Here is a 288,358-nt window from a genome sequence, read left to right as displayed (position 1 = left end):
GAGCAAAATTTTTAAGCCCTGGACATGACTTCTTTTTTTTTTTTTTTCTACCATCTAAAGATGGTCTTCACAATGAAAATGGCCCAGAACTATACAGGTATAGAAAACTCTGATGCTTCTTTTCAGGAATCCCAGACCAGAGTTGGGCCATAGCTTTAGGCTCCTCCAGCTCCAAGGGCCACCTTAGCAGGATTAACACCACCACAAATGCTTTTATTTAAAAAAGCATCTTAACACAATTGTTCAGAAATTTAATTCTGAATATATGAGGCAGAGACAGATTTTGCAAGTCCACGGTCAGAAGGGTTTCAATATATGTGAAGTCTTAATAGACTAATTCCAACAATATTTACCCTATGTTTTTCTTTCTGGATAATCAGACCACTTTATATGGCCACAGTCACCTTGTCAGAAGGTATTAGTCATTTTGTTTGTTGACATATTATAGAAAAAATATAGCCTGTCACTAAAGGACTTCGTTTTCTAGCTACCACTATATCCAGACACATGAGGGCACAGAACTGCATCTGAACAAGCTATTAGAAAAATATAAAGCTCGATGCAGGAGTGAACTGCTAACGCCAGCCTTGGCCTTGCAAGCTGTTCCAAGCAGGAGTTCATCATCTTTATAAGCCTCACTGAAATCAGGTTACTGACAAGCATTTATGCAAACACTTATGAAGCCAGAAACTATTGCTATGCCATTGGTTTCAGTGGTATCTGATTTCATTAGTGTCGTGGTTTAGCCTCAGACGGCAACAAAGGACCACGTGTCAGCCGCTCGCTCAGATTGGGCCCCCCCCCCGCCAGCGCGGCTGGGAGGGGAGAATCGGAGGAAAAAGGCAAAAACTCGTGGGTTGAGACAAAGGCAATTTAACAGAACAGCAAGGAGAGCAAGAAACAACAACAATAATAACACCGACAGAGGAATACACAGCCACGAGTACGATACCACCGCTTGCCGATCGCACCCGGGACGACCCCCGACTGCTCCGCTCCCCTGGAGGATGACTTCCTCCCCCCCCCCCCCCCGACTTCCTGCCCCTCCCCTTCCCCGGCTAGCTCCTGTTACCCCCTGGGCATGGCTCACATGGGATGGAATACCTGTGTCCCTGCTAGGTCCTGGGGAGAATTAACCCTATCCCCGCCAGACCCAGGACATCATCCACCCCTTATTCCATACCATTTCATGCCATGCCCAGATCTTAGAGTTTCCAATTAAATACTATCAGTTTCCCCTGACATACATATATATATACACATATGTGTATCTCCATACAGGCGTAATGTCCTTAGTCTGTGGGCCATCACTCTAAAATGTCCGTTGAGTTCATTTAGTCCATGACTTCGAGCTCCATCTGTTAGAACAGTCCCTCAGGGCATGCAAGATGGCGTGTGTGGAGCTGGACTGTCGCATGCTGTATTCTTGGGGCTTGTGGCTGATGTATCCGGTGCGGCTCATGTCCATGGTCCATGGGTTGAAGATGTTGATCTCAATTAAGTTGCTGGACGCCAGCTGCTGAGGTCAGTTCTGGTCCCTTCGCTGCTGCACTTTACTTGGTTTTTCATCAGAGTCCATTTGTCATTAGTTTGGGTGATTCTTACTATAGTACAACCAATAGCAGTTACAGAAATGAGATGTACAGTGGCAGGGTCATTTAGCAATTAACATCATACAGTTTCATTCACTGGCTATTCTCACCCAAAATCAGGTCCCCGTGTGGTACACATCGAACTTTCCCATCCTTCCGCATCACCCACCAAGTGCACCCAGGTCCTTGAGCAAAGGCAATCCCACGGACGGGTTTGCCTTTGCCTGAGGCAGGACTAACCCAGACTGTCTTCCCTAACATATTCTTCATGTGCACTACGGGGACTTTATCTCCCTCCACAGTACATGGAGGTTTTGATTGGGCAGGGCCAGCTCGGTTGGTAGACCCCCTGGTGTTAACTAGCCAGGTAGCCTTTGCTAAATGTGTATCCCAATGTTTTAAAGTCCCACCACCCATTGCTCTCAGTGCAGTTTTTAACAGTCCATTGTACCGTTCTGTCTTCCCAGAGGCTGGTGCGTGATAAGGGATGTGATAGACCCATTCAATGCCATGCTCTTTGGCCCAGGTGTCAATGAGGCTGTTTCGGAAATGAGCCCTGTTGTCTGACTCAATTCTCTCTGGGGTGCCATGTCGCCACAGGACTTGTTTTTCAAGGCGCAGGATGGTGTTCCGGGCGGTGGCATGGGGCACAGGATATGTTTCCAACCATCCAGTGGTTGCTTCCACCATTGTGAGCACATGGCGCTTGCCTTGACAGGTTTGTGGGAGTGTAATATAATCGATCTGCCAGGCCTCCCCATATTTGTATTTCAGCCATCGTCCTCCATACCAAAGAGGCTTTAATCGCTTGGCTTGCTTGATTGCAGCACGTCTCACATTCGTGGATGACCTGTGCAATAGTGTCCATGGTCAAATCCACCCCTCGGTCACGAGCCCATCTATATGTAGCGTCTCTTCCTTGATGGCCTGAGGAGTCATGGACCCATCGAGCTATGAACAATTCACCCTTATGTTGCCAGTCCAGATCCACCTCGGCCCCTTCAATCTTAGCAGCCCGATCCACCTGCTGGTTGTTCTGATGTTCCTCAGTGGCCCGGCTCTTGGGTACATGGGCATCTGCGTGACGTACTTTCACAACCAGATTCTCTACCCGAGCAGCAATATCCTGCCACAATTCAGCAGCCCAGATAGGTTTGCCTCTGCGCTGCCAATTGCTCTGCTTCCACTGCCGTAACCACCCCCACAAGGCATTTGCCACCATCCATGAATCGGTGTAGAGATAAAGTACTGGCCATTTTTCCCGCTCGGCAATGTCCAAAGCCAGCTGAATTGCTTTCACCTCTGCAAACTGGCTCGATTCACCTTGTCCTTCAGTGGCTTCTGCAACTTCTCTTGTAGGACTCCACACGGCAGCCTTCCACTTTCTATGCTTTCCCACAATCCGGCAGGACCCATCAGTGAACAGGGCATATCTCTTCTCATTTTCTGGTAGTTCATTATACGGTGGAGCCTCTTCCGCACGCATCACCTCCTCCTCCGGTGACATTCCAAAATCCTTGCCTTCTGGCCAGTCCATAATCACCTCTAGAATTCCTGGGCGACTGGGGTTTCCCATTCGAGTTCACTGCGTGATCAATGCACTCCACTTACTCCATGTAGCATCCCTTGCATGATGTGTGGCAGGGATCCTTTCTCTGAACATCCAACCCAGCACCGGCAGCCGAGGTGCCAAGAGGAGCTGTGCTTCCGTACCAACCACTTCCGAAGCAGTTCGAACCCCTTCATATGCTGCCAGTATCTCCTTTTCTGTTGGAGTATAGCGGGCTTCAGATCCTCTGTAGGCCCGACTCCAAAACCCTAGGGGTCGACCGCGTGTCTCCCCTGGTGCTTTCTGCCAGAGGCTCCAAGTGGGGCCGTTCTCCCCAGCTGCGGTGTAGAGCACGTTTTTAACATCTTGTCCTGCCCGGACTGGCCCCAGAGCTACTGCATGGACTATTTCCTGTTTAATTTGTTCAAAAGCTTGTCGCTGCTCAGGACCCCATTTAAAATCGTTCTTCTTCCGGGTTACTTGATACAGAAGGCTCACAATCAGACTGTAATCTGGGATATGCATCCTCCAAAAACCCACAATGCCCAGGAAAGCTTGTGCTTCCTTTTTACTAGTTGGTGGAGACATAGCTGCGATTTTATTGATCACATCCATTGGGATCTGATGGTGTCCATCTTGCCATTTTACTCCTAAAAACTGGATCTTCTGTGCAGGTCCCTTGACCTTACTTCATTTTATGGCAAAACCGGCTTTCAGAAGGATTTGAATTATTTTATTCCCCTTCTCAAAAACTTCTTCTGCTGTGTTGCCCCATACAATGATGTCGTCAATGTACTGCAGTGCCGCGATGGAGAGACAGGACGCAGCTTGATGCAAGCAAAATGTCGGTTTATTACAAGTTTCACATATACAGATTCAAGGCTACATACATAGATCACAAAATAGCGTGTTCCTTTCTAATTGGTTACTTCTTACATCAGGCACTGGCTGATTGGTTGCTGTTAGTCTTAATGCAGTTGCAAGGTCTGTTTTATGTTATACAGCATGTATACATGCCCTGTTTAAGGAAGGCTTACTGCCTAAGATAAGATAAGCATCCTTTATTCTCCTTTTGACCCCGGGGGGCAGAGAGTAAACATTCTTTTGCTCCTCATTTTACCTCCTCCTAGGCTAGCTTGTTTTGTTCCCCCAGGGCTTGTGACCAACAAGTTCCAGCGTCCATTTCCTTCTTTTCATTCTTTTCTATCAGTTGTGTGACAGACGATGTTTTTCTAAGGCTTTGGCCTTCACTGCAGATGTTCCGGAGCTTCACCCTGTTCCAGTGCAGTCTGGATCAGTCCATGGCAAATGGTGGAGCTATGTTTCCACCCCTGGGGCAGTCGGTTCCAGGTGTACTGGACACCTCTCCAAGTGAAAGCGAACTGTGATCTGCACTCTGCTGCCAGAGGGATTGAGAAAAATGCATTAGCGATATCAATTGTGGCATACCATTTGGCCACCTTGGACTCCAGTTCGTATTGAAGTTCTAACATGTCCGGCATGGCAGCACTCAGCAGTGGAGTAACTTCATTAAGGCCACGATAGTCCACAGTTAGCCTCCACTCTCCATTAGATTTCTGCACTGGCCATATGGGACTGTTAAAGGGCGAGCGAGTCTTGCTGATCACTCCTTGAATCTCTAGTTCACAAATCAGCTTATGGATGGGGATCAGAGAATCTCGGTTAGTTCGATACTGCCGCCGATGAACTGTTGTGGTAGCGATTGGCACCTGTTGTTCTTCGACCCTCAACAACCCCACAACAGAAGGGTCCTCTGAGAGACCAGGCAAGGTAGACAACTGTTTAACTTCTTCCGCCTCCAAGGCAGCTATGCCAAAAGCCCACCGGTACCCTTTTGGGTCCTTAAAATACCCTCTCCTGAGATAGTCTATACCAAGGATGCATGGAGCGTCTGGGCCAGTCACAATGGGATGCTTTTGCCACTCATTCCCTGTTAGGCTCACTTCAGCTTCCAGTACAGTCAATTCTTGGGATCCCCCTGTCACTCCAGAAATACAAATGGGTTCTGTCCCTCTATAGCTTGATGGTATTAGGGTACACTGTGCGCCTGTGTCCACTAAAGCTCTATACTCCTGTGGGTCTGATGTGCCAGGCCATCGAATCCACACTGTCCAATAAACTCGGTTGTCCCTTTCCCCCACCTGGCTGGAGGCAGGGCCCCCCTAATACTGGTCATAGTATCCGTCACTCACCTCTTGCAGAAATGATCTGGAAGTTCCTTCAAGGGGATCAGAAGTAGGCTCAGGCCTTCTATTCTGTCTGGGGAACTGCACATTGGAAACTGGGGCAGCACTTTTCCTGGGGAGATCCGCTTTTGTGGTTGTTCTTCCTTGCAATTCCTGTACCCGTGCCCGTAGGATTGAAGTAGGTTGTCCATCCCACTTCCTCATGTCCTCTCCGTGGTCACGCAAGCAGAACCACAGGGTGCTTCGTGGGGTGTACCCCCTGTATTCTCTATCTTGAGTGGAAAAACGTCTGTTTCTAACAGCTGAGATACTGGCTTGTACAGGTGGGGAGGACATATTCTCTTCAAGTTGCTGGACCTTCCGGGACAGTTTCTCCACAGCTGAGACGAGGGGAGAAGAGAGATTTTCTTCATATTGCCGAAGTCGGGCAGCCACCTCATCCACTGTTGGTCCCTCTTCGCCTTTCCATTCCATCACTGCTAATGAGTTGGCATATGATGATGGTGCGCTCCGTACAAACTTCCGCCACATGGACCTTGTGCATTGGATCTCATCAGGATCTGAGGGAAACTGGGCATTGTCCAGGTCATAATAAATCATCTCCCGCATGGCTAATTCTCTCAGGTACTGAATACCTCTTTCCATGGTGGTCCACTTGCTCGGATGACATACAACATCTTCACTGAAGGGGTACCTTTCCCTCACGCCTGACAGGAGTCGCCTCCAGAGGCTGAGAGCTTGTGTCCTTTTCCCAATTGCCTTGTCAATGCCCCCCTCTCTAGACAGAGATCCCAGCTGCCTGGCTTCCCTACTCTCCAATTCCAAGCTACCAGCTCCGTTGTCCCAGCACCGGAGCAGCCAGGTGACAATGTGCTCACCTGGAAGTCGGCTGAAATCTTTTCGCATGTCCCGCAGCTCACTCAGGGACAGGGATCGAGTGATTATCTCTGGTTCTGCCTCTTCCTCTTGTTCTCGTGACAACCCTGGATCATCGTCATCCTTCGCTGAGCGAACTGATTTCTTGGTGTATTTCTTCTTCTGGATAGGGGCAACTGATACGGGCACAGGTTGGTTTTCTGGTTCAGTTGCAGTGCCTGCCACTGGGGCTGGAGCAGCCACCATGCCCGCCGCAAGGGCCGGAGCAGCCACCGCACCTGCCGCAGGGGCTGGAGCAGCCACACTGCCTGTCGGCCTGGTTTCCATCTCTTCCTCCTGAGGATGCTGCGCAACATTGAGCAATGCTTGGTAGATACTGGCCAGGGCCCAGCACAATGCAGTGAGTTGTGCCTCTCTGGAATAGCCACAGCATTTTTCTTTCAAATATTCTATCACTTTATCAGGGTTCTGTAATTGTTCGGTGGTGAAATCCCAGACCATTGGAGGTGAAAAACTCTCTAGATACCTGCCCATGTTCTCCCACATGCCATGCCACCCATGACTCTCCAGCCTTGGGGCAAATCTCGGGGTGGTAGTCTTAAATAGTTGCTTAACCCTAAACAAAAACTGAAACACATTCAGGAGACCTAGCAATAGGACCAGGCTGGTTTGCATGTCCCAAGCGTATTCAAAATTCTCAAAAACTGGCATACCCAGCATGAAAGAGAAAAGGGAGGTGAAAGAGCTGGGGAAAGTATCCCCCCCTGCTTCCTCCATAGACTCAGTGTGATTATTAATAAATTCCCCGAGATATGGGCAGGAAAACAGTGCCGAATATACGCGTCAACATAACCATCTGAACAGTGATGCTATCACATCATAAGTTGATATCACACAGGACAGCAAAATTATAATCCTGATCCCTCTCCCAGAGGTGATAAACATCATCACGGGGAGTACATAGAGCATGTAAGAATTTGCATAACACAGCCATGAAAACAAACGAAGCAACATTGTGCCCAGCAAATAATACAATAAATGCAGATAACAAATTCCTTTTAACACGCTCTGGTCAGATCTGTCATTATCTCAACCCTCCAAGTGCCCAACGTTGGGCGCCAAAAAGGACTGTCATGGTTTGGCCTCAGGCAGCAACAAAGAACCAGGTGGCAGCCGCTCGCTCAGATTGGGCCCCCACTGCCAGCGCGGCCATGAGGGGAGAATCGGAAGAAAAAGGCAAAAAACTCGTGGGTTGAGACAAAGGCAATTTAACAGAACAGCAAAGGGAGCAAGAAACAATAACAACGCTGACAGAGGAATATACAACCACGAGTACGATACCACCACTTGCCGACCGGACCCGGGACGCCCCTGACCGCTCTGCTCCCCCGGGGGATGACTTCCTCTTCCCCCCCCGACTTCCTGTCCCTCCCCTTCCCCAGCTCCGGCTACCCCCTGGGCATGGCTCACATGGGATGGAATACCTGTGTCCCTGCTGGATCCTGGGGAGAATTAACCCTATCCCCGCCAGACCCAGGACACTCGGGAAACTTAGAAATCTCTCTAGAGGGTTACCTTTTACATTCATAGCCAGGCTGTATAGTTTGTAACTTTGTCGCGCGCTTTGTACCATTAACAATATTTTTACTTGCGCGTGCTTTGCAGACAGTGTATTTATCACTGGCAAACCATAAGAACCTTTATATCTGTTGCTTAAATGAACTGCACTGCTTAAGTAGCTAGACGTTTCGGTTTCTCATTGAACGCGACCAAACACTAGAGTGTGGCCGTGCTAGTTTGTGAGCATGACTAGACTGAAGGTGCAGTCCACTATTAGTGTATCCAGAATCGTGACAGTTTAATATATTAAACGCGACTGGACTGATAGTGGTGAATTGGGCATCACTCAACTTAAACCTAGCCGCCCCTAGCCTCCCACCTCGGTGAGGAGTGTTAGAACGCAAGGAGTTTATTTTCTGCCAAAACTATTTTGCCTCTTGATGCAACACTCTCCTGTCTTGAATTACCACTGTAACAGATGGAGCCCAAGTCATGGACTAAATGAAATGAACAGATTTTTGTGGACATTTGGGGGATGGCCCATAGAATAATGGAACTATGTTTGTGCACATGTCAAAGGACAGGGAGGAGGGTGGTGGCTGATGAGGATGTATTGGATAGTGTAGGACCTGAGCATGATGCAAATGATTTGGAATTGTGGTGGAGATTGTACTAGACATACTAAGTCTGGCTAGGATGGAGTTAACACTCCCCATAGCAGCTGATATGGTGCTGTGCTTTGCATTTGTGGCTAAACCAGTGTTGATAACACACCAATGTTTTGGCTATTGTTGAACAGTGCTTGCACAGCATCAAGGCTTTCTCTTACCCCAGCAAGTAGGCTAGGGGTGAGCAAGAGATTGGGAGGAGATACAACCATGACAGCTGATCCAAATTGGCCAAAGGGATACTCCATGGAATATAATATCGTGCTCAACAATAAAAATGGGGTAGAGGAAGAAGGGGATGGGGTTTTTCTGGCTTCTGAGGTGGCCATTGCTCTGAGACTGGCTGGGCATCTGTCTGCTTCTGGGAGGTGGTGAGTGATTGCCTTTGCATCACTGTGGGTTTTTTTTCCCCTCTTTCCTTCACCTATTAAACTGTCTTTATCTCAACCCATGAATTTTCTCAGTTTTGCTCTTCCTCTTCTCTCTCCTGTCTTGCTGGGGGAGGGGAGTGAGCAGCTGTGTGGGTGCTTGGTTGTTGGCCAGGGTCAACCCATGACACCACTGAAGTATAGCACCTCAGTTTTTGGATTGTCAGACTGAGACATCAGGGTCATTCTCACAAGGATACATGGCATGGTATCTCTTCTATAAACCCTCTGTCCTAGTCAACCTAATCAAAATATACATCAGCTGTGTCTTCCTTTGTGATGGTAAAGAAGAGGACAAGGCACATTAACTGATTCCCCTCTAGACCTTCCTCTCCGGAAATTCGAGTCACATGCTTGAATGGAACCTCTAAAATCATAAGGCTGGCCTTGAGTTTAGTATTTTACATCATTCCCACTCAGGTTGCTCCCTGTATTCCTAGCTGTTTTCAAGTGATCTTTCTCAGTCCCCAGTCCTTTTATTTCTTTCTGTTCCTGAACTACTCATATTTTTGCCTGTCCTCCCATTCCCACACCCTTTCCCCCAGAATTCTTAGCCTTCCTTTCCTACTCTGAATTAATAACTTATACTAGATTGCAAAATGACACTACACTTCTAATTGGGTTTTCCCTTTCCTACCTCAATTTTTCTCCCTTTCTATCTATGAGAAAGTTAGCATATTTGTCAGAGTCCAATACTCTGATATTGGAGAAGATTATACTGGGTACTATTGTGTAGTGTATGAAGGCACGGACCCCGGTCGGAGGTGCAACCAGAATCGTTTATTACAACAAACACGCAGCTTATATAGTACTAAGTATCTTCTTTCCCAGACAACACGCCCCTGCAACCCCCAACTGCCAGAGGGGCGGAATTCCCCTCAATCAGTAGGGTCCGTTAGGCGCTGTTTGTGGGTCATCCCCTGCCAGTGTTCCTGCTGCTTCTATTCCTTCCTCTGGTCTTGCTTCTTCCACAATCCTGTTCGCCCACATCTCTCCCTTTTTTGTTTAATATACAGAATAATGCTTGTGTTATTATATCAGATAATGATTACACGTGTATTACATCCTAATGATTACATTGACCCTATACTATTAAAACTACTATAAACTATAACACTACTATTAACCATACTGTTAAACTTGGTGATTTCTATAACCCTCTCATATAATGTGTCTAGCTTACTTCCACGCAATTTCTATGCTATGGCTGGTTTCTACATCCACTTCTTTTTCTAACATCATGCTTTGCAAGGCAAGTACAGTGTGCATTTGAGCATACATGACTTGATTTATGCTTTTATAACACAGAAAAACAAACATGGCAAACATAACATAATTATCAACAAAACTACTAGGCCGATAACATCAAAACCAACGATACTTTTGTGAACAGAAAAGATTCATTGCTCCGTCGTTTCTGATGGTTGTTCGTGATGCTCGGCTTCTAGATACGGTCGAACGTATCGTGCTGGGATCCACTTGGGACCATTTCCTGTGGAAACACAAGCGTATCCTTGCCCCCAAATTATCAATGGCACGGGGCCTTCCCATTGTCTGGTGGCCATATCACAAATACGGACCATTGGCCGTGTTTTGAACATTGGGGAAGCTCCGAAGTGTTGACTTACTCGTGTCATAACACTGTTGTCTCTGTTTAGAAAATTTAAAACAAAAGTGGCTTTCCATAGTCGTTCCTGTGGTGGATCTCCCAGACTCCCCCTTTTTTGTTTAATTAGCAATTGCTTTAGCATTTGATGGGCACGCTCAACAATCACCTGCCCTGTATGGACGAGTGTGGAATTCCAGTGATGTGGCGAATGCCCCATTCCTGTAAAAAAAGTTGTGTGGTTTCAGATACATAAGCAGGGCCGTTGTCTGTCTTGATGGTTTCTGGTATACCCATAGCAGCGATGGCTGCTAGCCAGTGTCGTTGGACATCTCGACTCTTTTCTCCTGTATGTGCAGTGGCAAAGATATAATTAGAAAAAGTATCAACAGTGACATGTACATACTTTAGGCGGCCAAATTCTCCAAAATGTGTAACATCTGTTTGCCAAATTTGCAGTGGTGAGCTGCCACGTGGGTTAACTCCCAATTGTGGCAGCGGGGCTATAGATTGGCATTCAGGGCATGTCAAGATGATATTACGTGCTTGGTCAGTGGGTAGCTGAAATTGCTTTTGTAGTGCCTTTCTGTTTTGGTGAAAAAAACTAAGTGAGAGCTGTGCTTGTTGAAATAACGGCAGTGTGGCGAGGGCGACTGTGGCTTTATCAGCAGCACGGTTGCCCTCGGCTAGGGGTCCTGGCAGAGAGGTGTGTGACTATATATGTGTGATACAATAGGGTAATTTATGATAGGAAACATAATGCCATAATTTTTTAAGTTGTGCGAATAACGTTGGGTTGTTGACTTCCTTTAGGAAAGCACCTTCTATATGCTGAACAATTCCTGTAACATACAAAGAATCAGTTATGATATTGAGATTTACATCAGAAAAAAGCTGAAAAGCACGCGCAACAGCTGCAAGCTCAACAACTTGGGGCGATCCATCGACACATTTTCACAGAATCACAGAATCACAGAATCTTAGTGGTTGGAAGGGACCTTTGAGATCATCGAGTCCAACCACATAAAAAAAAAAAAAAACCAAAAAACCACAACACACAAAAACAAACAAACAAGCAAACAAAAAAAAAAACCAACACCACCACCAACAACAAAAAAAAAAAAAGCACCCACCAACTAAACCCCAGACCCACAACCTCACACACAACACCCCACCACAAACCAACAATCCCGGGCACTAGAGCATGCCCTGAAGTGCCATGTCTACACATTTCTTAAATACCTCCAGGGATGGTGACTCCACCACCTCCCTGGGCAGGCTGTTCCAGTGCTTGACCACTCTCTCAGTAAAGTAATTCTTCCTAATATCTAATCTAAACCTCCCCTGCCGCAGCTTCATACCATTTCCTCTGGTCCTGTCGTTATTCCCTTGGGAGAAGAGGCCAACCCCCGCCTCTCTACAGTTTCCTTTCAGTTAGTTGTAGAGGGCAATGAGGTCTCCCCTCAGCCTCCTCTTCTCCAAACTAAACATGCCCAGTTCCCTCAGCCTCTCCTCATAGGACTTGTTCTCCAGACCCCTCACCAGCTTGGTGGCTCTCCTCTGGACACGCTCCAGCAGCTCAATGTCTTTCCTGTAGTGAGGGGCCCAAAACTGAACACAGTACTCGAGGTGAGGCCTCACCAGGGCCGAGTACAGAGGCACGATGACTTCCCTGCTCCTGCTGGCCACACTATTCCTGATACAGGCCAGGATGCCATTGGCCTTCTTGGCCACCTGGGCACACTGCTGGCTCATGTTCAGCCGGCTGTCCACTAACACTCCCAGGTCCTTTTCTGCTGGGCAGCTTTCCAGCCACTCTGCCCCAAGCCTGTAGCGTTGCCTGGGGTTGTTGTGACCGAAATGCAGGACCCGGCACTTGGCCTTATTAAACCTCATCCCATTGGCCTCGGCCCATTGATCCAACCTGTCCAGATCCCTCTGTAAAGCCTTCCGACCCTCAAGCAGATCAACACTCCCACCTAGCTTGGTGTCATCCGCAAACTTACTGAGGGTGCATTCAATCCCCTTGTCTAGATCATCAATGAAGATATTGAACAAGACTGGCCCCAAAACTGAGCCCTGAGGGACACCACTGATGACCGGCCGCCAACCAGATTTTGCTCCATTAATCACAACTCGCTGGGCACGGCCATCCAGCCAGTTCTTTATCCAGCGGAGGGTACACTTGTCTATGCCATGATTCTCCAGTTTCTCCAGGAGAATGCCGTGAGGGAAGGTGTCGAAGGCCTTAGCAAAATCCAGGTAGACAACATCCACAGCCTTCCCCTCATCGAGAAAGCGGGTCACATGGTCATAGAAAGAGATCAAGTTGGTTAAGCAGGACCTCCCTTTCATAAACCCTTGCTGGCTGGCCCTGATCCCTTGGCTGCCCTGCACTTGCCATGAGAGCTCACTCAGGATGATCCTCTCCATGATCTTTCCTGGTACTGAGGTCAGGCTGACAGGCCTGTAGTTTCCGGGATCCTCCTTCCGGCCCTTCTTGTAGATGGGCATCACATTGGCCACCCTCCAGTCATCTGGCACCTCTCCTGTTGACCAGGATTGTTGATAAATAATGGAGAGAGGCTTGGTGAGCTCTCTTGCCAGCTCCCTGAGAACCTTTGGGTGAATGCCATCCGGCCCCATAGACTTATGCGTGTCCAGGTGCATTTTATATCTTGGTTCCAGAGATTGTTGGTGGATCGCCAAAGGACTACCGCCCTGTGTGTTTTCCCGGAACCGTCTGTGAATGCTGTGACTGCATTAGAAAGTGGGGTATGAGAAAGTAAGGTTCAATTAGTCAGGGGTAATTCTTCTAAGGAATTTAACAGACAATGTTTAGGTAAATGGATCAAAATTTGACCAGTGTAGTCTGCAAGTGCAGTCTGCACACTGAGAGATTCTGCTAACATCCAGTCCAAGTCTTTTTTGTTGGTGGGAATATAAATGAATTCTGGATCACTAGCTTTTAGAGTCTGAAGTTGGTGACGACCTTTCTGAATCAAGTTGGCAAACATTTCTAATCGTGAAGAGGCAAAAAGCGCCACTCTAATAGCACAATATGGGTGTTGATTCCCATTGGCTTAGAAGGGCATATGGCTGAAAGGTGTTTTGAATGATGACTAAGTACACTGGAAGTGTTAAACAAAGACGATGACTGATGTGTCTGTAAAGCCTCCATTATTTGCTGTAGACATTGCAGTCCAGTAGGTGTCAGCTGTCTTTTAGAGTTCAAGTCAGGGTCACCCTTTAACAATTGAAACAGGGGGTGTAGATCTTGTGTAGTGATACCTAGAAAAGGTCTGAGCCAGTTGATGGTTCCTAACAATTTTTGCAGATCATTCAGAGTCTTTATTTGTAATGCCAGCTTCAGTGCTTGTGGCTGGATGGTGTGAGTTGTAATTTTCCATCCTAGATATTTCCAGGGTGGTTCACGTTGGACCTTTTCCTCGGCTATCTGCAAGCCTGCTCCTTGAACAGCAAGGCGGACTTGGCAGATGACTGTCTGCAGGTCTTTGTCTTTTTCAGCAGCTAAAAGTATGTCATCCATGTAATGATAAATTATAACATGAGGGTTTGCATTTCGGAGAGGTTGCAAAGCTGTCGTGGTTTCAGCTGAATTTACCAAAACCGGACCGACAGATGGCCCTTCCCCCCCCTTCCCCCCCCAAAAAGAGGAGAGAGGAGGAGAAAGAGATAAGGAGATTCAGAAGTTTAGAATGAACTAAACTACTTTAATGAAGAATTAATATTAAAATAAAAATAAAGAAGAAAATAATGAAATAGATACAATATATACAAAACCGTATCAAGCTCCCAGGATGACAGTCACATCACCGGCAGGCACTGGGGAAGTCCCAGACTGGACTCAGTGACGAATGGGAACTGGATTCCAGCTCTGGAGTCAGGAACACACGGATCGGGATCAAAGGCAGATGAACAGACAGAGTCCTCTCTGGACGTCGGCCATCGCAGGAAGGGGGCTGACCCTTTGATCCCTCAGCCTTTATACTGAGCATGGGGCAGATGGGATGGAATACCCCAGTTGGTCAGGTTTGGGTCACCTGTCCTGTCCACTCCTCCCCACCGATGTGACCCCTCTACGTTTTTTCCGTTTCCGACCCTCTAAGGGGGCAAATAACGAAATGGGCTGCCCTTGGTTGTTATGGCAATAAGTATAAGCAAGGGCCTCCCTGCATACCATTCCTTGGCATGGAGCACAAACATTGGTCTTATCATTCTGAGAACGGGCAGTTTTCTCCACAATATGCCGTTAATTTCAGAGAGTTAGAGGAGGCCTAGCTAGGGTGTAAAGTTACAGAACAGAAAATTGATTCGGTTTTACTTCAAACCGGGACAAAAGCATTTGCTACAGTTAGCTGGCAGATAGTCGGGCTGTTTAGCATACCTTGTGGCAACACAGTCCAATGATATCGTCATGTGGGCTGTTGCTGATTGATAGATGGTACAGAGAATGCAAATCGGGGTGCATCCCTTGGGTGTAGAGGAATAGCAAAAAACCAGTCCTTTAGATCAATTATAGCTATTGGCCAATTTTGAGGCAGCATAGAAGGTGAGGGAAGACCAGGCTGTAGCGCACCCATAGGCTCAATGACTGCATTTATAGCTCGAAGGTCTTGTAACAATCGCCACTTGCCGCTTTTCTTTGGTATTACAAACACAAGAGTGTTCCACGGGCTGGTGGTGGGTACAATGTGGCCATCGGCCAGTTGTTCTTGTACTAAGTCATGCAAATGCAGCAGTTTGTCCTTTTTCAGGGGCCACTGATCTACCCAAACAGGGTTTTCTGATTTCCATGTCAATGAATGGGCCTGCTGCTTGTCAATAGCCCCTATTAAAAATTTGTTTTCAGGAGGATTCCCCACTGACTTAACAAGTCTCGGCCCCATAACGTACAGGGCACAGGGACAATCTTTTTTAAGATGCCCAGGCTTTCCGCAATTATAGCAGTCTGCCTTTTGAGCAGCCCCCACAGTGAGCTGTGTTGATAATGTATCAGCTAAGAGACTCCTTTTATGAGTTTCTGTGCCGATATCTTGGCACTCTTTTATCATATCAGTGACGGAAGGGTTAGCATTCTTAATTGTTCACAATAGTTTACGACAGTCAGCATCAGCATTTTTGAACGCTAATTGTTTCACAAGAATATCACGAGCTGCTCGGTTATCTACTTGTCTCTCTATTGCATTTTGGAGCCGATCAAGGAATTTTATATAGGGTTCTCCAGGCGCTTGTGTGATAGAAGAAAAGGAAGCTTCTGGAGTGGCTGTATCAGATACCCGTCTTATCGCGCGCAGTACAATTTCTTTTACTGCTCAAAACACTGTCTGTCCGTTTGGGCTTGCACATCGGGAGTAGCCCGAGGCCCCTCACCAATGAGCTCATTCACACCAATATGATTTAAATTGCCAGTTAAGTTATTAAGTGCTTTAGCAGTCACGAGATCACAGTACTCAGTCATGAATACAGCATATTGCACAGCCGACAAAATCATATGCAACAACAGTTTCCAATCATGAGGAGTCATAACATATCCATCCCCAAGAGCTGTTAGTAAGTCCATAATCTTTTACCGATTTCCTCAGCTCTTTAACATGATCATAACTCAAAGCCTCCCACGCCCCGGGTCGATTTCTGCGATAAATAACAGGGAACGCCTGCAAAATGTCTGCGTCGCCTTTAACTAAGGCTTCTTTTCGACATTTGTCCCACACACTACGACAATCGCTGCTCGAGGGGGTTAGGTCATTCCCCGCTACCTCTTTCAATTTATCATCACAAAGAAATAGATTAGGTTCTTGGTCTGGGTCAGTCGGCCCAGGATGGAAGGAGTCTCCTTCTGAGAGACCCTCTTCTGCAACATAGGTATTGTCCGCAGGTGGCAGCGACGGGGCGGAAGGACGCATTGGGCTCTCCTCAGTTTTTTTGTGTCCCTTTGCGGAGCTCTACTAGGGCTTCAGATATCTGCCGCCAAACTGGTAAATGCTTAGCTGCAACCTTATCTGTCCCTGCAGCAGCGTCCCAAAGCTTTATGCCAATTTGGTCCCACATATCTTTGTCAAAGGTGCCGGTCTTAGGAAAGTCCGGGACGTTTTCTCATACCCATTCTAAGAGGGTTACCAAAGACAGGATAGGTATGGATTGATTCTGAGTTTTTAAAATATAGTGTAGTACTTCAAGATTCATTTGCTGCTCTTTCGGCAGTGTGTTTCCCGTGGTTCCCGATCGCTCACATCTGTCCTGCAGAAGGTGATGAGCCGGCAGTGAAGTCAGTCCTCGAGGCAATCCCTGGTTCGATCGGGCTACGCTACCGGTACGGACGTCTTTAGTCTCTTGATTCATGCCCCACGTTGGGCGCCATTTGTAGCGTATGAAGGCACGGACCCCGGTCGGAGGTGCAACCAGAATCGTTTATTACAACAAACACGCAGCTTATATAGTACTAAGTATCTTCTTTCCCAGACAACACACCCCTGCAACCCCCAACTGCCAGAGGGGCGGAATTCCCCTCAATCAGTAGGGTCCGTTAGGCGCTGTTTGTGGGTCATCCCCTGCCAGTGTTCCTGCTGCTTCTATTCCTTCCTCTGGTCTTGCTTCTTCCACAATCCTGTTCACCCACACTATTGAAAGACATTTAAAGAGCAATGCAATCCTCAGGCACAGTCAACATGGGTTCACAAAGGGAAAGTCCTGTTTAACTAATTAGATATCTTTCTATGATAAAGTCACCTGCCTAGTGGATGAAGGGGAGGCGGTGGATGTAGTTTTTCTGGATTTTAGTAAGGCTTTTGATACTGTCCCTCACAGCATCCTTCTGGACAAGTTGTCCAACTGGGATGAGTGAGTTCACAGTGCACTGGCTGAAGGGTAGAGCTCAAAGGGTTGTAGTGAATGGGGCTACTGATAAGGGGAAATAACACTCAAGGGTTAATAATAGAGCCATTGCTTGGCTTAAGCTGTGTATCTATAGCCTTAAGCCATTGTGTAAGGTGTTTAGGCAAAGAAAGGATGTGTTAAACCATAAACTGGTCACATCGGCCTCGCTGGGAGATAAGGGAACAGTTGGTATTCAAAGAAGGAACCCAGTTGTCTTGACAGAGCGATCATCTGGTTTCCCAGCCCCGTGGCCTGGAGCAACACATTAACATTAAAAGCGAGAGGTACACAGTGAGGAAGACATGGCCTTCATCCCCGAGACCCCAGCCCACGACCACCAGGAGGCACTGAGCATGCGCGGCTGGGAGGAGTTAAAGGCGGAGACTATGGAAATGATTTCTCGTAACTCATTGTAATAAAGACCGCCTTTTCGGGGAAAGGTCCTGGATATGTATAGGCGTCCCTTGAATATGTAAAGTGTGATTGTATAAATCCTAAGCTAACTGCCGCGGTGGGTGCGCACGATTGTGGTGGGGCGACCCCCCGTGCTGCCTGGCGCTGAATAAACATACCTACTTTACAACCTCACAGGTTGTGGAGTCTGCTTTCCGCACGTCACTACATCTTGCTGGCGACTGGACACCAGTGGTGTTCCTTGGGGTTCAGTTGTGGGCCAGTTCTGTTCAATATATTTATCAATGATCTGGATGCAGGAGTTGAACGCACCATTAGCAAGTTTGCTGATGATACCAAACTGGGAGGTGCTGTTGACTCTCTTGAGGGACAAGAAGCCTTGCAGAGGGATCTAGATAGATTGGAGCATTGGGCAATGACTAATGGGATGAAATTTAACAAGAACAAATATTGGATTCTGCACCTAGGACAGAGTAATGCTGGGCACAAGTATAAATTAGGAGAGAAGTGGCTGGAGAGCAGCCCTGCAGCAAGGGATCTGGGGGAGCAGGTTGACAGCAGGCTCAATATGAGTCAGCAGCATGCCCTGGCAGCCAAAAAGCAAACTGCATCCTGGAGTGCATCAAACACAGTCAATCCAAAAGAGGTGATTATCCCACTGTATTCAGCATTGGTGCAGCCTCACTTTGAGTACTGTATGCAGTTCTGGTCCCCACAATTTAAGAAGGATGTTCAGGTCCTTGAATGTGTCCAGAGGAGGGCAATAAAGCTGGTGAAAGGGCTGGAAGGAACATCCTATGAGGAGCAGCTAAGGACTGGGCTTGTCTGGTTTGGAGAAAAGGAGGCTGAGGGGCGACCTCATTGCTCTCTGCAGCTTCCTGAGGAGGGGAAGTGGAAAGGGAGGCGCTGATCTCTTCTCCCTGGTATCCAGTGATAGGACGTGTGGGAATGGTTCAAAGCTGTGCCAGGGGAGGTTTAGACTGGACATTAGGAAGCATTTTTTTACTGAGAGGGTGGTCAAACACTGGAACAGGCTTCCTAGAGAGGTGGTCGATGCCCCAAGCTTGTCAGTGTTTAAGAGACATTTGGACAATGCTCTTAACAACATGCTTTAACTTTTGTTCAGCCCGGAATTGGTAAGGCAGTTGGACTAGATGATCATTGTAGGTCCCTTCCAACTGAAATATTCTATTCTCTCCGACTAAGCTCTTTTAGATATTCCACACAAGGAGAGTTTAATGTTTAATATAAAATTTACTTATTTGAAGATACTTGGTGCTACATGGATTTTGATTTAGAAGTGGGATACATTATGAAACAAAGAAACTGGACTCAATAGCCAATGTGACTATTAAGCAGGTATTCTTTATTGCAGCGCTGGGGTCACACTGGGATTTTCCTCGAAGTGCTCCCGCCTAGTGAAGGCTTCAAAAGGGTTTATATTTGCAAAAGGTTTGCATATTCATAGTTTTTCCACGAAACGATTAACATAAGCACGCCTATTCTAAGAAATCATTATCCTAAACACACCTTTGATTACATAATTAAGTTATGAGTTATTTCACAGTCTTTGCTGCCATCTATTGTCCTCAGTTAGTAATTGCAGGCACTCTAGTGGTCTTTTACTTCATCAAGTGGTCGTATCCTCTTCTTCATTAGTTGTCCTCTAGATGAACCCGGGTCAGCCTGTATCTCATTCTTGAAGACTTGGCAGCCTTTACCCTCCGAGACTGGTTTCTTCTGCTTTGGTGGTTATACTCCTCTCTTTTGCATTCCTGGTTTCTTATACACAAGGTTACTTCACAGTTTATGTTTCTTACTTAGATAACACTTTGCAGAACAAGGCCATTTCTTAAGATTAGTTAAGTAAGTACAATTTGTAAGACTATTATCACTAAGCCCCCTATCAATCCCCCCCCTTTTTCTATACCCTTGCAAATTCTTTTGCAGAGTTTAGATTCTTCCATTATAGTCTAAAGTTTTCCTAAAGTATTTTATTGTCTCTACTTGATGTTTGATTCTATTCAGTTTCCAACTTTCATAATCACTAGCTGACTTTTTACAATACCATAGAGCACATTGAATTGACACACAAGATAATAAAATTAACAAGCTAATTAAAACAATAGCTGCAAACAATTGCTTTAATCACACGAGATTAGGAAGCCAAGATGTAAGTTTTTTCCACAATTCTTCAAAACCCCATGAGGTGTCATCTTGAGCTACTTGATGTAATATTCTAGTTTTTTCCCAGATTTTCTGTAGGTCTGTCTCTATTTCTCAATTGTTGTTAACATAATGATAACTGTGCAACCCCCCCCTTCTTTTGCAGTAATGATATCCAAAGCCATTATATTTTGAAGTACTACTTTACTTAAAGATGATACTTCAATTTAGAAGTTCTATATTGCATTCCCGGTCAGATTTTCTATCATCTCTTCTATAGTGGCTGAGATATTTACTATGGCCTTTTCTAATTCACTTACTCCTAACCAGGGTAAAAAACCTCAAGCAAAACTACGGAATTTGGTATGTCGAGTAACTAGGGGGTTGTATGTTCTTTTTATTCTTTCCCAAGGAGATCTAAGAATGTCTTCTGGAATTTTAGAGTGGTTCCATATTCTATTTTGGGGCGTTAATGTTCCTAAAGTACATGTCCCTTTCCAATTCCTGGGCACAATTTTCCTTGCTCTTCCATCTCCGCATAACCACCAAATTCCTTGAGGTGTGGGGCATATTGGCACACTACTTTTTCTTTGCCCTGACTGAACTGTAGCATTCTGGTATATGGCTATAAGGGTTGTCTGTATGTCCCCAGAGAACACTCTTCGTATATCCGTATTATTCTGTATATCAACTACAGAAGAGTTTACCTTTCTGAGGTTAAAAGTGAATTCTCCTAGATTAGGAGCACCGGGACATAGTGATAGATTGCGACATCCTTGCAAAATGATTCCTCCTTGTAAGATTTGGAAGTCAAATTTAGGGCCAGGTTGCCAATTCTCTTTGGTGGCATCTTCTTTACACTGTATCTTGGGCTGATTACTGGTTTTCAACATATCTACTCCTGTGTATTTGTTCACCAAGGACCAATTTGTGGACATTACTCCGTACAAAGGCATTCTCATATCACCTCTAGGGAAAGCCGTACAAATACAGCAGTCTCTAGCTCTGGTAGCATTGGATATAATTTTGATCATTTGATCAAAAGCGATACCTATTACCGATCTCTATATGCTCACTGTCACAACACTGGGCATCTCCAGTCGCCAGGAAGGAAAACGTGGGTTGAACCCAGCTCAAGCCCATTGCTCTCTTCAAAGTTTGTTTTATTAGTTGTCCAGTTTTTTTACTTCATGTTGGGCTGACCCATGTATACACTTCCCCTCATGCTAGTCTGTCTAGCTCAGGAAGACATTACTCCCTGATAATTATCTCAAGGAACATGATGACTCACTGGTACAGCTGTATATCTAAAACAAAGGGTATCCTCCAATCCCCCTTGTGTTGAGATAAATTTACCTTTCTTTACAATAATTGGCAGTCATCCTTTACATTCTTCCCTGAGCTCATTATTTTTTCCCTTCTCTGAATCTTCTTCCATTGTGGGGGTGTGTTGGTCAGTCACAATGCTATGAATAGCTAAGCAAAGTTCAGGCTCTCCTAGTTCACTCCCCTAGGTCTCTCTGTTTTTCTGTGTAGCCAATGATTAATTCTACCAGGAAGAAGTTAGATCCTCTTTTCCTCTGCTCTCCATAGTCCATGAGCCAGTCCTTGATTTGCTTTGCCTCTGGAATGCAATGTGAAGGAAGCATGCCAAATCCTATGATCTACATGCTTTCTCCCCACATTGCTCACTAACTGCAGCCTGAGTTCAAAGTGTCTACACTGGACTGGATATTTGCTGGTAGATCAAGTGCCATTTTAGCACTCTTCAGCCTGCTCATGTCCAGTCTGGCCACATTCATGAACAGAGCTATGGACCTACGATTGAATTTGGAAGGAACTCTGGGGCTCTGGTTGAAATGAGTTCTTTGTACAGGTCTTCATATGCCCTTCTTCACTTAAATATCCACACAGGAGATAGCTGTTTGCAGGAGCAGACTGTGACTATGTGTATAAATATATACACATATCTATGTATATACATATCCTGCACACACATTCCTTTCTTGCTTGGCAGCTAATGGCAGGTACCTGCTGATGTGATGACAGAAGTCAGCCCTACTTCACTCCTGTCTATTGCATTCCAGATATAAGATTAAGATAGGGTCTTTAGCATTTTAACTATCAAAAAGGATTTTTTCTCTTTCCAGGAACCCCCCGTGCTCTCACCCTTAGAGATACACAGGCCCTCACACACGTAGGGCTGGCCCTTAGGGACCCACTCACCCCTTTGCTCCCAGGCCACTTCACCTATTCATCAGCTAGTCTGGCTTGATCTTTGTTAGCAATCACACACTCACTCATGCATTCGCACTCACTCCAGTTGCTGGTGCCACAGATACACAGGACCTCCAACCCGTGGTCTGGCTCCAGTTACTGGCACTCACCCCCTTACACACACATGCATAAAGAATATAGAGCCCCTCACCCAGGAAAGAGTTATAAAGGAATTTAATAAGAAGATAGGACAGAATGCACTGAATACTGCAAATCATTTTGCATTCTTGAATCATCGCCAAACATGCTATCTTTGAAAGCAGCCAGGGTCTAGGAGCCCCTGTATCCTGCCCCGGTCAGGCAGAAGGCAGAAACCTAAATGAAAAGAGTGAATGGAGGCCAGTTCATGGTCGAAGCAGCAGACGCGCTCTCCCCTTGCCCACCTCTACCCCTGCTACCACTGAAGAACAGATATGAGGTTCTGGTTGAGTAAGGCCAGTGAAGCAAGGGTGTAGACGATGGGCAATCTACAACAGAGATGCCTCCACAGTCAAAAACGTGTACCCCCCAAATCACCACCACACCCACATGGAGGAAAAGAAGGGTTATAGTTGTAGGTGACTCCCTTTTGAGGGGAACAGAGGGCCCAATATGCCGGGCAGACCCTCTTCTAAGGGAAGTATGCTGCCTCCCTGGGGCCTGGGTCAGATACATCACTAGGAGACTCCCCAGCCTGATTCAGCCCTTGGGCTACTACCCACTATTGCTCTTTCATGTGGATGGCAACGAGGTGGAAACACATAGCCCAAGAGTAATCAAAAGAGACTTCAGGGCATTGAAAGGTTAATAAAGGAATCTGGGGTGCAGGTAATCTTTTCTTCTGTTCTCCCGGTTATAGGCAGGGACTCTGAAAGAAACAGATGTGTACAGTCTGTAAATGCATGGCTCTGTGTCTGGTGTCACCACCACAGTTTTGGGTATTTCGACAATGGAATAGCCTACATGGCACCAGGCTTGCTGGCGTCAGATGGGGTTCATCTTTTTAAAGGGGGAAGAGGGTGTTAGCTTATGAGCTAGCAGGGCTCATTGACTGAACTTAAAACTAAGCTTGCTGGGGAAGGGGGATATTATCCGGCTAGCCCTTGACAAGCCAAGGGATGATGCTCCAAGATCTGTGGAAAGGGTCACTAGCAAAGGCCCTCAATCAGTTGTTCTGAGATGTGCTGGGTAAGCTGCAGCACACTCAAAGTCTTATGGGGACGAGCTAGGGGCTCCTGAGGCAATAGGAATCGGGGAGTCACAGATAAAACACCTCAAAGGAAGGCCACCTGAAGAGGAGCATGAAGGAAATGCAGCCACTCCAGCCAGTAAGTCAGCTCCATTGGGCGCCCAGCTGAAGTGCCTTTACACAAATGCACCTAGCATGGGAACAAGCCAGAGGAGTTAGAGACATGTGCACGCCTCCAGGGCTATGATCTTATTGGCAGCACAGAGACATGGTGGGATGGCTCTTATGATTGGAGTGTTGGAATGGAGGGATACAGACTCTACAGGAAGGACAGGCTGGGGAGATGAGGAGGGAGTGTTGCCCTCTATGTCAATGACCAGCTGAGGTGCATGGAGATCCACCTGGGGATGGATGAAGAGCCAACAGAGAGCTTATGGGTCAAGATTAAAGGGAGCACAGGGGCAGGTGACATTACAGTAGGGGTCTGCTACAGACCACCTGACCAGGGCGACAGGGCAGATGAGGCCCTCTATAGACAGATAGGAGCAGCATCCTGCTCACAGACCCTGGTCCTCATGGGGGACTTCAACCACCCCGATACCTGTTGGAAGGACAACACAGCAGGGCACAAGAATTCCAGGAAGTTCTTGAAATGTGTCGATGACAACTTCCTTCTTCAAATGGTAGAGGAGCCAACGAGGATAGGAGCCATGCTGGACCTTGTCCTTACCAACAAGGAGGGGCTGGTGGGTAATGTCAATCTCAAGGGCAGCCTTGGCTGCAGTGATCATGACATGGTAGAATTCAAGATCCTTAGGGCAGCAAGGAGGATATGCAGCAAACTCACTACCCTGGACTTTGGGAGAGCAGACTTTGGCCTCTTGAGGGACCTGCTTGGCAGGGTAACATGGGAAAAAGTACTGGAGGGGAGAGGGGCCCAAGAAAGCTGCTTAGTATTAGTGAGGCAATGGGGTTAGTGGGCAACATGGGTTTACCAAGGGTAAATCATGCTTGACCAATCTGATAACTTTCTATGATGCCATAACTGGTTGGCTGGATGAGGGGAGGGCAGCAGATATCATCTACCTTGACTTCAGCAAGGCTTTTGACACTGTCTCCCATAACATCCTCATTGGAAAACTAAGGAAGTGTGGGCTGGATGAGGGGACAGTGAGGTGGATTGAGAACTGGCTATGTGACAGGACCCAAAGGGTAATGATTAATGGAACAGGCTCAAGCTGGAGGCCTGTAACCAGTGGTGTCCCCCAGGGGTCAATACTTGGTCCAGTCCTGTTCAACATATTCATCAGTGACCTGGACGAGGGGACAGAGTGTATCCTCAGCAAGTTTGCTGATGATACCAAGTTGGGTGGGGTGGCTGACACCCCGGAGGGCCGTGCTGCCATCCAGAGAGACCTGGACAGGCTGGAGAGCTGGGCAAGGAAGAACCTCATGAGGTTCAACAGGGAAAAGTGTAAGGTGCTACACCTGGGCAAGAAGAATGTCAGGCACCAATACAGGTTAGGTGTGGGAGACTGGCTAGCTGAGAAGGGTCGCGTAGACATGATCCAGCTGGCCGAGCAAGAACTTGAGAAACATCGGATTCGGCCCCCGTAACTGCTGAGCTGGCAAGGACACCCTGTCCTTGACTGTAATTGTTGTATGATAACAGGGAGATTGTCGGAGTGGGAGACGGACCCGGAGTAACGATGAGTCTCAATATGAGTATGGTCGTTCTCCCTTTATTCAAGTTCACACAGAGTATATAAAGACAGACAAGCAGAGCACGCGCTAGCAACAATTATACGATTGGCTTACAGTCTCTGTTCACGCGCCTAGAGCGCTCACACAATTAGTGCAGACCTCTTGTCCACGCGCAGCAGATGTTTCTCTATCTCCCAGAGGCAGTACCGCTTATCACTTACTTATCATGTAGCTACTTCTTCATACTTCTGTTTCTCAAGGAGAGTTCACAGCCTCCTCCGGGCTCTCATCCCTATCAAAGACTGGGTTGCTCATTGTAATCAAGTCATGCCCTTTTTCACTCAGCCATTCCTCCACAATTCCCCCTTTTTGTTTTTGAGCAATCCAGGCTTGGTTTACTACTTTTAACATAGCTCTCTTAATACAACTAAGCACTAAACATAAGCACAGACCTATGATCATAAGGGTTATTATAATGCGCAAGCCTTCAACAAGCAAGCCTACTAACCATTGTGGCATATTCCCAAACAAGTTAGTCAGCCACCCATCTAAAAACCCATGGTTTTGATGAATTTTGTTTGCATGCTCTTTTAACCACTGCAACTGTTTATGAATTGATTCGCTGTGATCGGACAAATTCATACAGCACATGCTTCAAAATCCTCACAACCATGACCTTGAGCTAATAGCGAAAAGTCAATTGCCGCTCTATTCTGCAAAATTGCGTGGCGTAAGCTATTTTGATCTCCTAACAGAGTTTCTATTACCTCAGTGGTGACTTTAGCTTGTTTTTCAGCCCAACAAGCTAACCGTCCTATCTCCTTCAAAGCTCTGCCTGCTGCTGCCCCAGGTACAAACAAGGATAAAAACACTCTCTCAGTGGGATTGAGTAAGGTAACTTCATCACTGCAATTTGGTGGGAGACCCGTGACCGCCCGTTTTGTACGTGCAGCGTTTTCTCCCTTGGTCACATTTTTCCACCAGTTTTGATTTGGGGCTAACAAGGTTAGTTTGCCAAGATAACATGGACCACCTATCGCATTTTTCGGAATTCCCTGCCATGCCCTGTCACCACATATCAAAAACACGTCTGGCGGCAAGGCTTTTGGGGTGCCATTGTTCCAAATTTGCTGTTCCCCTTTTGTTCCAACCCCAAGGGCTCCCAGTCCTTGTTTTGATGTGTCATTTGTGCCACAAAATGTGCCTTTATATCTATAGTCATAGTAGTTTGCTTTCGGTGTGACGTTTGTCCACCCCATCCAATTAAATGATCGATAATAATTTACGCCAGTAAAGGCAGGTCCTCCAAAAAAATATGCAGGTTTGAGTCCAGTTCTGGGACACATTTCCAATTCTCATTGATCCTAACAGTTCTAATTCTTGAGGGTCCCAAGGCAGCGTAACATTCAGGCTATTAAGGAGCGTGGCACTACAATTACTAACACTCTGAGAATTAGTGCAGTTCTGCTTACTATACTTGCTAAAGTCTTCTACCTTAAAACCAGGCACTCCTAGCAAACATGTCCGAAAAGGCTCTGTAGCAGAGGCAAGCGATAGACAAAAGGCTTGTTGTCCTGTCTTATTCGCCCAGGTAACCCACATGTTTTCCCTAGGTTCAATCTTGTGGAGGGTCATTACCGCCGGAATCAATATCCCCAGGGTCAGGATCTTGAACATCTTGGTTGTCAGGCGGATCATGTCGAGTCAGAGCAGGTTTTACAGCTCGACTAGGCACCCACACTGGACCGCAATCTGTGGAGACACACATATAACCTCAACCATTAAATATAACAGGAACAGGCCCCATCCAAATTCCAGAGACTGGATCTTTATACATCACTTTGAGTTGCGGGAGTATTGTTGTACTATTGAACTTAAGGTTTTGATGGTGAATCATCACTGGCGGTTCCTCTCGATCACCCATGAGACAGAGAAAGTTCAACGTAAAGAGCACACGATGTAGCCTTTGCTGGGCATCTGTCTCTACTCCCTTTTGTTTACCTAGATAGTCCTTCAATACTTGATGAGTGTGTTCCACTAATCCTTGTCCCGTAGGCGAATGTGGGATCCCTGTCGTGTGATCGACTCCCCATCTTAGCAAGAACTTTCTAACCTTTTGACTAACATAAGCAGGCCCATTATCAGTTTTAATGCATTCAGGCACTCCTAATACAGCAAAGCAAGCAAGCGTTTACATACATGATGTGCCTTTTCTCCAGGCAATGCGGTTGCCCAGATCATTTTTGAAAATGTATCAATGGTCACATGTACATACTTCAAGCGACCAAACTCTGGGATATGTGTGACATCCATCTGCCACAACTCTAACGCCTTTAATCCTTTTGGGTTCACTCCTAACCCTATTCCTGGGCCATGGCTCCCACATTTCGGGCAGGCTTGGATAATGCCTCGAGCCTCATTTTCTGTTAAATTAAATTGTCTTTTTAGCCCTTTTGCATTTTGGTGAAAATTCTCATGACTCTGCCTAGCTTGTTGAAATTTATCCATAGGAGGCACATGACACACTGGACTAACCAGGCTGTCAGCAAGTTGATTGCCCTGGCCTAATCCAAGGTCTAGCTGATGACTACGAATATGGATAACACAACAGGCAGCTGTTCTTTGGTCAAGTATAGATCGCAACCGAATAAATAAAATCCCCAGCCTAGGATTAGCTGTCTCTCTAAGTAGAGCGTCTTCCAGGCGTGGCACTATTCCAGCCACATATAATGAATCTGTTACTACATTCAAGGGAGCGCTTAGCCAATTGTTCAAGGCCCATACTACTGCAGTTAGTTCCAATGTTTGAAGGGAATCTCGAGGTTGTCCCTCTATGATATGCTGACACCATTGACCCTTTTCCTGCCAAACACAGGCTGCACGCCGCAAGTGTTTGCCTGCATCTGTATACACAGTGATACCATCTGACAATGGGTCTCTCCGTACCTTGGGTCTTTCTAGCCACTGATTTCTTTTTAGAACTTGCCACAATTTCCCTTGTGGCTGTTGTGAATGCACTCTCCCACTGTAGCCTAACAAGGCTTCTTGCATGGCAGCGTCATTACGCAGCCACCATTCTAAATCTACAGCGTTAACAGGTATGCTAATATCCTCTGGTTCTTTACCACTGATTTCTATGATTCGTGATCTTCCTTTTCGTATCAATTCACCTACTGCTTCAGTTCGCGTTTGAATGCTCGTTTTTGGTTGTACACTTAAGAACACCCATTCTAAGACATTGAACACATTCTCTTTTGTTACCTTCCCTTCGCATTTGTCAGTGGCATCACCAAAGAAGGAAAAGAGAGTAGCAAGTTCCCCCTTTTTGTTTTGTCATTGACAAATGACTGCATATGGTGAATCTTTCCCATTACATATTATCAGAGACACTGGCAACATTAAAATGCGTCGAGATGACCACGTCGATTGCAGTTTTTGTGCAATTTGTTGTAGTGCTGCTTGCTGCATCGCCGTCAGAGTAATGCCGTCGGCTGGATGATTGCTTCTCAATAATTCTGTTAAGGGTGCAATGTCAGTATTGGAAATACCAACACAGTTTCGCACCCATTGAATGTCTCCAAGCAGGGTTTGGACGTCAGTCAGTGTGCGCAATTGAGTTGCGAGCTCGGTTTTTTGTGGTCGAATCTTGGAGTCTATGATGGACCGTGGTGCTTTGTTTTTGAGCTTCAGCCCTTTCTACTCTCAATAACATTTCTTCAACACCTGCTCCTTTTGGTAGACTGGCTAGAATTTGCTTGGTGGTCTTATTGGCATTGTCAAAAGCTAGTACTTTGAACATCTGTTGTTTACCGCTGTCATCTAAATCAGGGTGATTCATGATTGCTTCCCACAGTTGGTCAACAAAGTTACTATATTTTTCTGTAGTTCCTTGCATCATGGTACCAAATGACGGAATAGTAGAACCTGGGAGGCCGAGAAATGCCTCTAGGGCAAGTTGCGCCGATCGCTGTAATAGGTTTGCTGGAAACGTCAATTGTACTTCCAAGTCACTAAATTTTCCGTGCCCTGTGAACATCTCTGCCGTGACTCCACGGAGGGGGTCTCCCTCCCCTTGTCTTCGAGATGCTTCATTCATAGCTCGTTGTTGCCAGGAGGATTCCCACAATAAATATTGTGTTGGAGTAAGCAACAGTCTCATTAGGTTACGACAATCATATGGACACATCAGATCAGCAGAAAAAATCCAGCTGACAATTTGTCGGGTAGCCTCAGATTTTACTCCATAAGTTGAGATGGTGGTGCGAGCTTGTTGTAAAATTTTCCAATCATGTGGTTCCCATTTGCCAGTATTGTTTACATGTACAACGGGACACGCGAGAGGTGGAGTTCCGCCCAAACTAGCGGCTGTTCCCCACTGTCCTTCTAGTATAGCGTCTCTAATAATGCCATTCCAGCGTGCAGTTCTCGGAGGTGTTGAGGGATTCACTAGCCATGGAGGCATGTTATCATCCTTCCTCGCCACACGTAAATCTAACTCGTCGAGCCACCTTAAAACTGTCTGTAGCAGTTTGTCTGTGGACAGTTTACGACTCTTGTCCGGGGGTGGAGTTGGCGGACCAGACGAGTCACTGGAGGGGGGTAGCGGTGGATACAAGGCAGGCGGAGTTGCTGGAGGCGGTGCTGTGGGCGGAGGGCGACACGCTGCTCCTCCCAAATCGATGAGATCAATAGACGTTTCAGGCCCCTCCCCTGCTGGAGTTTTCTGAGGAGACGCTTCCGCATTTGCATTACTTTTCTGTTCTGGTTTCGCATCGGTCACTTCCGCTTTTCCCGAGTTTTGCAAGGGGTTCAGCGGCAAGTCTTTACTTTTCTCAGGAGGGTCAGAGTCCTCATTAGCTCGAATTTCAGCAACAGTTTTACACACAGTCCCGGTCATTCCCTTTACCGCGGGCAGCCCAAAGAACCGCGCAATAGGTCCAGGCTTACTTTCAGGTTTTAAGGCGGCCGCTCCTGGACCTAACATTTGAGCAGCTTCACAGGCTACTTCCCGCTCTGCTTTCATCGCTTTTAAAGTCTCTAGCACAGTATGCCACAACCCACGGACGGCTTCTATCTCTTTCTCCTCTTTTTCATCCCCCTCGATTATTTTTTGCCACATCGTCCCTCCAAAATCTCGCCATTCCGAAACAGAAAACAGCATAGGTGTGTCAGAAAAATGACCCCATCGCTGTCCTAATTTAATTAACTTTATCAACAGTTTCGCTGGTACTTCACTCCCTCTCTTAGAGAGGATTCCAGCAAGTAGCGTGGAACTTATCAACAGTTTCGCCGGTATTTCACTCCCTCTCTTAGAGAGGATTCCAGCGAGTAGCGTGGCCGCAGCTTCTACTTGCATCACTGCGCCTGGGAGGCGAGAGGCCACCTCGCACCGTTGTCTGCTCCCGTCTTTGCGCCCGAGCAGCACTTCTCCCAGCCGTGGTTTCCCACTCCCCTCCTCTAGCTGCTTACCGCAGACTCGGAGAACTCAGTCCCGCTGAGCTATGGATCTCTGTGCATCCTCTGCTACCAGATGTTGGAGTGGGAGACGGACCCGGAGTAACGATGAGTCTCAATATGAGTATGGTCGTTCTCCCTTTATTCAAGTTCACACAGAGTATATAAAGACAGACAAGCAGAGCACGCGCTAGCAACAATTATACGATTGGCTTACAGTCTCTGTTCACGCGCCTAGAGCGCTCACACAATTAGTGCAGACCTCTTGTCCACGCGCAGCAGATGTTTCTCTATCTCCCGGAGGCAGTACCGCTTATCACTTACTTATCATGTAGCTACTTCTTCATACTTCTGTTTCTCAAGGAGAGTTCACAGCCTCCTCCGGGCTCTCATCCCTATCAAAGACTGGGTTGCTCATTGTAATCAAGTCATGCCCTTTTTCACTCAGCCATTCCTCCACAGGAGATTGCAGCTGCTCAGGCATGGGAAAAGAGGATGAAAGTAACTGTAAAGAAGGAACTAAGGGCGGGGTTGAAGTTTGGAGGACAGGCCAATCAGAAAGATGTATTGCAGAATATGTATTAGCTAATTATAACGAAGCATAAAAGACGGCTGTACTGTTCAATAAAGGAAGCTTGCTGATCACTCATATTGAGTGACTCTGTCTTCCCTCCGTCGCGACAAATGGCGCCCGAACAGGGACCCTAGAGAGGGCTGAACCTGCGAGCCACGAGTCGACGGAGCCTGGGTACCGGTCCTGAAAGCAGCGCAGGAGGCGAAAGGGATTAAGGGATTGATCCCCGCGCCCGGGAGCACCTATAGAGGGTCCCGCCGGCCACGCGCTGCCGAGGTCTTGCAAAGGCTGCAACAGCGCTGACAAAGGTATGAATAGACAAGCGGCGTATGATTTGCTCAAATGCTTTTTAGAAAAGTGGAGCATTCAGGGTATAGATTGTAAAAGGGAGTTGCCTGGGTTATCAGCGTATGGAGTAGCGAGAGGTTGCTTTGATAATCCAGATACGGTTTTTGAACACGAGGAATGGCGTAAATATGAGGATAAATTGTTTGACGAAGTTATATGCGATAATAAAACAGCCAAAAAGTTGATAAAGCCATGGCGGGCAGTCGCTAACGCCCTGTTGCAACACCGAGCTGAAAGAAAAAAAAAAAAAAAAAAAAGAGCCGTTCACTCAAAAAAAAAAAAGGAAAAAAAAAAAGAGAAAAAAAAAAAAAGAGAAAAAAAAGAGAAAAAAAAAGAGAAAAAAAAAAAAAAGGGAATCCCTTCATATATGGGTATTAAGCAAGGAAGAGAGGAGCCATTTGGTTTGTTTATCGATCGAGTAGCAGACGCCATACAGGCGGCCGGGGTGCCCGATTATCTCAAAGGCACTATACTAAAGCAGTGTGCTATACAAAATAGTAATCCGGCCACGCGTAACATCTTGGCTACATTGCCAGGGACATGGACCATCGAGGAAGGACTAGAAAGAATGGCACAGGTACCGGTGGGGCCACAGGCAATGTTAGTTGAGGCAGTAAAGGAGCTAGGGAATAGTTTAAAGGAACACGCGCAGGCTACGCAGAGTCAGGTTTTAGCAGCCCTTGCTCCTTTGCAAACCTCTGCTGGGCGGTCAAATGCCCGCGGCCCACCTCGTTTGTGGTGCTTCCGTTGTGGCGTCGCCGGACACATGAGGCGGGACTGCAATGCCAACTCCGTGTGGTGCAAGAACTGTCAACCAGACACTCACAACGAAGCTGCCTGTCGTCGAGCTGGATCGGGAAACAGACGACCCAGCGGGAAAAGCCGCCCCGCGCCGACACAAAAAGCGGCTGCCTACCCAGCAGCGCACAACCCCTTCCTCTCCGGCCAGCCACAAGCGGAAGCCTTGGAACGGATCCTGCAACGCCAGTGCAGCTTACTGAGCAACAAAGACAAACGCTGCAACAAATAGCTTCTATGGTAACTATGCGTTCCACGCATCGGCGTGTTGAAGGTCTGCCCATTGACTTGACTGTTTTATGTGGTGAGCAGTATCTTATGGCAGTCTTAACTCAGCAAAAAAATAAAAACGGGGGAGAAGCAGGGGTCCACCACTATCGTATTGGAATGGATAGCCCATCCGCTACAACCACGGCAGATAATACAGGAAAAAATTGCCACACTAGCAGATCCGATCAGGAAGGGTCGCTGCCGTATCCTACAGGTGGATGGCACCCCGCCAAGCACAATATGGGTGCCAATAAAGCAAATTGACCTGGAATGGTACTTGCAGAATTCCAAGGAGCACGATTGTATGAAAGCGAGGAGCAAAAGACCATGGCAAGGGTGCGCTGGAAGATCACCAGGGAGGTTAACAGAATCCTTGGGCAACAACAATCACAAATCTTGACCAGAGTGTGCGGGGATGGCATTAAGGTCCCCCGCCTGTGAATGGTCAGTCCCCTGGATTGGGGGGAGTTGTGTCGTCGTTTTGCTACTATGCCTCCTCGCCAATGGACCCCACGGCAATGCAGGCGGCGTCGCTGCCGTCAGCCTCCACGAAGTTCAACCAACTAAAAACATGTGGGTCACGTGGGCCAACCAAACAGGGCAGACCTCCTTTTGTCTGTCCCTCGCCTCGGCTACTGATCCCTTTTGAACCTGTTTGTTTGGCGTGCCTATAGGAGACCCTGAGCATCTAGCTACTGTAATGAAAGGGTTCTTTACAGGCAACTGTACTAACCAAGACAAGGTGTCTGAAACTGCATCATGCATAATTAATAGCCTTAATGTTACGCTAGGCCCCTGCTATCTGGGCCAACTAACACTGTTTGCTCCAAATATACATACCCTCAGATATCATACTAGAAATAGACGATCTCTTTCTACCCTAGGTTCTGATTGTAATGACAATGTGGAGTTGTGGGGGACAGCAACTAACATAGTCGCCTCTATCATCCCCGCTGTTGGGACCGCACATGCTTTAGCTAACATAAAAAAGCTTGCTTGTTGGGCAGTTAAGCAATCTAATGTAACCATGCAAATAATTATGGAATTAAGGAAGGTCTTCATTGGGTTGGTATCATTATACTGATTTTGATAGCAGCACGTGTAATACTGGGATGTGTAGTTAAGAAAGTTGAACAAGTCACCGAAAAGGTATTACTTGCCCAAAATAAAAACGGGGGAATTGTGGGAGACTGGCTAGCTGAGAAGGGTCGCGTAGACATGATCCAGCTGGCCGAGCAAGAACTTGAGAAACATCGGATTCAGCCCCCGTAACTGCTGAGCTGGCAAGGACACCCTGTCCTTGACTGTAATTGTTGTATGATAACAGGGAGATTGCAGCTGCTCAGGCATGGGAAAAGAGGATGAAAGTAATTATAAAGAAGGAACTAAGGGCGGGGTTGAAGTTTGGAGGACAGGCCAATCAGAAAGATGTATTGCAGAATATGTATTAGCTAATTATAACGAAGCATAAAAGATGGCTGTACTGTTCAATAAACGAAGCTTGCTGATCACTCATATTGAGTGACTCTGTCTTCCCTCCGTCGCGACAGTTAGGCGTGGACCTGCTGGAGCCAAGCTCCGAAGAGAAAGATCTGGGAGTCCTGGTAGACAGCAAAATGACAATGAGCAAGCAGTGTGCCCTCGTGGCCAGGAAGGCCAATGGAATCCTGGGCTGCATAGGGAAGAGTGTGGCTAGTAGGTCGAGGGAAGTCATTCTCCCCCTCTACTCTGCACTGGTGAGGCCACAACTGGAGTATTGCATCCAGTTCTGGGATCCCCAATTCAAGAGGGATAGGGAACTACTGGAAAGAGTCCAGCGAAGGGCAACAAAGATGATTAAGGGATTGGAGCATCTCCCTTATGAGGAAAGGCTAAGAGAGCTGGGACTCTTTAGTCTGGAGAAGAGAAGGCTGAGGGGAGACCTTATTAACGCCTATAAGTATCTCAAGGGTGGGTTGAAGGAGGAGGGAGCCAGACTCTTTTCAGTGGTTCCCAGTGACAGGACAAGGGGCAACAGGCACAAGTTGGAACATAGGAGGTTCCACTCGAATACGAGGAAGAATTTCTTCACGGTGAGGGTGACAGAGCCCTGGAACAGGCTGCCCAGGGAGGTTGTGGAGTCCCCTTCTTTGGAGATTTTCAAGACCCGCCTGGATGCAGTCCTGAGTAGCATTCTCTAAGCAATCCTGCTTCAGCAGGGGAGTTGGACTAGATGATCTATATGGTCCCTTCCAACTCTAAAAAAAATTCAGTGAAATTCAGTATTCAGGGATAACCTCCTTCAAGCTCAGGAGAGGTGCATCCCAAAAAAGAAGAAGTCAGGCAAAAAAGCCAGGAAGCCTGCATGGATGAACAAGATGCTCCCGGATAAGCTCAAAAACAAAAAGGAGGCCTATAGAAGGTGGAAGCAAGGACGGGTAGACTGGGTGGAATATAGAGAAACTGTCTGAGTGGCCAGGAACCAGATTAGGCAAGCTAAAGCCCAGAAAGAATTAAATCTGACCAGGGACATCAAGGATAACAAGAAAAACTTTCATAGATATGTCAGGGATAAAGGCAAGCCTAGGGAAGATGTGGGCCCTCTCCGGAAGGAATCAGGAGACCTGGTCACCCAGGATATGGAAAAGGCTGAGTTACTGAATGACTTTTTCGCCTTGGTCTTCACTAGCAAGGGCTCTAACTACACTGCCCAAGTCGCGGAAGGCAAAAACACAGTCTATGAGAATGAAGAACCGCCCACTGTAGGAGACGATCAGGTTCAAGACCATCTAAGGAACCTGAAGGTGCATAAGTCCATGGACCTGATGAAATCCATCCATGGGTCCTGAGGGAGCTGGTGGATGAAGTTGCTAAGCCACTTCCTTTTATATTTGAGAAGTCGTGGCAATCTGGTGAAGTTCCCGCTGACTGGAAAAGGGGAAACATAACCCCCATTTTCAAAAAGGGAAAAACGGAAGACCTGGGGAACTACAGGCTGTTCAGTCTCACCTCTTTGCCTGGCAAGATCATGGAGCAGATCCTCCTGGAACCTCTGCTAAGGCACATGGAAAATAAGGAGGTGATTGGTGACAACCAACATGGCTTCACCAAGGGCAAATCATGCCTGACAAATTTGGTGGCCTTTTATGATATTGCCACAGCATTGGTAGTCAAGGGCAGAGCAACAGACGTCATCTACCTGAACTTATGCAAAGTGTTTGACACTGTCCCACATGACATCCTGGTCTCAAAATTGGAAATTCATGGATTTCATGGACGGACCACTCGGTGGATAAGGAACTGGCTGGATGGCTGCACTCAAAGGGTTGCGGTCAACGGCCCAATGTCCAAGTGGCGGCCAGTGATGAGTGGCATTCCTCAGGGGTCGGTACTGGGACCAGTGCTATTTAACATCTTTGTTGGAGACATGGACAGTGGGATAGAGTGCACCCTCAGCAAGTTTGCTGACGACACCAAGCTCGGTGGCACGGTCGACACGCTGGAGGGAAGGGATGCCATCCAGAGGGACCTGGACAGGCTTGAGAGGTGGGCCCGAGTGAACTTCATGAAGTTCAACCAGGCCAAGTGCAAGGTCCTGCATGTAGGTCATGGCAATCCCAGGCACAAATACAGTCTGGGCAGAGAATGGCTAGAGAGCAGCCCTGAGGAGAAGGACTTGGGGGTATTGGTGGATGAGAAGCTCAACATGAGCCGGCAGTGCGTGCTGGCAGCCCAGAAGGCCAACCGCATCCTGGGCTGCATCAAAAGAAGCATGACCAGCAGGTCGCAGGAGGTGAATCTACCCCTCTGCTCTGCCCTCGTGAGACCCCACCTGGAGTACTGTGTCCAGCTTTGGAGTCCTCAGCATAAGAAGGACATGGACCTGTTGGAACGGGTCCAGCGGAGTGCCACTAAAATGATCAGAGGGCTGGAGCACCTCTCCTATGAAGACAGGCTGAGAGAGCTGGATGAGGGGTAATGGTTTTAAATTGAAAGAGGGGAGATTTAGATTAGATACCAGAAAGAAATTCTTTACTGTGAGGGTGGTGAGACACTGGAACAGACTGCCCAGAGAAGTTGTGGATGCCCCATCCCTGGAAGTGTTCAAGGCCAGGCTGGATGGGGCTTTGAGCAACCTGGTCTAGTGGGAGGTGTCCCTGCCAATGGCAGGGGGGTTGGAACTCGATGATCTTTAAGGTCCCTTCCAACTCTAACCATTCTATGATTCTGTGATTCTATGATCAGGAGAGAAACAACTGAAGCAACTTCAGAGAAATTACTGTCTTTATATGGCCACAAGATGCTAATACCGCAAGGCTGTTAATTCTGCAAACTGACTTTCTTTCATTTCATGCTTTTATTACCCAAGAGAAAAAAATATTGCAGGAAATGCTGTGTGTAGCTCAAGAGTTTCTTCTCAGCCTAGCAGCAATGAGAAGTGCTGCAGAAAGCTGTGATGATTTATATTGTTACCACATCAAGAGTTGCTATCTCGGCACCATTCCTTAGTTAAAATGAGCTGGCTCTGCTACAGGAACAGGCAGGTTAATAGCAGTGAGAATGTGAGTCCATCTGGTTTGCAGTTACAAATGGGGCTATTATGGTCCCATTCAAAAAAGAGAGAGAGTTCAAAGCTTTAATGAAAAGTGGAGATTAAAAACTCCAAAAAAAAAAAAGAAGATTAATTTAAAGAACAAAAACAAAGGGTCAATGTCAGCTTTCAAAATGCAGACTGGATGTTGGGAAGGATGATCACAAATGGTTCAGAGACCTAATAAGTCACTTATCCAAAGTTCCTCTTGATTTCAGAGGATTTTTTCCAGAATTCCAGCTTCCTAAGAATGCATGAACATAGCCAGCACTATTAACGAGATTAACACTACTAACGATGAAGAATGTCCAGCCTTCTTGGACTCCTTTGCCTTTCAGGACTGTCTCCCAAGGGACTCTGTCAACCAGGCCCCTAAACAGGCCAAAATCTGCCCTCTGGAAGTCGAAGGTAGCAATTCTGCTGACCTCCCTCCTTACTTCTCCAAGAATTGAAAACTCTCTAATTTCATGTTTGCTGTGCCCAAGATGGCTTCCAACCATCACATCACCCACAAGTCCTTCTCTGTTCGCAAACAGGTCCAGCAGGGCACCTTCCCTATTTGGCTCACTCACCAGCTGTGTCAGGAAGTTATCTTCCACACACTCCAGGAACCTCTTAGACTGTTTCCTCTCCACTGCATTGTATTTCCAGCAGACATCTGGTAAGTTGAAATCCCCCATGAGAACAAGGGCTAGCGATTGTGAGACTTCTCCTAGCTGCTTATAGAATATTTCATCTGCCTCTTCATCCTGGTTGGGTGGTCTCTAACAGGCTCCCACCATGATCTCTGCCTTATTGGCCTTTCTCCTGATTCTTACCCATAAACACTCAACCCTTTAATCACCATTGTCAAGCTCTAGACAGTCAAAACACCCCCTAACATACAGGGCTACCCCACCACCTCTCCTTCCTTGCCTATCCCTTATAAGAGATTATAGCTATCCATTGCAGCACTCCAGTTGCGTGAGTCATCCCACCATGTTTCCATGATGGCAACTATATCCTAGTTTTCCATCTGCACAATGGCTTCCAGCTCCTCGTTTGTTGTCCATGCTGCATTGTGAGAACCTGGGACCTAACATGCGTGCATTGGTGTTGATGCACTTCAGTTGGGCTATTGATCTTACCACCTTTTTGGGGGGAGAAGCCCTAATTCCTATGTGACTGTTCTCAGGCACTTCCATGGTTTCTAACACATCAATAACCCTTGTGTCTTTGCTGCTGTGTGGATCTCCATCCCCTACCTCCCCTGAGATGGCAGACTGAAGAACCTTGCTAGCATACTGTCCCTCAAACATTGGCATGCTGCCCCCAAGCTTATCTCTAGCGAGCCTGGTTTTATCCCTTTCCCCCACTTCAAATTTATTTAAAGCTTTTTCAACAAGCCCTGCTAACTCCTGTGTGTTGTGTGATTTGGTATACTACTTATATAGAACTTGCTTAGCATTAATATCAAAATTTGCTGAAGCCTTATGCCACAAGCTGTGAACTTTCACCCAGATATGCTGAACTTTTATCTAGTTAAGTAAACGAAGGCCCCAGAGCTGGTTTGAGCTGGAAGATAAGGAAGGCTGCTACAATCATCAGCTGACGCAGCAACCTTAGAGATAAGAGAAGAAATGGCCTGCCTAGAGACAATGAAAGGATCCATTGAAGAACGGGAAGACCCCAGACCCTAATATTAGTATTGGTCTGAACTGTTGCATGAGGGGTGGGGAACTTAGATTGTAAGGGCATAATTGCCCAGGGATTTCTTTGTTTGGGGTCCCTCTTCAGAGGCACCCAGCTTGAGCTGCTCTGCATGTCGGATAAATAAACCACTTATTTACTCAGTGCATTGGCAACTCATCTTCCTCAAGCAGGAACCTAGGGCTGAGCCCTGTTGACAGTGGCATCATTCCTGCAGGTGGTGTAATTCCCTCAACACAGGCCAAGGGTGTTGACAGTGGCATAATTCCTGGCAGGTGGCATAATTTCCTCAACACTGCACAAAGATCCTTTTCCCCCTTTGAGACAGGTGTACCCCATCTGTTGCCAGCAGGCCTGGTGTCCTGTAGAACAATCCATGATCAAAAAACCCAAAATTCTGCTGGTGACACCAGGCTCAGAGCCAAGTATTGATCTGCTGGCTCTTCCTGTTTCTTCCCTCATCATTCCCTGCAACTGGAAGGACAGAGAACACTACCTGTGCTCCCGATCCCTTAACTAGTCATCCCAAGGCCCTGAAGTCTTTCTCGATTGCCCTTGGACTTATTGCAACTTCATAGCTGCCTACATGAAAAAGCAATAACGGAGAATAATTTGAAGGCCGTACCAGGGTAGGAAGCTTTCCTTCACATCTTTAACCCAGATCCCAGGGAGGCAGCAGACTTCCCTGAGAAGTGGGTCCAGTCTGCATATTGGGCCTTCTGTTCCTCTCAGGAGAGAGTCTCCTGTGACAATGACCTTTCTCTTTCTTTATGGAAGCAGTTTTGACACAAGGTGTAGGCCAACTTAACCTTGGCGACACCTCCAACCTAGATGAACCATTGTCCTCATCATCATTCGGTTCCACTTGCAGAGCTTCATATCTATTATGCAAGGGCACCTGGGAAGGTGGAGTAGTTGCAGAGGAGACATGCCTGCTGTGCCAGGCAGGATCTTGTTGCCATTGCCCCCATCCCTTAAGTCACTGTGTTCAGCCAGGTGGAGAGAGGATAGGGAATCCTCTGTGTCATGTGTCTTGTCTGCCTGTTGGGCCTGTCCCAGGGAAGATTGGATGCAATTTCAGTAATCTCTCTCTCAGACTCCCTGATAGTCCTCAACCTACTCACTTCCTCCCAGAGCTCTGTCACAAAGCTGAGGAATTCCTCTACCTGGGGATACCTCCCACAGGGGTACTCACTACTGCCATCCAGTACTGGCATAAGAGTAGGGCACACCCTGCAGCCTGACACCTGGATGGTAGCATGTTCCCATTGGAGCTCTGTCTGGGAAGCTGCATCAGTCACAGTGAGTGCAGAGTTTAGAGAGGCCATGGCTTTCTGCTGGGTGGATACCATTGTTCCCTGGTTGAGCTGGCAGAGCTTCAGCACTCTTCCTGCGCAAACTGACGGGCCACATCCCGTTCACCTGCCCTGGTTGCTAGCACTCCCTAGGGGCTTCTTTTATATGGGGGATGGGTGTGTGTGTGGGGGGGGTTGGCTTGGCCGCCGTTGTTCCTGGCCCCACTCAGGTCTCTTCAGCTGCTGTTGTGCAAGCTGCAAGCTCCTGGCAGCTCTCTTGGATCCCCCTGAGGTTCCCCTGGTTCAGGAAACCCTCCCTTTCCTGAACCACACTGGGGCACTCCACTGTGGATCGTGTGGGCACTGGAGCTGCTTGCCTCGGCATTGCCATTAATAGCAATGGTAAGAAAAATTAGATGTCAGTCAAAGAGGATTCCAGGCACGGCAAGGGAGGGGGGCTTCCTCCCATTCTATGACCATCCCATCTGGTTTCATAGTAGCATATTGCAGCAAAGCCTGCTTATTATAGTGCTTAATGGAATGGTCCCTGATCTCTGGTAAGACCAATAAACCAACATTTTCATAAACAGGAAAACAAACCTAAACCCTAAAGCTTCTGAAATAATAATAAAAATAATAGTGTAGCATTATTTATTTGTATCACAATACCAAGTAGAGAAGCCAAAGAAATTGGAAGTTGCTCAATACTAAGCAATGTGCCAATGTGTAATAGAAACATGCAACCTAAACAGACCATATAGTCAGAGGGTGAGAGAGGAAACGGAGACACTAGGTTGTAACTAACTGCGACTTTTCAAGGACACATTTCCAAGCCATACAATGAAAATTAAGGGAAGTTATAGAAAATATGTTAGAAATGTAATTATTGTCCCTGGTTCTTGCAAGCCAAAGGAATTTTTGCATGTATATTTGGTGTAAAAAAATGCCACTGTTTGTGGGGTAGAAGAAAAAGATAATGAATGAAGGTATCATACAGAGTTTTCATTGCAGGCTCACACTGAAGCAACTATATCATGTTCCTTTTCACTATAGCTATATATTATTATTATATATTATTATAGATATAACATCTATATTATATATTATATTATATATATTGTTATATATAATATATATATTCCTATTATATGAGAAATTCCCTTTGGATCTGCACTTGGTGAGCTTTTTTCCTTCTCTCACAGAAATACCTGGACTACAACTTAGATCAGGTCAGAACAGAAGCAATTTATTACTATAGCTATAGGAGAGAACACAGAGCAGTGACGGTCTCTGCTGATATGAACTCTGCCCAAATGAGACAGTTACAGAGTTTATATACCTTTAAGTTATACAACACAGTCTTCACCAAACCTTGTCAGATATGCAGGACTATAGTAAATTGCAAAAAAGAGCAAGTAACATGTGGATTACTTCATGTCATGGTTTTGGCCAAATTGGCCAATCAGAATGACAGATGGCTCCTCCCCCCCTCTCTCCAAAGAGAGGAGAGGAAGAGATAAGGAGATTTACAAGTTTAGAATGAACTAAACTACTTTAATGAAGAATTAATATTAAAATCAAAAAGAAGAAAATAATGAAATAGATACAAGATATACAAAACCATATCAAGCTCCCAGGATGATGTCACCGGCAGGCACTGGGGAAGTCCCAGACAGGACTCAGTGACGAATGGGAACTGGGTTCCAGCTCTGGAGTCAGGAACACACGGACTGGGATCAAAGGCAGATGAACAGACAGGGTCCTCTTTGGATGTCAGCCATTGAAGGAAGAGAGTTGACCCTTTGATCCCTCAGCTTTTATACTGAGCATGGGGCAGATGGGATGGAATACCCTGTTGGTCAGGTTTGGGTCACCTCTCCTGTCCGCTCCTCCCCACAGGTGTGACCTCTCTACGCTTTTCCGCTTCCGACCCTCCAACGGGGCAAATAATGAAATTAGCTGACCTTGGTTGTTATAGCAATAAGTATAAGCAAGAGCCTCTCTGCACACCATCCCTTGGCATGGAGCACAAACATTGGTCTTATCATTCTGAGAACGAGCAGTTTTCTCCACAATATGCCGTTAATTTCAGAGAGATAGAAGAGACCTAGCTAGGATGGAAAATTACTGAACAGAAAGTTGGTTCTGTTTTACTTCAAACCGGGACATTCCACCCCTTATTCCATACATTTTGCATCATGCTCAGATCACTAATACTTTTATCTATGAAGTCTATACACACACACACACAGCTAGCTAGATATATGTAGGTCACTCAGTTATGACTTATCTTTATATACAAAAGTTCATTAAGTCCATTTCATAGCAGATCAGATTCTCAGGTGTCCTGGTTTCAGGTAAAACAGAACTAATTTTCTGTTCAGTAATTTCACTTTTTTATCTGGGCCTCTTCTAGCTAACTAAACTCTGAAATTAACAGCATATTGTTCAGAAACTGTTCACTCTCACAGTGATAAGACCTGATAATACCAAGGAATGGTATGCAGAGAGGCCCTTGCTTATACTTATTGCTATAACAACCAAGGTCAGCTAACTTCGTTATTTGCCCCGTTGGAGGGTCGGAAGCGGAAAAGCATAGAGGGGTCACACCTGTGGGGAGGAGTGGACAGGAGAGGTGACCCAAACCTGACCAACAGGGTATTCCATCCCATCTGCCCCATGCTCAGTATAAAAGCTGAGGGATCAAAGGGTCAACTCTCTTCCTTCAATGGCTGACATCCAAAGAGGACCCTGTCTGTTCGTCTGCCTTTGATCCTGATCCGAGCATTCCTGACTCCAGATCTGGAATCCAGCTTCTTTCCATCACTGAGTCCAGTCTGATCGTCATCCTGGGAGCTTGATACGGTTTTGTATATACTGTTGTCCCGGTTTGAAGTAAAACCGAACCAATTTTCTGTTCTGTAACTTTACATCCTAGCTCGGCCTCCTCTAACTCTCTGAAATTAACGGCATATTGTGGAGAAAACTGCTCGTTCTCAGAGTGATAAGACCAATGTTTGTGCTCCATGCCAAGGAACGGTATGCAGGGAGGCCCTTGCTTATACTTATTGCTATAACAACCAAGGTCAGGCAATTTCGTTATTTGCCCCCTTAAAGGGTCGGAAACGGAAAAAACGTAGAGGGGTCACATCGGTGGGGAGGAGTGGACAGGACAGGTGACCCGAACCTGACCAACTGGGGTATTCCATCCCATCTGCCCCATGCTCAGTATAAAGGCTGAGGGATCAAAGGGTCAGCCCCCTTCCTGCGATGGCCGACGTCCAGAGAGGACTCTGTCTGTTCATCTGCCTTTGATCCCGATCCGTGTGTTCCTGACTCCAGAGCTGGAATCCAGTTCCCATTCGTCACTGAGTCCAGTCTGGGACTTCCCCAGTGCCTGCCGGTGATGTAACTGACATCCTGGGAGCTTGATACGGTTTTGTATATATTGTATCTATTTCATTATTTTCTTCTTTATTTTTATTTTAATATTAATTCTTCATTAAAGTAGTTTAGTTCATTCTAAACTTCTGAATCTCCTTATCTCTTTCTCCTCCTCTCTCCTCTTTTTGGGGGGGGAAGGGGGGGGAAGGGCCATCTGCCGGTCCGGTTTTGGTAAATTCAGCCAAAACCATGACAGATTTATTGGCGCCCAACGTGGGGCACGACGACTGTGGTTTGATAAGATTGCCTGAATAGTTTGAATTCCAGTTTGCTCAGGGAGAACCGATAGCTTTCACCATGTTGTACCTACAGAATATTGTATATGGTATTTTTAGAGAGCTTTGTATGAAGTTCATTGACACAGTGGTGTTAAACTGGCCGAATATATTGAAAGGTTTATTTGTTTTTTGTGTTTGGATGCGGTGGGTCAAGCGTGCTGTATTCGTGTGGATGTGCCTCCAGATGTATAATGTGGTCAGTTGGATTGCTATGGTACCTGCATATCTTGGGCATCATGTGATGGATTCTGTTGCTAATCACACTTTCGATTTTCGCTGGGGAAAGTTTACCTTGCCTCTTAGTGATTATCCCAAAGTGATACCAACGGAATTAGGGGATGAAAAACCTGTGGGCTCTTTGGAGAATGATTGTGATTATTGTTACGGTCACTTAATTGTAATAGTGGTGTCGATTTCACTGAATGTAATGCAGGCAGTACTTGCTATGAAATGTCAGTGCAGAAGTGAGCGTTGTGTGACATGCACTATTGCTACTCAGACACAAACAGAACCAGCCCCAGCCCCGGCCCCGGCCCAAGCCAAGCCAGCGGCACCGGCCAAGGCCACGCCGACACCGGTGCCAACGGCATCAGCTGCTCCCCCACAGCCACCGGCACAAGCCAAGGCTCCGGCCCCGGCGAAAGCCACGCCCCTGGCCCCGCCGACACCGGCCCCAGCGGCAGCGGTCGCCCCCCCACCGGCTCCGGCACCGGCTTCGGCACAAGCCGCGCCCCAGCCCGTCCCGGCCCCGGTCACTCCGCAGCCGGCGGTAAAAGTGGCTCCGCCGCCCGCACCCCCCGCATCTCCGTCGCCAGCCCCTCCTACGCCCGCAGCTGCACCGGCCGCTCCGGCCCCGACAGCCACCGCTGCCACTGCTCCAGCTCCCAACCCGAGCACTGCCGCTCCCCCAGCGCCAGCAGAACCGGCACAAGTTGCCCCGGTGACCAGGAAGCAGAAAAAGAGGTCGGCTCGGTCCCCTGCTCCTTACGACAAGGACATGCCCAAGCTAGAGAGCTCGGGAGAGGGTTCCTCTGATGAAGATGCAGGACAGGGTCCGTCTGGTGTAGATAAAGGAAAACCCCCTCTTACAACACAGTCAACCAGTTGGGCAGCCCCTTCTCAGGTAGATAGGGGAGAGGGTCCTTCTCAGCCAGCCTCGATACAGGATGATGCCTCAGATGTAGATGTAATTATTAACTCTTTGTCCTTAAAGGATTTGCGAAATCTGAGGAAGGATTTTACTCGTCATGATGGGGAGCCACTTCTCTCTTGGTTGCTCCGATGCTGGGACAGTGGAGCTAATTCCATAGACTTAGATGGTAGAGAAGCCAGCCAGCTGGGAAATCTGGCCAAAGAGGGAGGTATTGATAAAGCGATTGGGAATAAGGCAGAGGTTCTCAGTCTCTGGAGGCGACTGTTATCAGCCGTAAAGAGCAGATATCACTTTAAGGATGATATCCAAAGCCGTCCAAGGCAATGGACCAGCATGGAGAAAGGTATTAAATACCTGAGAGAACTGGCTATTCGAGAAGTGATTTATGGTGATTGGCAAGTGACTATAAATCCTGATGAAATGCCATGTCAACGACCTTTGTTGAAAAAGTTTGTGCAGAGTGCACCATCAGTGTATTCCCACACTTTGTCAACAATGGTCTGGGGAGCATCTGATACTGATACACCAACTGTAAATGAGGTCGCTGATAGGGTGCGACAGTATGAAGATAGTCTCTCTCATCCCATCGGTGTTGCAGCAATAGAAAACCTGACTAAGAAAGTGGCTGAACAAACTGAGAAAGTGGCTGAACAAACTGAGAAGATGGCTGAACAGAATAAGACACAGAATGAGACAATAGAGAAAATGACCAAGGCAATAGTTGAGCAAAACGAGACAATTTTTCACAAACTGCTTGAAAAACTTGCTGAGATTGGGAGAGAATCTTACTCTTCTCCAGCTCAGGCTCAAGTTGCAGCTCAGGCTCAAGCTCCTGCTCAGATCCAAGTTGCAGCTCAGACTGAGGTGCCTGCTCAGACCCAAGCTGCAGTTAAGACCAGAGTTGCAGCCATTAAGAAAAAACGCCCTCCTATGAGACCAACCAAAGGGAAACAGGACTCGTTCCGAGGTTTCCTGTGGCTTTGCCTCTGCAATAATGGAGAGGACATGAGGAGATGGGATAAAAAACCTACTTCAGCCCTGCAGTCACGAGTGCTTGAGTTGCAAGGTAAAGCAAACAGAAGAAAGGATGGTTACATGAATATGGCTGCTCCAGTTCAGAATATGCACTGCCCCTGTCCAGACAGGAACTCACCTTGCAATTGGAGATGCTGTCCTCAGCATTAGGGTTGCCCTGCCTCCAGCCAGGAGGAGGAGAGGGATAACCGAGTTTATTGGACTGTGTGGATTCGATGGCCTGGCACATTAGAGCCACGAAAGTATAGAGCCCTGGTGGACACTGGTGCACAGTGTACCCTAATGCCATCGAATCATAGAGGGACAGAATCAGTCACTATTGCAGGAGTGACAGGAGGATCTCAAGAACTGACTGTACTGGAGGCCGAAGTGAGCTTGAATAAGAATAAATGGGAAAAGCATCCTATTGTGACTGGCCCAGATGCTCCGTGCATCCTTGGCATAGACTACCTCAAGAGAGGGTATTTCAAAGACCCGAAAGGGTATCGGTGGACTTTTGGTATAGCAGCTGTAGAGACTGAGGGTGTTACACAGCTGTCTACCTTACCTGGCCTTTCAGATGACCCTTCTGTGGTGGGACTGCTGAAGGTTGAAGAACAGCAGGTACCACTTGCTACTTCCACGGTGCATCGACGACAGTATCGCACTAACCGAGATTCTTTGATTCCCATTCAGAACCTGATTCGTCGGCTGGAGACTCAAGGAGTGATCAGCAAGACTCGCTCACCCTTTAACAGCCCGATATGGCCAGTGCGCAAGTCTGATGGTGACTGGCGTCTAACAGTAGACTATCGTGGCCTGAATGAAGTCACACCCCCACTGAGTGCTGCTGTGCCAGACATGCTAGAACTGCAATATGAACTAGAGTCGAAGGCAGCCAAGTGGTATGCTACAATTGACATTGCTAATGCCTTTTTCTCTATTCCTTTAGCAGCAGAGTGCAGGCCACAGTTCGCTTTCACCTGGAGGGGTGTCCAGTATACCTGGAATCGACTGCCCCAGGGGTGGAAACACAGCCCTACTATTTGCCATGGACTGATCCAGACTGTACTGGAGAAGGGTGGAGCTCCAGAACACCTGCAATACATTGATGACATCATTGTGTGGGGTAATACAGCAAAAGAAGTTTTCAAGAAAGGTAAGAAGGTAATTGAGATTCTTCTGAAAGCAGGTTTTGCTGTGAAAAGAGGTAAGGTCAAGGGACCTGCACGAAACATCCAATTCTTGGGAATTAAATGGCAAGATGGTCGTCGCCAGATCCCAATGGAGGTGATTAACAAAATAACAGCTATGTCCCCACCTAGTAACAAAAAGGAAACACAAGCCTTCTTAGGTGTTGTGGGTCTTTGGAGAATGCATATTCCAGGTTATAGTCAGATTGTGAAACCTCTCTATGAAGTGACTCGAAAGAAAAATGAGTTTGTGTGGGGTCCTGAGCAACGACAAGCCTTTGAACAAATTAAACAGGAAATTGTGCGTGCAGTAGCACTTGGACCAGTCTGAAGAGGACAGGACATTAAAAATGTGCTGTATACTGCAGCTGGAGATAATGGCCCTACCTGGAGCCTATGGCAGAAAGGACCAGGGGAAACTCGAGGTCGACCCCTGGGATTTTGGAGTCGAGGCTATAAAGGCTCCGAGGCCAACTATACTCCGACTGAGAAAGAAATCTTGGCAGCGTATGAAGGAGTTAGAGCTGCTTCAGAAGTAATTGGTACTGAAGTACAGCTCCTCCTGGCGCCCCGATTGCCAGTGTTAGGTTGGATGTTCAAAGGTAAAGTTCCTTCTACTCATCATGCCACCGATGCTACCTGGAGTAAGTGGATTGCCTTAATCACACAGCGAGCTTGAATAGGAAATCCAAATCGTCCAGGAATTCTAGAAGTGATCACAAACTGGCCCGAAGGCGGAGATTTCACAATGCCACCAGAGGAGGTGGTAACACGTGCTGAGGAAGCCCCGCCATATAATGAACTCTCAGATAATGAGAAACAGTATGTTTTGTTCACTGATGGATCTTGTCGTATTGTAGGAAAGCATCGAAGATGGAAAGCTGCTGTATGGAGTCCTACAGGACGAGTTGCAGAAGCTACTGAAGGAGAAGGTGAATCAAGTCAATTTGCAGAGGTAAAAGCTATCCAGTTGGCCCTAGACATTGCTGAGCGAGAAAAGTGGCCAATACTCAATCTTTATACTGACTAATGGATGGTGGCAAATGCTCTGTGGGGATGGTTAAAACAATGGAAGCAGAGCAACTGGCAGCGCAAGGGTAAACCCATTTGGGCTGCTGAATTATGGCAAGATATTGCTGACCGGCTAGAGAAACTAGTCGTGAAAGTACGCCATGTAGATGCCCACGTACCTATGAGTCGAGCCACTGAGGAACATCGGAACAATCAGCAAGTGGACCGAGCAGCTAAGATTTTCCAGACAGATTTAGACTGGGAACATAAAGGTGAATTGTTCTTAGCTCGATGGGCCCATGACACTTCAGGTCATCAAGGAAGAGATGCAACATACAAATGGGCTCGTGACCGAGGGGTGGATTTAACCATGGACGCTATTGCGCAGGTTATCCACGACTGTGAAACATGCGCCGAAATCAAGCAAGCTAAAAGGTTAAAACCTTTGTGGCATGGAGGTCGGTGGTTGAAATACAAGTATGGGGAGGCTTGGCAAATTGACTATATCACACTCCCTCAAACCCGCCAGGGTAAGCGTTACGTGCTTACAATGGTGGAAGGAAGCACCGGATGGTTGGAAACCTATGCTGTGCCCCATGCCACGGCCCGGAATACCATCCTGGGCCTTGAAAAGCAAGTCTTGTGGCGACATGGTACTCCAGAAAGAATTGAGTCTGACAATGGAACTCATTTCAAAAACAATCTTATAAGTAGCTGGGCAAAAGAACATGGTATTGAGTGGATATATCATATTCCCTATCATGCACCAGCTTCTGGAAAAATTGAACGATACAATGGATTGTTAAAAACTACCCTAAAAGCGATGGGTGGTGGATCCTTTAAAAATTGGGACAAGCATTTAGCTCACGCTACTTGGTTAGTTAATACCAGGGGATCCATCAATCGAGGTGGTCCTGCTCAATCAGACCTTTTACATATTGTAGAAGGGGATAAAGTCCCTGTGGTGCATGAAAGGAATATGCTGGGGAAAACTGTATGGGTTTTTCCTGCCTCGGGCAAAGGCAAACCCATTCGTGGGACTGTTTTTGCTCAAGGACCTGGATGTACTTGGTGGGTGATGCTGAAGAATGGAGAAGTTCAATGTGTACCTCAAGGGAATTTGACCCTGGGTGAGAATACTTAATTCCAAGTATGATGTTAGTTGTTTACAATACTAACAGTGTTCTATAAGTGTTTTTCAGGATGACACTGCAATGATGAAACTAGCCGGATTGATCAAGTGGCGTCTAGTAAAACTTCTCTGAGATGGACATGTTACCCATGGGCACGAACCACGATGAATTTCACACTGTCTTTCCTACCCTGAGAACCTGATCTACTGTGAAATGGACTTAAGCTTTTGTATATAGAGATAAATTATAACTGAGTGATTTACATATATCTATCTATATATGTATGTATGTATAGATTTTATAGATGATAGTCGTTGTAATCTAAGCATGATGCAAATGGTATGGAATAAGGGGTGGAATGTCCCGGTTTGAAGTAAAACCAAACCAATTTTCTGTTCTGTAACTTTACATCCTAGCTAGGCCTCCTCTAACTCTCTGAAATTAACGGCATATTGTGGAGAAAACTGCTCGTTCTCAGAATGATAAGACCAATGTTTGTGCTCCATGCCAAGGAACGGTATGCAGGGAGGCCCTTGCTTATCCTTATTGCTATAACAACCAAGGTCAGGCAATTTCGTTATTTGCCCCCTTAGAGGGTCGGAAACGGAAAAAACGTAGAGGGGTCACATCGGTGGGGAGGAGTGGACAGGACAGGTGACCCGAACCTGACCAACTGGGGTATTCCATCCCATCTGCCCCATGCTCAGTATAAAGGCTGAGGGATCAAAGGGTCAGCCCCCTTCCTGCGATGGCCGACGTCCAGAGAGGACTCTGTCTGTTCATCTGCCTTTGATCCCGATCCGTGTGTTCCTGACTCCAGAGCTGGAATCCAGTTCCCATTCGTCACTGAGTCCAGTCTGGGACTTCCCCAGTGCCTGCCGGTGATGTAACTGACATCCTGGGAACTTGATACGGTTTTGTATATATTGTATCTATTTCATTATTTTCTTCTTTATTTTTATTTTAATATTAATTCTTCATTAAAGTAGTTTAGTTCATTCTAAACTTCTGAATCTCCTTATCTCTTTCTCCTCCTCTCTCCTCTTTTTGGGGGGGGAAGGGGGGGGAAGGGCCATCTGCCGGTCCGGTTTTGGTAAATTCAGCCAAAACCACGACAACTGTAGACTTTTTTTTTCCTTTTTTTCCTTTTCTTCTTATTATTTATTATTTCATTTTTTTTAATATTTTCATTAGTTTAGTTTTTTCTAAACTCATAAATCTCTTTTATCTCTTCCTCTCCTCTCTTTTTCTTAGAGGGGGGAGGGAGGGGCCATCTGTCATTCTGATTGGTCAATCCAGTCAAAACCACGATATTGGTATTGGTTTACCAATAGCACTATTAAGGATCCGGACCTCCCCTAGAAAAGATACTGGTCTCCCGCCTTACAAAATGCTTTTTGGACTACCTTACACTGGAGGTAGAGAAGATGTGCCCACATTTGAAACCAAGGACATGTTCCTTAAGAAATGTATACTGGGGTTGTCATCTTCTTTCTCTTCCCTCGGGACTAAAGGCCTTTTTGCTCATACTCCGTTGTTGGAATTTGTTGTCCATCCGTATAAACCAGGGGACTGGGGGTACTAGTCAAATCCTGGAAGGAGAGTAAGCTCCAACTGGAGTGGGAAGGACCATTCCAAGTACTCCTCACTACTGAAATGGCAGTAAGGACAGCGGAAAAAGGTTGGACTCATTACACCCAGCTAAAAGGACCAGTGGAACCCCTGCCGACAGATCCAGTAGAACAGTGGACAGTACATCCTGCTGACAGCCCACTATGAGTAACCCTAAAGGACAATAAGCTGTGGGTTGAGGCGGGATCCAGTCGGGAGCTATAAATCTGTGTATGCCATGAATTTCAAGAAGCATTTTGCAATGATACTGGTCGTAGGGGTGGTGTAGTGCTTCCTGACAGGAAGCTGGAGTATACACCCAGATTACCCGATCATGCTTACCATAAATATCACTAAAGGAGATACCCCACAGACCATACGTTTTGATGCCTGTCAAGTGCTGAAGTGTGGGGATTTAGAAGCCCAAAGACAGACGAGTAGTGAAAACAAGTATCTGTGCCCAGAAACTTGTTGTGGCACAGTAGGATATGACAAGGTTGCACCTTGTCCATTTTAGGATGATGTGTGGTGGTCCACCCAAATTGGAGGGTGGACCACTGATGATGGGTAGATCAAATCTTCTTATTATTTCCCTTTCAAAAAGAGAATAAGTTTTTACAAAGCATCACCTTCCCCAGAGTGTGGCCTTTTAGAATGAAATCCTCTGTTTATAACCAAGGCTGATGACATGGCTAACCTAGTATATGGAATAGGAGCAGATGTATCCGGAAGAAATCAAAGGGGAAGATTTAGAATAGCAGTATTGGAAAACAGCAGTCAAGCAGAAGGGACAACTAAGACTACTAACTCCCAGTAATACAACAGTGGGAACTACCAAATGATCCAGCCTTGCTAACGGTTACTGAGATTAAAGATCTTAGACAAACATTTGAAGTTGAAACAGGGTATGGTGAGATGAATGCTTGGGTAGAATGGGTGAAATATACTGTTAGTAGTTTGAAACAAAGCAATTGTTATGCTTGTGCCTCAGGAAAGCCCACAGCACAGATCATCCCTTTTCCCTTGGGGTGAACGAAAGATTCTGTAGGAATGTGGCGTATGATAGCATTACACCAAGAAAAGACTGCCTGGGGAAATAAGACTTGTCATTCACTTTCCTTACTGTTTCCTGCCTTGGGGTCTAGAGATGTTCAAGTGCCAGCAGTATTTTCCACAGCAATTGGTAACCATACAGCATGCCTCTCATGGCAGGGCATGAATGCTACCAAACCTGTGGGGGAATTTATCCTGTGCACTGAGATTCTGAATGTGACCAAGGATGTAATAGGAAACCTCTCAGCGTTATGAGTGCCTCAGGTGGATCTCTGGTGGTATTGTGGAGGGAAGACCTTGTGGTCTGTGTTGCTGGCTAACTGGAAAGGTACATGCGGAATAGTACAATTGGCAATACCATTCACCCTAGCATTTGAAAAAGAAACAAGATCCCTTAGTTTAGGCAAGAGAGTAAGAAGAAGTTTAGGTGTATCCTTTGATGAACGGATATATATAGATTCTGTTGGAGTCTCTAGAGGAATCCCAGCTGAACACAAAGCAAGGAATCAGATAGGAGCAGGACTTGAATCTGTCTTTTTCTGCTGGGTTACTATAAACAAAAATGTAGATTCGCCCTGTATATGGTCTTAGCAGAGAAGGGAGGTGTGTGTGTAATGTTAGGGAATCGGTGCCGTATCTTCATCCCAAACAATACAGCTCCAGATGGTATTATATGAGTTAGCTGAGAACTCTGGAATAGACACCTCACTGACAGGTTGGCTGGATTTCTGGTTTGGAAAATGGAAAGGTATGGTGGTATCAATATTTACTTCTTTCATAATAGTAGCAGGAGTATTAGTGGCTGTAGGATGCTGTATTATTTTCCATGTACGAGGGTTAGTTTAATGATTGATTGAAACTGTTTTAACAAAACAAATGGAAGTAGACCCTCCTCCGTATCCTGGGAAAATGTTTCAACTTGGGGAGAAGAACAAGAAAGAAGACGAGGAGTGTGAATTGATGCTTTCAAATTTAGAAGCTTCTTATGGGACTATACCCTGATAAGGTAGTGCAAAAAGCAATAAACTTAGAAAATGAAAGGGGAGGGACTGTAAGAAAAATTAAGATATTGTTTTTGCAGAGGAACAACTTGGTCAGTCTGCAATGAGGTAACTAGGGAATGATCAACAACACAAAGGCTTACCAGGAGACATGCTAGAATGCTCATGCCTTAGACAAAGGAGAAACCAGTATATGCCGGATCAGCGGTTTAACTGATCCGGTTTATGCCGGTTTATGCCGGATCAGAGGATGAACGTTTAACTGAGACAGGCAAACTTGAGCAATATTACCAAAAAAGGGAAGAAATAAACAGGTGAAGTAAGTGGTGTAGGTGGGGCGATGGGGAGAAGTAAACAGAGGCGGGACAAATGGAAGTAGTTTTAGGTGCCTTGGATAGGCTGTGAACTCTGGAGTACCTAGCCAATGGCGAAACAGGGGAGGGAAACTTCGGCTGGGAACAGGAAATAAAAAGGAATTACTCTGTGAACCAGTGTGCCTGCTTGCCGGGTTACCTGTTCTTGCAAGAACGTGTAAATAAAATGTGCTTCGTATTGATCACTGCCTGAGCCATTGTTATTGGATAAGGAGCGTTTCTCACAACGACTAGTTTCCCTAGCTGGTCAGCAATATCTTGCCATAATTCAGCAGCTCAGATGGGTTTACTCTTGCGCTGCCAGTTGCTCTGCTTCCATTGCTTTAACCATCCCCACAGAGCATTTGCCACCATCCATTAGTCAGTATAGAGATTGAGTATTGGCCACTTTTCTCCTTCAGCAATGTCTAAGGCCAGCTGGATGGCTTTTACCTCTGCAAATTCACTCAATTCACCTTCTCCTTCAATAGCTTCTGCAACTTGTCATGTAGGACTCCATACAGCCTCTTTCCACCTTCGATGCTTTCCTACAATACGACAAGACCCATCAGTGAACAGGACATGCTGTTTCTCATTATCTGAGAGTTCATTTTATGGTGGGGCTTTCTCAGCACGAGTCACCAACTCCTCTGGTGGCATTCCAGAATTTTTGCCTTCGGGCCAGTTTGTGATCACTTCTACAATTCCTGGATGATTTGGGTTTTCTATTCGAGCTCGCTGTGTGATTAAGGCAACCCACTTACTCCAGGTAGCATCGGTGGCATGATGAGTAGAAGGAATTTTGCCCTTGAACATCCAGCCCAATACAGGTACTTGGGGCACCAGGAGGAGCTGTGCTTCAGCCTCTGAAGCAGCTCTAACTCCTTCATATGCTGCCAAGATTTCTTTCTCCGTTGGGGAATAGATGGCTTCAGATCCTTTATAGCTTCAACTCCAGAATCCTAGGAGTCAACCTCGAGTTTCCCCTGGTGCTTTCTGCCGTAGGCTCCAGGTAGGGCCATCGTCTCCAGCTGCAGTATAGAGCACGTTTTTAATGTCCTGTCCTGTTCAGACTGGTCCAAGGGCTACTGCATGTACAATGTCTTGTTTAATTTGCTCAAAGGCCTATTGTTGCTCAGGAGTCCAAGCAAATTCATTTTTCTTTCGAGTCACTTCATAGAGAGGTTTCACAATCTGACTGTAACCTGGAATATGCATTCTCCAGAAACCCACAACACCTAAGCAGGCTTGTGATTCCTTTTTCTTAGTAGGTGGGAACATAGCTGTTATTTTGTTAATCACCTCCATTGGGATCTGGTGACGACCATCTTGCCATTTAATTCCCAAGAACTGGAGGTTCGTGCAGGTCCCTTGACCTTACCTCTTTTCACAGCAAAACCTGCTTTCAGAAGAATCTTGATTACTTTCTTACCTTTCTTGAAAACTTCTTTTGCTGTATTACCCCACACAATGATGTCATCAATGTATTGCAGGTGTTCTGGAGCTCCACCCTTCTCCAGTGCAGTCTGGATCAGTCCATGGCATATAGTAGGGCTGTGTTTCCACCCCTGGGGAAATCAATTCCAGGTGTACTGGACACCCCTCCAGGTGAAAGCAAACTGTGGCCTGCACTCTGCTGCTAAAGGAATAGAGAAAAAAGTCAATTCTAGCATACCACTTGGCTGCCTTTGACTCCAGTTCATATTGCAGTTCTAGCATGTCTGGCACAGAAGCACTCAGTGGTGTTGAGACTTCATTCACAGAATCACAGAATCATATGGGGTTGGAAGGGACCTCCAGAGATCATCCAGTCCAACCCCCCTGCCAAAGCAGGTCCACCTAGAGCAGGTTGCACAGGATGGCGTACAGGTGGTTTTTGAATGTCTCCAGAGAAAGAGACTCCACCACCTCCCTGGGCAGCCTATTCCAGTGCTCTGCCACCCTCAAAGTAAAGAAGTTCCACCTCATGTTTAGATGGAACTTCCTATGTTCAAGTTTGTGCCCATTTCCTCTTGTCCTGTCCCTGGGCACCACTGAAAAAAGACCAGTGCCAATCTCTTGACACCCTCCCTTCAAGTACTTATAGGCATTGATCAGACCCCCCCTCAGCCTTCTCTCCTCTAGACTAAAAACACCCAAGTCCCTCAGCCTCTCCTTGTAAGGGAGATGCTCCAGGCCCCTAATCATCTTTGTAGCCCTCTGCTGTACCCTCTCCAGCAGTTGCCTGTCCTTCTTGAACTGGGGAGCCCAGAACTGGACACAGTACTCCAGATGGGGCCTCACCAGGGCAGAGTGGAGGACCAGGATAACCTCCCTCCACCTGCTGGTCACACTCTTCCTGATGCACCCCAGGATGCCATTGGCCTTCTTGGCCACAAGGGCACATTGTCAGCTCATGGTCATCCTGTTGTCCACCAGGACTCCCAGGTCTTTCTCCTCAGAGGTGCTCTCCAGCAAGTCAGCCCCCAGCCTGTCCTGGTGCATGGGGTTATTCCTCCCCAGGTGCAGCACCCTACACTTGCCCTTGTTGAATTTCATCAGATTCCTCTCTGCCCAACTCTCCAGCCTGTCCAGGTCTCGCTGTATGGTAGCACAGCCTTCCGGTGTGTCAACCACCCCTCCCAGTTTTGTGTCATCAGCAAACTTGCTGAGGGTACATTCCATCCCTTCATCCAGGTCCCACATGAGAACCAAGGCCTGTGATTGTGAGGCTACTTTGAACTGACTGTAAAAGGCCTCATCAACTTCCCCATCCTGATCAGGTGGCCTGTAATAAACACCCCCAACAGTGTCCCTCATATTGGCCTGCCCCTTAATCCTCACCCACAAGCTCTCAACTCTCTCTTCATCTGACCCCAGGGAGGGCTTTGGGGACATCTCGCACTATCCATTCCTTAGCATAGAGGGCAACACCTCCACCCCTCCTTTCTCGCCTGTCCCTTCTGAACAGCTTGTAGCCCTCAATAGCCACACTCCAGTCATAGGATTCATCCCACCAGGTTTCAGTGATGGCTACTATATCAATTGGCCATATATATCACAGGCCACTATATCACAGGCTGTTATAGTTTACTGTTAATCTCCAGTCTCCATCAGACTTTTGCACTGCCCATAGAGTGCTGTTAAAGGGTGATTGAGTCTTGCTGATCACTCCTTGGGTCTCCAGCTGACGAATCAGGTTCTGGATGGGAATCAGGGAGTCTCGGTTCGTGTGATACTGTCGCCGATGCACCATGGAAGTAGCAGTTGGCACCTGCTTTTCTTTAATCCTCAGCAGTCCCACCACAGAAGGGTCATCTGAAAGGCCAGGTAAGGTAGACAGCTGTGTAATGTCCTCAGTCTCTACAGCTGCTATACCAAAAGCCCACCGATACCCTTTCGGGTCTTTGAAATACCCTCTCTTGATATAGTCTATGCCAAGGATGCACAGAGCATCTGGGCCAGTCACAATAGGATGCTTCTCCCATTTATTCCCATTCAGGCTTACTTCAGCCTCCAGTACAGTCAGTTCTTGAGATCCTCCTGTCACTCCAGCAATAGTGCCTGATTCTTCCCCTCTGTGATTTGATGGCAATAGGGTGCACTGTGCACCAGTGTCCACCAGGGCTTTATACTTTCGTTGCTCTAATGTGCCAGGCCATTGAATCCACACAGTCCAATAAACTCGGTTATCCCTCTCCTCCTCCTGGCTGGAGGCAGGGTATCCCTAATGTTGAGGACAGCATCTACAATTACAAGATGAGTTCCTGTCTGGACTGGGGCACAGATTACTCTGGACTGGAGCAACCACCTTCATGCAACAGTCCTTTCTTCTGTTTGCTTTACCTTGCAACTCAAGCACTCATGCCTGTAGGGCTGGTGTAGGCTTTTTATTCCATTTACTCATATTTTTTCCATAGTTGCAGAGACAAACCACAGGAAACCTTGGAGCGAGTCCTGTTTCCCTTTGATTGGTCTCATAGGAGGACGTTAATGGCTGCGACTTGGGTCTGAGCTGGAATTTGGGTCTGAGCTGGGGAAGAGTGGGATTCTTTCCCCATCTCAGTTTTTTAAGCAGTTTCTGAAAAATTGTCTTATTTTTCTCAGCTATTGCCTTGGTCATTTTCTCCATTGTCTCAGTCATTGTCTTAGTTTGTTCAGTCATCTCAGTTTGCTCAGTCACTTTCTTAGTTTGTTCAGCCATTCTCTCAGCCACTTGCTGAGTTTTCTCAGTCAGGTTTTCTATTGCTGCTACACTGATGGGATGAGAGAGACTATCTTCATACTGTCGTACCCTGTCGGCAACCTCATTTACAGTTGGTGTATCAGTATCAGATCCTCCCCAGACCATTGTTGACAAAGTATGGGAACACACCGATGGTGCACTCTGCACAAACTTTCTCAAAAAAGGTCGTTGACGTGGCATTTCATCAGGGTCTATAATCACTTGCCAATCGCTATAAATCACTTCTCGAACAGCCAGTTCTCTCAGGTACTTAATGCCTTTCTCCATGCTGGTCCATTTGCTTGGACAGCATTGGATATCATCCTTAAAGGGATACCTGCTCTTTACGGCTGACAGCAGTCGACTCCAGAAACTGAGTGTCTGCCTTTCACAGAATCACAGAATCACAGAATATTTTTGGTTGGATGGGACCTTTGAGATCATCGAGTCCAACCAATAAAAAAAACCCCAAACAAACAAACAAAAAAACCACACCACCAAAACCAAAAAAAACCCCCAAAAAATCCCAGAACACCAAACACCAAAACAAAACCAAAACAAAACAAACACCCACAACTACACACCACACCCGCCCACAAACAGACACAACCCAACAATCTCGGGCACTAGAGCATGCCCTGAAGTCCCATGTCTACACATTTCTTAAATACCTCCAGGGATGGCGACTCCACCACCTCCCTGGGCAGGCTGTTCCAGTGCCTGACCACTCTCTCAGGAAAGTAATTCTTCCTAATATCTAATCTAATCCTCCCCTGCCCCAACTTCAGACCATTTCCTCTGGTCCTGTCATTATTCCCTTGGGAAAAGAGGCCAACACCCACCTCTCTACAACCTCCTTTCAGGTAGTTGTAGAGGGCAATGAGGTCTCCCCTCAGCCTCCTCTTCTCCAAACTGAACATGCCCAGTTCCCTCAGCCTCTCCTCCTATGACTTGTTCTCTAGACCCCTCACCAGCTTGGTGGCTCTCCTCTGGACACGCTCCAGCAGCTCAATGTCCTTCCTGTAGTGAGGGGCCCAGAACTGAACACAGAACTCAAGGTAAGGCCTCACCAGCGCTGAGTACAGAGGCACGATCACTTCCCTATTCCTGCTGGCCACACTATTCCTGACACAGGCCAGGATGCCGTTGGCCTTCTTGGCCACCTGGGCACACTGCTGCCTCATGTTCAGCCGGCTGTCCACCAATACCCCCAGGTCCTTTTCTGCTGGGCAGCTTTCCAGCCACTCTTCCCCAAGCCTGTAGCGTTGCCTGGGGTTGTTGTGACCGAAATGCAGGACCCGGCACTTGGCCTTATTAAACCTCATCCCATTGGCCTCGGCCCATTGATCCAACCTGTCCAGATCCCTCTGTAGAGCCTTCTGACCCTCAAGCAGATCAACACTCCCACCTAGTTTGGTTTCATCTTCAAACTTACTGAGGGTGCACTCAATCCCCTCATCCAGATCATCGATAAAGATATTAAACAAGACTGGCCCCAAGACTGAGCCCTGAGGGACACCACTGGTGACCGGCCACCAACTGGATTTGACCCCATTAATTACAACTCTCTGGGCACGGCCATCCAGCCAGTTTTTTACCCAGTGAAGAGTACACTTGTCTATGCCATGAGTCGCCAGCTTCTCCAGGAGAACGCTGTGGGGGACGATGTCAAAGGCCTTACCAAAATCCAGGTAGACAACGTCCACAGCCTTCCCCGCATCAAGAAGGCAGGTCACATGGTCATAGAAAAAGATCAAGTTGGTTAAGCAGGAACTCCCTTTCATAAACCCATGCTGGCTGGCCCTGATCCCTTGGCTGCCCTGCACTTGCCGTGAGACCTCGCTCAAGATGATCCTCTCCATGGTCTTTCCCGGTACCAAGGTCAGACTGACAGGCCTATAGTTTCCCGGATCCTCCTTCCAGCCCTTCTTGTAGATGGGCGTCACATTGGCCACCCTCCAGTCATCTGGTACCTCTCCTGTTGACCAGGATTGTTGATAGATAATGGAGGGAGGCTTGGTGAGCTCTCCCGCCAGCTCCCTGAGTACCCTTGGGTGAATCCCATCCAGCCCCATAGACTTATGCATGTCCAGGTGCATAAGCAGATCATTAACTACTTCCTCCTGGACTATGGGGGGTTGTTCTGCTCTCCATCCTTATCTTCCAGCTCAGGAGGCTGAACACCCTGGGGGTAGCTGGTCCGACTATTGAAGACAGAGGCAAAGAAGGCATTAAGTATCTCAGCCTTCTCCTCATCCGTGGTTGCAATGTTTCCCCCCGCATCCAGTAAGGGATGGAGATTCTCCCTGACTCTTTTTGTTGACGTATTTATAAAAACTTTTTTTGTTGTCCTTTATATTAATGGCCAGGTTGAGTTCCAGCTGGGCTTTTGCCTTCCTAATTTTTTCTCTGTATAACCTAACAAGATCTCTGTACTCTTCCTGAGTTGCTTGTCCCTTCTTCCAAAGGTGATAAACCTTCCTTTTTCCCCTAAGTCCCATCAAAAGCTCTTTGTTCATCCAGGCTGGCCATTTTCCCCGCCCTTTAATTTTGCGCCTCATGGGGACAGCCTGCTCCTGGGCCTTTAGGATTTCCTTCTTGAAGAGCGTCCAGCCTTCCTGGACCCCTTTGCCCCGCAGGATTATCTCCCAAGGGACCCTCCCAACCAGGGTTCTGAACAGGCTAAAGTCCGCCCTCCGGAAGGCCAAGGTGGAGGTTTTGCTAACCCCCTTCCTTACCTCACTAAGAATTGAATACTTGACCATTTCATGATCGCTAAGCCCAAGACGGCCTCCGACCTCCACATCTCCCACTAGTCCTTCTCTGTTTGTGAAAAGTAGGTCCAGCAAGGCACCTGCCCTGGTATGCTCTCCTACCAGTTGTGTCAGGAAGTTATCTTCCATACACTCAAGGAACCTCCTAGCCTGCCTGCTCTCTGCTGTGTTAGATTTCCAGCAGATGTCCGGTAGGTTGAAGTCCCCAACCAGAACAAGGGCTGGCGATTGAGAGACTTCAGCCAGCTGCTTATAGAATACCTCGTCTACCTCCTCATCCTGGTTGGGTGGTCTATAGCAGACTCCCAGCACAAAATCCCCCTTGTTAGCCTTCCCCTTCATCCTTACCCACAAACACTCAACTTCATCGTCACTGGAATCTAGCTCTATACAGTCAAAACACTCCCGAATGTACAGAGCCACACCCCCACCTCTCCTTCCTTGCCTATCCCTCCTGAAGAGCTTATAGCCACTCATCGCAGCATTCCAGTCGTGACCGTCATCCCACCACGTTTCCGTGATGGCAACTACGTCATAGCTGTCCTGCTGCACAATGGCTTCCAGCTCATCCTGTTTGTTGCCCATGCTACGCGCATTAGCGTAGATGCACTTGAGCTGGGCTCCCGATTTCACCCCCATCCTTGGCCCTTTACCCCCAGGCTCATTACCAGTGGGCCTGGTTTTATCCCCTCCCCCCTTCACTTCTAGTTTAAAGCCCTGCCCATGAGCCTTGCTAACTCCTGGCCTAGTACCCTTTTCCCCTTTCGGGATAGGGTTTTCCCATTGTTCGCAAGCAGAAATTTCTAAATGTCTATCCCTTTTCTCAAATGAAATGACAGAGCGAGAGTCCTCACTAACCCAGCATCCTTCAAGCCTTGGCGTGCTTCCCTTGGGTTTAATCCTGACAGGCCCAGTTAGTTCCCCATCCCCCCTCATATCTAGTTTAAAGCCCTACCAATGTGCCCTGCTAACTCCTGCCCCAAAATTCTTTTCCCCCTCTGGGACAGGTGCATCCCACCTGCCCCCAGCAGGCTGGGCGTCTCGTATAGCTGCCTATGCTCAAAAACCCCCAAACCCTGTCAATAACACCAGTCCCGGAGCCACGAGTTGACCTGTTGCCTCTTCCTATTAATTTCCTCATTCATGGTTGCCACTGAAGGGATAGAGGAGAACACAACTTGCGTTCCTGATCCCTTAAGCAGCCGTCCCAAGGCTTTAAAATCTCTTTTAATTTTAATTTGTCCCAATTGCTTTATCAATACATCCCTCTTTGTCCAGGTTTCCCAGCTGCTTGGCCTCTCTACCATCTAAGTCTATGGAATTAGCTCCATTGTCACAGCATCGGAGCAACCAGGAGATAAGTGACTCCCCATCATGATGAGTAAAGTCCTTCCTCATATTTCGCAAATCCTTCATAGAGAAAGATTTAATAATTATCTCTACATCTGAGTCTTCCTCCTGCATTGATGCTGCCTGAGAAGGACCCTCTCCTCTATCTACCTGAGAAGGATGCTCTCCTTTATGTACCCAAGAAGAAACCTCTCCTGAACCCGCTTTAAGAGGATGCTTTATCTACTCTAGAAGGACTCCCTCCTAGATCTTCGTCAGAGGAACCCTCTCCCATGCTGTCTGGCTTGGGCAGGTCTTTGTCGTAAGGGGCAGGGGAACGAGCTGATTTTCTTTTCTACTTCCTGGTCACCGGAGCAACTTGTGCCAATTCTGCTGGCGCTGGAGGAGCAGCAGTGCTCGTTCTGGGAGCTGGATCATTGACAGCGCTGGCTGTCGGGGCTGGAGCAGCTGGTGCCGCTACGGGCGGGGGAGGGGCTGGCGATACAGGTGTGGGGGGTGCAGGCGGCGGAGTAACTTTTACCGCCGCCTGCTGAGTGACCGGGGCCGGGATGGAATGGGCCGGAGCGCGGCTTGTGCCGGAGCCAGGGCCGGGGCCGGAGCCGGTGGTGGGGCAGCTGATGCCGCTGGGGCCGGTGCCGGAGCGACTTTCGTCGGTGCCGGAGCCTCTGGCTTGGCTTGGACCGGGGGCGGGGCTTGGGCCGGAGCCGTAGCCGGGGCTGGTGTAGGAGCCGGTGGCTTGGCTTGGGCCGGAGCCGGAGCTGGTTCCGTTTGTGTCTCTGCTGTGGCTTTCGCTGGGGCTAGGGCTGGGACCGTGGGTGTGGCTTGGGCAGTTGTCTGAGTTTCTGCTATCTTTGATTTCACCCGTGTCTGAGTAGCAATATCGCATGTCACATAATACTCACTCCTGCACAGATGTTTAACAGTAAACCACCCCTGCAGCACATTCAGGAAAACCAACAACAAGAACTAGGACTTCTGGATCAAACTGCTGCCTCTTTTGGAAAGAGCATGTTTTTCCCTTACCCTGATTTGTTCATAGGGAGTAACCATTTAGAAAAAACACTGGAAGGTAAATATTCCCAGTAGCTTTCTCTTTCAAAGAAGGAAATTCTTTAGGCAGTGGCATGTGGATGAGAAGACAAGAAGCCAGACATGCTTCCTCCTCTTGTGCTGAGCTCCTCTGAAAACTGACAGCTATGACAGGCTCTTGCAAGTGATCGAATGAGAAGAAATTAATGTTTCCTCTTGTTAGCTGAGTCACATTAACTGACTGTACTCCCTAGTTCCTTGCCTGTGGCAACTGCAAAATAAAACACATTTGTTTAGACTGCCTTCATGAAGATACACAGTTGCCACGGGTAAGGAATGCACAGATGATCAGTTAATGCAGCTCAATGAAAAGGTAACTTAACCACTTGTAACTGCCGGTCCACATCTTCACTGAGTTGTATATGGCTACACCAGAAATAGAGGATCCCATGGTGTTTATGAGCATTATGCCCACACACTGCTATTTAGCCACAGATAATATGCTCATTTTATTTTTCATTTAAAAAAACCAAACCACATTGTATTGTTAAATTTGGAATTATAAGGCATTTTTTTAGTTTAAAAAAGTATTTCACATACACCATCAAAGACAGCAAATGATGGATTTCTATTTGATGTTTTTAGTATGATAACTAAGAAGCACTCTGATGCACAGGGTGGGAAGAATGTCTTTTATCATCAAAGGCTCATAAATATTGAGTTCATTCTGCTTGGCCATTTTTCATGCTTAGGTAAGGCCCTGATGACAGCAATAAAAGAAGAAGGTTTTGAAAGATAAAGTTCATAGAATCACAGAATCATAGAATGGTTAGAGTTGGAAGGGACCTTAAAGATCATCGAGTTCCAACCCCCCCTGCCATGGGCAGGGACACCTCCCACTAGACTAGGTTGCTCAATGCCCCATCCAGCCTGGCCTTGAACACTTCCAGGGATTGGGCATCTGCTTCTCTGGGCAACCTTTTCCAGTGCCTCACCACCCTCACAGTAAAGAATTTCTTCCTAATATCTAATCTAAATCTACCCTCTTTCAGTTTAAAACCATTACCCCTCATCCTATCACTACACTCCCTAATAACGAGTCCCTCCCCATCTTTCCTGTAGGCCTCCTTTTAGTACTGGAAGACTGCTATACCATCTCCCTAGAGCCTTCTCTTCTCCAGGCTGAACAACCCCAGCTCTCTCAGCCTGTCCTCATAGGAGAGGTGCTCCAGCCCTCTGATCATCTTCGTGGCCTCCTCTGGACCCGTTCCAACAGGTCCATGTCCTTCTTATGTTAGGGGCTCCAGAGCTGTATGCTGTACTCCAGGTGGGGTCTCACAAGAGCAGAGTAGAGGGGCAGAATCACCTCCCTCAACCTGCTGGCCACACTTCTTTTGATGCAGCCCAGGATGCGGTTGGCCTTCTGGACTGCGAGCACACATTACTGGCTCATGTTGAGCTTCTCATCCACAAACACCCCCAAGTCCTTCTCCTCAGGGCTGCTCTCCAGCCATTCTCTGCCCAGACTGTATTTGTGCCTGGGATTGCCATGACCTACATGCAGGACCTTGCACTTGGCCTGGTTGAACTTCATGAAGTTCACTCGGGCCCACCTCTCAAGCCTGTCCAGGTCCCTCTGGATGGCATCCCTTCCCTCCAGTGTGTCAACTGCGCCACACAGCTTGGTGTCGTCGGCAAACTTGCTGAGGATGCACTCAATCCCACTGTCCATGTTGCCGACAAAGATTTTAAACAGCGCTGGTCCCAGTACCGACCCCTGAGGAAAGCCACTCATCACTGGTCTCCACTTGGACATCGAGCCATTGACCACAACTCTTTGAGTGCAGCCATCCACCCAGTTCCTTATCCACTGAGTGGTCCATCCATCAAATCCATGTTTCTCCAATTTAAAGACAAGGATGTCATGTGGGACAGTGTCAAATGCTTTGCATAAGTCCAAGTTATTGCCTATTACTAACTTTGGATATGGAAGAATTATTTAGTAAAAGTAGTCAGTAATGTGTGTAAGTGTCAGTGGGGAAAGAAATTAGGAGAATGGTCATTATGTAGTCAGGAGTGATGTACTTTAGAAGGTAGAATCTCTCACTAAGCAAGAGCAAAGAGCTATAAAAAGGTTACAAGGCCCTGTGAAACAGGACGCTTTGTATAAACAATGCACGCCTTGCTAACGAATATACCCTTGAAGAACAGAAGGCTGATAACAAGGGAACATCCCTCCGCAGAAGGCTCCAAAAACTGGCGGAGAACCAGACAACTGCTAAAAGCAACAAAGATCTGCAGTAACTGGGGGAAAGGTAAAGGTGACAGTGGGAAATCGCGACCACCGACTCAGAGACTGAACAGAACTACAGTACTAGAGCATGCGCACATCAGTGAAAGGACATTGTAACTTTAAATGAAAGCGAAAGACTGCACTAACCAATAGAAATTGTTAAGATAAGGTACTAACCAATAATTATAATTAAGGGTTTGTATTTCTCTGTTTTAAACTGTATAAATATTTCGAGTAGTTTGTAGGCCAGTGTGCTAGCTTTGTGGATTACCACCTAGCACCCATCTCTGCACAGAAATTATTTAAATAAATACTTCTGCTCTGTGTGTACATTGGCATCTTGCACACTGGGTAAATGACCCCACTTTTGGGACAACAGGAGGACACTAAATACTTGGAAAGTGGTAAAGGCAACATGCAATAAAGCAGAGGACAAACTTGGTCAGAGCACATTTGTCAAACTCAGTGCAATCTATTGATGGCTTCATTGCTTTTATTACAAGCATGGCTGGCTCTATACACAGATTGCTCTCACACACAACACAATTAGTACTTTGTTAGTAACCATGGCAGCTAAATATGCATCATCCCTGCCAAAAGCAGCCTGGCACATGAATGTCTTTTGACAATTATTTGGCACATTCTTTTGCAACGTAGATGAACCTCCTGACTGTGCTGCTGGACCTGGTTTGGAGAGGTTGGCTTCTTATAAGTTTATGCTACTGGGGCTACTCAGTGTGCCTTTTGGCACTCTAGTACGTTGGGAAATTTTTATTGTACCCCTGATGTGAATTAAACACACATTCATGCTTAAGTATAAAGACATTTAATGAACAATCCATTGTACAGAGCCCTACTGCCATAAGTGGTTCTACACGGAGTCTGCAGAGATGCACATGAGACAATTCCCTACATACACTTGTGCTAGCACCAATCATATCATTAGGAGTCAATACTGTGGCATTTCTTATTTTATATCAGCAAGGGAATTTACATTCCCTTGTATGGAATTGTTCTGCCTCTGCTTCTAGCCAGTTTAACTGATTCTGCAGCTAGGCCTTCTTGCCTGCCAGGCAGGCCAGATCATTCCTGGACCATGAATTACCATTGCTGAGCAGTTAAAATTTGAATTTCCCCTTCAAATGTCTTCTGAGACACAGGGCAAGGGAGATGTCCAAAACTATGATGTTGCACCAGAACCACCTAACACAGATATAGCTGTGTATGCACACACTTGACATGTCCTTGTTCTGTAAGAGGAATTGCTGTGGGGAACAGCTCAAATCATGTATCATAACAGGGTATGACAAAAATGCCACAACTCTCTAAGAAAATACAGTGGTACTTCTAACGTGGTGTGGGAAAGTAACGGAAGATCAGTGAGGAGGACTGTAAACACGCTCAAGTGACTCACACGTGGGGTACTAGAAAACACATATATCACACTAATTGTTTTTTAGTTTTATGTGCTCAACAAGTAGAATATCTGCACTTAGATATTGTAGGCCTGTGATGGACTCAGGGGCATATTATCCAACATGCCTGAGATTCCTGCCCTGCTGTTGAACAAGATCAAAGCACAGCGAAGAACCATGCCTGCCTGAATCCTTGAAATAAAGGCCATATCAACAAGGACGTGCGCTCTTGCTCACAAGGATGCGCGCTCTTGCTCTGCGGTGCCTGCATCCCCTGCTTGCCTGCCTCTGCCCAGGTACTGCTTCAGAGGTTCCCCGATCCATGAGGTATTGAGATTAAATTTGTTCTTTGCCCTTAATCCATGGTTTTGTGGTTGTTCCTGCGTCCTGCCTGCATCAGCTCACACATTTGGCGTAGTTGGCAGCTCCAGGAACACCCATGCCATGGCTGATAAAAAAGTTGGGGACTGGGGAGGCCACTATGGTGACTCCCCCTATTCCGGGATGGCCCAGTACGGAGCACTGGACCCCCGTGGCCACTTTCCTGGCTAAATTGGCTCCACTGGAAGCATGTCCTGAAATAGATGATGGGGCAGTGATTACCCTCCAGAGCATTGAAAAGGCTATGCATGGCTTGCCGTGGAAAGCAGCATCAGATTCTTCTCGCAAATTAGCGGGTAGATTGGGATGGCTGTTAGCTTCTGGACTTAGAGCTCTTGACCGTGAAGTTGTTGCTTTATGTAGTAAAGTAAGAGAACTGTAAAAGGAAAACAGGAGTTTGCAAGATGCAAAGGTGATTGCACAAGAAGTAATTACAGTTCAAGCAGAACGGTGCTATGAGATGCAAGAAAATGTAGACCGGTTGGTAGCATGTATTGTTAATAAACAAAGGGACAAAAATGGGAAAAGTAAGCTTTCGATTTCCCAAGTTCGTGCTCTCAATACAAAACGGTCCTGAGATCCTGAGGAATGGAATGAAAATATTTGGAGTGAATCCTCAGACTCTGAATTTGATCTGGACTTAAAAAGCACTGAGGTGGTGGAAGCACAACCCCTCATACAAATGAGGGGGGAGCAGGAACGAGCAGCCAGAGGAGTGCAGATCACTAGTACTTACACTCTGAAAGAGTTAAGGGAACTTTCAGAGATCTATCAGCAAAAGAGTGGGGGAGGCATACTGGCATGGAGTTTGCAAGCATGGGATAGTGGAGCTGCTTCTATCCATTTATCAGTGAGTGAAAAAGATTTTCTAAGCCCTAGAGCCATTGATGATCAGATAGAACAAGGATATGCTCAGCTGCAAAATGTCAGAGATCCTGACAGGCGAGACATTATTGCCCTGATGTCGTATCAGTGGTTGTGCGCAGCAGTTTTAGCAGCATATACAGAACCTGTTGAATTAATGTCATCCCTCAGAAACTGGTGTATAATGGAGGAAGTTTGGTGTAGCAGATGAGGACGGCTCTTGTGTGGGTTACAGGATCCAATCCGGACAGTGTAACAGTGACAAAAAGTATTAAAATTCAGGTTTTGAGCTGAGTGCCTGCCTCACTAAACCCCATGATTATACCTGCAGTGATGAATGCTGTGGGTAATGTAGGTGCCCTAGCAAATACCTTGAGGGAAATTGGGGCTGTGATTTCAGGACCCTCTGTGCAGGTGGTGGATAAAGGAGAGGCAGCAAAATGGAAGAGAGTTACAGGACGGGTGACAAGGAAACAAATGTGGAATGATTTTGAACAAGCTGGTATCCCAAAACCAGAAATAGATGGGATCACATCATCAGAAATGTTTCCCCGGTGGCAAAAGTTAGCGTTTACACAAAAAAGCTGACTACTCCCAGCCCCACCACCAACTCTGCGCCCCTCTTCTGCCCCACCTGACACCTCAGTGCAAGAGGTTACCCAGCAACAAAACCAATATATTTTACAAGCATTGCTTCAGGGATACAAATACAGTCCCTCCATTTGCCACCTAATGATAGCAGCTGATTTAGCAGTGTGGTCGGGTACAGTTACTGTTTATCATTATACTGATGATCAGTTGATTATGGCAGAGTCACAACAAGAAAGTGAAGCAGCTGCCGAATTGCTAAAAGTGCATTTGCAGGACCGAGGCTGGGCAAATAACCCAAAGAAAATACAGGGCCCTAGTACTACTGCATAATTTTTGTGAACAGTCTGGCATGGACAGATTAGGGAAATACCAAATCAGGTACAGCAAACAGTGCAGCAATTTCCTGTATCAACCACAGTAAAACAGTTACAGACCTTTTGGGGACTTTAAGGGTATTGGAGAACTTTTATCCCACATTTGGTCATATTGTTACAGTCAGGAACTGAGAGTCCAGCTGATATGTAAATGTGTAACTAAAAGGATTAAGGGCGCCTTTCGCAAATAAAAGCGGAAACAAACAGTGAAGAATACCATCAGAAAGAACCTGTTTACAAGCCTGCAAAATAAATGGAGGTGTTGCAAAAGCTTCTGCATTTACCTTCCCCAATCCACTCAAAGAGTTATCAGCGCAAACCAGCCCTACTGATCAAACAGAAGGACACTCCAAGTCAAGGCCTCATATGGAAAGAACCACCAAGAATTCATTGAGACTTCACTCCTGAGTGACCACCGAACACCACTAGGGACCACCCAAGACCTTCCATGAAGCCCCAAAAGGGGTTAATGCTCATGTGCCGGGGTGATGAGAATAATATAATGAGTTCTGGGAAATGTAATGACTATGCATATTCTGTATGGATATAAGTCTCTGTGAATCTTGCATTCGGTGGACATGTTGGGTGGAGAGATCCCCCATGTCCCCAGCGCCAAATAAAAGAATGCCTGCTTCTTAAGACTACATTGGTGTTAAGGAGTTTGTTCCTAGTTTTGGTGACAATATTAATATGCCTTCTGCAGAAGTTAACTAGGAAGAAAGTTGTCTGGCAGGGGACCAAGCAGAACAAGAAGCCTTTGATGCCTGCAAAAATGCTTTGACTGAGCATGCACAATTATACACTCCTAAGCAAGGATATTCATTTGAATTCGTAACAATTCCAGACAATATGGTCTCAGTATTGTGGCAGATGACTAGGATGAAAAATCAGAAAGAAACTGCGATTTTGGTCCAAGGCATTACAAGGTTCCCCTACAGATCGTAACCCAACCTCTCCTCTTATTTTACATCCTATCTTAACATCAGATTCTTCAGTTTTTGTATTTTTTGTGTCTTTGACGAATACATGTGCCTAATTTAGAGCACAGGAACAGGCTAGAACAGGCTCGCACAGGCACACGGGGTTGGAAGGGACCTCTGAAGATGATCTAGTCCAACCTCCCTGCCAGAGCAGGTCCACCTAGAGCAGGTTGCACAGGATGGCATCCAGGTGGGTTATGAATGTCTCCAGAGAAAGAGACTCCACCACCTCCCTGGGCAGCCTATTCCAGTACTCTGCCACCCTCAAAGTAAAGAAGTTCCTCCTCATGTTTAGATGGAACTTCCTATGTTCAAGTTTGTGCCCATTTCCTCTTGTCCTGTCCCTGGGCACCACTGAAAAAAGACCGGCCCCATCCTCTTGACACCCTCCCTTCAAGTACTTATAGGCATTGATCAGACCCCCCCCTCAGCCTTCTCTCCTCTAGACTAAAAAGACCCAAGTCCCTCAGCCTCTCCTTGTAAGAGAGATGCTCCAGGCCCCTAATCATCTTTGTAGCCCTCTGCTGTACCCTCTCCAGCAGTTGCCTGTCCTTCTTGAACTGGGGAGCCCAGAACTGGACACAGTACTCCAGATGGGGCCTCACCAGGGCAGAGTGGAGGACCAGGATAACCTCCCTCCACCTGCTGGTCACACTCTTCCTGATGCACCCCAGGATGCCATTGGCCTTCTTGGCCACAAGGGCACATTGTCAGCTCATGGTCATCCTGTTGTCCACCAGGACTCCCAGGTCTTTCTCCTCAGAGGTGCTCTCCAGCAAGTCAGCCCCCAGCCTGTCCTGGTGCATGGGGTTATTCCTCCCCAGGTGCAGCACCCTACACTTGCCCTTGTTGAATTTCATCAGATTCCTCTCTGCCCAACTCTCCAGCCTGTCCAGGTCTCGCTGTATGGTGGCACAGCCTTCCGGTGTGTCAACCACCCCTCCCAGTTTTGTGTCATCAGCAAACTTGCTGAGGGTACACTCCATCCCCTCATCCAGGTCCTTGATGAATATACTGAAGAGGACTGGACCCAGTACTGACCCCTGGGGAACACCACTTGTTATGGACTTCCAACTAGATTCTGTGCCCCTAATCACAACCCTCTGAGCTCTGTCTTTCAGCCAGTTTTCAATCCACCTCACTGTCCATTCTTCTAATCCACACTTCCTAAGCTTACCTATGAGGATGCTCCGTCACCATGGCACCCGTCTCATTCAACAGCAGGCCCACATTTTCTCTAATTTGCCTTTTGCCTCCAATACACTTGAAAAAACCCTTCTTGTTGACATCCCTTGCCAATTTTAATTCTAAGGAGGCCTTGGCTTTCCTCGTTTCATCCCTGCATACTCTAAACGTCATTCTTGTAATCTTCCCAAGCAGTCAGTCCCTTCTTCCACTTGCGTTTTTTTCAGAAGCTCCCTGCTCAACCACGCAGGTCTCTTGCTTCCCTTGCCTGATTTCTTGCTCTTCGGGATGCACCGATCCTGAATCACAGAATCACAGAATATTTTTATTTTTGGTTGGATGGGACCTTTGAGATCATCGAGTCCAACCAACAAAAAAAACCCCAAACAACAAAACACCAAAACCAAAACAAAACCCCAAAAAATCCCAGAACACCAAACATCAAAACCAAAACAAAACAAACACCCACAACCACACAGCACACCCACTCACAAACAGACACAACCCAACAATCTCAGCCACTAGAGCATGCCCTGAAGTGCCACGTCTACACGTTTCTTAAATACCTCCAGGGATGGCGACTCCACCACCTCCCTGGGCAGGCTGTTCCAGTGCCTGACCACTCTCTCAGGAAAGTAATTCTTCCTAATATCTAATCTAATCCTCCCCTGCCCCAACTTCAGACCATTTCCTCTGGTCCTGTCATTATTCCCTTGGGAAAAGAGGCCAACACCCACCTCTCTACAACCTCCTTTCAGGTAGTTGTAGAGGGCAATGAGGTCCCCCCTCAGCCTCCTCTTCTCCAAACTAAACATGCCCAGTTCCCTCAGCCTCTCCTCGTATGACTTGTTCTCTAGACCCCTCACCAGCTTGGTGGCTCTCCTCTGGACACACTCCAGCAGCTCAATGTCCTTCCTGTAGTGAGGGGCCCAGAACTGAACACAGAACTCAAAGTGAGGCCTCACCAGGGCCGAGTACAGAGGCACCATCACTGCCCTGCTCCTGCTGGCCACGCTATTCCTGACACAGGCCAGGATGCCATTGGCCTTCTTGGCCACCTGGGCACACTGCTGCCTCATGTTCAGCCGGCTGTCCACCAATACCCCCAGGTCCTTTTCTGCTGGGCAGCTTTCCAGCCACTCTTCCCCAAGCCTGTAGCGTTGCCTGGGGTTGTTGTGACCGAAATGCAGGACCCGGCACTTGGCCTTATTAAACCTCATCCCATTGGCCTCGGCCCACTGATCCAACCTGTCCAGGTCCCTCTGTAGAGCCTTCCGACCCTCAAGCAGATCAACACTCCCACCTAGTTTGGTGTCATCTTCAAACTTACTGAGGGTGCACTCAATCCCCTCATCCAGATCATCAGTAAAGATATTAAACAAGACTGGCCCCAAGACTGAGCCCTGAGGGACACCACTGGTGACCGGCCACCAACTGGATTTGACCCCATTAATTACAACTCTCTGGGCACGGCCATCCAGCCAGTTTTTTACCCAGTGAAGAGTACACTTGTCTATGCCATGATTCGCCAGCTTCTCCAGGAGAATGCTGTGGGGGATGGTGTCAAAGGCCTTACTGAACTTGGAGCCTCCTGAACCTCAAAAAAAGCCTCCTGAGCCTCAAAAAGCCTCCTGAACTTGGAGAAAGTGGCGTTTGAAAATTGACCAGCTCTCTTGAGCCTCCCTACCTTCTAGAGACCTATCCCATGGGATTTCTCCTAGCAGTTTCTTGAAGAGGTCGAACTTAGCCCTCCTGAAATCCAAGGTTTCAGTCCTACTTATTGGTTTGCGCGTACTGCCCACAATCCTGAACTCTATCTTTACATGGTCGCTGCAACCAAGGTTGCCCCCATCCTTAATGTCCTCCACCAGTCCTTCTTTCTTTGTCAGCACTAGGTCCAGTAGTGCTTCTCTCCTCGTTGGTTCCTCCACCAGCTGAGTCATCATCAATACACTGGAGGAACCTCCTGGACTGTACATGCCTGGCTGTGTAGCCTTCCCAGCAGATATCAGGGTGGTTCAAGTCCCCCACAAGAGCCAAGGCCTGTGATTGTGAGGCTACTTTGAACTGACTGTAAAAGGCCTCATCAACTTCCCCATCCTGATCAGGTGGCCTGTAATAAACACCCACCACAGTGTCCCTCATATTGGCCTGCCCCTTAATCCTCACCCACAAGCTCTCAACTCTCTCTTCATCTGACCCCAGGGAGGGCTTTGGGGACATCTCCTCACTCTCTACCCATTCCTTAGCATAGAGGGCAACACCTCCACTCCTCCTTTCTCGCCTGTCCCTTCTGAACAGCTTGTAGCCCTCAATAGCCACACTCCAGTCATAGGATTCATCCCACCAGGTTTCAGTGATGGCCACTATATCATAGCTTTCCAGGAGTACAGTAGCTTCCAACTCCTCCTGTTTGTTGCCCATGCTGCGTGCATTCGTGTAGAGACACTTCAGCTGGGCTGTTGGCTGTGCCACCTTCTTAGGGGAACACCCCTTGTGGTGTCTCACAGGTCTTTCTCTGTTGACTTCAACTACCTCAGGAGCTGCTGGTTCATCTCCATAAGACTTTGACTGCAGTGCAGTGTCATCAGCTTGGCTCAGGGCTACAGGCTAAAGGTCCTTACTAGCACCCTGTCCCCCTGTCGTGGTTTTGGCTGAATTTACCAAAACCGGACCGGCAGATGGCCCTTCCCCCCCCTTCCCCCCCCTAAAAGAGGAGAGAGGAGGAGAAAGAGATAAGGAGATTCAGAAGTTTAGAATGAACTAAACTACTTTAATGAAGAATTAATATTAAAATAAAAATAAAGAAGAAAAATAATGAAATAGATACAATATATACAAAACCGTATCAAGCTCCCAGGATGTCAGTTACATCACCGGCAGGCACTGGGGAAGTCCCAGACTGGACTCAGTGACGAATGGGAACTGGATTCCAGCTCTGGAGTCAGGAACACACGGATCGGGATCAAAGGCAGATGAACAGACAGAGTCCTCTCTGGACGTCGGCCATCGCAGGAAGGGGGCTGACCCTTTGATCCCTCAGCCTTTATACTGAGCATGGGGCAGATGGGATGGAATACCCCAGTTGGTCAGGTTTGGGTCACCTGTCCTGTCCACTCCTCCCCACCGATGTGACCCCTCTACGTTTTTTCCGTTTCTGACCCTTTAAGGGGGCAAATAACGAAATTGCCTGACCTTGGTTGTTATAGCAATAAGTATAAGCAAGGGCCTCCCTGCATACCATTCCTTGGCATGGAGCACAAACATTGGTCTTATCATTCTGAGAACGAGCAGTTTTCTCCACAATATGCCGTTAATTTCAGAGAGTTAGAGGAGGCCTAGCTAGGATGTAAAGTTACAGAACAGAAAATTGGTTCGGTTTTACTTCAAACCGGGACACCCCCTAACCTTGGTGTGTTATCGCTCAGCTTGCTACAGTCAAGTCTGATATTATTAACCCGCTCCCCCCCTCACATCTAGTTTAAAGCCCTGTCAATCAACCCCGCAATCTCCTGTGCAAGAACCCCCTTCCCCCTTTGAGAGAGGTGCCTCCCATTTGCTGTTAACAGGCCTGGTGCTGTATTGGCGAATCCATTGTCAAAGAACCCAAAGTTATGGCGGTGACACCAGCCACGGAGCCACGTATTAATTGACTGTATTCGTCTGTTCCTCCCAGCATCATTGCCCGCAACTGGAAGGAGTGATGAAAAGATAACATGTCCCCCAGACTCTTACCAGCCCTCCCAACTCCCTGAAGTCTCTTTTTATGGATCTGGGGCTGCGAGTTGCAGATTCCTCTGCACCTACATGGAAAACCAGTAATGGATAATAGTCTGAAGGACGTACTAAGCCAGGAAGTTTCCTGGTAACATCCTTAACCTAGGCTCCAGGAAGAACACAGACTTCCCTCTGAGGAGGGTCCACATGGCATACTGGTCCCTCTGTCCCCCTTAGGAAGGGGTCACCAACAAGTATAACCCTTCTTTTTCTCCTTGTGGGTGTGGTGGTGATCCGGGGTGTACTCTTTTTTGGCTGAGGAGGCATTTGTAATGAAGACTGCCCATCATCTACATCCTCACTTGACTGGCCTTCCTCAACCAGAACCTTGTATCTGTTCTTCAGAGGTACAGGACAGGGCAAGGGGGAGAGTTCTGCTGCCCCGACCACAAACCTGCCTCCATTCATTCTTATCATTTAGGCTTCTACCTTTAGCCTGACTGGGGCTGGATACAGGGGCTCCTAGTCCCTGGCTGCTTCCCTCCCTAGTACACCTCAACCTTTCAACTTCCCCTCTCAGCTCTGCCACCAGGCTGAGCAGAACATTCACCTGTTCACATCTCACACAACAGGTTTTGTAGCTGCTACTCATTACCAGTAAAAGGTCCTGGCACTCCCTGCAGCCTGTAGACTATACAGCCACATGTTTCTGTGAGAGCTCTGTCTGTGTTCCCACATCCATTTTGGCTGAGGATGAGAGCTTGACCTTCCTCTGGGTGGAGACCACGTCTAAGCTCTTTCCGAGAGGGTGATGCCAGCAGCAGGACTCACCTGTCAAGCTGAGAGAGCTTCAGTTCCTCTCTACATTCCCTTTCCCTGCACCTTGTGGTGATGCTCCCAGGTGGCACTCTGGGTTACACCCACTCACTGCTTGCTCACTCAGTGCACATCGACTAGTCACTGATTCGGAGAATGAATGGTTAAAGGTCGTTAGTGTAGATTTAGTACAGCTTGGCAAAGAACAGAGCTCGGAGCCCAGGAGCCCAGCATTCCAAGATAAGGAGCTGGCCTTGTGTATAAGATAGCAGGAACAGCCTGCACGCTAAGGAGGAACCCAATTGTCTGGGTAAAGTGTCCATTTGGTCGGGACCAGTTTTGCGGTTTGGGGTCCAGCCAGCCCAGCATTCTAAGCCAAAGGTAAAAGTACATGGTGAAGAAGACTATGAGCCTTCCTCCAGAAGACCCCGGCCCACGACCACCAGGCGACAGTACGCATGCGGCAAGGGGAGGAGACTTATGATAATGAGTTCCTAGAAATAATTAGAATAGTAATGCCTTTTCTTAGAATTAATTATAATAACCCAGCCCACATTAATGAATATGTATGCTTTTTATCATAAATAGATGCTTGTTTTACGAGCCAGTGTGCAAGTTAGGAGGAGCGATCCCCCTTGCACCCGGCGCCGCAATAAACATACCTGCTTTATAACTCTGCGAGTTGTAGGGTTTGTTTCCACGCGTCAATTTGGCACCCCAGATGGGACCCCCTCTGTCCGGCTGCGGGACCTGCTGAGGACGAGACTCCTCTGGGCGCCCCCGAGATTTCTCGGGAGGACTCCCCAACTCATCCAGATCACCGAGGGGACAGACAAGGACCATCTATTGCAGACCAGGTATGTTTAGGGTTTTCTTAAGGGGGACCTGTAAGTCGTGAGGAGATGTCCTACGCGTGGTAAAGAGTCGGCGTACTCGCCCCAGGGTATGCTCAAGCTTGGGCTAATGGTTGGGTTATGCTTGTGTGGGATCCCTCGGTTTTGGTTTTTGTGTCAGTGTGTGGAATTGTAATACTGTTGGTTACTTGTTGTATTTGTCGTAAGGTACCACTACCGTGTTATTGTCTAATATAAGGTGGAAATTATTGTATGGGTGAAATGAGTGATTGAGACGCGGCACTGCTGCGGAGCGAGTGTGGAGTTCTGATCCGCGGTTCCGTGTTCTCCGCGAGGAGAGCAGCCGGAGACGAACGAAGCGTATGACAGACTGTAAAGAAACATTGTGTGAACCTAATATTGAGAATATTAAGTGGCAGTGTCTTGGACATTCGGATAACGTTTGTGATCCTATTTTTATCTTAAAGTGCTTTGCTTGTAATATGGAGGTTTGGGTAGATCAGGAGGACGATTTTTGGTGTCCACAGTGTGGTAGCTGGACTGAGTGGGAAAAGATTGAGCGGGCGGGAGAGTTGAAACAAGTAATCTGTGGAGACATAGCCTACCCCTGGAGATAAAGGTAGCGACAGGGATATAGCTGTACCATTTCCCGGGGGGGAAACAGGAATAACACCCAGGTGACACACGGAGATCAGGGTCACCTCTTAACCAAGGGGGTAAGGAGGACATAAAATGGGCAATAATCAAGGGGGCGAGATACTGAAAAAGAGTCCCCTAGGATGTATTTTAGCACACTGGAAGGAGATCGGAGGCTCACCAGGTGGCAGCGTGGACAAGAAAACCTTAATTAAATATTGTAATCAACAGTGGCCCCTTTACAAGTTAAATGATCAGGAGAAATGGCCCTTTAACGGGACCCTTAATTACAATACTATATTACAATTAATGCTATTCTTTAGAAGGGAAGGAAAGTGGGATGAAGTCACATATGCGGACATGTTTTTCACCCTTTGGAACCACCCCAAATATCAGCAGGACTGTGGACTAGTGGCTCTACAAGACCCAATGGTGTAATAAGAAAGAAGGAAAAGGAAAGTTGAAGAGATGTTGCAGCAAGTGATATCCGGAGAGAGTTGAGGCTGGCAGAAAGCAGAGAAGCGTGGAGAGTGTTAAGACGGAAGGAAAGATAAGTGAGAGTTAGTAGCGGCGCTACAAGAGAGTAAAGGATTTGGAGATATGGGACCTAAAAGGCCTCTGAGAAGGGAAAGATACAGGTCCAGGCAAAGGGGGACTGACGGGGACCTGGGGAATCTACCCTAGCGGATCCACTGGTTACTCTAAGGCTAGGGAAAAAGCAACAAGAAATAGAATTTTTGGTAGATACAGGAGCAACGTTCTCGGTCTTGAATCAAGCCCTGACCCCTATTGATACTGATTTTGTAACAGTAAAGGGAGCCACTGGCCAGAGTGAAAAGGCATATTTTCTCAAATCTCTTAGGTTCAAATTGGGAAAACAATTGGGGATACACAAATTCTTATATATGCCAAGCTCCCCAAAACCCCTGCTAGGACGAGATTTATCAGAACAATTGGGAGCAGAAATTAAATTCAAAAAAGGAAAAATTGAACTTCGGATAAGAGAAGATCAACTAATTGAAGTACTAAGTTTGGCCCTGATCGGAACTCCCATTACTCCAGGAGTACCTGAGGAGATTAGAGACCAAATTTATCCGGGGGTATGGGCCTCGGGAGTGCCGGGGAGAGCAAAAAGTGCTTCCCCTATAGTGATAAAACCTCAACAAGGAGCACGACCGGTGAGAGTCAAACAGTATCCCCTCAGGATAGAGGATAGGAAGGGGATCCGACAAACTATAGACCAGTTCATCGAGTATGGGCTGCTGAAAGAATGTGAATCAGAGTATAACACTCCAATATTACCTGTCAAAAAGCTGGATGGTAGCTATCGCATAGTACAGGATCTCAGGGCTATCAACAAAATTGTTGAGGATTTACATCCGGTAGTAGCAAATCCATACACTCTCCTAACTAAATTGGTACCTGAATTGGCATGGTTTACCGTCTTGGACCTAAAGGATGCCTTTTTCTGCTTGCCGCTGAGCCCAGAGAGCCAACTTTTATTTGCATTCGAATGGGAAAACCCAGAATCTGGAAGGAAAACACAGCTTACATGGACTGTGCTACCACAGGGCTTTAAAAATAGCCCAACACTTTTTGGAAATCAGCTAGCCAAAGACTTAGAACAGTGGAAACACCCGCCTGGGACAGGAGTGGTATTGCAGTATGTGGATGATATGTTACTCGCCACTGACACCAGAGAAACATGCCTAGAATGGACTGTGAGCCTGCTAAATTTTCTTGGACTTAATGGCTATAAAGTTTCTCCACAGAAGGCACAGATACCCCAGCAGCAAGTGACTTATCTGGGATATGAAATAACCGCAGGCCAACGGACACTGGGGAAGGAGAGGAAAGAGGCCATCTGCCAGACACCTCGACCACAGACGCCTAAGGAACTTCGGACCTTTCTAGGAATGACAGGATGGTGTCGTCTCAGGATATATAACTACGGACTTTTGGTAAAGCCTCTATACGAGTTATTAAAATCTGACTCAAAGAATATTATGTGGAATAGGGAAGCAGACAAAGCCTTCCATCAATTAAAAAAGAGGTTAATGGAAGCACCTGCCCTGGGATTACCTGACACTACTAAACCTTTCTGGTTGTTTTCCTATGAGAAACAAGGAATAGTCTTAGGAGTCCTAGCTCAGAATCTGGGACCCTATCGAAGGGCGGTGGCATACTTCTCTAAACAGCTCGACAGAGTAAGTAAAGGGTGGCCTAGCTGTCTCTGAGCAGTGGCAGCAGTGGTAATAAACATCCAAGAGGCCCGTAAGTTCACCCTAGGCCAGAAAATCACAGTTATGGTATCACATACCATCTCAGCAGTACTGGAAGTAAAAGGGGGGCATTGGCTTTCGCCTCAGAGGTTTCTTAAGTACCAGGCTATCCTGATAGAGCAAGATGATGTAGAAATAACAGCAACTAACATTGTCAACCCAGCCTCTTTCCTCAGCGGAACCGAAGGAGAATCAGTGACCCATGACTGCTTGGAAACAATCGAGGCTGTGTACTCCAGTCAACCAGACCTGAAAGAAGAACCATTGGAAGATGCAGAGGATTCCTGGTTCACCGACGGGAGCAGTTTCATTCAACAGGGGATACGCAAAGCTGGCTATGCGGTAACCACCACAGAGAAGGTAATAGAATCCAAGGCCCTGGCCCCAAATACATCAGCCCAAAAGGCTGAGATAATAGCACTAACCTGAGCGCTGGAACTAGCCAAAGGAAAACGGATAAATATCTGGACAGACTCTAAATATGTTTTTGGGGTGGTGCATGCTCACAGGGTGGTCTAGAGAGAAAGAGGACTCTTATCTACACAAGGGAAGCACATCAAACATGCTGAAGAAATTCTCAAATTCTTAGATGCAGTATTACTGCCTGCCAAAGTGGCTATCATGCACTGCAAAGCCCACCAAAAAGGGAACACCGCTATGGAATTGGGCAACGCACTGGCGGACCGAGAAGCCAAAAGGGCAGCAGAAATGGGTAATGCGGAGATACAATCCTTGGTCCCAGATGGTAAAATACAAATTGACGACGAACCTAAATATTCTAGGGACGATCACAAATTGATCAAAGACTTAAATGGGAAAATTGAAGGGAAATGGGCCAGAACCCCACAGGGAAAAATAATAGTGCCTTTTTCGTTATTATGGGCAGTGGTCATGGCAGAACATAGAAAATCCCATTGGGGAACAGAGGCACTTTACAGATACCTGAGTAGGCTAATATGTGCTCGGAATCTATATGCCACTGTCAAACAAGTCGCTCAGCAGTGTGAGGTATGTTTACAGAACAACCCTAGGACAGGCCCCAGAGTCCAATTTGGCCAGATAGGGAAGGGAAACTATCCGGGACAACAATGGCAAATTGATTTTTCAGAACTTCCAAGAAAAGGGGGGTTTCGATACCTATTGGTGCTAACTGATACCTTTTCAGGATGGCCAGAGGCATTTCCCTGCCGAACCAATAAAACGAGAGAAGTCGTTAAAGCACTGTTGCAAGAAATTATACCAAGATTTGGGGTTCCTGCAGTGATTTCCTCGAACCGAGGATCTCGTTTCACTGCAAGGGTTGTTTCGAAAGTAAGCAGATTATTGGGGATAGATTGGCAACTCCACACCCCATACAACCCACGATCGAGTGGTCAAGTAGAAAAGATGAATCACTTGATCAAAACGCAAATTGTGAAACTAGGCCAGGAAGCTAACTTGGCCTGGCCTCAGTCATTACCATTAGCCCTTCTCAGGATAAGAACAAAACCCAGAACCAAAGAAGGTTTGAGCCCCTTTGAAATACTCTATGGGAGACCATATAGTGTACAAGACGGAATATCCACAGATCTGGGGAATGAAATACTAACAGATTACCTGATAAATTTACAAAAACAGCTCCGAGAGGTAGAAAAACTGGTTCTGGGAACAAGAGCTCGTGGGCTGGATGGACCAGTACCCGAGATCGAACCTGGGGATTATGTATATGTCAAGTCTTTTACAGATTCACCACTGAAGCCAAAGTGGGAAGGTCCCTTCCAGGTACTGCTGACCACTCACACAGCCATAAAGATTAAGGAACAAGCCGCTTGGATCCATTGGACTCGCGTCAAGAGGGCTCCAGAACCCCAATGGACATCAACACAGACCGAACCCCTGAAACTTCGCCTCCAACGAAAAGATGGACATTAATGACATTAATAGTCGTCAACATGCCAGGACTTTGTATTTCAGGGGGAGGGACACAGGATGTGAATACATATTCATGAAATCTGGAAACATTGGTAAGGGCTACTAATCTGTCAGACTGTTGGGTATGTACTACCCTACCCAAAGGAGAAATGAAATTGCCTCTATGTGGGGTGGCAGCAAGCGATTGGAACAGTGCCAACGGAACCTGGCCCAAATTTTGGGCAAAAGGGGGAAATGAGTTGAATGGATATTGTGAGTACGATGATAATATCTACCCCTTAGGACCCAGATTTGATTTACAACTGTTGAAAGAAGAACTTGTGGTATTAATTAGCAATAACAATTGTACCTGGGAACACGGGGAATATAGACACAGGGGGCCGGTGAATAAGACAATAGCCTGGGGATGGAGCAAGTTCTGGATTAATAAGACAACTGTTGATGTGGGAAATTGGGATCTAACAGGGATAAAGGTAACGTATATTGACTTTTGCGACAAGACCCAACTAGTTGCATATAAAAGTAGTGGTATTTCTGAAGGAGAAGGATATTCTTGGGAGTATGGATGGTATCAGGCAGGAAATTTTTAGGTGCGAATTTGACAGCAACTATTGGACCCTGTAAGTTACCTAAAGGGTATTGGTGGTTGTGTGGAGATGGATATAGTAGAAAACAGCTGCCCGCAGGATGGAAGGGAACTTGCACGATAGGCTATCTAACTAGCCAGGATATGGTGTTTAATCAGTCTGAAATCCCCTCAGGTATGTTGAGAACACCTTGGAGGAGAATTCGAGGAGTAGAAAACCCTCTAGTGACGAGGGGAACAAGATTCCATAGCTTTGGAAGGTGGCTTATACCGTTCCTGGGCGTCAGTGAATTGGAGAAAGCAATTGTAAACATATCGGCCACTATAGAAGTGCTTGAGAAATCTACAATCGATGCTATACAAGCACTTCAACAAGAAGTCCAGTCATTAGCAAATGTGGTGGGACAAAACAGAATGGCATTAGACTTATTAACCTGGAAAGAAGGAGGCTTATGTGCAGTGATTAATCAAAGCTGTTGTTCATATGTAAACCAGAATGGGAGAGTAGAGAAAGACTTACAAAATCTCATAGCTAAAACTCAGATTTTGCATTTGACTGTGCAAGATGACACCACATTCGGGTTTTCTGATCTTTGGGAAAAGTTAACCTCGTGGTTACCTAACTCTGCTTGGCTTAAGCGACTGTTTATCCTTCTAGTAGCAATACTTATGTTAGGAACTTTAGTGTGTGCATTAATTAGATGTCTTATGTGTTGTACCAGGGGGGCCAAAGACGAATACATTCAATGGAAGAAGCATCAGCTCTGTGAACGAGTGGAATCTGGGAAGTATTTTAGAAATCAGATGGGGAGAGAGAATGTGTTATAGGTGATTGTAAAAGAATTTACAAAGTTGAAAGAAAAGGGGGGACTTGATTCAGAAAACGAACGGTTACAGATTGTTAGTGCGGATGTAATACAGCCTGGGAAAGAACAAAAGCTCGGAGCCCCAGCATTCCAAGATAAAGAAATGGCCTTGTGTATAAGATAGCGGGAGCAGCTGCATGCTAAGGAGGTGCTGAGGAGGAACCTAACTGTCTGGGAAAGGTGTCCATCTGGTCAGGACAGGGGAGGAGATTTTTGATAATGAGTTCTTAGAAATAATTAGAATAGTAACGCCTTTAATTATAATAACCTGCCCACCTTAATGAATATGTATGCTTTTCACCATAAATGGACGCTTGCTTCACAAACCAGTGTGCAAGTTTGGAGGAGAAATCCCCCTTGCACCCGGCGCTGCAATAAACATACCTGCTTCATAACTCTCTGCGAGTTGTAAGGTTTGTTTCCGCGCGTCAATTCCTACGATGTTCCTGTGATTCACATGCTCCTGCATGAAATTTGGCCAATAAGAGCTGCAAGTTCTTACTTATGTCACATCTTAAATGCACAATATTGAAATGACATATTGTATGTTTGCCCCCCTTATTGGTCTATACACTTAACAAAACAGGATGATGTTTCTGCAGAAAGTTTTCTGTGTAAATATGGCTACTCACAAGACCTCCATTTAATTACGTAGTTTTCTGCATGAGCTGTTCCTCAACAGAATTTCTGTTGGCATGTTTTCTTCAGTAATGCTTTGCTCCTTCTCCCAAACATTTTTCAGGAGTGAAGTTCTGAGAAACAGCGCTTAATAAAGAAAATGAGCTTGTGGTTAGACTGACTGGATGTACTGGGTCTGGCTGGGATGGAGTTATCTTTCGTCATAGCAGCCCATATAGTGCTGTGCTTTGCATTTGTGGCTAGAACAGTGCCAATAATGCACCAATGTTTTGGCTACCTCAAGTCTTTCTCTCCAACACCCTGTGGAATAATTTCTAAAATAAAAATATATTAAAAATATAGCATTGTTCACACATTAAGGAAAGGTATAAAATCGAAACGTTTCCAGGGTGGTACACAGCGGCGGCTGGTATGCGAGGAATCCGCTACATCTACGATTCCCTGAACAATATTGCTTGCAAAGCAACATGGAGGATGGAGTGGAGTGAAGATTCCACGGCCAAGCTCTGTGATTACACAGCAGATATGGGAACGAGATGGTCCTATGGAAGTGATAAGCTGCATACTTGCTACCCTGAGCCAACAGTCTGTCAAATTTTGATGAAATGCTGTCCTTTGTGTGAACTTTGCTCATTATAATGTCATTATAATACCAAAACACACCTCCAGCCCGAAGGCTACCGGCCTCCAAGGTGCAACCACTCCTCCTTGAGTCTGCGCCCTGAATTTTTTGTAAACTATACCTTTAAATGCGAGGCAAGAGAATTTTACACCAATCATAATAAAGGTATTTATGACTAGAGTCACTCAAAACTCCACCTTGAAGGTAAAAAATAATATAAAAATAGCCTGAGAAAGGGGGGATGCCGGGGAAGACACCATCGTAAACAAGTCAGGGAGGACCCCATCATGGACTGCCTTTGACTTCCAGGACCAGTCGAGGGGCTGAGCCTTTCTTCCCCCCCATAGGGATGCCTTTGGGTAAGACTTAGACTGTGCCGAGTGCTTCCCCGGAAAACTTAGAAATCTCTCTAGAGAGTTACCTTTTTACATTTATAGCCAGGCTGTATTGTTTGTAACTTTATCGCGCGCTTTGTACCATTAACAATATTTTTACTTGCAATTGCTTTGCAGACAGTGTATTTATCACCGGCAAACCATAAGAACCTTTATATCTGTTGCTTAAATAAACTGCACTGCTTAAGTAGCTAGTTGTTTCGGTTTCTCATTGAATGTGACCAAACACTTGAGAGTGGCCGTGCTAGTTCATGAGCATGACTAGACTGAAGGTGCAGTCCACTATTAGTGTATCTGGAATTGTGATAGTTTAAGATATTAAACGTGACCGGACTGATAGTGGTGAATTGGGCATCACTCAGAATTAAAACCTAGCTGCACCCAGCCTCCCACCTCGGTGAGGAGTGATGGGAAGTAGAGAATAAATTTCCTCTTTTTCTTTGCTTCCATACATGGCCTTTGCTTTGCTTATTAAACTGTCATTATCTCAACCCACAATCTTGTCCTCCTTATTTTCTCCCCCTGTTCTGTTGAGGAGGAGTGAGAAAATGACTGGGGGAGGGAGGGCTGGCAGCCAACCGAGGTGAACCCACCACACTAGATCTGCACTCAAACTCTGAATTAAATTTACCACATACTACATGTATGACCTGAGGCAAGGTATACTGCCTCTTTATGCAGCAATTTTTCATCTTGAAAGTGGGGATAATATTTTCTCTATGTGACAGGATTCTTGTGAAATATAGTTTATTAACAGGAACGAGAAGCTTAAATAACATCCTCATTAGAAAATGAGGATAACATCCTCATTAAATAACATCCTCCCATAACATCCTCATTAGAAAATTAAGGAAGTGTGGGATAGATGAGGGGGCAGTGAGGTGGATTGAGAACTGGCTGTGTGACAGAACTCAGAGGGTTGTAATTAATGGAGCAGGGTTAAGTTGGAGGCCTTTAACCAGCAGTGTCCCCCAGGGGTCAATACTCAGCCCAGTCCTGTTCAACATATTCATCAGTGACCTGGACGAGGGGAGAGAGTGTATCCTCAGCAAGTTTGCTGATGATACCAAACTGGGAGGGCTGGCCGACACTCCAGAGGGCTGTGCCGCCATCCAGCATGACCTGGACAGGCTGGAGAGCTGGGCAGAGAAGAACCTAATGAGGTTCAAAAAGGGCAAGCGTAGGGTCCTGCACCTGGGGAGGAAGAACCCCAGGCACCAATATAGGTTAGGGGTGGACCTGCTGGAAAGCACTTCTGAGGAGAAGGATCTGGGGGCCCTGGTGGATAGCAAACTTTCCATGAGCCAGCAATGTGCCCTTGTTGCCAAGAGGGCCAATGGAATCCTGGGCTGCATAGGGAAGAGTGTGGCCAGTAGGTCGAGGGAGGTCATTCTCCCCCTCTACTCTGTACTGGTGAGGCCACAACTGGAATACTGCATCCAGTTCTGGGCTCCCCAGTTCAAGAGAGACAGGGAACTGCTGGAGAGAGTCCAGCATAGGGCAACAAAGATGATTAAGGGATTAGAGCATCTCCCTTATGAGGAAAGGCTCAAAGAGCTGGGGCTCTTTAGCCTGGAGAAGAGAAGGCTGAGGGGAGACCTTATCTATGTTTACAAATACCTAAAGGGTGGGTTGAAGGAAGATGGAGCTGGACTTTTTTCAGTGGTTCCCAGCAATAGGACAAGGGGTAACGGGCACAAGCTGGAACATGGGAAGTTCCATTCAAATATGAGGAAAACCTTCTTTCCGGTGAGGGTGGCAGAGCCCTGGAACAGGCTGCCCAGGGAGGGTGTGGAGTCCCCTTCTCTGGAGATTTTCAAGACCTGCCTGGATGCAGTCCTGAGTAATGTGCTATAGGAAATCCTGCTTTAGCAGGGGAGTTGGACTAGATGATCTCTAGAGGTCCCTTCCAACTCTGACAATTCCGTGATTCCGTGAAATAGAATGATAACGATGTTTGCAACAGTTCTTTGTATTCATCAGATAATGACACTCCATCATCTAATCATGTGCAAGTGAAACACCATCAGTAGGGTGTAAGGCTGGGAATAGTGGTTTTCAGTGGCTGGATCTGTAAATGGGAAGATGAGTGACTAGACCTGTGACCTGATTCAAACACCCCTCACCATAGTCCTTCAGAAGGCAATTCAGAAATAACCACATCTGGTACCTCAGTGGCAGAAATATAGGCCTCTATGGAAAAAAGTCCAAAATCATAAAAAGGAGTCTGTAAAAATAAAAAAGAGGCAAGAGAAAAAGGAAAATCAATTGAAGGCATTGCAGGAGCACCATCTTATGCATTGTATTGTCAGTTGATACAGCTTTTATTAAAGACATGAAACCTATATTGTTAATAAGCCTAAATATCAGGTGTATTCATATAGACTAAGAACAGAGACCAAAAGTTTTTTAATACTTTTTGATATGTTTGATAGCCTTTTCAGACTGTTTTATAACAGTTTGCTGATTTAGGTATAGACAAGGAAACTTTCCACTCTATAATCGGTCTCTGTGTCTCTTTCTCTGTGATACTGTCCAAGTTCAGCTTAGTGGAAACTCTTTAACACTGCAACATTTTCCATTTTTACCCATGCAGCTGAACCACACATGATGTGTAAAATAAGGACAACTAGCACACAGGTGAGATGGAGGAGGATGGCAACTTCTCTTAATTTGGAGAACTGGAACACAACAGAACCAAGGTGTTTCTGGGTATAGCTGCCACCAATTCCTTGCCACTCAGTGGGGAAGATCCGATCTTGCACATTGGTCAAGTTTCATGTTTGAGTCATGCTTGCCACTTTTAGTGGCAAAGTGAAACCTTTATTCTTTTTTAAGGACAATATATGGTCCAATCTAATGGAGCGGAGTGAGGTCTGTTCAAGAGTCACAGTGGTGCAATACCTATTTTGAATCAGTAAGAGCTATGGGTGTGGAGCACTCAACAGGAGCCCTAATCATTCTGCAAAGTCAGGTTTGTATTTCTGCCTAATCCTACAAGGGGAATAAGATGGGAAAGTTCATCAATTTACAGAGAGGGTTTGCTGCTCTAAATAGCCTGAAGTCACAAGCCAGAGCATTTGGTCATGGTTTACATTTTCTTTTCTTGAAGGTCTGACCTGGATCGTATCAGTTCTCATGAACGTATTTCACACATCTCTCAAGGCCTTATGAATGCCAGAACAGAATTAACTGCTTTTTATGCTATCTTGGGATGTGCTATTTCCTGAGAAAGCAAAGGTGAGCATCTGAGCAGGTGAGATGACTCCTTCCTTTCCTTCCTCCAGATTCTTCTCTCTCAGTTGACCTCAGGAGGAATCTGGAATGCTGGCTTCACCCAGCTCCCTAACTTCATGGACCTGAAAGGAGAGGAGAGGAATCCTACTCGGGGAGAAGGATTCTCCTCCTGGCTGGACATGGAAAGCTCTCTGGTGGACAGGGAGAGTTTGTCCCCAGGACCGCACATGGCACCAGCCAAAGTCTGATTTCCCAGGTGGTTCAGATGCCCTGTTAAGATGATTTCAGAAAACACTTTTATAACAGGATGAGGCAGATGTGAGGAAGCTCTAGGAGTGCCTTGCTGACCAGGACCCATGGTAATGAGAGCTATGTAGGAGGAACATACCCCACATAACTGACCACAGATAGGGAGGACCTGCCAGATCTGCTCCCACTGGCTGCCCTACCGCCGCCCACTGACTCACCCCGCCGCCCTGGGCTGGCAGCGAGGGGCCGCAGAAACGATGATATACCCCAGGCCGCGCCGGGTCATGCTGGGCCGTGAGGCCCACAGACCCTGTGGCCGCCCCCAGCGGGGCTCCTGCAGCGCCCCGGATGTGCAGCGCGCGGCGCCAGGGGGCGCTGCAGCTCTGGCTGACTCGCCAGGCCCTGGCGTTGTGGCTATGTCCGGCGGAGGTTTGAAAGTGCGGCGGTGGAGGAGTGGGTTGTATGTAAGGGCTGACAAGATAGAGCAATTGCTCTAGTTGCTGCTTGGTCTCCTTTGTTCCCTGTCTTCCTCGTTGTGCTGAGCCCAGCCGGTAGCGTGGAGCGAGCCGGCCGAGTGGATCCGTTCCCATTGCCACACTAGTGCCGCTGAGGTCGCCATTTTCACCTCCTCACCGCCCCAGACCCTCCTGGCCGGGCTCGCCGCGCCGCGGAGGGAAGGCGCTTCGCCGGCGGCAGCAGGCAGTGTTCGGCGTTCAGCTGCGACAGGGGAGTCGGCGGGGAGGGTGAAGAGAGGCTAGTGCCGCTCCTGCCTATTGCGTGTGACCGCCCGGCCATCACCAGCCTCCTCCATTGATTTCGTCTCCCATCTTCCTCCACCCCTCTCCAGCACCGTGGGGAGGGGGCACGGGATTCCTGAAAGGAGGGGAAGAAAGTGCCGAGGAGAGGTGGGCAAGGAGAGACTGCCACTGCGGACAGCGGTGAGTGACGGGGACAGGGATTTGGGTTTCCCCGCCAGCCCAGTCGGTGGTTTTACCACACCCTCCTCCCCCCGTGAGCCCGACGAGCGGCCTCGCCGGCCTGCCCGCCATCAGGGGTGCCGCTGGGGCTGGATTGGGCAGGGGGCCGTGGAGCAAGTACCGGCGGCGAGTCGGGCTGTGCCTCGGGCACCGGAACCGGTCGCTCCCTTCCTCTGGGCGGGGGGCTTGGGTTTCTGCCGGCTCCCCGCCCGCGGACCGGTGCGGAGCAAGGGGGTAGCCCCGGCAACCTCTCCCTGTGGAGCCCCAGCCTGCCGCTGGCGGCTCCTTACCAAGGAGCCCACCGGTATCTTCCGTGCTACAAGCCCTCAGCCCTGCGGCTGGGCTGGGCGAGCTCCCTGCGAGCGGCGGCGATGCCGCCGAGGCCTGGGTGAGGCGTTGTGAGAACAGCCCTCTTGCAGGGTGTCTGAGGGTACCTACCCTCAGAACAGGTAGGATCTTTGCCAATAGCGCGGCGAGCGATGCTCTCGAGGAGTTTTAAAAACCGTTTTCTTCTGACATGCTAACAGAAAAAACCAACACCCAACAACCAAAGAAACCACAAGAACACACACCCCTCTTTCCCCCCCCCCCCCCCCCAAAAAAAAAAAAAGAGAGAGAGGCAAGAAACAGCGTTTCTGGTAGGTTATAAAAATTAGGGTGTTAGTGGGTGGGTTGGTGGTTTTTTGTTTTGTGAGGGGTTTTTGTGTGTGTGTGTTTTTTTTTTTCTCTAGGGGGAGGTAGATGTGAGAGCAGATTGTGTTGAGGGAGAGCAAGTGGTGCTTTGAGAGGTCAAGGCTGTGCGGGGGCTCTGAGCTCGGCCTCTGCTGAACACAGGGCGTGGTGGCTTGCTGGAGGTGCTGCAGTGTCGCCCTCCCGAGCAAGAGACACGAGTGCCAGTTACCATGACACCCCACCCCCCCATTTTAAAATAATGGTATAGATTATTGTACAATGGTGTGAAATGCAGAATGTCACGCTGAAGAAAGATTACTTGAAGCTACCCATTAAAACAAGTGTCTAAAGGCCATTGGGGATGTAACAGTGATAAACTAATTTTGTATCCAAAGAGCTAAACTTTATTTTAACATGGTGCTTTGAAATGTGGGGCTTGTCTTTTGGATTAAGCATTTAATTTTTAGTCTGTTATGTAGTATATGTAACTTCATGCTTTTATCAAAATTATAAATCTTTCATAGGCCCATCAGTTTTTGGGACTCTGAAGTCAGATGTGAAATAGATCATAGGTCTTCTGATCTTGTTTTTGAATTTGGATGAATGGAGTGGTGGTGGGGGTGGTTGTGGTGGTTTTTTTTCTCCTTTTCAAAATGAAAAACTTTTTAGAAGCAATTTAAACAAAACCCTAAACAGACCCTTTTTACACCCATTGCAAATATCCTTCCTGTGCTGTGATAACTGCTTAAAAAAACCCATAAATGTCTATAAAGTTGGGAGAGTTGCTTTAGTTCTATTTATTTTTTTTTTCTTTGTGTGTGAAGGATCTTATTTAATGCTCAAGGACTGAGTTTGTTGTTTTGTGGGGTTTTTTTTTTAAACTTGAATCAGTGTATAAGGAACTCTCACAAATATAAGTATTACAGTTGAAAGAAGTAATTGGGGGTTAGAATGTGTTCTTTTTGCACTCAAGGCATGCTTAGTTACTGACCTTTACTTAGGTCATCTAGTTAATATTAGTTCAGTGGAGGTGTGGAGCCGTTTCTGAAAGTTGCATTTTTCACTTTGTCAAAACAAAGATATAATTTTGAAAGACATAATAAAATAAGTGAATGTTTGTTGTAATGATTGGTGTGTCTTTTTGGGGGAAAGAAAGGGAATATTGAAGATGAAGTTACAGAAACTGATCTTGCAAATGCTTATGATTATTAATGAATTAAGTAGCAATTCAAATAAGCAATGAGGTCCTTTACCGTGTATAAGTTCTAGTATAATGTATTGGGTTTACATGGCAAGGTTTTGGTAGCTGGGGAGGTGAGGGAGGGTGAGTGGGTGGGCGGGCAGGCGGGCTGGCTGGCTGGCTGCTGTGAGAAGACAGCAGGAGCTGCCCCATGTCAGACAGACAGTTTAAGCCGACTCCAAAGCAGACCCGCCACTGGCCAAAGCTGAGCCAATCAGCAACTTGGATAGTGCTTCTGTGATAACATGTTTAAGAAAGGGTGTAAAAAAAAAAAAAAAAAAAAAAAAAAAAGCTGTGCAGCAGCTGTGAGAGAGAGGAGTGAAACAGCCCTGCAGATGCTAAGGTGAAGAAGGAGGGGGGGAGGTACTTCAGGTGCCAGAGCAGAGATTCCCCTGTAGCCTGTTCAGAAGAATATGGTGACACAGGCTGTCCCCCTGCAGCCTGTGGAGGACTCCAGGCCAGAGCAGTTGGATATGCTCAAAGAAGACTGTGACCTTGTGGAGAGCCCATACTGGAACAGGCTCCTGGCAGGAACTGCAGCCCATGGAGGGGAGTCTGCACAGGAGCAGGCTTCCTGGCAGGACCTGTGATTCCATGAGGGACCTACACTGGAGCAGTCTGTTCCTGAAGGACTGCACCCCATGGAAAGGGGTTTGTGAAGCCTGTGGGAAGGACCCACATTGGAGAATTTTGTGAAAGACTGTTTCCCATAGGTGGGACCCCACACTGGAGCAGGGGAAGAGAGTGGAGAGGAAGGAGTGGCAGAAAGAAAACATTATGAACTGACTGAAACCCCCATTTCCCCTTGTGCTGCTTGGGGAGGGGAAGAGGTAAAAGAGTTAGGAGCAAAGAAGGGAAGGGTAGAAGGAAGGTGTTTCTTAGTTTTATTTCTCACTATCCTACTGTCTTAAAACTAATTGGCAATAAATTAAATCTTCCCCAAGTCAAGTTTGTTTTGCCCATGATGATAATTAGCGAGTGATCTCCCTTGACCCACAAGCTTTTTCGTTGTGTTTTGGGGAGTGAGAGAGCAGCTTGGTGGGCACCTGGCATCCAGCCAAAGTCAATCTACCACATGTGGGGATGGGGAAGAGAATTGGAAGGGTAAAAGTGTAAAAACTTGTAGGTTGAGACAAAGACAGTTTAATAGGTAAAGCAAGAGCTGCATGTGCAGACAAAGCAAAACAAGGAATTCATTCACTACTTCCCATTGACAGGCAGATGGTTAGCCATTTCCAAGAAAGCAGGGCTTCACATGTAATGGTTGGTTGGGAAGACAAATGCCATAACTCTGGACTTCCCCCCCTTCCTCCTCCTTTCCCCCAGCTTTTATTGCTGAGCACAATGTCATATGGTATTGAATATCCCTTTGGTCAGTTGGGGTCAGCTGTCCTGGCTGTGTCCCCTCAGCCTATTCCCTGGTGGGGCAGGTGAGAAAGAGAGAAGGCTTTGACACTGTGTAAGCACTGTTCAGCAACAGCTAACACATGGGTGTGTTACCAACACTGTTTTGGTCACAAATCCAAAACATATCACCATATGCTACTAAGAAGAAAATTAATTCTATCCCAGCCAAAACCAGTACACTTTTCCATTCTAGTATCACTACATACCACTTCTTTCACTAAAAGTCTAGAGTACCGGGGGGGTGGGGCGGATAAAGCTTTCTTCTCTCTCTTCTGGAGATAGTTTAAAAAATGGTAGTGAATTTTGGGAGAGAAATTATCCAGGAAACCCTTATTCCCTTTATTTCTGTCACTGAAAGCTTCTCCCACACTTCTGCAAGACAGTCTTGCTGCTAGAAGTACTAGCGTAAGATGTTAGCAGACTGCATTAATGTGTTTGTTTCTGGATGCCACCATAGAAAAGCCAGTATATCTTTAAAATCTGAAATGTCTTTTCTGTTACCTTGGGTTTGTACTGTATGGTTTCCATATTTGTTTCATGGACTTTTCTGTGCAAGATTTTTATGGTTTTAGCTTCCTGAAAGTGTGTAAGGAATTGTTTAGTTTCATACAGCATATTTGCATAACTTTTGTATGACTTTAATTTTCAATGTAGTAATTAATTCAGGAAGTTGGAGCAAGTGTAAAAGAATTGAATGTACTCTGCATAATTTAAGGACAAAGGAAAAATTTCACATAAGATGTTGGTTGTTAACATCTCTAATGAAGGACTTAGGGTACATGGGTGTGGTTTTTGTGGTTGGTTTGTTTTTTTTTTTTTAGTTAAGCTTATGTAATTTTTTCTGCCTGCAATTCTTGAGTTCTGGCTATTACAATAATCTTGTAGAATAACTCTTTGAAGTAACACAAATGCAAAACTGTGCTCTTCTGTTACTCCATATCAGATGCCCATTTGTACAAATACTTATTCATTGCAGACTGCTGTCTTTTGTACCCAGTATGTTTATATCAAGCTGTCTTCTTTCATAGAATAGAATCATCTAGGTTGGAATGGACCTTTAAGATAGAGTCCAACCATTAACCTAACACTGCTAAAACCACCACTAAACTATGTCCCCAACCACCACATTTATCCGTCTTTTAAATACCCCCAGGGATGGTGACTAAACCACTTCCCTGGGAAGCCTGTTCCAATGTTTGGTAACCCTTTCTGTGAGGAAAATTTTCCTAATATCCGTCCTAAACCTGCCCTGGCGCAACTGGAGGCCATTTCCTCTTGTCCTATCACTGTTACTAGGGGGAAGAGACCAACCCCTGCCTCGCTACAGCCTCCTTGCAGGTAGTTGTAGAGGGCGATAAGGTCTCCCCTCAGCCTCCTTTTCTCCAGGCTAAACAACCCCAGTTCCCTCAGCCCCTCCTCATAAGACTTGTGCTCTAGACTCCTCACCAGCTTGGTTGCCCTTCTCCGGACACACTCCGGAATCTCAATGTCTTTCTTGTAGCGAGGGGCCCAAAACTGAACACAGTACTCAAAGTGGGGCCTCACCAGCGCCGAGTACAGCGGGACGATCGCTTCCCTAGTCCTGCTCACCACACTATTCCTGACACAGGCCAGGATGCCGTTGGCCGCCTTGGCCACCTGGGCATGCTGCTGGCTCATATTCAGCCGGCTGTCCACCAATACCCCCAGGTCCTTTTCTGCCGGGCAGCTTTCCGGCCACTCTTCCCCAAGCCTGTAGCATTGCCTGGGGTTGTTGTGACCCAAGTGCAGGACCCGGCACTCGGCCTTGAACCTCATCCCATTGGCCTCGGCCCATCGATCCAGCCTGTCCAGATCCCTCTGTAGAGCCATCCTACCTTCCAAGCAGATCAACACTCCCGCCCAACTTGGTGTCGGCTGCAAACTTACTGTGGGTGCACTCGATTCCCTCATCCAGGTCGTTAATAAAGATATTAAACAGAACCGGCCCCAGTACTGAGCCCTGGGGAACACCACTCGTGACCGGCCGCCAACTGGATATAACTCCATTCACCACAACTCTTTGGGCCCAGCCATCCAGCCAGTTTACCTGGCAAAGAGTATTCCGGCAAAGTCAATTCCGTGAGTAATGTGCTATAGGAAATCCTGCTTTAGCAGGGGAGTTGGACTAGATGATCTCTAGAGGTCCCTTCCAACTCTGACAATTCCGTGATTCTGCAGTCCTGAGTATACCCATCCAAGCCATGAGCAACCAGTTTCTCCAGGAGAATGCTGTGGGAAACGGTGTCATAAAGCTTTACTATATTCCAGGTAAACAACATCCACAGCCTTTCACTCATCCACCGAGCAGGTCATCTTGTCATAGAAGGAGATTAGGTTATAGTCAAGCAGGACCTGCCTTTCATGAACCCATGCTGACTGGACCTGATCACCTGGTTGTCCTGCATGTGCCACATAATGGCAGTCAAGATGATCTTTTCCATAACTTTCCCAGGCACTGAGGTCAGACTGACAGGCCTATAGTTCCCAGGGTCCTCCTTCCGGCCCTTCTTGTGAATGGGCATCACATTTGCTAACCTCCAGTCTACTGGGACCTCCCTGGTTAGCCAGGACTGCTGATCAATGATTCAAAGTGGCTTGGTGAGCACTTCCACCAGCTCCTGCAGTACCCTTTGGTGGATCCCATCTGGCCCCATAGACTTGTGTATGCCTAAGTGCTGTAGCAGGTCACTCACCATTTCCCCTTGGATTATGGGGGTTTCATTCTGCTCCCCATCCCTGTCTACTAGCTCAGGGCCTGGGTGCTCAGGGAACAACTGGTCCTACTACTAAAGACGAAGGCAAAGAAGGCATTAAGTACCTCAGCCTTTTCCTCATCCTTGGTCACTATGTTTCCCCCCTGTCTAATAAATATGGAGATTCTCCTTAGTCCTCCTGTTATTGCTAATGTATTTATAGAAACATTTTTTATTTTCCTTAACAATAGAAGCCAGGTTAAGTTCTAGTTGGGCTTTGGCCCTTCTAATTTTCTCCCTACATAACCTCACAACATATTTATAGTCTTCCTGAGTGGCCTGTCCCATCTTCCAAAGGCCATAAACTCTCTTTTTTTCCCCAAGTTGCAACCATATCTCTCTTTTCAGCCAGGGCAGTCTTTTTCCCCCAATGGCTCATTTTTCAGCACATGGGGATGGCCTGCTCCTGCACCATTAAGACCTCCCCTATTCTTACCCATAAACACTCAACCCTTTTGTCACCATCATCAAGTTCTAGACATTCATAACACTCCCTAATGTACAGAGCCACCCCACCACTTCTCCTTCCTTATCTTTCTCTTCTGAAGAGTTTATAGCCATCTAATGCAGCACTCCAGTCACACAAGTCATCCCACCACGTTTCCATGATGGCAACTACACCATAGTTTTCCTGCTGCACAATGGCTTCCAGCTCCTCCTGTTTGTTGCCCGTGCTGCATGTGTTAGTGTAGAAGCACTTCAGTTGTGCTAATGGTCCCACCACCTTTTTTCTGGGAGAAGCCCTAACTTCTACCTGACCATTCCCAGGCACAGCCACAGTTTCTAACCCATCAATGACCCTCACATCTCTGCTGCTGCATGGACCTCTATCCCCTACCTTCACTGAGTCAGCAGACCGAGGAATCTTACTAGCACCTCATCCTACAAACTTTGACACGCCACCCCCAGGCTTATCTCTAGGGAGCCTGGTTTCATCCCCTTACCCTTTCAAATCTAGTTTAAAATACTTTTGATGAGCCCTGCCAACTCCTGTGCCAAGATCCTTTTCCCCCTTTGAGACAGGTGCACCCCATCAGTCACCAGCAGGCCTGGTGTTATGTAAACCAACCCATGATCAAAAACCCAAAGTCCTGCTGCTGACACCAGGCTCAGTGCCAGGTATTGATCTGCTGGCTCTTCCTGTTTCTTCCCTCATCATTCCCTGCAACTGGAGGGATAGTGGAGAACACTATTTGTGCTCCTGATCCCTTAACCAGTTGTCCCAAGGCCCAGAAGTCTCTTTTGATCACCCTTAGGCTTCTTCTTGCTATGTCATCATTGCCTGTCTGAAAAATCAGTAATGGATGGCTGAGGGCCATACCAGGGAAGGAAACTTTCTCTTTATATCTTTAACCCAGGCCTCAGGGAGGTAGCAGGCTTCCCTAAGTAGGTCCAGTCTGAATATTAGGCCTTCTGCTCTCTTCAGGAGGGAGTTACCTATGACAACGACCCATCTTTTTTTCTTTACTGAAGAGGTTTTGATGCAGGGTATAGTTCAGCTTAACTTCAGCAACACTTCAACACTAACTGAATCCTCTTCCTTGTCATGGTTCAATTCTGCATACAGAGCCTCATACCTATTTTGCAAGGGTACTTAGGAAGGCAGAGGGGTTACTGGGGAGACACACCTGTTGCAATAGGCAGGAACTCATTGCCATTGTCCCCCATCCTCTAAATTACCTCATTCAGCCAGACAGAGAGAAGACAGGGAACCATCTGTGTCATGTTCCCTATCTGCTTGTTGGGCCTGTCCTAGGGAAGGTCTGGTGCAACTCCAGCAGTCTGTCTCTCTCTCTCACACTCCCTGATAGTTCTCAATCTATTTACCTCCTCCTGGAGCTCCATCACTAAGCAGAAGAATTCCTCTACTTGGGTACACCTCCCACAGGTGTGCTTACTGTTATTATCTGATAACAGTATAAGAGTAGGGCACACCCTGCAGCAGTCTGACACTTGGGTGGCAGTATGTTTCCATGAGAGCTCTGTCTGGAAAGCTGCCTCAATCCTGCTGAGTGTAGAGCTTAGGAAAGCTAAGGCTTTCTGCCAGATAGATACCATAGCTCCCTGATCAAGCTGGTATAGTTACCACACCATACTCCACTTGCTTACTCTAGTTGCAGTGCTCCTTAGGGCTGCCTTTTATGGGAGTGGCCACCATTACTACTGGCCCCGCCCCCAGCTTTTCAACAACCCTCGCGTGAGCTGCTGGCTCCTGCCAGTTGCCTGCACTCTCCCAGCATTCCCCCAGCTCTGGAAAACTCAGGAGAAGTCCCTTTTTGTTGCGAACCTCCACTCCCTTGCAGACGCACCTGCACCAGAGGTGGTCCTTGGCAAGCACATTGTTAAATCTGCGTCAAACAAATCACTGGGGAGCAGTTGGATTGTACGATTAACTCATTCAGCTTAAAAGCTGAATGCGACCCCTTTATGCTTTTCCGCTTCTGTCCTGGTTTGGGGTGGAGCAGAACCAACTTTCTGTTCAGGGAGAGGCTCTTGCGTATACTTGTTGCTGTAGCAACCAGGGTCAGCTGACTTGGTTGTTTACCCTGTGGAGGGGTCACACCTGTGGGGAGGAGCGGACAGGACAGGTGACCCAAACTGACCAATAGGGTATTCCATCCCATCTGCCATACTCAGTATAAAAGCTGAGGGACCAAAGGGTTGGTGTGGTTTTTTTGGTGGTTTAGTATTTTTCCTGTTGAGACTGTGTATTCCTGGCTCCAGATATAGAATCCAGTTTCCTTCTATTGCTGAGTCTAGTCTGGGACTTCCCTGGTGCTTGCTAGTGATGTTATCCTGGGAACTTGATATGGGTTTTTTATATGCTGTATCTATTTTTTTTTTTTTAATATTTAAGTGAAGTAGTTCAGTTTTTTCTAAACTTGTAAGTCTCTTTATCTCTCTCTGGACCAAGAAGTGGGGGAGACCCTTTGTCATCTTGTCGTTGGTCAATCCAGCCCAAACTGCAACAGAGCTATCAGTACCCAATGTGGGGCACAGGTGGTGCTCAACCAGAGCACTGCCTGAACAGACAGCTCACATCATGTTGTTTTTAAGTGAAATGTTATATTGTGTCTTTAGAGAGCTATGTTTGAAGATAATTGATGCAGTGGTGCTTAACCTGTTGAATATGTTGCATAGTTCATTTGATCTTTGTGTCTGTATGAGGTGGTTTAAATGTACTACTTTGGTGTGGATTGGCCTTCAGATTTATAATATCAGTATTTGGATAATGGCTGTACCTGCATATCTTGAGCATTATGTGATGGATTCCCTTACTAATTGCACTTTTGGTTTTATCTGGGGGGGGGGGTATTTTGCCCTTTAATGCTTATGCCAAGGCACTAGTAGATGGAAACCTATTGGGCTGTTAATAAAACAAATCTTATTTTCAGAAGATTGTGATTTTGTTGTTGGTTCTCCTGGATACGTTGTAGGGGTGGTTTTGTTTTAAACATGGGTACAGGAGTGGGTATTGTGTGACATGCTGCTGCTACTCAAATCCCACAGGCCAATTCACAGCTGATACTGACACACCTTCCCGATCTATCCCTGCTAGCACTGATGAATCACAGGGGGTTGGAAGGGACCTCCAGAGATCATCCAGTCCAACCCCCTTGCCAAAGCAGGTCTACCTAGAGCAGGTTGCACAGGATGGTGTCCAGGTGGGTTATGAATGTCTCCAGAGAAGGAGACTCCACCACCTCCCTGGGCAGCCTGTTCCTGTGCTCTGCCACACTCAAAGTAAAGAAGTTCCTCCTCATGTTTAGATGGAAGTTCTTATATTCAACTTTGTGCCCATTTCCTCTTGTCCTGTCCCTGGACACCACTGAAAAAAGACTGGCCCTGTCCTCCTGACACTCTCCCTTTAAGTATTTATAAGCATTGATCAGACCACCCTCCCATCCTTCTCTTCTCCAGACTAAAAAGACCCAAGTCCCTCAGCCTCTCCTCATAAGGGAGATGCTCCAGGCCTCTCATCATCTTTGTAGCCCTCTGCTGTACCCTCTCCAGCAGTTGCCTGTCCTTCTTGAACTGGGGAGCCCAGAACTGGACACAGTACTCCAGATGGGGCCTCACCAGGGCAGAGTGGAGGACCAGGATAACCTCCCTCCACCTGCTGGTCACACTCTTCCTGATGCACCCCAGGATGCCATTGGCCTTCTTGGCCACAAGGGCCCATTGCTGGCTCATGGTCATCCAGGACTCCCAGGTCTTTCTCCTCAGAGGTGCTCTCCAGCAAGTCAGCCCCCAACCTGTACTGGTGCATGGGGTTATTTCTCCCCAGGTGCAGCACCCTACACTTGCCCTTGTTGAATTTCATCAGGTTCCTCTCTGCCCGACTCTCCAGCCTGTCCAGGTCTCGCTATATGGTGGCACAGCCTTCTGGTGTGTCAGCCACCCCTCCCAGTTTTGTGTCATCAGCAAACTTGCTGAGGGTACACTCCATCCCCTCATCCAGGTCCTTGATGAATATACTGAAGAGGACTGGACCCAGTACTGACCCCTGGGGAACACCACTTGTTACGGACTTCCAACTAGATTCTGTGCCCCTAATCACAACCCTCTGAGCTCTGTCTTTCAGCCAGTTTTCAACCCACCTCACTGTCCATTCCTCTAATCCACACTCCCTAAGCTTACCTATGAGGATGCTGTGGGAGACTGTGTCAAAAGCCTTGCTGAAGTCAAGGTAGACAACATCCACCACCCTCCCGTCATCTATCCAACCAGTCATGCCATCCTAGAAGGCTATCAGGTTAGTCAGACATGACTTCCCCTTGGTGAATGTCTTGACTACTTCTGATAGCTTTCTTTTCCTCCATATGCTTTGAGATGATGCTCAGAATGAGCTGTTCCATCATCTTTCCAGGGATGGAGGTGAGGCTGACCGGCCTGTAGTTTCCCAGGTCCTCCTTCTTGCCCTTTTTGAAGACTGGGATGACATTGGCTTTCCTCCAGTCCTCAGGCACCTCGCCTGTTCTCCAGGACCTTTCAAAGATGATGGAGAGCGGCTCAGCAATGACTTCTGCCAGCTCCCTCAGCACTCGCGGGTGCATCCCATCAGGACCCGTGGACTTGTGGGTATCCAGTTCATTTAACTGCTCCTTAACTTGGTCTTCCTCAACCAAGGGGAGGTTTTCTTTCGTCCATACTTTCTGTTTCCTCCAAAGTGTGGGACTCCTGTGGGCTGGCCTGAGCAGTAATGACTGAAGCAAAGGCCGCATTCAGTAGCTCCGCCTTCTCTGCATCCTCTGTCACCAGGGCACTCGTCTCATTCAACAGCAGGCCCACATTTTCTCTAATTTGCATTTTGCCTCCAATATACTTGAAAAAAACCCTTCTTGTTGACTTTGACATCCCTTGCCAATTTTAATTCCAAGGAGGCCTTGACTTTTTTGTAATCTTCCCAAGCAGTCAGTCCCTTCTTCCACTCACTGTAAACTTCCTTCTTCCACTTGAGTTTTTTTCAGAAGCTCCCTGCTCAACCATGCAGGTCTCCTGCTTCCTTTGCCTGATTTTTCTTTCTTAAGGATGCAATGATCCTGAGCTTGGAGAAAGCGATATTTGAATATTGACCAGCTCTCTTGAGCCCCCCTACCTTCCAGAGCCCTAACCCATGGGATTTCTCCAAGCAGTTTCTTGAAAAGGTCGAAGTTAGCCCTCCTGAAGTCCAAGGTTTCAATCCTACTTGTTGTTTTGCGCGTACTGCCCACAATCCTGAACTTGTATCTTTTCATGATCACTGTAGCCAAGGCTGTCCCCAACCTTAATGTCCTCCACCAGTCCTTCTTTGTTTGTCAGTACTAGGTCCAGTTGTACACATCTCCTTGTTGGCTCCTCTACCACCCGAGTCAAGAAGTTATCATCAATTCACTGGAGGAACCTCCTGGACTGTACATGCCTGGCTGTGTAGCCTTCCCAGCAGATATCAGGGTGGTTCAAGTCCCACATGAGAACCAAGGCCTGTGATTGTGAGGCTACTTTGAGCTGACTGTAAAAGGCCTCATCAACTTCCCCATCCTGATCAGGTGGCCTGTAATAAACACCCCCAACAGTGTCCCTCATATTGGCCTGCCCCTTAATCCTCACCCACAAGCTCTCAACTCTCTCTTCATCTGACCCCAGGGAGGGCTTTGGGGACATCTCGCACTATCCATTCCTTAGCATAGAGGGCAACACCTCCACCCCTCCTTTCTCGCCTGTCCCTTCTGAACAGCTTGTAGCCCTCAATAGCCACACTCCAGTCATAGGATTCATCCCACCAGGTTTCAGTGATGGCCACTATATCATAGCTTTCCAGGAGTACAGTAGCTTCCAACTCCTCCTGTTTGTTGCCCATGCTGCGTGCATTCGTGTAGAGACACTTCAGCTGGGCTGTTGGCTGTGCCACCTTCTTAGGGGAACACCCCTTGTGGTGTCTCACAGGTGTTTCTCTGTTAACTTCAACTACCTCAGAAGCAGGCAGAACAAAAAAATACCAGCCGCTCCCGCCAGTAAGTCAGCTTCATTGGTGGCCCAACTTAAATGACTCTATGCAAATACATGTGGCATGGGGAATAAACAAGAGGAGTTAGAGATGTGCGCATGCCTGCAGGGCTATGATCTTATTGGCATCATGGAGACCTGGTGGGATGGCTCCTATGACTGGAGTGTTGGAATGGAAGGATACAGGCTCTTCAGAAAGGACAGGCAGGGGAGATGAGGAGGGGGTGTTGCCCTCTATGTCAAGGACCAGCTGGAGTGCATGGAGCTCTGCCTGGGGATGGATGAGGAGCTGACCAAGAGCTTATGGGTCAGGATTAAAGGGAATGCAGGGGCAGGTGATGCTACAGCGGGGATATGCTACAGGCCACCTGACCAGGATGATGGAGCAGATGAGGCCCTCTATGGACAGACAGAAGCAGCCGCATGTTTATAAGCCCTGGTCCTCATGGGGGACTTCAACCCCCCCTCCCCAATATCTCTTGGACAGACAACACAGAAGGGCATAAGCAATCCAGGAGGTTCCTGGAATGCGTTGATGATAACTTCCTTCTCCAAGTGGTAGAGGAGCCAATGAGAAGAGTTGCTCTACTGGACCTTGTTCTCAGCAAGAAGGAGGGGGCTGGTGGGGAATGTGAAGCTCAAGGGCAGCGTTGGCTGCAGTGACCATGAAACGGTGGAGTTCAAGATCCTTAGGGCTGTGAGGAGGGCGCACAGTAAGCTTGCTACCCTGGACTTCAGGAGAGCAGACTTTGGCCTCTTCAGGGATCTGCTTGGTAGAGTACCATGGGATAAAGCTCTGTGGGGAAGAGGGGCCCAAGGAAGATCGTTAGTATTCAAGGATCACCTTCTCCAAGCTCAGGAGTGATGTATCCCAACAAAGAGGAAGTCAGGCAAAAATGCAAGGAGGCCTGCATGGATGAACAAGGAGCTCCTGAATAAGCTCAAAAACAAAAAGGTGGCCTACAGAGGGTGGAAGCAAGGACAGGTAGCCTGGGAGGAATACAGAGAAATTGTCCAAGCAGTCAGGGATCAGGTTAGGAAAATTAAAGCCCAGATAGAGTTAAATCTGGCCAGGGACATCAAGGACAACAAGAAAAACTTCTATAAGTATGTCAGAGATAAAAGGAAGACTAGGGAAAACATGGGTCCTCTCAGGAAGGAAACGGGAGACCTGGTCACCCAGGATATGGAGAAGGCTTAGGTACTCAATGACTTTTTTGCCTCAGTCTTCACCAGCAAGTGCTCTAGCCACACCACCCAAGTCACAGAAGGCAAAGGCAGGGACTGGGAGAATGAAGAACTGCCCACTGTAGAAGACCAGATTTGAGACCATCTAAGGAATCTGAAGGTGCACAAATCCATGGGACCTGATGAGATAGATCTGCGGGTCCTGAGGGAACTGGCAGATGAAGTTGCTAAGCCACTATCCATCATATTTGAGAAGTCGTGACAGTCCAGTGAAGTTCCTGCTGATTGCTGTCCCGGTTTGAAGTAAAACCGAACCAATTTTCTGTTCTGTAACTTTACATCCTAGCTCGGCCTCCTCTAACTCTCTGAAATTAACGGCATATTGTGGAGAAAACTGCTCGTTCTCAGAGTGATAAGACCAATGTTTGTGCTCCATGCCAAGGAATGGTATGCAGGGAGGCCCTTGCTTATCCTTATTGCCATAACAACCAAGGGCAGCCAATTTCGTTATTTGCCCCCTTAGAGGGTCAGAAACGGAAAAAACGTAGAGGGGTCACATCGGTGGGGAGGAGTGGACAGGACAGGTGACCCGAACCTGACCAACTGGGGTATTCCATCCCATCTGCCCCATGCTCAGTATAAAGGCTGAGGGATCAAAGGGTCAGCCCCCTTCCTGCGATGGCCGACGTCCAGAGAGGACTCTGTCTGTTCATCTGCCTTTGATCCCGATCCGTGTGTTCCTGACTCCAGAGCTGGAATCCAGTTCCCATTTGTCACTGAGTCCAGTCTGGGACTTCCCCAGTGCCTGCCGGTGATGTGACTGTCATCCTGGGAGCTTGATACGGTTTTGTATATATTGTATCTATTTCATTATTTTCTTCTTTATTTTTATTTTAATATTAATTTTTCATTAAAGTAGTTTAGTTCATTCTAAACTTCTGAATCTCCTTATCTCTTTCTCCTCCTCTCTCCTCTTTTTGGGGGGGGGAAGGGGGGGGAAGGGCCATCTGCCGGTCCGGTTTTGGTAAATTCAGCCAAAACCACGACAATTGCAAAAAGGGAAACATAACCCCCATTTTCAAAAAAGGAAAAAAGGAAGACCTGGGAAACTACCAGTCAGTCTCACCTCTGTGCCTGGCAAGATCATCGAGCAGATCCTCCTGAAAACTCTGCTAAGGCACATGGAAAATAAGGAGGTGATTTGTGACAGCCAGCATGGCTTCATTAAGGGCAAGTCATGCCTGACAAATTTGTTGGTCTTCTACGATGGCGTTACGGCATTGGTGGATAAGAGAAGAGCAACTGGCATCATCTATCTGGACTTCTGCAAAGCATTTGACACTGTCCCACACAACATTCTTGTCTCTAAATTGGAGAGACATGGATTTGACAGATGGACCACTCTGTGGATAAGGAATTGGCTGGATGGTCGCACTCAAAGAGCACCTCTCCTAGGAAGACATGCTGAGAGAGTTGAGGTTGTTCAGCCTGGAAAAGAGAAGACTCCGGGAAGACCTTATAGCAATCTTCCAGTACCTAAACAGGGCCTATAGGAAAGATGGGGAGGGACTCTTTATGAGGGAGTGTAGCAATAGGACAAGGGGTAATGTTTTTAAACTGAAAGAGGGTAGATTTAGATTAGATATTAGGAAGAAATTCTTTACTGTGAGGGTGGTGAGGCACTGGAAAAGGTTGCCCAGAGAAGCAGATGCCCCATCCCTGGTAGTGTTCAAGGCCAGGCTGGATGGGGCTTTGAGCAACCTAGTCTAGTCGAAGGTGTCCCTGCCCATGGCAGGGGGGTTGGAACTAGATGATCTTTAAGGTCCCTTCCAACTCTAACCATTCTATGAAATTAAATGGGAGATAGTTTGTGCAGTAGCCCTTGGACCAGTCCAGACAGGACAAGATGTGAAAAAGGTGCTTTACACCTCAGCCAGAGATACTGCCCCCCCACAGAGCCTTTGGGAGAAAGTGCCTGGAGAGACTCAAGGTCAACCTCTAGGGTTTTGGAGGCGGGGATATAGGGGATCAGGCCTGTTACACTCCAGTTGAAAAAGAAATATTAGAAGCGCATGAAGGAATTTGAGCTGCTTCAGAAATAGTTGGTACTGAAGCACAGCTCCTTTTGGCACCTGAATTGCCTGTGCTGGGCTGGATATTCAATGGGAAGGTCCCCTCTACACATCTTGCGTCTGATGCTGCATGGAGTACGTGTACGTGGGTTGCACTGATAACGCAAGGGGCTCAAATGGGAAATCCTGACTGCCTGGGAATCCAGGAGGTGATTATGAACTGGCCAGAGGGCTGAAACTTTTGAGCGTTGCCCCAGGAGGTGACTTGTGCTGAAGAAGCCCCTCTGTATAATAAATTGCCAGAAAATTAGAAGAGATATGCCCTGTTCACTGATGGGTCCTGCCAGATTGTGGGAAAGTGTCAAAGGTGGAAAGCTGCTGTGTGGAGTCATACATGACAAGTCACAGAAGCCGCTGAAGGACAAGGTGAATCGAGTCAGTTTGCAGAAGTGAAAGCCATCCAGCTGGCTTTAGATATTGTTGAACGAGAAAAATGGCCAGTACTTTGTCTCTATACTGACTCATGGATGGTGGCAAATTCTTTGTGGGGGTGGTTACAGCAATGGCAGCAGAGCAACTGGTAGTGCAGAGGTTAACCCATCTGGGCTGCTGAATTATGACAAGATATTACTGCTCGAGTAGAAAACCTGGTTGTAAAAGTATGTCACGTAGATGCTCACATACCCAGGAGTTGTGCCAGTGAAGAACATCAAAACAACCATCAGGTGCGCCAGGCTGCTAGAATTGCAGTGGCCCAATAACTCCATGCAACACACCACCTCTCCTGTTCTGAGTGACCACCATAACAGAAGGAGTGCAAAGTCATGAACTAAATTAACTCAGTGGGCATTTGTGGGCATTTTACAGACATTTAATAAAGATGGCCTATAGACTAAGGGAACGATATCTGTGTATTGTATCAAAGGATGGGAAGGGGGGTGGCGGTTAATGAGGTTGTATTGGATAGTGTGGTACTTGAGCATGATGCAAATGGTATGGAATAAGGGATGTTTAGTTTGGAGAAGAGGAGGCTGAGGGGAGACCTCATTGCCCTCTACAACTACCTGAAAGGAGGGTGTAGAGAGGTGGGTGTTGGCCTCTTCTCCCAAGGGAATAATGACAGGACCAGAGGAAATGGTCTGAAGTTGCGGCAGGGGAGGATTAGATTAGGTATTAGGAAGAATTACTTTCCTGAGAGAGTGGTCAGGCACTGGAACAGCCTGCCCAGGGAGGTGGTGGAGTTGCCATCCCTGGAGGTATTTAAGAAGTGTGTAGACATGGCACTTCAGGGCATGCTCTAGTGTCCAAGATTACTGGTTTGTGTCTGTTTGTGGGTGGGGTGGTGTGTGGTTGTGGGCGTTTGGTTTGGTTTGGTTTTGGTGTTTGGTGTTCTGGGATTTTTTGGGTGTGGTGGTTTTTTTTGTTTTGTTTTTTTTTTGTTGGTTGGACTCGATGATCTCAAAGGTCCCATCCAACCAAAAATATTCTGCGATTCTGTGATTCTGTGATGGAGAATGTGCTGGTTTTGGCTGGGATAGAGTTAATTTTCTTCATAGTAGCTAATATGGGGCTACATTTTGGATTTGTGCTGAAAACAGTGTTGATAATATAGAAATGTTTTTGCGTTGTGGGCGTAGTGATTAACTTCACTCGTAAGAGAGAAGTAGTGAAATATGTAGTAGTGAAATGCGCTAATGGTCGTATTGCCGAGATCAGCTGCAGTGGAGGTAAGCGGCACTGCGGGAAGGGATCGCGGCAAAAAAACCTTAAAAGGACCAGCAAGGAGCTCTTTTTGAGGGCTTTTGAAGCCGGTAAAAGCGACTGGTCCCTGCTGGAACCCGGCAGCTTGTGGGCGGGCTGTGGAGGCGGCGTGGGCGGAACCACCCCCCCACCCCGGCTAAAAGAGGCCTATCAGGAACGCAGCGACTGGTTGCTGTGCACCGAGACAGCACGCAAGGCGCGGGGAGTGGCAAAGGACACGCAGGGAGGAACCCGAAGCTCTGTCGGCTAGACAGGTGAGTCCCCCTGGTGATCATCGCCCCCCCCGGTAGGAGTTTAGCCATGGTCTCTACCCGGAGGAAGGTCATGCGCTCGACCCTAAACAGAATGGATGTGGGAACCCAGACAGAGCTCCCACAGAAACATGTGGCCGTCCAGGTCACAGGCTGCAGGGAGTGCCAGGACCTTTTACTGGTACCAGGTGATAGCTGTGAGACCTGCTGTATAAGATGTGAACAGATAATGATCTGCTTAGCATGGTGGCAGAGCTGAAAGAAGTTGAAAGGTTGAGGGGTAACAGGGAGAAAGGCAGCAAGGGTCCAGGAGCCCCTGTAGGCATCCCTGGTCAGGCTGAAGGCGAAAGCGTAAATGAAAAGAGCGAGTGGAAGCAGGTTCGTGGTCGTGGCACCAGGCAAGCTCCCACCTTACCTACCTCGTCCTGCGAAGTACCTCTGAGGAACAGATACGAGGTTCTGCTTGAGAATGGCCAGTCGAGTGAGAAAGTAGGTAAGGAGCACCCTATAACACAGACGCCTCCTAAGCCAAAAAAGTGTCGGAGTGGGAGACGGACCCGGAGTAACGATGAGTCTCAATATGAGTATGGTCGTTCTCACTTTATTCAAGTTCACACAGAGTATATAAAGACAGACAAGCAGAGCACGCGCTAGCAACAATTATACGATTGGCTTACAGTCTCTGTTCACGCGCCTAGAGCGCTCACACAATTAGTGCAGACCTCTTGTCCACGCGCAGCAGATGTTTCTCTATCTCCCGGAGGCAGTACCGCTTATCACTTACTTATCATGTAGCTACTTCTTCATACTTCTGTTTCTCAAGGAGAGTTCACAGCCTCCTCCGGGCTCTCATCCCTATCAAAGACTGGGTTGCTCATTGTAATCAAGTCATGCCCTTTTTCACTCAGCCATTCCTCCACAATAAAGCATATACCCCGCATCACCACCACACCCTCTAAGGAAAAACGAAGGGTTATAGTTGTTGGGGACTCCTTCCTGAGGGGGACAGAGGGCCCAATATGCCGGGTGGACCCTCCTCAGAGGGAAGTCTGCTCTCTTCCTGGAGCCCGGGTGAAGGACATCACCAGGAAACTTCCTGGTTTAGTACGGTCCTCAGGTTATTATCCACTACTGATATTCCATGTAGGTGCAGAGGAGACAGTGACTCGAAGCTCAAGAGCTATAAAGAGAGACTTCAAGGAGTTGGGAGGCTTAGTAAAAGAATCCGGGGTGCAGGTGATTTTTTCATCACTCCCTCCAGTGACAGGCAATGATGCTGGGAGGAGCAGACGGATCAAATCAGTCAATACATGGCTCCGTGGCTGGTGTCACCACCATAACTTTGGGTACTTTGAGAGTGGGTTGGCCTATATGGCACCGGGCTCGTTGACAGGAAATGGAAGATGCCTCTCCCAAAGGGGGAAGACTGTTCTGGCCCAAGAGATTGCGGGGTTGATTGACAGGTCTTTAAACTAGATGTGAAGGGGGAGGGGGGTGATAACATCAGGCCTGTCCTCGAGGCTCCTGAGGCAAAAGGAATCCGGGAAACACAGATAAAGCACCACAAAGGAAGGCCACCTGAAGAGCGACAAGAAGGAAATGGAGCCATTCCAGCCAGTAAGTCAGCCCCATTGGGCACCCAGCTGAAGTGCCTTTACACAAATGCACGTAGCATGGGGAACAAGCCAGAGGAGTTAGAGACATGCGCACACCTCCAGGGCTACGATCTTATTGGCATTACTGAGACGTAGTGGGATGGCTCTTATGATTGGAGTGTTGGAATGGAGGGTTACAGACTCTTCAGGAAGGACAGACTGGGCAGACAGGGTGGGAGTGTTGCCCTCTATGTCAGTGACCAGCTGGAGTGTGTGGAGCTCCACCTGGGGATGGATGAAGAGCCAACAGAGAGCTTATGGGTCAGGATTAAAGGGAGAACAGGGTCAGGTGATGTTACAGTAGGGGTCTGCTACAGACCACCTCATCAGAGTGACAGGGCAGATGAGGCCCTCTATAGACAGATAGGAGCAGCATCGCGCTCGCACACCCTGATCCTCATGGGGGACTTCAACCACCTCGATATCTGTTGGAAGGACAACACAGCAGGGCACATGAAATCCAGGAAGTTCTTGGAATGCGTTAATGATAACTTTCTTCTTCAGATGATCGAGGAGCCAACGAGGAGAGGAGCTGTGCTGGACCTTGTCCTTACCAACAAGGAGGGGCTGGTGGGGAATGTCAAGTTCAAGGGTAGCCTCGGCTGCAGCGACCACGAAATGGTTGAATTCAAGATTCATAGGGCAGTGAGGAGGGTGTGCAGCAAGCTTGCTACCCTGGACTTCAGAAGAGCAGACTTTGGTCTCCTGAGAGATCTGATTGGCAGGGTAGCGTGGGAGAAAGAACTGGAGGCGAGAGGGGCCCAAGAAAGCTGATTGGCATTCAAGGATCGCCTCCTCCAAGCTCAGGAGAGGTGCACCCCAAAAAAGAAGTAGTCAGGCAAAATAGCCAGCAGGCCTGCATGGATGAACAAGGAACTGCTGGACAAGCTCAGGACCCAAAAGGAGGCCTACAGAGGGTGGAAGCAGGGACGAGTAGAATGGGCAGAATATAAAGAAACTGTCCGAGTGGCCAGGAACCAGATCAGGCAAGAAAAAGCCCAGGCAGAACTAAATCTGGCCAGGGACATCAAAGACAATAAGAAAAACTTCTATAGATATGTCAGGGATAAAGGCAAGACTAGGGAAGTTGTGGGCCCTCTCCGGAAGGAAACGGGAGACCTGGCCTCCCAGGATATGGATAAGGCTGAGCTACTGAACAACTTTTTTGCCTCAGTCTTCACCGGCAAGGGCTCTAACCACACTGCCCAAGTCACTGAAGGCAAAACCAGGGGCTCTGCAAATGAAGAACTGCCCACAGTAGGAGAAGATCAGGTTTGAGACCTCTTAAGGAACCTGAAGGTGCATAAGTCCATGGGACGTGATGAAATCCACCCACGGATCCTGAGGGAGCTGGCGGACAAAGTTGCTAAGCCGCTTTCCATCATATTTGAGAAATCGTGGCAATCTGGCAAAGTTTCCGCTGACTGGAAAAAGGGGAACATAACCCCGATATTCAAAAAAAGGAAAAAAAGAAGACCCAGGGAACTATAGGCCAGTCAGCCTCACCTCTGTGCCTGGCAAGATCATGGAGCAGATCCTCCTGGAATCTCTGCTAAGGCACATGGAAAATAAGGAGATGATTGTAGACAGCCAGCATGGCTTCACCAAGGGCAAATCGTGCCTGACAAATTTGGTAGCCTTTTACGATACTGCCACAAACTTGATGGACAAGGGCAGAGCAACAGACGTCATCTACCTGGACTTACGCAAAGCATTTGACACTGTCCCACATGACATCCTGGTCTCAAAATTGGAAAGTCATGGGTTCGATGGATGGACCACTCGGTGGATAAGGAACTGGCTGAATGGCTGCACCCAAAGGGTTGTGGTCAGTGGTTCAATGTCCAAATGGTGGCCAGTGATGAGTGGTTTTCCTCAGGGGTCGGTACTGGGACCAGTGGTGTTCAACATCTTTGTCGGAGACATGGACAGTGGGATAGAGTGCACCCTCAGCAAGTTTGCTGACGACACCAAGCTCGGTGGCGCGGTCGACATTCTGGAGGGAAGGGATGCCATCCAGAGGGACCTGGACAGGCTTGAGAGGTGGGCCCGAGTGAACTTCATGAAGTTCAACCAGGCCAAGTGCAGGGTCCTGCACCTGGGACGTGGCAATCCCAGGCACAAATACAGGTTGGGCGGAGAATGGCTGGAGAGCAGCCCTGAGGAGAAGGACTTGGGGGTGTTGGTGAATGACAAGCTCAACATGAGGCGGCAGTGCACACTGGCAGCCCAGAAAGCCAACCGCATCCTGGGCTGCATCAAAAGAAGCATGGCCAGCAGGTCACGGGAGGTGATTCTACCCCTCTACTCTGCTCTTGTGAGACCCCACCTGGAGTACTGTGTCCAGCTTTGGAGTCCTCAGCATAGGAAGGACATGGACCTGTTGGAACGGGTCCAGCGAAGGGCCACGAAGATGATCAGCGGGATGGAGCCCCTCCCCTATGAAGACAGGCTGAGAGAGCTGGGGTTGTTCAGCGTGGAGAAGTGAAGGCTCTGGGGAGACCTCATAGCAGCCTTCCAATATCTGAAGGGAGCCTACAGGAGAGCCGGAGAGGGACTCTTAGTCAGGAAGTGTAGTTGCAGGACAAGGGGTAATGGTTTTAAATTGGAAGAGGGGAGATTTAGGTTAGATACCAGAAAGAAATTCTTTCCTGCGAGGGTGGTGAGGCACTGGAACAGGTTGCCCAGGGAAGTTGTGGCTGCCCCATCCCTGGAAGTGTTTAAGGCCAGGCTGGATGGGGCTTTGAGCAACCTGCTCTAGTGGAGGTGTCCCTGCCCATGGCAGGGGGGTTGGAACTCGATGATCTTTAAGGTCCCTTCCAACTCTAACCATTCTATGATTCTATGTATTAAGGTAAAACAGTGTTTTAACGAAGTTAGTAGTAAATGCAGCAGTGTTTTACGAGATTTGATGGCAAGGTACACTTGATTATTTACTGCACAGAGGACAGGGTCAGACAAGCCAGGAGACCCTCCCGTTGAGTCACGAGGTTCAGACCCTCCTTGCTTTCTAAACTCCTTCTCAGAGAGGAGTCTAGGTGTGGCTGGATCCAATCCTAGTCCCAGACTTGGTCAACGGTTTATGTCTAAAGGATTATATATGCGCAATCAACCCTTTATATTACTTAGCTAAGACTTCAAAGTTTAGCATGCTATTAGTCACTTGCCGAGAATCTGTTGCGGCAAGGAATCTCAACCTCAAGGAGTAGCATAACCTTAAGCGAGCGTCCCCGCTCAAGGGGAGATCCTGGCGTGTGGCCCGCTGCCATGCAGGAGAGCTCAAAGAGCTCTTGGGCTGTCCACTATTTATACAGTAAGATAATTGACCTATAGCCATATTCTCATGGGAACAAAATATCTACGTCCTCGCTCCAGGCAGTGTTTTGGCCATTCCCCCAAAGTCCAGGTGCAACTCATCACAACTCCCACTGATGGTTATGGCTTGAGCAGGAGCCGGGGGGAGAAGAGGGGGAAAAAGAGGGAGAGCACACTGCCACATTTTGTTATTGTTGACCAGCTGTGTACTGCTTACACAGAGTCAAGGCCTTTTCTGCTTTTCACACCACCCCACTGTGGCGATGATTGATCAGGACGCAATTGTATGCAATAAGCAGAAGCAGCAAATGCAGAAGCACAAGCACTTTATTCACATACACAAAGCTCTATATATAGAGAGCTAGTTTCTGAGCTGTTTTGCCAAACAGGATGAGCACTCTCATTTTCACGGAATGCGACTGTTTTCAGCCACATTTCTCTACACACACTCCTCCAGGTGGTTTTTCAGCCTGACCTTCACAGACACACACAATGTTTTGTTTTTTTTTTTTCTCTGTCCAGCCAGCTTGAAACAATCTTATTCTTAAAGCAATATAGTCTTATTTCTGATCAAGTTTTGCTTGATCTGTGACATACTCAGAAGGGCTCCAAAATCAGTCTTGATCGATCTTCCAGATGTTCTGCATGGCCCCAACACCCCACCAGTGAGTAGGCTGGGGGTGCATAAGAAGTTGGGAGGAGACACAGCTGGGACAGCTGACCCCAACTGACCAAAGGGATATTCCATACCATATGACATCATGCTCAGCATATAAAGCTGGGGGAAAGGAGGAGGAAGAGGGGGGACAGTTGGAGTTATGGCATTTGTCTTCCCAAGTAATCATTACTCTTGATGGAGCCCTGCTATCCTGGTGTCGTGGTTTGGGCCGGGTTGGCCAATGACAAGACAACAGATGCTTTCCCCCACCTCTTGCTCCAAGGGAAGGAGGAGGAGAGATAAAGAGATTTACGAGTTTCGAAGGAACTAAACTACTTCAATGAGATATTAATAATAAAATAAAAAGGAAATAATGAAATAGATACAATATATACAAAACCGTATCAAGCTCCCAGCATGACGTCACCAGCAGGCACTGGAGAAGTCCTAGACTGGACTCAGTGACAGATGGGAACTGGATTCCAGATCTGGAGTCAGGAACACACGGATTGGGATCAAAGGCAGATGAACAGAGTCCTCCTTGGACACCGGCCATTGAAGAAAGAGGGCTGACCCTTTGATCCCTCAGCTTTTATACTGAGCATGGGGCAGATGGGATGGAATACCCTGTTGGTCAGGTTTGGGTCACCTCTCCTGTCTGCTCCTTCCCACAGATGTGACCCCTCTACGCTTTTCCGTTTCCGACCCTCCAAGGGGGCAAGCTGACCTTGGTTGTTATCGCAATAAGTATAAGCAAGAGCCTCTCTGCATACCATTACTTGGCATGAACTATAAACATAGGTCTTATCACTCTGAATATGAGCAGTTTTCTGTTAATTTCAGAGAGTTAGAAGAGGCTTAGCTGCAAAGCAAAATTACTAAACAGAAAGTTGGTTCTGTTCTACCTCAAACCACGACATTCCACCCCTTATTCCATAGCATTTGCATCATGCTCAGATCACTAATACTTTTATCTATGAAATCTATACACACACACACGTAGATAGATAGATAGATACAAGCAAGTTACTCATTTATGGTTTATCTTTATATATAAAAGTTTGCTAAGTCCATTTAGTTCATAACTAGGATTTCATTTATCCCAGCAGATTCTCAGGGTAGGAAAGATGGATGAAATTCACTGTGGTCTGTGCTCATGGGTAGCATGTCCATCTCGAAGAGTTTTGCTGGACGCCACTTGATGAAGCTAGCTCAGGTTTTATCACTGCTATGTTATCCTGAAAAACTCTTCATTATATATCAATTAGCATCATACAGCTCAGAATTAAGTATTCTCACCCAGGGTCTAATTCCCTTGAGGTACACATTGAACTTTTCCGTTCTTCAGCATCACCCACCAAGTACATCAATGTCCTTGAGCAAAACCAGTCCCACAAATGGGTTTGCCTTTGCCTGAGGCAGGAAAAACCCAAACAGTTTTCCCCAGCATATTCCTTTCATGCACCACAGGGACTTTATCCCTTTTTACAATATGTAAAAGGTCTAATAGAGCAGGAACAGCTCAATTGATGGATCCCCTGCTAAATGCTTGTCCCAATTTTTAAAGGATCCACCACCCATTGCTTTCTGGGTAGTGTTTAACAGTCCATTCTATCACTCAATTTTCCCAGAAGCTGGTGCATGATAGGGAATATGATATACCCACTCAATGCCATGTTCTTTGGCCCAATTACTTATAAGATTGTTTTTGAAATGAGTTCCATTGTCAGACTCAATTCTTTCTGGAGTACCATGTCACCAAAAGACTTGCTTTTCAAGGCCCAGGATGGTATTCCGGGCAGTGGCATGGGGCACGGCATAGGTTTCCAACCATCCGGTGCTTCCTTCCACCATTGTAAGCACGTAACGCTTACCCTGGCGGGTTTGAGGGAGTGTGATATAGTCGATTTGCCAAGCTTCCCCATACTTATATTTTAAACATCGGCCTCCATACCACAAAGGTTTTAACCTTTTAGCTTGCTTGATTTCGGCACGTTTCACAATCGTGGATGACCTGCACAATAGCGTCCATGGTTAAATCCACCCCTCGGTCACGAGCCCATTTGTATGTTGCATCTCTTCCTTGATGACCTGAACTGTCATGGGCCCACCGAGCTAAGAAAAGTTCACCTTTATGTTCCCAGTCTAAATCTGTCTGGAAAATCTTAGCAGCCTGGTCCACTCACTGATTATTATTATGTGGGCATCTACATGACGTACCTTTATGACTAGTTGCTCTAGCCGGTAAGCAATATCTCGCCATAATTCAGCAGCCCAGATGGGTTTACCTTTGTGCTGCCAGTTAACCTCTGCACTACCAGTTGCTCTGCTTCCACTGCTTTAACCATCCCCACAGAGCATTTGCCACCATCCATGAGTCAGTATACAGACTAAGTATTGGCCACTTTTCTCCGTCAGCAATATCTAAGTGTTGCCTGTTGCAGGCGTGGCGACCTGGTTCAGGAACGGCACGGCGACCAACCCCAGGCCGCTCGGTCCATCAGCACGCTGACACCAATATGGTGGACGGCAAATGGCGTTTATTGATAGGAGGCATGGCATTATATAGCCTGGGTCTGCGACGTCACTTCCGTCCGCTTACGTAAGAGGGGCCCTCTCTTTCCGTACAACGCGATATCTTCCGGTCGCCAGACCCTAACCACCTACATTTCCCCCCTCCCTATGCACGCCAAAGTACAGTATTCCCAAAAACTTTTCTTGTTTTAACTCCATATAACAATCTTAAAAAACGTACATCATAAACTTAAATAAAACATGAGGTATCATAAACAGATAGAAACTTGGGGGTAACTGATAATAATGGGGTGTAACCTGAGGTAACTAGGGATAACTGGGAGTAAACAGAGTAAACACATTCTCAAAGCAGCTGTTGGTGTTCTACCAACGTAACGTTAACGTTTTCTAGCCGGCTTGTGACAAACGACACGAGCCTGTTTAGTGTGCAGGGACTCCCAGGCTTAGACTGGACGCTTGCTGGTTTGTCGACTTCTCTCGCCACTGGGGTATACGGGTTACAGGGGTGTCCGATGATTCGGTCCTGTGAACAGAAACTCACAGTTTTCGTTAGTTTTATTCTGAAGGTCCGGTTTAATAGACTTAAGTGGACACCATTTGATTTTGCCATCTTTTCTGACCGCGGCATACCCTCGCCCTGTCAGAACTAATTTCCACCCTTGTTCCCAGTCTCCCAGCTCATTTCTAACTATGACCGACGGGCCTTCTTCTAGCGCTCGAGTGGCCCAGTGTTTTTGGGCTGGGCTGTTCCTCTCCTCTCCCCTGGGGAACTGGTTTAATGCTAATAAGGCAGTCGCTAGCAAGCGCGCCTGGTCTCCTGAGGGAACAGTGTTGGTAAAGCCTTCTGTTTTTGCTAACACCTCTAACTTAGATTTCAGAGTTCGGTTTGCTCGTTCGACTATGGCCTGTCCCGTGCTATTATACGGGATGCCGTGTATTAGAGTAATACTCCATTTCAGAGCAAATGCTTGGACTGATTTAGATACAAAATTTGGACCGTTGTCTGTTTTAATCTGATTAGGGACGCCGAGCCACGCCATGGCTGTCAGCCAATGTTGGATGGTTGCTTTGGAGTTGGTTTTAAGGTGTTGTGTAGCTACGATCATCCCGCTATATGTGTCTACAGTTACTGCTAGCCATGCTCGAGGTTTCAGCAGCTGACAGAGCGTAAAATCCGTCTGCCACACCTCGGAGGCTTTGAGACCTCTGGGGTTGACTCCACTAGACCACAGTGGTGCTTTTCTGCATCCCTTAACGAAATGTCCTTTCTTTCCACAAGCCCAACACGGTCCTCTAGATCGATTCTGGCATGGGGGGAGTGCCGTTGGCGGGTCCCCCAACCGAGGGCAGTTTGCCACCATGTGGCCCACCTGGCCGCATTTAAAACATGCCATCACATTGGCTATTGCAGTGCTAACTGCCACTTGAATTGGGGCTAGATGCTCTTCATTCGTGACATGCTTAATCATGTCCGCGATGCTTGACCCTGCTGGCAGAGATCGTAAGATTTCTTTGGTTTTCGAATTGCACTGCTGACGTAGGCAGTCTGCGACAACCGGGCCTTTTGCTTCCACGGGCAGGGTCGAGGAATCGACCGCTGCCTGGAGGCGATCTACAAATTGTGTAAAGCTCTCACTTTCATTTTGCTTTATTGTAGACCATGGTGATGGCTTGGCGACAACTCTAAAGGCTACACGGATAGCTTCTCTGGCCGCACGAGTAGTTGTCATAACTTCATGGGCCCGCAAGCCCTGAGCTTGTGCGTGGGGGGTAATCATTGTTGGGTCTGTACCCATTAGCCTCTGCAGACTGGAGCCATGTAGCGGATGATCCGCCCCGGTTACTCGGGCTAGTTGTTTCGTGCAGTTGTCCTCCCATTCTTGTTTAAAAACAATCATCCCTGCCCCGTCAAAGATCAGTCTGCAAGTTTGTTTTATGTCAAACGGGAGCATATCATCCCCCCCGAAAACCCCATCTATGAGGGTGGAAACCATGGCAGAATTATGCCCTTTATCTGCAATTGCTTTAACAATTGCTTGTATATCTTTAGGATTTATAGGGGAGTGGACCCTTTGTCCCCCATCTGTCACTCGGACCGGGAATGCTAGTGCAGCCGATGGGGCCCAATCGGCGCATGCGATCTTTATTTTTCTCCAGTCCGTGAGGGGAGTTTTTCCCCTTCGCGGTTCCTCTTCATTGGGAATGGGGATATTTCGGCTTTTGTGTCTGTTCGCCCTTATGTCCTCCTCCTCTGAGCTTGAATCGATTGCGAGCCACTCGTCCCAGGAAGTGTCTGACTCGGAGTCGGAACTCGACTGACCGATCACTTCCGACTTCCAGTGCCTTTTTGTTGGGCTCTGGCCCCGCCCACTTCCCTTGCGGGCGGACCGTTCCGTCCCTCTCAGCTCGCCCCGCTTTCCGCTCGGCAGGGTGTTCGCCCTATAAGGGCATTGTTTTAGACGGTCGCTCTGATTGGCTCTCCGCCCCTCGTTCACGCCCCCCTCTTCTCCGCGGCCGCCCTCGCCGCTCTTCTTCTCGTTCTCGTTCTCCTCCCCCTCCTGTTTGCGCGCGTTTATTGAATTTGGCGCTTCCCGCCTGTTCCCGCCGGGGGCATCCTCACCCCGCCCCCAGCTTTGTTGTTCGGCGCCGTCCTGGGGCGCGTAGGGCGGTGGTCTCGCCCACACGTCCTCAGACTCTGATTTCACTGCGGCACCCCTGGCTTCCTCGGCTAATTTGCCCCAGAAGGATTTTGTTTGATTTTGTCCCTCCGTGAGCGGGACGGGACTCGGGGACTGTGGGGGCGCATCGCCTCCCCACAAGTCCGCAGGCTCAGCGGGATCGCCGTCCTCTGGGGGGTGCAGAGTCCGCGCGGCTGCCCCGGCTCCCGACCTCGTGGTGACCGACAAACAGTCCCTTGCCGCCCTCCAGGTCCCCTGCTCTTGCATGGCTTTCTGCAGAGCTTGCACGACTTTCCCCCATGATTTAAGATATTTCCCACTACCCGAAGACATCGTCTCCTCAGCTAGTGCTTTAGTGCATTCATCCCACACTTCTGGGTGGAATATATCCACCGGCTCATTAATGACCCCAAGATATAAAAGCCTCGCAACGGCGAGAGTAAAATCCTTGGGCTTACAATCAATTCCCCACTGCTTATGTAATTGGGATACGACCTTCACAAGGGTTTCCATCCTCCTTGTTGGTCCTGGTCCGGGAGCGTCCCCCCGCGACCTTCCCCGCCGGGCTGGTCCAGCCGCTCCGGCCGCCGTTCACCCGAATCCAGGCGACGATTTCCCGGGTTTCGGCACCACTTGTTGCCTGTTGCAGGCGTGGCGACCTGGTTCAGGAACGGCACGGCGACCAACCCCAGGCCGCTCGGTCCATCAGCACGCTGACACCAATATGGTGGACGGCAAATGGCGTTTATTGATAGGAGGCATGGCATTATATAGCCTGGGTCTGCGACGTCACTTCCGTCCGCTTACGTAAGAGGGGCCCTCTCTTTCCGTACAACGCGATATCTTCCGGTCGCCAGACCCTAACCACCTACATCTAAGGCCAGCTGGATGATTTTTACCTCTGCAAATTGACTCGATTCACATTTTCCTTTAGCAGCTTCTTCAACTCGTTGTGTAGGATTACATACAGCAGCTTTCCTATAATACGACAAGATCCATCAGTGAACAGAGCATACTGTTTCGTGTTATCTGAGAGTTCATTATATGGTGGGGCTTCCTCAGCATGCATCAGCACCTCCTCTGGTGGCATTCCGGAGTCTTTGCCTTTGGGCCAGTTTGTGATCACTTCTATGATTCCTGGACGATTGGAGGTTCCAGTTCGAGCTCACTGTGGGATTCAGGCAACCCACTTATTCCAGGCAGCATCGGTGGCATGATGAGTAGAAAGAACTTTACCCTTGAACATCCAGCCCAGCAATGGTTATTGGGGCACCAGGAGGAGCTGTGCTTCAGTACCAATTACCTTTGAAGCAGCTCTAACTCCTTCATATGCTGCCAAGAGTTCTTTCTCAGTTGGAGTATAGCTGGCCTCAGATCCTCTGTATCCTTGACTCCAAAATCCTAGGGGGTCGACCTCGAGTCTCCCCTGGTGCTTTCTGCCAGAGGCTCCAGGTAGGGCCATTGTTGTTCCTGGCTGCGGTGTAGAGCTCATTTTTAATGTCCTGTCCTGTTCAGACTGGTCCAAGGGCTACTGCACGCACAATCTCTTGCTTAATTTGCTCAAAGGCTTGTCGTTGCTCAGGACCCCACGTAAAATCATTTTTCTTTCAAGTCACTTCATAGAGAGGTCTCACAATCTGACTATAACCTGGAATATGCATTCTCCAGAAACCCACAACACCTAAGAAGGCTCTTGTGTTTCTTTTTTAGTAGTTGGTGGGGACATAGATGTTATTTTGTTAATCACCTCCATTGGGATCTGACGACGACCATCTTGCCATTTAATTCCCAAGAACTGGATGTCTCCTGCAGGCCCCTTGACCTTTCCTCTTTTTACAGCAAAACCTGCTTTCAGGAGAACCTTGATTATTTTCTTACCTTTCTTGAAAACTTCCTCTCCTGTAATACCCCACACAATGATGTCATCAATGTATTGCAGGTGTTCTGGAGCTCCACCCTTCTCCAGTGCAGTCCGGATCAGTCCATGGCAAATAGTAGGGCTGTGTTTCCACCCCTGGGGCAGTCGATTCCAGGTGTACTGGACACCCCTCCAGGTGAAAGCAAACTGTGGCCTGCACTCTGCTGCTAAAGGAATAGAGAAAAAGGCATTAGCAATGTCAATTGTAGCATACCACTTGGCTGCCTTCGACTCCAGTTCATATTGCAGTTCTAGCATGTCTGGCACAGCAGCACTCAGTGGGGGTGTGACTTCATTCAGGCCACGATAGTCTACTGTTAGCCACCAGTCTCTGTCAGACTTTCGCACTGGCCATATCGGGCTGTTAAAGGGTGAGCGAGTCTTGCTGATCACTCCTTGGGTCTCCAGCTGATGAATCAGATTCTGGATGGGAAGCAGGTTGGTGTGATACAGTCATGGATGCACTGTGGCAGTAGCAATTGGCACCTGCTGTTCTTTAACCCTCAGCAGTCCCACCACAGAAGGGTCATCTGAAAGGCCAGGTAAGGTAGACAGCTGTGTAACACCCTCAGTCTCTACAGCTGCTATACCAAAAGCCCATCGATACCCTTTCGGGTCTTTGAAATACCCTCTCTTGAGGTAGTCTGTGTCAAGGATGCACAGAGCATCTGGACCAGTCACAATAGGATGCTTCTCCCATTTATTCCCATTCAGGCTCACTTCAGCCTCCAGTAGAGTCAGTTCTTGAGACGCAGCTGTCACACCAGAAATAGTGACAGATTTTGCCCCTTTACGATTCAATGGGAATAGGGTACACTGTGCACCAGTGTTCACCAGGGCTTTATACTTTTGTGGCTCTAACGTGCCAGGCCATTGAATCCACACAGTCCAATAAACTCGGTTGTCCCTTTCCTCCTCCTGTCTAGAGGCAGGGCACCTCTAATGTTGGGAACAACATCTACAATTAGCTGATGAGTTCCTACCTGGACCAGAGAACCGCTTACCATGGACTGGAGCTCCCACCCTCCTGCAAGAATTATTTCTTCCATCTGCTTTACCTTGCAACTCAAGCAGTCATGCTTGTAGGGCTGGAGTAGGTTTTTTATCCCACTTACTCATGTCCCCTCCATAGTTGCAGGGGAAAAGCCACAGGAAATCTCGGAGCAGGTCCTGTTTCTCTTGAGTCGGTCTCATAGGAGGGCATTTTTTCTTAATGGCACAAGTTGCCCCAGCTACCAGGAATCACAGAATCACATGGGGTTGGAAGGGACCTCTGAAGATCATCTAGTCCAACCCCCTTGCCAAAGCAGGTCCACCTAGAGCAGGTTGCTCAGGAACTCGTCCAGGCGGGTTTTGAATGTCTCCAGAGAAGGAGACTCCACCACCTCCCTGGGCAGCCTGTTCCTGTGCTCTGCCACACTCAAAGTAAAGAAGTTCCTCCTCATGTTTAGATGGAAGTTCTTATATTCAACTTTGTGCCCATTTCCTCTTGTCCTGTCCCTGGACACCACTGAAAAAAGGCTGGCCCCATCCTCTTGACACCCTCCCTTCAAGTACTTATAAGCATTGATCAGATCCCCCCTCAGTCTTCTCTTCTCTAGACTAAAAAGACCCAAGTCCCTCAGCCTCTCCTCGTAAGAGAAATGCTCCAGGCCCCTAATCATCTTTGTAGCCCTCTGCTGTACCCTCTCCAGCAGTTCCCTGTCCTTCTTGAACCGGGGAGCCCAGAACTGGACACAGTACTCCAGATGGGGCCTCACCAGGGCAGAGTGGAGGACCAGGATAACCTCCCTCCACCTGCTGGTCACGCTCTTCCTGATGCACCCCAGGATGCCATTGGCCTTCTTGGCCACAAGGGCCCATTGCTGGCTCATGGTCATCCTATTGTCCACCAGGACTCCCAGGTCTCTCTCCTCAGAGGTGCTCTCCAGCAAGTCAGCCCCCAACCTGTACTGGTGCATGGGGTTATTTCTCCCCAGGTGCAGCACCCTACACTTGCCCTTGTTGAATTTCATCAGGTTCCTCTCTGCCCAACTCTCCAGCCTGTCCAGGTCTCGCTATATGGTGGCACAGCCTTCTGGTGTGTCAACCACCCCTCCCAGTTTTGTGTCATCAGCAAACTTGCTGAGGGTACACTCCATCCCCTCATCCAGGTCCTTGATGAATATACTGAAGAGGACTGGACCCAGTACTGACCCCTGGGGAACACCACTTGTTACAGACCTCCAACTAGATTCTGTGCCCCTAATCACAACCCTCTGAGCTCTGTCTTTCAGCCAGTTTTCAATCCACCTCACTGTCCATTCCTCTAATCCACACTCCCTAAGCTTACCTATGAGGATGCTTTGGGAGACTGTGTGAAAAGCCTTGCTGAAGTCAAGGTAGACAACATCCACCACCCTCCCTTCATCTATCCAACCAGTCATGCCATCCTAGAAGGCTATCAGGTTAGTCAGACAGGTTAGGAAGCAGAAAAGGAGGTCAACTCGTTCCCCTGCCTCTTATGATAGAGACCAGCTCAAGCCAGACAGCATGGGAGAGGGATCCTCTGAAGAAGATCCAGGAGAGGGTCCTTCTCGGCCAGCGTTAACACAGGAGGATGGCTCAGAGGCAGAGATAATAGTTAAATCCTTCTCTGTGAAGGATTTGCTAAATATGGGGAAGGACTTTAGTCGTCATGAAGGTGAGACACTTATCTCCTGGTTGCTCTGATGCTGGGACAATGTGGCTGATACCATAGCCGTAGAAGGTCAAGCAGCTGGGAAACCTGGCCAAAGATGGAGGTATTGATAAAGCAATTGGGAGAAGTACAAAAACTCTGTCTCTGGAGGCGACTGGCATCAGCCATAAAGGGCAGGTATCCCTTTAAGGATGATATTGAATGCCATCCAAGTAAATGGACCAGCATGGAGAAAGGTATTAAGTACCTGAGGGAACTGGCTGTGTGAGAGGTGATTTATAGTGACTGGTGAGTGAATGTAGACCCCGATGAAATGCCATGCAAACAACCTTTGTTGAGGAAGTTTGTGCAGAGTGTACCATCAGTGTGTTCCCACACTTTGTCAACAATGGCCTGGAGAGGAATTGATGCCGACACACCAACTGTAAATGAGGTGGCTAAAAAAGTACAACTGTATGAAAAGAGTCTCTCTGTCCCCTCACTATAGCAGATGTGGAGAAAATGGCTGAGAAAACCGAGAAAATGACTGAGGAAATAGAGAAAATGATTAAGACAACAGCTGAGAAAAATGAGAAAAATTATAAATTTTTTCATAAACTACTTGAAAAACTGTCGAAGATGTGGAAAGAATCCCACTCTTCCCCTGAACAGACACAGGTCGCAGCCATTAAGAAATAAACGCCCTCCTATGAGACCGACTCAAGAGAAACAGGACTCAAACAGTAGCAGTAGTACTCGTCGTTGGAACAGCCGGAGCAGTGACAGTGCTCGTTGTCGAGGCTGGAGTAGCTGGTGCCGATACGGGAGGGAGAGGGGCTTGCGATACAGGTCTTGGGGGGGTGACTGGTGCAGGCGACAGAGTAACTTTTACTGCATGCTGCTGAGTGACTTGTTCCAGGATGGGCCGTGGCATGGCTTCCACCGGGGCCGGTGCAGTGGCTTCCCTGCAAGTCTCCATTAGCATGTGCCCCCTCTGCCTGTTTCCAGGCTACATTCAATACCATGCCCTACTCTGTGCTGTCCAGTAATGTTTCCAAAATCACCTGCAGATCATTCCAGACTCCTGGGTTCTAATAATAGTCTCAGATACCAAAGCCAACCGCATCCTGGGCTGCATCAAAAGAAATGTGGCCAGCAGGTCACGGGAGGTGATTCTACCCCTCTACTCTGCTCTTGTGAGACCCCACCTGGAGTACTGTGTCCAGCTTTGGAGTCCTCAGCATAGGAAGGACATGGACCTGTTGGAACGGGTCCAGCGAAGGGCCACGAAGATGATCAGCGGGATGGAGCACCTCTCCTATGAAGACAGGCTGAGAGAGCTGGGGTTGTTCAGCCTGGAGAAGAGAAGGCTCTGGGGAGACCTCATAGCAGCCTTCCAATATCTGAAGGGAGCCTACAGGAGAGCCGGAGAGGGACTCTTAGTCAGGAAGTGTAGTTGCAGGACAAGGGGTAATGGTTTTAAATTGGAAGAGGGGAGATTTAGGTTAGATACCAGAAAGAAATTCTTTCCTGCGAGGGTGGTGAGGCACTGGAACAGGTTGCCCAGGGAAGTTGTGGCTGCCCCATCCCTGGAAGTGTTTAAGGCCAGGCTGGATGGGGCTTTGAGCAACCTGCTCTAGTGGAGATGTCCCTGCCCATGGCAGGGGGGTTGGAACTCGATGATCTTTAAGGTCCCTTCCAACTCTAACCATTCTATGATTCTATGATACTATGAATAACCCCCTCCTGTCTACCCCTGGTTCTGCCTTCAATTGGGCTAAATCCCTCTGCCCCCTCAAACTGCCCTTCACCCTTCTGGTTGTGGCTTCACTTCCTCTTGCCCTTCCCCCGTCTTCATGGTCACCCTCCCAGCCCAAATCTTCTTCTCTTCCCCTTTGTCTTGGGGCCACCATCAATTCTAAATCATCCTCCTCCCTCTCACATTTGAGACATCTTTTCCCTATGCTACATGGCGAACAACATCTCAGGTTTTTATTACCCCTTTCTTTTTCCAGTGCCAGGACCATAGGGTCCTGTGGAGTTCACCCACAATCCTTCTGCCACTCTGGGTGGTTTCTTAAAGTGAGAAACAAATCTACGTATGGTACTTTGTCCCATTTGTTTTCCCTTCTACAAAATAACATAAGCTGTATAATATAATTGTATTTTAACATTCCATTCCTTGGCCATTTTTCTTGATCTTCTAATATATATAACGGCCACCAATTATTACAATATTCAATCAGTTGTTTCCTCATGGAGTCCCCTCCTATTTATTTCCAGTATTTCAGTATACAACCTAAAGGATATTTCTTTAAGATCCCCTCTTCTGCCAAGGGCTTGTTACCCATTATAGGATAATACTAGTGCAAACAAACAAACAACACAAAGCCCAAGGAAAATAATAACTTAACAGAAAATAACACCTATTACACAAAACAATGACTTAACACCTAATAGCAAGACATTGGGGGCTCGAGCTCTTTACACCATTATTCGTGGGTTCCCGACCCACTACCTCCTTGTGGGATTCTAACCCACAGATCTCTTATACTCGCTCTTGTTCGGGCCTCTCCCACCTCGGTGTTGAGAGCAGTTACCTAAACCTTTTACCTGGCTTTCTCACAGACTTTGATCCAGTGAGACCAAATCCTTCCCTTAGGTACCTTTATAGCCCAACGTAGCTTTCTCCACACCTTACGGGCAGGCAACCCTTAATGTTACTCGCTCTTGGTGCGGGCCTCTCCTGCCACGGTGTTGAGAGCAGTTACCTAATGTTCCTTAAAGAAAAGAATGCCTTTACCTTCCAGTGGTCTTGCCTTGAATTCTTCGGCCCGGAGATCGGAGGTTCTCCCCGAGAATTCCTCAGTGCTGGCTGGAGCTCCAACGATCTCTCGGGTCCGTCGAGATTCAGAAGCAAGGTCCCACCTGGGTCACCAGAAACTGTCACCGAAACTGGGAATAAACTCCTTAACACCAATGTAGTCTTAAGAAGCAGGCATTCTTTTATTTGGCGCTGGGGACATGGGGGATCTCTCCACCCAACATGTCCACCGAATGCAAGATTCACAGAGACTTATATCCATACAGAATATGCATAGTCATTACATTTCCCAGAACTCATTATATTATTCTCATCACCCCGGCACATGAGCATTAACCCCTTTTGGGGCTTCATGGAAGGTCTTGGGTGGTCCCTAGTGGTGTTCGGTGGTCACTCAGGAGTGAAGTCTCAATGAATTCTTGGTGGTTCTTTCCATATGAGGCCTTGACTTGGAGTGTCCTTCTGTTTGATCAGTAGGGCTGGTTTGCGCTGATAACTCTTTGAGTGGATTGGGGAAGGTAAATGCAGAAGCTTTTGCAACACCTCCATTTATTTTGCAGGCTTGTAAACAGGTTCTTTCTGATGGTATTCTTCACTGTTTGTTTCCGCTTTTATTTGCGAAAGGCGCCCTTAATCCTTTTAGTTACACATTTACATATCAGCTAGACTAATTCTAATGGGGTTCTAATTGACAAGCGGCTGAATATGAGCCAGCAGCGTGCCCAGGTGGCCAAGAAAGCCAATGGCATCCTGGCTTGTATTAGAAATAGTGTGACCAGCAGAAGTAGGGAGGTGATTGTCCCCCTGTACTCAGCACTGGTGAGGCCACACCTCGAGTATTGTGTCCAGTTTTGGGCACCTCAATACAAGAGAGATATCGAGGTGCTGGAGCGGGTACAGAGGAGGGCAACGAAGCTGGTGAAGGGCCTGGAGCATAAATCATACGAAGAATGATTGAGGGAGCTGGAACTGTTTAGTTTGAGGAAGAGGAGACTGAGGGGTGACCTCATCACTCTCTATAACTACTTGAAAGGACACTGTAGAGAGGTTGGTGCTGGTCTCTTCTCACAAGCAAATAGCGATAGAACAAGAAGGAACGGCTTCAAGTTGCAACAGGGTAGGTTTAGACTAGACATTAGGAAGAAATTCTTCACAGTAAGAGTGGTCAGACACTGGAACGGGCTGCCCAGGGAGGTGGTTGAGTCACCATCCTTGGATGAGTTTAAGAGTCGTTTAGATGTTGTGTTGGGGGATATGGTGTAGGGAAGAACTTTGTAGAGTAGGGTAGATGGTTGGACTCGATGATCCCAAGGGTCTTTTCCAACCTGAATGATTCTATGATTCTATGACTCTCAGTTCCTGATTGTAATACTACGACTTGGAGAAGGAAGTTATCATCAACGCATTCCAGGAACCTCCTGGATTGCTTATGCCCTTCTGTGTTGTTTGTCCAAGAGATATTGGGGAGGGGGGGTTGAAGTCCCCCATGAGGACCAGGGCTTATAAACATGCGGCTGCTTCTGTCTGTCCATAGAGGGCCTCATCTGCTCCATCATCCTGGTCAGGTGGCCTGTAGCATATCCCCGCTGTAGCATCACCTGCCCCTGCATTCCCTTTAATCCTGACCCATAAGCTCTTGGTCAGCTCCTCATCCATCCCCAGGCAGAGCCCCATGCACTCCAGCTGGTCCTTGACATAGAGGGCAACACCCCCTCCTCATCTCCCCTGCCTGTCCTTTCTGAAGAGCCTGTATCCTTCCATTCCAACACTCCAGTCATAGGAGCCATCCCACCAGGTCTCCGTGATGCCAATAAGATCATAGCCCTGCAGGCATGCGCACATCTCTAACTCCTCTTGTTTATTCCCCATGCCACATGTATTTGCATAGAGTCACAGAATCACAGAATCACAGAATCACCTAGGTTGGAAGGGACCCTTTAAGATCATCTAGTCCAACCAATGAAAAAAACAAAAAACCAAAAAAACAGAAAAAAGCAAAAAAAAAACCACACCACACACACACAACACACCACACACAACCCACACACACACCACCACACCACCCAACACTAATCCATATCCCCAAGCACCATGTCAACTCCTCTCTTGAATACCTCCAGGGATGGTGCCTCAACCACCTCCCTGGGCAGCCCATTCCAATGCCTGATAACCCTTTCAGTAAAGAAATATTTCCTAATATCTAACCTGAACTTCCCCTGGCGTAACTTGAGGCCATTACCCCTTGTCCTATCATCTGTAACTTGGGAGAAGAGACCGACCCCCGCCTCTCTACAGCCTCCTTTCAGGTAGTTGTAGAGAGCGATAAGGTCTCTCCTCAGTCTCCTCTTCCCCAGACTGAACAACCCCAGCTCCCTCAGCCTCTCCTCGTAAGGCTTGTGCTCCAGACCCCTCACCAGCTTCGTTGCCCTTCTCTGGACCTGCTCCAGCACCTCAATGTCTTTCCTGTGGTAGGGGGCCCAAAACTGGACAAAGTACTCGAGGTGGGGTCTCACCAGTGCCGAGTACAGGGGGACGATCACCTCTCGGGTCCTAATCACCACACTGTTCTTGATACAGGCCAGGATGCTGTTGGCCTTTTTGGCCACCTGGGCACACTGCTGGCTCATGTTCAGCCGACAGTCGACCAACACCCCCAGGTCCTTTTCTGCCAGGCAGCTCTCCAGCCACTCTGCCCCAAGCCTGTAGCGCTGCCTGGGGTTGTTGTGACCCAAGTGGAGGACCCGGCACTTGGCCTTGTTGAACCTCATCTCATTGGTCTCAGCCCATCCAGCCAGCCTGTCTAGATCCCTCTGCAAAGCCTCTCTACCCTCCAGCAGATCAACACTCCCACCCATCTGCAAATTTGCTGAGGGTGCATTCGATCCCCTCGTCCAGATCATTGATAAAGATGTTGAAGAGAACCGGCCCCAGTACCGAGCCCTGTGGGACACCACTCGTGACCGGTCGCCAACTGGACTTCACTCCATTCACCACCACTCTCTGGGCCCGGCCCTCCAGCCAGTTTTTAACCCAGCGGAGAGTATACCCATCTAAGCAATGAGCATCCAGTTTCTCCAGCAGAATACTGTGGGACACTGTATCAAAGGCCTTGCTAAAGTCTAGGTAGATAACATCCACAGCCTTTCCTTCATCCACCAAGCAGGTCACTTTGTCATAGAAGGAGATCAGGTTTGTCAAGGAGGACCTGCCCCTCATGAACCTGTGCTGGCTGGGCCTGATCACCTGGGCATCCTTCATGTGTTGCATAATGGCACTCAGGATGACCTGTTCCATCACCTTCCCAGGCACCGAGGTCAGACTGACAGGCCTGGAGTTCCCTGGATCATCCTTCCGACCCTTCTTGTGGATGGGCGTCACATTTGCTAGGCGCCAGTCGGCTGGGACCTCCCCAGTTTGCCACGACTGCTGGTAGATGATGGAAAGTGGCTCTGCAAGCACTTCTGCCAGCTCCCTCAGAACCCTCGGGTGAATCCCATCTGGGCCCATAGACTTGTTTATGTCGAGGTTATGGAACAAGTCCCTCACCATCTCCTTTAGAATTACGGGGGCTTCATCCTGCTCCCCGCCCCTAACTGCTAGCTCAGGGGTCTGGGTCCTCGGGGGACACCCTACTCCACTGCTAAAGACTGAGGCAAAGAAGGCATTCAGTACCTCAGCCTTCTCCTCATCCTTTGTCACTATGTTACCTCCCATATCCAGGAGAGAGTGGAGGTTCTCCCGAGTCCTCCTCTCGCTATTAATATATTTATAGAAATTCTTTTTATTGTTTTTAACATCCAGGGCCATGTTAAGTTCTAGCTGAGCTTTGGCCTTTCTAATCTTTTCCCTGCATAAATTTACTACACCTTTGTAATCCTCCCAAGTAGCCTGTCCTTTTTTCCAAAGGACATAAACTTTCCTTTTTTCCCTGAGCTGTGACCTTATCTCTTTGTTCAGCCAGGCCGGTCTCTTCCCTCGACAGCTCGCTTTCCTGCGCACAGGGATGGCCTGCTCCTGCGCTTTTAAGACTTCCTCCTTGAAAAATGTCCAGCCTTCCTGGACTCCTTTGCCCTTCAGGGCTGCCTCCCAAGGGACTCTGTCAAGCAGACTCTTGAAAAGACCAAAGTCTGCCCTCCGGAAGTCCATGATGGCAGTCCTGCTGGCTCCCCTTCTCGCTTCCCTGAGAATCAGAAACTCTATCATTTCATGATCACTGTACCCCAGACGGCCTCCAACCGTTACATCCCCCACAAGTTCCTCTCTGTTTACAAACAGCAGATCTAGTAGTGCTCCTTCCCTAGTTGGCTCACTAACCAGCTGTGTCAGGAAGTTATCCCCGACACACTCCAGGAATCTCCTAGACTGTTCCCTCTCAGCTGTATGGAGTGCCCAGCTGATATCTGGTAGGTTGAAGTCACCCACCAGGACAAGTGCAAGTGATCTCGAGACCCCTGCTAGCTGCTTATAGAACATTTCATCAACCTCTGCATCCTGGTTGGGTGGTCTGTAATAGACTCCCACCACAATATCAACCTTGCTGGTCCTCCCCTTGATTCGTACCCACAGGCACTCAACTCTACTATTACCCTCATTTATCTCCACACATTCATATTCCTCCTTAACATACAGGGCCACTCCTCCTCCTCTCCTTCCTTGCCTGTCCCTTCTCAAGAGCTTGTAGCCATCCATTGCAGCACTCCAGTCATTTGATTCATCCCACCACGTTTCCATGATGGCAACTACATCATAGCTTTCATGCCGCACAATGGCTTCCAGCTCCTCCTGTTTGTTGCCCATACTACGTGCATTTGTGTAAATGCACTTTAGCTGGGCTAGTTTTCTTGCCACTTTTATGGGGGGGTGAGGCCCAACACCTCCCTGACCATGCTCAGACCCTTCTGTGGTTGCCAGCCTATCACTGTCCCTCATGTCATCACCACATGGGTTACGATCCTCCACCTCTACTGAGGCAACAGGCCACAAGACCTTGCTAGCACTTTTACCCACCGGCACTGGTAATCTGCTCCCAGGCTCCTCTTTAGTAATCCTGCTTTCATCCCCATCCCCCTTCAACCCTAGTTTAAAGCCCTTTCAATGAGCCCTGCTAATTCTTGTCCCAGTATTCCTCTTCCCCTTTGGGTAAGGCTTGCCCTACCAGTTGCCACCAGGTCTGATGAGTCATTTAAGTTGGGCCACCAATGAAGCTGACTTACTGGCTGGAGCGGCTGGTATTTTTTTGTTCTGCTCTCTAGGTGCTCTCCCGCTGACCTGTGATCCTTCTCCAGGCTCTGGGCATCTATTGCTGTCACTGGCATTAAACTGGTAGGAGTGGAATGGATTGAGGTTCCCCTCCCCTGGCAACTTTAGTTTAAAGCTCTCTTCACAAGCTTGGCAAGCCTCTGACCAAAAATGCTCTTCCCCTTCTCTGACAGATGGACCCCATCAGTTCCCAGTAGACTTGATTTCTCAGAGTGAGTCCTATGCTCTAAGTAGCTTAACCCCTGGCTGTGGCACCAGTCCTGTAGCCATTTGTTGATTTGCCGGATTCCATTGGCCCTATCAATCCCCTTCCCTTTCACCAGGAAGATTGATGAAAGAACTGCCTGTGCCCCAGAGTCCTTTACTGCCACTCCCAGGGCTCTATAATCTTTCTTGATAGTCCTCAGGCTGCTCCTAGCTGTATCACTGGTGCTCACGTGAAACAACAGCAGCGGATAATAGTCATTGGACTGTACAAAGCTTGGTAGTCTCTCATGATCTATGCCTTGTAATTCATTTCAGTGCGTGGTCTGTGGCTCGTTCTGCAGTCTTCATCAGTGTAGTTTACAAAAGTCTTGAAGGAATCTGAGGATACTTCCTGATGTAAAGAGCTGTCGGAGTGGGAGACGGACCCGGAGTAACGATGAGTCTCAATATGAGTATGGTTGTTCTCACTTTATTCAAGTTCACACAGAGTATATAAAGACAGACAAGCAGAGCACGCGCTAGCAACAATTATACGATTGGCTTACAGTCTCTGTTCACGCGCCTAGAGCGCTCGCACAATTAGTGCAGACCTCTTGTCCACGCGCAGCAGATGTTTCTCTATCTCCCGGAGGCAGTACCGCTTATCACTTACTTATCATGTAGCTACTTCTTCATACTTCTGTTTCTCAAGGACAATTCACAGCCTCCTCCGGGCTTTCATCCCTATCAAAGACTGGGTTGCTCATTGTAATCAAGTCGTGCCCTTTTTCACTCAGCCATTCCTCCACAATTCCCCCTTTTTTTTTTTGAGCAATCCAGGCTTGGTTTACTACTTTTAACATAGCTCTCTTAATACAACTAAGCACTAAACATAAGTACAGACCTATGATCATAAGGGTTATTATAATGCGCAAGCCTTCAACAAGCAAGCCTACTAACCATTGTGGCATATTCCCAAACAAGTTAGTCAGCCACCCATCTAAAAACCCATGGTTTTGATGAATTTTGTTTGCATGCTCTTTTAACCACTGCAACTGTTTATGAATTGATTCGCTGTGATCGGACAAATTCATACAGCACATGCTTCAAAATCCTCACAACCATGACCTTGAGCTAATAGCGAAAAGTCAATTGCCGCTCTATTCTGCAAAATTGCGTGGCGTAAGCTATTTTGATCTCCTAACAGAGTTTCTATTACCTCAGTGGTGACTTTAGCTTGTTTTTCAGCCCAACAAGCTAACCGTCCTATCTCCTTCAAAGCTCTGCCTGCTGCTGCCCCAGGTACAAACAAGGATAAAAACACTCTCTCAGTGGGATTGAGTAAGGTAACTTCATCACTGCAATTTGGTGGGAGACCCGTGACCGCCCGTTTTGTACGTGCAGCGTTTTCTCCCTTGGTCACATTTTTCCACCAGTTTTGATTTGGGGCTAACAAGGTTAGTTTGCCAAGATAACATGGACCACCTATCGCATTTTTCGGAATTCCCTGCCATGCCCTGTCACCACATATCAAAAACACGTCTGGCGGCAAGGCTTTTGGGGTGCCATTGTTCCAAATTTGCTGTTCCCCTTTTGTTCCAACCCCAAGGGCTCCCAGTCCTTGTTTTGATGTGTCATTTGTGCCACAAAATGTGCCTTTATATCTATAGTCATAGTAGTTTGCTTTCGGAGTGTCGTTTGTCCACCCCATCCAATTAAATGATCGATAATAATTTACGCCAGTAAAGGCAGGTCCTCCAAAAAATATGCAGGTTTGAGTCCAGTTCTGGGAGGCATTTCCAATTCTCATTGATCCTAACAGTTCTAATTCTTGAGAGTCCCAAGGCAGCGTAACATTCAAGCTATTAAGGAGCGTGGCACTACAATTACTAACGCTCTGGGAATTAGTGCAGTTCTGCTTACTATACTTGCTAAAGTCTTCTACCTTAAAACCAGGCACTCCTATCAAACATGTCCGAAAAGGCTCTGTAGCAGAGGCAAGCGATAGACAAAAGGCTTGTTGTCCTGTCTTATTCGCCCAGGTAACCCACATGTTTTCCCTAGGTTCAATCTTGTGGAGGGTCATTACCGCCGGGATCAATATCCCCAGGGTCAGGATCTTGAACATCTTGGTTGTCAGGCGGATCATGTCGAGTCAGAGCAGGTTTTACAGCTCGACTGGGCACCCACACTGGACCGCAATCTGTGGAGACACACATATAACCTCAACCATTAAATATAACAGGAACAGGCCCCATCCAAATTCCAGAGACTGGATCTTTATACATCACTTTGAGTTGCGGGAGTATTGTTGTACTATTGAACTTAAGGTTTTGATGGTGAATCATCACTGGCGGTTCCTCTCGATCACCCATGAGACAGAGAAAGTTCAACGTAAAGAGCACACGATGTAGCCTTTGCTGGGGATCTGTCTCTACTCCCTTTTGTTTACCTAGATAGTCCTTCAATACTTGATGAGTGCGTTCCACTAATCCTTGTCCCGTAGGCGAATGTGGGATCCCTGTCGTGTGATCGACCCCCCATCTTAGCAAAAACTTTCTAGCCTTTTGACTAACATAAGCAGGCCCATTATCAGTTTTAATGCATTCAGGCACTCCTAATACAGCAAAGCAAGCAAGCGTTTACATACATGATGTGCCTTTTCTCCGGGCAATGCGGTTGCCCAGATCATTTTTGAAAATGTATCAATGGTCACATGTACATACTTCAAGCGACCAAACTCTGGGATATGTGTGACATCCATCTGCCATAACTCTAACGCCTTTAATCCTTTTGGGTTCACTCCTAACCCTATTCCTGGGCCATGGCTCCCACATTTCGGGCAGGCTTGGATAATGCCTCGAGCCTCATTTTCTGTTAAATTAAATTGTCTTTTTAGCCCTTTTGCATTTTGGTGAAAATTCTCATGACTCTGCCTAGCTTGTTGAAATTTATCCATAGGAGGCACATGACACACTGGACTAACCAGGCTGTCAGCAAGTTGATTGCCCTGGCCTAATCCAAGGTCTAGCTGATGACTACGAATATGGATAACACAACAGGCAGCTGTTCTTTGGTCAAGTATAGATCGCAACCAAATAAATAAATTCCCCAGCCTAGGATTAGCTGTCTCTCTAAGTAGAGCGTCTTCCAGGCGTGGCACTATTCCAGCCACATATAATGAGTCTGTTACTACATTCAAGGGAGTGCTTAGCCAATTGTTCAAGGCCCATACTACTGCGGTTAGTTCCAATGTTTGAAGGGAATCTCGAGGTTGTCCCTCTATGATATGCTGACACCATTGACCTTTTTCCTGCCAAACACAGGCTGCACGCCGCAAGTGTTTGCCTGCATCTGTATACACAGTGATACCATCTGACAATGGGTCTCTCCGTACCTTGGGTCTTTCTAGCCACTGATTTCTTTTTAGAACTTGCCATAATTTCCCTTGTGGCTGTTGTGAATGCACTCTCCCACTGTAGCCTAACAAGGCTTCTTGCATGGCAGCGTCATTGCGCAGCCACCATTCTAAATCTACAACGTTAACAGGTATGCTAATATCCTCTGGTTCTTTACCACTGATTTCTATGATTCGTGATCTTCCTTTTCGTATCAATTCACCTACTGCTTCAGTTCGCGTTTGAATGCTCGTTTTTGGTTGTACACTTAAGAACACCCATTCTAAGACATTGAACACATTCTCTTTTGTTACCTTCCCTTCGCATTTGTCAGTGGCATCACCAAAGAAGGAGAAGGGAGTAGCAAGTTCCCCCTTTTTGTTTTGCCATTGACAAATGACTGCATATGGTGAATCTTTCCCATTACATATTATCAGAGACACTGGCAACATTAAAATGCGTCGAGATGACCACGTCGATTGCAGTTTTTGTGCAATTTGTTGTAGTGCTGCTTGCTGCATCGCCGTCAGAGTAATGCCGTTGGCTGGATGATTGCTTCTCAATAATTCTGTTAAGGGTGCAATGTCGGTATTGGAAATGCCAACACAGTTCCGCACCCATTGAATGTCTCCAAGCAGGGTTTGGACGTCAGTCAGTGTGCGCAATTGAGTCGCGAGCTCGGTTTTTTGTGGTCGAATCTTGGAGTCTATGATGGACCGTGGTGCTTTGTTTTTGAGCTTCAGTCCTTTCTACTCTCAATAACATTTCTTCAACGCCTGCTCCTTTTGGTAGACTGGCTAGAATTTGCTTGGTGGTCTTATTGGCATTATCAAAAGCCAATACTTTGAACATCTGTTGTTTACCGCTGTCATCTAAATCAGGGTGATTCATGATTGCTTCCCACAGTCGGTCAACAAAGTTACTATATTTTTCTGTAGTTCCTTGCATCATGGTACCAAATGACGGGATAGTAGATCCTGGGAGGCCAAGAAATGCCTCTAGGGCAAGTTGCGCTGATCGCTGTAATAGGTTTGCTGGAAATGTCAATTGTACTTGCAAATCACTAAATTTTCCGTGCCCTGTGAACATCTCTGCCGTGACTCCACGGAGGGGGTCTCACTCCCCTTGTCTTCGAGATGCTTCATTCATAGCTCGTTGTTGCCAGGAGGATTCCCACAACAAATATTGTGTTGGAGTAAGCAACAGTCTCATTAGGTTACGACAATCATATGGACACATCAGATCAGCAGAAAAAATCCAGCTGACAATTTGTCGGGTAGCCTCAGATTTTACTCCATAAGTTGAGATGGTGGTGCGAGCTTGTTGTAAAATTTTCCAATCATGTGGTTCCCATTTGCCAGTATTGTTTACATGTACAACGGGACACGCGAGAGGTGGAGTTCCGCCCAAACTAGCGGCTGTTCCCCACTGTCCTTCTAATATAGCGTCTCTAATAATGCCACTCCAGCGTGCAGTTCTCGGAGGTGTTGAGGGATTCACTAGCCATGGAGGCATGTTATCATCCTTCCTCGCCACACGTAAATCTAACTCGTCGAGCCGCCTTAAAACTGTCTGTAGCACTTTGTGGACAGTTTACGACTCTTGTCCGGGGGTGGAGTTGGCGGACCAGACGAGTCACTGGAGGGGGGTAGCGGTGGATACAAGAGAGGCGGAGTTGCTGGAGGCGGTGCTGTGGGCGGAGGCCGACACGCTGCTCCTCCCAAATCGATGAGATCAGTAGACGTTTCAGGCCCCTCCCCTGCTGGAGTTTTCTGAGGAGGCGCTTCCGCATTTGCATTACTTTTCTGTTTTGGTTTCGCATCAGTCACTTCCGCTTTTCCCGAGTTTTGCAAGGGGTTCAGCGGCAAGTCTTTACTTTTCTCAGGAGGGTCAGAGTCCTCATTAGCTCGAATTTCAGCAACAGTTTTACACACAGTCCCGGTCATTCCCTTTACCGCGGGCAGCCCAAGAACCGCGCAATAGGTCCAGGCTTACTTTCAGGTTTTAAGGCGGCCGCTCCTGGACCTAACATTTGAGCAGCTGCACAGGCTACTTCCCACTCTGCTTTCATCGCTTTTAAAGTCTCTAGCACAGTATGCCACAACCCACGGACGGCTTTTATCTCTTTCTCCTCTTTTTCATCCCCCTCGATTGTTTTTTGCCACATCGTCCCTCCAAAATCTCGCCATTCCGAAACAGAAAACAGCATAGGTGTGTCAGAAAAATGACCCCATCGCTGTCCTAATTTAATTAACTTTATCAACAGTTTCGCCGGTACTTCATTCTCTCTCTTAGAGAGGATTCCAGCGAGTAGCATGGAACTTATCAACAGTTTCGCCGGTATTTCACTCCCTCTCTTAGAGAGGATTCCAGCGAGTAGCGTGGCCGCAGCTTCTACTTGCATCACTGCGCCTGGGAGGCGAGAGGCCACCTCGCACCGTTGTCTGCTCCCGCCTTTGCGCCCGAGCAGCACTTCTCCCAGCCGTGGTTTCCCACTCCCCTCCTCTAGCTGCTTACCGCAGACTCGGAGAACTCAGTCCCGCTGAGCTATGGATCTCTGTGCATCCTCTGCTACCAGATGTCGGAGTGGGAGACGGACCCGGAGTAACGATGAGTCTCAATATGAGTATGGTCGTTCTCCCTTTATTCAAGTTCACACAGAGTATATAAAGACAGACAAGCAGAGCACGCGCTAGCAACAATTATATGATTGGCTTACAGTCTCTGTTCACGCGCCTAGAGTGCTCACACAATTAGTGCAGACCTCTTGTCCACGCGCAGCAGATGTTTCTCTATCTCCCGGAGGCAGTACCGCTTATCACTTACTTATCATGTAGCTACTTCTTCATACTTCTGTTTCTCAAGGAGAGTTCACAGCCTCCTCCGGGCTTTCATCCCTATCAAAGACTGGGTTGCTCATTGTAATCAAGTCGTGCCCTTTTTCACTCAGCCATTCCTCCACAAAGAGCTGCAGTGGTTGCTGCTGTGTCGCAGATGGAGAGATGCACTTCACTCATAGAGAGAAGCAGCAATACATTTATTGATATAAAACAGGGATTCAGCAACGTTTGACAGTAAATGCAACTGTTTTAACAAGATTCGATGGTAAGGTACACTTGGTTATTTACTGCATAGAGGACAGAGTCAGACAATACTGTCAGGGACACTCTCCCGTTGAGTCAAGGTTTCAGAAAGGACCACCTTGCTTTCTAAAATCCTTCTCAGAGAGGAGTCTAGGTGCAGCTGGATCCAATCCTAGTCCCAGACTTGGTCAATGGTTTACATCTAAAGGATTATATATGCGCAATCAATCCTTTATATCACTTAGCTAAGATTTCAAAGTTTATCATGCTATTAACCACTTACCGAGGATCTGTTGTGACAAGGAATCTCTAAATCTCGAGAAGTAACCTTGAGAGGCGTCCCTATTCAAGGGGAGATCCTGGCGTGCAGCCCGCTGCCATGCAGGAGAGCTCAAAGGACTCTTGGGCTGTTCATTGCTTATGGGGGTAAGATGGTTGACCTATAGTCATATTTGCATATTGACCGCCATACCAGCATTGCTCAAGTTAGCCCTTGGCTATTGTTTGTTATCTGTCTCCCCAAAACCACGTTGAGCGGGATGGAGCCATCTCGACTAGATACACCCATTATGACCACTGTGGGTGATTATCGCTTGGGCAGGGTTATGGGAGATAAAGGTCAGGTTGGTGCCTGGGGGGGAGCACATCATCACATGCTGCCATTTTCTTTTATAGCTTCGTATATAGCTTCATTGTGTAAGTAACAAAAAGATTGCTTGTGTTGCTGGCTGTCTGGAAAACTTTTGTAGCTGATCTTGAAACAGAAACTTGCATTTCTCTGTTTCAAGTAAACAAATGGTTTTGAGTGATGTGAGAAACACTTGAGTCTTCATGTTTATATTTATAGATATAAGTGGCAGCAGCATTCTTTTCATATTGAGGAAACATAAGTATTGCATTTCATTTCATATATCTGTGTTATTCAGGACCTTTTAAGTTTATCAAGAGAAGTACTGTATGTCCAATGATTGTTTTGGCATGAGAAATACCATGCTCACAGCACTGTTTAGTTTTCAGGCTTCCTTAGGTTTTTGGCTGTCTGCCTTTAGGGCAGAAGGTTGAAGAGGTGGAGAGAAGCTGCCAGTATTTTGATGTGTGTGTTTTGGTTTTGTTTCCCTTCCTTACCTGTTTGCAAGTAGATAACTTACTAAAATAGCGTATGAGAGGTTGCTTGGAGATAATATGCCTCTGATCTGTACCACACTTGTTGACTTCTTGTGATATTTCTTTGGGGATTAGTAATTGGGATCATAGCAATACATTAGTGTGTTGTCACAGGTGCCAAGTACCTTGCCAATCTTGTACTGAAGTTTGTAAAGCTGTTGATAGCCAGCTTGCAGTCATTCTAGTTACACTAGCTTCAGTTTCTCCCACTAATGACAATTTATTTGCTAGGGTTTCAATATCAAATGAATTAAATATTCCTGTTCCTGTACCAATTCCACCCAACAAAGTCAATTACAAGTACCAGAATGCTTTGTATCTCTTCTAATGTAGATTCTGATACAGTTTTACATCCTCTTATCCATCAGGAACCTAAAAATGTAAGTTCTTGACTTGGTCCTTGCCATATTGAGTTGGGAATGCTAAGATTTAGTTCTTGTAAATGCTGGACAATAGTGTTCACACTTTGGCAAACCATTTCCTATTCTGGTCCTCCAATTAGAATATGATCTACATGTTCTAAAATTGTTACTTCAGGTGGGAGGATGATTGATTCTAGTTCTTTAGCTAACATGGCAATTGTGGGGCTATGTTTAAAACCTTAGGGTAGGTGATTAAAGTAAAATCAAACTTTGGTTTGTCTTGCTCTTGTACTGGGATCATAAAGAACATATCTTTTATATCTAACACTCCCATCCATGGAAAGCACATTCATTATTGTATTAACTATATCTACTATGCTAGGAACAGCAGCTATTAAAGGGCCAGTTACTTTATTCAAAGCCCTATAGTCAGTAATCATATGCCATGTCCCATCGGTTTTTTTAACAGGCCATACAGGGCTGTAATATGGTGTCCTGGTTCCGGCGGGGATAGGGTTAATTTTCACAAGAAGATGGCACTGGACACAGGTATTCCATACCATGTGATGCCATGCCCAGTCTATAGCCGGGAGCTGGCTGGGGGAGGAGGCAGGGAGTTGCCGCTTGGGAGATGGCTGGGGCTTCCGGGTCCAGTCTGTGAGCAGTGGTACATTGATTGTGTTTTGTACATTCCTCTATCAGTATTATTGCTGTTGTTTTCCTCTTTCCTTTGCCATTCTGTTAAACTGCCTTTGTCTCAACCCATGAGTTTTGACCTTTTTCTTCTGATTCTCCCCCCATCCCCCAGCTGTGGGGGGGTGAGTGAACGGCCAGGTGGTTCTTTGTTGGTGGCTGAGGCTAAGCCACAACATATGGTGAATGTGTTTTTTTGTTTTGTTTTTTTTTTTTTACAATACTCCCTTTCTCTAATTCTCTCTCAGTGCTTGTCAAGCCGCACCTGGAGTACTGTGTCCAGTTCTACTCCCCACAATTAAAAAAAGATGCAGACAGACTGGAGAGGGTCCCAAAGAGGGCCACAAAAATGATCAAAGGGTTGGAGAACCTGCCTTATGATGAAAGACTGAAGGAGTTAGGTCTCCTCTCCCTTGGAGAAGAGAAGGCTCAAGGGGGACTTCATCACAGCATTCTCGTACTTAAAGGGTGGCTACAAAGAGGATAGAGGCTCTCTCTTCACAAGGAGCCACATGGAGAAGACAAGGGGCAATAGATAAAAGTTGCACTGGGAGAAGTTTCATCTCGATATAAGACATTTTTTTACAGTGAGAACAATCAATCACTGGAACAACCTCCCCAGGGATGTGGTGGAGTCCCCATCACTGGAGATTTTCAAGATGCAATTGGACAGGGTGCTAGATAATCTCATCTAGGCTCCACAAAAGGTCGGACCAGATGATCTTTCGAGGTCCCTTCCCACCTGGGCTATTCTATGATTCTATAATTGTTTGACTAATTCTGTCACAGTTTTTTTTTTTGCATGAGCAGGTAGCTTATACTGAAGAATGTTAACTGGTTTACTATTAGGCAGGGGTGGGGCTATTTGTAGCAGATTTAGAGATTTAATCATATGGCAATTAGTTTTCCCTGTAATTGGAGGTCTACTTTGATGGGTTTACATGGCAAGGTTTTGGTAGCAGGGGGGCTGCAGGGGTGGCTTCTGTGGCAAGACACCAGAAGCTGCCCCTATGTCAGACAGAACCAAGATGGACCTGCCACTGACCAAAGCTGAGCCAATCAGCAAAGCTGGTGGCGCCTCTTTGATAACATATTAAAGAAAGTGTAAAAAATGCTGCGCAGCAGCTGTGAGAGAGAGGAGTGAGAATATGTGAGAGAAACAACTGTGCAGACACCAAGGTCAGTGAAGAAGGAGGGGAAGGATGTGCTCCAGGCACCAGAGCAGAGATCCCCCTGCAGCCCATGGTGAAGAGCATGGTTGTCCCCTTGCAGCCCATGGAGGTCCATGGTGGAGAGATATCCACCCTGCAGCTATGGAGGACCCCATGCCAGAGCAGGTGGATGTGCCCTGAAGGAAGCTGTGACCCCATGGAGAGCACATGCTGGAGCAGGTCTTCTTGCAGGACCTGTGGCCCATGGGGGACCCATGCTGGAGCAGTCTGTTCCTGAAGGACTGCACCCTGTGGAGTGGACCCACACTGGAGCAGTTTGTGAAGAACTGCAGCCCATGGGAAGGACCCATGTTGGAGAAGGTGGTGAAGGACTGTATCTCATGGGAGGGACCCCATGCTGGAGCAGGGGAAGAGTGTGAGGAGAAAGGAGTGACAGAGATGAAGCGTTATGAACTGACCACAATCCCCATTCCCCATTTCCCCTTGCGGCAATCAGGGAGGGGAGGAGTTAGGAGAGTTAGGAGTGAAGTTAAGCCTGGGAAGAAGGGAGGGGTGGGGGGAAGGTGGTTTTAGTTTTGGTTTTACTTCTCACTATCCTATTCTGTTACTAATTAGTGATAAATCAAATGAATCTCCCCCAAGTCGAGTCTGTCTTGCCCATGACATTAATTGCTGGGTGATCTCCCTGTCCTTATCTTGACCCACAAGCCTTTCATAGTGTTTTTCTCCCCCTGTCCTGTTGAGGAGGAACAGTGATAGAGCAGTGTTCTAGGCACCTTGTGGCCAGCCAAGGTTGACCCACCACAACTACCATTTTCCCATTTACCCCAGTTGTTTATCCAAGATTTTCCTTTCAGAATATCCATTCTCATAATGTTCATTCTCAAAATATTAATTTTGCCCAATAAGAAGGGCTGTAGGGTACATCCATTTCACAATATTAATTTATCCAGTACAACTGAATAAGTGTTAATTGCACCATTAACACCTACTACTGAAACTGCTTCTTTCTTTAAAGGAGCTTTACCTTCATAGATAACGTGAAACTTGTGCTCCTATATCAGTCAAAAATGTTGTGGTATACTTACCATGTACAGCAACCAACATTTCCAGACCCTGTTTCCATGCAGCTGCCATGGCCGAGCCAGCTCCCCTAGCATTTAAATTGCCTTGCTCCAAGTGTTGAGTGATACTCCATAACTTCAGGGGTGGGTGAGGAGCTGGTGTGGGTCCTGAGATCTGCTTCTGGGCTTCTCCTACTAATTGTTTCAGCACTGCAGTCAGCAGACCTTGCAGTTGCTGCCTCATTAATGCTTTAGCTAAACATTTTTGCCAAACAGAACTATGTTCCTCTGATGCATTCAGTGTTTGGAGGGTTTTTGCCTTTATTTTTGTTTGACTGGAATTGAGGGTGGGGGGTACCATGGCTGGGCTTAACTGCCTGTATGTTCCTAACCTTTACCTTAGAGCTTGATGTTTCATATAAGGGTAAAGCAGACAGCATCTGCTGCAGAACTGTCTCCCATCGAGTAGCTGCATTTATTCCTGTCATTGTAGAAAGGGTGAGCGGTTTCAGTGCTGCAGCTGCTCACTTTAGGAGAATCCCTAGTCCTAGTAGTAAACCTTGAGCCTCATCCATGGTGAGGGTAACCTAATTTGCTCCTTCCCCCCATATATGGGCCATCCATTCTAGGTGTGTTTCTCCAGGCTTAGAGGAAAATTTAGTATGAAAATCAGTTCACTCCATGAAAGTAAAACTCACAGTTGTTTGATGGGGTGCACCTGGTGTTTGCTTTACTTTTATCATGGGAGCAATCACTTTCACATTATTTTCTTCCCCTGGATCATCTAAATCATCATTGTGAGGAGGGTCAGGATCAAGCCAGATATCTCCTGACCATTCACTGTCCTTGGTATATATAACAGCCATCGCTTTAACAGAGTCTATTTGAGTAGACTGTAGTAAGTGATCCCTACACGTGTGAGCATTGGCTATGATCTGAGGCTGCAATTTTGATTCTAAGAACCTATTCTGATTTTTTATGTACATCGTGTTTTATACATCATATTATCTTTTATAATTGTTTCTTTCTCTCTCTCTAGAATGTTATACTTACATGTCTCCTCCTCTAACTTCTCCATTACTGCTCGCAAGCAACTTCCTAACAACCAGCACAAGCCTGCTTTCCCCTTTCCTTTCTTCAAATTATTAGAACCTTTCAATTTTTCAAATTAATTCTAAATATCTCTAGGATCAGTGCAATGTTGTTCTGCCCATGAAAATCTCAGATAGGATTTCTTCATCTCTCTTTTTCAAATTTATTGCCTAGCTTTTTCCAGCCTTTGTTAGCACTCATAATGATTTATACCCTCTAAATGGTAACAGTTCCATCTGCAGCCAGTCTTGTCACTACCCTTCCTTACTCACAGCATGTGTTGCCTCTCTTAGGCTCTTATTCATGGCTGTAATGCTAAATCAGAAATCCCATTATTGCTGAATTGTTAGTAAATAACATTCACCCTCAGGAATATCCTGTCTGTGACACCAATTAGTGTCAAGAATCCAATACTCTCTGACCAGGTTCTTTTAGTTATTCCACATGAGGAGGGTTTAATGCTTAATATCAAATTTACTTATTTGATATATTTGGTGTTACATGGAATTTTGATTTAGTAGAGTAATACAGCAATATACTGAAATCACAACACAAGCATAATATACCAATTGCAATATACAGTTTAATCACAGTACAAACATGATTCTCATTACTGGTCTCTGTGTGCTCACTGTCATGATGCTGGGCATCCTTAGCCACTGGGGAGGAATACACGGGTTGAAGCCAGCTCAAGCCCGTTGCTCTCTTCAAAGCTCATTTTGTTAATTGCTCAGTTTTTATACTTTATTTTGAACTGAGCCATGTATATGCTTCCCCCTCATGCTAGTCTGTCTAGCTCAGGAAGACATTACTCTCTCCTAGTTATCTCAGGGAAGGCTGATTATACAACCTGATGACCATATGTATGGTACAGCCATATATCTAAACAAAGGTTACCCACTGCAGAGATGTGCCAATTGGTCGCATTTTCTTGTAAATAATCTAATTTCCTCCCTTCCACTTCCCTCCTTTCCCAACTAATTCTCCTGAACTAGATCTTTCAGTGTGGATAAGCAAATACTGTAGGGCAACATGACAGCAAAATTGAAATGCTAACAATGTAAAAACATGTAACTTCATTACTGTGTTAGCTTACAGTGATAAGATTTTATTTCTCACTGCTAACATCTGCTGTAAGTAAATGCTACATTGGTCATTTGAGAATGAAATATTAAGTGAGTCTTTTCTGCCTCACCATATGTGCATGGAGGAGAGAAGTATAGATATTCTTGAGGAAGGGATGAGAAAGCAAGAGGTAGATAGGGACAGTTTCTGAAGACTAAGCCAGGCTAGCATAGAGACCTGGACAATGCAGGGGCAAGAGCAGGAAACATGGCCTCCCCTCTCAACAAAATGCCTAGGAATGGGAGTGAAAAGGGGCTCTCTAGCAAGAAGAGCAGTGCTGTTGTCTTATTAGTTGTGGTGGGTTGACCTTGGCCAGCTGCCAGACACCTACCCAGCTGCTCTCTTACTCCCCCTCCTCAACAAGACAGGGGTTTGAAAATAAGATGAAAAAGCTCATGGACTGAGATAAAGACAAAGAGATCACTTACCAGTTACCGTCACGGGAAAAAACATACTCGACTTAGGGAAAATTTAAGTTATTTATTAATTTATTTTATTGCCACTTAAAATAGATTTGGATAGTGAGAAACAAAGACAAATTAATTCAACGCCTTCCCCCTCACCCCATTTTTCCCAGGCTCAACTTCACTCCATCATTCCCAACTTCTCTACTCCCCCCTCTGCCTGAGAGTGGCATGGGGGGGGACAGGAATGGGGTTTGCGGTCAGTACATAACAGTTTCTCTCTACTGCCTCTTCTTCCTCACACTTTTCCCCTTCTCCAGTGTATGTCCTCTCCACAGGCTGCAGTCCTTCAGGAGAATCTGGTCCAGTGTAGGCTCTCCACAGGCAACAATTCCTTCAGGAAATATCCACCTGCTCCAGCATGGTCTCTTCCACAGGCTGCAGGGGAATATCTGCTCCTATCCCTGGAGTACCTCCTCCTCCTTCTTCTCTGACTTTGGTATCTGTTTTTTCTCACACTTTTTTTTCCCCTCACTCTTCACTGCCTGTGCCATGTTTTGCCCTTTCTTAAATATGTTTCACAGAGGTGCCAATAGCTTGGCAGATTGGCTCAGCTTTGGCCTGCAGTGGGTCCACTGCAGAGCGACGTGAACTGGCTCTGTCCGGCACAGGGCAGCCCCTTACCTCTTCCCACAGAGGTCACCCCTGCACCTCCCCCACTACCAAAAGCTTGCCACAGACACCAAATACATTAGTGCTGGTCAATAACTATATTAGTATTTAAGCACCTAGTTCAAATCACTTTAAAGGGCTGATAGTTTGCTGTCTCCACAGTATGGAAGAGGTGGATTCAGCAGAACAGAATCAATTGGTTTGCCTGTGTCACCTCCTCTAATTTCTTTAAGCTCTATCTCCTATCCGCATTGCTCCCAGGGTTCCCCATACTTGCTTCATAGTGCAGTACTGCAGGGAAAGCAGAGGTGGCACAGAGGAAAAGTACAAGAACTTGAGTATCTGGCAGCTTGACACACCTTGAGGGCAATTGCTTTGTTTGTTTTAAATACTGGCAGTAAGATGAACAGTGCACAGAACTTCAGCTAATATCAACTTAAGCCTTAACAGCAAATAGCTCGAGTTTCTTGAGTTAATGGGAGGGGAGGGAGATGTTCACTGGTTTGTGGTTCACTTTTTCCAAATTACTGACTCCTCCCTTCCCCCAATATCTTTATTCCATTCTTAAGTGTTGAGCTCTACCAGATAGATTATCCCACAGAAGCTAGATACAGAGAAGACTGATTTTTTTTTTTTTGTTAACAAGTATTTGAAACAAGAATATGTGGATGCCAAAAACATCAAAGTAGATTGTAAAGTAGGAAAAGTTTCTATCAAACCTTGATTAATTTATAAAAAAACCCAGCACAACAGAATATTTTGATTGTCATCTTGGAATACCATACATAATGAAAATAATAGTAAAAGGCAGGTGACTTTTCTCTTCTGGATGCTTTCTCCTATTGAAAGGATTAAAGAAGATACTATTTCTGCTGTAACTTGCCTTTGAAAAAGTGAAGGAGCTGTGAAAAAGTTGTTTGAGAAAGGGAGGAAAAAACTTAGTTGGAGGGGATAAAGTTTATATGCAACCCTGCTCTGAGTTATTACAGAAATAAAGGTGCATATTTTTAAAACTGAGATTAATTAATCAACAGAGCAACTTTCTAAAGGAACTAATGAATTCTCCATAATTCAGTATCTTCAAGGTACATTTGGATGGCTGTTTAGAAAAAGATTCCAAGTCAGACTAGAGATTAACTATCTTCATTTTTATTCTGCTATAACTTTAATTTGTCTTTTGTGTACAATACTGGACAGCAGCATTGTAGAGGCATCATCAGACTAGAAAAGCTATTAGTCCACATCATAAATGCTGTTTTGCATCTAAAAGTTCTAGTTCTTGTTTAATTCAGCTGGCACTTGTCCATACAACAAACTGTCCTGGTTTGAGGTAAAACAGAACCAATTTTCTGTTCAGTAATTTTACTTTTTAGCTGGGCCTCTTCTAACTAACTGAACTCTGAAATCAACAGCATATTGTTCAGAAACTGTTCACTCTCGCAGTGATAAGACCTGATTATACCAAGGAAAGGTACACAGAGAGGCTCTTGCTTATACTTATTGCTATAACAACCAAGGTCAGCTAACTTCGTTATTTGCCCCGTTGGAGGGTCGGAAGCGGAAAAGCGTAGAGGGGTCACACCTGTGGGGAGGAGTGGACAGGAGAGGTGACCCAAACCTGACCAACAGGGTATTCCATCCCATCTGCCCCATGCTCAGTATAAAAGCTGAGGGATCAAAGGGTCAGCTCTCTTTCTTCAATGGCCGACGTCCGAGGAGGACCCTGTCTGTTGGTCTGCCTTTGATCCCTATCCAAGCATTCCTGACTCCAGATCTGGAATCCAGCTCCTGTCCATCGCTGAGTCCAGTCTTGGATTTTTTTCCCTGTGCCTGCTGGTGACGTGATCGTCATCCTGGGAGCTTGATACGGTTTTGTATATATTGTATACCTTTTAAAAAAATTATTATTATAATTTATTATTTCATTATTTATTATTATTTTCATTAAAGTAGTTTAGCTTTTTTCTAAACTCATAAATATTTTTATCTCTTCCTCTCCTCTCTTTGGGGGGGGGGGGCATCTGTCATTCTAATTGGCCAATATGGCCAAAACCACGACACAAACTTTCAAAATTCAAATTTTTTCCTTGAAGTTAAAAAAAAAAAAAAGACTGAGTTTGGCTAAATATGAAACAGTAGAAGCATTTCAGTAAGGTCATTGATTAATGACTAGTATATATTTTTATTTGTTATTTTGACTGATTAAAAATAATAAGCTACATTCAACGCAGCAGTGCTTGACAAAGAGCAATCTTGCAAGGAAATGCAGATTTGTGACATGGTGGCATACTTAAAAACATTTGCATTAGTAAATAGGATGGTGTTGTTCCTCCAGATGTTCCTACCCAGACTCTGGGTAGCAGCCAAGCACCCACATAGCTGCTTGCTCACTCCCCCTCTAGTGGGATGGGGAAGAAAATCAGAAGAGCAAAAGTGAGAAAATTTGTGGGTTGAGATAAAGACAGTTTAATAAGTGAAGTAAAAGCTGCACATACAAGCAAAACAAAATAAGGAATTTATTCATTATTTCCCATCAACAGGCAGGGTCTTTTTAGCCTGGAGAAGAGAAGGCTGAGGGGGAATCTGATCAATGCTTATAAATACTTAAAGGGTGGGTGTCAGGAGGATGGGGCCAGTCTTTCTTCAGTGGTGCCCAGGGATAGGACAAGAGGAAATGGGCACAAACTTGAACATAGGGAGTTCCACCTAAACATGAGGAGGAACTTCTTCACTTTGAGGGTGGCAGAGTACTGCAACCGGCTGCCCGGGGAGGTGATGGAGTCTCCTTCTCTGGAGACATTCAAAACCCGCCTAGACACGTTCCTGTGCCACCTGCTCTAGGTGGACCTGCTCTGGCAGGGGGGTTGGACTAGATCATCTTCAGAGGTCCCTTCCAACCCCATGTGATTCTGTGATTCTATGATTCTGTTTAGCCATTTACAGGAAAGCAGGGCATCAGGACACATATTGGTTCCTTGGAAAGACATACGCCACAACCATGAATGTTTCCCCTTCCTCCTTTTCTTGAGCTTTTATTGCTGAGGTATGACATCATATAGTATGGAATATCCCTTTGGTCAGTTGGGGTCAGCTGTCCTGGCTGTGCCCCCTCCCAACTTCTTGTGCACCCCCAACCTACTCACTGGGGGGGAGGTGATGGGGAAAAAGAGAAAGCCTCCATACTGTGTAAGTACTGCTCAGCAATAGCCAAAACACTGGTGTGTTATCAACACTGTTTAGTCACAAATCCAAAACACAGCACCATATGGGCTGCTATGAAGAAAGTTAACTCCGTCCCAGCCAGACCCAGTATACCAGGTAACTGCTGTAGATCAGCACTGGTAAGTCAGCTTTGCTTCTAAACCATAGTTTGTATTTCTTTAGATTTTTTTTTCCCCTGAATAATTTGTCTAAGCTGTGAATCATTTACCTCTCATATAAAGTCTATGCCTTTAGAGAAAAGTGATTAGGCTTTTAAAAATCATGTTATGTCATAGGTACTCAGTGAGCCAGCTAGGAAAGATGCCCTCCTAGACTTGCTATTTGTGAATAGAGGACTCATGGGGGATGTGTTGGTAGGTGGCTGTCTTGGCCACAGTGATCATGAAATGGTTGAGTTTAAAATTTTCAGTGTAATGAGAAAAAAAGGACAGCGGAGTTGCTACCCTGGACTTCAGGAGAGCAAACTTTAAGCTATTCAGGGAGCTATTTAGCAGAGTACCCTGGGGATCTGCTTTTGAGGGCTTAGGAGTCCATGAGTGCTGGTCAGTTTTTAAGAACAACCTTTTAGAAGCACAGGAGCAGGCAATTCCACTGTGTCGTAAGCTGAAAAGGGAACTCCTTGAGCTCAAGAGGAAAAAGAAATTGTATGATCTCTGGAAGCAAGGTCAGGCTTTGCAGGAAGATTACAGAGCTGTGGTTTGTATATGCAGGGAGAAGACACAAAAGGCCAAAGCTCAACTACAGTTGAAACTGTCCAGTGTTGTGTCAGATAACAAGAAGGGCTTTTCTAAGTACGTTAATAGCAAGAGGAAGTCTAAAGAAAACATTGGACCAATACTTGTTGAAGATGATAATCTGACTAATAGGGATGAAGAAAAAGCGGAGACATTCAATGCTTTTTTTTGCCACAGTCTTTAATAATATGGATAGATCTTGGGCTGCCCAGCCCCCTGAGTTGGAGGACCACAAGTGTGGGAACTTTCTATTTGTGGACACTGAAATTGTAAAGGTCCAGCTGTATCAGCTGAATGTTCACAAGTCTGATGGGATTCATCCCAGAATACTGAAGGAGCTAGTGGATGTTACAGCAGGACCCCTCTCGATTATCTACCAAAGGTCTTGGGAGTCTGGGGACATCTCTGATGACTGAAAGCTAGCCAATGTTATTCCAATTTACAAGAAGGACATGAGGGAAGACCCAGGAGACTACAGAACTGTTAGTCTAACCTCAGTACCTGGAAAAATTGTGGGGAAGATTATACTGGGTACTATTGAAAGACATTTAAAGAGCAATGCAATCCTCAGGCACAGTCAACATGGGTTCACAAAGAGAAAGTCCTGTTTAACTAATTCGATCTCTTTCTATGATAAGATCACCTGCCTAGTGGATGAAGGGGAGGCGGTGGATGTAGTTTTTCTGGATTTTAGTAAGGCTTTTGATACTGTCCCTCACAGCATCCTTCTGGACAAGTTGTCCAACTGTGGGATGAGTGGGTTCACAGTGCACTGGGTGAACTGGCTGAAGGGCAGGGCTCAAAGGGTTGTAGTGAATGGGGCTACATCTTGCTGGCGACCGGTCACCAGCAGTGTTCCTCGGGGTTCAATTGTAAGGCCAGTTCTGTTCAATATATTTATCAATGATCTGGATGCAGGAGTTGAACGCACCATTAGCAACTTTGCTGACGATACCAAATTGGGAGGTGCTGTTGACTCTCTTGAGGGACAAGAGGCCTTGCAGAGGGATCTAGATAGATTGGAGCATTGGGCAATGACTAACGGGATGAAATTTAACAAGTCCAAATGCTGGATTCTGCACCTAGGACAGAGTAATGCTGGGCACAAGTATAAATTGGGAGAGAAGTGGCTGGAGAGCAGCCCTGCAGAAAGGGATCTGGGGGAGCAGGTTGACAGCAGGCTCAATATGAGTCAGCAGTGTGCCCTGGCAGCCAAGGGGGCAAACCACATCCTGGGGTGCATCAAACACATCATAACCAGCTGGTCAAAAGAGGTGAATATCCTGCTGTATTCAGTGTTGGTGCAGCCTCACCTTGAGTACTATATGCAGTTCTGGTCCCCACAATTTAAGAAGGAAGTTAAGGTCCTTGAATGTGTCCAGAGGAGGGCAATAAAGCTGGTGAAAGGGCTGGAAGGAACATCCTATGAGGAGCAGCTAAGGACATGTGGGAATGGTTCAAAGCTGTGCCAGGGGAGGTTTAGACTGGACATTAGGAAGCATTTCTTTACCGAGAGGGTGGTCAAACACTGGAACAGGCTTCCTAGAGAGGTGGTCGATGCCCCAAGCTTGTCAGTGTTTAAGAGGCATTTGAACAATGCCTTTAATATGTTTTAGCTTTTGGTCAGGCATTTGGACTAGATGATCGTTGTAGGTGCCTCCCAACTGAAATTTCTATTCTATTCTATTCTATTCTAAATTTTATTCAATGTATTACAGTATGTGGTTTGTGTATACATGCAGTAGAATATGATATACATTATTTAAATACATTTAATATAGTATAATAATATTTTGCATATGTCAAAAATATTTCCTGTTTAGAGCAGAAGGGTCTTTGGTCTGAGAAATATTTATTCGACTGGAGGATTTTTGAAGTTTTAAGAAATAGTGTTATAAGCAAAGATGATTTCTCAGAAATTATAAGAGCAACACAGTTAACTGTTTAAATTGTGAAATGTTTTTAAAGATATTTTGTTAGCATACTTTTGGATAAAATGGAATAGCTAGTGAGATGAGATTACCTATACATTTTATTCATGGAAGTTCTTTAAACTGTTGGAAGACAGAGTTTGCGTCTTGAAAATCATATCCTATCTGCGATGTACCCTGTTTTTAAGAGGATGTGTGTAGGTGTAATTTCTAACTACATGCTATGTAGATATTTTCTGTCTGTTGTGATGTCCTGGTTCCGGGGGAGTGGGTTGGGGTGTCCCAGGTCCGGTTGGCGGTGGTATCGTAACTGTGGTTGTATATACCTCTCTCAGTGTTATTGCTGTTGTTTTCTTGTTCCCTTTGGTGTTCCGTTAAACTGCCTTTGTCTCAACCCACGAGTTTTGCCTTTTTCTTCCAATTCTCCCCTCATGGCTGTGGTGGGAGGGGCTGATTGAAGGGAGCGGCTGCCACATGGTCGTTTGTTGCTGCCTGAGGCCAAACCACGACAGTCCTTTTTGGCGCCCAACGTGGGGCACTCGGAGGGTTGAGATTAATGACAGATCTGACCAGAGCATGTTAAAATGAATTTGTTATACATATGTATTGTATTAGTTGCTGGTCACAATGTTGCTTCGTTTGTTCTCATGGCTGTGTTATGTAAATTCTTACATGCTCTATGTACTCCCCGTGATGCTGTTTATCACCTCTGGGAGAGGGATCAGGATCATAATTTTGCTGTCCTGTGTGATATCAACTTACGATATGATAGCATCACTGTTCAGATGGTTATATTGGGGCGTTTATGTGGCACTGCTGTCCTGCCCATACCTCAGACATCATCTCTCAGAATTTATTAATAATTACAGTTAGTCTATGGGGGAAGCAGGGGGGGATACTTTCCCCAGCTCTTTTGCCTCCCTTTTCTCTTTCGTGCTGGGTATGCCAGTTTTTGAGAATTTTGAATACTTTTGGGACATGCAAACCAGCTTGGTCCTATTGCTAGGTCTCCTGAATGTGTTTCAGTTTTTGTTTAGGGTTAAACAGCTATTTAAGACTACCACCCCGAGATCTGCCCCGAGGCTGGATACTCATGGATGACATGGCATGTGGGAGAATATGGGCAGGTATCTAGGGAGTTTTTCACCTCCAATGGTCTGGGACTTCACCACCGAACAATTACAGAACCCTGATAAAGTGATAGAATATTTGTAAGGAAAATGCTGTGGCTATTCCAGAGAGGCACAACTCACCGCATTGTGCTGGGCCCTGGCCAGTATCTACCAAGCATTGCTCAATGTTGTGCGGCATCCTCAGGAGGAAGAGATGGAAACCAGGCTGACAGGCAGTGTGGCTACTGCCACTGCTGCGACAGATGCTGTGGCTACTCCAACCCCTGTGGCAGGCACTGCAGCTACTCCAACCCCAGTGGTAGGTGCTGCAGATGCTCCAACCCCTGCAGCAGGCGCTGTGGCTACTCCAACCCCAGTGGCAGGCACTGCAACTGAACCAGAAAACCAACCTGTGCCCGTATCAGTTGCCCCTATTCAGAAGAAGAAATACACCAAGAAATCAGTTCACTTAGTGAGGGATGACGATGATCCAGGGTCATCACAAGAACAGGAGGAAGAGGCAGAACCAGAGATAATCACTTGATCTCTGTCCCTGAACGAGCTGCGGGACATGCGAAAAGATTTCAGCTGACTTCCAGGTGAGCACATTGTCACCTGGCTGCTCCGGTGCTGGGATAACAGAGCCAGTAGCTTGGAATTGGAGGGTAGGGAAGCCAGGCAGCTGGGATCTCTGTCTGGGGAAGGGGGCATTGACAAGGCAATTGGGAAAAAAGACACAAGCCCTCAGCCTCTGGAGGCAACTCCTGTCAGGCGTGAGGGAAAGGTACCCCTTCAGTGAAGATGTTGTATGTCATCCAAGGAAGTTGAACACCATGGAGAGAGGTATCCAGTACCTGAGAGAATTAGCCATGCAGGAGATGATTTATTATGACCTGGACAATGCACAGTTACCCACAGATCCTGATGAGGTCCAATGTACAAGGTCCATGTGGTGGATGTTTGTACGGAGCGCCCCATCGTCATATGCCAACTCATTGGCAGTGATGGAATGGAAAGGGGAACAGGGACCAACCGTGGATGAGGTGGCTGGCCAACTCTGGTGATATGAAAAAAGTTTCTCTCCCCCCCCTCATCTCAGCTGTGGAGAAACTGTCCCGGAAGGTCCAGTAATTTGAAGAGAATATGTCCTTCTCCCCACCTGTATGGGCCAGTATCTCAGCTGTTAGGAGCAGGCGTTTCTCCACTCAAAAGAGAGAATACAGAGGTGGGGGAAAGGGACAACCGGATTTATTGGACAGTGTGGATTCGATGGCCTGGCACATCAGACCCACAGGAGTATAAGGCTCTAGTGGACACAGGCGCACAGTGTACCCTAATACCATCAAGCTATAGAGGGACAGAACCCATTTGCATTTCTGGAGTGACAGGGGGATCCCAAGAGTTGACTGTACTGGAAGCTGAAGTGAGCCTAACTGGGAATGAGCGGCAAAAGCATCCCATTGTGATTGGCCCAGACGCTCCACGCATCCTTGGTATAGATTATCTCAGGAGAGGGTATTTTAAGGACCCAAAAGGGTACTGGTGGGCTTTTGGTGTAGCTGCCTTGGAGGCGGAAGAAGTTAAACAACTGTCTACCTTGTCTGGTGTCTCAGAGGACCCTTCTATTGTGGGGTTGTTGAGGGTCGAAGAACAACGGGTGCCAATCCCTACCACAATGGTGCATTGGCGGCAATATCAAACTAACTGAAACTCTCTGATTCCCATCCATAAGCTGATTTGTGAACTAGAGATTCAAGGAGTGATCAGCAAGACTTGCTCACCCTTTAACAGTCCCATATGGCCAGTGCAGAAATCTAATGGAGAGGGGAGGCTAACTATAGACTATCGTGGCCTGAATGAAGTCATGCCACCGCTGAGTGCTGCCGTGCCGGACATGTTAGAACTTCAATACGAACTGGAGTCCAAGGCAGCCAAGTGGTGTGCCACAATTGATATCGCTAATGTATTCTTCTCAATCCCTCTGGCAGTAGGGTGCAGGTCACAGTTTACTTTCACTTGGAGGGGTGGTCCAGTACACCTGGAACCGACTGCCCCAGGGGTGGAAACATAGCCCCACCATTTGCCATGGACTGATCCAGACTGCACTGGAACAGGGTGAAGCTCCGGAACATCTGCAGTACATTGATGACATCATCGTATGGGGCAACACAGCAGAAGAAGTTTTTGAGAAGGGGAATGAAATAATTCAAATCCTTCTGAAAGCTGGTTTTGCCATAAAATGAAGTAAGGTCAAGGGACCTGCACAGAAGATTCAGTTTTTAGGAGTAAAATGGCAAGATGGACGCCGTCAGATCCCAATGGACGTGATCAATAAAATAGCAGCTATGTCTCCACCAACTAGTAAAAAGGAAGCACAAGCTTTCTTAGGCATTGTGGGTTTCTGGAGGATGCATATCCCAGATTACAGTCTGATTGTGAGCCCTCTGTATCAAGTAACCCGGAAGAAGAACGATTTTAAATGGGGTCCTGAGCAGCGACAAGCTTTTGAACAAATTAAACAGGAAATAGTCCGTGCAGTAGCTCTGGGGCCAGTCCGGGCAGGACAAGATGTTAAAAACGTGCTCTACACCGCAGCTGGGGAGAACGGCCCTACCTGGAGCCTCTGGCAGAAAGCACCAGGGGAGAGACGCGGTCGACCCCTAGGGTTTTGGTGTCGGAGATACAGAGGATCCCAAGCCTGCTATACTCCAACAGAAAAGGAGATGCTGGCAGCATATGAAGGGGTTTGAGCTGCTTCGGAAGTGGTTGGTACAGAAGCACAGCTCCTCTTGGCACCTCGGCTGCCGGTGCTGGGTTGGATGTTCAAAGCAAGGGTCCCTGCCACACATCATGCAAGGGATGCTACATGGAGTAAGTGGATTGCACTGATCACGCAGTGAACTTGAGTGGGAAACCCCAGTTGCCCAGGAATTCTAGAGGTGATTATGGACTGGCCAGAAGGCAAGGATTTTGGAACGTCACCAGAGGAGGAGGTAACACATGCAGAAGAGGCCCCACCAAATAATAAACTACCAGAAAGTGAGAAGAGATATGCCCTGTTCACTGATGGGTCCTGTGGGATTGTGGGAAAGCATCGAAAATGGAAGGCTGCCGTGTGGAGTCCTACAAGAGAAGTTGCAGAAGCCACTGAAGGACAAGGTGAATCGAGCCAGTTTGCAGAGGTGAAAGCAATTCAGCTGGCTTTGGACATTGCCGAGCGGGAAAAATGGCCAGTACTTTATCTTTATACTGATTCATGGATGGTGGCAAATGCCTTGTGGGGGTGGTTATGGCAGTGGAAGCAGAGCAACTGGCAGCGCAGAGGCAAACCCATCTGGGCTGCTGAACTGTGGCAAGATATTGCTGCTCGGGTAGAGAATCTGGTTGTGAAAGTACGTCACGCAGATGCCCATGTACCCAAGAATCGGGCCACTGAGGACCATCAGAACAACCAGCAGGTGGATCGGGCTGCTAAGATTGAAGTGGCCGAGGTGGATCTGGACTGGCAACATAAGGGTGAATTATTCATAGCTCGATGGGTCCATGACTCCTCAGGCCATCAAGGAAGAGATGCCACATATAGATGGGCTCGTGACCGAGGGGTGGATTTGACCATGGACACTATTGCACAGGTTGTCCATGAATGCAAGACATGCACTGCAATCAAGCAAGCCAAGCGATTAAAGCCTCTTTGGTATGGAGGACGATGGCTGAAATACAAATATGGGGAGGCCTGGCAGATCGATTATATTACACTCCCACAAACCCATCAAGGCAAGTGCCATGTGCTCATGATGGTGGAAGCAACCACTGGATGGCTGGAAACATACCCTGTGCCCCATGCCACCGCCCGGAACACCATCCTGGGCCTTGAAAAACCGAATGAAGTGCAGCCGTGAAGCGATCAGAACTGACCTCAGCAGCTGGCGCCCAGCAACTTCATTGAGATCGACATCTTCAACCCATGGACCATGGGCATGAGCTGCACCGGATACATTAGCTGCAAGCCCCAAAAATACAGCATGCAACAGTCCAGCACTACATACCATCTTGCCTGCCCTGAGAGATTGTTCTAATAGATGGAGCCCAAAGTCATGGATTAAATGAACTCAGTGGACATTTTAGAGTGATAGCCCATAGACTAAGGACATTATATCTGTATGGATACATATGTACATATATATATCTGACAGAGGAAGGTGATGGCATTTAATTGGAAACTGTAAGATCTGGGCATGGCATAGATGGTATAGAATAAGGGGTGGATAATGTCCTGGTTCTGGCAGGGATAGGGTTAATTCTCCCCAGGATCTAGCAGGGACACAGGTATTCCATCCCATGTGAGCCATTCCCAGGGGGTAGCCAGGAGCTGGCTGGGGGAGCGGACTGGGTCCCAGCTCCGGTCTGCAGTAGTATCGTAATCGTGGTTGTATATTCCTCTCTCAGTGTTATTGCTGTTGTTTTCTTGTTCCCTTTGCTGTTCTGTTAAACTGCCTTTGTCTCAATCCATGAGTTTTGCCTTTTTCTTCCAATTCTCCCCTCATGGCTGTGGTGGGGGGGGCCCGGTCTGAGCAAGCAGCTGCCACATGGTTCTTTGTTGCCGTCCAAACCACGACATGTATGCAAATAGAATTTTGAATAGCTGTAGTTAATATTAAATAGAAATTCATTTTGGGTTCAAATACTGGTTATTTGGGGTCAGACTACACTTTTCACATGGCCTGTGTACTTCCCTGTAACAAGTCACCGAGTAAGAACTGAGATGTATAAAGCATCTTTCTTATTTAACAGATAAGCATTGCAAGTTTCTTATGATTTTGTCAGCAGCTTTCAGTTAGAGGAGCTGAAATGAGCCTGTTTTGCATTTGCAGGTATGTACAATTTGTCTTAAAAATAGTTGGAAAAATAACTCATAGTATCTAAAATTGACGCCTCTCTTTTAGGATTTTTCTCCTCACTGGGTACCTAGGTAAGCCATGAGACACTGTATACGTGGGTCATTTCATAGGAAAGCCAAATCATTTCAGGTTTACAATGGTTATATTGGCAGTAAAACTCTAGATGACTTAGTCAAGATTGAGGTCTGACCCATAGGACAATTTCCAAAAGGGCATTTTTAGCAATAAATGCCTTGAACTTTTCATAGCTACACAGGTTTCTTGGTTTCATAGGTTTCTTGGTGTGATAAGCAGGTCATTTCTGAAGAGACAATTTAACTTCCTGTATATTCAGATTTCAGAACAGTAGCAACTGTTCTGTTGAGAATACATACTTTGTTATAATAACGTTTCTGGAATGTTTTGAAACTGCCTGTGTTCACAGCAGTTTGTATCTTAACTAGGTCAATAATACTGGTACCTCCATTGAAGTTGCATTTCTGTGTTGGATATCTGTCTTTTATGCACCATGTCCTTTTATTTTATTTTAAGCTAACTGTATGTTTGTTTGGCTATTTTTCTATATACGTTATGGAGTAGTCTTTTTTTCCCTCAAAATATTTGTTTTAAAATAATAATAAAAAACCTGGTGGAGAGATGTGTATTTTTTATTTGTTAAAGTTTTTCTTTCCTTGTGTATTCAACCTATGTTGTGCTTTGTCTGGCAGAGTTAATTGCAAATCGGGGTTCTTGGGATCTGAGAGTACAAAAGAGAATTGGTGCGTTAAAAACCCTGCCAAAGTTCCTAGAAGTGCCTGTCCTGCTAGGGGGAAGGGAGGAAGAGGGCTTCTGCAAGTGCATCTGGCCTGGTGAGATAAACATGGCTTTCAGAGCAGCTTCAGTAACTAGTTGGAACTCCTCCCCCTTCAGATTTCAATATTATTTCAAAGAAAACCTATCAGGGTACTTCCAACAAAGATTTCTGGAAAATCCCTAGTTGTAGTTAAGGTGTGAAGTTTTCAGAATACAGAGTTGCTTTTTTCTCTAGATTTAGAAAAGCATATCTTCGCTTGACAGCTCTGCTACAGGACTGTGGTCAGATAGTATTTAAACCTTGCCACCTTGCTTTGTGAATGGACTGGGTAATTTTTCCACTGAGAAATATGAAGCGTCAATAAGCAGAATTCCTTAAGAAGTCAAAGGGGTGTATGGTCAGTTGTCATTTTCCATTAAGACAATGAAAGTTAGGAATAGATCAAGCATAGATGGCTGGTGGAAAATTGGATGCCAGTTCTTGATGCTGGTTCGCATAACAGAAGTTAGAGAATTTCAGACTCACTTGAATTTCTGGTATATGCCATTTTCACTAGTCAGTGTAGCATCATAGAATATCTCAAGTTGGAAGGGACACATAAGGATCATCGAATCCAACTCCCTGCTCCTTGCAGGACTACCTAACACTAAACCATATGACTAAGAGCGTTGTTCAGATGCTCCTTGAACCATGACAGGCTTGGTGCCATGACCACTTCCCTGGGGAGCCTGTTTCAGTGACTGACCACCCTCTCAATGAAGAACCTTTTCCTAATGTCCAATCTGAACTTCCCCTGACACAGCTTCATTCCATTTCCATGTGTCCTATTGCTGGTCACCAGAGAGAGAAGATCATTGCCACGGTCATTGCCAGGGGTCATTGCCACGGAGACCAGCTTCAGGGCAGGTAAGACTGCGCTGGGGGAGGGATCTGCAGCAAAAAAGGCCGATGAAAAGCTCTTTTGGGGGCTTTTTGAAGCCAGGACAAGCCCTCTGCTTGTGCTGGGGCTGACAGCTGGTGGGAGGTGTTGCTGAGGGAGCCTGGGCGGAGCCACCACCACCCCCAGTTCACCAAGCCTCCAGGTTATAAGAAGCCTCAGGGAGGGCAGGGACTAGTCCCTGCCTACAGGGCACAGAGTGAGCACCCTGTGCTTGTCTGTGTGCCCCGGCGGGTGCCCCAGCCGGCTGCAGTCTGTACGGCAGGGTGCTGAGCCTCTACCAGTGTATGAGGTAAGTTCAATCCCTCTAAGTGGCCAGAGGACTAGGGGGCTCATCCCAACTGACCCTCGAGTCGCAAGGTGTCAGTTGCTGGTAGAGATCCAGCCATGGTTGCTGCCCGGTCAAAGACTGTTGTTAGAAAAGCTGTGGGCACCCAGACAGAGGCCCCACGCAAACATGTGGGCGTCCAGGCCTCTGGCTGCAGAGAGTGCCGGGGCCTGGCTCTTGCAATGGAGGGTAGGAGAGACACCAACTGTATCAGATGTGAACAGGTGAATGATCTGCTCAGCCTGGTGGCTGAACTGAAGGATGAAGTGGAGAGGCTGAGGAGTATCAGGGAGTGTGAGAGAGAGATTGACTGGTGGGCCCGCTCCCTGAGAGAAAGGAAATAGGTTGAGGCCCCACATAAATCAGAGAACCCCCTCCCCTCTTGTCACCAAGCAATTGGAGGAGATCTCAGAGGAGTAGGGGAATGGAAACAGGTCCCTGCTCGGGGAAGCAGGTGAGTCCCCTCCCGGCCCCTCCCACCTTCCCAGTTAGCCTTGCAGAACAGGTATGGAGTCCTGCAGGAGGAACTGGCTGTTGGAGAGGAGGATGGTACACCCAGGCTGGAGAAGTCAGAACAAGTCACCGTAGACCCAGCATCACTGCTAGCTCCAAAAGAAAAAGCAGATGGGTCATTGTTGTGGGTGACTCTCTACTGAGGGGGGCAGAGGGACCAATATGCCGCCCTGACCCACTTCACAGGGAAGTCTGCTGCCTCCCTGGGGCACGGGTTAGGGACGTGTTGGACAAACTTCCTGCCCTGGTAAACCCCTCTGATTATTACCCCCTGTTAGTATTTCAGGTGGGTAGTGATGAAGTGGGTAGAAGGAGGCCAAAAACAATTAAAAGATATTTTAAAGCCTTGGAACGGCTGCTTAAGGGATCAGGAATGCAAGTTGTGTTCTCCTCTATCCCTTCAGTGGCAACTATGAATGAGGAAATTAATAGGAAGAGGCAACAGGTCAACTCATGGTTCTGGGACTGGTGTTATCGGCAGGGTTTTGGGTTTTTTGAGCATAGGCAGCTATACGAGACGCCCGGCCTGCTGGGGGCAGGTGGGATGCACCTGTCTCAGAGGGGGAAAAGAATTTTGGGGCAGGAGTTAGCAGGGCTCATTGGTAGGGCTTTAAACTAGATATGAGGGGGGATGGGGAACTAACTGGGCCTGTCAGGATTAAACCCAAGGGAAGCACGCCAAGGCTTGAAGGATGCTGGGTTAGTGAGGACTCTCGCTCTGTCATTTCATTTGAGAAAAGGGATAGACATTTAGAAATTTCTGCTTGCGAACAATGGGAAAACCCTATCCCGAAAGGGGAAAAGGGTACTAGGCCAGGAGTTAGCAAGGCTCATGGGCAGGGCTTTAAACTAGAAGTGAAGGGGGGAGGGGATAAAACCAGGCCCACTGGTAATGAGCCTGGGGGTAAAGGGCCAAGGATGGGGGTGAAATCGGGAGCCCAGCTCAAGTGCATCTACGCTAATGCGCGTAGCATGGGCAACAAACAGGATGAGCTGGAAGCCATTGTGCAGCAGGACAGCTATGACGTAGTTGCCATCACGGAAACGTGGTGGGATGACGGTCACGACTGGAATGCTGCGATGAGTGGCTATAAGCTCTTCAGCAGGAATAGGCAAGGAAGGAGAGGTGGGGGTGTGGCTCTGTACATTCGGGAGTGTTTTGACTGTATAGAGCTAGATTCCAGTGACGATGAAGTTGAGTGTTTGTGGGTAAGGATGAAGGGGAAGGCTAACAAGGGGGATTTTGTGCTGGGAGTCTGCTATAGACCACCCAACCAGGATGAGCAGGTTGATGAAGTATTCTATAAGCAGCTGGCTGAAGTCTCGCAATCGCCAGCCCTTGTTCTGGTTGGGGACTTCAACCTACCGGACATCTGCTGGAAATCTAACACAGCAGAGAGCAGGCAGGCTAGGAGGTTCCTTGAGTGTATGGAAGATAACTTCCTGACACAACTGGTAGGAGAGCCTACCAGGGCAGGTGCCTTGCTGGACCTACTTTTCACAAACAGAGAAGGACTAGTGGGAGATGTGGAGGTCGGAGGCCGTCTTGGGCTTAGCGATCATGAAATGGTCAAGTATTCAATTCTTAGTGAGGTAAGGAAGGGGGTTAGCAAAACCTCCACCTTGGCCTTCCGGAGGGCGGACTTTAGCCTGTTCAGAACCCTGGTTGGGAGGGTCCCTTGGGAGATAATCCTGCGGGGCAAAGGGGTCCAGGAAGGCTGGACGCTCTTCAAGAAGGAAATCTTAAAGGCCCAGGAGCAGGCTGTCCTCATGAGGCGCAAAATTAAAGGGCGGGGAAAATGGCCGGCCTGGATGAACAAAGAGCTTTTGATGGGACTTAGGGAAAAAAGGAAGGTTTGCCACCTTTGGAAGAAGGGACAAGCAACTCAGGAAGAGTACAGAGATCTTGTTAGGTTATACAGAGAAAAAATTAGGAAGGCAAAAGCCCAGCTGGAACTCAACCTGGCCATTAATATAAAGGACAACAAAAAAAGTTTTTATAAATACGTCAACAAAAAGAGTCAGGGAGAATCTCCATGCCTTACTGGATGCGGGGGGAAACATTGCGACCAAGGACGAGGAGAAGGCTGAGATACTTAATGCCTTCTTTGCCTCTGTCTTCAATAGTCGGACCAGCTACCCCCAAGGTGTACAGCCTCCTGGGCTGGAAGATAAGGATGGAGAGCAGAACAACCCCCCCATAGTCCAGGAGGAAGTAGTTAATGATCTGCTTATGCACCTGGACATGCATAAGTCCATGGGGCCGGATGGGATTCACCCAAGGGTACTCAGGGAGCTGGCGGGAGAGCTCACCAAGCCTCTCTCCATTATCTATCAACAATCCTGGTCAACAGGAGAGGTACCAGATGACTGGAGGGTGGCCAATGTGACGCCCATCTACAAGAAGGGCTGGAAGGAGGATCCGGGAAACTATAGGCCTGTCAGTCTGACCTTGGTACCGGGAAAGATCATGGAGAGGATCATCTTGAGTGAGCTCTCATGGCAAGTGCAGGGCAGCCGAGGGGTCAGGGCCAGCCAGCATGGGTTTATGAAAGGGAGGTCCTGCTTAACCAACTTGATCTTTTTCTATGACCATGTGACCCGCCTTCTCGATGCGGGGAAGGCTGTGGATGTTGTCTACCTGGACTTTGCTAAGGCCTTTGACACCATCCCCCACAGCGTTCTCCTGGAGAAGCTGGCGAATCATGGCATAGACAAGTGTACTCTTCACTGGGTAAAAAACTGGCTGGATGGCCGTGCCCAGAGAGTTGTGAATAATGGGGTGAAATCCAGTTGGTGGCTGGTCACCAGCAGTGTCCCTCAGGGCTCAGTTTTGGGGCCAGTCTTGTTTAATATCTTTATCGATGATCTGGATAAGGGGATTGAGTGCACCCTCAGTAAGTTTGCAGATGACACCAAACTAGGTGGGAGTGTTGATCTGCTTGAGGGTCGGAAAGCTCTACAGAGGGACCTGGACAGGTTGGATCAATGGGCCGAGGCCAATGGGATGAGGTTTAATAAGGCCAAGTGCCGGGTCCTGCATTTCAGTCACAACAACCCCAGGCAACGCTACAGGCTTGGGGAAGAGTGGCTGGAAAGCTGCCCAGCAGAAAAGGACCTGGGGGTATTGGTGGACAGCCGGCTGAACATGAGCCAGCAGTGTGCCCAGGTGGCCAAGAAGGCCAACGGCATCCTGGCCTGTATCAGGAATAGTGTGGCCAGCAGGAGTAGGGAAGTGATCGTGCCTCTGTACTCGGCCCTGGTGAGGCCTCACTTTGAGTTCTGTGTTCAGTTCTGGGTCCCTCACTACAGGAAGGACATTGAGCTGCTGGAGCGTGTCCAGAGGAGAGCCACCAAGCTGGTGAGGGGTCTAGAGAACAAGTCATATGAGGAGAGGCTGAGGGAACTGGGCATGTTTAGTTTGGAGAAGAGGAGGCTGAGGGGGGACCTCATTGCCCTCTACAACTACTTGAAAGGAGGTTGTAGAGAGGTGGGTGTTGGCCTCTTCTCCCAAGGGAATAATGACAGGACCAGAGGAAATGGTCTGAAGTTGGGGCAGGGGAGGATTAGATTAGATATCAGGAAGAATTACTTTCCTGAGAGAGTGGTCAGGCACTGGAACAGCCTGCCAAGGGAGGTGGTGGAGTCACCATCCCTGGAGGTATTTAAGGAACGTGTAGACGTGGCACTTCAGGGCATGCTCTAGTGCCCGAGATTGTTGCGTTGTGTCTGTTTGTGGGTGGTGTGGGGTGTGGGTGTTTGGTTTGGTTTTGGTGTTGGTGTTTTGGGATTTTTTGGGTGTGGTGGTTTTTTTTGGTTTGTGGTTTTTTTTTTTGTTGGTTGGACTCAATCTCAAAGGTCCCATCCAACCAAAAATATTCTGCGATTCTGTGATCAGCACTTCCCCCTCAGCTACCTCCCTTGAGGAAGTTGAAGACTGCGATGAAGTCACCCCTCAGCCTTTGAGCTGAACGAGCTGAACAAACCAAGTGACCTCAGCCGCTCAGTCTTGCCCTTGAGGCCTTTCACCATCTTGGTCACTCTCCTCTGGACACACTCTAATAGTTTGAGGTCCTTCTTATACTGAGGCGCTCAAAACTGCACACAGTACCTGAGGTGAGGCTGCACCAGTGAGGTGTAGAGTGGGACAATCACCTCCCTCGACTGACTAGCTATGCTGTGCTTGATGCACTCCAGGACATGGTTGACCCTTTTGGCTGCCAGGGCACACTTTTGACTCATATTCAACTTGCCATCAACCCAAACCCCCAGATCTCTTTCCATGGGGCTGCTCTCCAGCCTCTCATCCACGAATTTTTATGTATAACCAGGATTACCTCATCCCAGGCAGAGAATCCAGCACTTGCTCTTGTTAGATTTCATATGGTTGGTGATTGCCCAGCTCTCTAGTGTATCCAGATCTCTCTGTAAGGCCTCTCTACCCTGGAGGGAGTCCACAGCTCCTCCTAGTTAAGTATCGTCGGCAAACTTACTTAATGTACGTTCGATTCCTGTGCCCAGATCATTTATAAAAACATTAAAGAGCACTGACCCTAAAATTGAGCCCTGGAGAACCCCACTCGCTGCCAGCCTGATGTAACCCCATTTACTAAAACTTTGAGCCCAACCCATCAGCCAATGTATTATGGACTTGTCTAGCTGTATGCTGGACATTTTGTCCAGAAGGATACTGTGAGAGACAGTATCAAAAGCTTTGCTAAAATCCAAAAAGCCCCACATCTACTGCCTTCCCTTGGTCAACTAGATGGGTGACCTTGTCATAAAAGGAAATTAAGTTGATTAAGCAGGACTTTCCCCTCGTGAACCTGTGTTGGCTATGACCAATGACTGCGTTCTCTCTCAAGTGTTTCTCATTAACTCCCAGAATAACCTTCTCCATAATTTTACCAGGCACTGAAGTGAGACTGACCGACCTGTAATTACTAGGGTCTTCCTTCTTACCCTTCTTGAAAATTGGGACAACATTTGCCAGTTTCCAGTTGACTGAGACCTCTCCAGACTCTCAAGACTGCTGAAAAATAATGGATGTCCCACGATGATGTTGGCCAGCTCTTTCAGTACCCTGGGATGAATCCCATTGGGCCCCATAGACTTATGTGCCTCTAGCTGGAGCAGCAAGTCTTGAACAAGTTCAGGATCAGCTAGGAATTTATCATCCCCTCGCTCATGGTGTGCCAACACAGGGCTCTGGGGGGTCCCAGGGCCCATCATTGGTGTTAAAGACCGAGACAAAGGTGGCATTAAAAGTCTCCGCTTTGTCTACGTCCCTATTTGTGAGGTGACCAACCTCATCAAGTAATGGGCCAATGTTATCTCTGATCCTCCTTTTGCTGTTAACATATTTAAAAAAGCCCTTTTTGTTCTCTTCCACAGTGCTGGACAGCTTGAACTCTAATCAAGCTTTGGCTGCATGAATTTTCTCCCTACAGTGGTGAACAGCATCTCTGTACTCCTCCCATGTCATCTGTCCTTGCTTCCAATGTCCATGCACTTTCCTTTTCCACCTAAGTTCTGGAAGCAGATCTCTGCTCAGCCAAGCCAGCCTTCTGCTCTGCTTGCTTGACTTCTGACACCTTGGAATTGCCTGCTTCTGCACTTTTAAGAGATGGCTCTTAAAAAGGAATAAGTGTGTGACTTGTTTGCTAGTGTCTCTCCACTCTGTAGTTCAAGATATTATCGAGAAATCACTGGCATGGGTGGCTGTCTGCAAGTATGAGATTCTGTATCTTATTTCTTTCTGATGTAACGTACTTCTTTCTTTTCAGGTTCACATAACACTAGGGATCAAAGAAGCATATGTAACACTTACGTGGTGCTGGGACCAGTCTTCTAAAAGAAGACTCCAAAAGAAATTATCTTCAACTTGTTTATCCTGAGACTGACTCTTCTTTGGAGAAAAGCTCAAAAGAGAAACTTTTCACACTGGAACCATTATAAATAAATTACTTCAAGAACTTGCTACCTGGAGACGCTTTTGCAGAGATTGAATCCTGCTTTTCATCTGCGTTTGCACTTCAGACTGTAAACAATGAGTGAGTTCTGGTTGTGTTTCAACTGCTGTATTGCAGAACAACCTCAGCCTGTAAGTATGATTATTGGAACTGTTTGTGTATAATTCAATACATTGTTCAATTTTTTTTTGTTTTAGCTTCTTAAATTAGTGCTGTTGGACTAAGCCCAGTGAGAATTAAGGAATTAACTACCATCTTGGTTTAGCTGTGAAAGAAGAGAATCTGATCTAGACTGTCATAGTGACGTTTTCCTATCCTTAATATTAAATCTGTCTGAAGTCTTTGAAAAGAGCCTTTATATGTTTGAATTGTAGAGAGGGAGAAAGGATGGGGAAGGGGAGGATGAGAGTGAGGAGGACCTAAATTGTTGCTCTAACATCTACCAAAAAGCATGTGGAAATCTGGATATGTCACAACGTCTGATACTGTTTAAGGCTTACTTTCCTGTGTGGTTGGACAATAGTGAAGGAAGGAAACATTGCTGTTAAGAAATATAGGGTAAAATCCATTCCTCCTCTGCCTTTCATAACATTCATTTAAATGAAGTCAGGGAGAGGGTGGGCGAGAGGAAGAAGAAGAGCAAGAGAGCAAGGAAGTGGGTGGGTGAGAGAGCAGGGGCAGATGGGAGAGAAGGAGTACAAGCCAGGGAGAGCGGGCGAGAATGAGTGAGGAGGCAAGAGTGAGCAAGTAGGAGTATGAGGGAGCGAGAGTGGGTGAGCGGGAGAGGGAGCAAGGGAGGGAGTGTGGGGGAGGGAGAGCAAGAGAGAGGGGGATCGAGAGTGTGCAGGCGACCACCAGTGGGGGAGTGCAAGGGGGCAAGAGAGGGAGGGAGGGAGAGAGATCTAGGGAGCAAGTGATGGTGAGTGTGTATGAAAACAAGGGGGAGTGGGAGCACTGGAGAGAGTGCAGGTGCATGCGAGTGCAAGTGAGCAAGGGCACGAGAGTGATATCTAGAGAGCGAGTGGAAGCTGAAGTGAGACCAAGAGAGTGAGTGCGTGAGCAGGGGAGAGCGGGTGAGAGATCAAGGGCGAGCGAGAGCAAGAGTGAGCGGGAGAGTGAGTATGCTGCGAGAGAGAGGGTGTGGTCACATGAGATAGAGTGAGGGAGGGAGCGAGCAAGTGCAAGCAAGAGATTGAGAGCCTGTATGTGTAAGGGAGGGTGGGAGTGAGGGTGAGAGAGCAAGGGCAAGAGAACAACAATGAATGGGGTGGGTGGAAGAGCAAGTGAGCGGGAGGGCGAGGGCAAGCGAGAGCAAGGGAGAGGGAGGACATGAGAGTGAGCGGGAGGGTGAGAGGGCAGGTGAGAAGGGTAAGGCAAGCAAGAGGGGGAGGGCGAACAAGAGAGGGGTGTGAGGAGGTGAGGGGGCAAGCAGGAATTAGGGGACAAGCAATCACAAAGGGGCAGAGGGGTGCAAGGGGGCAGGGGATGAGGAGGTGGGTGAGGGGTTAAGCAGGGGCAAATGGGTGAGGAGGTGAGTGGGAGCAAGGAGGCAGGTGAGGAGCCAAGTGAGTGGGCAAGGAGGTGAGCAACGGACGTGAGCCGAGTGGGGGTGAGGAGCCAAGTGAGAGCAAGGGGCGAGGGGTAAGGATGTGAGCCCAGGAAAGGGAGTGAGGAGGTGAGCATGGGACAGTGAGCATGGGACGGCAAGCGCTAGGTGATGAGCACCAGGAGATGGATGCAAGCATGAGACTTGAGATGAACGTGAGGTTATGAGTGTGAGCAAGTGTGTGAGGAGACTAGTGACAGGGAGGGGACAAGCACAATGGAGAGAGGGAAGAAATGAGAGAGGAGACGAATGCATGAGGGAGAGGAACAAGACAAGCACAAAGGAGAGCATGAGGATATGAGCATGAGGGAGAGAGAGGAGATGAATGTGAGAAGATAAGCTGGAATGAGAGAAGGGGAGGATATGAGCACGTGCTGGAGAGCGAGGTAGGGGGGAGAGGCTATCAAGAATGAGAGCGAGACCAGGAGACAGCGGGCAAAAGAGGGAGGAAAAGAGCATGAGCAAAAGAGGAAGAGAGGGAACATAAGATGGCAAGAGTGAGAGCAGTTGTGAGGCAGAATGAGTGTGAGACTGAGTGTGAGTCAGTGAGGGCAAGAGAGTGAGATTGAGTGAGATAGCAAGTGCAAGACTGAGTGAGAGAGGGTGAGGCAGCAAGCGAGAGATAGCATGCAAGAGGAGATGAGCACAAGTGTGAGACAGTGAGCAAGTGTGAGACTGCAGGAGTGAGCGCGACTGGTCAAAAAAGTGAGTGAGATGAGAGCGCATGCTTGAGTGAGTGCAAGAGATGGAAAGTGATCACGAGATGGAGCAAGAGCGAGGCAGCAAGAGAGTGACACAGTCATAAGCATGAGACAGTGTGACTTCGAGCAACTGCAAGCAGGTGAGAAAATGAGCACAACGTGTCAGTAGCAGGCATGAGAAAAAGTGCAAGATGATGGGACCAGGCAGGAGATGGCAGGCGACACATTGAGCGAGCACAAGACAGCGAGAGTGAGCAAGTGAGAATGAGCAAGGTAGTGAGAGCAAGAGACACAGTGAGATGGACTGAGGGAGCCGGAGAAAGATAGATATGGAGGGATAGAGCAAGTGCCACAGATTGAGCAAGAACTAGAGAGAAACTAAAAGACTGAATGACTGAGAAACAAACAGATGGGGAGAGAGAGAGAGAAAGAGGGAAGGAGGCAGGGAGGGAGACAAAATTCATAGATGGAGACAGAGACAGCGAGAGAGTGGGAGTGTTAGGGAGACAGAGTGAGAGAGGGAAACAGTGAACAAAGGCACAAAAGATAGTGAGAGAGAAGGAAAACTCAGAGAGACAGGGGGAGAGAGACAGAGAAGATCAAGGTGTTAATTGATCTAGTCATTCAAGCAGAATACCTGAAGGTTATGTGGTTTACTGCAGGCTGCAACACTTAGGTGTTTTCTGAATAGGAAATAGGTACAAACTGTAGTCCTTGGTTTCTCTAATTTGTCAAGTATGTGTTTTGGATAGTGGGTTGTTGGTGTTTTGCATGTGAGATTTTTGGGGAGGGTGTTGATTTTTTGGTTTGGATGTTCTTTTTGTGAAGGAAAGAATCTGCTTCATTGTTGCAAAAACCAATCGACTTCTGGAATATTTTACTTAGATTAATGCTTGCCCAGGATACTGTTAACTGCTTTGACATCCTCTGAGGAAAGGCACTACAAAATACTGTAAAATACAGAGCTCTTGGACATTGATAAGTAGGTCTTCATGGGGCATGTGTATAAGCACCATGACTTATTATTGAATGTAGTGTAGCTTAAATGGTTTGGCAAACACTTATTCTAGCTAGATTTTAAATTAGATTATGTTAATTATATATGAAAACTATCTCTTTTTAAAAATTGGCATCAAGTAAGTAGTTTAGATATGGAAAAGCTGATTAGAATTAAGAGGTATTAAAGTACAAGAGGAATTTCTGAAGTGCATAATACTTATGTGAAATTACTGCAGTGTAAAATCTGCAGTAATGTTTTACAAATATGAGGGCCTCTTGATTATCCTTTGAAGACAGTAAAATTGGTTTCCTTGTATGCTGCTCATATCATGCTTCATTTCACCAAAATGTTCTTCTGCAGTATTTAGATCTCTCTCTCGCTCTTTCTCTTGCACGCTCTCTCTCTTTGAACTTTACAATGGTTTAAATATTTATTTCTATTTAGTCTGTTTGATGTAAGCCCTTCTGTTCATGCTATCTGAATCATATTATTTTAAATAATAGGAAAACTGATCAAGTACTTGGGATATCTTAAATTACGTAATAATTTATTGTTGTGGGTTAACCCTGATAGGCAGCTAAGAACCACACAACTCACTCACTTCCCCCACAGTGGGATGGGGAAGAGAATTGGAAGGGTAAAAATGCAAAAATTTGTGGGTTGAGATAAAGACAGTTTAATAGGTAAAGCAAGAACTCCATGCACAGGCAAAGCAAAACAAGGAATTCATTCACTACTTCCCATTGACAGGCAGATGGTTAGCCATTTCCAAGAAAGCGGGGCTTCATCACATGTAAAGGTTACTTGGGAAGACAAATGCCATAACCACAAATGCCCCCTGCCCCAATCCCTTCCTCCTTTCCCCCAGCTTTTATTGCTGAGCATAATGTCATATGGTATGGAATATCCCTTTGGTCAGTTAGGGTCAGCTGTCCTGGCTGTGTCCCCTCCCAACATCTTGCACGCTCCCAGCCTACTCGCTGTTAGGGCAGCATGAAAAACAGAAGTCCTTGATGCTGTTTAAGCACTGTTCGGCAATAGCTAAAACACTGGTGTGTTATCAACACTGTCACAAATCCAAAACATAGCACCATACAAGCTCTTATGAAGAAAATGATTCTATCCCAGCCAAAACCAGTGCACTTATTTCTAGAATTGGTCAGGTCATATTATTTCTCAGTGACAAAGAAAGAAAAATTATAAAAGGAATGAGAAGATTTTGTTTGGTTTTGGTGTCCTTGTAATTTTTTATGTAATCAGAGAGATAAAACTTTTCCTTTGAAGTTTACAGTGAAATACAACCTTAAACATTTACCATGTAATATTTTGTTGCTCCGTAAAATGTACATCAAATGATTACATTTCACAAGGAAAAGCCTTTTAAAATAAGTAAAACTTCCAGTTGCCAGGGATACAAACTCAGTCTGCATTCAGAGAGTTCAAGCAGGGTCTTTTTCCCACATTGACACAGTATGTTTTCTGCTTTTAATCCCTTTGCTTCAGCTCATTGGAATTTAGTAAATAATTTGATCATAGAATCATAGAATAATTCGGATCGGAAGGGACCTTTAAAGGTCATCTAGTCCAACCTCCCCTGCAATGAGCAGGGATAATCTTCAACTACATCAGGTTGCTCAGAGCCCCGCCCAATCTGACCTTGAATGTTTCCAGGGATGGGGCATCTACCACTGCTCTGGGCAACCTGTTCCAGGGTTTTACCAGCCTCAGTGTAAAAAATTTCTTCCTTATATCTAGTCTGAATCTACCCTTTTTTAGCTTAAAACCATTACCCCTTGTCCTATCATAACAGGCTCTACTAAAAATTTTGTCTCCATCTTTCTTATAAGCCCCCTTTAAGTATTGAAAGATCACAATAAGGTCTCCCTGGAGCCTTCTCTTCTCCAGGCTGAACAACCCCAACTCTCTCAGCCTGTTCTCATAGGAGAGGTGCTCCAGCCCTCTGATCATTTTTGTGGCCCTCCTCTGGACCTGCTCCAACAGGTCCATGTCTTTCCTGTGCTGAGAACTCCAGAGCTGGACACAGGACTCCAGATGGGGTCTCACCAGAGTGGAGTAGAGGGGCAGAATCACCTCCCTCGACCTGCTGGCCACACTTTTTTGATGCAGCCCAGGATATGGTTAGCCTTCTAGGCTGCGAGTGCACATTGCCAGCTCATGTCCAGCTTTTTATCCACCAATACCCCCAAGTCCTTCTCCCCAGGGCTGCTCTAAAGAAGGAATAGAAATCAACTTAGACTCTTAGCTATGTTGGCTCTGCAGGCAGTACAGGGGTGAATATTACTAACAATTTAGGTTTTGTGACCAAACTCGGCAGACATTTATATTTGCAATGTTTAAGGGAAGAAATGCTGCCGGAGGCACTAAATGTGGTACAGTTTATGCTGTTACTGTTCCTCAGGTAAACAAACAACCATATCTGTTTTAGATTGTGTTTATGCAAATTTACTTATTTCAATTTCTTAAACAGCAGTGTCCTGTAATTATGTAGTCTCAGCTCAAAGAAGAGTGGTCTGAAAGTGAAGCCTGCAGCAAAACAGAACTGGGAAAGGCAGAAAGGTAGATACCTGAGAGTGGGTTTTTCAAAATTTTTTTTCCTTAATCATTCCAAAGAGGGAATATTGAGAGTCTCAATGATAATGTATATCTTTCAACTTTTTTACTTTTTTAGTTTTGCAGTTGGAAAACAAAACCCCTCTGTCATGTTCTTAGTGGGGAAATTTATATGCTTGCACATCAGCTTTAAAGACAGACTAGATTTATAAAATGTACTTAAAGTTTATTTGAATTTTTAGTACAATATGTTACAATTAACACTTTAAAACTTAAATGGATGTTTAAAATTTCTAGCATCATATCACAGTTAGAGACCTAGGGTCACTTCTGAAGCTGTACTGTTTCTATTTCTACTTAAAAGCAGCTGGAGTATAAACCAAGTATACATTGCTTTTATAAAAAATAAGGTGTGTTTTAAGCTTCTGAAAAGCTGTATCAACTTCCTTTTCAGGAAGGATTTTAATGTAGCTGCTGCAAATTATTTAGGACAAAGGAAAGTGAGGGAATTGATAGAAGCTTGAAGTGATAGGATTCCTTAATATCATTTTATATCATCTTCTAGTTATCCAGTCTTTGGAATCCTTTACAGAGGTAACTTGTAAAACCAGTAAGAATAACCACCATCATTTGGGGGAAATTCCTGGATGATTATCAAATGACGTAGTTTACAGATATCTTTAGGGGACCAGGACAGAGATAAAAGTTACTGGAATCCAAAAGGAAAAGGATCAAAGACAGGGAGTGCTCCTTATAAATAAGCTGTGAGCTGCAGATATGTTATCTGGAAGGATGAAACACCAGAGAGATATAGTAAGAAAGATGTGAAAAGGAGCATCACAGCCTTCTCATTTTCAAAATTGTTTCTAATGCGTTTTTTTCCAAACATTTGAAGTGAAAGAGGCCCTAGGAAGCTTTCTATAGGGCAACTATAAAGTGATAGCCTGTCTTTTACTAATTCCATATTAGACAATTCAGATTCTCCCCATTAAAGTGAGACCTTGATACAAGCCAGGGTGCTATTTGCCTTCTTGGCCACCTGGGCACACTGCTGGCTCATATTCAGTCGGCAGTCGACCAACGCCCCCAGGTCCTTTTCCACGGGGCAGCTTTCCGGCCACTCTTCCCCAAGCCTGTAGCGTTCATGGGATTGTTATGATGCAAGTGCAGGACCCGGCACTTGGCCTTGTTGAATCTTAGGATATAAAATGCTAGGACAACATATAGCTGGGTAAAGAGCATTGCTGTGTGGGAGGAAGAGTTGACAGCCTTTCTTGTGTATAAAGTAGACATGATGAAATGACAAGTGACAGCAAAAAAGTGTCATATGAGGGAAGTTCAATAAAGAAGCATTGTTTTCAGAAACTGTACATTTGCAGTACAGCAATAACTTCTCCTTGAATTGCTTTAGTTTCTATTATGTATTGCTTTATGTTTGGAAAGCACCTTCCTAATCTGCACCTGCAATACCACTTTCTTTTGAGAGCTGATAGAGACTTTCGTAGAGCTGAGATGGAAGCTTCAGCAATTAAAATCACCATAGGCTTTGGTAGTAAGAGAGCAGATCATTTGAAGTGGTGTGCATCAGTTATATTTCACCCAGACCTGGATTTAGGGTATGTACCTAGTTAATATCTTGTAAAAATCTGGTGTAGATCAAGCAGAATATGCTTTTCTCTCTGCTAAACAGGAGATGCTTCTTTGACCTTGATCCCCTGGGTATATAGGCTACTACTTGCAGTGACTTCAGGATATCTTTGAATGCTGTTTTGTGTTTGACTTCATTTAGGACTTCTACTTTTAACAGCTTCCAGAAAAATAATGATCAGCCTGCTTGGATCTAAGTGACATAATTTGAGTTTTTTATGATATATTTGAGACTACACTACTTGATGTTAATCTGCATGGTTTTTTTGGGTTTTGGATGGGGTTTTTTTTTGAGAGGACTTCTCATGAAGGGCAGAGATGGATGCATAACTGCAAAGGAGAAAATTAAATTTTCTTTTATATATATATAAGTGGGCAGAGAAGTTGACTAATTTAGAACTGTTGTCATCACTATGGAATGGCTTGAGCTAGAGAAGTGCAACTCAAACTCTGGACAAGATTTGTTGATGATCAGTAAAGATAATTTCTCTGAAAGGAAAAAGTAAAAAGGAATAAAAAATTTACATGGCTCTGGGGCCATCAGTGGCAATTCTTTGTTTAAAGAAACAAATTTCAGTTTTGAGGATCTAGCTTTTTAAGCTATTAAATAGGTGTTTTAATAAAATGCTTGTGGCTAATGCTAAATGGTAGGTTGAATACATGGTATAATTAGATTAATTTTTTTAAGCCTTATCAAAAGCCTTCAGAAACTTACAAGGTTAAAATAATTTCTAAATCATGCAAATGTTGGTGGCTTTCAGAATTCTGATTTGTACTGACGCGCGGAAACAAACCTTACAACTCGCAGAGAGTTATAAAGCAGGTATGTTTATTGCAGCGCCGGGTGCAAGGGGGATCGCTCCTCCAAACTTGCACACCGGCTGGTAAAACAAGCGTCTATTTATGATGAAAAGCATACATATTCATTAAGGTGGGCTGGGTTATTATAATTAATTCTAAGAAAAGGTGTTACTATTCTAATTATTTCTAGGAACTCATTATCATAAGTCTCCTCCCCTTGCCACATGCGTACTGTCGTCCGGTGGTCGTGGGCCGGGGTCTTCCGGAGGAAGGCTCATAGTCTTCTTCACCATGTACTTTTACCTTTGGCTTAGAATGCTGGGCTGGCTGGACCCCAAACCGCGGAACTGGTCCCGACCAGATGGACACTTTACCCAGACAATCGGGTTCCTCCTTAGCATGCAGGCTGTTCCTGCTATCTTATACACAAGGCCAGCTCCTTATCTTGGAATGCTGGGCTCCTGGGCTCCAAGCTCTGTTCTTTGCCAAGCTGTACTAAATCTACACTAACGACCTTTAACCATTCATTCTCTGAATCAGTACTTCAAAAGAGATGCTACCCTGTGTGAGTACAAAACATCATTCACAGCTTAAGAAGAGACATCAGTTCTTTACTTCATTACTATGGTAATGGAAATGTGATACAGTTTCAGTGCATCTACTGTATGTGTATAAAGCAAAGCTGCTGAGACAGGTCCCCAAAATGCTTCCACTCCTCTCAAACGTTTAATACACAAACCTTCATCTCCTGTACTTCTGTTTAAAGATTACTTATTCTTTTTGTGGGATGAAGATTACCCGGTGTGCTCTTTGGATTCCAAATTCTGCAGATTTTTGTCAAGGGAACAAACTGAGGAAACCCATTAAATGATGATATTTCATATTCCACTTCCAGGATCCCTTTACATGTCTGTTTCTCTCATCTCATCTCCCTTGTGCTCCCTGCCATCCCCAGTACCACCCCCTTAGTAAACCGGGGTTGGACACTGTGGGACAAGGAAAGAAAAAAAATCTCAAATAACACAATTCTGATTTGAAATTTTTTTTGCCTTTGAGATGAAATGTTTCAGTAACTTGACCCAAACAAACAAGGAAGATAAGTCACTTAATAATTTAATCATAATGTGGGGGTTGGGGTGTGTGCATGTGTTTTGGGGGGTGATGTGTTTCAGTTTTCCCCCTGCAAGAAAACATCCCTAAGAAACACAGATACAGGAAATAGGATCTCATTGCAGTTAGGTTGTCAGAGTTAGGACATATATGTGTTCTGTCAGAAATGTCTCCCTTACTTTAAAACAAGCCTTCAGATGTTGTAAATACTCAGTTGCTTGTATATTGAAGTCCTTTCCACGAGCATCATACAAATGCAAAGCTGTAAAAAACTGGCTGGATGGCCAGTTTTTGGGTTTTGTTTTTTTTTGTGGTTGGACTCAATGATCTCAAAGGTCCCTTCCAACCAAGAAGATTGTGTTGTTTCTGTGTTGTTTCTGTGTTGTTTCTGTGTTGTTTCTGTGTTGTTTCTGTGTTGTTTCTGTGTTGTTTCTGTGTTGTTTCTGTGTTGTTTCTGTGTTGTTTCTGTGGTATAGATCACCTTTATAGTCAGATCTCATTATTAGAATGATTAATGATACTTATATTTTGAGGTTAATTTATGGTAAATTACCGAATGGAGTTTGGGTCATGGACAAAGGCTAACTGGAATTTATTTCAGCTGGGTTTATCAGCTTGGCCACAAAGAAACAAGCACAGAAGAGGCACAAATGATACACTGAGGGAAATTAGCATAACTGTGTTATTATTGTCTTCTAAAGCAAAAGATGAACGTGCTGCTTCTGTGCTTGCTCCCCAGGGGTCAGTACTGGGTCCAGTCCTGTTCCATATGTTCATCAATGACCTGGATGAGGGGATGGAGTGTACCCTCAGCAAGTTTGCTGATGACACAAAACTGGGAGGGGTGGTTGACACACTGGAAGGCTGTGCCGCCATACAGCGAGACCTGAACAGGCTGGAGAGTTGGGTGGAGAGAAACCTTATGAATTTCAACAAGGGCAAGTGTAGGGTGCTTCATCTGGGAGGAATAACCCCATGCACCAGGACAGGCTGGGGGTGACCTGCTGGAGAGCAGCTCTGTGGAAAAACACCTGGGAATCCTGGTGGACAACAGGATGACCATGAGCCAGCAATGGGCCCTTGTGGCCAAGAAGGCCAATGGCATCCTGGGATGCATCAAGAAGAGTGTGGCCAGCAGGTGGAGGGAGGTTATCCTGCCCCTCTACTCTGCCCTGGTGAGGCCCCATCTGGAGTACTGTGTCCAGTTCTGGGCTCCCCAGTTCAAGAAGGACAGGCAACTGCTGGAGAGGGTACAGCAGAGGGCTACAAAGATGATTAGGGGACTAGAACATCTCTCTTATGAGGAAAGGCTGAGGGACTTGGGTCTTTTTAGTCTGGAGAAGAGAAGACTGAGAGGGGATCTTATCAATGCTTATAAATACTTAAACGGTGGGTGTCAGGAGGATGGGGCCAGTCTTTTTTCAGTGGTGCCCAGTGACAGGACAAGAGGAAATGGGCACAAACTTGAACATAGGAAGTTCCATCTAAACATGAGGAGGAACTTCTTTACTTTGAGGGTGGCAGAGCACAGGAACAGGCTGCCCAGGGAGGTGGTGGAGTCTCCTTCTCTGGAGACATTTATAACATGCCTGGACGCCATCCTGTGCAACCTGCTCTGGCAGGACTAGATGATCTCCAGAGGTCCCTTCCAACCCCATATCATTCTGTGATTCTGTGCTCCTTTCAGTTTAAACATACTTAATATAGTTACTTTAATTATTGAAGGACCAGTCTGTGTGTCAGTTCCTGTTGTTTACAGAACAACAGTACTGCACGTATTCTTTCAGGTACTGTGCGGCAATGATTGACCAGGATGCAATTGTATGCTATAAGCAGAAGCAGTTTGAGAAGTGTACCCAGGGCTGTTATCAGTCTTAATGACCTTGGGCAGTCCCAAAGTAGTGAAACGACAAGTCCAATGTCTGTGAATATCATGCCCTTTCTCCTCAGTATGCACAGAGGCACATAGTGCGCTTGAAAAGGTATCAACAGAAACATGAACATACTGCAAGCGCCCAAAAGGAGAATAATGAGTTACATCCGACTACCATATTTCATTAGATCGCAAGCCATGAGGATTAACCCCTGTTTGAGCAGGCAAGGGTGTGAGGCGCTGGCACTCGGGACAGGCATGGATTATGTCTTTTGCCTTTGTTAAAGGAATTTGAAATTGTGTACTCAGGCCTTGTGCATTCTGATGGAAAAAAAAAAAAAAAATGCGATGCACGGGCAAAGTCAAATTGAAGTACTGCAGCAGTGAGAGAGTCGGCAACTGCGTTACCCTCTGTTAGAGGACTGTTATGGTTTGAGAGAACCCATAACAATCTATTGTCGTTAGACAATTATTCTATTACCCGATGACCCCTCCCCACCCGGAAAGGGGAAGCGGGGAACACAAAGAAACACAAGGGTTGGAATATAAATAGATTTAATAGACCAAGACTAAATAATTAACAATAATACTAAAGAACCAGTATTAATCCTGATACTGATATAAGATATACAGGAATTATACTCAGCCAATCATATCAGTAGGAAGCGGTGCACTCCCAGCAGGGACAGCAAATGTCGGACACTGCGAGCGCAATGGCTTCAGGAGGAAGGGAAGGCCTCAGGGTTCTGGCACCGGGGTGAGGAGTTGTCTGGACCCGCTGCCATCAGGGAGAGAGCCCGCTATGCAGCAAACTTTTCTAATTTATATTGAATGTGACGTTCATGGTATGAAATACTCCTGTTGGCCAGCCTGGGTCAAATGGCCAGGCCTTGCTCCTCCTTGTCCCTGCACCTGGCAAGGCTCAAAAACACTGAGACCTTGAATCCCGTATAGCCTGGCTGGCTATAAAGTAAATATTTTCACAAATTCAGACACTAGAGTCTTCTAAAAGTGCAGTTTTCCTCAGCATTAGAAGAAACGTTAGTCCTGTGTCTCTCAACCCAGGACAAGGACCCAGCAGGGTGGTATGCGAATGAATGTGTATAATAAACAAAGGATGTTGTCTATCGTCCAATATTTGCTTTAGTGCCAGAAACATCTGAAAAAGAACTTTATTACCCACTTCCTTAATAAAGAAAAAAGGAATTCTCATCACTAAGTTTACCACGTATTCAGAATCACAAACAATGTTCAGAGGTTCCTTAGGAAAAATCTGTAAAGTATGCAGTATTGCCCTAAGCTCCACTAGCTGTGTTGACCCAGAGAAAGTCATTACAGAATGTTCCCACTGCATGTCTGTCTGCCAGGCAACGGCAGCTTTTCCAGTTTTCCCTGACCCATCCACAAATATAGTGCAAGCCCCAGAAATAGGCATGGAAGATATAATTTCCTTGGGACAAAGGGACAATGTCTGCAGTTGCTGTAGTAACTTACAAGAAGGTCGAGAAAAATGAATATTGCCCACAAAATCAGCCAATGCTATTTGAAATGGCAGAGAATTTTGAGATAGGAAGGTATATTCTTGTGCTGTAACCGGTAGGTAAAGATCAACAGGATCATATCCTGTTAGTTCCTGGGTAGGTGTTCTACCCTTCATTATCAGCCAGATAAGGAGATCCAAAAAGGTAGAAACAGTCTTTCTCAAGATATTAGGTAAGAAAAGCCATTCAAGATAAAAAACCTTAGCATTATCCTCTATCTGTCCAATTAATCTGACTGGTTGATGAAGCGTATTAAGTATTAGAAGAGACACTGGTAATTCCGTACGTTCCAATCCTATGGTAACATAAGTGTTTCCTACTGCTTCTAAAATGCCTACTGTAAATGTACTCCACAGCCCATTTTCATTTATAGATTTTTTAAGTTCCTTGAAAGCTTGATAAGGTAAGCCTTCATGAGCGGGAGGGTGATTAGCTTTGTATATCACTGGAAATGCAAAAGAAAAATCCCCATTTTTTAAAGCTTCTTCCTTGCACTTTTGCATTGCTGGAAGCTTTTCAGGTTCTGTTTCCAAAAAGGGGTTTGTAGGTGCTGGGGGGGTGATTGGCAAAGGCCTCTTTTCTGACAACGGCATATTCAATTGTTGGGGAGGGGGGGTAATGGTGGATATAAGTTAGGTCCAGTTTCTGGATCAACTGAACCATGATCGAAGGCATTATTGGGAATTTGATCGTTTGAGGAAGTCTCAACATCCTTATAAACATTTTTGCCTTCAATATCTTTAGTTACAACAGCCTCACTAGGTTTTAACTGAGCTAGTGCCGAATATAAAAAACGCCAGGTTACCAGTGCCGATTCCAGGATATCAAACCCCAGCTCTTTCCTATTTTCTAAATGCTTTCCTACTTTTTCCCATTGTGAGCTATCAAAGGTACCCTCAGATGGGAACCAACTGCAATGTTCCTTTACTAGTAATAACAATTGAGATAATTGCTTCTCAGTAGTATTATAGCCGGCAGCACGCAAAATTTGTTGCAAAACCTTTAAGTATAATTTATGTTCAGGCGATGCAGTCTGTCCCATTTCTAACAACAACCCCATAACTCTCCTGTTCAACAGGTGTTACTATTCCTTTTTACAAGGAATTGTGGCCACGAAATAAAAAACTCTATACTCACCTGTCGGGTTGTGGGTCGCCGAAAAAGACGAGCCTCACACAGGGTACCAATTTGCGGCGATGTTTGATCAGGATGCAATTGTGTGCAGTAAGCAGAAGCAGCAGAAGCACAAGCACTATATTCACATGCACAAAGCTATATAAATAGAGCTAGTTTCTGAGCTGTTTTGCCAAACAGGATGAGCACTCCCATTCTCATGGAATGTGACTGTTTTCAGCCACATTTCTCTACACACACTCCTCCAGGTGGTTTTTCAGCCTGACCTTCACAGACACACACAATGTTTTTTTTTTTTTTTCTCTGTCCAGCCAGCTCAAAACAATCTTATTCTTAAAGCAATATAGTCTTATTTCTGATCAAGTTTTGCTTGATCTGTGACGTGCTCAGAAGGGCTCCGATATCAGTCTTGATCGATCTTCCAGATATTCTGCATGGCCCCAACAGTACAGGGTCTCAGAAAATACAACTTCAGAATAATAATGTTTGTAGTCTCATCTGTAAAAGTTTTTTAGCCTTTCTAAGCATACTCCCCCACTCCTCTCTCCTATGTTATATCCTCCTAAAACAGGTGACTTCTTACAATGCTCTCCATATCCATTCACCCACACTAGTCAGTTTTTTTGTTCATTGAATGAGTCTATGTCTTCACTAAGAAGTAGCACATCTTAACGGGAGCAGTTTTGTAGAGCAAAACGGTGTTGAGGAATGAAGGTGAACATTAGACGTGTTTCAGGGTTTAATTCAGACTGGCCCGCCTAGTCCTCTGGCCTCAATGTCCATTAGCAATTGGAGTGTAACAGCTAGGAGAGTGTCTTCTAGTTCAGCCTCATCCAAAAGAAATCCAGTTTATGTACTCCAAGATTACCCTGAAATTCAAATTGAAGCATGGTAGACAGGGACTGGCAAACCCCTTTCAAAACCATGCTCCTGATCCAAGCTAAAGCACTAATGTAAATGCAAACTGAATGCCTCTGTAGCAAAAAACCATCAGTTTTATTTGCTTTTAGAGTGAACTGCTTCGGGGTCTTTGTTTAGCAGAGCATTTAAATATTGTTCCATTGCTTCAAAGAGATCACATCAGTGGGCACATGCCAAGATGTAACTGGCTTCGATGGCCTCTGATAAGAAACTTGCTTAAGATAAGAATCAGGGTTTGATGATTATTCACTTATAAGCTAGTGAAACAGTAACCACTAGTTAGAGTGATGAATCATTTAGTCCTTCACAAGATCCAGCATTTTAATGCTGTTACTGCTATACTAGCATTCTTAGCAACAAGAAGAAAATAAGTTGAGTTGCTCATAGAAAGAGTTCAGTTCTCTGCATATCAAACCCCTAGCATTTCAAAACTCCATTAAAACCCACAGAACATGGATGTATTATTTGTACACACAAATGACTTTGGCTTTCTGTTATTCTACAAAAAAAGGCAATATAAACTAAACTTCTACAAAACAGAAACAGTTTTAAGTGTTTTAATTGAGGGAGTTGTGTGTTCCAGTAGCATGTGACTTTCCAGAGATTCTTCCCACTTTAGAATGAGGACTACAACACAGACAAATTGTCCCAGCATTTTACAAAATTATATTGTGTAAATATAGTAACTATGTATTTAAAATAATCATTATGCCTGGTGGAGATGCTCCTAATACTGCACATTTTAGATTAGGCGTTTTCATCCAGTGTAAACATAAACTGGGTGTGAGATGTCTCCTTTCAAGTTAGTCACATATATTTTGCTATCTTATATCATGCATAACTTAAGAAATAGTTAGCTGTATATATGTGAGTGTGACTTCTAGATTGAAATATTAATGCATTGGGACATGGCTAGAGATTCTTTTATAACTATTTATGTCTTTATAAAATATATCAACTTTCTGTATTTGAGACTTCTAAATTCATTTCCATGAATGCTTTCTCTTTGAAAGCCCTTGGAAACTACATGACAATGTCTTTATAACTATGTTTATTTCATTTGGTTGATCTTCTCAAATTACTTGGGGATAGATAATTCACTAATAGTTTAGATATAGAACAGCTCATTTTGTTTTGCTATTCCTGTGTGAGTGGTTTTGTTTCCCCCCACCCCATGGCTGTTAAATACTGATGCAATAAGGAACTGAAACCTGCTTTTAGCAATAGTAAAAAGGTACAGGAAAGGATTAAAAGTGTTTTTTACTTTCTGGCTAAGCCCTGTAATGTATTCTCATAGCTGCAGGCTCTGATTCATAAAGATTCATTTGTGGCTGTGTTTCAATAGCAGTGAATCCACTCATGAGGTATGTACTTTCCTGTCTGAGTCAGGGTGTTATTAAGATCTTATTGCTGATTAGAAATGGACATTGAGCAGACTTTAAGACAATGGGGAGCTTTTAATTGATCTTAAGTAGTTTTGTAGCTATTAGACTGTATTTTGTTTAACATAAAGTAAATTGAAATATTAATATTGTGCTCCATGACTGTTCTCATCTTTTAAATACAGGATACTGGCTTGTAGTGGTTGAAGGCTGTGTGGTTCACTCTACTTAAGCTTACTGCTTCTGGCCTAAAAGATGAGGATAGTATTTTCCATTTTATTCCTCTAGATGCAATGCTCAACTGGAGGCAAAAAGCCAAAGTGACTTTTACTAGAGGAAGTCCTTACTGCCTCTAATTTCTCATTTGCCTGCTATTACATGAATAAAACCTGAAACCATGACTCTGACAAAGGGGAGGCAGAAATTAATCTATTCTTACATTATGTCTCATGGCACAGTAATCAGAGTATCTTTAGGATCTAATCTGGCATCCTGTCTTAATATCACACTACATCTCTGCAGCTCTTACACTACAACCATGCAGAGTGAAAGTTATCTGAGTCTACAGGCTAAACTAAGGTTATGGCTGTGACAAAACCTGATCAAATTCAAGGCATTATTCTGCACATCACAGTGAAGTACGTAACTGGAAAAATGGGCATACGTTCCTATGGCAAGGCAACACAAACTCTTTAAGTTAGCTGTTTATTACACTCTACTAATGCTCTTTGACCCTTAATTCTTTATTTGAATGATTAAACCACAAATTTGGCCTATCATGTTTAAATACATATATAGACAGAAGTTACTATCTGGATTGTTAACAAATATTGTTACAGTAAAATGTAGTAAGGTTATTTATGAATGTTTGGTTGGTTTAAATGTTAGGAGTGGTATCAGTGCTGGTCTAACAATCTGCTATAGATCCTCCAAGTAAAAACAAAGCACATTGGACTCTGCCTTTTGACTCCTATGAAAATATCCTATGGTGTATGAAATAATCTATGGACAGTTAAATTCTACATGTATGTCAAACATTGTTTCTTTAAATGAATCTAAATCAGATGGTTTCTTTGCCTGCCTTTCAGAAAAGACGACGGCAGATTGACCGAAGCATGATTGGGGAGCCAACAAACTTTGTTCACACAGCTCATGTAGGATCAGGAGACCTATTCAGTGGAATGAACTCGGTAAGCATGAGTGGATGAAGAATATTTCATCTTTGATACAGTATAGGAACATGACTATTGTGACTGAAGCAATTAGTTTAAGGACTGGTTCTCAATTGAGTTATAAGAGTTTCTGTAAAGCTGAAAAACAACCTGCTAGTGTCTTAATTCCAAGATTTAACCATTTGCGTTCAAGATTATGGAATATCATATTAAAAATTCCTATGTTTATTGACAATGCAAAGTACGTTTTTTTATAAATTGTACAAGATATATGTAGAGTACTTCTTTAATTTATTTCAATAACATGTATTAACTAAAATAGAGGTATACTTTAAAATATACTAGAGTATTTTTTTAAAAATCCTTTTAAAGTATCTTATAATTCTGATTAGTTTTCTTAAGTATTTTTTTAAATGACGTTTATATAAAATTCTGTAACTTTCCTTAGTTTATGGTTCACACAAATATTCTTCTTGTTTGTACTTACTGAGGTTCTCACTATTTGCGATGTGAATTATTTCCAGAACAAGCAACACTGATGTCACAAATGGGGTTTTGTGGCTTCCTGTAGATGATAGGAACTATAAGTATATTTATATCTTTGAAAGTGAAAAACAGAGGCTAAGAGTGGTGGGTTAGCCTTTGCCAACAGCCAAACTCCCACCTAGCCACTCACTCACTCCCCCTCCTCAGTGGGAAAGGGGGAGAAAATTAGGATGAGAAAGCTCATGGGTTGACATAAAGATGGGACATCACTTACCAATTACTGTAATGGGAAAAACAGACTCAACTTGGGGAAAATTAATTTAATTTATTATCGCTTCCAACCCCTACAATTCTGTAATTCTGTTATACTACTTCATGAACTTACTTCTGCCTTCACTCTTCTGAGTACCTTAAGAAGACCTCCTGCAATTTCATTAGCTTTTTCCCATTTAAATTTGGGAATAAATTCAGTATCTGCTCTGCACTGTTTTCATCAGCATTATTCTTTATTATATATCCTCACACTTCTGAGCACAGTAGTTTTCTGACTACTGAAATATTTTGGTTTTGTTTGCCTTCTCTGTAGAGAACCTTGCTATTTTGTCAAAGGTAAAATTATACAGTAGGAACCCTTTCTCAGTCACAGAATCACAGAATGATATGGGGTTGGAAGGGACCTCTGGAGATCATCTAGTCCTGCCAGAGCAGGTCCACCTAGAGCAGGTTGCACAGGATGGCATCCAGGCAGGTTATAAACGTCCAGAGGAGGAGACTCCACCACCTCTCTGGGCAGCCTGTTCCTGTGCTCTGCCACCCTCAAAGTAAAGAAGTTCCTCCTCATGTTTAGATGGAACTTCCTATGTTCAAGTTTGTGCCCGTTCCCTCTTGTCCTGTCACTGGGCACCACAGAAAAAAGACTGGCCCCATCCTCCTGACACCCACCGTTTAAGTATTTATAAGCATTGATAAGATCCCCTCTCAGTCTTCTCTTCTCCAGACTAAAAAGACCCAAGTCCCTCAGCCTTTCCTCATAAGAGAGATGTTCTAGTCCCCTAATCATCTTTGTAGCCCTCTGCTGTACCCTCTCCAGCAGTTGCCTGTCCTTCTTGAACTGGGGAGCCCAGAACTGGACACAGTACTCCAGATGGGGCCTCACCAGGGCAGAGTGGAGGACCAGGATAACCTCCCTCCACCTGCTGGCCACACTCTCCCTGGTGCACCCCAGTCCCATCACCTTCTTTCTATTTTATCTTTGTATTCCATGGTGAAGTCTCTCGCTTTTCTTTTTCTGCTTCATAATCCTCAATTTATCCTTTGATTTCATGTATTCTGTACTTTTCTTAGTTTTTCTCTTATTTATTTAGTTTTCTCTTGCTTAGTCTTTCAAGGGTCATTTATTTCCTGATTTTAAAGGAGAGGGAAGAAATTTATTTGGTAGATATGCAATACAACAGATTTATGATCTTTAATTGGTGTGAACCCTTCTAAAATCCTTGAATCCTTATCCTATCTAAATTAGACATAAAACAGAAAAGAACCTTTGTTATTATGAATCATGATAGGGAAGGCAATGGTATCTTTGAAGTTAAAAAAAAAAAAAAAGCATTTCATTGTGCTTTTTCTAGTTTAGACTGCCTAAAAAGGAGGGTGCTTCAGAAAGAGTGCCACCTTCTCAGCCCACAATTCTGTTAGACTTGCTTTTTGGTCAGTGTTTTTGACATTGTATATATCCTACATAAATTTTCATATAGAAGATGGCCACTGAACTACTAATGCAATCAAGCTTACATTTGTTGGAGTTTCTTTATTTTAGGTGAGACAGCCTCCATATTTTAGACTGTTACTTCTTTACTTGCTAACACAGACATGCATATGGGGCAGCAGGCAAACTCCCTCCTTGTCCGCCTTGCCTTCCCAGGCGCCTCTGTACAACAGGTATGAGACTCTGGATGTGGTAGGTCAGCCGATGGATGATGTGGATGACAGTCCATCTACACCAGAGGTGTTGCCAAGGTCAGAAAGGCCTACCCCCCTCCCCGTATCGCAACCGCCTCCATGAGGAAGAAAAGACGGGTTATAGCTGTAGGTGACTCCCTTCTGAATGCAACAGAGGGTCCAATATGCCAGACAGACCCTCTTCTTATGGAAGACTGCTGCCTCCCTGGGGCCTGGGTTAAGGACATCACTAGGAAACTTCCTAGACTGGCATGGCCCTTGGATTATTACCCATTGCTGCTCTTCTGTGTGGATGGCGATGAAGCTGCAACGCACAGTCCAAGGGCAGTCAAAAGAGACTTCAGGGTCTTGGGATGGTTGGTAAGGGAATCTGGATCACAGGTTGTTTTTTCCTCTATCCTTCCAGTTGCAGAAGAAACAGATGGGACCAGTCTATTAATATGTGGCTCTGTGGCTGGTATCACTGCCACAATTTTGTTTTTTTCAATAATGGGTTTGCCTACATGGCTCGAGGCCTGCTGGCGTCAGATGAAATTTACCTTTCGTAAAGGGGGAAGAGGGTCTTTGCTCACAAGCTAGTGGGGCTGATTGACAGAGCTTTAAACTAGACTTGAAGGGGGAGGGGGATAATATCAAGCTTACCCATTACAAGCTATGGGACGACATGCCAAGGTTAGAGAGACAGAATCACAGAAATTTCTTGGTTGGAAGGGACCTTTGAGATCATCGAGTCCAAACAACAAAAAAAAAAAGAAAAAAACCACACAACACCAAAACCAAAACAAAACAAACACCCACAACCCCACACCACACCCACCCACAAACAGACGCAACCAACAATCTCGGACATTAGAGCATACCCTGAAGTGCCATGTCTACACGTTCCTTAAATACCTCCAGGGATGGTGACTCCACCACCTCCCTGGGCAGGCTGTTCCAGTGCCTGACCACTCTCTCAGGAAAGTAATTCTTCCTGATATCTAATCTAATCCTCCCCTGCCCCAACTTCAGACCATTTCCTCTGGTCCTGTCATTATTCCCTTGGGAGAAGAGGCCAACACCCACCTCTCTACACCCTCCTTTCAGGGAGTTGTAGAGGGCAGTGAGGTCCCCCCTCAGCCTCCTCTTCTCCAAACTAAACATGCCCAGTTCCCTCAGCCTCTCCTCATATGACTTGTTCTCTAGACCCCTCACCAGCTTGGTGGCTCTCCTCTGGACACGCTCCAGCAGCTCAATGTCCTTCCTGTAGTGAGGGGCCCAGAACTGAACACAGAACTCAAGGTAAGGCCTCACCAGGGCCGAGTACAGAGGCACGATCACTTCCCTACTCCTGCTGGCCACACTGTTCCTGATACAGGCCAGGATGCCGTTGGCCTTCTTGGCCACCTGGGCACACTGCTGGCTCATGTTCAGCCGGCTGTCCACCAATACCCCCAGGTCCTTTTCTGCTGGGCAGCTTTCCAGCCACTCTTCCCCAAGCCTGTAGCGTTGCCTGGGGTTGTTGTGACCGAAATGCAGGACCCGGCACTTGGCCTTATTAAACCTCATCCCACTGGCCTCGGCCCATTGATCCAACCTGTCCAGGTCCCTCTGTAGAGCCTTCTACGGTGTCATCTGCAAACTTACTGAGGGTGCACTCAATCCCCTTATCCAGATCATCGATAAAGATATTAAACAAGACTGGCCCCAAAACTGAGCCCTGAGGGACACCGCTGGTGACCAGCCACCAACTGGATTTCACCCCATTATTCACAACTCTCTGGGCACGGCCATCCAGCCAGTTTTTTACCCAGTGAAGAGTACACTTGTCTATGCCATGAGTCGCCAGCTTCTCCAGGAGAACGCTGTGGGGGATGGTGTCAAAGGCCTTAGCAAAGTCCAGGTAGACAACGTCCACAGCCTTCCCCGCATCGAGAAGGCGGGTCACATGGTCATAGAAAAAGATCAAGTTGGTTAAGCAGGACCTCCCTTTCATAAACCCATGCTGGCTGGCCCTGACCCCTCGGCTGCCCTGCACTTGCTGTGAGAGCTCACTCAAGATGATCCTCTCCATGATCTTTCCCGGTACCAAGGTCAGACTGACAGGCCTATAGTTTCCCGGATCCTCCTTCCAGCCCTTCTTGTAGATGGGCGTCACATTGGCCACCCTCCAGTCATCTGGTACCTCTCCTGTTGACCAGGATTGTTGATAGATAATGGAGAGAGGCTTGGTGAGCTCTCCCGCCAGCTCCCTGAGTACCCTTGGGTGAATCCCATCCGGCCCCATGGACTTGTGCATGTCCAGGTGCATAAGCAGATCATTAACTACTTCCTCCTGGACTATGGGGGGGTTGTTCTGCTCTCCATCCTTATCTTCCAGCCCAGGAGGCTGTACACCTTGGGGGTAGCTGGTCCGACTATTGAAGACAGAGGCAAAGAAGGCATTAAGTATCTCAGCCTTCTCCTCGTCCTTGGTCGCAATGTTTCCCCCCGCATCCAGTAGGGGATGGAGATTCTCCCTGACTCTCTTTTTGTTGACGTATTTATCAAAACTTTTTTTGTTGTCCCTTATATTAATGGCCAGGTTGAGTTCCAGCTGGGCTTTGGCCTTCCTAATTTTTTCTCTGTATAACCTAACGAGATCTCTGTACTCCTCCTGAGTTGCCTGTCCCTTCTTCCAAAGGTGGTAAACCTTCCTTTTTTCCCTAAGTCCCATCAAAAGCTCTTTGTTCATCCAGGCCGGCCATTTTCCCCGCCCTTTAATTTTGCGCCTCATGAGGACAGCCTGCTCCTGGGCCTTTAAGATTTCCTTCTTGAAGAGCGTCCAGCCTTCCTGGACCCCTTTGCCCCGCAGGATTATCTCCCAAGGGACCCTCCCAACCAGGGTTCTGAACAGGCTAAAGTCCGCCCTCCGGAAGGCCAAGGTGGAGGTTTTGCTAACCCCCTTCCTTACCTCACTAAGAATTGAATACTTGACCATTTCATGATCGCTAAGCCCAAGACGGCCTCCGACCTCCACATCTCCCACTAGTCCTTCTCTGTTTGTGAAAAGTAGGTCCAGCAAGGCACCTGCCCTGGTAGGCTCTCCTACCAGTTGTGTCAGGAAGTTATCTTCCATACACTCAAGGAACCTCCTAGCCTGCCTGCTCTCTGCTGTGTTAGATTTCCAGCAGATGTCCGGTAGGTTGAAGTCCCCAACCAGAACAAGGGCTGGCGATTGCGAGACTTCAGCCAGCTGCTTATAGAATACTTCATCAACCTGCTCATCCTGGTTGGGTGGTCTATAGCAGACTCCCAGCACAAAATCCCCCTTGTTAGCCTTCCCCTTCATCCTTACCCACAAACACTCAACTTCATCGTCACTGGAATCTAGCTCTATACAGTCAAAACACTCCCGAATGTACAGAGCCACACCCCCACCTCTCCTTCCTTGCCTATTCCTGCTGAAGAGCTTATAGCCACTCATCGCAGCATTCCAGTCGTGACCGTCATCCCACCACGTTTCCGTGATGGCAACTACGTCATAGCTGTCCTGCTGCACAATGGCTTCCAGCTCATCCTGTTTGTTGCCCATGCTACGCGCATTAGCGTAGATGCATTTGAGCTGGGCTCCCGATTTCACCCCCATCCTTGGCCCTTTACCCCCAGGCTCATTACCAGTGGGCCTGGTTTTATCCCCTCCCCCCTTCACTTCTAGTTTAAAGCCCTGCCCATGAGCCTTGCTAACTCCTGGCCTAGTACCCTTTTCCCCTTTCGGGATAGGGTTTTCCCATTGTTCGCAAGCAGAAATTTCTAAATGTCTATCCCTTTTCTCAAATGAAATGACAGAGCGAGAGTCCTCACTAACCCAGCATCCTTCAAGCCTTGGCGTGCTTCCCTTGGGTTTAATCCTGACAGGCCCAGTTAGTTCCCCATCCCCCCTCATATCTAGTTTAAAGCCCTACCAATGAGCCCTGCTAACTCCTGCCCCAAAATTCTTTTCCCCCTCTGGGACAGGTGCATCCCACCTGCCCCCAGCAGGCCGGGCGTCTCGTATAGCTGCCTATGCTCAAAAAACCCAAAACCCTGCCGATAACACCAGTCCCAGAACCATGAGTTGACCTGTTGCCTCTTCCTATTAATTTCCTCATTCATAGTTGCCACTGAAGGGATAGAGGAGAACACAACTTGCATTCCTGATCCCTTAAGCAGCCGTTCCAAGGCTTTAAAATATCTTTTAATTGTTTTTGGCCTCCTTCTACCCACTTCATCACTACCCACCTGAAATACTAACAGGGGGTAATAATCAGAGGGGTTTACCAGGGCAGGAAGTTTGTCCAACACGTCCCTAACCCGTGCCCCAGGGAGGCAGCAGACTTCCCTGTGAAGTGGGTCAGGGCGGCATATTGGTCCCTCTGCCCCCCTCAGTAGAGAGTCACCCACAACAATGACCCATCTGCTTTTCCTTTTGGAGCTAGCAGTGACGCCGGGTCTATGGTGACTTGTTCTTTCTGACTTCTCCAGCCTGGGTGTACCATCCTCCTCTCCAACAGCCAGTTCCTCCTGCAGGACTCCATACCTCTTCCGCAAGGGTAACTGGGGAGGTGGGAGGGGCCGGGAGGGGACTCGCCTGCTTCCCCGAGCAGGGACCTGTTTCCATTCCCCCCCTTCTCTGAGATCTCCTCCTATTGCTTGGTGACAAGAGGGGAGGGGTTCTCTGATTTATGTGGGGCCTCAACCTATTTCCTTTCTCTCAGGGAGCGGGCCCACCAGTCAATCTCTCTCTCACACTCCCTGATACAGCTGACAGGGTGCTAGCGAAAGCCCTCAGCTTGTTCTGAGACCTGCTGGGTACACTGGGGCACGCTTGAAGTCTTACAAAGATGAGACAGGGGCTTCCAAGATAATAGGAGCCAACAGGGAAACACCAGTGAAATACCTCAAAAGAATTAAGGGGTGTTCCTCTAAGACATGGCTGACAGCCCAGCTGAAGCTCCTCTACATCAATGCACGCAGCATGGGCAACAAACAGAAAGCTACAACCTAATTGCCATTACTGAAACCTGGTGGGACTGATTCCATGACTGGAATGCGGCTATCAATGGCTACAGGCTGTTCAGAATCACGGAATCACAGAATTGTCAGAGCTGGAAGGGACCTCTAGAGATCCTCTAGTCCAACTCCCCTGCTAAAGCAGGGTTGCCCAGAGCACATCACTCAGGATGGCATCCAGGCGGGTCTTGAAGATCTCCAGAGAAGGGGACTCCACACCCTCCCTGGGCAGCCTGTTCCAGGGCTCTGGCACCCTCACCGGAAAGAAGTTTTTCCTCATATTTGAATGGAACTTCCCATGTTCCAGCTTGTGCCCGTTGCCCCTTGTCCTATTGCTGGGAACCACTGAAAAGAGTTGGGCTCCATCCTCCCTCAAACCGCCCTTTAGGTACTTGTAAGCATAGATAAGGTCTCCCCTCAGCCTTCTCTTCTCCAGGCTAAAGAGTCCCAGCTCTCTCAGCCTTTCCTCATCAGGGAGATGCTCCAATCCCTTAATCATCTTTGTTGCCCTTCGCTGGACTCTTTCCAGTAGTTCCCTGTCTCTCTTGAACTGGGGAGCCCAGAACTGGATGCCAGTTGTGGCCTCACCAGTGCAGAGTAGAGGGGGAGAATGACCTCCCTCGACCTACTGGCCACACTCTTCCCTATGCAGCCCAGGATTCCATTGGCCCTCTTGGCAACAAGGGCACACTGCTGGCTCATGGATAGTTTGCTATCCACCAGGACCCCCAGATCCTTCTCCTCAGTAGTGCTTTCCAGCAGGTCCACCCCTAACCTATATTGGTGCCTGGGGTTCTTCCTCCCCAGGTGCAGAACCCCTGCACTTGCCCTTTTTGAACCTCATTAGGTTCTTCTCTGCCCAGCTCTCCAGCCTGTCCAGGTCATGCTGGATGGCGGCACAGCCCTCTGGAGTGTCGGCCAGCCCTCCCAGTTTGGTATCATCAGCAAACTTGCTGAGGATACACTCTCTCCCCTCGTCCAGGTCACTGATGAATATGTTGAACAGGACTGGGCCGAGTATTGACCCCTGGGGGACACCGCTGGTTACAGGCCTCCAACTTGACCCTGCTCCATTAATTACAACCCTCTGAGTTCTGTCACACAGCCAGTTCTCAATCCACCTCACTGCCCCCTCATCTATCCCACACTTCCTTAATTTTCTAATGAGGATGTTATGGGAGACAGTGTCAAAAGCCTTGCTGAAGTCAAGGTAGATGACATCCGCTGCTCTCCCCTCATCCAGCCATCCAGTTATAACGTCATAGAAGGCTATCAGATTGGCCAAGCATGATTTACCCTTGGTAAATCCATGTTGACCACTTCCAATAACGTCCTGTTCTTTAAGATGTTTGGAGATGACATCCAGAACAAGTCGCTCCATTATTTTCCCCAGGGACGGAGGTGAGACTAATTGACCTGTAGTTCCCTGGGTCCTCCTTCTTGCCCTTTTTGTAGACTGGAGTGATGTTTGCCTTTCTCCAGTCCTCAGGCACCTCTCTTGTTCTCCATGACCTTTCAAAGATGATGGAGAGTGGCCCAGCAATAACATCTGCCAGTTCTCTCAGCACTCGCGGGTGCATCCCATCAGGGCCCATGGACTTATGGATGTCTAGTTTGGCCAAGTGGTCTCTAACCCAGTCCTCCTCTACAGAGAGAAAATCTTCCTCTCCAGACCTTCCCCCTTGTCTCCAGGGTCTGGGATTCATGAGGGACAGTTTTAGCAGTGAAGACCGAAGCAAAGAAGGCATTCATTAACTCCGCCTTCTCTGTGTCTTCCACCACCAAGGCACCCACGTCATTCTTCAGTGAGCCTACATTTTCCCTAGTCTTCCATTTTCTACTGATATACTGAAAGAACCTCTTCTTGTTATCTTTAACCGTAGTGGCCAAGTTAAGTTCTGCTTGAGCTTTGGCCCTTCTAATTTTTCCCCTGCATAGCTTCACTACATCTTGGTATTGCTCATAAGTTACCAACCCCCTTTTCCAGAGATCGTAAACTTTCCTTTTATTCCTGAGGTCCAGCCAAAGCCCTCTATTTAGCCAGGCTGGTCTTCTTCCCCGTCGGCTCGTTTTACGGAACCTGGGGATGGCCTTCTGTGCTTTTGAGAGTTCCTCCTTGAAGTATGACCAGCCTTCCTGGGCACCTATGCCCTTCAGGACTGTCTCCCAAGGGACACTCTCAACCTTGATCCTAAACAGGCCAAAGTCTGCCCTTTGGAAGTCCAAGGTGGCAGTTCTGCTGGCTCCCCGTCTTGCTTCTCCAAGAACTGAAAACTCTATGATTTCATGGTCACTCTGCCCAAGGCGACCTCCAACCTGTACAACCCCCACCAGACTTTCTCTGTTAACAAGCAGCAGGTCAAGTAGGGCACTTTCCCTGGTTGGCTCTCTCACCAGCTGTGTTAGGAAATTGTCTTCCACACGCTTCAGGAACCTCCGGGACTGTTGCCTCTCTGCTGTGTTATATTTCCAGCAGATATCTGGGAAGTTGAAGTCCCCCACAAGAACAAGGGTGAGCGATCGTGAGACCTCTGCCAGCTGCTTGTAGAATATTTCATCAACCTCTACATCCTGGTTGGGGGGTCTGTAACAAACTCCCACCGTGACGTCTGCCTTATTGGCCTTCCCCTTGATTCTTACCCATAAACACTCAACACTGTCATTCACATTGTTAAGTTCTAGGCATTCAAATCTGTCCCTAACATAGAGGGCCACCCCACCACCTCTCCTTCCTTGCCTATCCCTTCTGAAAAGTTGGTAGCCATTGATCGCAGCACTCCAGTTGTGTGAGTCTTCCCACCATGTTTCTGTGATGGCAACTATATCATAGTTTTCCTGCTGTACAATGGCCTCCAGCTCCTCCTGTTTGTTGCCCATGCTGCGTGCATTCGTGTAGATGCACTTCAGCTGGGATAATTGTCCTGCCACTTTTTGGGGGGGATGAGCCCTAATTCCCACCTGACCGTGCTCAGACCCTTCTGTAGTTGCCAACCTATTACTACATTTCATGTCTTTGCTACCGCATGGATCACCATCCCCCACCTCCACTGAGAAGGGACAGGCGAGGAAGGAGGGGTGGAGGCATTGCCCTCTACATCAAGAAATGGGTAGAGTCTGAAGAGCTGTCTCTGAAGAATAGCCACAAACAGGTTGAAAGCTTATGGGTAAGAATTAGACTGAGGCAACAAAGGGAACCTTGTGGTTGGTGTCTACTACAGGCCGCCTGATCAAGGGGAGCCTATTGTTGAAGCCTTCTTACTCCAGCTACAGGAGGCATCGTGCTCGCAGGCTCTCGTCCTGCCAGGGAACTTCAACCACCCCAACATCTGCTGGAAAAGTAGCACAGTGAGCTCTAGGCAATCCAGGAGACTCCTGGAGTGCATCGAGGCTAACTTCCTAAGCTAGGTAATAGACAGCCCTACCAGAGGGGATGTGATACTGGTCAGCAACGCAAGTGAGCTAATCAGTGACATCAGGATTTGAGGCAGACTGGGCTACAGTGATCATGCACTGGTGGAGTTCACAGTCCTGAGGGATATAGGTCAGTCGAAGAGTAGTCAGGACCCTGAATTTTAGGAAAGCGAACTTCCAGCTCTTGAAGGAATTAGTCAATAGGACACCCTGGGAAACTGCCCTCAGGGACAAGGGAGCAGAACAGAGCTGTAAGATCATTTAGGACATTTTCCACACAGTGCAAGAGCTCTCAATCTCCAGGTGTAAGAAATCAAGAAAGGAAGGCAAGAAACAGGCATGGCTGAGTCAAGACCTGCTGGTCAAATGAAAGGGCAAGAAGGAAACGCACAGGCAGTGGAAACAGGGACAGGTATCCTGGAAAGAGTATAGGGATGCTGCCTAATTGTGTAGGGATGGGGTCAGGAAGGCCAAGGTGTGGCTGGAGCTGAACTTATCAAGGGACACAAAGAATAATAAGAAGGGCTTCTACAGGTATATCAACCAGAAAAGGAAGTTCAAAGAAAGCGTACCTCTCTGATGAACATGACTGGCAAACTGGTAACAACGGACGAGGAGAAGGCTGAAGTACTCAACAGTTTTTTTGCCTTAGTCTTCACCGGCAACCTCTCTTTCAACACCTCTCCAGTGGATGGACCACTGGGGGAGCAAAGTCCCTCCCACTGTAAGAGAAGATCAGGTTTGTGACCACCTGAGGAACCTAAACATACAGAAGTCTATGGGACCTGACGAGATGCATCCCAGAGTCCTGAGGGAATTGGCTGATATAGTTGCCAAGCCACTCTCCATGATATTTGAGAAGTCATGGCAGTCAGGTGAAGACCCTGGTGACTGGAAAAAGGGAAACATTGCAGCTGTTATTAAAAAGGGTAGAAAGGAGGATGCTGGCAACTACTGACCTGTCAGACTCACCTCTGTGCCTGGGAAGATCATGGAACAGATCCTCCTAGAAGCTATGCTAAGGCACATGGAGGACAGGGAGGGGATTTGAGACAGCCAGCATGGCTTCACCAAGGGCAAGTCCTGCCTGATCAACCTAGTGGCCTTGTATGATGGAGTGACTCCATTAGTGGACAAGGGAAGAGCTATGGATGTTGTCTCTCTGGACTTCTGTAAGGCCTTTGACACAGTCCCCCAGAACATCCTTCTCTCTAAATTGGAGAGGTATGGATTTGATGGGTGGATGAGGAATTGGCTGGATGGTTGCATCCAGAGTGTAGTGGTCAACGGCTCAATGTCCAGATGGAGATCAAAGTCATGTCCCTTGGGGGTCCATATTGGGACCAGTACTGTTTAATATCTTCATCAATGACCAATGACATAAACAGTGGGATCAAGCACACCCTCAGCAAGTTTGAGGATGTCACCAAGCTGAATGGTGCGCTTGACGCACGTGAGGGATGGGATGCCATCCAGAGGGACCTGGACAGGTTCAAGAAGGGGACCCATGTAAACCTCATGACGTTCAACAAGGCCAAATGCAAGGTCTTGCACCTGGGTCAGGGCAATCCCAGTTATCAATACAGGCTGGGGGATGAAGAGATTGAGAGCAGCCCTGCAGAGAAGGACTTGGGGGTATTGGTGGATGAAAAGCTGGACATGAGCTGGCAATGTGTGCTTGCAGCCCGGAAGGCCAACCGTATCCTTGGCTGCATCAAAAGAAGCATGGCTATCAGGTCGAGGGAGGTGATTCTGCCCCTCTACTCCACTCTGGTGAGACCCCACCTGGCGTGCTGAGTCCAGCTCTGGAGTTCTCAGCACAGGAAAGACATGGACCTGTTGGAGCAGGTCCAGAGGAGGGCCACAAAAATGATCAGAGGGCTGGAGCACCTCTCCTATGAGAACAGGCTGAGAGAGTTGGGGTTGTTCAGCCTGGAGAAGAGAAGGCTCCAGGGAGACCTTATTGTGATCTTTCAATACTTAAAGGGGGCTTATAAGAAAGATGGAGACAAAATTTTAGTAGAGCCTGTTATGATAGGACAAGGGGTAATGGTTTTAAGCTAAAAGAGGGTAGATTCAGACTAGATATAAGGAAGAAATTTTTTACACTGAGGCTGGTAAAACCCTGGAACAGGTTGCCCAGAGCAGTGGTAGATGCCCCATCCCTGGAAACATTCAAGGTCAGGTTGGGCGGGGCTCTGAGCAACCTGATGTAGTTGAAGATTATCCCTGCTCATTGCAGGGGAGGTTGGACTAGATGACCTTTAAAGGTCCCTTCCGATCCGAATTATTCTATGATTCTATAATATGTCTTTCTAGCTCTGTTTCACTAGAGGTAGGGTTCATTCAGATGAAATTAATGGAATCATTAAGTCATTCTTAAAATACCTTTACCTGTAGATTTTTTTCTGAAATAGATTGATTACATTCAAACATCTTTTGTTCCACAGGCCAACAGAAGATGCTGTCATTTGATGAAACCTGAAAGGTTTTAAATCGTACCCCATGAATGGGGTGGTACGCTCCCTCCACATTTCCTTATTGTGTTTGTAGTCTCTGGTGTCAAGTCCCACTAGAGCACTGGATCTGAACAGTTATCCATGAAGAAAAATTAGAACATAACATTGCTTTAATGCAGCTGTATTGCTTATATGAATAAAGCACCGAAGTAGAAGATGGTTTTACATTGTGCTTTTATATAAAAAAGCTCAGAGCTCACAGCACTGCAATATACTATACCGTCAAAGACAAAGATCCTAAAACAGGCTCCTTTCACATTGGTTTGAGAAACAATGTGCAGGATTTTTTCTGGTTCATCGTGTGTTCTTTGCTTTGCTGTGAATGTCTGCTTAGAAGACACTACTTTGTTTTTGGTCTTTGCAGACAGGGAAATCATGCAAGCTACTTGAAGATATTTCTCCAATACTGTTTTAATACAGCTTTCTAGTGGTGTTTTGAGGTCTCTAAGAAGGAGCATACCTGAAATAATCGCAAGTAGTGTCCTGCAGACATGGGCTTCTTACTGCAAATGCAATTTTGGAAACTGTAGCTTTAAGTACTTTGTGTTCATTGTGTACTTGTTATGTACACTCTGATGTGTAAAGAGAAAAAGGCTAAACCTTTAAGATTGGAGCTGTCTTCCTGCAGGCACTAGGAGATGATTATTTTGACTCATGCAGCACAAGAACAAAAGAACTGTGGAGTCTTTTCCTTTTTATTGATAAAGACAATGAAAGCCATATAGGGGTGGGTGTGTGGAGGGTGTTTTTTATGTATTTATTTGCATCAGCTTAAAAATGCCTTCAAATAAGTTTCAGAGAAGTTGATAGCTTGAGTACGGTTTAAAAAATAAATGCCACGCTGATTAAAGGAATAGTATCAATCAAGGAAAAGTAAGTTCATGCTCTTAAACAAAAAGCAAACAAAAAAATCCTCCACACACCAAAAGGACTCCTTTTTTTTTTAGAAAGCCCTATTTTAAATGTTATGAAATTAGCCATACAGTTCAGTTACTATGCAGATATTTTATAAATCGACTATTGCATTTTTAATGTAATGGTGTTAACTGGTTTCTCATACTTGGCAAAGAATGTTTTCCATATAACAAGGTAAATTACAGCTTGTCAGATGGAGTTGGATAACAATAATATTTGATTAATTTTCTTGATTAATCAAGCAGCTCATTGAAAGCCTGAATGAGTCAGTTTTCTTTGGGATGGAGGAAAAACTTGTGCATCAGCACGTTCTTCCATCTCCCCTGCTGATCTGCCTGCAGAAGTGAAAATTCCAGAAAGGTTACTCCGTGTATGTCCTCATGTAAAAGTAATGTAGCTTTAATGGTGAGAGAACACTTGAAAAACAAATCAAAAAATAAAACCAAAAGCAAGAAGATGCCATAGTTCACTTCTGCCTACCTGCCTTGTTTTCTCTGACCGCCTTTCCCTTCTGTCTTCAGGTGAGCTCAATTCAGAACCAAATGCAGTCCAAGGGAGGCTATGGAGGTGGCATATCTGCAAATGTTCAGATGCAGCTTGTAGACACTCAGGCAGGATAACCTTGGGCAAACCTTTACAGTAAGTATTAGTCTGCTTTTTAGGCACTGGTAGAGCAAGTGAGGAAGAACATCCTGCCTGCCACATATCGTAATTAGCTCCCTATAAACAGCTGCATCCTTATGATGCACATTTTTAAAATGCATTTCTGGGTAGAACATTCAATATCATGTGAACATGTTGATTTTTATTATGTAATGAACAAGACATTAATAATTCAGTCCTGACTGCAAACCTGTCCTTAAGCCTGTTTTATGTCCAAGACATTATTGTAGGCAAATCTTTGCAAGTGAACTTAGTTGTATACCAAATTTCACAAGAATTTTGTGATACCATTTTTGCAACAGTTGCAGTTAATTAAGCAAAATATGTATGGTGTTAAATATGTTATGGTAGGAAAATCATCACTATCAAAATGTTCAAAACTCAGTTTAACATGTGTTTTCTGTTACAGGTTTAAGTGAGTTCCTGTATCTTCTTTCCTCTTTTGCCTTGGTGACTGCTTTGTGTTCATGATGAAAGAAGTGATGGCTCATTGTTCACACTTTGTGATTACTCCAGTGAAAAGTTGCTGTTCTGCTCTGATGATGCCATTTATGAGATTGGTCCTACCGTGCCTTTCAGTGACGTGCACGCTGGCCTCCTACCAGTACCACGGACATAGAGCTGTTTAGGATCAGTTTTAGCTGTTTATTAAAGCAAATTAAAGCACCAACCTTAGCTTCCAACATCAATACCTAATGCACAGCATTCTGTTAGTCTTTATTCTTTAAATATTTTCTCCAATCAAGTAATTTATGAGTAAGTTTCCATTAATATTTTTAATCTCTCATTGTTCATATCCATTTTTGAAAGGATTACAAGCCAAATTTTTCAACAAATTATTATTTCATACAAAATCAGCAGAATAGATGACCACATACTTTGTGGTGTTGATTTGTATGGTGGCCTGTTTGCTGCCAGAAAAAAATTAAATTGCTAACTACAGACTGATGATATTGGTGGTGGTGAAAAATTTAGCTGTGGCATGTATCATGCCTGCTTCTGAAAAAGGACTTGTATATTATCTGCTTCAGAGTTAGGTCTTTATTTCAGTTTTTATCCAACTGGTCTTGAAATAATAAAGAGAAAACTTGTATTCATGAGACATTTGTTATAAATGTTCAGTATATTTATTTTGAAAGAGCTGACCTCAAGAGTGTAAACTGGTGTAGTATCTAAGTATTGTGGAAGCGCTTTAGTCTATTTAAAAAATAAAAGAATCATGTTTGGATGCTTCTTTCTTTTTACATTTTTTCTTAATTTTAGGCTGTATGGTCATTTCCAGTAGCAGTATGTCAGACTACCTGCAATATTAACTGAAAATTTTAGTAGCCCTCTCTAAGTAGTTGGCAGTTTCTGTGTACTAAATATTTAGGGGCCATGGAAGTTGCTAAGAGCAACATAGTAATCTGGCAGAACAGATGCCAGTGAAAACAACATACAGGGTGACTTTTTACAAAGTCAGCAAAAAGCCTTTTGCTCAGGTTCCAAAGCATGTTTCTCTTTCACATGTTGTGAAAATTGTATTTTGATATTGCACTGTTTTCGAATTATCTCTGTAAATCGTCCTTTTCTTTTTCTCCTTGTTGGTGGTTTGAAACAAGTTGATGGTTTGAAACCTGACTGAGTTTAATTTTTACGTGGAAAAAATTATCCTAACAACTAAGGCATAACTGAGACTAATAGTTTCCATTTTTACACATAAACACACATGTGTTTATAAATAAAGATTGCTTCATAAATGAGTCTATTCTCTTCCTCTGCTTTCCCTGATTACACATTGCAATAGTTATCCAATTGATTTAAACATTTATGAACCCCTCAGTTCACAAAGAGCATGCAGAATACAAGAGCTATGGAGGTAGTTGGCCTTCCCTAAATTGTATTCCAGTGGCAGGTGTCAATTATCTGGTTGAATAATTCCATTTAGGTTGGATAGTCTTCACTAATAAAGGTACTGATTCTTGATGACACAAGATCAGATGTTCAGTTTTCTGGGGTGCATAAACACATAGCAATGCAGTGACATTTTTAGGGGGGGTCAACATTTCTGATGCCACTTGATCAATGAGTCTTAAATATACTATGATTACAAAATTATTTGAACTTTGTCATCAGTAACTGCAGCTTAAATTTACTTGCCAAAACTATCTTGCATTCCTCAAAATGTCTTCAGATCAATAGCCAGGAAAAAATTGACATATTTTTATGACATACTTTTTTGTACATCGTGGTCATTCTTTAATAAAATCAGTTCAGTGCTGGCTTGTAGATATTAAAAGGAAAGTATTGACTTTGATTCAATAAATGTTTTTCTTTTGGTTGGTAACTACCATTTTTCTTTTTCATTAGTTACATTTGCATTAGAAAAAGACTTGCAGCCTACAGACACATTTGTGGTGAAAATTCTCTGAAGAGTAACCTGTTAGTGTGAGAAGAAAGTAATTTTCAGGCTTGAGTTTTTCATGCCACTTGACCCTTTTGTTGCCAAAGGGATTAAGCCTTAATTTTGTTAACAGTTTTATTTCATTGATTTCATATGTTTACCAGGACCTCTGCAAGGATCTCAGAGAGGTTTCTTACTAAGAAATAAATTGGAAACCTTCCTACAGGATTTCTTCACTTTTGACTGCAACTAGTATGTGTGTTTCCTTGCTTACTCTTGATTGTGATGCAGATTATTTTACCCTGGGGATTAGTAGAAGACCAATTAAATACATCATCATAACAATATGTACAGCTCTATTAAATATACGTGCAAGGCACAGTATCATCTACTCCTGTATTTTGCTAAAATTTACTTTTTACATTTGACACTCAAAGTTAATTCAAGAACCAATTTATTGCTTAAAACTTCATGATAAACTGTTTTTAAGAATGGTAGTGAATTATTCACCATGTGACAGTCTGTTGAAGTTGCCAGTTAAGGAAAAATGCTAGTTTTAAAATGAAAGAAAGATCAAGAGAAAACCATGAGATGATGATCAACTAGAAGACCCTTTAATAGTTCAAGTTATAAAAAATTTTTACTGTGCAAAAAGGTTTGTATTGAAAATGAGATGTTTTAATACAACCATCAATAAAAATAATTTTTTACTTGACCTCTTAAAGGGAGTCAGGCTGTTCTCACTTAGTCTTTAGCCTGTTTAGACGTGAAGGGGAAATTCCAATTGTAACTGCTCAGCAGTGGTAATTTGTGACTAAGGAAGAAGGCCCAAGTGCAAGAAGGGGTTAAACTGGCTGGAAGCAAGAATGCCAGATATAGAAGGACTCCTTGCAAGGGAGTGAATTTTCCCTGGGTGATGAGATAAGAAATAGCCTCAGCATTGTCTTGTAGACCATCTTGGAATGTGAGTGCTCAGGGCCCAAGCTCAGGGGCAACTAGCTCTTTGGGCAGCAGAGCTGGGCTGGGGAGCAGATCCAGGGCCGGGTTGTGGTGCCCTGTGCAACTGCTCTCGGGATTGGTGCCAATGCAAGTGTATATAAGGAATCTGCTTGTGACACATCTTTGCAGATGCCATGTACAACTGTGGTCCTCAGAGTCACAACACGATAACACAAGATAACACAAGCCTGAGCAAATACCATCAAGGATGAATCACCTCTCGACTAGGGGGATGGGAGAGGGAGAAGTGAGAGTTGCCTGAAGGTAACTGAAGACTAATTAGCATGGTAAAAATCACACCCCTGGATGGGGTCCTTACATGCCTATGTCAGATTGCCTTTGTATAATGAACTAGCCACTAATCGGAGCATGCAGGAGCATGCGAAGAAGGGCATTAGCTATATAATCGAAAGGCTAACAATGAACAAGTTTTGTGTAACTTTTTCTTTGTTGTAAACTGTATAAAAACCTACAACCCCCCTGAAGGGGTGTGCTAGCTTTGCAAATTATCGCCTGGCACCCCTTTATGTACAGAACCATGTCCTAGTCTGAGGTAAAACAGAACCAATTTTCTTTTCAGTAATTTTATTTTTCAGTTAAGTCTCTTCTAACTAACTGCATTCTCTGAAATCAACAGCACATTTTTCAGACAGTGTCTGCTTCTAGCAAAGGTCTGATGTTTATCGTTAATACCAAGGAGTCATAGGAGGGTTGGTCAGTCAGACGCACATGTAGACGCCATGGTTCACCAAGACTGAGCTGATAACCTGTGAGCCCTCCTTGGTTGACTGGGTGGTCAAGACCAAGTGTGAGCAGTCACTGGAAAAGAATGGTAAGCTGCCAGTCCAAGATTCCCCCTTGGGATGCATCCTTAAGAATTAAGGACCCCTGTAGCAGAGGAAGGTGACCCAAGGAAGAAGGAGAAATGGATACAAGTGCCTGTTAGAAGAGGCAAGGGAAAACCTTCACAGTCCCACTCTTCTCTCCATTTACCCCTGCACAACAAGTATGGGGCACTGGAGGTTGAGGGTGAGGCAAATGGCAAAAAGCTGGTGAGTGAGCCAACTAGGGAAGGAGCACTACTAGATCTGCTGTTTGTAAACAGAGAGGAACTTGTGGGGGATGTAACAGTTGGAGGCCGTCTGGGGTACAGTGATCATGAAATGATAGAGTTTCTGATTCTCAGGGAAGCGAGAAAGGGAACCAGCAGGACTGCCATCATGGACTTCCGGAGGGCAGACTTTGGTCTTTTCAAGAGTCTGCTTGACAGAGTCCCTTGGGAGGCAGCCCTGAAGGGCAAAGGAGTCCAGGAAGGCTGGACACTTTTCAAGGAGGAAGTCTTAAAAGCGCAGGAGCAGGCCGTCCCTGTGCGCAGGAAAGCGAGCTGTCGTGGGAAGAGACCGGCCTGGCTGAACAAAGAGTTAAGGTCACAGCTCAGGGAAAAAAGGAAAGTTTATGTCCTTTGGAAAAAAGGACAGGCTACTTGGGAAGATTACAAAGGTGTAGTAAATTTATGCAGGGAAAAGATTAGAAAGGCCAAAGCTCAGCTAGAACTTAACCTGGCCCTGGATGTTAAAAACAATAAAAAGAATTTCTATAAATATATTAACAGCAAGAGGAGGACTCGGGAGAACCTCCACTCTCTCCTGGATATGGGAGGTAACATAGTGACAAAGGATGAGGAGAAGGCTGAGGTACTGAATGCCTTCTTTGCCTCAGTCTTTAGCAGTGGAGTAGGGTGTCCCCCGAGGACCCAGACCCCTGAGCTAGCAGTTAGGGGCGGGGAGCAGGTTGAGGCCCCCATAATTCTAAGGGAGATGGTGAGGGACTTGCTCCATAACCTCGACATAAACAAGTCTATGGGCCCAGATGGGATTCACCCGAGGGTTCTGAGGGAGCTGGCAGAAGTGCTTGCAGAGCCACTTTCCATCATCTACCAGCAGTCGTGGCAAACTGGGGAGGTCCCAGCCGACTGGCGCCTAGCAAATGTGACGCCCATCCACAAGAAGGGTCGGAAGGATGATCCAGGGAACTCCAGGCCTGTCAGTCTGACCTCGGTGCCTGGGAAGGTGATGGAACAGGTCATCCTGAGTGCCATTATGCAACACATGAAGGATGCCCAGGTGATCAGGCCCAGCCAGCACGGGTTCACGAGGGGCAGGTCCTGCTTAACAAACCTGATCTCCTTCTATGACAAAGTGACTCGCTTGATGGATGAAGGAAAGGCTGTGGATGTTATCTACCTAGACTTTAGCAAGGCCTTTGATACAGTGTCCCACAGTATCCTGCTGGAGAAACTGGATGCTCATGGCTTAGATGGGTATACTCTCTGCTGGGTTAAAAACTGGCTGGAGGGCCGGGCCCAGAGAGTGGTGGTGAATGGAATGAAGTCCAGGTGGCGACTGGTCACGAGTGGTGTCCCACAGGGCTCGGTACTGGGGCCGGTTCTCTTCAACATCTTTATCAATGATCTGGATGAGGGGATGGAGTGCACCCTCAGTAAGTTTGCAGATGACACCAAGTTGGGTGGGAGTGTTGATCTGCTGGAGGGTAGAGAGGCTTTGCAGAGGGACCTAGACAGGCTGGCTGGATGGGCTGAGACCAACGGAATGAGGTTCAATAAGGCCAAGTGCCGGGTCCTCCACTTGGGTCACAACAATCCCAGGCAGCGCTACAGGCTTGGGGAAGAATGGCTGGAGAGCTGCCTGGCAGAAAAGGACCTGGGGGTGTTGGTCGACTGTCGGCTGAACATGAGCCAGCAGTGTGCCCAGGTGGCCAAAAAGGCCAACAGCATCCTGGCCTGTATCAAGAACAGTGTGGTGAGTAGGACCCGAGAGGTGATCGTCCCTCTGTACTCGGCACTGGTGAGACCCCACCTCGAGTACTGCGTCCAGCTTTGGGCCCCCTACCACAGGAAAGACATTGAGGTGCTGGAGCAGGTCCAGAGAAGGGCAACGAAGCTGGTGAGGGGTCCGGAGCACAAGTCATAGGAGGAGAGGCTGAGGGAGCTGGGGTTGTTCAGTCTGGGGAAGAGGAGACTGAGGAGAGACCTTATCGCTCTCTACAACTACCTGAAAGGAGGCTGTAGAGAGGCGGGGGTCGGTCTCTTCTCCCAAGTTACAGATGATAGGACAAGAGGCAATGGCCTCAAGTTACGCCAGGGGAAGTTCAGGTTAGATATTAGGAAATATTTCTTTACTGAAAGGGTTGTCAGGCATTGGAATGGGCTGCCCAGGGAGGTGGTTGAGGCACCATCCCTGGAGGTATTCAAGAGAGGAGTTGACATGGTGCTTGGGAATATGAATTAGTGTTGGGTGGTGTGTGTGGTTTGTTTGTGGGTGTTGTGTGTTTTTTGTTGGTTTTTTTTGTTTTTTTGTTGTTTTTTTTTTTTCCATTGGTTGGACTAGATGATCTTAAAAGGTCCCTTCCAACCTAGGTGATTCTGTGATTCTGAAATGAGAAGGCAGAAGAAGCACCATCTGGGGAGTCGCCTAAAGCAAATCAGTCTCCCCCTCGCATCAGAACCTCTACACTACAAAAAAAAGAGGAAGGTTAATGTTATTGGTGACTCCCTTCTGAAGGGAACAGAGGGTCCCATATGTCGGCCGGATCCTTCCCACAGGGAAGTCTGCTGCCTCCCTGGGGCCCGGGTCAGAGATGTAACCAGAAGGCTGCCTAGTCTGGTACAGCCCTCTGACTACTATCCGTTAGTAGTTATTCAGGTGGGTAGCGATGAAGTCAACACTGGAAATTCAAAAACAATCAAAAAGGACTTTAAGACACTGGGGAAACTGGTTGAGGGATCAGGGGCACAGATAATTTTCTCGTCAGTACCCTTAGTCGCAGGTAGGAATACCGAGAGGAATAAAAAAATATGCATGATTAACAAGTGGCTCAGAAGCTGGTGCCACCAACAAAATTTTGGGTTTTTTAATCTTGGGGAACTTTATACGGCACCAGGTCTTCTAGCAACGGATGGAATACATCTGTCTCAGAGGGGGAAAAAGATACTGGCATGTGAGTTGGCAGGGCTTGTTGAAAGGGCTTTAAACTAGGCTCGAAGGGGGAGGGGGTTAAACACAAGTCCAGTAGAAATAAGCCTAAGGAGAGCCTTCAGCCTGCCATCTCACTTGAAGTGGGAGATGCTGTAAATACTGTAACAAAGGCATGGTCTTGCAGAGAGGGACCAAGATCCCCTGAGACAATAGGGGACAGAAGTGTATTTGGCACAAAACATGTTGGGGGATCAGTGGAGTGCCCCTCTAAGAAGGAGACACAGCCAGCAGACCGACTAAAGTGTCTCTACACCAACGCACGCAGCATGGGAAACAAACAGGAAGAGTTGGAAGCCATCCTGCTACAGGAAAGCTACGACATAGTAGCAATTACGGAAACTTGGTGGGACGAGTCCTACGACTGGAGTGTGGCCATTGATGGCTACAAACTATTCAGAAGGGACAGGAGAGGAAGAAGGGGTGGAGGTGTTGCCCTCTATGTGAAGAAATGGCTAGAGTGTGAAGAGTTGTTGCTAAAGAATAGCCATGAGCAGGTAGAAAGCTTATGGGTAGGAATTAGAGATCGGGACAACAAAGGGAACCTTGTGGTAGGAGTCTACTACAGGCCCCCTGACCAGGCAGAGCCTGTCGACGATGCCTTCTTACTCCAGCTGGAAGAGGCATCACGATCACAGGCTCTCATCCTGCTGGGCGACTTTAACCACCCTGACATCTGTTGGAAAAGCAACACGGCTGGCTGCAGGCACTCCAGGAAGCTTCTAGAGTGCCTAGACGACAACTTCTTGAGACAAGAAATCACCAGCCCTACTCGAGGAGATGCATTGTTGGACCTATTGGTCACAAATGCAAGTGAGGCCATCAGGGATGTCAAAGTTGAAGGCAGTCTGGGCTGCAGTGATCATGCTCTAGTGCAGTTCACTCTCTTAAGAAGTTTGAAGCCCAAGAGGAACACCGTCAGGACGCTAAATTTTAAGAAAGCAAACTTCCAACTCTTCAAGGAGTTAGTAAATAGGACCCCATGGGAAACTGCCCTTAGGGACAAGGGAGCAGAACAAAGCTGGCAGATTAAGGATGCTCTCCATAGAGCACAAAAGATCTCAATCCTGACATGTAGGAAATTGGGTAAGGAAGGCAAGAAACCACCATGGTTGAGCCGGGACCTGCTGGTCAAACTAAGGGGTAAGATGGGGCTACACAGGAAATGGAAGAAGGGACAGGCAACCTGGGAAGAGTATAGGGACGTTGCCCGGCTGTGTAGGGATGAGGTCAGGGAGGCCAAGGCACAGCTAGAATTGGACTTGGCAAGGGACATAAAGAAAAACAAGAAAGGCTTCTACAGGTACATTAATCAGAAAAGGAAGGTTAAAGAAAACGTACCCCCCCCTAATGAGCAGCAGCGGGGAACTTGTATCAACGGAGGAGGAGAAGGCGGAAGTTCTCAATAATTTTTTTGCCTCAGTCTTCACTGGCAACCCCTCTCCTCCTAGCTCTTGTGTTGATGGCCCACAAGTTGAGGATCCAGGTGACAAAGTCCATCCCACTATAACTGAAGACATGGTACGTGATCACCTAAGGAATCTAAAAATATACAAGTCCATGGGACCTGATGAAATCCATCCCAGAGTCCTGAAGGAACTGGCTGATGAAGTTGCAAAGCCACTTGCCATGATATTTGAAAAGTCATGGCAGTCAGGTGAAGTCCCTGCAGACTGGAAGAAAGGAAACATCACACCCATCTTTAAAAAGGGTAGAAAGGAGGACCCTGGGAACTACCAATCCGTCAGCCTCACCTCTGTGCCTGGGAAGATCATGGAGCAGATCCTTCTGGACGCCATGCTTGGGCACATGGAGGACAGGGGGATGATTCAGGACAGCCAACATGGCTTTACTAGGGGCAAGTCCTGCCTGACTAACCTAGTGGCCTTCTATGATGAAGTGACTAGGTCAGTAGACAAGGGGCGACCTATGGATGTGATCTATCTGGACTTCTGTAAGGCCTTTGACATGGTCCCTCACAACATCCTGCTTGCCAAATTGGAGGGATATGGATTTGATGGGTGGGCGGTTCGGTGGATAAGGAATTGTCTGGATGGTCGCACCCAGAGGGTGGTACTCAATGGCTTTAAGTCCAGATGGAGAGCAGTGACAAGTGGTGTCCCTCAAGGGTCTGTGCTGGGACCGGTACTGTTTAACATTTTTATCAACGACATAGAGGGATTGAGAGCACCATCAGCAAGTTTGCAGATGACACCAAGCTGTGTGGTGTTGTCGATACACCAGAGGGACGGGATGTCATTCAGAGGGACCTGGACAGGCTGGAGAGGTGGGCCCAGTTGAACCTCATGAGGTTCAACAAAAGCAAGTGCAGGATTCTGCACCTGGGAAGAAACAATCCTCTGTATAAATACAGCCTGGGGGATGAGGTATTAGAAAGCAGCCCTGAGGAAAGGGACTTGGGGGTGCTGATGGACGAGAAGCTGGACATGAGCAGGCAATGTGCTCTCGCAGCCCAGAAGGCCAATCGCATCCTGGACTGCATCAAAAGAAGTGTTGCCAGCAGATCCAGAGAGGTGATTCTGCCACTTTGCTCTGGTGAGACCTCACCTGGAGTACTGTGTGCAGGTCTGGAGCCCTCAATATAGAAAGGACATGGACCTGATGGAGCGGGTCCAGAGGAGGGCCACCAAAATGATCAGGGGGTTGGAGCACCTCTCCTATGAGGACAGACTGAGGGAGCTGGGGTTGTTCAGCTTGGAGAAAAGGAGGCTCCAGGGAGACCTCATAGCGGCCTTCCAGTACCTGAGGGGGGCCTACAGGAAGGCTGGGGAGGGTCTGTTTACAAAGGCCTGCAGTGACAGGACGAGGGGCAATGGCTTTAAGTTGGAGAAGGGGAGATTTAGATTGGATATTAGGAAAAAGTTCTTTACCATGAGGGTGGTGGAACACTGGAACAGGTTGCCCAGGGGGGTGGTTGAGGCCCCTTCCCTTGAGATATTCAAGGTGAAGCTCGACGAGGCCCTGGGCAACCTGGTCTAGTTGGGGGTGTCCCTGCTGACTGCGGGGAGGTTGGACTAGATGACCTTTGGAGGTCCCTTCCGGCCTGGACCAATCTATGAATCTATGAATCTATGAATTGGCCTAAGTGTGGGGGTGACCTCATGACAAAAGATAAAATGAAATGATATTGTAACCAATGGTGGCCCCGATATAAATTAGATGATGGAGAACAATGGCCAGAAAACAGATCCTTAAATTTCAATACCATTTTGCAATTGATGTTATTTTGTAGGCGCCTAGGATGCCACAGATGGAGAGATCCACTTCGCTCATAAGAGAGAAGCAGTGTGTTATGGTCTCAGAAACCCACAACAATGTATTATCGTTTAGACAATTATTCTATCACCCAATGACCCCTCCCCACCCAGAAAGGGGAATCGGGAAAAAAGAAGGAAGCCCAAAGGTTGAAATATAGACATATTTAATAGAATAAGACTAAATAATTAACATTGCTAACAGTAAAGAACCAATATTGATCCCAATACCAATATAAAATATACAAGGATTATACTCAGCCAATTATATCAGTAGGAACTGCACCCCCAGCAGTGGACAGCAAACGTCGGACACTGAGCGCTATGGCTTTGGGAGGAAGGGAAGGCCTCAGGGGTCTGGCACTGGGGCAAGAAGTTCTCTGGATCATAGCCATCACAGAAGAGAGAGAACTTCTCAGCAAACTTTCTAATTTATATTGAATGTGATGTTCATGGTATGAAATAACCCTGTTTGCCAGTTTGGGTCAAGTGCTCAGGTCTCACTACTCCTAATCCCTGCACCTGGCTAACTCAAAAATACTGATAACTTAAAACCCACATAACATAGATGACTATAAAGTAAATATTTTTATAAATTCAGACACTAGAGTCTTCTAAAAGTGTAGTTTTCCCAAGCATTAGAAGAGAAATTAGTCCTGTGTCACTCAAACCAGGACAAACATCTCTGATTCCCATCCATAAGCTCATTCATCAACCAGAGACTCAAGGAGTGATATTTTTCCGTTATTGTTCATGTTGTATTGCGGAGACAAGGGGTGCAGGGGGTGGGGGGCCCCCAAGAGTGGAGACAACAGGTGCTAATCGCTACCACAACAGTGCGTCGGCGGCAGTATCGCACTAACTGCTGTTCTTCAATCCTCAACAACCCCACAATAGAAGGGTCCTCTGAGACACCAGACAAGGTAGACAGTTGTTTAACTTCCTCTGCCTCCAAGGCAGCTATGCCAAAAGCCCACCAGTACCTCTTTGGGTCCTTGAAATACCCTCTCCTGAGATAATCTATACCAAGGATGCATGGAGCGTCTGGGCCAGTCACAATGGGATGCTTTTGCCACTCATTCCCAGTTAGGCTCACTTCAGCTTCCAGTACAGTCAACTCTTGGGATCCCCCTGTCACTCCAGAAATACAAATGGGTTCTGTCCCTCTATAGCTTGATGGTATTAGGGTACACTGTGCGCCTGTGTCCACTAGAGCCTTATACTCCTGTGGGTCTGATGTGCCAGGCCATCGAATCCACACTGTCCAATAAACCCGGTTGTCCCTTTCCCCCACCTGGCTGGAGGCAGGGCCCCTCTAATCCTGGTCATAGTATCCATTGCTCACTTCTTGCAGAAATGACTTGGAAATTCCTTCAAGAGGATCAGAAGTAAGCTCAGGCCTTCTATTCTCTCTGGGGAACTGCCCACATTGGAAACTGGGGCGGCACTCTTCCTGGAGGGATCCCCTTTTGTGGTTGTGCTTCCTTGCAACTCCTGTACCCTTGCCTGTAGGATCGAAGTAGGTTGTCCATCCCACTTCCTCATGTCCTCTCCGTGGTCACGCAGGCAGAACCACAGGGTGCCTCGTGGTGTGTACCCCCTGTATTCTCTCTCTTGAGTGGAGAAACGCCTGCTCCTAACAGCTGAGATACTGGTTTGTACAGGTGGGGAGAAGGACATATTCTCTTCAAATTACTGGACATTCTGGGACGGTTTCTCCACAGCTGAGATGAGGGGGGGAGAGAAACTTTCTTCATATTGCCGAAGTCGGGCAGCCACCTCATCCACCGTTGGTCCCTGTTCCCCTTTCCATTCCATCACTGCCAATGAGTTGGCATATGACGATGGTGCGCTCCGTACAAACTTCAGCCACATGGGCCTTGTGCATTGGATCTCATCAGGATCTGTGGGTAACTGTGCATTGTCCAGGTCATAATAAATCATCTCCCACACGGCTAATTCTTTCAGGTACTGGATACTGTGGGAGACTGGCTAGCTGAGAAGGGTCGCGTAGACATGATCCAGCTGGCTGAGCAAGAACTTGAGAAACATTGGACTGAGCTCCTGTAACTACTGAGCTAGCAAGGACACCCTGTCCTTGACTGTAACTGTTGTATGATAACAGGGAGATTGCAGCTGCTCAGGCATGGGAAAAGAGGATGAAAGTAACTGTAAAGAAGGAACTAAGGGCGGGGTTGAAGCTTGAAGGACAGGCCAATCAGAAAGATGTATTGCAGAATATGTATTAGCTAATTATAATGAAGCATAAAAGACGGCTGTACTATTCAATAAAGGAAGCTTGCTGATCACTCATATTGAGTGACTCTGTCTTCCCTCCGTCGCGACAAATGGCGCCCGAACAGGGACCCTAGAGAGGGCTGAACCTGCGAGCCACGAGTCGACGGAGCCTGGGTACCGGTCCTGAAAGCAGCGCAGGAGGCGAAAGGGATTAAGGGATTAATCCCCACACCCGAGAGCACCTATAGAGGGTCCCGTCGGCCACGCGCCACCGAGGTCTGCAAAGGCTGCAACAGTGCTGACGAAGGTATGAACAGACAAGTGGCGTGCCTGGGTACCGGTCCTGAAAGCAGTGCAGGAGGCGAAAGGGATTAAGGGATTGATCCCCGCGCCCGGGAGCACCTATAGAGGGTCCTGCCGGCCACGCACCGCCGAGGTCTTGCAAAGGCTGCAACAGCACTGACGAAGGTATGAACAGACAAGCGGCGTATGATTTGCTCAAATGCTTTTTAGAAAAGCAGAGCATTTAGGGTATAGATAACGAAGGTATGAATAGACAAGCGGCGTACGATTTGCTCAAATGCTTTTTAGAAAAGTGGAGCATTCAGGGTATAGATTGTAAAAGGGAGTTGCCTGGGTTATCAGCGTATGGAGTAGCGAGAGGTTGCTTTGATAATCCAGATATGGTTTTTGAACACGAGGAATGGCGTAAATATGGGGATAAATTGCTTGACGAAGTTATATGCGATAATAAATCAGCCAAAAAGTTGATAAAGCCATGGCGGGCAGTCGCTAACGCCCCGTTGCAAACCGAGCTGAGAAATAAAAAAAAAAAAAAAAAAGAAAAAAAAAAAAAAAGCCGTTCACTCAAAAAAAAAAAAAAAAGCCGTTCAATAAAAAAAAAAAGGAAAAAAAAAAAAGCCTTTCATTCAAAAAAAAAAAAAAAAAAGGAATCCCTTCATATATGGGTATTAAGCAAGGAAGAGAGGAGCCATTTGGTTTGTTTATCGATCGAGTAGCAGACGCCATACAGGCGGCCGGGGTGCCCGATTATCTCAAAGGCACTACACTAAAGCTGTGTTATACAAAATAGTAATCCGGCCACGCGTAACATCTTGGCTACATTGCCAGGGACATGGACCATCGAGGAAGGACTAGAAAGAATGGCACAGGTACTGGTGCGGCCACAGGCAATGTTAGTTGAGGCAGTAAAGGAGCTAGGGAATAGTTTAAAGGAACACGCGCAGGCTACGCAGAGTCAGGTTTTAGCAGCCCTTGCTCCTTTGCAAACCTCTGCTGGGCGGTCAAATGCCCGCGGCCCACCTCGTTTGTGGTGCTTCCGTTGCGGCGTCGCTGGACACATGAGGTGGGACTGCAATGCCAACTCCGTGTGGTGCAAGAACTGTCGATCAGACACTCACAACGAAGCTGCCTGTCGTCGAGCTGGATCGGGAAACGGACGACCCAGCGGGAAAAGCCGCCCCGCGCCGACACAAAAAGCGGCTGCCTACCCAGCAGCACACAACCCCTTCCTCTCCGGCCAGCCACAAGCGGAAGCCTCGGAACGGATCCTGCAACGCCAGTGCAGCTTACTGAGCAACAAAGACAAACGCTGCAACAAATAGCTTCTATGGTAACTACGCGTTCCATGCATCGGCGTGTTGAAGGTCTGCCCATTGACTTGACTGTTTTATGTGGTGAGCAGTATCTTATGGCAGTCTTAACTCAGCAAAAAAAAAAATAAAAACGGGGGAGAAGCAGGGGTCCACCACTATCGTATTGGAATGGATAGCCCATCCGCTACAACCACGGCAGATAATACAGGAAAAAATTGCCACGCTAGCAGATCCGATCAGGAAGGGTCGCTGCCGTATCCTACAGGTGGATGGCACCCCGCCAAGCACAATATGGGTGCCAATAAAGCAAATTGACCTGGAATGGTACTTGCAGAATTCCAAGGAGCACGATTGTATGAAAGCGAGGAGCAAAAGACCATGGCAAGGGTGCGCTGGAAGATCACCAGGGAGGTTAACAGAATCCTTGGGCAACAACAATCACAAATCTTGACCAGAGTGTGCGGGGATGGCATTAAGGTCCCCCGCCTGTGAATGGTCAGTCCCCTGGATTGGGGGGAGTTGTGTCGTCGTTTTGCTACTATGCCTCCTCGCCAACGGACCCCACGGCAACGCAGGCGGCGTCGCTGCCGTCAGCCTCCACGAAGTTCAACCAACTAAAAACATGTGGGTCACGTGGGCCAACCAAACAGGGCAGACCTCCTTTTGTCTGTCCCTCGCCTCGGCTACTGATCCCTTTTGAACCTGTTTGTTTGGCGCGCCTATAGGAGACCCTGAGCATCTAGCTACTGTAATGAAAGGGTTCTTTACAGGCAACTGTACTAACCAAGACAAGGTGTCTGAAACTGCATCATGCATAATTAATAGCCTTAATGTTACGCTAGGCCCCTGCTATCTGGGCCAACTAACACTGTTTGCTCCAGATATACATACCCTCAGATATCATACTAGAAATAGACGATCTCTTTCTACCCTAGGTTCTGATTGTAATGACAATGTGGAGTTGTGGGGGACAGCAACTAACGTAGTCGCCTCTATCATCCCCGCTGTTGGGACCGCACATGCTTTAGCTAACATAAAAAAGCTTGCTTGTTGGGCAGTTAAGCAATCTAATGTAACCACGCAAATAATTATGGAATTAAGGAAGGTCTTCGTTGGGTTGGTGTCATTATACTGATTTTGATAGCAGCACGTGTAATACTGGGATGTGTAATTAAGAAAGTTGAACAAGTCACCGAAAAGGTATTACTTGCCCAAAATAAAAACGGGGGAATTGTGGGAGACTGGCTAGCTGAGAAGGGTCGCGTAGACATGATCCAGCTGGCTGAGCAAGAACTTGAGAAACATCGGACTGAGCTCCTGTAACTACTGAGCTAGCAAGGACACCCTGTCCTTGACTGTAATTGTTGTATGATAACAGGGAGATTGCAGCTGCTCAGGCATGGGAAAAGAGGATGAAAGTAACTGTAAAGAAGGAACTAAGGGCGGGGTTGAAGTTTGGAGGACAGGCCAATCAGAAAGATGTATTGCAGAATATGTATTAGCTAATTATAATGAAGCATAAAAGACAGCTGTACTATTCAATAAATGAAGCTTGCTGATCACTCATATTGAGTGACTCTGTCTTCCCTCCGTCGCGACAGGATACCTCTGTCCATGGTGGTCCGCTTGCTTGGATGACATACAACATCTTCACTGAAGGGATACCTTTCCCTCATGCCTGACAGGAGTTGCCTCCAGAGGCTGAGGGCTTGTGTCTTTTTTCCCAATTGCCTTGTCAATGCCCCGTTCCCTAGGCAAGGATTCCAGCTGCCTGGCTTCCCTACCCTCCAATTCCAAGCTACTGGCTCTGTTATCCCAGCATCAGAGCAGCCAGGTGAAAATGTACTCAGCCAGAAGTCGGCTGAAATCTTTTCGCATATCTCACAGCTTGTTCAAGGATGGGGATCGAGTGATTATCTCCGGTTCTGTCTTTTCTTCCTGTTCTAGTGATGGCCCTGGTTCATTATCATCCCTTACTAAGCCGCAGTATCTGTTGCGGGGATTGGAATAGTCACAGCGCCTGTCGGTCTGGTTTCCATTTCTTTCCCCTGAGGGTGCTGCATAATATTGAGCAGTGTATGGTAGATACTGGCCAGGGCCCAACACAGTGCAGTGAGTTGTGCCTCTCTGGATTAGACAGGGCATTTTCCTTTCAAATATTCTATCACTTTATCAGGGTCCTGTAGTTGTTTGGGAGTGAAGTCCCAGACCATTGGAGGTGAGAAGCTCTCTAGATACCTGCCCATGTTCTCCCACATGCCATGCCACCCATGACTATCCAGCCTCAGGGCAGATCTCTGCGTGGTAGTCTTAAATAGTTGCTTAATCCTAAACAAGAACTGAAACACATTCAGGAGACCTAGCAATAGGACCAAGCTGGTTTGCATGTCCCAAGACTATTCAAAATTCTCCAAAGCTGGCATATCTGGCCCGAAGGAGAAAAGGGAGGTGAAAGAGCTGGGGAAAGCACCCCCCCCGTTTCCCCCATAGACTGAATGTGATTATTAATGAATTCCAAGAGACGATGCCAGTGGTATGGGCAGGACAGTAATGCCACATAAACACCCCAACATAACTGTTTGAACAGTGATGTTATCATAAGTTGATGTCACACAGGACAGCAAAATGATGATCCTGATCCCTCTCACAAAAGTGATAAACATCATCAGGCAAGTACATAGAGCTAATAAGAATTTACATAACACAGCCATGAGAACAAATGAAGCAACATTGCATCCATACATTAGTGTACATCACCACGAAACTTCTGTTAAAAACATAGCATTAGCTTACAGGTGTTTTCACTTTTCCATGCATTCACCAGATCTTGCAATCAAAAGTAGTTGATAGTTCAATCTTACTCCATCTAGTAGTTTTTGGAGGAGAGGGTGAAAGAACAAGTTATTAGCAGCCTGTTTGTCTGTCACACTGCTGTTAAAATCAAGACAGATAATAGGAGAAGAGTTGTTGGGAAAGCTGTGGGATTTTACACTGCAGGAAGGCCTCCTTGTAATTACTGCTCATGGCAAAGTGCTTTTGCCCTTCCTGTAAATACCAGTTTGTTAACAATTTACATGCACCTTGTTCAAGTTGGAGATTTATATTATATTATATTATATTATATTATATTATATTATATTAAGCAAATATGTTTTTCAAAAGCTTACTTCAGCTATATTCCCTATGTTATGTATCGAAGATCTCCTAGAAGTAAGTAGTATCTTTAAAGCAAAAATTGTCTTGACTAACCTGATCTCCTTCTATGACAAGATGACCTGCTTGGTGGATGAGGGAAAGGCTGTGGATGTTGTTTACCTGGACTTTAGTAAAGCCTTTGACACCGATTCCCACAGCATTCTCCTGGAGAAACTGGCTGCTCATGGCGTGGGCAGGAGTACTCTTTGCTGGGTAAAAAACTGGTTGGAGGGCCGGGCCCAGAGAGTGGTGTTGAATGGAGTTAAATCCAGTTGGTGGCCGGTCACAAGTGGGCTCAGTGTTGGGGACAGTTCACGGAAGTCACAGAAGTCACGGAACTGTTGGAGTTGGAAGGGACCTCTAGAGATCATCTAGTCCAACTCCCCTGCTAAAGCAGGGTTGCCCAGAGCACATTACTCGGGACTGCATCCAGGCGGGTCTTGAAGATCTCCAGAGAAGGGGACTCCACACCCTCCCTGGGCAGCCTGTTCCAGGGCTCTGGCACCCTCACTGGAAAGAAGTTCTTCCTCATATTTGAATGGAACTTCCTATGTTCCAGCTTGTGCCTGTTGCCCCTCGTCCTGTCACTGGCAACCACTGAAAAGAGTCTGGCTCCCTCCTCCTTCAACCCACCCTTTAGATACTTGTAAGCATAGATAAGGTCTCCCCTCAGCCTTCTCTTCTCCAGGCTAAAGAGTCCCAGCTCTCTCAGCCTTTCCTCATAAGGGAGATGTTCCAATTCCTTAATCATCTTTGTTTCCCTACGCTGGACTGTCTCCAGCAGTTCCCTGTCTCTCTTGAATTGGGGAGCCCAGAACTGGATGCAGTTCTGTTTAATATCTTTATCAATGATCTGGACGGGAGGATTGGTGAATGAGAAGCTCAAGATGAGCTGGCAATGTGTGCTTGCAGCCCAGAAAGCCAACCATGTCCTGAGCTGCATCAAAAGAAGCATGGCCAGCTGGTCAAGGGAGGTGATTCTACCCCTGTACTCTGCTCTGGTGAGACCCCACCTGGTGTACTGCGTCCAGCTCTGGAGTTCTCAGCACAGCAAGGACATGGACCTGTTGAAACAGGTCCAGAGGAGAGCCACAAAGACGAGCAGAGGGCTGGAGCACCTCTCCTATGAGGACAGGCTGAGAGAGTTGGGGTTGTTCAGCCTGGAGAAGAGAAGGCTCCGGGGAGACCTTATAGCAGCCTTCCAGTACCTAAAGGGGAGATGGGGAGGGACTCTTTATGAGGGAATGTAGCGATAGGATGAAGGGTAACAGTTTTAAAGTGAAAGAGGGTAGATTTATATTAGAAATCAGGAAGAAATTCTTTACCGTGAGGGTGGTGAGGTACTGGAACAGGTTGCCTAGATGATCTTTAAGGTCCCTTCCAATCCAAACCATTCTATGATTCTATGATCAAGGCCACCCTTGGTATGTTTGTAGATGACACCAAGTTGGGTGGGAGTGTTGATCTGCTTGAGGGTAGGATGGCTCTACAGAGGGATCTGGACAGGCTGGATCGATGGGCTGAGGCCAATTGTATAAGGTTCAACAAGGTTAAGTGCTGGGTCCTGCACTTGGGTCACAACAATCCCATGCAATGCTATAGGCTTGGGGCAGAGTGGCTGGAAAGCTGCCTGGCAGAAAAGGACTTGGGGGTGGTGGTCAGTAGCTGCCTGAGTATGAGCCAGCAGTGTGCCCAGGTGGCCAAGGCAGCCAACAGCATCCTGGCTTGTATCAGGAATATTGTGGTGAGTAGGATTAGGGAAGTGATTGTTCCCTTGTACTCAGCCCTGGTGAGACCACACCTCAAATGAATACTATGTTCAGTTTTGGGCCCCTCACTACAAGAAAGACATTGAGGTGCTGGAGCGTATCCAAAGAAGGGCAGTGAAGCTGGTGAGGGGTCTAGAGAGCAAGTATTATGAGAAGGGGCCGAGGGAACTGGGGTTGTTTAGCCCGGAGGAAAGGAGGCTGATGGGAGACCTTATTGCTCTCTACAGCTACCTGAAAGGCGGTTGTAGCGAGGTGGGGGTCCGTCTCTTTTCCCAGGTAACAAGTGATAGGATGAGAGGAAATGGCCTCAAGTTGCACCAGGAGAGGTTTAGATTGGATATTAGGAAAAATTTCTTTACCGAAAGGGTTGTCAAACAGGCTGCCCAGGGAAGTGGTTGAGACACCATCCCTGGAGGTATTTAAAAGACACGCAGATGTGGTGCTTAGGGACATGGTTTAGTGGTGGACTTGGTAGTGTTAGGTTAACGGTTGGACTAGATGATTTGAAAGGTCCCTTCCAACCTAGACAATTCTATGATTCTATGAAATGCTGTCTTCTCTGTTTTTAAGCCCTCCCTCATCCTGTCCAGGCCCATGTGAATCGGGCTCCAGGCCTTCTTTCATTATTTGTTTTTAGAAGCTGAAGTTGTAGTCGCTTCTTTCAAGGCTGGGTGTAAGTCAGAAAGTCTACACTGAAACTTCATTTACTGAAGAGGGAAAATCAGAGCAGCCCTGTCAAAATATAAGGTATCAAAGCAGATTCAGCTTCAGTTCTGCAAAAGTTGATCTGCACAGTTGAAAACGTAAATAAAATTCAGGGTTTGGGGTCTGTTGCTAGTGGCAAGTTAAATGCCGGTATTCCTTACTGTGCAAGTGGAAATCAGCCTTCACTCTTGGGTCTGTCCCAGAACAATCTTGAGTGGGCATCCTCACTGTCAGATGGTCTCCCTCAGTTGATCTCAAAAACCTGAAACTTAATGATGAATGCTGAATACAGTTCTTGGATTAGACCTATGCATAGCCATAATGCTTGCAGAGTAGCCTTTATCTCAAGATAAAGCTACTCTCCTTTTTCTGAGAATAACAGGCTCGTTTTCTCTTCGTGTGTTGAGTTTAGTAGTGTATCTCAGTGTAAATGATACATTTGGCTGGAATAATTAAAAAGAAGTTTTAGAACATCACACAAATGTGATGTGATGACGCAAACCAGTGTGCCTCTGGGGCAGGCAATCACAGCTGTCTAAACTGCTGCAGCTTGCTTTTGGTTTGAATGGTCCATTAAATTATATGGTCTGATTCTCTTCTATCCATAAAGTATTGCAAGATGAGCTTTTAAGGAAACCAAGTAGCTATCCAATTTGTATATCTAAAGCTGCAGTATGCAGTCATGTAACACAGATACCTCTTCACTCCTTCATCGACCTCAGTAGAGCTGGCAGATGGAAGAAAGCTGGAGCTGACAACATTTAGCTGATCTCGCTTGACACCTAATCTCTACCTCTTAGCATTGGCAGTTGCTGAGAGAGGGGGTAGGAGCAAAAGGCCCAACCCCCGTCCTGGAAACTGGAGAAGAAGCTCCTGTCATTTAGGTGCTCTCCTCTGACGCTCCCCTTTCCTTCCCCATGGCAATGTCCTTGGCTAGTGTTCCCTCTCCCTCTCCTTTCCCAGAAAGGAGTCACAAGAAGATGAGTGGGGGGCTGATGTGCAGAAGGTTGCATGGCTCCTCTCAGAGGCTAGAAGTAGGTGAACAAATGAGGAATGGAGGGTTTGTGGCTACAAATGTTATATTCTAAGGTACCAGAGAAGGCAACCCCAGAAGGACTGGCTCACTGGAGGAGGAAAAAAAAATCAAGAGAGGCCCCACTCACCACCTCCACAAACTCCACTGGTCCCTCCCCACCCCAGAAATCCTCTGATCCTTTGGGGAGCTCAACACTGAATCCTGAAAATCTCCTTTATCATTGCCAGCTGTCCTCACCCATCTTCACCTTCTGAGACTCCTGCAGACTCTTCTCAGTCCTGCTTCCAAACTCTTTTCCCACTCAAAGCCCTTCTGCTGTCACTGCAAAACTGAGTTTTGCCTTTGAGCTAATCCTGCTAACTGTGTCTTCTTCACTTGTTCGAAGTGTACATGTACAAGTGCCCAGGTACTTGCAAGATTATGGTATGTGAATTTATTTAAACACATTTTTGACAAATAATTTCCTAATGAGTAACAGACTGACAATCCACAAATACAAAAAAAAAGTTTCCTGACTACACCATTTAGAAACAGTCTAGCAGTTCAATTCTTTCAACATACTGCAGCCTCTGTTTCTCAAACCACTTTTTCATTTATACCTATTATATTATTTCTATACCTTGGCGCTATGTTTTGCTTAAATATTTCATATGCTGAACAACCCAAATGCTATAAAACCCTGCACTTTAAAGCAGAAAGAATTCCTCTGTAACATGCACAATTCATAACTTTGCCAAGCTGAAGTCAAGTTTGAGCTGGAGAGTTTGGAAATATCCCCAAGTGATTTTTCTCTCATCCCAGTTTCCAAGTAAATTTATTTTTTATTGTTGTTGTTGTTGCTGCTGCTCAGCTTTATTTATAAATCTTTGAAAATAGGAATTTATAATGAACACACAATTTCTTAAATTACAGCACTGAGGCACTAACAAGTATCAGGCTAATTAAAAGGCCACATTAAGGATAGGAATCTGCATATTGATGCACGGAAACAGACTCTACAACTCCCGAAGAGTTATAAAGCAGGTATGTTTATTGCAGCGCCGGGTGCAAGGAGGATTGCTCCTCCAGACTTGCACACCGGGTTGTAAAACAAGCGTCTATTTATGATAAAAAGCATACATATTCATTAATATGGGCTGGGTTATTATAATTAATTCTAAGAAAAGGCATTACTATTCTAATTATTTCTAGGAACTCATTATCATAAGTCTCCTCCCCTTGCCGCATGCGTACTGTCGTCTGGTGGTCGTGGGCCGGGGTCTTCTGGAGGAAGGCTCATAGTCTTCTTCACCATGTACTTTTACCTTTGGCTTAGAATGCTGAGCTGGCTGGACCCCAAACCGCGGAACTGGTCCCGACCAGATGGACACTTCACCCAGACAATCGGGTTCCTCCTTAGCATGCAGGCTGTTCCTGCTATCTTATACACAAGGCCAGCTCCTTATCTTGGAATGCTGGGCTCCTGGGCTCCAAGCTCTGTTCTTTGCCAAGCTGTACTAAATCTACACTGATGACCTTTAACCGTTCATTCTCTGAATCAAGTTCCCCCTTTTCTTTCACCTTTGCAAATTCTTTTGCTGTATCATGCCATTTCCTCTGAGGGTTTTAGCAAAGTATTGGCCACTTTCAACATTCTCTCTGAGCTTATGTTTTTTCCACTCTTCATATGAGCTCCCAGTTTGTTTGCACATCCACATAAAACATTGTAACATACAACACACTAATAATCCTAATACAATAAACATAATTACTGCGACGAAGAGCTGCTTAAGCCATATAAAATTAGGTAACCATGATGTAAGCTTTTCCCAGAGCTTAGTAAAACCTAGAGAAGCACCATCTTGGGCCACTTGGTGTAAGACCTTTGCATGTTCCCAAATTTTCTGGATATCGGTTTCTATCTTACCTGACTCATCGACATAAGTACAGCAGCTTGTATTGATCAGAGTACAGACTCCCCCTACATCAGCTGTTATTATATCTAGGGCCATTCTGGTTTGTATGACCGTGCCCTTCAGGGATTCTAGTTCCTTGCCTAAACGGGAAAGGGCATCAGCAGTTGAGTTTGCTATTATTTCCATTTCTGCCGAAATGTTTACTATGGCCCGTTCTAGTTGGTACACACCTAGTGAAGGAAGCAGAGCTCTGACAAAACTGTGAAATCCGGTGTTATATCTAAGTAAAGGGTTGGAGATTGTTCGTTTATTGAATTTTCTCCAAACACCCTGTACAATACCTCTCATACCATCTCTATGGAACATTTGTAATGGAGGAGCTAGATAACCCATAGTGCAGTCTCCTGTCCAATGTCGTGGCAGCTGCTTTCTAGCCTTTAAATCTCCGCAGAGCCACCAATACCCCTCCGGTAGGTTACAGGTAGCATTTATAGCCAGGGAAGTATCGGCAGCGCTTCTGCCGTACAAGTATTGTGCCCACTTCTGTTCTCCTTCTCCTGGAGAAGCTTTTGTAGAGTTTATTGGCTTGTCAACACTAGTTATGTTCCCTTTGACCAAAGCTATTGTGGGCCAATTGCCTAGGTCCGTACGGCTAAATTGCCCTAACGATGCTCCCGAAGCGTTGTAACTTATGTACAGCACAGAGCGGTTTACTAATGCTAAAGTATAGGTTACTTGCTCTAATGTAGAGCTTTCCATCTGACAGGAGTATGAGGTTTTAAGCATTTCATATGGATTTATGTCTGTCCAGTTGCTTACAGGGACTCCAAAAAGTGGAGAATTAAAGTCATCAGCTTGCCCACATATCCAACGGTCACTAACATTGGTGTATTTTACAACAGTCTTTACAAGCGATACGTAAGCATTTGCGTTAATGGATGCACCTGCTAAGCCACAGCACAGTAAGGCTACAAGAGTCCAAATTACTGTCTTCGGAGACGGAGTTTTAAAGGTCCGGTAGGCGTCGATTCCCATTGTAGTTTGGGTTTAGGGGCTTTCTTCACTCTGGTATGATGTATCCATGAGGCTTGTTCTTTAATCTTGACTGCCGTGTGAGAAGTCAGCAGCACCTGGAATGGACCTTCCCATTTTGGCTTCAAGGGTGAATCTGAAAGAGATCTAACACACACATAATCTCCCGGTTCAATATTGTGCACAGGCCCATTGAGACCTCGGGCTCTAGTTCCTAAGACCAGCTTCTCTATTTCCCAAAGCTGTTTTTGCAGGCTTATTATATAATCAGTTAATACTTTGTTCCCCATTTCAGTTGATGTTCCCGCCTGCACAATATAGGGTCTCCCATACAGTATTTCAAAAGGACTTAGCCCTTCCTTCGTTCTGGGCTTAGTTCTAACTCTCAGGAGTGCCAGAGGTAATGATTGAGGCCAAGGCAGACTGGCCTCTTGGCCTAGTTTTACAATTTGCAGCTTAATTAGGTGGTTCATCTTTTCCACTTGGCCACTTGATTGTGGATGATATGGGGTATGTAGCTGCCAGTCTATTCCTAAAAGCTTACTAACTTGTTGAACAACCTTTGCAATGAAGTGTGAACCCCGATCTGATGAGATTATCGCGGGAACCCCAAATCTTGGTATTATTTCTTGCAACAGTACCTTGGTTACTTCCCTAGCTTTATTAGTTTGGCAAGGGAATGCTTCTGGCCACCCTGAAAAGGTATCCGTCAAGACCAACAGGTATCGAAACCCCCCTTTTCTTGGGAGTTCTGAAAAAACAATTTGCCACTGTTGCCCTGGATAATTTCCTTTCCCTGTTTGTCCAGGCTGGGCTTTAGGGCCTGTTTTGGGATTATTCTGCAAACATACCTCACACTGCTGTGTTACTTGCCTAATAGTGGTATACAGGTTTCGGGCAAATATTAGCTGGTTCAAGTATTTATACAGAGCCTCTGTTCCCCAGTGGGATTTTCTGTGTTCTGCCATGACTACGGCCCACAACAATGCAAATAGTATTATCATTTTTCCCTGTGGAGTTTTAGCCCATTTACCTTTTTCAATTTTCCCACCTAAGTTTCACAATCAATTTGTATTTTACCGTCTGGGACCGGAGACTGCACCTCCAAATCACCTTTCTCCACCACTCTTCTGGCCTCATGGTCCGCCATGGCATTGCCCAATTCCAGAGCAGTGCTCCCTTTCTGATGAGCTTTACAACGCATAATAGGCACCTTCTTGGGTAACTGCACTGCTTCCAGAAGCTTAAGAATTTCTTCGACATGTTTTATATGTTTCCTTTGGGTAGAGGGGAGTCCTCTTTCCCTCCATACAGCTCCATGAGCATGGACTACCCCGAAAGCATATTTGGAGTCCGTCCAAATGTTGATTTTCTTGTCTTTGGCTAGTTCCAATGCCCGAGTTAGGGCTATTATTTACGCTTTCTGTGCCGAGGTGTTTGGGGCAAGGGCTTTGGATTCTATTACCTGGTCTGCAGTGGTTACCGCGTATCCCGCCTTGCGGACGCCTTGTCAAACAAAGCTGCTTCCGTCAGTATACCAGGAATCTTCAGCGTCTTTCAGCGGCTCCTCTTTTAGGTTGGGTCGGCTGGAATAGACTGCTTCGATGTTTCCAGATAGTCATGCGATACCGGTTCTCCCGTAGTCCAGCTAAGAAAAGATGCTGGATTGACGATGTTAGTAACTACTATTTCCACATCATCCTGTTCCATTAAGACAGCTTGGTATTTAAGGAACCTTTGTGGTGAGAGCCAGTGTCCTCCTTTTACCTCTAATACGGCTGATACAGTATGAGACACTATTACTGTAATCTTTTGGCCCAGTGTAAACTTACGTGCTTCTTGAATATTTAGCACCACTGCTGCTACCGCCCTCAAGCAGCTAGGCCTCATCAAGCTTACCTCATCAAGCTGTTTAGAGAAGTATGCCACTGCCCTTCGGTACGGTCCCAGGTTTTGGGCTAGGACTCCTAGAGCTATTCCCTGCTTCTCGTGAGAGAACAGCCAGAAGGGTTTAGTAGTGTCTGGTAACCCCAAAGCAGGGGCGTCCATTAACTTTTTCTTTAGCTGACTGAATGCTCTTTCTGCTGCCCCATTCCAGGTGAGGTCTTTTGGGTTAGATTTTAGCAGTTCATAGAATGGTTTTACCATGAGTCCGTAGTTATATATCCATAGGCGACACCATCCCGTCATTCCTAGGAACGTGCGGAGCTCTTTAGCTGTCTGCGGTCGAGGGGTCTGACAGATAGCCTCCTTCCTCGCTGTCCCTAGGGTCCGTTGGCCCCCCAGTTATCTCATATCCGAGGTAAGTCACTTGCTGTTGAGCTACTTGGGCTTTCTGTGGAGAGACTCGATGACCATTAAGTCCAAGGAAATTTAGCAGACTAATTGTCCATACTATACACAGTTCTTTTGTCTCGGTGGCTATCAATAGATCATCTACATACTGTAATATTACTCCAGGTCCATGTGGCCACTCCCATTGTTTCAGGTCTTTGGCTAATTGATTTCCGAAAAGAGTGGGGCTATTCTTAAACCCCTGTGGTAACACAGTCTGTGTTAGTTGTGTCTTCCTCCCAGAATCTGGGTTTTCCCACTCAAATGCAAACAGCAGCTGGCTTTCTGGGCTCAAAGGTAGGCAAAAGAAGGCATCTCTCAGGTCCAATATGGTAAACCAAGCCAATTCAGGTATTAATTTAGTTAATAATGTGTATGGGTTTGCCACGACAGGGTGCAGATCCTCAACAATTTTATTAATAGCTCTGAGGTCCTGTACTATTGGATAACTGCCATCAGGCTTCTTGACCGGTAGAATAGGAGTGTTGTATTCCGAGTCACACTCCTTTAACAGCCCATACTTAATGAACCGGTCGATTACTGGTCGGATTCCTTCCCTATCCTCCATTCTAAGGGGATATTGTCTAATCCTTACAGGCCGCGCTCCCTGTCTGAGTTTGACTATTATTGGAGAGGCATTTTTCGCCTTTCCCGACATCTCCGAGGCCCATACTCCTGGATACACTTGGTTCAGAACTTCCTTAGGTACTCCCGAGCCAACAAGAGTATTTATGAGGGCCAAACTCAAAATTTCGATTAGCTGGTCATTTCCACTCAAAGTTCCACTTTCCCTTTTTCAAATTTTATTTCTGATAAAAATTTATGTATCTCCAATTGTTTTCCTAATTTGAATTTAAGAGGTTTTAGAAAATACGCCTTTTCACTCTGGCCAGTAGCTCCCCTTACCGTTACAAAGTCATCATATACAGGTGTCAAAGCTTGATTTAAGACTGAAAACATTGCCCCGGTGTCAACTAGAAACTCCATGCTCCGTTATTTTTTTTTTCCCTAGCTTTAATGTAACCAGTGGATCTGCTAGGGTAAATTCCCCAGGTCCCCATCGGTCCCACTTTGCGTGGGCCTGTATCCTTCCCTTCCCTCTCCGTCTCTCTGGACACTCATTTTTCCAATGACCTTTCTGTCCACACCATGCACATTGGTCCCTTTTCAGAGGCCTCTTAGGTCCCATACCTCCAAATCCTTTACTCTCTTGTAGCGCCGCTACTAACTCCCACTTATCTTTCCTTCCATCTTAACACTCTCCACGCTTCTCTGCTTTCTGCCAGCCTCAACTCTCTCCGGATATCACTTGCTGCAACATCTCTTCAACTTTCCTTTTCCTTCTTTCTTATTACACCATTGGGTCTTGTGGAGTCACTAGTCAGAATCAGAATCAGAATCAGAATCAGAATCGTAGTGGTTGGAAGGGACCTCAGAGATCATCGAGTCCAACAGTCCTTCTGATATTCGGGGTGGTTTCGAAGGGTGAAAAACATGTCCGCATACGAGACTTTGTCCCATTTCCTCTCTCTCCTTAGGAACAACATTAGTTGTAATAAAGTGTTGTAACTTAAGATTCCATTAAAGGGCCACTTCTCCCCCTCATCCAACTTATACAGGGGCCACCACCGATTACAATATTTTATTAGGGTTTTCTTATCCACGCTCCCACCTGGTGGTCCTCCTATGTCCTTCCAATGAGCCAAAATACAGCCTAAAGGGCTCTTCTTCAATACTCCACCACTTTGTCCGTTTCCTATGATGTCTGCCTATCTTTCAACCAAGAAATACGACCTGATTATATCGACAATAACAAAACCTAACCCAGGGTAAACCTGGTAAAGGGTGTGCTTATCCCACAACGGATACACCTAAACTCTAAACAATCACTAAGATTCCTCCAAAAGAAATAATATACTTGCAACAATTTAAACACTTAACGCGAACAAACAGACAATAATGCTTACAGAGCGGACAGACCGTGCTCCGTCCAAAGGGCTTTTTATAACTCCCCTTTCTACGCTCCCCCCCCACAATATTTAGACAACTCCATGGATACACCCTTGCTGCACAAATTCTACTGGCTCTTAATACTCCCTAAATTCCTACAGATTACCCATTTTAGTCCGCCTGAACACTCAATTTTATCCCAGGCAGACCAGTTCCCCTGGCACCGAGCGCACCAAAAATTGTCTCCAAATTGTACCCAAACTTCCTGTTCACAACCGAAGCACTTGAAAACAAAGATTGGATTGCACGAAAAATCCCTAGGTCCGTGTATAGGACACCAAAAGCTAACATACGGTTCAAGTAACACTGTTCTGTAGTCCGTCATACGCTTCGTTCGTCTCTGGCCGCCCTCCTCACGGAGAATACGGAACCGCAGATCAGAACTCCACACTCGCTTTGCAGCTGCGCTGCGTCTCACGTCATACAGTGCAGACACTCACTCACACAGAGGGGCCCGTTACATTCCTCATTCATACCACAGAATGTTTAGATTAGAACACTAATCAACCGTAAGACGTAAATCGTAAACCATTAACCGTTTGCCACAGGTCCACACCGAACAGCATAAATTAGATCATAACACACGGTACCGGATTTTTACAACAGATACGACAGATGACAATGATTATGGCAATGCCGCATGCAACTGCTGTCACCAAGACTAGGAGACCCAGGTTACCATTCCACAGGGTGCAGCACTTACCCTGCTACTACTTTATGGGGACTCAAACCCCACCATCCCAGGGGGGGAGCACCAATGCTCTTTACCTCGTGTAGGACGTCTCCTCATGACTTACAGGTATCCCCTTACCCCATTATAACATACTTGGTCCGCCGATGATGGTCCTTGTCTGTCCCCGTGGTGATCTGGGTGATAATTCGCCTTCAAGCTGTTTTAGAAATTATTACTAATGAAAATGCTCGCGCCCTAGATCTATTGGCAGACCCGGCCACAGAAATGCGAACCACAATTTTGCAACACCGCATGGTTCTCGACTATCTGCTAGCTGAAGAAGGAGGTGTCTGTGGGAAATTGAATGACTCAAATTGTTGCATTAAAATTGATAATAACAAACAGTCAAGTTGTCAAACAAATAACCTCTGGAATAAGAAAGTTAGCCCACGTCCCTGTTCAAACCTGGAAAGAGTGGGAAATTGATCCCTTTTCCTGGCTTCCAGGAGGTCCATGGGTGAAACGAATTTTGTTCTACTTGCTGTGTGGAATTGCAATGCTTTTATTCTTACTGTGTATAATTCCGTGTTTAATACAATTGATTCAAAGTGTAGTACAAAATATGCAATTTTTATCTACCATCTCCCCTAATGGTGTGAAGTATGTATGGGCCATCCGAGAACCTGTTTCTGTGCCTGTAAATATTGTGTGATTTCTTGCCTAATTTTTTGTCTTATACTATCCACTCCTCACCAACCACGGGTCCTGAAGAACTCGTCAGCAACCTTTGAGCCACGGGGTGGATGTGAGAACCTGACAGAAAACAGGATGTCTCAAAGCTCACTTGCTGCAAGATATCTGCCACCTGTGTACATGATATGACAACAACGGAGGTACGTCCTTGATTCTCAAAACAACTATATCTTGTTTACCCCAAGAAACTCGTCTGCTGTGCAGGGCCCAGCACTGCCCAGGGGGCAGAGGCAAGGGGGGCTTGCACAGCAACCGTGTCGGACAATAATTGGACGAGCATAGGTAATTGTCATGTTGATTGGTCAAACTGCGAGTCAACAGGGACTATAAATTACCATTGCACCCCACTGCAAATGGGACCCTCACCACCGTCACGACTTGAGAGACCTGAGAATCACGGATCAACGGGACGCTGTTGACTCCAGAGGACCGTCAAGACGCCGTGCGGACCTAACATCTTGGTGGTGGTGACTAGTCTTGCTGCGCTCCGTAATACTGCTTCTCTTTTCCTTCTTTCCTATACCTCTGCCTTTTCTCTATCGCCATCTAGCGTTATTTTTTGGTAACAATAGTAAAGCTATAGTCAACGGCATCTGACCTCATTTGTGTCTTAATCGCACCCTCGGAATCATTATGAACCCCTCCCGGATCAACAATCAGACTGGGACCTAACAGCCATCAAGCAAGGTAAGGTCAGGGGACCTGCACAGGAGATCCAGTTTTAGGAATTAAGTGCCAAGATGGGCGTCGCCAGAATCTGACGGACATGATTAACAAAATAACATCTATGTCCCCACCAATTAACAGAAAGGAAACACAAGCCTTCTTAGGCATTGCGGGTTTCTGGAGAATGCATATTCCTGATTCTAGTCAGATTGTGAGCCCTCTCTTTGAAGCGACTAGAAAGAAGAACGATTTTAAACAGGGCCCTGAGCAGCAATCAGCCTTTGAGCAAATTAAACGGGAGATTGTTCATGCAGTAGCCCTTGGGCCAGTCCAGACAGGACAAGATGTAAAAAATGTGCTGTACACCGCAGCAGGGGAGAATGGCCCTACTTGGAGTCTCTGGCAAAGAGCACCTGGAGAGACTCAAGGCCGACCCCTAGGGTTTTGGAGTCAAGCATATAGAGGCTCAGAAGCTCACTATTCTACCACTGAGAAGGAGATATTAGCAGCATATGAAGGAGTTTGAGCTGCTTTGGAGGTAATTGGTACCGAAACACGGTTTCTCCTGGCACCTCAGTTGCCAGTGTTGAACTGGATGGTTAAAGGGAAGGCTCCTTCCATGCATCACGCAACTGCGTGGGTAGCACCAATTACTCGGTGAGCTCAAATAAGGAACCCCAATCGTCCAGGAATTCTGGAGGTGATCATGGATTGGCCACAAGGCACATATTTTGGAGGGTCCCCAGAGGAGAGGGTGGTGCGGGCTGAGGAGGCCCCGCCATATAATCAATTATCGGAAAATGAGAGGCGGTATGTGCTGTTCACTGATGGATCTTGTCATATTGTAGGAAACCAGCGAAGGCGGAAAGCTGCTGTGTGGAGTCCTACTCGATGAGTTGCGGAAGCACCTGAGGGAGTGGGTGAGTTGAGTCAGTTTGCAGAATGAAGGCCATCCAGTTGGCTTTAGATATTGCTGAGCGAGAAAAGTGGCCGGTGCTTTATCTTTATACTGATTCATGGATGGTGGCACGTGCTTTGTGGGGGTGGTTAAAGCAATGGAATAAGAGCAACTGGCAGCACAGAGGTAAACCCATCTGGGCCGCTGACCTGTGGCAAGATATTGCTGACCGATTAGAAAAGCTGTCTGTGAAGGTACATTATGTAGATGCCCATATACCTAGGAGTCGGGCCTCTGAGGAACAACAAAACAACCAGCAGGTAGATCAGGCTGCTAAAATTAAGGTGTCCCAAGTAGACTTGGACTGGCAACATAAGAGTGAATTGTTTTTAACTCGGTGGGCCCATGACACTTCAGATCATCAAGGAAGAGATGCAACATATACATGGGTTCGTGACTGAGGGGTGGATTTGACTATGGACACTATTTCACAGGTCATCCATTGTGTGAGCCGATGCAGGCAGGATGCAGGAACAACCACAAAACCGTGGATTAAGGGCAAAGAACAAATTTAATCTCAATACCTCATGGATCGGGGAACCTCTGAAGCAGCACCCGGGCAGAGGCAGGCAAGCAGGGGACGCAGGCACCGCGGAACGAGAGTCCTTATTAGCAAGGGAGTCCTTGTTAGCAAGGGAGTGAGAGAGCGAGAGAGCTCCCACTTGCTGTTTGGGCCTGTATTCCAAGGATTCTGGCAGGCAGAGTTTTCCGCTGTGCTTTGATCTCTTCAGCAGCAGGGCAGGAATCTCAGGCGTGTTCGATAAGGTGCCCCTGAGTCCATCCCAGGCCTGTGTTATCTAAGTGCAGATGTCCTACTTGTTGAGCACACAAAACTAAGCAACAATTAGTGTGATATATGTGTTTTCCAGCACCCCACATGCGAGTCACTTGAGCGTGTTTACAGTCCTCCTCGCCAATCTTCCGTTACTTTCCCACATCCATCAATGTGAAATGTGCTGAAATTAAGCAAGCCAAATGATTAAAACCTTTGTGCTACAGAGAACGGTGGCTGAAGCCCTTCCACGAACCCGCCAGGAAAAACGCCACCGGATGGCTGGAAGCATGTGCTGTGTCTCATGCCACTGCCCATAACACTATTTTAGGCCTTGAAAGACAAGTCTTGTGGCGACATGGTACTCTAGAGAGAATGGAGTCAGACAATGGGTCTCATTTCCAAAATAGTCTTATGGACACCTGGGCTAAAGAGCATGGTATCGAGAGGATATATCACATCCCCTATCACGCACCAGCCGCCGGGAAAGTGGAATAATGCAATGGACTACTGAAGACTACCCTGAAAGCAATGAGTGCTGGAACATTTAAAAAGTGGGATGAGCATTTAGCAAAAGCCACCTGGTTAGTCAACACCAGGGGAACTGTCAGCCGAGCTGGTCCTGCTCACTCAGAGCTTTTACCTACTGTAGAAGGGGATAAGGTCCCTGTGGCACATATAAAGAATATGTTGGGGAAAACAGTCTGGGTTACCCCGGTTTCAGGTAAAGGCAAACCCACTGGTGGGGTTGCTTTTGCTGAACGACCAGGGCATACCTAGTGGGTGATGCAGGAGAATGGAGAAGTTCGATGTGTACCTTTAGGAGATTTGATTTTGGAGAGAATCCTTAATTTAAATGGAACGGTGTTAATTGTTACATAATACTAACAGTGTTCAATAAGTGTTTTTCAGGATAACGTAGTGGTAATGAAAATAGAGCCAGCTTCGTCGAATGGCATCCAGCAACAGGGAACATGCTAGCCATGAGCACAACACGTTATATTGCTGCACCCAAGTCCAACCATCTGTGATCCTGTATTGAGGCCTGATCCTGATCGGACAACTGAGTGAATGCCACATCCCTTGTTCCTACCCTAAAAGACTGTTAAGACAGATGGAACTCACAGTTTTAGACTAAAGAAATTCAATGGACCTTTTAGAGGAATAGTTCATCGCTTTAGAGGATTATATTTGTGTGCGTGTGTGTATATATATATATACACACAAAGACACATACAATAGTAACTTGAGTGTGAAACATATATGGTATGAAATAAGGGGTGAAACGTCCTGGGTTGGGTTGAGCGACAGAGGACTAACTTTTCTTCTAATGCTGGTGAGAACTGCACTTGTAGGAGACTCTAGTGTCTGAATTCAGGAAAATATTTACTTTATTGCCAGCTAGGCTATGTGGGATTCAAGGTCTCCGTGTCTTCGAGCCTTGCCAGGTGCAGGGACAAGGAGGAGCAAGGCCTGGGCATTTGACCCAGGCTGGCCAACAGGAGTATTTCATACCATGAACGTCACATTCAATATAGATTAGAAAAGTTTGCCATGTAGCTCTCTCTCCCTTGATGGCGGCAATCCAGAGAACTCCTTGCCCCGGTGCCGGACCCCTGAGGACTTCCCTTCCTCCTGAAGGAAGTGTCCGACATTTGTTGTCCACTGCTGGGAGTGCACAGCTTCCTACTGATATAATTGGCTGAGCATAATTCTTGTATATCTTATATTAGTATCGGGATTAATACTGGTTCTTTAGTATTATTGTTAATTATTTAGTCTTATCCTATTAAATCTATTTATATTCCAACCCTCGTGTTTCTTTGTGTTCTCCAATTCCCCTTTCTGGGTGGGGAGGGGTCATTGGGTGATAGAATAATTGCCTAAATGACAATAAGTTGTTATGGGTTTTCTCAAACCATAACACTGTTCCCTCTCAGCTGTACTGTATTCCCAGCAGATATCTGGCAGGTTGAAGTCTCCCACCAGGACAAGGGCAAGCGATCTTGAGACTTCTCCCAGCTGCTTGTAGAGTATTTCATCTGCCTCTACCTCCTGGTTAGGTTGTCTGTAACAGACTCCCACCATGATGTCTGCCTTGTTGGCCCTACCCCTGATTCTTACCCATAAACACTCAACCGTACTGTCACCATCATCAAGTTCTAGACATTCATAACACTCCCTAACATACAGAGCCACCCCACCTCCTCTCCTTCCTTGCCTGTCCCTTCTGAAGAGTTTATAGCCATCTAATGCAGCATTCCAGTCACACAAGTCATCCCACCACGTTTCCGTGATGGCAACTACACCATAGTTTTCCTGCTGCACAATGGCTTCCAGCTTCTCCTTTTGCCCATGCTGCATGCAGTAGTGTAGAAGCACTTCAGTTGGGCTATCAGACTTGCCACCTTTTTGCTGGGAGAAGCCCTAATTCCTACCTGACCATTCCCAGGCACAGCCATAGTTTCTAACCCATCAATGACCCTTATATGTCTGGTGCTTCATGAATCTCCATGCCCTGCCTTCAATGAGTCAGCAGCCTGAAGGACCTCACTAGCACCCCCAGGATTACGTCTAAGAGCCTGGTTTCATCCCCTTCCCCTTTCAAATCTAGTTTAAGGCCTGTTCAACAAGCCCTGCCAACTCCTGCGCCAAGATCCTTTTCCCCCTTTGAGACAGGTGTACCTCATCAGTCACCAGCAGGCCTGGGGTCATGTAAACCAACCTATGATCAAGAAAACCCAAGTCACGATACTGACACCAAGCTAGGTGCCAGGTATTGATCTGCTGGCTCTTCTTGTTGTTTCCCTCATCCTTCTCTGCAACTAGAATGACAGAAGAAAACACTATTTGAGCTCCTGAACCCTTAACCAGTCGTCCCAAGGACCTGAAGTCTCTCTTGATCGCCCTTGGGTTTCTTGTTGCCAGTTCTTATGGTTTGGGCCTGGTTAGCTAGTGAGAAAACATCAGATGCTCTCCCCCACCTCTCACACCAAGGAGAGGAAGAAAAGAGATAAAGACATTTATGAGTTCAGAAAAAACAAATTACTTTAATAAAATAAAAAGGAAATAATGAAATAGATACAATATATACAAAACTACACCAAGCTCCCAGGGGAAGTTCCAGACTGGACTCAGCAACAGATGAGAACTGGATTATGGATCTTGATTCAGGAAACCACAGTCAAACTGACAGAGTCCTCCTTGAACATCAGTCACCAAAGAAAGACAGCTACTGAAGAAGAACCTAGATCCTTTGATCCCTCAGCTTTTTTACTGAGCATGGCAGGTGGGATGGAATACCCTATTGGTCAGTTTGGGTCACCTGTCCTGTCCGTTCCTCCCCACAGGTGCAACTTCTCCACAGGGTAAACAGCCAAGTCAGCTGACCCTGGTTGCCACAGCAACAAGTATAAGCAATAGCCTCTCTCACTGAACAGAAAGTTGGCTCTGCTCCACCCCAAACCAGGACATCAGTTAATCACCGCCTGTCTGAAAAGTCAGTAGCAGGTAGTAATCTGAAGGGCGTACCAGGGAAGGAAGTTTTCGCTTTATATCTTTAACCCAGGTGCCAGGGAAGCAGCAGACTTCCCTGAGAAGTGGGTCCAGTCTGCATATCAGGCCTTCCGTTCCCTTCAGGACAGTCACCTATGTCAATGACCCATCTTTTTTTCTTTACTGAAGAGGTTTTGATGTGGGGTGTAGTTTGACTTAACCTTGGCGACACCTCCGTGGACATTGAATCATCTTCCTTGTCATGATTTGGTTCCCTTTGTAGGGCCTCGTACCTATTTTTTAAGGGTACCTGGGAAGGTGGGGGAGTTACTGGGGAGACACGCCTGCTTTGCCAGGCAGGAACTTGTTCCCATAGCCCCCTATCCTCTAAGTTACCTCATTTGGCCAGGCAGAGAGAGGACAGGGAATCCTCTGTATCATGTGCCTTGTCTGCCTGTTGTGCCTGGTACAGGGAAGGTAGGCTGCAACTCCAGCAGTCTATCTCTTTCTCACACTCCCTGATGGTTCTCAATCTACTTACCTCTTCCCGGAGCTCCATCACTAGGTGGAGGAGTTCCTCTACTTGGGCACACCTCCCACAGATGTGTTCACTGCTGCCATCTGATACTGGCATAAGGGTAGGGTACACCCTGCAGCCTGACACCTGGGTGGCAGTGTGTTCCCACGACAGCTCCGTCTGGGAAGCTGCCTCAGTCCTGCTGGGTGCAGAGCTTGGCGAGGCCAAGGCTTTCTGCCGAGTGGATACCATGGCTCCCTGGTCAAGCTAGTAGAGCTTCAGTGCCCCTCAGCACAAACTGCCACGCTACCCTCTGGCTGACGCGAAACGCTATCATGCCAATACCTTTATTACATTGTGAATAAGAACATGGTAAGGGGGGGAGAGGGTGAAAGCACCACAAGGACTTTATCCCCTTCTGCAGTATGTAAAAGGTCTAATTGAGCAGGACTGACCCCTGACAGTAGTGACAGTAGTCAGTGACAGTAGTGACAGTATTTTCATTAAAGTTGGGACTCATGTTTTTTCTTACCATCTTTTTATTGTAGCAACAGTGCTAGCAGCAACACTAAAGGTGTTGATTATTACCATTATTGTTTATAGCTGTTTTCCCTCTCTGTATTGGTTCCTGTGCAGGTTGAAATATCTTGCACGCTTCTAGTAATACAACATATTCCCACTGGGAAACTCCTACCTTAACACAGTATAACCAGTTGGTCTGAATGCCCTGAAGTTACACATGATGTTATTCCTACATGAAGGTATCATTGGCAGATCACAGCTAAAATTCTTTAATTTACAGTTCAAAGTTGCAGCATCCTGATGTGTTCTTGCTAGCTTATAGGTAGTACCTCAGAATTTCAATTCTAACAAGAAATCTTGCATTTTGTTCCTTGGGTATTTTTTTGTAACTCTCTGGCCTCACAAAATGTGTGATTTAGGCAAATACTTAAAGAATTTGTCTTCCAAAGTTGCTCAGCATTGCTTTATTTGTATGAATTGCTGTCATGGTTTAACCCCAGCCACTCGCTCGCTCCCCCCGCAATGGGATGGGGAAGAGAATCAGAAGAGTAAAAGTAAGAAAACTCATGGGTTGAGATAAAGACAGTTCAATAGATAAAGCAAAAGCCACACACACAAACAAAGCAAAACAAGCAAGTCGTTCAGTACTTCCCATCGGTAGGCAAGTGTTCAGTCATCTCCAGAAAGCAGGACTCTATCACGCATAATGGTTGCTTGGGAAGACGAACACCATAACTCCGAATGTCCCCTCCTTCCTTCTTCTTCCCCCAGCTTTATATTGCTGAGCATGACGTCATATGGTATGGAATATCCCTTTGGTCAGTTGGGTCAGCTGTCCCAGCTGTGTCTCCTCCCAACTTCTTGTGTGCCCCCAGCCTACTCACTGGTGGGTTGGCAAGAGAAGCAGAAAAAGCCTTGACTCTGTGTAAGCACTGCTAAATAATAACTAAAACATCCCTGTATTATCAACACTGTTTCCAGCACAAATGCAAAACATAGCCCCTTACAAGTTACTATAGAGAAATTTAACTCTACCCCAGCCAAAACCAGCACAATTGCCCAAACAGCAAAAATACAGTGTACCCTGTAACATAAACTGGCTTAGGCAGGTCAACAAATTAGGCAGAATAGCTGAATTAGTCTAAAAAAAACCCAATTTCTATAGTCCATGGATGTTGTTCATTTTGCAAGAACTGTGGGACCATAAATCAAAAGACCCCAGTAGCCTGTCTGGAAATGAGCCTAAATGGCAAATAAAAAGATGACTATGACTTATTGCTACCACAGCCTTGAGCTCAACTTCAGTATATGGAAGAAAGGAGAACAGGATGGAGCAAGCTTTCTCAATCCCACTACCTTCTAGGATGCTGAAATTTATTCAGTTCCCCAGGGCCTTCACCCTCATTGTCTTGACTAAACCAAGCCAGAAAGTAGGCTTCACAGAACATTGCTCCCACCCCTGGACCAAATAAAAATAATATTTTAAATGTGAGACTTTCATTCCTCACTTTTTTCCTTTCTCACTTTTTATTGCTTCTCTCCTGTTATTTAATAACAGCCTTACTCTGGCAGCACTGCATGCTCTTCAGTACCACTGTGAGTTGATGAACAGCAAGATAAAAAGCAATCCTTTAAGCAGCCTGATAATGAAAAGGATTTGACAAATCCTTGAGTAGCTCAGTTCTCATGTTGTGCTAGTCTTTTTCCAGTGGCGTTGATGCCAATGGGGCAATGAAATGCAAGCCTTAGCTATTCTCGCTATCGAGGTTTAAGATATTACTGCCCTCAAATGCTCATCCTACACCTTTACCAGAGGTTACTTCCTCCACCTCAGGGATGGTTGAAGAAACGCATATATCATAGAATCATAGAATGGTTTGGGTTGGAAGGGACCTTAAAGATGATCTAGTTCCAACTCCCCTGCCATGGGCAGGGACACCTCCCAGTAAACTAGCGTGTGAGCCGATGCAGGCAGGATGCAGGAACAACCACAAAACCACAGATGAAAGGCAAGGAACAAATTTAATCTTGATACTTCATGGATCGGGGAATCTCTGAAGCAGCACCCGAGCAGAGACATGCAAGCAGGGGACGCAGACACCGTGGAGCAAGAGAGAGTCCTTGTTAGCAAGAGAGTCCTTGTTAGCAAGGGAGTGAGAGAGCGAGAGAGCTCCCACTTGCTGTTTGGGCCTGTATTCCAAGGATTCTGGCAGGCAGAGTTTTCCGCTGTGCTTTGATCTCTTCAGCAGCAGGGCAGGAATCTCAGGCGTGTTCGATAAGGTGCCCCTGAGTCCATCCCAGGCCTGTGTTATCTAAGTGCAGATGTTCTACTTGTTGAGCACATAAGAGTAAACAACAATTAGTGTGATGTGTTTTCCAGCACCCCATGTGCGAGTCACTTGAGCATGTTTACAGTCCTCCTCACCAATCTTCCGTTACTTTCCCACACCTGGGTTGCTCAAAGCCCCATCCAGCCTGGCCTTGAACACTTCCAGGGATGGGGCACCCACAACTTCTCTGGGCAACCTGTTCCAGTGCCTCACCACCCTCACAGTGGGGAAGAAGAATTTCTTCCTCAGATCTAATCTATATCTCCACTCTTTCATTTTAAAACCATTTCCCCTCATCTTATCACTACACTCCTTGATAAAGAGTCCCTCCCCATCTGTCCTGTAGGCCCCCTTCAGGTACTAGAAGGCTGCTATAAGGTCTCCCCAGAGCCTTCTCTTCTCCAGGCTGAACAATCCCAACTCTCTCAGCCTGTCTTCATAGGAGAGGTGCTCCAGCCCTCTGATCATTTTCGTGGCCCTCCACTGGACCCGTTCCTTCCTGTGCTGAGGGCTCCAGAGCTGGACACAGTCCTCCAGGTGGGGTCTCACAAGACCGGAATAGTGGGGCAGAATCACCTCCCTCGACCTGCTGGCCACACTTGATGCAGCCCAGGATGCGGTTGGCTTTCTGGGCTGCGAGCGCACATTGCCAGCTCATGTTGAGCTTCTCATCCACTAATACCCCCAAGTCCCTCTCCTTAGGGCTGCTCTCAATCCATTCTCTGCCCAACCTGTATTTGTGCTTGGGATTGCCATGACCCACGTGCAGGACCTTGTACTTGGCCTGGTTGAACTTCATGAGATATACACGGGCCACCTCTCAAGCCTGTCCAGGTCCCTTTGGATGGCATCCCTTCCCTCCAGCGTGTCAACCGTGCCACACAGCTTGGTGTCGTTGGCAAACTTGCTGAGGGTGCACTCAATCCCACTGTCCATGTCGCTGACAAAGATGTTAAACCGTACCAGTCCCTGTACTGACCCCTGAGGAATGCCACTCGTCACTGGTTTCCACTAGGACATCGAGCCATTGACTGCAACCCTTTGAGTGCAGCCATCCAGCCAATTTCTTATCCACAGAGTGGTCCATCCATCAAATTCATGCCTTTCCAATTTAGAGACCAGGATGTCATGCGGGACAGCATCAAACGCTTTGCATAACTCCTGGTAAACGATGTCTGTTGTTCTCTCCTTATCCACCAACACTGTAACGCCATCGTAGAAGGCCACCAAATTTGTCAGGTATGACTTGCCCTTTGTGAGGCTGTGTTGGCTATCACAAATCACCTTATTTTCCATGTGTCTTAGCAGAGTTTCCAGGAGGATCTGCTCCATGATCTTGCTGGGCATAGAGGTGAGACTCACCAGCCTGTCGGATCTTCCTTTTTTCCCTTTTTGTATCTTAGTCTGCCATTTTAGCTTAAACTGATGATAAAAGTGGGATAGAGCTAAAACAGAGGACTGCAATTCGGGGAGGGGGTAAGATGTGATCTCACATTTCCTTCTTTCTCAGACAGAGGGACAGGGGAGACAACTGAGGAGGTAAACACCTTTGATTGTCACAGCAAATGGTAAAGTTAATCTGAGAAATCTTGGTGGTAAAGGCACCTTTTCTCTTAACTTTGTGGGTGATTTTCTTGTTCTGTTTTCAAGGATGTAGTTCACCTCAGTTAACTTTTTTTTTAACCCAAAAGCCTAGCTATTTCTTTTTTAATACTGCATAAAAAACTGACAAATGGTTGGTTCATTTTTCCATATAAATATTATTTACAGTTAAAGGAAAATAAAATAAAGACATTGTTAAAAAGAAAGGCCTGCTGAAAATTTTGTGTTAAAATTAAGATTTTTTTTTCTTTAATTTTTTAATGTTTTAGTGGAAGGTTAAAAAGACTTTAATAGTGGTCGTTTGCTGTGAAACTGCAGAATTTTAGGTCTTAACATTTAATTACACAAGCCTTACTGAACTCTTTAATGAAGTACTATAACAGATATCATGTTACCACTTTCATACCTGAGTCCAATGTTGAGCATATTTCAAAACTTCAGAAAATTCACAGCAAATACCTATTAGCTTCACAGTTCGCAATATAACTCTGATCATCCCATTCCCATAGAAAATGAGTCACAATGACTTAAAACCAAAAATCCAAGTAATCTACAATGCAGTAAGTGAATGAGAGAGGTACTGGAGCTGGTAACATAGCTTTTTGTAGCCAGGAAAAGATTCTTTCTTGTCAGAAAAATTATTCCTGGAAAAGTATTTCCTTGTTTCTTATTAGGAGGCACATGGAAGTTTTTCATGATGGAAAGGGCTCTCATTCTCCTAAATGTATTTGTCTTTGTAATTGCTATTCAAAAGGTGCTTGTTTGGTCCTTTAAGGTATGGTGTTTAAAGGCACACTCCTTCAGAAGTGTGTGTGCAGTGTTATGCAAATTGTTACCTCACTTATTTGCCAAAAAAAATAAAAATCAGTACTACTGCTTATGCTGGTTATTGACCTACAGATAGCAGAGCCAGGCATCCCGGAGCAGCATCCTACCAGCCTGGCCTGCCTGCACTCTTGAAACTATTTCCAAAAGGATCTTGCCATTTTAATACAAACCCTAACTTTTAACTAGCCTGTAGAAACAGATAATTAGCACATCCTGCAACAACATTTTAACAGCAAATCATGGCAAAGGGTGGAACAAGGATTTCTATACAGATTACACAAGCCTGAAAATACAGGTAGTGGTATAACTGTGCTGAATGTTCCTCCCACAAATAATCATTTTGCTCATTCCAAAAGAGGACATTATAACTTCTGTATTACATTTAAACAGTGTTGATGGGTGGAAAGCTGATGACTGCAGTGTTGATTAGCATTCTTGCATAAATTTCGATAGATTCCCTTGCATGGTACTCTATATGTAAATTTACTGTCTTGGCCCTAGATTGGTAGCCCAGAAATAGAAAAGAAAGCAAATGAAAATTGGTTAATTTCAAAATTTTTTGTAGGATTACCACAATACAGATGTAGGTCATGCAGTCATAAAATCAGTAATGGGCTGAATGACACAGTAATTAAGAGCCCGTAAAAAATAGGATGTTTGAACATAAAGGATCATGATGTTTTTCTGAGGAAATATAAGTAGAAATATTTTTTAATTGAGGCCTGAAAAACATGCGCTGAAAACTTTAACACCAAGAGCTGATTTACAATGAGGGACTAAAACATGGCTTTGTCATGCCTCCTCCTCCTGGCCAGTTTTCCCTCTTTTTCAAAATATTTTCACTCGCCTTTTCCTCTCAAGAGTCCCTGAGACACGCTTTTAAGAATTTGAGACTTTATGGTATCATTTTTTAGTGGCTTTGTACAGCCAAGAGGAAGGAGCTGGATGCACAGTGACTCACATGGAATGTAACAAATGTGAATTTGAGCAAAATACCTCCAAGCCTTTACCTGTCATCTCCTCATTTCTCAACAAGAGGCTGCTATGGGACATGGCACTGGGTGAAGCTCTACAAGGGATTTAAAAGCAGTGTTTTATATCCTTTCATATAATTTTAAATATGTATGCTTGGCTTCTTCCAGTCTCCAAGATGACAGCTTGCAAAAGAAAATATTCACTTGAGGGAAAATGTTTACTTATTGAAGCACATAATAGTTTCAGTATACATACACTTTAAATAATGCATGGCTTCACTGGAAGTGTTCTGTAGAACTAGAATCATAGAATGGTTTGGGTTGGAAGGGACCTTTAAAGGTCATCTAGTCCAATCTCCCCTGCAACGAGCAGGGACATCTTCAACTAGATCAGGTTGCTCAGAGCCCCATCCAACCTAACCTTGAATGTTTCCAGGGATGGGGCATCTACAGCCTCTCTGGGAATCCTGTTCCAGTGTTTCACCACCCTCACTGTAAAAAATTTCATCCTTATATCTAGTCTAAATCTACCCTCTTTTAGTTTAAAATCATTACCCCTTGTCTTATCACAACAATCCCCCTCTTTTTCATATGCCTTCTTTAAGTATTAAGACTGCTATAAGGTCTCCCCAGAGCCTTCTCTTCTCCAGGCTGAACAATCCCAACTCTCTCAGCCTGTCTTCATAGGAGAGGTGCTCCATCCCTCTGATCATTTTTGTGGCCCTTCACTGGACTCAATCCAACAGGTCCATGTCTTTCCTTTGCTGAGGGCTCCAGAGCTGGACGCAGTACTCCAGGTGGGGTCTCACGAGAGCAGAGTAGAGGGGCAGAATCCCCTCCCCTGACGTGCTGGCCATGCTTCTTTTGATGCAGCCCAGGATATGGTTGGCCTTCTGGGCTGCAAGCACACATTGCTGGCTCATGTCGAGCTTCTCATCCACCAGTACCCCCAAGTCCTTCCCAGAGCTGCTCTCAATCCCTTCATCTCCCAGGCTGTATTGATAACTGGGGCTGCCCCGACCTAGGAGCAGGACCTTGCAATTGGCCTTGTTGAAACTCATGAGGTTCACACGGGCCCACTTCTCAAGCTTGTCCAGGTCCCTCTGGATAGCATCCCGTCCCTCAGGTGTGTCAACCACACCACTCAGCTTGGTGTCATCTGCAAACTTGCTGAGGGTGCACTCAGTCCCACCGTCTATGTCATCGATGAAGATATTAAACAGTACTGGTCCCAATTCAGACCCCTGAGGGACACCACTCGTCACCAATCTCCATCCAGACATCGAGCCATTGACCACTACTCTCTGGATGCATCCATCCAGCCAATTCCTTATCTGCCGAATAGTCCATCCATCAAACCCATATCTCTCCAATTTAGAGAGAAGGATGTTGTGGAGGATCGAGTCAAAGGCCTTACAGAAGTCCAGAGAGACAACATCCGTAGCTCTTCCCTTGTCCGCTAATGGAGTCACTCCATCATACAAGGCCACTAGGTTGGTCAGACAAGACTTGCCCTTGGTGAAGCCATGCTGGCTGTCTCAAATCCCCTCCCTGTCCTCCATGTGCCTTAGCATAGCTTCTAGGAGAATCCGTTCCATGATCTTTCCAGGCACAAAGGTGAGGCTGACAGGTCAGTTGTTCCCAGGGTCCTCCTTTCTACCCTTTTTAAAAACAGGTGCAATTTTTCCCTTTTTCCAGTCACTGGGGACTTCACCTGACTGCCGTGAATTTTCAGATATCATGGAGAGTGGCTTGGCAACTACATCAGCCAATTCCCTCAGGACTCTGGGATGCATCTTGTTGGGTCTGATGAACTTGTGTATGTTTAGGTTCCTCAGGTGGTCTTGAACCTGATCTTCTCTTACAGTGGGAGGGACTTAGCTCCTCCAGTCCCTGTCCTGAGGTCCATCTACTAGAGAAGTGGTTGCCTGTGAAGACTAAGGCAAAAAAGTTGTTGAGTACCTCAGCCTTCTCCTTGTCCATTGTTACCAGTTCACCAGTTGTGTTCATCAAGAGGGTACACATTCTTTGACCTTCCTTTTGTGGCTGACATACCTGTAGAAGCCCTTCTTATTACTGTTTGCATCCCTTACCATGTTCAGCTCCAGCTGCACCTTGGCCATCCCTACACAACTGGGAAACATCCCTATACTCTTCCCAGGATACTTGTCCCTGCTTCCACTGACTGTGCATTTCCTTCTTGCCCTTTAGTTTGACTCAGCCATGCCTGTCTCTTGCCTTCCTTTCCTGATTTCTTACACATGGGCATCAAGAGCTCATGAGCTCTATGGAAAGCGTCCTTAAAGATAAGAGAATGTCTCTCTTCTTTTTTATTAAAGTGTTTGACTTGATGATTCTTTACAGAAAAAATAATGAACACAAATGAAATAATCTGCTGGATATGATAATCACTTTATATTACTTCATCTGTCTTGGTTTTGGTTCTGTTATCAATGCATATTGAACTCTGGATGCGATTTTGGTCTCACATCAGTTTCATTCCTTTTTCAGACTCAGGGATATTACTATTTACTGGACTAAACAAGACTGTAATCAGGTTTTCCATCTTTTTGTGCAGTAAAATTGTCATAAAATTTTTGTTTTCATTTAGCTCATAATTTTCTTCCTTGGTCAATATGCAGTGTGATTGGTGCCTTTACACTCTGTTCTACTTGGTTGATCTTGGCTGATTATTTTACTTTTACATGAAAAAAAAGCATCACTTCCTATTAGAACGTGTAATAAAATTTGGCAAAATTAACAGAAGACTGCATTGTAACACTTGCCAACATAGCTACACAGTTGATGTTTTTGGAAGTTAGGTGCTGCTGGACTTTTAAGACCCGTCTAAGAGAAATAATAAATGTTAAAGCTACTTCTGCACTAAAGGAGAAAAAAAATTCAAATGCCAGTAAACAGAAATTTTAATAATTTGCTATCCTACCAGGAAAATGATAAGAAATGTGGAGGCTGACCAGGTGAATCACACACAAATAATAAATATGTTAAACTGATTGGAGATACATTATAGAAGTATGCAGCATATGGATTTAAATTTCTCAGGCTGCTAAGGAAAACACGCTATATTGTATGCCTATGTCCTGGTTTCAGCCGGGAAAGAGTTAATTTTCTTTCTAGTGATTGCTGTGAAAGGAATGTCAACAATGCATATTGTTTTAGCTGTTGCCAAGCAATGTTTATACTTTTCAAGGACTCTCCAGCTTCCCATAGAAGCTGAGGAGGAGCATAGACAGACATAGACATCAGGCTCAGTATATAAATGGGGTTTGGCCAGGGGGTGGGAATCCAGGATCACTGCTTGGGAAGATACCAATTCACTGGGTGATGAGAGTTATTTGTGTCATTATTATTATTATTATTGTTGTTATTTTCCTTTTCTGTTATTGTTCTATTAAACTGTCCTTATCTCAACCCATGAGGTTTTTTTTCTTTCCCTTTCCCCTCCTTTTCTCCCTGCCCTTCTGGGGGAAAGTGGAAGAACTGTGTGAGCAGTTGTGTGGTCCTAGCTGCTGGCTGGGGTTAAACCACAACAGCCTATAAACATTTATAATGTAGAACTGGATTGAGAGTTCTGATCTGTATGTAGGAGGAAAATTCTTCTTTACCTGCAACTGTGCCAAGATACATAATTTACAGGAGAGATTTAAAAGACTTATTCAGATTAAACATGAGGAGGAACTTCTTTACTTTGAGGGTGGCAGAGCACTGGAATAGGCTGGCCAGAGAGGTGGTGGAGTCTCCATCTCTGAAGACACTCAAAACCTGCCTGGACACATTCCTGTGCAACCTGCTCTGGGTGGACCTGCTTTGGTCCTGAAAGCTCTGAAATGTTTCCATCTCCAGAGATTCCCACAGAACAAAACAAGCTGTGTCTTTCCCACAGCAGTGGCATTGAGCTTTCTCAGAGCTTTTTCTTTTTCCCAGAAAATCCTCCAAAACTGATTACAATGTTGTCTTATTTCCCTAATGTTTAGCATTGAACTTCTGTGCTTATCTGTTGGTTTGGTTTTTTTTCTATCTTGCAGGGATTTTTCTGGAAGAAGTATGCTGAAGGCATTTGTTTCACTGTGGGTTTTTTTCCCCCTGGATTTCAGAGATGCAACTTTCAAATACCATCCAATGCTACAGTTAAAGTTGATTCATTTGCTTTAGGCTATCATGATGTGTCCCTGGGACCTGCCTGAAAAATGCACGAAGTCTGGTCACTTCTTTGCTAGAAACTTATTCTTTGACAATCTGCTATTTTCTGCTGTTGCTGTAGTTGACCACCTTTTCCCTTTAGCACTCATTTAATGAAAACATTTTTTAAAACTCATCTCATCACAGTATGGCTATTTAAGTTTTAAATTACATTTCCAAGTGCTCCTATTTATTCTTTTAACTGCCCCTCTGGTTACAGATTGTTTATAAGCAAAACCATGTTGCTTTTCCTTCTATGTCCACCTTGGTGAGAGACGTAAACTCTTGGAGTATTCTCTCTTATAAAATACAGGAGCTTTAGAGTCACTTTCTCCCATACATTAAAATTAAACCAATCCCTCTGAGCAGTTTTTAGCATACAAGTGCTATTCACTGTAAACTAAGCTTACAAAAACTATTGAATTAATTGGCACTCTGTGTCTTTCTGTGTACTTTTCCTATTTCTAATTACTTTTTGAAAATATTTTTAAACAAAATCCTTTGGGAGTTTTTCGCCTTCAGTTGTCAAATTCAAGACCGTACATTTCTTTCTCCTGGCATTTACTCAGATAGTGCCCTGAACATTAGATAAATCTTATTTTGATAGGGAATTTGAGATTTTTAGAAAACATTCTTGGTCCATAGAGGGCTTTAAAGAAAACAATTAGAGAAATGGAGAGAGAGTTGCTAAACAGAGGAGGTTTTATTCCAGGTTTACAGAAGTCTTTTTCTTCCCTCCTTTCCTTAAAGGGGATGGCTCACAGATAAAACAAGTGAATCAAACAGCAACCAACTTGCAGGCTTGCTTTTCATCCTCATGCAGATGGACAAGCCTGCAGGTGTTTTGAAGCAAGCCTCGAGGGCCCTATGCCAGTGTTTCCATCTCTAGAAAACAGCTCACTCGTGCACATCTTTGAATCCCTGAGAGAAGTGCTGGGGTATTTCTGCAGCAAACATCTGTCAGCTCTTCTAACTGGCTATAGGTTACCTATTTCAGCCCTGAAGACACAGTAATGTTGTCTTTTTGACTTTTACTTTTAACAAATCCTTTGCAAAGTATATTCTTCTGGATTTAAAGCCAGAAAGACACTCTTTTCACTTGCTTCACCTCTCTCCCAAATGCTGAGCAACTCTTGAGAAGTGAAGCCAAAAACTGTTTCTTTAACACTTCAGAGAAGAAAGCTCACCCATCAGAAAGACTGGTCATGGGGTATAGTGCAGGCACTTTTTCGCAACACAAAGTATTTGGATGGCAACTACACAGAGCAGCCCATGTAATTGCCCAGGCCACAGGCCAGCTGCCAGGGACCTGCCTTGCACTGCCTCATTCCTAGTTATATATTGCAATATTCATGAGTTATGCCCTGATTGTACTCCCAGTGAAGTTCAGGACAGCTTTATAATTTATTTAATACAAGTAGAATCATAGAATCATAGAATCATAGAATGGTTTGGGTTGGAAGGGACCTTAAAGATCATCAAGTTCCAACCCCCCTGCCATAGGCAGGGACACCTCCCACTAGACCAGGTTGCTCAAAGCCCCATCCAGCCTGGTCTTGAACACCTCCAGGGATGGGGCATCCACAACTTCCTGGGCAACCTGTTCCAGTGCCTCACCACCCTCACAGTAAAGAATTTCTTCCTGATATTTAATCTAAATTTCCCCTCTTTTAGTTTAAAACCATTACCCTTCATCTTATCACTACACTCCCTGACAAAGAGTCCCTCTCCAACTCTCCTGTAGGCTCCCTTCAGATATTGGAAGGCTGCTATAACGTCTCCCCGGAGCCTTCTCTTCTCCAGGCTGAACAACCCCAGCTCTCTCAGCCTGTCTTCATAGGAGATGTGCTCCAGCCTTCTGATCATTTTTTTGGCCCTCCTCTGGACCCGTTCCAACAGGTCCATGTCCTTCCTGTGTTGAGGACTCCAAAGTCCTGTTTGGCCTCTTCAGGAGCATGGTTGAAAGTGTCCCTTGGGAGACAGTCCTGAAGGGCAAAGGTGCCCAGGAAGGCTGGTCGTACTTCAAGAAGGCACTCTTAAAAGCGCAGGAAAGAGCCATACCCAAGTCCCAAAAAGCAGGAAGGGAAGAATCACAGAATCACAGAATCTTCTAGGTTAGAAGGGACCTTCAAGATCATCTTGTCCAACCATCAACCTAACTGACAAAAATAAACACCCACAAAAACAACAAAATGCAACACCATCACTAAACCATGTCTCCCAGCACCACGTCAACCTGTCTTTTGAACACTTCCAGGGATGGTGCCTCAACCACCTCCCTGGGCAGCCCATTCCAATGTCTGATAACCCTTTCAGTGAAAAAAATTTTCCTAATATCCAGCCTGAACTTCCCCTGGCGCAACTTGAGGCCGTTTCCTCTAGTCCTGTCGCCCGTGACTTGGGAGAAGAGACCGACCCCCGCCTCTCTACACCCTCCTTGCAGGTAGTTGTAGAGAGCAATAAGGTCTCCCCTCAGCCTCCTTTTCTCCAGGCTGAACAACCCCAGTTCCCTCAGCCTCTCCTCATAAGACTTGTGCTCCAGACCCCTCACCAGCCTTGTTGCTCTTCTCTGGACCCACTCCAGCACCTCGATGTTTTTTGTGGTAGGGGGCCCAAAACTGGACACAGTACTTGAGGTGGGGCCTCACCAGTGCCGAGTACAGAGGGACGATCACCTCCTGAGTCCTACTCGCCACACTGTTCCTGATACAGGCCAGGATGCTGTTGGCCTTCTTGGCCACCTGGGCACACTGCTGGCTCATGTTCAGCCGGCTGTCCACCAACACCCCCAGGTCCTTTTCTGCCAGGCAGCTCTCCAGCCACTCTGCCCCAAGCCTGTAGCACTGCAGGGGGTTGTTGTGACCCAAGTGGAGGACCCGGCACTTCGCCTTGTTGAACCTCATCCCGTTGGTCTCAGCCCATCCATCCAACCTGTCCAGATCCCTCTGCAAAGCCTTTCTACCCTCCAGCAGGTCGACACTGCCACCCAACTTAGTGTCGTCTGCGAACTTACTGAGGGTGCACTCAATCCCCTCATCCAGATCATTGATAAAGATGTTAAAGAGAACGGGTCCCAGTACCGAGCCCTGGGGGACACCACTCGTGACTGGCTGCCAACTGGATTTGACTCCATTCACCACCACACTCTGGGCCCGGCCCTCCAGCCAGTTTTTAATCCAGCGGAGGGTACTCCCATCCAAGCCATGGGCAGCCAGTTTCTCCAGGAGGATACTGTGGGAGACTGTATCAAAGGCCTTGCTAAAGTCCAGGTAAACAACATCCACAGCCTTTCCCTCATCCACCAAGCGGGTCACTTTGTCATAGAAGGAGATCAGGTTTGTCAAGCAGGACCTGCCCCTCATGAACCCGTGCTGACTGGGCCTGATCACCTGGGTGTCCTTCATGCTCTGCATAATGGCACTCAGGATGACCTGTTCCATGACTTTCCCAGGCACCGAGGTCAGACTGACAGGCCTGGAGTTCCCCGGATCATCCTTCTGACCCTTCTTGTGGATGGGCGTCACATTTGCTAGACACCAGTCGGCTGGGACCTCCCCAGTTTGCCAGGACTGCTGGTAAATGATGGAGAGTGGCTCTGCAAACACTTCCGCCAGCTCCCTCAGTACCCTCGGGTGGATCTCATCTGGTCCCATAGACTTGTTTGTATCTAGGTGTTGGAGCAGGTCCCTCACCACCTCCCTTTGGATTATGGGGGCTTCATTCTGCTCCCCACCCCTGTCTGCTAGTTCAGGGGTCTGGAGACTTAGGGAACCCCCTACTCTACTACTAAAGACTGAGGCAAAGAAGGCATTCAGGACTTCAGCCTTCTCCTCATCCTTTGTCACTACATTACCTCCCTTATCCAATAGAGGATGGAGGTTCTCCCGAGTCCTCTTCTTGCTATTAATATATTTATAGAAGTTCTTTTTATTGTTTTTAACATCCAAGGCCAGGTTGAGTTCTACCTGGGCTTTGGCCTTTCTAATCTTTTCCCTACATAACTTTACTATACCTTTGTAATCTTCCTGAGTGGCCTGCCCCTTTTTCCAAAGGCCATAAACTCTCCTTTTTTCCCGAAGCTGTGACCATATCTCTTTGTTCAGCCAGGCTGGCCTTTTCCCCCGACGTCTCACTTTACAGCGCACAGGGACGGCCTGCTCCTGTGCTTTTAATACTTCCTCCTTGAAAAACACCCAGCCTTCCTGAACATCTTTGCCCTTCAGGGCTGCCTCCCATGGGACTTTTCCAACCAGTGATCTGAAAAGGCTAAAGTCCGCCCTCCGGAAGTCCTAGGTGGAGGTTTTGCTAACCCCCTTCCTTACCTCACTAAGAATTGAATACTTGACCATTTCATGATCGCTAAGCCCAAGACGGCCTCCGACCTCCACATCTCCCACTAGTCCTTCTCTGTTTGTGAAAAGTAGGTCCAGCAAGGCACCTGCCCTGGTAGGCTCTCCTACCAGTTGTGTCAGGAAGTTATCTTCCATACACTCAAGGAACCTCCTAGCCTGCCTGCTCTCTGCTGTGTTAGATTTCCAGCAGATGTCCGGTAGGTTGAAGTCCCCAACCAGAACAAGGGCTGGCGATTGCGAGACTTCAGCCAGCTGCTTATAGAATACCTTGTCTACCTCCTCATCCTGGTTGGGTGGTCTATAGCAGACTCCCAGCACAAAATCTCCCTTGTTAGCCTTCCCCTTCATCTTTACCCATAAACACTCCACTTTATCATTGCTGGAATCTATCTCCATACAATCAAAACACTCCCTAATGTACAGAGCCACACCCCCGCCTCTCCTTCCTTGCCTATTTCTTCTGAAGAGCTTATAGCCATCCATCACAGCATTCCAGTTATGACTATCATCCCACCATGTTTCTGTGATGGTGACTACATCATAGCTGCCGTGCTGCACAATGGCTTCCAGCTCCTCCTGTTTGTTGCCCATGCTACGTGCATTAGCGTAGATGCACTTGAGCTGGGCTCCCGATTTCACCCCCATCCTTGGTCCTTTACCCCCAGGCTCATTACCAGTGGGCCTGGTATTGTCCCCTTCCCCCTTCGATTCTAGTTTAAAGCCCTGTCCATGAGCTTTGCTAGCTCTTGGCCTAATACTCTTTTCCCCTTTCGGGATAGGGTTTTTCCATCGTGCTCAAGCAGACCCGGTGTCCTATAAATCAAGCTATGGTCTGTGAACCCAAAGCCCTGCTGGTAGCACCAGTTAAGGAGCCAGGCATTGACCTGCCTGATCTTTTTGTTTATCCAGTCATCAGTCCCCAAAAATGGAGGGACAGAGGAGATCACAACTTGTGCTCCTGAATCCTTGACTAGCTGTCCCAAAGCCCTGAAATCTTTCTTCATCGCTCTGAGACTTCTCCTTACTGGTTCGTCATTATCTACCTGCAAAATTAAGAGGGGGTGATAATCCGAGGGCCGTATCAGGCCAGGAAGCTTCCTAGTTATATCTCTAACACGGGCCCCAGGGAGGCAGCAGACCTCCCTTTGGGAAGGGTTCGGCCTGCATATGGGACCCTCAGTTCCCCTTAAAAGGGAACCACCTATAACTATTGCCCTCCTCCTCTTTTTCACAGAAGCAGTCTTAATACATGGAGCTGGCTGCTTCAGCAACCCCCTGGATAAGCCTTTACCAGTACTTTTGATTCCCTCATCCTCTATCTCCAAAGGCTTGTACCTGTTCTGTACAGGCACCTGGGAAGGCGGGGGAGATGTGGAGGGGACTCTCTTGCTGCCCCGGGCAGGTACCTGTATCCACTCACCCTCATCATCTCTTGCTTCCCTGCCTTCTGCCTGGTGACAAGAGGGCAGGGGATCTTCTACCTCTCGTGGAGCCTTCACCTGCTCTTTTTTCCTTAAGGATGGCAGGGTGCGGCTCCACCAATCGATTTCTTTTTCGCATTCCCAAATGGACCTGAGTCTTTCTACTTCCTCCTTAAGATCAGCTATCAGGCTGAGCAGATCATTGACCTGCTCACAGCCTACACAGGAATTGTCTTTGCTCTCTTCCTGCAGGAGCGAAAGATGTTCCATGCAGCCTGTTGCCTGGACAGCTGCATGTTTCGGCAGCAGGTCAGTTTGGGTCGCTTTATTCTGTTTGAGCGCAGCCGTGGACGGAGTGGAGACCATCCTGGATGTTTTATTACTAGTCCGACCAGCCTGCCTGGTCCCACTTGCGCTCGTCTGTCACGCGCCTGTCACGCGCCACACTCTGATTGGGCTAGCTGCCGCCGCCTCACCGACCAACCGAGTGTCTGCTCTGACCGCGTTTAAATCTCCGCGTGGCTCCTGGCCACGCCCCCTCTGCACCTGATTGGCTGCCGCAGACTTCCTGGTTCTGGCTGGGGCTCGGGCTGTGACTGGGGGGTCCCTGAGCTCGGAAACCCCTCTGTACAGCGCGATCCAACCCTCGCCTCGAGCTTACCTCCATTCTCGTCACCGGTGCCGGTGCTGCCGGTGCTGCCGTCGCCTCGCCGACTGACCCAAGAAGACCAGCCTGGCTAAATAGAGAGCTTTGGCTGGAGCTCAGGAACAAAAAGAAGGTTTATGATCTTTGGAAAAGGGGCCTGGCAGGCAAGGAGAAATACCAGGAAGCGGTGAAGATATGCAGGGGGAAAATTAGAAGGGCCAAGGCTCAAGCTGAGCTCATCTTGGCCACTACAGTTAAGAATAACAAAAAGGGTTTTTTTCGGTATGTAAACAGTAAAAGGAAGATTAGGGATAATGTGGGCCCACTGAGGAATGAGATGGGCACCCTAGTGGTGGAAGACACGGAGAAAGCAGAGTTGCTGAATGCCTTCTTTTCTTCAGTCTTCACTGCTAAGGCTGTCCCTCGTGAATCTCTGGCCTTGGAGGCAAGGGGCCCTTGGAGAGAGGAAGTTTTTCCTCCAGTAGAGGAGGACCAGGTTCGGGACCACTTGGCCAAACTGGACATTCATAAGTCCATGGGCCCTGATGGGATGCACCCACGAGTGCTGAGAGAGCTGGCAGATGTTATCGCTGGGCCACTCTCTATCATCTTTGAAAGATCATGGAGAACAAGAGAGGTGCCTGAAGACCGGAGGAAGGCCAACATCACTCCAGTCTTCAAAATGGGCAAGAAGGAGGACCCTGGGAACTACAGGTCAATTAGTCTCACCTCTGTCCCTGGGAAAATAATGGAGCAACTCGTTCTGGATGTCATCTTCAAACACATTCAAGATCAAGAAGTTATTGGAAATGGGCAACATGGGTTTACCAAGGGTATATCATGCTTGACCAATCTGATAGCTTTCTACGATGCTATAACTGGTTGGTTGGATGAGGGGAGGGCAGCAGATGTCATCTACCTTGACTTCAGCAAGGCTTTTGACAGTCTCCCATAGCATCCTCATTGGGAAACTAAGGAAGTGTGGGCTGGATGAGGGGACAGTGAGGTGGATTGAGAGCTGGCTGTGTGACAGGACCCAAAGGGTAATGATTAATGGAACAGGCTCAAGCTGGAGGCCTGTAACCAGTGGTGTCCCCCAGGGGTCAATACTTGGTCCAGTCCTGTTCAACATATTCATCAGCGACCTGGACGAGGGGACAGAGTGTATCCTCAGCAAGTTTGCTGATGATACCAAACTGGGAGGGGTGGCTGACACCCCGGAGGGCCGTGCTGCCATCCAGCGAGACCTGGACAGGCTGGAGAGCTGGGCAAGGAAGAACCTCATGAGGTTCAACAGGGAAAAGTGTAGGGTCCTGCACCTGGGGAAGAAGAATGTTAGGCACCAATACAGGTTAGGTGTGGACCTGCTGGAGTCAAGTTCTGAAGAGAAAGATCTGGGGGTCCTGGTAGACAGCAAAATGACAATGAGCAAGCAGTGTGCTCTTGTGGCCAGGAAGGCCAATGGAATCCTGGGCTGCATAGGGAAGAGTGTGGCTAGTAGGTCGAGGGAAGTCATTCTCCCCCTCTACTCTGCACTGGTGAGGCCACAACTGGAGTATTGCATCCAGTTCTGGGCTCCCCAATTCAAGAGGGACAGGGAACTGCTGGAAAGAGTCCAGCGTAGGGCAACGAGGATGATTCAAGGATTGGAGCATCTCCCTTATGAGGAAAGGCTGAGAGAGCTGGGACTCTTTAGTCTGGAGAAGAGAAGGCTGAGGGGAGACCTTATCTATGTTTACAAGTACCTAAAGGGTGGGTTGAAGGAGGAGGGAGCCAGACTCTTTTCAGTGGTTGCCAGTGACAGGACGAGGGGCAACAGGCACAAGCTGGAACATAGGAGGTTCCACTCAAATATGAGAAGAAACTTCTTCACGGTGAGGGTGCCAGAGCCCTGGAACAGGCTGCCCAGGGAGGGTGTGGAGTCCCCTTCTCTGGAGATTTTCAAGACCCGCCTGGATGCAGTCCTGAGTAACATGCTCTAACATGCTCTGGGCAATCCTGCTTCAGCAGGGGAGTTGGACTAGATGATCTCTATGGTCCCTTCCAACTCTAAAAAAATTCAGTGAAATTCAGTGAAAGCTGGACACAGTACTCCAGGTGGTGTCTCACGAGCACAGAGTAGAGGGGCAGAATCACCTCCTGCGACCTGCTGGCCACGCTTCTTTTGATGCAGCCCAGGATGCGGTTGGCTTTCTGGGATGCCAGTGTGCACTGCCGGCTCATGTTGAGCTTCTCATCCACAAGCACTCCCAAGTCCCTCTCCTCAGGGCTGCTCTCCAGCCATTCTGTGAGAAAGAGGTCCTCAGTCTTGGCAATTGTAAATTCTGTCAGGCAGATGGATAGTTTTATGGTGTATGAATTATCCATCCAAATACCCATTGGTTTCTCAAAACAGTTTTAATCCATTAAGCTATGTTTAGTTAAAAATTTAATATATTAAGGTTCACCTCACCTCAGTTTTGAATTCACCCTATACTCTAATCATCAGCAGTGGAAGAAAACATGGGGGATAGAAGATTGACTTTGGGCTATATTAACCTCATTGAAAATGTAATTTGAACTGTTTACTGCTTATGTATATAACCTCCCTCTGTTCATTCTGTGCTATACTGCCTTCTTATTTTTCAAAGCTTTGTCCAAATTACCTTCACATGAGTAGCTGGAGAGAAAACTTGTAATGGCTCATCTTAGAATAATCCTACCCTTTAAAGCAAATCACAACAGTTACATCACTCTCTTTCGTGTCTTGAGTTAATTAAATGGAAGAATAAACTCAAGAATTCTCCAGTAATAGTGGTTGTGGCATAGCTGCAGTCCACCAGTTAGACACCTCCATAGGGTTCAGGCTCCTACAAGTTTACCAACATGACACCACACCCTACTCCTTGAGCAAAGCATTATTCAGCAGGTACCTGGGTAGGAGTACTCAGACCTTCTCTTTTTGTAAAAGAGGGGTTAGAGTTAGTGTGGCGATTGAGAGACGGGACACAGCTTGATGCAAACAAAATGTTCATTTATTGTATAACATCATTTCTTTATATATGCTTACTTAGGCTGCGTGTTTTAAACTGATTGGTCTTTTTGAACACTTTTGTCTATTTGATGTTCCAAAGCCTGTTTCAGTCTATCAATAAACTGCATGTAAGGCTCCTGGGGTCCCTGAGTGATAGTGGTAAAGGCTTTCTGCGGTTTCTGTGAGTCGGGGACCTTAAGGAAAGCCTTTTTCGCTTCTTCGCGGACCGCCGCGAGAGCCTCTCGGGGGCAGTCCCGAGCTTGAGCTGCCGGATCTGAGTGCTGACCTGTACCGGTAAGGTGCTCTATGGTCAGCGCAGCCAATGCAGCGTTATTATGACCCGCATATGTAAGGAGAAGTGCCTGAAGTCCCCTTCTCCAGTGTGACTCCCATAGCGAGTATTGAGTCGGAGTCAATAGCAGCTGCGCTAGAGACTTTAGATCATGAGGAGTCATAACATATGTGTCGAACACAGAAGACAACAGACTCACAAAATAGGGGGAAGAAATCCCGTGCTCGGTGACGGTACGGCGCAGTTCCTTAATAACCGAAAAAGATAGGGCTTCCCATTGCACCCCCCGGCCCTGATAAATCACCGGAGCCACTATTGTTCTAGCAACCTCCAGCTCCCCCTCTTTCAGGGCTTGTTGTCTTATGTTAGCCCACACATCGTGTGGGTCAGGGGGGTATAAGTCCGGTCCCTTGTCCGGATCGACCGGACCCCGATCGACCGGACCCGGATCGAAAGGTTTCTCTACCAGGGGGTGACCGGCGGCATGTGCGCCTAAAGGTCCGGGACGCAGTGGCCCAGAAGGTGGCACCGTAGGGGTTTCGGCCTCTTCCCCTTCTTGGGCTTTTATTCCCCATTCCTGGGCTTTTAGAGTTTCAAAAATGCTTCTCCACCACGGGAGCATACGCTGAGCCTCGACGTCTCCCGTTGTTGCCGCGTCCCATAATTCCACCCCCACATCATCCCAGAGTTCCCATGTAAAAAAACTCGATGCAGTTACAGTGGGTATTTTCACCTGCACCCATTTAAGCATTGCCTTGAGGTCATGCCCAGAAATATTTTTCCCATGCTTTTTAAGTAGACCTTCCATAAGTTCACATACGTCTCTTTCCGGGGAAGACGCTTGATTCCCCATGTTTCCCACAGCTCACCTCTCTACTCCGGAGGGATTTCAGGCCGGTCGGCTCCTGCTTCCTTTCAGCAGCTCATTCAAAGTTCTGTGGGACTCGCAGCAAGTCGCTTAGCTAGGCGATTCATAAACCCATCACGTCGGGGTCACCAATTTGCGGCGATTGAGAGACGGGACACAGCTTGATGCAAGCAAAATGTTCATTTATTGTATAACATCATTTCTTTATATATGCTTACTTAGGCTGCGTGTTTTAAACTGATTGGTCTTTTTGAACACACACTGCTCGCACAGCTGCATCTGATTGATCAGTGATATATTATCATACCAACAACCATAGCTTATCTTGAGGACTTAACTTAACGACTCAGTCCTTAAGGCCTTTTTAGGTAGGCGCCAGGAATCTTGCCCATCTCAATGCTGTCCATCTCAGTGTGGCAACATTTGTCAAGTACCTGTTTTCAGGTTCTTGTCTAACCCTTTATGGTCAGGCCCACCCTCAGTTTATGGCCTACAAGTTCCAACATGTCCCGGCTTGCCAACTGAGCAGCACTCGGGGTTCTGCTCTTCAGGCCTCGTCCCACAAGTTAGAGTCCCCAGTTAGAGTTAGAGTTAGAGTCCCCAGTCCCCCCTACAGTTAGAGTCCCCAGATGAAGCAATGGGAACTGGCCCCTATGTTATGCCCTTTCATGATTCCCTGTAGTCCTCCACATCTCCCTGCAAGTCCTCTGGCTGGTCCAGCTCCTCCACAGCAGATCTCTATTTATACAAAGTTTTAAGAACTGAATCCTGAAAGACTCACATACCTTGAAAGAAGCTGTCTGGTCTGAATGGTCTTAAGGTCCATGCAGGTAAATAAGTACTGCTCAACATGGAAAGGGACAGCAGCTTCCAGTCTAAACAACAAACTAGGAAAAAAAAACATACAAGGGAAAATCAGCAATTTCATTAGAGACTCAGGGCTGGATTCAGCAATCAGTAATACACTACATGTATGCCACATCATTTCTGTGAGAGCTGGCACAGAATTGATGCATGTCTTTAGGAAAAGCAGTGCATTTCTTTCCTAATGCAGTGGGAACAAACACCCTCTTTTCTCCAGTAGGAAGAAGCTGCTGACACTGCTTCACATGGACATATTCCAATTTCAGCCCCTTGTAAGCTCCCTCTGCCGTGCTGCTGCTGGGGAAGCAGTGAGCAGTGCTTTCGAAGTGGCTGAAGCTCAGTGAGGGTGCAGTGAACCTGGCCTAGGTCTGGTAAGGAGCAGAGAGGCTCCTGGGCAGCCTTGCCTACCTGACCCAGAGTTGTGCCCACTGCCTTCCCCTCCTTCCAGGGCAGCAGGCAAAGGTGACCCCTGCTATATTTCAAATAGCATTAGGCATGCTTCACAAAGGCATTCCCTATAGAAGTCTAATTGCATGCATGTTTCTTCATTGAACTATTCAACATGATAGCTCATTGGTCATGTTTGAAATTTATAGGAGGATTGACTTTCCTGTCATTATCTTCGTGTAACTCAGTGACAGCCCCACTGACGTCACTGATGTTCCCTTTCTATAGAGCCAAAATAACAAAAGTTAGCATCAGTTTCCTCAGTCTTCCTGCAGCCAAAAATCCTGTCGTAATAAAGATGGCCACATATTTCACCCTTAAGGAAGATAGCTGAGCCTTCAAATTTATCATGTGGATTTTCCCAGCAGGAACTTTACAAGTGTTTCAGGATGAAAGTTTTCCTATAAATACAAAAAATGCCATATACTCCAAGGGAACAACCTGGACCCAAGTTAGGGGATATGTCTCAGGATTCTGATTCAGCCTACTGCTTGTCAATGCTACTGTGCTGCTAGAAGTTCCTCAGTCAATAAACTGTTAGAAAAAAAATAATAATTTTTTGTTTATAGCTTCTGACAAGCAATTAAGTTCCATCTGGAAAAGGCATTCGGTACATGCTACTTCTTCAAGGGAAGGTAGGTGCTATGTGGTGCTTCCAAGGCAAATCATGGAACTTACTTCTCATTTTAACATGCTACATTAAATATGTTGCATATGACTTCTCAAGTCATATGCAACCTTTGCATTCAGGTTGTCCCTTGCAACCTGAATGTTTCTATGAGAAACAAGCAAAAATCCAGAGCAATTTGGAAATGGTGTAGAGGGTGTATTTTTTAAAACTTTTTTTTCTTGTTTTGTTGATCTCATTGAAACTCTGAAATAAAACTAACAAGTTACTATTACATTTTCAATTAACATGGACACTAGAGTACCCACACAATTAAACTGATCTCTTAATCATCTCACCATAGTCAGGCCCTAAGAAAAGAGAAGACCTCTTGATACAATATTCCAGACATGCTGACTCCAGAGGATCATCTTTGAGGGTGGTGAGGCACTGGAACAGGTTGCCCAGAGAAGTTGTGGATGCCCCATCCCTGGAAGTGTTCAAGACCAGGCTGGATGGGGCTTTGAGCAACCTGCTCTAGTGGAGGTGTCCCTGCCCATGGCAGGGGGGTTGGAACTTGATGATCTTTAAGGTCCCTTCCAACCCAAACCATTCTATGATTCTATGATCTTCAGGCTTGGTACCAGAACCAAAGCAGTTTTCCTGCTCCAAGCACTCTGCGACTGCTGCATATACTGCAACCTGCTCTAAGGAAGCTTTTCTAACAATTGGGGGGTAGGAAGAAGGAGAGAAATATTTTTTTGATTTTCATTCTGGTATCTTCAGAATAGCACGCTCAGGACCATGCTAAGTAAATGCATAAACATAGACACTAACAGTAAAAGCTGTTCCCATCTCAAACAGCTTGTGAACTGTGTAGCTTAGGCTGAGTGTTGGAAGAAAGGGATACAGCAGATAAGCAGGGAAAACAGATCATCAGTTCACCAGTATCACTTTTTTTTCTGCCATTCTTTATTCTTGGTCCCCAAACAGGCCTCTGAGCAGACACCAGTGTGTGACCACAGAGCTGACTGACTTTTTAGTACTTCTTGCGTGGCTGTTTGAGTGGAGAAAGGGGAAGGGAATGTTGCTGCTTGCTTTCTCAACTTTTCTCCTCTGTTATTAGCACTATTTTCTTCATTTGAAATTGCCTGGGGGGCATATCTGAACAGCTGGCAGCCCACCAGCAGAGGGACATAAAGATAATCTATTCGCAAATAGAAGGGAGAAAGGCACATATTAGAAGCGAGGTGAAAAAAAAAGTGTCCAGCACAGTGTTTGCAAGAAATACTGAGTAGAAAATGAGTGAGAACAACTAGAAAATACATGTTGCTATAGAAATCAGCCAAGAACATAGATGTGCTAATGAAAGGTACAGATGATACAATATTAGGAGCCATTATCAATGCAGAGGAAGATTGAAATATGCAGAAATTACTCCATGACCTCAAGGTCAGAGGAAATAGGCACTGATTAAATTAATTCATACAAGGTGTAAAATAATGTAAATGTAAGAAATGCCAAGAACATCTCCTATAAGCACCCATATGATCATTTGGAAATAACAAAGGGATATTAGCTGATGCCAGGCTCCCTATTATACCATTAGTGTAATGCAGCCACAAAACAAAACAAATGTTTGTATCCTAGAATACATCAGGAAATACATTCCCTGGGAAAATTATTAATGCCATTGTAGCAGACATTGACTGTAGCACTTCTTGAACTCTGTGTACAGTATCATCATGAACATGAATATTAAGTTAGGAAAGGTACAGGGAAAGGCCACTTGCATGCAGATAGGATTAAATTAGGCTGGCCCACTTAATCTGTTGAGTGAAGGCTGAGAGAAAAAAAGTGACCTATGTCTATAAGTACACTCAACGGATAAACACGAGTGAAAGAGAAGAACTATTTGAGAGAAAGATAAAGCTGGCATTAAGAAATGGGTAAAATTGCTACGGATAAGTGTAAATTCACCACAGAAGGGAGGCTGAAAAACCGCGTTGAGGCTGCAAAACTGCGTTGAGTGCAAGTTACTTGGTACTAATAGAAAAGGTAAGACATGAGATGTGAGAGGGAGACATCTGGGATGGTACAGGGAAGATGACTGAGTGACTTCAATGGAAGAGATGTAGTAAACTCCTTTTAAAACAGTACTATTAGCAGAATATCACAGAAACATTAAGGAAGGACCTCTGAAGGTCACCTACACCAGTCACTACTCAAATATTACCACAAACACTAGATCAGGCCAGCCATTTACGATTCGGCAAATTCCCTCGCTGAGGGGTTTCTGCATTTCTCAGAACAATTAATTGTTCTCAAACCTCCTTCAGTTCTTGAAATACTGAGCACTCAAACACTGTCATGTGAGGGTGCCAAGAAACTACAGGCAATGTCATTTTAGCCTGAAATTACGTAAAACACTTACCAAGTTAAAGAAAGCAGTTTTATTCCTATAGGTCTTCATATAATTTCCATCTAGAGCCCTTCCTTGCTCCATTTTGGTTTTCAAAATTTAAAGAGACAATTTCCATGCTGTCTACCACCTGCTATGGTGCAATCTCTTCATTTGCATGAATGAACCCTGACAGAGTCTGGAGCCCACAACTGTCTTAAGCAGCAGACAAGTTCACTGTTTATGAGAAGCTTTTTGGTTCAAACAGCTCAGCTGATTGTAATAATGCCTGCTGATTGCAAATATCAGAGTATCACCATGGAAAAGAAGTAGAGCTTGGGTACTACAGCTAATACACTAAGCCTTGCAGTGATCCAGTATGGAAATGACAACAGGATGAAGTACTGCAAGGAAGAAAAAAGTCACTACTGAAAGGAAGCATTCCACCTTCCACAGAGATGGCAGACCTCACCATCTCTACTGTTCAAGTCTCAAGAACATTGGCAGATATCCTATAAACTATTGACTGTTGCATACCTCAACCAGTTATTGTCTTATTTGAATGGCTGGCTTACATTTCTAACTAGCTGTTTGACTAGCCAGAATATAATTTACCTATGCTATCAGACTAGTTGTGTATGCAAAGTCGGGACATATGCTACACTAACAATGCATATAAAGCTTTGAAGCCACATGACAAGGAACAGCAAGGGCTGCTGCTCCCTAAGTGCAGGCAAGCCAGGAGCCAAGGGCAACCCTAGGACAGGACATACATACCTTAATCCATGGGGCACAGTCCCACAGGGGCTGTGCACACCATATAGAGCTTGCTAGTGACAGAGTCCATTGACAGTCCCAGACACAGCAAGTGATGAACCAGGTACAGGGAGCTCAGTCAGGAACAAAAGGTGATGATGCCACAGACATGACTGAAGTCAAGGCTACAACAGAGCTCTAAAGTCCATCCTGCCAACAGGGGCAAAGGCAGGACTGGAGACAAGCTACAACATAAGCCTAGGGTCCATCCAGTTCCCTGTTGTGCTGTTTATCACCTCTGGGAAATGGGTCAAGATTATAATTTTGCTGTACTTTGTAAGGCTGGCTTATGATATAATAAAATTGTTGGTCATGAGACTAGTCTGCTATTTATACTCATCATTGCCATCAACTCTGTACTTCGGGAACCATCTACCAGAAACTATTGATGTTGTGGTTTCGGCCAAATTTACCAAAAGCAGACTGACAGATGGTCCTCCCCCCTTAAAGAGAGGAGAGGAAGAGATAAGGAGATTTACAAGTTTAGAATGAACTACTTTAATGAAGTATTAATGTTAAAATAAAAAAGAAGAAAATGATGAAATAGATACAATATATACAAAACCATATTAAGCTCCCAGGATGACAGTCACCAGCAGGCACTGGGGAAGTCCCAGACTGGACTCAGCAACAAATGGGAACTGGGTTCCAGCTCTGGAGTCAGGTACACACAGATCGGGATCAAAGGCAAATGAACAGACAAGGTCCTCTTCGGATGTCGGCCATTGAAGAAAGAGAGCTGACCCTTTGATCCCTCAGCTTTTATACTGAGCATGGGGCAGATGGGATGGAATACCCTGTTGGTCAGGTTTGGGTCACCTGTCTTGTCTGCTCCTCCCTGCAGGTGTGACCCCCTCTATGCTTTTTCCGTTTCCAGCCCTCTAAGGGGGCAAATAACGAAATTGGCTGACCTTGGTTGTTATAGCAATAAGTATAAGCAAGACCCTCTCTGCATACCCTTCCTTAGCATGAAGCACAAACATTGGTCTTTTCACTCTGAGAACGAGCAGTTTTCTCCACAATATGCCGTTAATTTCAGAGAGTTAGAAGAGGCCTAGCTAGGATGGAAAATTACTGAACAGAAAGTTGGTTCTGTTTTACTTCAATCCGGGACAGTTGATAATTACACTTATTTTTTCTTCTTGGAGAGCCAGTCTATGGGGAAGACACCTTCCTTCATCTCCCCCTTCTCCTCGAGGCTAATTACAACATCTCTTGAGAATTTTATATATCCTTGGGACATTGAAACCAGCATGCTCCTATTGCTAGGTCTTCTGAATATGTTTCAGGTCCTGCTTAGGGTTAAACAAGTATTTAAAAATACTACCTCATCTGCTACTGGTGCTTGGTGTGGATGTGGGCACACTGCAGCTATTCCAACCCCCACGACGAGCACTGCGGCTACTGAAACCCCAACGACAGGCACTGCAGCTACATAAACATCTGGCAACAGGCACTGTGGCTACTGAACCAGAGAACCAACCCGTGCTTGTATCAGTCGCCTCAATACAGAAGAAGAAATACACAAAAACTTGGATTGCAGGGATGAAGATGAACCAGGGTCATCACAGGAACACGAGGAAGAGCCAGAGGTAATCACCAAATCCTTATCCCTGGGTGAGCTGCAAGATATACGAAAAGATTTGAGTTGCCATCCAGGTGAGCACATTATCACCTGGCTGCTCCAATGCTGGGATAATGGGGCCAGTAGCAGTAATTAGATGGTAGGGAAGCCAAGCAGCTGGGATCCCTGTCTAGGGAAGGGGGTATTGACAAGGCAATTGGAAAAAGTATTGGAAAGGTATCCCTTCAAGGAAGATGTTATATGTCACCCAAGCAAGTGAACCACCATAGGGAAAGGTATCCAGTACCTGAGGGAATTAGCTTTGCAAGAGATCACAGAATCACAGAATCACAGAATCTTAGTGGTTGGAAGGGACCTTTGAGATCATCGAGTCCAACCACATAAAAAAAAACAAAAAACCACACAAACTAACAGACACACACAACACACAAAACCAAACAAACAACAACCCCCCCCCAAAAAAAAAAAAAAAAAAAAAAGCACCCACCAACTAAACCCCACACCCATGACCTCACACACAACACCCCACCACAAACCAACAATCCCAGGCACTAGAGCATGCCCTGAAGAGCCACGTCTACACGTTTCTTAAATACCTCCAGGGATGGTGACTCCACCACCTCCCTGGGCAGGCTGTTCCATGATGATTTATTATGACCTGGACAACCCACAGTTGCCCACAGATCCAGATGAAGTCCAATGTACCCAACCTGTGTGGCAGAAGTTTGTACAGAGCATACCATCATCATATGCCAACTCATTTGCAACACTGGGCTGGAAAGAAGAGTGGATGTAGTGGCTGGCCAACACCAGCAATACGAAGAAAATCTTTCTACTTCCCTATGGGTCTGCGTCTCAGCTGTGGAAAGACTGTCTGAAAAATCCAAAAACCTTTTCAAAAAACTGTCAAAGCTGCTGGAGTGTGGGTTCAGTTAAAGTTCACTCACACAGCTAAGATTTACATGCATCTGAAACAACTGTGTGTGCCAGTAGCGACCTTGAGAGCAGGGGAGGATGAGAAACATAAGTTTCACATCCTGAAGCTCATCCTGACAAAAACAGAACACAGTCTGGGAACTGAAACTTGTCCTGGTAGCAGAGTACCTGTTATTATGATAAGCTCAGTAGAAGGTAAAAAATATTTTTGTAAGTCCATGATTGGGCATTACGAGGGGAGTGGTTTTGTGTCTTAGTGTATATAAGTTTCTCTGTGTAGCAATAAAGGGTCGATTTGGATTCGCTTACTGCATGACCTATGAGTCCATGATTTCTTCATATGCCACACTGGAGTTCCAGCAACTCAAAGAGGACAGGTCCTACTTCTCACCTGTATGGACCAGTATCTCAGCTGTTAGGAATAAGCGTTCTTCTGCTCAAGAGAGAGGATATAGAGGGTATACACCACGAGGCACCCTGTGGTTTTACCTGTGTGACCAGGGAGAGGACATGAGGAAGTGGAATGGAAAACCTACCTTGACCCTAGAGGCATGATACATGAGTTGCAAGGAAAAACAATCACAAAAGGGAGTTCTTAGAGGAAAATTACTGTTCCAGGTTCCAGTGGGCAGCTCCCCAGACAAAGTAGAAGGGCTTCTGATCCTCTTGAAGGAACTTCTGATTTGTATTTACAAGGAGTGAGTAACGAGGATGGGATTCGAACCCAAGCACGGAACACAAATTCATTCGTCAGTAACGAATAGTACCCATCTGTACTTCTAGAGTGACGGGAGGATCCCAACAGTTAACTGTATTGGAGGATGAAGTAAGCCTAACAGGGAATGAGTGGCAAAAGCACCCCATCGTGACTGGCCCAAAGGCTCCGTGCATCCTTGGCATAGACTACCTCAGGAAAGGGTATTTCAAGGACCCAAAAGGGTACCGATGGGCTTTTGGTATAACTGCTGTGGAGATGGAGGATATTAAACAGCTGTCTACCTTGCCTGGTCCCTCTGAGGACCCTTCTATTAGAATTATAGAATGGTTTAGGTTGGAAGAGACCTTAAAGATCATCGAGTTCCAACCCCCCTGCCATGGGCAGGGATACCTTCCACTAGATCAGGTTGCTCAAAGCCCCATCCAACCTGGCCTTGAACCCCTCCAGGGAAGGGGCATCCACAACTTCTCTGGGCAACCTGTTCCAGTGTCTCACCACCTTCACAGTGAAAAATTTCTTCCTAATATCTAATCTAATCTAAATCAGCTATTGTGGGGCTGCTGAAGGTGGAAGAACAACAGGTGCTGATATCTACAACAGTCCATCAGCAGCAATATCACACCAACCAAGACTCTCTGATTCCCATCCATAAGCTGATTTGTCAACTAGAGACTCAAGGAGTGATCAGCAGGACACGCTCACCTTTTAACAGTCCCATATGGCCAGTGCAAAAGTCTAATGGGGAATGGAGGCTAACAGTAGACTATAGTGGCCTGAATGAAGTCACGCCACCACTGAGCGCTGCCATGCCGGACATACTAGAATGTGAACTGGAGTCAAAGGCAGCCAAGTAGTATGCCACAACTGATATTGCTAATGCATTCTTCTCAATCCCTTTGGCAGCAGAGTGCAGGCCATAGTTTGCTTTCACCTGGAGGGGTGTCCAGTATACTTGGAACCGACTGCCCCAGGGGTGGAAACACAGCCCTACCATTTGCCATGGACTGATTCGGATTGCCCTGGAACAGGGTGGAGCTCTGGAACACCTACAATACATTGATGACATCATCGTGTGGGGCAACACAGCAGAAGTTTTTAAGAAAGGGAATAAAATAATTCAAATCCTTCTGAAATCTGGTTTTGCCATAAAAGGAAGTAAGGTCAAGGGACCTGCACAGGAGATCCAGTTTTTAGGAATAAAATGGGAAGATGGGCATCATCAAATCCCAATGGATGTGGTCAACAAAATAGCAGCTATGTCTCCACTGACTAGCAAGAAGGAAAACCAAGAATTTTTAGGTGTTGTGGGTTTTTGGACAATATATATTCCATATTACAGTCTGATTGTAAGCCCTATCTATCAAGTGACCCAGAAGAAGAAAGATTTTAAATGGGGCCCGGAGCAATGACAAGCCTTTAAACAAATTAAACAGGAAATAGTCCATGCAGTAGCTCTGGGGCCAGTCCGGGTGGGACAAGATGTTAAATATGTGCTCTACACTGCAGTTGGGGAGAATGGCCCTACCTGGAGCCTCTGGCAGAAAGCACCAGGGAAGATGCAAGGTCGACCCCTAGGATTTTGGAGTCGAGGTTACAGAGGATCTGAGGCCAGCTATACCCCAACTGAGAAAGAACTCTTGGCAGCATATGAAGGAGTTAGAGCTGCTTTGGAAGTGGTTATTACTGAAGCACAGCTCCTCTTAGCACCTGACTGCTGGTGCTGAGCTGGATGTTCAAAGGGAGGTTCCCCTCTATACATCATGCAATTGATGCTATGTGGAGTAAATGGGTCGCACTGATCACATAGCAGGCTCGAATAGTAAACCCCAGTTGTCCAGGAATCTTGGAAGTGATCATGGACTGGCCAGAAGGCAAAGATTTGGGAATATCACCAGAAGAGGAGGTGGCAACATATGCTGAAGAGGCCCCACTGTGTAATAAACTATGATAAAATGAGAAGAAATATGCCCTGTTGACTGATGGATCCGGCCGGATTATAGGAAAACATCGGAGGTGAAAGGCTGCTGTGTGGAGTCCTACATGATGAGTCGCAGAAGCCACTGAAGGACAAGGTGATTCAAGCCGGTTTGCAGAGGTAAAAGCCATCCAAAATAGATTTGGACTGGGAGCATAAGAGTGAACTATTTTTAGCTTGGTGGGCCTATGACATTTCAGGTCATCAAGGAAGACACACAACATATAGATGGGCTCGTGACCGACGGGTGGACTTAACTATGGGCGCCATCACGCAGGTTATCTATGATTGTGAAACATCCAAAGTCCATCCTGACAATAGGGGCAAAGGCAGGACTGGAGACAAGCTGCAACATAAGCCTAGGGTCCACCCAGTAAATACGTTGCTCATAAGCAGATCCAAGACCCATGCAGGAAACCGAATTGGAGACGAGACATCCCTAACAGCATAGGACTGGGAACCCAGTCTGTGCCAGAGCTGAAATGGGGCTCCTGGACCCAGGGGCAGGGGGCATGGGTGGAGGCCTCAGGTGAGGCTCCTCAGGGCTATTAGCACATATTGGAGCCCACTTTTCAGGGCTCGAAATCAGAGATGTGTGCCATTGGCATGAGTGCTGTATTTTGCACAGGTCTTCCATTCCTTTTGCAGTGAGTGTTCCAATTTCAATAAGATACTGAGGCACTTTTAGCAGCAGCATTGTCTAACCTTCTTAGTCATGGGCAGTGTTAAGATCTGGCAGACACTTGTGCATCACCTAAGTCTGTATGTTATCAGCTGCACTTAAGCTATTTGCAGCTTCCTAGTTTCCTCCAGCACGTTGCGCATTCCTTCAAATTAGAGCAGTGAGACCCAGAATTGCTGACAGGTTGGTTTGCTGGTCTTACCAATAATTTGCAGAGATTATAAACCTGTCAGAAAGATCGTTGGATATGGTATGGGGCCGATACCATAGACATAGATGGTAGAGAAGCCAGGCAGTTGGGAAACCTGGGCAGAGATGGAGGCATCAATAAAGTGCTTGGGAGAAAGCCATATACTTTCAGTCTTTGGAGGCAACTCTTGTCAGACGTAAAGGGCAGGTATTCCTTTAAGGAGGATATCGAATGCCACCCAAGCAAATGGACCACCATGGAGAAAGGTATTAAGTACCTGAGAAAATTGGCTGTGTGAGAGGTGATATATAGTAACTGGCGAGTGATTATAGACCCTGATGAAGTGCCATGCAAATCACCTATGTTGCGGAAGTTTGTGCAGAGTACATGTCGTACAACACCTACTCCTTCATCTAAGTATAATATAAACCACCTGAAACACATTCAGGAGAATAAATAATAAAATCATGATTTTGAGGAAGTGACAATCATTTCTGAAATCCCCAAGCTCTAGTAGAGTCAGCTTGGCATAAAAAGGAGAGGTAAACTTCCCCAAGGTAAAATTATAAGTGTAATTAGTAACAGAATCCACTAGGTGATGACCAAGGTGTGCAGGTAAAGTCATTATCCATCTTATCTCAGCATAGATTTGTATCAAACACCATAGCATAACGGCACGTTTCACTCACCGCAAATAAACACAAAGAACAAATAAATTATATAACACGTAAGGCAGGTTACAAAGAATTGGGTCCACTAACTTTAAATAAAACCCTATAAAGGCACGATATAACATTTTGCTCAAGAACGACATGATATGAGATGTCTGTTTTAATTCCCAACCCCTCAAGACTCTTGAAAGAAGAATAATTTTACGTGGTGCCCTGAGCAACAACAGGCCTTTGAGTAAATTAAACAAGAGATTGTGCATGCAGTGGCCCTTGGACCAGTCTGAACAGGAGGAGACATGAAATATGTGCTCTACACCACAGCTGGGGACAATGGCCCTACCTGGACCCTCTGGCAGAAAGCACCAGGGGAGACTCGAGGTTGATCCCTAGGATTCTGGAGTCGAGGATACAAAGGCTCCGAGGCCAACTATACCCCAACTGAGAAACAAATCTTGGCAGCATATGAAAGAGTTAGAGCTGCTTCAGAAGTAATAGGTACTGAAGTACAGCTCCTCCTGGCGCTCTGATTACCAGCACTGGGCTGGATGTTCAAGGGTAAAGTTCCTTCTACTCATCATGCCACCGATGCTACCTGGAGTAAGTGGGTTGCCTTAATCACACAGCGAGCTCGAATAGGAAACCTTAATCATCCAGGAATCATAGAAGTGATCACAAACTGGCCCAAAGGCAAAGACTCCGGAATGCCACCAGAGGAGATGGCGACTTATGCTGAGGAAGCCCCACCATAAAATGAACTCTCAGATAATGAGAAACAGTATGCTCTGTTCACTGATGGATCTTGTCGTATTGTTGTAAAGCACTGAAGGTGGAAAGCTGCTGTGTGGAGTCCTACATGACGAGTTGCAGAAGCTGCTAAAGGAGAAGGTGAATTGAGTCAATTTTCAGAGGTGAAAGCCATCCAGCTGGCTTTAGACATTGCTGAATGAGAAAAGTGGCCAATATTCTATCTCTATACTGTCATGGATGATGGTAAATGCTCTGTGATGGTCATTAAAACAGTGGAAGCAGAGCAACTGGCAGCATAGAGATAAACCCATCTGGACTGCTGAATTATGGCAAGATATTGCTGACCGGCTAGGGAAACTAGTCGTAAAGGTACATCATGTAGATGCTCACGTGCCCATGAATTGGGCCACTGAAGAGCATCAAAACAACCAGCTGGTGGATCAGAAAGAGTTGAGTCAAACAGGACTCCTTTCCAAAACAGCTTCATAGACACCTGGGCTGAAGAGCATGACATTGAGTAGGTCTATCACATCTCCTATCACGCACCAGCCTCTGGGAAGATAGAACGGTACAATGGACTGTTTAAAACTACACTGAGAGCAATGGGTGGTAAGACCTTCAAACATTTTGATACACATTTAGCAAAAGCTACCTGGCTAATTAACACCAGGGGATCTACCAATCGAGCTGGCCCTGCCCAATCAAAACTTCCACGTACTGTGGAAGGGGATAAAGTCCCCGTAGCACACATGAAGAATATGTTAGGGAAAACAGTCTGGGTTAGTCCTGCCTCGGGCAAAGGCAACCCCCTCTATGGGATTGCTTTTGCTCAAGGACCTGGGTGCGCTTGGTGGGTGATGCAGAAGGACAGGGAAGTTTGATGTATACCTCAAGGGGATTGAGCATGGCTGGGAAAAGCCACTGAATTTAATTATATAATGTTAATTGCTAAATTACCACTATATCTCATCACTACTATGGTTTCTATATACTATATTGATGGTATTACATTAAGAATTGCCCAAATTAATAAAGAATGAACTTAGATGAAACCGCGCAAAGTGCAGTGGTGATGTAACCAGAACTGGCTTCAGTAACTGGTGCCCAGCAACTTCCTTGAGATTGACATCTTCAGCCTGCACGCTATGGGCATGGGCCGTGCCAGATACATCAGCTGCAAGCCCCGGATTCAGCATGCAACAGTCCAACACCACACACCATCTCTCCTGCCCTGAGAGACTGTTCGAATAGATGGAGCCCAAAGTCATGGACAAAATGAACTCAATGGACATTTTAGATGAATGGCCCATAGACTGAGGGAATGATATCTGTGTGTGTATATAAATATTTCAAAGACAGGAAAAGTGGTAGTGATTAATTGAAAAATTTAAGACCTGGGCGTGACATAGATGGTATAGAATAAGGGGTGGATACTGTCCTGATAGACAGCTGGGATGAAGTTAATTTTCTTCCTAGGAGCGGCTGTGTTTTGGATTTAGTTTGAGAATAATCTTGATAACATATATTGGTTTGGTTGCTAAGTAATGCTTATATTGTGTCAAGGACTTTTTTAGCTTCCCATCAAAGCTGAGAGGGAGCATAGACAGGACAAGCTGACCAAAGGAATATTCCATACCACAGACAACATGCTCAGTATATGAATGTGGGTTGTCTGGGGGGCAGGAATCCACGATCGCTGCTCGGGAACAGGCTGGGCATTGGTCAGTGGGTGGTGAGCAATTGCATTGTGCATCACTTGTTTTGTATATACTTTTATCATTATTATTATTTTCTCTTCCTTTGCTGTCCTATTAAGCTATCTTTATCTCAACCCATGAGGTTTTTTGGGTTTGGTTTTTTTTTCCTCTTTCTCCCCCTTCTTCCTATCCTACTTGAGGGGGGAGGGGAGTGAGTGAACAGTTGTATGGTCACTTTGTTCAGGCCATGATAGTCTACTGTTAACCTCCACCCTCCGTCAGACTTTTGCACTGGCCATATGGGACTATTGAAGGGTGAGTGAGTCTTGCTGATTACTCCTTGGCTCTCCAGTTGATGAATCAGCTCATGGATGGGAGCTAGGGAGTCAGTTAGTGCAATATTGCTGCTGATGTACCGTCCTGGTAGCAATTGGCACCTGCTGTTCTTCAACTCACAGCCATCCTACAGCAAAGGGATCTTCCAAGAGGCCAGGCAGAGTAGATGATAGCTGTTTGATCTTGTCTGTGTTCACAGTGGCTACACCAAAAGCCCATCAGTACCCCTTTGGGTCCTTGAAGTACCTTCTCCTGAGGTAGTCTATGCCAAGGATACAAGGGGCCTGTGGGCCCATCACAATGGGGTGCTTTTCCCACTTGTCCCCTGTTAAGTTCACCTCAGCCTCCAGTACCGACAATTCTTGGCATCTCCCTGTCACTCCAGAGATCCAGATGGGTTCTGTGCCCCTATACTCTGATGGCACCAGCATACACTGTATACCAGTGTCTATCAAAGACTTCTGTGGGTCTGATGTGCCAGGCCATCGAATCCACACAGTCCAGTAAACCTGGTCATTCCTTTCCTCCTCCTGGACAAAGGCAGGGACCCTCTATTCCTGTTCCTGGTGGGAGTATTCACTGTCTGAGCCTTGCAGGGCCAGACCAAAGGTCTCCTCACTAGAATCAAGGGAGGTGATCTCAGTCCTTCTGTGTCTAGGAGATCGCTGATTGCCTTCTTGTGTCTCTATAGCAACTATGCTGATAGCCTTCTTGGGTGGCCCCTTCTTCACAGCTGTCTTCCCTCTCAGTTCATGTACACAGGCTTCCAGCTTAAAGGTGGGTTCACCATCCCACTCCCTCATGTCCTCCCCCTGGTCACGCAGGAAGAACCAGAGTGCACCATGTGGCATGTGGCATGTGCCTGGGGCTACCTTTCCCTCTGACCGGGACAGGAGGGGACCGACTTCTTGGGGCACTCCTGACAGCCAAGGTGCTGGCCTGTAGGGATGAGGAGGGACAGAGATTTTCTTCAAAGTTTTCGAGCCAAGAAGATAATCTCTCCACGGTTGGTGTATCCATATCTGGGCAATACATTGTTGCCAAGCTGTTAGAATATGATGCTGGGGCACTTAGAATCACCTTCCTCCGCATGGCCCATGTGCACAGGACATCCTCTAGATCTTTGGAGACCTCATCGTGGTCTAGATCACTGTAGATGACTTCCAGCACTGCTAATTCTCTCAGGTACTGGATGCCTTTGTCCATGGTAGTCCACTTTCCTGGGGAATTCACAAGATCTTCCTTGAATGAATATCTCCCCCTCACACTTGAGAGGAGCTGTCTCCAGAGACTGCAAATTGCTGCCTCTTTTCCAATTCCTCTCTCAGTTCCCCAGTTTCTAGCAAGGGATCCCAGCTGTTGGGCTTCCCTACCTTCCAATTCCTGACTGTTGGCCCCATTATCCCAGCATCTGAGCAGTCAAGCAGCAATCTGCTCACCTGGCTGATGGCTGTAATCTTTCCGCATGTCTTGAAGTTCTGATGAGGTCAGGGACTGTGTAGTTTCCACTAAAGTTTCTTTTACTCCTTCCTCCAATTTCTTTGCCAAAGGACTGGCTTCTTGATCAAATCTTTTCTCTTCTTCCTCCTCCCTTATTAATCAATGATATGGATCCCTTGACCTCTTTGTCCACTGTTCCTTTTTCACTACTGGGGCAATTACTGTAGTTGTTGTTGTTATTTGGGTCCCATGTGGACAACCATGGTGTCCTCAAATGCAGTTTGATAGGCAAGTGCCTATCCCTATTATCATTTCCTCAGATGTAGTTTGCACCCCAGACTCACTCAAGGCATTCTCAGAGGTGGTTTGGGTCCCTGCCTGAACCACAGTCCTCTGATAGTACTGAACTGTGGCTTGGTAGGCACAGGCCAAACCCCAGTACAGTGCTAGAAGCTGCTGGTTTTCATTGGGGTAGGCAAGGCACCCTTCTATCAGGTGGCGCGTCAGTTTGCCAGGCTTGCTTGCCTGTTCAGGTGTAAAGTCCCAGGCTATGGGAGGTGATAACTGCCCTAGGCACCTGCCCAAATCCTTCCCCACTCCCTGCCACCCAAGGACTGGCCACCTCAGGGCACATTTCAATATTGCCTCACCCAAAAGTTATCTTCTCTTACACCAGGATGACACCAGATTCCACAAACCCCACAGTATGTCAACAGTGTTAATTAGTAGTATTAAACAGCTCACGTAAGGGAGGGTGAACAAAGACCTTGGGAGCCTGCATAATAAAACCACCCACATTAATCCCGGATAGGAAGAGGGAGATGTATTACCTCATTCTCTCGGCAAGATAGCTCCTCCAGCACAGTAAGGCCATCAATGCCAGGGTAAAGCACATAGCCTTTGTTTGTACTGTTATGGTTTGAAAAACTCTTAACAACTTATTGTCATTTAAACAATCATTCTATCACCCGATGATCCCTCCCCACCTGGGAAGGGGAACCGGGGAAAACAAGGAAACACGAGGGTTGAATCCCACATAGCCTAGCTGGCAATAAAGTAAATATTTTCCTGAATTCAGACACTAGAGTCTCCTACAAGTGCAGTTCTCACCAGCATTAGAAGAAAAGTTTATCTCAACCCATGAGTTTTCTTACTTTTACTCTTCTGATTCTCTTCCCCATCCCATTGCGGGGGGAGCGAGCGAGTGGCTGGGGTTAAACCATGACAGCAATTCATACAAATAAAGCAATGCTGAGCAACTTTGGAAGACAAATTCTTTAAGTATTTGCCTAAATCACACATTTTGTGAGGCCAGAGAGTTACAAAAAAATACCCAAGGAACAAAATGCAAGATTTCTTGTTAGAATTGAAATTCTGAGGTACTACCTATAAGCTAGCAAGAACACATCAGGATGCTGCAACTTTGAACTGTAAATTAAAGAATTTTAGCTGTGATCTGCCAATGATACCTTCATGTAGGAATAACATCATGTGTAACTTCAGGGCATTCAGACCAACTGGTTATACTGTGTTAAGGTAGGAGTTTCCCAGTGGGAATATGTTGTATTACTAGAAGCGTGCAAGATATTTCAACCTGCACAGGAACCAATACAGAGAGGGAAAACAGCTATAAACAATAATGGTAATAATCAACACCTTTAGTGTTGCTGCTAGCACTGTTGCTACAATAAAAAGATGGTAAGAAAAAACATGAGTCCCAACTTTAATGAAAATACTGTCACTACTGTCACTGACTACTGTCACTACTGTCAGGGGTCAGTCCTGCTCAATTAGACCTTTTACATACTGCAGAAGGGGATAAAGTCCTTGTGGTGCTTTCACCCTCTCCCCCCCTTACCATGTTCTTATTCACAATGTAATAAAGGTATTGGCATGATAGCGTTTCGCGTCAGCCAGAGGGTAGCGTGGCAGTTTGTGCTGAGGGGCACTGAAGCTCTACTAGCTTGACCAGGGAGCCATGGTATCCACTCGGCAGAAAGCCTTGGCCTCGCCAAGCTCTGCACCCAGCAGGACTGAGGCAGCTTCCCAGACGGAGCTGTCGTGGGAACACACTGCCACCCAGGTGTCAGGCTGCAGGGTGTACCCTACCCTTATGCCAGTATCAGATGGCAGCAGTGAACACATCTGTGGGAGGTGTGCCCAAGTAGAGGAACTCCTCCACCTAGTGATGGAGCTCCGGGAAGAGGTAAGTAGATTGAGAACCATCAGGGAGTGTGAGAAAGAGATAGACTGCTGGAGTTGCAGCCTACCTTCCCTGTACCAGGCACAACAGGCAGACAAGGCACATGATACAGAGGATTCCCTGTCCTCTCTCTGCCTGGCCAAATGAGGTAACTTAGAGGATAGGGGGCTATGGGAACAAGTTCCTGCCTGGCAAAGCGGGCGTGTCTCCCCAGTAACTCCCCCACCTTCCCAGGTACCCTTAAAAAATAGGTACGAGGCCCTACAAAGGGAACCAAATCATGACAAGGAAGATGATTCAATGTCCACGGAGGTGTCGCCAAGGTTAAGTCAAACTACACCCCACATCAAAACCTCTTCAGTAAAGAAAAAAAGATGGGTCATTGACATAGGTGACTGTCCTGAAGGGAACGGAAGGCCTGATATGCAGACTGGACCCACTTCTCAGGGAAGTCTGCTGCTTCCCTGGCACCTGGGTTAAAGATATAAAGCGAAAACTTCCTTCCCTGGTACGCCCTTCAGATTACTACCTGCTACTGACTTTTCAGACAGGCGGTGATTAACTGATGTCCTGGTTTGGGGTGGAGCAGAGCCAACTTTCTGTTCAGTGAGAGAGGCTATTGCTTATACTTGTTGCTGTGGCAACCAGGGTCAGCTGACTTGGCTGTTTACCCTGTGGAGAAGTTGCACCTGTGGGGAGGAACGGACAGGACAGGTGACCCAAACTGACCAATAGGGTATTCCATCCCACCTGCCATGCTCAGTAAAAAAGCTGAGGGATCAAAGGATCTAGGTTCTTCTTCAGTAGCTGTCTTTCTTTGGTGACTGATGTTCAAGGAGGACTCTGTCAGTTTGACTGTGGTTTCCTGAATCAAGATCCATAATCCAGTTCTCATCTGTTGCTGAGTCCAGTCTGGAACTTCCCCTGGGAGCTTGGTGTAGTTTTGTATATATTGTATCTATTTCATTATTTCCTTTTTATTTTATTAAAGTAATTTGTTTTTTCTGAACTCATAAATGTCTTTATCTCTTTTCTTCCTCTCCTTGGTGTGAGAGGTGGGGGAGAGCATCTGATGTTTTCTCACTAGCTAACCAGGCCCAAACCATAAGAACTGGCAACAAGAAACCCAAGGGCGATCAAGAGAGACTTCAGGTCCTTGGGACGACTGGTTAAGGGTTCAGGAGCTCAAATAGTGTTTTCTTCTGTCATTCTAGTTGCAGAGAAGGATGAGGGAAACAACAAGAAGAGCCAGCAGATCAATACCTGGCACCTAGCTTGGTGTCAGTATCGTGACTTGGGTTTTCTTGATCATAGGTTGGTTTACATGACCCCAGGCCTGCTGGTGACTGATGAGGTACACCTGTCTCAAAGGGGGAAAAGGATCTTGGCGCAGGAGTTGGCAGGGCTTGTTGAACAGGCCTTAAACTAGATTTGAAAGGGGAAGGGGATGAAACCAGGCTCTTAGACGTAATCCTGGGGGTGCTAGTGAGGTCCTTCAGGCTGCTGACTCATTGAAGGCAGGGCATGGAGATTCATGAAGCACCAGACATATAAGGGTCATTGATGGGTTAGAAACTATGGCTGTGCCTGGGAATGGTCAGGTAGGAATTAGGGCTTCTCCCAGCAAAAAGGTGGCAAGTCTGATAGCCCAACTGAAGTGCTTCTACACTACTGCATGCAGCATGGGCAAAAGGAGAAGCTGGAAGCCATTGTGCAGCAGGAAAACTATGGTGTAGTTGCCATCACGGAAACGTGGTGGGATGACTTGTGTGACTGGAATGCTGCATTAGATGGCTATAAACTCTTCAGAAGGGACAGGCAAGGAAGGAGAGGAGGTGGGGTGGCTCTGTATGTTAGGGAGTGTTATGAATGTCTAGAACTTGATGATGGTGACAGTACGGTTGAGTGTTTATGGGTAAGAATCAGGGGTAGGGCCAACAAGGCAGACATCATGGTGGGAGTCTGTTACAGACAACCTAACCAGGAGGTAGAGGCAGATGAAATACTCTACAAGCAGCTGGGAGAAGTCTCAAGATCGCTTGCCCTTGTCCTGGTGGGAGACTTCAACCTGCCAGATATCTGCTGGGAATACAGTACAGCTGAGAGGGAACAGTGTTATGGTTTGAGAAAACCCATAACAACTTATTGTCATTTAGGCAATTATTCTATCACCCAATGACCCCTCCCCACCCAGAAAGGGGAATTGGAGAACACAAAGAAACACGAGGGTTGGAATATAAATAGATTTAATAGGATAAGACTAAATAATTAACAATAATACTAAAGAACCAGTATTAATCCCGATACTAATATAAGATATACAAGAATTATGCTCAGCCAATTATATCAGTAGGAAGCTGTGCACTCCCAGCAGTGGACAACAAATGTCGGACACTTCCTTCAGGAGGAAGGGAAGTCCTCAGGGGTCCGGCACCGGGGCAAGGAGTTCTCTGGATTGCCGCCATCAAGGGAGAGAGAGCTACATGGCAAACTTTTCTAATCTATATTGAATGTGACGTTCATGGTATGAAATACTCCTGTTGGCCAGCCTGGGTCAAATGCCCAGGCCTTGCTCCTCCTTGTCCCTGCACCTGGCAAGGCTCGAAGACACGGAGACCTTGAATCCCACATAGCCTAGCTGGCAATAAAGTAAATATTTTCCTGAATTCAGACACTAGAGTCTCCTACAAGTGCAGTTCTCACCAGCATTAGAAGAAAAGTTAGTCCTCTGTCGCTCAACCCAACCCAGGACGTTTCACCCCTTATTTCATACCATATATGTTTCACACTCAAGTTACTATTGTATGTGTCTTTGTGTGTATATATATATATACACACACGCACACAAATATAATCCTCTAAAGCGATGAACTATTCCTCTAAAAGGTCCATTGAATTTCTTTAGTCTAAAACTGTGAGTTCCATCTGTCTTAACAGTCTTTTAGGGTAGGAACAAGGGATGTGGCATTCACTCAGTTGTCCGATCAGGATCAGGCCTCAATACAGGATCACAGATGGTTGGACTTGGGTGCAGCAATATAACGTGTTGTGCTCATGGCTAGCATGTTCCCTGTTGCTGGATGCCATTCGACGAAGCTGGCTCTATTTTCATTACCACTACGTTATCCTGAAAAACACTTATTGAACACTGTTAGTATTATGTAACAATTAACACCGTTCCATTTAAATTAAGGATTCTCTCCAAAATCAAATCTCCTAAAGGTACACATCGAACTTCTCCATTCTCCTGCATCACCCACTAGGTATGCCCTGGTCGTTCAGCAAAAGCAACCCCACCAGTGGGTTTGCCTTTACCTGAAACCGGGGTAACCCAGACTGTTTTCCCCAACATATTCTTTATATGTGCCACAGGGACCTTATCCCCTTCTACAGTAGGTAAAAGCTCTGAGTGAGCAGGACCAGCTCGGCTGACAGTTCCCCTGGTGTTGACTAACCAGGTGGCTTTTGCTAAATGCTCATCCCACTTTTTAAATGTTCCAGCACTCATTGCTTTCAGGGTAGTCTTCAGTAGTCCATTGCATTATTCCACTTTCCCGGCGGCTGGTGCGTGATAGGGGATGTGATATATCCTCTCGATACCATGCTCTTTAGCCCAGGTGTCCATAAGACTATTTTGGAAATGAGACCCATTGTCTGACTCCATTCTCTCTAGAGTACCATGTCGCCACAAGACTTGTCTTTCAAGGCCTAAAATAGTGTTATGGGCAGTGGCATGAGACACAGCACATGCTTCCAGCCATCCGGTGGCGTTTTTCCTGGCGGGTTCGTGGAAGGGCTTCAGCCACCGTTCTCTGTAGCACAAAGGTTTTAATCATTTGGCTTGCTTAATTTCAGCACATTTCACATTGATGGATGTGGGAAAGTAACGGAAGATTGGCGAGGAGGACTGTAAACACGCTCAAGTGACTCGCATGTGGGGTGCTGGAAAACACATATATCACACTAATTGTTGCTTAGTTTTGTGTGCTCAACAAGTAGGACATCTGCACTTAGATAACACAGGCCTGGGATGGACTCAGGGGCACCTTATCGAACACGCCTGAGATTCCTGCCCTGCTGCTGAAGAGATCAAAGCACAGAAGAAAACTCTGCCTGCCAGAATCCTTGGAATACAGGCCCAAACAGCAAGTGGGAGCTCTCTCGCTCTCTCACTCCCTTGCTAACAAGGACTCTCTTGCTAATAAGGACTCTCGTTCCGCGGTGCCTGCGTCCCCTGCTTGCCTGCCTCTGCCCGGGTGCTGCTTCAGAGGTTCCCCGATCCATGAGGTATTGAGATTAAATTTGTTCTTTGCCCTTAATCCACGGTTTTGTGGTTGTTCCTGCATCCTGCCTGCATCGGCTCACACAATGGATGACCTGTGAAATAGTGTCCATAGTCAAATCCACCCCTCAGTCACGAACCCATGTATATGTTGCATCTCTTCCTTGATGATCTGAAGTGTCATGGGCCCACCGAGTTAAAAACAATTCACTCTTATGTTGCCAGTCCAAGTCTACTTGGGACACCTTAATTTTAGCAGCCTGATCTACCTGCTGGTTGTTTTGTTGTTCCTCAGAGGCCCGACTCCTAGGTATATGGGCATCTACATAATGTACCTTCACAGACAGCTTTTCTAATCGGTCAGCAATATCTTGCCACAGGTCAGCGGCCCAGATGGGTTTACCTCTGTGCTGCCAGTTGCTCTTATTCCATTGCTTTAACCACCCCCACAAAGCACGTGCCGCCATCCATGAATCAGTATAAAGATAAAGCACCGGCCACTTTATAATATTATAATGACATATATTATAATGGTATTATAATGAGCAAAGTTCACACAAAGGACAGCATTTCATCAAAATTTGACAGACTGTTGGCTCAGGGTAGCAAGCATGCCGCTTATCACTTCCATAGGATCACTTTGTTCCCGATTAATGGTTCCCAATAATTTTTGTAACTCATTCAATGTAGTTACTGTATTGACAATTCGTATGGGTTGTGGAATAATGGTTTTATCTAAGATTTGCCAACCCAGATATTTCCAAGGTGGTCTAGACTGTACCTTCGCAGGTGCAATCCGAAGTCCGTAGTGTTCCACGGCCAATTTCACCTCAGCAAACGCAGATTGTAACTGAAACTCATCAGGCGCAGCAATTAAAATATCATCCATGTAATGATAAAACAACAGAGTGGGAAATTGTGTTTTCACTGGTTTCAAAGCAGAATAAAAAACAAATTGACAAATAGTTGGACTATTTTTCATGCCTTGAGGAAGTACCATCCAATGATATCTCTCCACAGGCCCTTCATTGTTAATAGAAGGTACAGAAAAGGCAAAATGTGGACAATCATCAGGATGCAGAAAAATTGTAAAGAAACAATCCTTTAAATCAATAACAAGAAGATTCCAAGATTGCGGTATCATTGCAGGATTTGGCAGTCCCGATTGCAACGCACTCATTGGAGCTATAACAGCATTAACTGCCCGTAGATCCTGCAATAATCGCCATTTGCCCGATTTCTTAGGTATTACAAAAATTGGAGTATTCCATGGGCTTGTAGAAGGGACAATATGTCCTAACTGCAATTGTTCTGCAACCAGCTCTCGCGCTCGCTCCAACCGCTCACCTCTGAGGGGCCACTGATCAACCCAAACAGGGGAATTGGTTAACCACGTAAGTTTGAGCCGCGGTTGGACATCAGCGACCCCAGTCAAAAATGTGTCATTAAAAGCAAACCCCATTGTGAAATCAAGTCATGGCCCCATAATGTACAGCGTACTGGTAGAATGTATGGTTTCAATTTAGCTATTTTCCCATCCGGTCCTTCAACCAGCAGGGATTGTAGCAATTGTTGAGGAAGCTGAGTTCCCCTCACCCCAGTAATTAAAGCAGCTGTGTCCACAACAGGCCATTCAGACATCCAGTCAGACTTACGGATGATAGAAATGTCCGCTCCAGTATCTACCAACCCTGAAAAATCTTTACCATTAAGTCGACAAGTAAGAAAGGGTTGTTGGGTTGTGATCTGCTGAGTCCAATAAATCTGTGGGGATCCTGTACTCCCGAAAACTCCAGCTCCACGGATCGATGCAGTTAAGGGAGACAAACCAGGGGGAGGTATTAATTGAGCAATGCGTTCACCTGCTGGTATGGTACAGGGAGGATTCGGAGTCCATACCATGATTTTAATTTCTCCCCGATAGTCACTATCAATAATCCCAGGTAAAACAAACCAACCCATCTTTGTAGTAGAAGACCGGCCCAGTAACAAAGCATGTCCGTTAAAAGGCAGCGGCCCTTGCAGTCCCGTCGATATCAGGTGCACAGAAGTATCATTTACGTTTGTTGTGGCGACAGTTGCCATGTCCAGCCCAGCACTCCCGGGGGTGGCACGGCGGGGGATGATGCCTGCATTGCTTGTCCGTTCCCCTGCTGTGGTGCTAATTGCAGCATCTGCCCTTGGGCCCTGTTGGGATTGCGTGGGGCACCGGACCGTGCGCCCCTCCTGGCGTTTCCCGACCGCGGAGAGGGTAAGGGATTACCATTTTTATCATATTTAGAGTGACATTGATTGCTCCAATGATATCCTTTCTGGCACCGAGGACATAATTCATTCAGAGTCTTATCCCTTTCTCCCCTTCGTTTTGGGCAATCCTTTCTCATGTGTCCGTCCTGCCCACACGAAAAACATTTAATAGCAGCACGAGCCACGGTTAGTTGTCGAGCCAATGCCGTCGCTAACATCTCAGCCCTGTGCTCTTTCGTTCCTATATGCTGACACGCTTTAATAAGTTCATTCAAAGTGGTGGCCTTGCCACGTATAGGGTCTAAAGCCCTGCGGCATTCAGTGTTAGCATTTTCCACTGCTAATTGCATTAATAAAAGTTCAGCAGCTGCTGGAAGTTCAATCTGTCGAGAAATAGCTGTTTGCAAGCGGTCTATGAATTGCATGTAAGGCTCTTGTGCTCCCTGTCGGATACTCGCAAATGACAGTTCTGTACATCTACCATCGGGAACTCGCTTTAAAGCCCATAAGGCGAGCGTAGATGCTTGTTGGAAAGCTAATCTATTCATTTGAACTTGCGCTGCTGAAGTCGCGTATTGCCCTTCTCCCATCAAGTGATCAGTCCCAATAGGATGCCCATGTGGGAGAATGGCTAGCTGAGAAGGGTCACGTAGACATGATCCAGCTGGCCGAGCAAAAGCTTGAGAAACATCGGATTCAGCCCCCGTAACTACTGGGCTGGTAAAGACACCTCGTCCTTGACTATAATTGTTGTAAGATAACAGAGAGGTTGCAGCTGCTCAGGCATGGGAAAAGAGGATGAAAGTAACTGTAAAGAAGGAACCAAGGGTGGAGTTGATCTTTCTAAGAACTAACCAATCATGAGCTTAACTTTTGTAATATGTATGAGCTAATTATGTTAGAACATAAAAGGCCACTGTGTGAATCAATAAACGAAGCTTGCTGATCACTCATATTGAGTGGCCCTGTCTTCCCTCCGTCGCGACAAATGGCGCCCGAAACAGGGACCCTACAGAGGGCTGAACCTGCGAGCCACGGTCAACGGAGTCTCAGTGCTGGTCCTGTAAGCAGCGCAGGAGGCGAAAGGGATTAAAGGAAAAGGTCCCCGCGCCCGAGAGCGAAAGGGATTAAAGGAAAAGGTCCCCGCGCCCTGGAGCACCTATAGAGAGTGTCCTGCCGGCTACGCGCCGCCGAAGTCTGGAAGGCTGCAACAGCGCGCTGACGAAGGTATGAATAGACAAGCGGCGTATGATTTGCTCAAATGCTTTTTAGAAAAGCGGAGCATTTAGGGTATAGATAACGAAGGTATGAACAGACAAGCGGCGTACGATTTGCTCAAATGCTTTTTAGAAAAGCGGAGCGTTCAGGGTATAGATTGTAAAAGGGAGTTGCCTGGGTTATCAGCGTATGGAGTAGCGAGAGGTTGCTTTGATAATCCAGATACGGTTTTTGAACACGAGGAATGGCGTAAATATGGGGATAAATTGTTTGACGAAGTTATATGCGATAATAAATCAGCCAAAAAGTTGATAAAGCCATGGCGGGCAGTCGCTAATGCCCCGTTGCAAACCGAGCTGAGGAAAAAAAAAAAAAAAAAAGAGAATCCCTTCATATATGGGTATTAAGCAAGGAAGAGAGGAACCATTTGGCCTATTTATAGATCGAGTAGCAGACGCCATACAGGCGGCCGGGGTGCCCGATTATCTCAGAGGCACTATACTAAAGCAGTGTGCTATACAAAATAGTAATCTGGCCACACGCAACATCTTGGCTACATTGCCAGGGACATGGACTATCGAGGAAGGACTAGAAAGGATGGCTCAGGTACCGGTAGGGCCACAGGCAATGTTAGTTGAGGCAGTAAAGGAACTAGGGAATAGTTTAAAGGAACACGCGCAGGCTACGCAGAGTCAAGTTCTTGCAGCCCTTGCTCCTTTGCAAGCCTCGGTTCATCGATTAAATGCTACTGGATCACCTCGCCCACGATGCTACCGTTGTGGCGCTGCTGGACACATCAGACGGAACTGCGACGCCGGCTCAGTATGGTGCAGAAACTGCTGGTCGGACAACCACAATGAGACTGCATGTCGCGCTTCTAAACCGGGAAATGGACGATTCAGCGGGAAAAGCCGCCCCGCACCGACACAAAAAGCGGCTGCATATCTGGCAGCACTCAATCCCTTCAGCTCAGACCAGCCACAAGCGGAAGCCTCGGCTTGGACCTGGCAACAGCAGTAGAATGTACCCTTTTGGACTCAAAGCCTGTCCGGATTGCTACTAGCACTCAAGGACCAATCTGTATGAATGGACAAGCTGTCGGAGCACTACTTATAGGCCGTTCATCAGCCACCATGCTGGGACTTAATGTGTTGGTGGGACTGATTGATAAGGATTACCACGGTGAGATCCAGATCATGGCCCACACGTTATTCCCACCGCTCTTCATCGCTAAAGGCACCAAGGTGGCGCAATTAATTCCCCTACCACATCTTGCGGGGGCCCTTCAACCGCTGCAGGAGCAGCCACGAGGGCAAGGAGCCTTTGGATCTACAGGACAAATGGCCTTACTAACTGTCGGCTTGCGCCAAAGGCCACAACGCCCGGTTGCTGTGCAATACGCCAACCTAACTATATCACTTGTTGCTCTTCTAGACACTGGTGCTGACATTTCCATAATCAGCACGCATAAGTGGCTGGCTCAATGGCTGACCTACGCGAGCAGCGCCACGGTCGCGGGAGTAGGAGGATTGACCCTTGCTCGCAAATCACCCCTTCTACGATGGACCATAGGGGACAAGGTACCATCTGGGTTCCCAGCCGTTGGGTAAGGCCCACCATCGACCACCCTGAAGTCGCTGCTGAAGGTGACCCGACTAATCACCGTAAACCAACGGACTGAGACCGCTGCGCCTGAGTGTGAACCACAAGGTCGCAAAGACAGAAATTAATTGTACAGTCTGTGGGGTCTGTAACCCCTAGGTATTATGTGCATGCTATTTGCTTAGAAGTTGAAACAGAGAAAATGGTTACTTTAGGTATAGAAAGCTTTATAGTAGTTGCCTTAGTTGTAAGCATAAGAGCCATCCCATATAGCGAGATGTTTGACCCACGAGAAAATGTGTGGATAACTTTAGCTCGATCACTCAACACGACCAGCTTTTGTGCAAGCCTAGCAACACCCCGCTCCCCATTTACTACGTGCCTTATAGGGGTGCCCTTGACCAGTGTCACCTTTAAGGTATTTTATGAATCCCTCTCAGTATTAAGACAACAGTATAAGGTGACAAGCAAAATCCAATTCATGTGGAATGACATTGCGGAAATGTTTGAAAAGTATGACATTTGGGATGATAAGCTCCCTGTAGGTCCCGAACCACAGGAGATTGATCTAGCGGACTCCCTCAACGCCAGTTATTGCATATATATTGGCACTGAGAGTTGGACCGGGGAGCAAAAGGAGGGACGCATGGTCAGGGAGACGGCCCCTACAATCCTCTCTCCAATAGAAAACCATACTAGTTGGAGGAAAACCTGGTGTCAAAGAATGGCCCGTAGTGAGAGTTCTCCAGCTCCTGGCACTGTACTGCCCAGGCACCTTCCAAAAGGATTCTTTTTAATCTGCGGCAACCGAGCATGGTCAGGAATCCCTTCAAACCCTCAGGGAGGACCATGTACTATAGGCCAACTTAGTCTAGCTGCGCCACTAATGCACCCTAATAGCACTCACCGATATCGATTTACAAGAGACACTTCCCACAGCCTGACTAGCGATTGTTCCGACCAAATTAGCCTCTGGAATAAATGGGAAGTTATTTTCGCATCCCTTTTTACGCCAGGTATTGCCGCAGCACGAGCACATAGAAATTTGAATAGTATAGCATGTTGGGTGGCAAAGCAAGCCAACGCAACAAGCAGAGTCCTGTCCGAACTTGCAGATGATTTATCCACAGTGCAACATGCGGTATTACAGAATAGAGCCGCGATAGATTTCCTTTTGCTAGCCCACGGACATGGCTGTGAGGATTTCGATGGAATGTGTTATATGGATCTGGAGGATCATTCAAGATCTATCCATAAAGAAATTCAATACCTAATGACACATACTCAAAAGATACAACAAGATTCAGGATTCTTTGGCCTGGGTGCTCTTGGAGACTGGTTGGGTCTGTCCGGATGGCTGAGAAACCTTTTACAGACGGGATTGCTAGTCTTAATCATTGTACTAATAGCATTGCTTTGTGTGAGTTGTGTGTTGTCTTGTATGAAAACCCTTGTGTTACGGATGTTTAACCAAGCCTATGTCATTCAAAATAAAAACGGGGGAATTGTGGGAGAATGGCTAGCTGAGAAGGGTCACGTAGACATGATCCAGCTGGCCGAGCAAAAGCTTGAGAAACATCGGATTCAGCCCCCGTAACTACTGGGCTGGTAAAGACACCTCGTCCTTGACTATAATTGTTGTAAGATAACAGAGAGGTTGCAGCTGCTCAGGCATGGGAAAAGAGGATGAAAGTAACTGTAAAGAAGGAACCAAGGGTGGAGTTGATCTTTCTAAGAACTAACCAATCATGAGCTTAACTTTTGTAATATGTATGAGCTAATTATGTTAGAACATAAAAGGCCACTGTGTGAATCAATAAACGAAGCTTGCTGATCACTCATATTGAGTGGCCCTGTCTTCCCTCCGTCGCGACATGCCCAGCTGTCAAATTTTCTAATGCTTGGGCAGCAACCAACTCATGATATTCTGTTAACCAGATGGAATATTGCCCTGCCGTTAACATCAACTTTAACACCATTTTCCAATCTGCAGGAACCATAACATACGACTCCGATATCGCTTCCAGCAAACTAATAGTAAAGGAGGCTTGTAAACCATTTTCCTTAATGGATTTTCGTAACTCTTTCATAACTTCATATGTCAGTGTCTCATAGTGAGGAAGCTGGTGGGGCCTATAGATGACCAGCATAGCTTGAAGCATTTCAATATCACCCTCTTGCAAAGCCCTTTTTCTACACTCTTCCACGAACTCCCTTCTTGCCTTATCGTGAGAATCATTAGGAGGCACGTCTAGAGAAGGAGCATAAGGCGGCGGACGCATAACGGAGGCACGACTAATAGTCATTCGTTTAGTATTTTGTAAGATCTGTTCCACGGTTGGTGCAGAAGCCACCATAGCTTTAACCAGAGTTATAGGCAGGTACAAATCAGGCTCTTGATCAGAGTCAATAGGACCTGGATCGAAGGGATCCTCAGGTATCTGTGAGTCTGAGTTGTTGGCTGCTTCTACTGTAGCAGCTACCGGCAATTGCGGCTGCTGAGCTGGATCACAGACAGGCTCAGCGTCAGGGTCTGAACCAGCCGGAGCTGTATCCTCTAAAGTTAATAAATCAGCCGGCGGAGGCGGAAAGTCTGCGTTAGCAAACACTTTATCGGTAGGGAGGAATGTTCTTAACGCTGTATATATGACACGCCACGTTATCAGGATTAACATCATGATCAATAATTAGCCGCGCTTGCAAGCATTCTCCCACTTTCTGCTAGTCAGAAGGATCATAAGACCCGTTGGGGGGATACCACGGACAATGATCCCGAATCCATACTAAAAGCTGTACAAGCTTAAGAGGCTGTAACTTAAATCCTTGTTCCTTATCGATTTTCATTAAAAGTGCTTGTCCCGGTTTGAAGTAAAACCGAACCAATTTTCTGTTCTGTAACTTTACACCCTAGCTAGGCCTCCTCTAACTCTCTGAAATTAACGGCATATTGTGGAGAAAACTGCTCGTTCTCAGAATGATCAGACCAATGTTTGTGCTCCGTGCCAAGGAATGGTGTGCAGAGAGGCCCTTGCTTATACTTATTGATGTAACAACCAAGGTCAGCCCATTTCGTTACTTGCCCCCTTAGAGGGTCGGAAATGGAAAAAACGTAGAGGGGTCACATCGGTGGGGAGGAGTGGACAGGAGAGGTGACCCAAACCTGACCAACTGGGGTATTCCATCCCATCTGCCCCATGCTCAGTATAAAGGCTGAGGGATCAAAGGGTCAGCCCCCTTCCTGCGATGGCCGACGTCCAGAGAGGACTCTGTCTGTTCATCTGCCTTTGATCCCGATCTGTGTGTTCCTGACTCCAGAGCTGGAATCCAGTTCCCATCCGTCGCTGAGTCCAGTCTGGGACTTCCCCAGTGCCTGCTGGTGACGTGACTGTCATCCTGGGAGCTTGATAGGGTTTTGTATATATTGTATCTATTTCATTATTTTCTTCTTTATTTTTATTTTAATATTAATTCTTCATTAAAGTAGTTTAGCTCATTCTAAACTTCTGAATCTCCTTATCTCTTTCTCCTCCTCTCTCCTCTTTTGGGGGGGGGAGAAGGGGGGGGAAGGGCCATCTGTCGGTCCGGTTTTGGTAAATTCGGCCGAAACCACGACAGTGCTTTATTTATCTGCTGCGCTTTTGTCGCAGACTGCCCCATTATAATAATACCTTCCCCGGCCCCTCACTGTGCTAACCTTATATCATGCAGCGATGAGTATATAGGAGCTCCTTGGTGATCAACGTCTTCCATCTGGCTCACGGGGGTGCGCCAACGATCCTTGATCACCATTGTGCTGAATCTTTAACCCTGTTCGGGCGCCATTTGTGGCATATGAAGAAATCACAGACTCGTAGGTCATGCAGTAAGCGAATCCAAATTCAACCATCTTTATTGCTACACAGAGAAACATATACACTAAGACACAAACCCAGCCCCCTCGTAATGCCCAATCATGGACTTAAAAAATATTTTCTACCTTCTACTGAGCTTATTGCAATAACAGGTACTCTGCTACCAGGACAAGTTTCGGTTCCCAGACTGTTCTGTTTTTGTCAGGATGAGCCTCAGGATGTGAAACTTATGTTTCTCATCCTCCCCTGCTCTCAAGGTCGCTACTGGCACACACTGTTGCTCCAGATGCATGTAAATCTTAGCTGTGTGAGCGAACTTTAACTGAACCCACAGATATGTACCAAGACAGTTGCCTTTAGGCAGGTATGCATGTAGCAGTTGTATAGGTCAGCACAATGTAACCTTGTAGAAGGAACTTAATCTCTGAGAACAGGGGGCCCCAAGACCAATGAGGCATGCAGAACCAGCCAAAACCAGTCCTGCAGTTTCATTGGCAAGAACAGAGAAGTAGATGACTGCAGTTCACCAAAAGGACAGTGATAAAGAAGAGCAGATGAAGTAAACGACCACCAGAGGCCCTTGAAGACCACCAAGATATAATGTGCATGCGGAAGTGGGTGGTAGCGTATGATAATGACTTCTCGGAAAAATAATGAATATGTTAATTGGTTCTCAGAAATTGCATGAATATGTATGTATTGTGTGTATATATGTTGTTAAACTAACTCTGCCTGGCATGCACATTTGGAGGAGTGATCCCCTGTATGTCCAGCGCTGCAATAAAGAATACCTGCTTAATAGTCATCATGACTATTGAGTCCTGATTTCAACTTTCACAGCATCACAGGTAGATACCAGGGTGTCTGTGTTATGTTCTCAGTGAAGCCTGAAAAGAGGTTCTCAGCCTGCCAGAGTGCCATTGCTGGCATATTCAGGTTCCTTGGCAAGACTGGTTTTAAGAGTATGATGTGTTTGGTGTTCCCTGGGTACCAATGTTATAGTTTAAAATAAAAAAGGCTAAGTCCGAAATAGATTCACTAAATGTTTATTAAGGTAGGAAAGCAAAAACAGCGCTGGGCGGCCGGGGAGTCACAGCTCCACCAAAGGCTCGCAAATTCAAGCAAACTGAACATCTCTTTTTATCCTCACAGAGGTCGGGTTCGACATCTTCAGTACGCCCCTCTGCTTCTTCCGTTATCTTTACTCCATCTGGTCTGTCTTGCTTCACAGCGGTTTCAAGGCAATGTTGGTTGTAAATTAGTTTACACCCTTCCCCTTCTGCACGATTGATTAGTTACAAAGTTAAAACAGGGATAACATTGGGGTTAAGCTTATCTTGTAAAAACAGGACATTCCTATACAGTTTAGTAATATAATATAGTGGACGTCTCTTCTTGTTAGGGAGTTCTCAAGACTGCCACAATAAATTACAATCCAGCTTCAGGGGAGTTTTGCAGGTGGTGGTGGCATAATTAGCTTGTGCCATCTCTTACATACATTTGGTTAATATAAAGATAAACATTCACTTACATGGACACATTTTGATAGCATTGCAGTTTGTGTAAGTCAGGACTTTCTTACACTATGTACAACAGAAATGGATAATCCTAAGATTTGATCAGCAACAAATCTTCCTCAGTTATCCATTACACCAAGAACATTACTGAAGCATAAGAAAAGCTTCTATTTAATGTTCTGAAGAAATAAAATTATACCAGAAGTGAGGTAAACTCCTAAAAGGTCATAGCTAGCTGGCTACAGACAGGAATAGGACCAAGCCCTGGAGCTGAAGCTGGCCCAGCCCGTAGCTTGCCCCAGGGCAATGGGGTCCCTGAGGGGCCCTGGGGAAGGTGGCTGCAGAGACAGTGTGGGCACAGCCCTGCAGCCCTCTGCATCAGAGGGGCCGGTGCCCAAGGTCTGGGGGGACTGTGAGCCTGTTGAACTGCAACTGCACTGTTGTGCTGGAGCACAGAAGGAACAATTTATTCAATTGATTATTATTTAATCTTTTCTACAATGAACAAATACAATCTACAGTGTAGTTACATCACGCTTTCCAAACATTTTTCTTAGAGCCCCAAAATAAGATGTTGTTTAGTGAAAGAAAACAAAGTCTTCCTTAAACAGAGAAATATTTTCTAATCAAGCTATCAACTTCGGCAAAAGCTGGACGGGTGATGTGCTAACGTCCGTAGGAAAACTGCCCCGGCGGCC

The 288,358-nt window shown here is 46.4% G+C and overlaps 1 protein-coding gene across 1 annotated transcript; it reads left to right on the top strand.

Annotated features, from left to right (window-relative positions):
• The first annotated feature begins 88,025 nt into the window (after positions 1–88,025).
• On the top strand, positions 88,026–198,434 carry LOC141476667 (CDC42 small effector protein 2-like). The gene is made up of 5 exons (XM_074165467.1): positions 88,026–88,542; positions 164,603–164,919; positions 182,164–182,265; positions 197,066–197,183; positions 197,617–198,434. The coding sequence occupies exons 2-4, from the start codon at positions 164,866–164,868 to the stop codon at positions 197,162–197,164; spliced, it is 255 nt and encodes an 84-aa protein (XP_074021568.1). The 5' UTR covers positions 88,026–88,542; positions 164,603–164,865; the 3' UTR covers positions 197,165–197,183; positions 197,617–198,434.
• The last annotated feature ends 89,924 nt before the right edge of the window (positions 198,435–288,358 follow it).

This window comes from Numenius arquata, chromosome W (assembly GCF_964106895.1).
Source record: "Numenius arquata chromosome W, bNumArq3.hap1.1, whole genome shotgun sequence".
Classification (NCBI taxonomy): Eukaryota; Metazoa; Chordata; class Aves; order Charadriiformes; family Scolopacidae; genus Numenius; species Numenius arquata.
Note: the sequence above shows the minus strand (reverse complement) of the source record. Positions and strands in the feature narration are given on the sequence as shown.

What these genes read in the sequence shown, in the direction of transcription:
- LOC141476667 (XM_074165467.1), top strand. Translation starts at nt 164,866, where the DNA reads ATGAGTGAGTTCTGGTTGTGTTTCAACTGCTGTATTGCAGAACAACCT. An exon ending in TTGCAGAACAACCTCAGCCT is followed by an intron (nt 164,920 to 182,163) that starts GTAAGTATGATT and finishes CCTGCCTTTCAG; the next exon opens with AAAAGACGACGGCAGATTGA. An exon ending in TATTCAGTGGAATGAACTCG is followed by an intron (nt 182,266 to 197,065) that starts GTAAGCATGAGT and finishes TTCTGTCTTCAG; the next exon opens with GTGAGCTCAATTCAGAACCA.